The sequence below is a fragment of the Pteronotus mesoamericanus genome, unplaced genomic scaffold (genome assembly GCF_021234165.1).
Source record: "Pteronotus mesoamericanus isolate MK-2021 breed Mesoamerican mustached bat unplaced genomic scaffold, CSHL_Meso_final contig_221, whole genome shotgun sequence".
NCBI lineage: Eukaryota > Metazoa > Chordata > Mammalia > Chiroptera > Mormoopidae > Pteronotus > Pteronotus mesoamericanus.
The window spans coordinates 12,314,414-12,598,159 of NW_026555092.1; the positions used below are offsets into that span (position 1 = coordinate 12,314,414).

At 48.4% G+C, this 283,746-nt stretch overlaps 8 protein-coding genes and 1 pseudogene across 10 annotated transcripts; 3 read left to right on the forward strand and 6 right to left on the reverse strand.

Moving 5' to 3' along the window:
* Positions 1 to 3,154: 3,154 nt before the first annotated feature.
* THRAP3 (thyroid hormone receptor associated protein 3) lies at positions 3,155 to 59,727 on the forward strand. The gene is made up of 12 exons (XM_054571973.1): positions 3,155 to 3,221; positions 17,270 to 17,375; positions 39,062 to 39,233; positions 43,849 to 44,751; positions 46,218 to 46,931; positions 47,793 to 47,965; positions 49,681 to 49,792; positions 50,990 to 51,074; positions 52,949 to 53,136; positions 55,584 to 55,779; positions 56,238 to 56,381; positions 58,174 to 59,727. The coding sequence occupies exons 3-12, from the start codon at positions 39,097 to 39,099 to the stop codon at positions 58,393 to 58,395; spliced, it is 2,874 nt and encodes a 957-aa protein (XP_054427948.1). The 5' UTR covers positions 3,155 to 3,221; positions 17,270 to 17,375; positions 39,062 to 39,096; the 3' UTR covers positions 58,396 to 59,727.
* Positions 59,728 to 60,885: 1,158 nt separating this feature from the next.
* SH3D21 (SH3 domain containing 21) lies at positions 60,886 to 73,439 on the forward strand. The gene is given in 16 exon segments (XM_054572204.1): positions 60,886 to 60,889; positions 61,063 to 61,220; positions 61,317 to 61,380; positions 61,623 to 61,741; positions 61,969 to 62,059; positions 62,237 to 62,292; positions 62,398 to 62,443; positions 62,594 to 62,694; positions 62,827 to 62,913; positions 63,088 to 63,130; positions 71,751 to 71,844; positions 71,940 to 71,996; positions 72,120 to 72,192; positions 72,273 to 73,132; positions 73,232 to 73,295; positions 73,368 to 73,439. Coding segments are annotated over 16 exon segments (1,989 nt in total).
* A 923-nt stretch (positions 73,440 to 74,362) lies between these two features.
* On the reverse strand, positions 74,363 to 75,976 carry EVA1B (eva-1 homolog B). The gene is made up of 3 exons (XM_054571554.1): positions 75,813 to 75,976; positions 75,315 to 75,412; positions 74,363 to 75,025 (listed from the first exon to the last, which is right to left on the reverse strand). Exons 2-3 carry the CDS (start codon positions 75,379 to 75,381, stop codon positions 74,598 to 74,600), a joined length of 495 nt encoding a protein of 164 aa, XP_054427529.1. The 5' UTR covers positions 75,382 to 75,412; positions 75,813 to 75,976; the 3' UTR covers positions 74,363 to 74,597.
* Positions 75,977 to 83,361: 7,385 nt separating this feature from the next.
* On the reverse strand, positions 83,362 to 121,504 carry STK40 (serine/threonine kinase 40). The gene is made up of 11 exons (XM_054571974.1): positions 121,306 to 121,504; positions 101,198 to 101,317; positions 99,489 to 99,574; positions 98,985 to 99,128; positions 96,766 to 96,993; positions 95,959 to 96,011; positions 90,907 to 91,022; positions 87,775 to 87,919; positions 87,502 to 87,621; positions 86,972 to 87,056; positions 83,362 to 85,579 (listed from the first exon to the last, which is right to left on the reverse strand). The coding sequence occupies exons 2-11, from the start codon at positions 101,307 to 101,309 to the stop codon at positions 85,361 to 85,363; spliced, it is 1,308 nt and encodes a 435-aa protein (XP_054427949.1). The 5' UTR covers positions 101,310 to 101,317; positions 121,306 to 121,504; the 3' UTR covers positions 83,362 to 85,360.
* A 6,833-nt stretch (positions 121,505 to 128,337) lies between these two features.
* LSM10 (LSM10, U7 small nuclear RNA associated) lies at positions 128,338 to 130,770 on the reverse strand. 2 transcript variants are annotated; one of them, XM_054571555.1, is made up of 2 exons: positions 130,671 to 130,770; positions 128,338 to 129,139 (listed from the first exon to the last, which is right to left on the reverse strand). In XM_054571555.1, exon 2 carries the CDS (start codon positions 129,121 to 129,123, stop codon positions 128,752 to 128,754), a length of 372 nt encoding a protein of 123 aa, XP_054427530.1. In that variant the 5' UTR covers positions 129,124 to 129,139; positions 130,671 to 130,770; the 3' UTR covers positions 128,338 to 128,751. The 2 variants fall into 2 exon arrangements, with proteins under 2 accessions (XP_054427530.1, XP_054427531.1); XM_054571556.1 differs by lacking the exon at positions 130,671 to 130,770 and adding an exon at positions 130,544 to 130,616.
* Positions 130,771 to 132,314: 1,544 nt separating this feature from the next.
* On the forward strand, positions 132,315 to 133,122 carry LOC129069053 (deoxycytidine kinase-like; annotated as a pseudogene).
* Positions 133,123 to 141,960: 8,838 nt separating this feature from the next.
* OSCP1 (organic solute carrier partner 1) lies at positions 141,961 to 163,871 on the reverse strand. The gene is made up of 10 exons (XM_054571557.1): positions 163,691 to 163,871; positions 154,975 to 155,129; positions 151,030 to 151,197; positions 150,417 to 150,497; positions 146,775 to 146,878; positions 146,196 to 146,324; positions 145,680 to 145,749; positions 144,026 to 144,165; positions 143,028 to 143,091; positions 141,961 to 142,644 (listed from the first exon to the last, which is right to left on the reverse strand). The coding sequence occupies exons 1-10, from the start codon at positions 163,800 to 163,802 to the stop codon at positions 142,528 to 142,530; spliced, it is 1,140 nt and encodes a 379-aa protein (XP_054427532.1). The 5' UTR covers positions 163,803 to 163,871; the 3' UTR covers positions 141,961 to 142,527.
* Positions 163,872 to 165,351: 1,480 nt separating this feature from the next.
* MRPS15 (mitochondrial ribosomal protein S15) lies at positions 165,352 to 171,266 on the reverse strand. The gene is made up of 8 exons (XM_054571558.1): positions 171,042 to 171,266; positions 170,714 to 170,758; positions 169,631 to 169,706; positions 168,730 to 168,778; positions 168,178 to 168,262; positions 167,204 to 167,262; positions 165,757 to 165,948; positions 165,352 to 165,504 (listed from the first exon to the last, which is right to left on the reverse strand). Exons 1-8 carry the CDS (start codon positions 171,163 to 171,165, stop codon positions 165,367 to 165,369), a joined length of 768 nt encoding a protein of 255 aa, XP_054427533.1. The 5' UTR covers positions 171,166 to 171,266; the 3' UTR covers positions 165,352 to 165,366.
* Positions 171,267 to 172,906: 1,640 nt separating this feature from the next.
* Positions 172,907 to 186,297, reverse strand: CSF3R (colony stimulating factor 3 receptor). Of its 2 annotated transcripts, none has more exons than XM_054571560.1 (17): positions 186,212 to 186,297; positions 184,926 to 185,039; positions 182,924 to 183,007; positions 180,569 to 180,865; positions 179,554 to 179,677; positions 179,210 to 179,397; positions 178,278 to 178,447; positions 178,006 to 178,159; positions 177,831 to 177,910; positions 177,188 to 177,398; positions 176,096 to 176,284; positions 175,615 to 175,716; positions 174,870 to 175,016; positions 174,625 to 174,765; positions 174,291 to 174,384; positions 173,978 to 174,056; positions 172,907 to 173,567 (listed from the first exon to the last, which is right to left on the reverse strand). In XM_054571560.1, exons 3-17 carry the CDS (start codon positions 182,985 to 182,987, stop codon positions 173,088 to 173,090), a joined length of 2,520 nt encoding a protein of 839 aa, XP_054427535.1. In that variant the 5' UTR covers positions 182,988 to 183,007; positions 184,926 to 185,039; positions 186,212 to 186,297; the 3' UTR covers positions 172,907 to 173,087. The 2 variants fall into 2 exon arrangements, with proteins under 2 accessions (XP_054427535.1, XP_054427534.1); XM_054571559.1 differs by having other exon boundaries at positions 173,978 to 174,059.
* Between the last annotated feature and the right edge of the window lie 97,449 nt (positions 186,298 to 283,746).

Below are 283,746 nucleotides of genomic sequence, written 5' to 3' on the forward strand. Positions count from 1 at the left end.
GTTGTTCCTTCTGCCAGAGTGCTCTTCTCCAATTCTTGGCCTGAACTATACGTTTATGGGTCACTTCCTCAGGGAAGCATCCTCTGACCTTCTAGCATAAGTCAAAACCTCCAGATTCTAAGCTAAGAGTCAGCAAACTTTTTCTGTAAAATGCAGATAATAAATATTTTAGGTTTTGCAGGTCGCAGATATCACAACTACTTTTCATGATAGAAGCCACAGACAAGGCTTAAACAAATTATGAATGCTGAACTTTGAATTTCATATTCCTTTTTACATGTCATGAAATATTCGTCTTGTTTTGATCTACTTTACAGCCATTGAAGAATGTAAAAGCAGCCCTGGCTGGTGTGGTTCAGTGGATTGAGTGCTGGTCTCTGAACCAAAGCGTTGCTGGTTCAATTCCCAGTCAGGGCACATGCCTGGGTTGCTGGCCAGGTCCCCAGTAGGGGGTGTGTGAGAGGCAACCACACATTGGTGTTTCTCTTCTTCTCTTTCTCCCTCCTTTCCCCTCTCTCTAAAAATAAAAAAAAATTTTTTTTAAAAATGTCTTACGTTGTCATAGTATATAAACCATTTACTTCCCTGTGTTTCACCTATCACAGTAGTTTTTAATTATGCATGTGACTTGTTAACATTTTATTTATTTTTAGAGAGGGGGGAGGGAGAAAGAGAGGGAGAAAAACATTGATGTGTTAGAGAAACACCTTTCACGTCCCCAACCAACCATGGACCTGGCCCAGAACCCAGGCATGTGACCTCAAACTGGTGGTCTTTTGGTCCATGGGATGACATTCAACCCACTGAGCCACAGCAGTCGGGCAATGGCAGGTTTAGTTTGAGATACCAGTGGCAAGTCAGGGTATGGTGATTCCCAAACATCTGGAACTAAGTTGATGCTGAGGTGCAGGGGTCACAGGTGGGCACAGGTAACTAGGTTCTTGGCGATTGAGGACAAAAAAATTGAACTGAACACACAGAGTTTATAGCATAAAGCAAGAAAAAGCAGACTTATTAAGCCACACAGAACATGGGAGCAGGCCAACTCTGAGCAGAGTGGAGCAGAGAAGATAGGAGAAGAGCCTAACAGCAGCAGCAGCAGCAGCAGCAGCAGCAGCAGCAGGAGCAGGGCCGAACTCAGGGGCTAGAGGACTTTTATTCCTTAGGGTGGGTCTCCCATGATTTCCTTGACTGGCTACTGGGAAGGGGGTCCCACAATGCTAACTCATTATAATGAAGTAGGGGTCAGGTAGCATCTTCTGCGCAGACGCAGTCCTGATTAATTAGGATTCAATGCTTCTCCAGATGCAGAAACGACCAGACTTAGGACAGGGTCTCCGCCCTTTATCCTTATTCTTTATCTCCTGGGTCACCTCTGTAGTTTCCTCCTTCCTATCTCCTGCCTCACAGGCAGTAAAATGCAGGGAAGAGATGTAAAAGCTACCTGAGTTTGTCACATCACTCAAGGAGAGATGTCACTCAGAGAAAGGCTGAATGAGGAGAGGAGAGGAGAGGAGAGGAGAGGAGAGGAGAGGAGAGGGAGAGGAGAGGGAGAGGAGGAGAGGGGAGAGGAGAGGGAGAGGAGGGGAGGGAGGAGGGTGGGAACTGTGGGGTAAGTTTCTGCGTCAGGGAAGGGTGAGAGGCCGGACAAAGGTAAGAAGAGATCCAGCATGGACTATTTTAGATACCAAGCAGACTGACTTGTGTTTTGGTATCCATCTAGGTTACCTCTGTGTTCCTAGTATATTTTGTACTGGGCATGGCATTTAGCAGACACTCACAAAATCTGTGAACTGAAAATTAAATTGAATCGGAACGTTTCAAGAAGCACCACGGGCATTTAGCTCACAGGATAGCCCGCAGGAAGTGCTCAAAGAAGGGAGAAAGAATAAGCCGTGTGAACGGTATCTTGCTGAGGCCAGTAAGGGTGAGAGGGCTGCTGTGGCAGAGTCTGAGACTTGAGTTGAGCCTGGTGAGCTTTTCTCAAAAGAGCAGTAGATTCCTTCAATATTTATTCTACTTACTTTGTTCACTTTGCCCTGGGCATGCAGTAATCTCTCAAAACGGCTCTCTGTCCTCAAAGGGCTCACATCTGGTGGAGAAGACAAACACAGGCCCTGATAACAGAAAGTGTAAAGGTACTGTAGGAGTATAACGGGAAGGAGCTAGTAAACTTGGAAGGCTTCACAGAAGAGGTGACATCTGAGCTCAGTCTTCAGCGGTTCGATTTCACTACGACAGGAATTCCAGTGAAAATCAGAGTGCAAAACTCTTGATAAATGCAGTGGTTTCCCAAACTTGTTTGTGCGTAAGAATCCCTGGAGAGGTCTGTTTATAATGTAGATTCCAAAGCTACACTCCCCAGGAAACTTTTGATTCAATAGGTGAGTGATACCCATTTTAAGAAGCTTCACAGGACCCCCCTTTCGGAAGACCCCTTTAAGTGCTCCCATTGTTATTGAGCGGAATGCGGAAGGGGCGCGGTGGCAGGAGATGAGGCTGGAGAGAGCTTTGCCCATTCTGGCTCCTGGATCTCCGAAGGTCATTATTACAATAACAACTCCATCTTGAGTCCCGCTTCCAGGGTACGAGACGCCTTCACGGGCCTGCCTTTGTCGTAGCCCCAGAACGAGTCTGTGGGTAGATATTACGAGTCTCATTTCATAGGGGAGGAAACTGAGGCTCAGAAAGCGGAACCGATTTGCTCAAGGTCACAGAAGTGAAAGGCTGCCGGGTGTAGACTGAACGCGAGGAGCCCGGATTCTCGGCTCACAGACTTTTCAACAGCAAAAGCAGGCCGCGAGGGGGTGGGGCTGAGGAGCACCCTCCAAGCTGGTTCCAACCTCCAGGCTGGCTCCAAAATGGTGGGGGCAGTGGCGTCAGCAACGCCTCCGCCCCTCGCCTCCAACTCCCTCCTTCTTCCCCAGGCCACCCAGGCGGGGGGAGGGGATGGAGCGGGGCAACCCACGTGACTGCCGACAATTTGGCGCGTGACGCAAAACGACGGCCGCAACGCTTGAGCTCCTTTGTGGGAAACGTAGTTCAGTACACGGTCAAGTTGCAGGGAAAGACGGCTCTACGCCTACATTTCCCAGGAGGGAACGAGGCGACGCTGCCGCCGTGGGAGAGCGGGGACGCGGGGCGCGCTGTCGGGCGGGGGTGAGGTTTGGGCCGGTTGTGCCGTTGCGAGGCTGCAGCTGCGATCGCTGCGGTGGGCCTAGGTGAGTGAGGGCCGCTGATGGGAACTAGGGCGGCTGGACCGGCCCCAGTCATTTCGTCTTTTATCTTTTCACCGTGGCGGCTGGGTCAGGGTTCCCAGGCCCGCTTGGCGCGGAGCCGCTGCCGGGCGCCTACCCCGGGCCTCTTCAGAGCGGGCCCCACTCCCTCCGGCTCCTCCCCCTCCCCGCCCTACTGGGCTTCCCCTCGCCCCGGCCTAGTTCCCGAGGCTCGGGGCCGCCTTTTCTCCGAGCACCTCCAGCCCTTCTTTCTCCTTCTTGCGAGTTGTCGAGGAGCGGCCTCCACTTTCTCCGTCTTCCTCTATAGTCGTATGAAACCGATTGTTTGGATTTCCCCTTTTCCCGGAACTCTTGAGTGTTCTTTCCCCCCGACAAAGTCTCCATTGGCCTGCTTCTGCCGTCCCTTAGGGCTCATGTGGCTGGCACTAAGTAAATGTTAGTACCTCTTCCGTCCTTTTTGCCGCGTGGCCAGAGGAGGCATGGTCCAAATTTCTCTGCCACGAGAACATTGGTGCGCCCACTTTTATTTCAGTCTCTTGGGCTGGAGGGGAGGCCGATTTGCATTCCCGTGATAATCGGCGTGTGTTCTGCTTATACGAGACATTTTTCTTTGCCTTCCTCGGGACCTGACCAACTTTTATCAACTGTTCTATTTGCCTCTCTAAATCTTAGGGGAGGAGCGTGGCGGCAAAAGCTGGCGAGTAGCGCTGGCGCCTCGAAGGTGGAAGCCTTCAGTGGTAGTACAGTGTTTACGGGGAGATTATTAATTGGGGTAGAAGGGAAATCTGAGAGTGTGGTCGAGCCCGGTCGGGGAGAGCCAGTGAAGCTTCTGGTGGCCGCGTACCCGAAGGATCCTGCATCCAATTTGCCTGGTTTCAAAGTTTGGCCCTGCGAGCTTTTGGTTTTAGGTCGGGGGGCTTCACTTCCAGGTGCCTCAGGTTCCTTATCTCAAAGTACCGGTGAGTAAGAAACAGTGGTCAAGGGGGATTATAGGGTTTTGATAAGATTAAGTGAGGTTAAATTGAAAGCCACTTAGCTCATTACCTGACGTATATTAAACAGTTACTATTATCACCATCATTTATAGATTTCTGTATTGTAGGTCCAGAGTGGAAAGGCGTGTATCATGCCCTCCTTTTCCTTCCCCTTCAGATGGCCCTCCGTTTTTTTTTGTGAAAATACTGTCTGAGGTAGTCTGCCTTGGTATCTAGACAGCTTTGTGTGTGTATCACTGTGTAAAAGTCTGTTAAAGATCCAAAAATGGCTGCTGCCATAAAGAACTTGTGGAGCAAATTGGGCTTGCTTTGTTTTTTTCACCAGGAAATGTGTTTTGTGAACTAGTGTATACACTTTATACACTTTAGCAGTATCACAAACACATTTTTCTGTAGTTCTTTAGGCTTGATTGTATTTTGTAGAAGAGGTGAGTAGAAGTTTGTAAGAAACTGTTTAACAAAAAACTTTCATGTGCAGTACAATTTCATCTTTTTTTTTTTTTTAACTTTTTACATGAGTGAAAGCTCTTCAGTTTTGAAGACTTTGTTTTTAGTCTGCAGACTAGGTACAGTCCAGTATTAGCGGTGGTGGAGGTGGTGGCAGTAATGAGAGCAACAGCAGTAGAAGTTCTTTAGCATATTACTTTAACATCAAGTACAGATATTTTTTGAATTTGGTTTAGCCAGTGAAGTTATGGATTGTAAAATTCATGTTTTGTACCAAGAAATTGGAGGGAGAAAACCTGAAGTATTTCCAAGATTAGCACTGAGACGGGGAGAGATGAGCCTGAGTGAGAGACGGCATAAAGACATGGGATTTATTTTTAGAAGGGGTGGTCTTTTTTTTTTTTTTAAATCTTAGGAAAGGGGGGGCAGCAAGGGAGAAACGTTGATTTGTTGTCCCACTTATTTATGCATTCATTAGTTGCTTTTATGTGCCCTGACCAGAGATGGATCCCGCAACCTTGGCATATTGGGACGACACTCTAACCAACTGAGCTACTTGGTCAGGGCTATAATGAATGGTCTTAACCATTAAGAATCTTGAGATGCAAGCCCATTTATCTTGGGCATAGTGACATCTGTGGAAGTGTGGTTAATGCTCTTCTCTCAAATACTAGATTTTGATGATTGCCTCACACATTCATTCTGTGAACATCTAAGGTTAATTCAGTATTTGACTGAGTAATAGATTCAGCAAATAATGCCTGAGAACCTATCGTCTGCTGGCTCCTGTGCTATGCTCTGGGAATACTAGGGATGTGAGATGGGGGCTTTGCCTTTTGAGAATTTACAGTATAGTGAGAGAAGGCACGACAGGAAGCAAATAAATTAAAAGTTGAGAAAAGGCGTGTGGAAGTATCAAGCAGGGGTCTCCAGTAGACGCTGAAAAAAGGAGTCACCTAAGGGTATTCAGAGAAGTTCTTTTTATCAGGAGTAAAGAGACAGTTTTAGTTTTATAGCATGTTATGAAGAGAATGTCCCAGGTGGAGGAAGCAAGTTCCAAAACTTGAAGATGAGAAGAATTTAGCTATCTGAACTGAGAAGAGGCCAGGTGTGCTTGTCACATAGTAAAAAGAGTGGTTAATGATGCGAGGGAGAGGTAAGCTGTTTAGGGAAGCCGTAGAAACGAAGCCTTCTGAAGGGTGAGAGGGGTTGCCATCTGATTGGTATTTTGAAAGCACTTTTGCAGAGGTGCGGAAAATGGATGGTGAGGGTTATCAATTAGGAGGCCATTGTGCTGGTCCAGGCCGGAGATGGTAGTTGCCTGAAGTAGATTAACGAAGCAGGAATGTATCCATTGGAGGAGACAGAGGGTTTAATATTCTCTAGAGCAGGATGTTCATCTGTGGTCCATGGGCTACAGGGGGCCCGTGAACTCTAAAATTTTTGTGAGGGAGTCCATTTTTTCCAAAGAAAGTGTTGTTACCTTCCATCATATTCAGTAGTATCTCAGCGTCAGGAGCCGCTGCTCTGGACTATCTAATGTAGGGTTATAACCCATAAAAAAGTAGTTGCTCACGGCTTACAGGAGAGTAAAAATCATGGGTGCCCTTTCTAAAAGTTTGACTTTTTTGTCTTTCAAGGGAACTCTTTTTTAAAAGTCAAGATTAAGTGCCATGCTATAGAAATCATCTTCTAGTTTGCTTTTGTGTGGAAGTACAGGCTGATGCACATACTGAGGAAGGTGAACATTAGTGAGCTCAGTGTCACAAAAAAATTTATTGCCTTATGTTTTCTTTCATTGGGTTTTGTTCACAGTTCCTAGTTTAGTGGAAGAAATGGAGTGCCTTAGTGTGTGAAGAGTAAGGTAATTTCTTCATTCCTTTAACAGTTAGGGGTTTCAGATGTGTGTATTCATATATATTTTTCATGTATTTTTATTTTGTTAAAGATTTTTATTTATTTTTAGAGAGAAGGGAAGGGAGGGAGAAAGAGGGAGACAAACACCGATCAATTGCCCCTTGCATATGCCCCCAACGGGGACCTGGCCAACAACCCAGGCACGTGTCCTTATCTGGAATTGAACCGGGAACCTTTGGGTTTGCAGGACGATACCTAACCCACTGAGCTGTACCAGTCAGGGCTTTCATGTATTTTTAGGTGATAGTGTGTTATTATTGGAAGCATAGGGTGTGCTTTCTGACCCAAAGTTAGAACTCTGCCACTGAAAGAACCAGGTATAATTTTTATAGCTGAGGTTGAAAACTGAAAGCTCATGGACTGAATTCAGTCTGCAGATGTGTTTTGTTTGGCTCACACAGTGCTGAAAATTTGAATTAGTTGACAGCATTAAAAAACAGGGAGATTTCATGTAAAATTTTGTATTTAGGCTGCTTTTGAAAAATCAGATATGGCCCTGGCTCAGTTGGTTGGAGTGTCCCGTCCCCCTCCCCCCCAACCAAGGTTGTGGTTCGATCCCCAGCCAGGGTGCATACAAGGGGCAGCCAATGAATGCATGAATGAGTGGAACAATAAATTGATGTTTCTCTTTCCCTCTCTCCGATTCTATTTATTTTTAAAGAGGAGGAAGAGAGGGAGAGCAGCATCAATGTGTGGTTGCCTCTCATGTGCCCCCTGCTGGGACCTGGCCTGCAACCCAGGCATGTGGCCTGAATGGGAATCGAACTGGCAACCCTTTTGGTTTGCAGGCCGACATCGACCTGGTGGTGAGAGACACCAGCCAGGGCTGTCCCTTTCTTTCTCTCTCTAAAATCAATTAAAAAAAAAAAACAAAGATCTGGCAGCCATGAACTTTCTTTGGCTTTGCAGCAGCCATCTTTTGTTGGGGCATGTTCTCCAGTTTGTTACAGACCTCACTGCAACCTGAGGTGTGTGCCTGACCTGGAGCAAAATGATAGTTGATGCTTATCATTTTACATCTTTACTTGTCTTTGGGCATCTTAATTTGCTGTCCCTGTTTTAGATACATGATTCAGGTTGCTAATGCACCCACTTAAAGTCATTTTGCTGTCTTAATAGTACATCACCATTAAACATTTTTTGTTTGTTTGTTTTTTGGTCTTGGTGCCTTATTTCTTTCTTTTGTTTCTTCTTTTAAAAAAAGGAGATTTTAGTTAACTTCCGCAGATGAAGCAGTGAAGGGGGAGGGAACCCAAAATATTGAATTATTTTGTTTTTAAACTGAAGAAACCCAAGGACTTTTAGAAAGCACAGAGGCATTGATCTGACCCTTGCCCATGCTTTTTAGTTGGCATATGTGCAGCGTCCTCATTTTTGTTCTGCCTGATTTGCTTTTTAGCATCTGGAATGTTGTAACTGCATAGCTTGGCTTGTTTCAGAAGATGGAAGGCCAAGCAAAGAGAAGTTGCCGAATGCCTAATTAGAAGACTTTTGGTTCCTGTCGTGAGGCATAAGAACCAGGGTTGCTTTTTGTTTTATCCTCACCCAGGACACGCATGTGCCGACCTGGGTGGGACTGAACCTGCAACCTAGGCATGTGCCCTGATTGGGAATGAAAAGCCCCACCTTTGGCATTACTGCACAGTGCTCCAGCCAGCTGAGCCACACCAGCTTTGTTTGTTTAAATGATGTGCCTCTGTGAAGTGCTTTGCTTTTCTTTCGGTAGTTCTGTGTGTTTTTCTGAGGCATTAATGACTCTTATTTTTCTTTATTTTAATCAAAAGGACAGTATAAATAAAAGATTGATAGAGGAAGTCATAGAGGTGAGGCTGCTTTCTGCAGTTACCCAGGAGATCTCTGCACTCCAGGGCTCTCCATTACTTCAGGGCTTCCCCAGAAGATGGTCCCCGTGTAGCTAAAGGATGTGTCCTGGAGTCCTGACTCTAATGCCTTCGGCTACCAAACTATGGGCTGTCAGGGAAAAAAAAAAAAACCTAAAAATGAAGGAGATTGAGGAAGTTGGTCAGGTGCTAGAGTGGGATTGTCCAAAAGGAGAAAAGAATTGGGTAAAACTTTTAATAAGAGAAATCCTTGTTCTGAATATAATAAAGTTATTCTTTTGATCCTTGCTTTATGTATGCTGAAGTTCTTTCTCCTTAGTTGTCATGGAGGTGCTATATCACATTTTTGTCTTTGGCAGTTTTGATGTCCCTTTGTTCGCATGTATCACCTTGGGAAGTGTTCTGAGGGAGGCCTTCCTTGACTACCCCGTCTATAATGTAATAGTGCTCCTTTCATCAGCTGATAACCCCCCAACCCTGTGTTGTTCCTATGGGACATTATATTATTTATTTTTAATCTGTTGTGCCTTCAGTTATTTTAGAGAGTAAAGCAGGGATGTGTTTAATTCACTGCTGAATCCCCACACCTAGCATGATCTCTGTCACACACAAGAGGCTTAGTAAATATTGAAAGAAAGGGTGAATTAATATGGGAATAAATAGATGGCTGACTGGGTGGTGGTTTCAAAGTGCTCCCACTATCAAGTCCTGGTTTACCGAGTTTATGTTCTGCCAGTTGAAAATTGTGTGCTGATGGGTGAGGAGCTTGCAGGGGGGCGAGAAGGTACTTTCTGAAGTGATGGAAATAGTCTGTATTTTGTTGTGGTGGTGTTTACATTGTATATTTTGTCAAAACTCCTAATCTGTATTCTTAAAATGTGTACCCCTATTGTCAGTGAATAAAGTTGCTTTTTAAAATTTTGTATTCAAAACCCATCCTCTAAAGTCTAAGCTATAAAACTGAAGTAACTTGGTAAGTACATTGTTTTTCTTGAAAATTTTAGTCACTTTAGCCATGTATAGATTGGACAAGAGATTTTAAAATACCCTGTTTGGAGTGAAGAGGTGCCTCAGGAGCTTTTGAGGGAAAGAGGCTGAGCTGCTAGGGCTCATATTAGTCAGAGTTCTGCACTGATATTTTATATTTTGGGGTTCTGCTTAACATTTCATTTTTAAACATATCTTTGAGTTCCCTAAGACCCTCTCACTTATACACCAAAGTTTAGTTAAGCAAGCAGAACCTATTAAACGCACACAAAAAATGGGGGCAGGTAGTTGTCTTCAGTTTTGTTCTCTCCTGCTCTCAGATAGGTTGCTTGTTGAAAGAATTCGGACATTGCAGAAATATGTAGTGGAAAGTTTCCTATAATGCCATCTCTTTAGGCCAGTGTTAACAGGTATATTTTGACATGTTGTATATATGATTTTCCCCCCCTTTGTTGCTGGGTGAAGGGTATTTCTGAATTCAGTAAAGGTAGACAGGAACCATGGAGGAAATAAAGATAAACTTCTCTGGTTTATTATGAAAGCTTAATACTTAACCCTTGCTTCAGAAGGACTTAGTTGCAAAAGTATATTGTTTGTGATAGTACTCTTGTTTTCCTGAAAAAGTTAGAAGGTGCTATGTTGATTATTGGCTTAATGGTGAATGCTTTGTCTTTGTTCATAGCGTAGAACTTAGCTTGCCTATTCTCTTCCTTTATTTCTGTTTCAGGCTTATTTGTTTTTGCTGGACATTTTACCTTCAGCAAGTATGAATTGTTTCACCATTCAACCAGCCAGGTGTGATTAAAGCGGCCTTAAATGTAGTGCCTTGTTGAATGACAGTATAGAATGAGGAAGAAAATATATTTAATCAATTGTTGGCTTATTGTAGTCCTTTTTAGCTGTGGATGCTGCCCAGTGTTGGAGGAAACATAGGATGACAGTAAATTGATAGGGAATATTCTCTGTTCCATTTTCAGCAAAATATTTTCAGCAGCAGTGTTCAGTTAATGGGGCATGCTCATGGAGGTATATGATCAGTGGTACCTAGAGGCCTTGATTTTCTCAGATGAATATGATGAGAAATGGAAGTCTGCTTCCTCTCAAAAGCTTTTTTTAAAATTGGGACTGTGGTACAAGTTGCTTAATTCTTCTGGGGATCTATTCAATTTCAAATGGAGCTAGAAATCTCTGTTTACCTTCAGTAGGGTTATTGTGATGATTAGATGATTAGTTTAGTGCCAAGGCACATACTAGAGATTCAACAAATTACTTTTATTATATAGGAAGGTGGGTTGCTTGTTAACTATTTGGAGACGGGTAGTAGTCATATGACGTTGTTTGAAAGGGTAATGAAAACACCCAAGCCCTCGATTGATAGCAGGTGGAAAGCACTGAGTATGTGATAAAGGTGGTATTTCAAGATTGTGAGGGAATGATGGCTTAATTATTCCATAAATGATTCTAGAACAATGGCTAACCACTTTAAAAATGAGATTATCTTCACAAAATCAATTCTATATGACAACCAGAGAGATATAGTGAAAATCAACTGTGAGATACCATCTTCTTCCTCAGATCTCAGATCATCATAATAAAACAAAACAAAAAGACAATTACTGTTGGCGATGATGTGGAGAAATGGGCATTCTCAAATACTGCTGGTAGTAATATAAATTGCTGCAGACTCTCAGGAGAACAGTATATATTTGTACTTTCAGAATAATTACAGTGTTATTTATGTGAAGTGATAAATTGAAAGAAATCTAAATGTACAAATTCTAGTGGACTGCTTGTATTATAGGACACTTTATACAGTAGAATGCTAGGTAGAAAAAAGATGTAGATTGAAGAACCGTATTTGTTAACATAACAAAGAGAAAAAAAAAGTGCCCAGAACTGATGATTTTGTTTGGTTCCAAAATCTTTGTGACTCTCCATTCCCTTCTTCGTCGGTGTTTATTAAATATGTACTGAGCCATAGATTTTTTTGCGGGGAGGCAGGGGGAGAAAAAGTTACCTTGAGTATCTGGTCTAGATTTGCACAGGGTAATTCAGTAGTCACATGTGACTAAATTTAAGTTAGTTAAAATTCAATATAATTTTCATACCCAGCCCTATTTCAGGTGGCCAGTAGGAACATGTGACTGGTGGCTACCATTAAGAACATTTCCTGTATTTCAGTTCTGTTGGACAGCGCTGGTCTAGTTTCCCTTTTCATGTTTTTGTCAGCATCACTTCTGCCTGTCATAGGGGGAGCCTCATAGTAGTTGCTGCTTTCTCCACTTAGATTTCACAGAAGAGGTTTGTGGGGTTTTTGTTTTGTTTTGTTTTTCAGATTCTCACCTGAGGATATGTTCGATTTTAGGGAGGGAGAGGCAGGCAGAGAGAAAGACAGACAGACACACACACGCGCGTGCGCGCACACACACCACACACACTCCCACACCCCCTTCAGTTGCCTCCTGTGTGCTCCTGCGCCCCATCAGGTGATCGAACCTGCATGTAGGGGATCAGACCTGAAACCTTTCAGTGCACAGGATGATGCTCCAATCAACTGAGCACCTGGCCAGGGCAGAGTCAACGTGTTTTAAATTTGTTTTTATGGGATTTCAGAGCCTATAATCTTTCTTGCCTTAACATGCTGCCTAGCAAAGATACTATTGATAGGGTGTACTCGATGGATGTTAACTTAGTAAAACATTTGTAAAAGTGCTTAAAATTTTTTTAATGTACATTGTTCTGTATCTTTATGTTAGTATTTTTAGAAGAGGAATAGCCAGTCCTGATAGGCCCACTGAATACCACCAAGAGGACATTGTCAAAGGCAGACAACAAGTGGTTGGCAACTGTTTCAAAATAAAACATTAAACCAGGGATGGGGACTGGAAATTGGGGATAGAGAGGGCAGAAATTAGAAAGGAGGCCTCTTTTTTTTAATATACTCCTGTACAGTTTGAATTTTTTACTGTGTATGTATTACTAAAAAGAGAAAAAACTAGGTGAAAAGAAAAACTAAACATTCTCGTTTGCTAAATAAAAGTTTGTTAGCGTCACAAATTGTATGATTCTGTATGTTTTTCCCGTTTTTAAAACTGCACATGTGCAACAACATAGATGAATCATGACATTACTATGCTAGGCAGCATAAGCTAGCCAGGAAAGGACAAATGTGTGACTTCACTTACATGAGGTACCTGGAGTGCGCACATTCATAGACACAAAGTAGAATGGCGGTTGCAGGGCCATCACTGTTGCGTGGGTGCCCGGTTTCAGTTTGGAGGTAGGAAAACGTTCCGGAGGTGGACGGGGGTAGTGGCTGTGGAGGTGTGAGTGCGCTTACTGCCGCTGAACTGAACCCTGCACTTAAAAACGGTTAAACTTTGTGTGATGTATGTTTTACCATAGTGAAAAGAAGCTACATAGCTAATACTCATCATTTAACAAACGTTTACCTAGACGCTGGGAATACTAACAGTAATTTGATCTGGTACTTACTACCAATATGAGTAATATTATGGGACTGGTAGTTTTCAAGGAAATAGAGGCTTAAGGTGTAGGGAAAGTGGTAGCTCATAAAAGTTTTATAATTGATAAAATAATGGTAAATGAGGGAAAGTAGCTGTTACAGTTTCAGATAAGACAGCCTTATCCTCTGGATGAATAGGAGGACTCAGATGAGGTGTTATTTTGCTCCAAGGTACCTCTGCATTGCACAAACTGATGATTTTAAAAATCATCAGTCCAAGTAGAAACCGTCATGTACAGATGGCATGTTGATCCGTCTCATGTAAATTGAGAACCTGGGACACAGAATAATAGTATCATTAGGAGGCATACTCATTCAGCCTGGAATCAAGTACAAGAGGTTTTTGAAGATGTAAGAAGTATCTCATATTCTTAATCTGCTGTAAAGCCAAGTTCTGAATTCTCAAGAGAAAGAAGGTAATTGTTTAATGACCATATGACTCTCCATACTGGGTGGTTGAAGTCTTTTTCTTTTAAGTGTCATTTTGGCATTGGCCTGGTGAATAATACAATAATCTCTATTAAGTACTAATTACGTGTTAAGCACTGTTTCAAGAACATTATATACATACTAATTTACTCAGTTTTCATAGCAATCCTGTGTAGTAGGAACCAGCTTTCCACATGAGGAAACAAAGACAGTGAGATTTAATTAAGAAACTAGTGGGTGGATCAAACCTAGGCATTCTGACTTTAGAACATATACTCTTATTTTTTGGGCCAGTGGTTTGTAAATAGCTTTGGAATGATTACTAATTTTACTTGTCTTACTGTAAGTCACTGGGTTTATAAAAAAAATAATAGTTTCTGTCATTCGAGACTTAATTTTGAGAAATACTGCTCTTTAAGGGTTTGTCCCTATTTGGCCATGTGTATTAAATGCCTGTGTTAGGCAAACGGTGTAAAACCAGAGTTGGCAGACTTTTCCTTTTGTAATGGTCCAAGCAGAACTAGACTTTGGGGGCCAAGAGGCAAAACTTAGGGCATTATGTAGGTACATAACGAGAGAAAACATTTTTTATTGGCAGAATTAAAAATATAATAATACAATTTTTATAATACAGTTCTGTTAGAAGAATGGAATTCTTTTGGGGAATAACATTTAACTTAGGTGAAGTTAACTTTGAACCTGTCAAAAATTAATGACAAATACTCACCTGTGAATGCCGGAATCTGCAGTGACACTTATGTCATCTTTGAAAATATCTTTTCACAAAGAGATACTGCCAAAAACTAGTATTAACTCATGAGCATATAATTTTAATTGAGTATATTCATCACTTGGAAGGCATTTACAGAATTCTGTTAGAGCCTTTTCTTGATATTTGCCTTTTGGCATGCCATTGCGCTGCAGATTAGTCATTTCCAATTGAAGATTAGATGGACGGTCCTCAATAGCACAGTCAGATGGATTTTGAAATACGGAGATTTCCTTTGTACTTGCATTGAGGTTGGAAATATGCTGGAACTGTAGTTTGAACTAAAAATATGTTTGCTTCAAATTTGTGTGGGAATGGAGATCTCACTGCTTGTTTTAACATTTGATAGCACAGGAGCGAATAAAGTAACCTGATATTACTTGTGATTTAAACTATTTAAATGGCGTTGTAATTAATTTGTTGCAGTATGTGTTTCCCAAATTTCTGCCTTGTAATTTTCTTTTTTTTGATATGTATTTATTCCATTACCATTTGTCCCCATATACCCTTTCCACATTCACCCCAGCCCGCCCCCCCCACAATCTGTAATTTTCAATTGAATTCATTTACAAACATCAGATCTGCAGCGGAACTAATTTCCAAAGCCATTCAGTATTCAACAATAGTGATTAAGGGTGGTTCTTGTTCAGAAAATTTCCAGATTCAGCTCTGAGCTTTAAAAAAAAAACAAAACAAACCCATAAAATTTTACCTCTGCTAAGCCATTGAACAGAGTTGCTCTTTGGGAGGGCAGGTCAGGCTTCGAAGCTCACAGAACTGACAATGGTTAAGTCTACAATAGTGAATTGAGAGCTAACGAAGGTCACTCTTGACAGTACTGGCTCAATAATATGCAATAGCTTAAAAAATGTTTTTGGAGAGTACCTGCTGACGGAAATAGTGCAGAGACTAACCATATGCTTTAAGTAGTTTACATTTTCACAAGCTTTGTAAATTTGTCCAACTAAGCCCTTTCTTCTCCACACATTTTTACCACCATCACTTGTGACACATTTTAGCAGATTCAGGTTCAGGTGGCATGGAATTTGTGTTCTCTCAGCCTCTTGGAAAAAAATTCTTGCCTGTAGTTCCACACAGACTGTTCATAGAGGCTAAATATTCAGTCACCTCAAAATCAGCGTTGACTTCTCCAATGAACAACTGTGCGGTATCAGTTAATATCTGTCAAATCATCAAGACCCTGGGACCACCACTCAGAATCATTTGTCTTTTTTCTTTTTAAATAAATACCCAACTCTGGAAGAGTTTCAGATTTACAGAACTAAGAAAATTGGTGTATACCCTGTGTGCATTTCCCCCATTAACAGCAGATAGAGGCCAACAAGTATACCTATGACAGTCCAGCTGACATAGGCGGGGCAAGTAGGGGGGGAGGTGCGTAAGAACTGTGGAGGCAGGGATGACTCGGGGCTTCAGGCGTTGTCTTCTTTTTGCAGAGTAACTAAGGGCTAGAAACTCAGTTTTGCTTCTCCACCATTTGGGACAGTGGAAAATTGAAGACCCTTTGGGGTGGTAAGATTCTTGGCCACCATCTAAGAAGTTAATTAATAGGAAAGAAACGTGATGGGATAGTAAAATGGAAGATTTGTGTGTGTTTGCCCTCTGGTTAGAATTTTAAGGATGGGTGCATTGGAACGGTTTCTTTCTTTAGTTCAGTGAGTTGTAGAGTACGCAGTTCTCAGTCCCGTAGTGGCCATCCAGGTTTCCCTCCGCCTCACGGGAGCCCCCGCGCCTCCGCAGTTAGAGACAGGGAGAGAAGCCTGGGACGATGTACCATTGGAGGGTGAGTTCCAGGGATGACCTGCAAGGATGTATGCAGAAATACTTCGGAGTTTTTGAAAGTGCTATAGTTTTACTGTTTATCAACTAAGTAACTATAGACCAACATTTTCATTAGTTTCGTTAAGGGTCTCTCTGAATCCTAATTTTATATGGATAAAATAGTCTTATCCTGTTAGTTTTAAGGGTAGGTTTTTGTTGCCTGTTTGTAATGTTAGTTACCTAGTTTCCTTTGGTATAGGTCAAGAGTTTATTGCTTGGATAATGAGTTTACTCAGCAGACACATATCACAGCTAGGGAAAGTGACATATTAACAGATAGGGTGAGACGAGTGTAAGGAGATACAGGTCTAGGGTAGCACAGAGAGGCAGTACCTAACCCAGCCTGGGCAAGCCAGGGACAGCTCTCTGGGGGGGGGCCCTCAAATAGGAATGAGTTTGGTGGGGTGGGAGGGGGCACTCTAGGCTGAGGGTTCCATATGTACTGAGAGACCAGAGTTTAAAGAAATACATGTCTGTCTTTTCTTGCTAAATAGGCAAGGGTTCAGCTGTGTGTTAGCCACGGGTTTCAGAAAAAGCTAAGGTGGATGTCCTTGAGTGAGTGAATGCTGAGGAAGTGAAAAAAAGAAAAGATTAATGTCAAGCCTGCATCTTTAGGTTATTTGAAACATGGTGCCTTCCTACTTTATAGTAATGTGAATGAATGATAAAGCTTTAATAAGCTAAGAGTGAGGACATTAACTACATACACGTTGATCTTGGAACTTTGTTTTCTTGTTTTGGATAACGCCCTACATAGCTTTGATATATGTCCATGTTAGTTATGCCTGGGAGTATTTAAACAACTGGATCAGAAGGGGGTGTGTGTGCACGCTTTAGGGATGAGGATGGGGAGTTTATTAACTTGAAATGTATTTATTAAATTTAGTTCAGTATACCTCAGTGAAAAGTTTTTATTTCAAATATCTAATTCTTCTGAAGTAATTTTCCAGGTTAGGTTATGGAGTTTGTGAATTTGTCTTGCATAATGCAAACCGTAGCACCTGAAATGTTGCCAGTGAAAGTATCAGGTTATAAGAGGGAGGTTTTAGCTTTCCATACTGCATTCTTACTGTTGGAAGTTGGACGGGCTAAAACGTGTGTGAGAGACAAGCAGACAGAGGCTCCCAGGCTAGTATACTTAAAGAAGCCTGTGTCCACCTGGCGTGGAATGGAGGGCCACAGGAGGGTTTTCCTTATAGGTTTCAAGAGTCTGTATTTCAGGATGCAGTCTGCAAGGAATAGGTAGCTGTATTAACACTGCTTATTTCCTCTACTTCCAGAATTGTGTCCTGACTGTAAATTGGAGAACTGAGCAATACTGCCGGTGTTTCTTTGAGGTAGTGTCTGTTTGGGATCCAGTGCAAGTCGAATCATTGTTCACATAAGGTAAATGCATGATGGTAAAAGGAACTAATGAAACTTCACTGACTTCTAAAACCAGCCTTACATTTAGAGTTGTTTATTCATAAGCTTACTTAATGGAAGTTCTGGGTTTTTGAGTAAGTGCTTGTCATTTTAACAAACTGAAATAAGATGATAAGTACCTTTGCTCTCCTTTGAGTCCTTTCTAACTTGCAAAATCAGCAGTTACTTTTTTTATTGTAACTGACTTTTGAGTTCTTTAATAATACGTTTATTCATTTGGAAATACTGAAAAGTCATCTATAAACTTTACGTGTAAGTATTGTTAATATTTTGATGAAGTCTCTTTTCATGCATATGTTATTTAGATATGTGTGTGTTTAATCAAAACTGGGGTTGCACTGTCCTGTAACCTTGTTCCTGGTAACGAGCAAATTGACATTTTTAAATGACTCATGGCATTTGGTCATGGATGTGCCATATAATTTTGTTCCTTTTTAGTAGACATTTAGGCTTTTCTCTCATTTTTCCCTTGGATAGCTATGTGATAGACATGAATAACTTCATGTATACGGGGTGGGCAAAAGTACGTTTATAGTTGTGAGTACGTGAAATGCAGAGTTTATCTTACGTTATTTATTAATTATTGTACTTTTTCCTTTTGATACATGTACAAAACACCTCCGCCTGGATGTCAGACCCTTGTCAGCTCCACGGGCTTTTTATTGAAAAACAGCAGTCCCATCTCACCCCCCTCAGTCCCCCAGCAGTCATTGCCAGCTCCTTACCATTTTTTTTTTTTTGGTGTTAACCTCTAAATAATAAGATGATTTTGCTACTTGCTGATTTTCCAGTTTTTTTGTATTGTCTCTTAACTTCCCATCTTGGATAGTAGCAGTTTGCTGGAAGACTACCGTGACCACCTTACACATCCACGTTTATTGTCATTCTGATTATAATGTAATTTTGGTTAGAGAAGCATTCCGTGTTGACAATATGAGGCTCATGTATAGCTTATCATAGCCAAACAATGTTGCATGCTATTGTACATTTTCTTTTTGCACAACTTTGTGTTTTCTTTATTGTTGATCTATTTTTTTGGTCTCTCTGCTTTTAATTTTCATGTTTTTATTAGTAATTCTTCTCTGAGTTCTACCCAGAAGTGTAAGTCTTGCTCAATACTGTAAGCATTTAGGGTATATTATAAATTTTATCTTCTCGGAGAACCTTCTGATCTGCCCGATTCTGGACGCGTACTCAAGGCAGCTGTCCCGCTGTCATACATGCCATCCCTACATCGTTGTCCTGAAGGTTTTTCCTACCTCACACTGGACCCTATTATCTTTTATATATATTATCTTTTCCCATATCCTCCTTGATTTAATCTGTTGTTTTGGAGGAACACCTTTTTCCATTAGCTTACTGAGACAGGATATTGAAGATGTAAGTTTTCAGACATGCACGTCTAAGAATGCCTGTATTCTGCCCTTATATTGTTTGTTGGTTTGGCCTGGGTACAGACTTCTAGTTTGGAAATAATTTTTCCTCATAATTTTGTAGACACTGCTCTGTTGTCTTTTGGCTTTCAGTGTTAGTGAGATGTCAGTTATCTTTGCATATAACCTGTATCTAACCTCTAAAACTTTAAAACTTTTCCCTGCAATGTTCTGACATTTCATAATGATATTATTGTTGTGGTTCTTCTCATTCGATGTGCTGGTCATGCAGTGGACTGTAGCTTACGTCCCTCAGTTCTGGGAAATCTTCTAGAATTATGTTGTTGATTTTTTTCCCCCTTTATTTTCTCTACTTTTTTTATGGAATTATTGTTTGGATTTTGGATTTTTGGAACTGATCCTGCAAATTTGTCTCTTTATTTTTGTTACTCCTTTCTCTTTGTTTTTGTTCTGCTTTCTGGGAGTTGTCCTTGGCTATGTTTTCTAACCTTTGTTGTAGTTTTTCACTTGTGTATATTTATATATTCCCTATTCAGCAAGAATTTTATTTATTCAGTCCTACTTCATACAACTCTAAATAGCCTTGGTCCCTACAAGATATGCCCTTAATACATTTGCAGAAACTTGTCCTTCTACAGCTGCCTGGACAAAGTAGCAATAGTTGGTTCTTTAAATTTTCCCAAGTGAATCAGGGATTTCAATTACAATAAATTACAAACCATTTTCTCCCTATCTCTCATGAAGGCTTTTCAATTTGCTAACACATGGGTGATGAGTTATTGTGGTAAGAACACTTAAGATGAGACCTACCTTTTTAACAGATTTTTAGTGTACAAGTACATTGTTCACTGTAGGTACAGTGTTGTACAACAGATTTATAAAGCTTAACCATAGCTTGGTGCACACTGATTAGTAACTGCCCATTTCTGCCTCCCCTAGCCCCCTGACAATCAAGCTTCCACTCTTTGAATCTGTGAGCTGTGTCTAGTATTTTAGATGCCTCATATAAGTGTAATCATGCAATATTTGTCTTTCTATTACTGGCTTACTTCATTTATCGTAATGTCCTCAAGGGTCACTCATATTGTCACATGTTACAGAATTTTTTTTTTTTTAAAGATTTTCAGAATTTATTTTTAGACAGAGGGGAAGGGAGGGAGAAAGAAGGAGAGAAACATCCATGTTTGGTTGCCTCTTGTGCGCCCCCATGGGGGACATGGCCTGCAACCCCGGCATGTACTCTGAGCGGGAATTGAACTGGTGACCCTCTGGTTGGCAGGCTGGTGATCAGTCCACTGAGCCACACCAGCCAGGTGCTAAAAATAATTTTTAATGATTTATGTAATTTAATATATTCACCACATTCTCCTTTCAACATGTAATTAGTATAAAAATAGTTAAGATTTTTACATTCTGATTTTTATACTAAGTCTTCAAAATTCTATAGTATTTATTTTATACCTATAGTTCATCTCACTTTAGCCACATTTTAAGTGCTCAGTAGCCACATGTGTATTGGACAGTGCAGCTTTAAGAGCTCATTCATACTTCTGAAGGGGCAGATAAATTAATGTGATTTAGTTATTGAATTACAGCCTCCCACATTTCAAACATAATTTAAAGCAGTGATAGATGAACATGAAATAAACACACAAATGTTTTTTCCCCCTCTAAACCTGTGTGGTAGACTTGTTTGAGTAAGATGATTTGATCCTATGAAAGATCAATGTCTCTAAAACAGGTCAAACAAATTATTTCTCCTACCAGAGTTGTAAACAGTCTTTATGTAGACATCCATGTAAACAGTGGATGTCTGTGTATCAGTGGTAGGATGATTACTTGATGAAGAGAGACCATAATCCTGATTCTTGGAATCTGCAAATAATGGCCATCAACCACTGGTTCGGAATCCCTTTCCAGGTGTCATGAATAAGAAGCTTGATAGGTGGACTTCTTTAAAAAGTTCTGTAGGTGATTACAATATGGACCACTAGTTCAGGCCAAGATACTACTACTAATAATTTTATTTAAAAAAATACATACTTGCCCTGGCTGGTGTAGCTCAGTGTGGATTGAGTGCTGGCCTGCAAACCAAAGGGATGCCCGTTAGATTCCCAGTCAGGGCACATGCCTGGGTTGCGGGCCAGGTGCCCAGTAGGGGGCACGCAAGAAGCAACCACACATTGATGTTTCCCTCCCTGTCTTTCTCCCTCTCTCCCCTTCTCTCTAAAAAATAAATAAATAAAATCTTTTAAAAAAATACTTAAGCATCATGATTGGCAGTTTGATTTAGTTTTTTAAAAGGTTCGCCATAATTAGAGCTGGAAGGAAGCCATAGGCATTAGTGTCTTTATTAAGTTAGAAAAGATGAGAGTTCCTCTTAAAAAAAGTGAGAAGAAAATGTTCCCCAATGGTAATACACCTATTTAAAACAGGAACTAAAATTGCTGTTACCCTCCCCTGGGGATATAGGAGAGGAGCCTCTGGGGTGAATCGAGATTATTTAAGCCACTACCCATGCTATACTGTTCTTTCTGTTTCTCTAATGATGAGATTTTAATTGCATAGATGATCCTGAGCTTAACAGACATCCATTGAGCAAATTCTCAGAAGATAAAGATTGCCCACATTGGGGATATTGTGATGGACGACTTCCAAATGATGGCGATTTCCAAATAATGGCCCCTCTGCTTGCTGTTGTTTTTCATTGTTAACATCCAGCAGCAAAGGGATTTGTCCTCCAAAGGTCATGACCTTAGAATAGGACCTTCTATTGCTTCTATATACCTCCTTCTCCCAGATGCCAAGTTAGCCAGTAAAGGTATAAAACACTTTATTGTTATGTGTAGGAAGATCTCATTACTTACTACTAATAGCAAGAAAATGGAATCAGTGGTAAAAGTCTGTTTGCTCTCAGAGAAGTTCCAATCTCACTCTGAGGTTATGGCTAACTGAACCTTAGGGGGAGCTCACCTGCTGTATGCCAGGCAGTGCGCACGCGCACACACACACACAATTCCTATGCTGATCTTGTGAGGTGCAAGTGACTTTTGGAAGATTGAGGGAGTATATTAGTCATCTAATGAATGGAAGAGCCAAGATTTGAACCCAGTTCTTTTTTGGGGGTAAAGCCACCACTACTTTGGTCCAGTATTATAAAGTGAACTCTCAAAAAGGATTCTGTCCATTTGGGTAAGGCATTTCAGGTCGAGTGTTTCCTTCAGCATATCCCCTCACACCCACTTCTGTGCTCATCTTGAAGTAACGTATTATGGAAAATGCATTATGCTGAATGAAACCTGAATTCTAGTCCTAGCTTTGTTGCTTACTGTGTGTTGGTATTATGGGTTCCATTTTCATCAAGGAGGCATTTCCCAGTTAACTACCTTGGTCTTCATAACTGAATTATGGATACCATTATTCCTGTCTTTTTTCAGGTCAACTTTTTGTTTGAGAATAGCGTCAGGTTTACAGAAAGTCGCAAGAGTAGTATAGAATTCCTAGGTTAGTTTGCTAGGACTGCTGTAACACGGTACCACAAACTGGGTGGCTTACATAACAGCAATTTATTACCCCATTGGTCTGGAGGCCAGAAATAAAAATATTAAGGCCTTGGCATGTTTGGTTCCTTCTGAGACCTGTGAGGTCCAGGCCTCTCTCTCTGACTTACAGATAATCATCTTGTCCCTGTGTCTCATCGCAAGGTCTTCCCTCTGCCTATCTATGTCCAGACTTCCCCTTTTATTAGGGCATCAGTCCTATGTCTGTGTAAATATCCTTTTTCTTAATGACATCACACTCAGGTACTTGGGGTTAGGACTTCAACATATAAATTTTGGGAGTTGGAGGAGGGGAGCAGTTTAACCCATTATAGTTTTTATATTTCCTATGCTGGATTTCCCCTATTATTCACATCTTACATTCGTATGGTACATAATGAACCAGTATTAATACATTATTATTAACTAAAGTCTTACCCTATTTTTAGCACATAAGAAAGCTTCAAAGAGGGGATGTGACTTGGGAAAGTTCTCACTGCTAGTGACTTCCTTTCTGACTTAACTCTGGTGCAAGCGAAAGAAAACTTCCAAAGTCACATTATCAGCCTGAGAGATAATAAAAGATAATTTTCTATGTACAGTTACAACAGTACAGGAAAGTTTTCTTGTTTGCTGCATATAGCAAAATGCATGGCATGAATAAGTGTTCAATAAATTTTGACAGAACAGAAGAATGCTCTTGGTACTTGTTGGATCATGTTAGTTTTTGGAGAATATACTCACAGCAATCTTACCAAAGTAACTATAAAGTACAGAGGTTGTAAAACTTTTTAAGAAAAAAACAAAACTATTTTAGAAATTGAGAAATAATTGTGTATTTTCTTTCCCAGTAAAATACCTCTTAGTGCAATGTCCTGTTTGTGTTTGCAAAGCTCAACCTACTACCCATCCTGAAATCTTCGAAATTTAAGTTGTATGTCCAGTATTACCCACATTTCACAAAAGAGTAAACTGAAACCTACAGATTATTACTTACAGTCCCCCAGAATTCCTCTCATTCCATGATGTGAAAAGAAGTGTCACTTCTTTTGAAGTGACATTATTAGATAAAACCGTACATGTACAACACAGGGTGCCAGCAAGTAAAGTTGAGTTTACCACCTACATACTTGTTATGCCTTCAGAGTACCTCTAGGAGGCATATTTAATAATAAATTGGTGTGTAAAAAGTTTCTAATGCAGTTTATTTTACTAGCTTTTTTCAGGCTGGTAACTAAAGACTTCATTATTTGTGTGTGTGTTTAATATTTTTCAAGCAATGATTGCTTTCTGTGAATATTGTATAATGTCCCAACCATTTTGAGACTTCCGTACGTTTTCATTTCTGGCTGGGGGCGAAACAGCAGTTTGATTGAAAAAATGAATAAAGGGATTTCCCAGCAAAGGTTTGTCTTTACGATCTTTAATTAATTTAATTTTTTTCTGGTGTTAAAAATACAAACAAAAGTTCGATGAAACTGATTCTGGAAATAAGGCCTGAAATAATTAGTGCCCCTCTGTGTGCTGTATTCTGTGTCAGATTGCAAATACATATCTCATTAAATTTTTCCTACCTTTACAAGTTACTGAGAAGTAATATGGTCCTGTTCGTTTAAAAAGTGAAACATGGAAGGGGGTGGAGTTTGCCATGTCATTGGAACAAGAAACTAATTTAGTCTCTGAAGAACAGGAAGGAGACGTAACCTCTTGCTGGCTGAAGGAAGGAAGCCAGCAGCCCTGTCCTCACCCTGGTGGGAGTCTCTGCAGCAGGTTCCCTGGCTCGTGCCGGGAGCTCACCTTTCCCAAGGGAGGCTGGTGCTGCCTGAGTTTTATTAGTGTAGGTGGATTGCTCCTGATGCAAGTAATTAAAATTTAAGTATAGTCAGAAGGTAAGTGGTCAAGCCCCTGATCAGCTAGTATCCATCTGCTTTCAGGCAGACTGGCTAGTTTTTATGAAGGAGTAGACTATGGTATGAATCATAAATGATTTTTTTCTGTAGTAAATTTCACAGTTGATGGGATGGGAGTGGAGGAGTGATTCTTTTTTAAAAGCAAAAGCATAACCCTTACCATTTCATTCCTCTTTCAGGACATGGCTGAAGTAGAGATGAGGAATGTCTTGCTCAGTTTGTGTAAACTTTTTTTTTTTTTTTGATAGTGATAGAGCTGTTTCAGATCCTCATTTTATTGATGAAAAAAATAGGTATAGAGGTAAAAACTTGCCCCCAATAAGGGTTTCTGGTTTTTTAGGAGTATGAGTTTGGTTTTGGTAAATTTCTCTCATCTAAGGTGCTTGAACACTTGCTTGGCAAGGCAGTTACTTTTTTTTCTTTTTAAGCTTTCATTGCTCACCATTGGCAGTGAAAATCAGTTCTGCCCTCCCCCTGGGGTCTTGATATTTTGGGGTGACTGAAGGGTGAGAGAGAAGAAAGCAATTTGCAATATCCAGACAGGATGCTAGAACATATCTGTTGTTGTAGTTGATGGCTGGTGCTTGGGCTTGAAGGGAGGGAAGTCAAGAAGACTTTCTGAGGTACGGTGGGCTCCCTGCTAGACAGACAGGACCCCATGCTCTGCACACGCACCTACAGAATACAGGGCCTCTGGTGGCTTTTGGAGACAGCCTTTGTCAAAACAGCAGAACAGCCTGGAGCATTCAAAGTAAGTAACAATAGTGTTAGGGATTATTCCTCCTGAAGTTTGCAGTGACAGCTAAAAGTCGGCATTGGTGTTTTTTGGATTTTTTTTGCTGCACAGCTTGGTTTGAATTTTCTGAGACAGATATAACTCTGTTCTTCTTTCCCATCCAAAGAAATACTAAGGCTAGAAAAGGAAGAACAGAGGTGGACTTTTTTGGGGGACTTGAAATTGAACCTTTGTGGATGGATATGGCCCAAGGTGGCCCAGGATCTCCCACAATATTCTTGGTCTTGGCGGGGGGAACTCTTATTATTACAAATAACCCACGTGTACTCTTATGCCAGGCTTACCATTCCTTAATTGCTGTACTTTTAAGTTACTTCAGAGTTTACCCTCTGGGAAACTACTTAGTGCTCACTTACAAAAATGATCCATGTGTCCATGAATAGCTAACGTAACTTTTTTTTTTTTTTAACGTATTGAAAAAACATACATAGTTGGAACTGTTTGTTTCTGCAGTTACCCTGATCTAAGAATTAGTTGCCAGATAATGTTTCTCTGGGGGTGTGAGTTTTATGATTACCCCTTAACCTCTTGGTTCTGAACACAGAGGTGGCCGGCCCAGTGCTGAATTTGTTTGGTGAAGTTTGCAGAGCTGGTTCCTCTGAATTCTTTTTCTAGCCTGACAACAACTATTCAGAAGGGCAGTTGAGAATTTGTTTTGTAAACAGGTCTATTGTTCGCATGTGAACTAAAATATGTCTCATTAATAAAACTTATTTTTAGGGAAGTTGCTAGTAAGTCTTGCATAAAAGCACACTGGTCAAAAAAAATTACAATGTTAAATATTGCCATATATGCCAAGCAAACAGTTGAAGTGAGCTCACAATTTTTACAGAGGATTTTGGACTCTGGAAACTCAGGGATGTCCAGCCTTTTGTTATCTGTGGGCCACATTGGAAGAAGAGTTGTCTTAGGCGACATGTTAAATACATTGCAACACATAATGACAAAAAAACCCCTCAGTTTTAAGTAAGTTTACGATTTTATGTTGGGCTGTATACATAGCCATCCTGAGCCACATATGGCCCATGGGCTTGCAGGTTGAACACTCCTGCAGAGTTAGAGGCCTTAGCTTTTTGGGGTTGCTAATCAAAAAATGTAGTTTATTAATATACTTTATTTTCTCCCCTCTCATAATAATTTTCTCAGCTGTTAGGAAGTATTTATACTTCTAAAAACAAGTTGATGAAACAGCCCACAGTGGGATTGGTATTTTGGATTACTCATGTCCTGTAATTAGGAGATTAACGTTGTACTTTGGAATTTGCTTAAAATGTGTTTGAACTTAAATTGGAATGATTGTTATTTGCTGATAAATGATTCTCCTTTCAGACTTATTTGCAGAGCACAAATGGAGAAGCATGTAGAGGGTGAGCCATTTGGTCCCTTCATTGCATGTTTCAGTTTTTAATGTAAGATTCTCTAATGTTTTTAGGGAAAAGGTATGGGAAAATAGCTGCAGAGACTTGTCAGCATCCACACAAACTTCCTAGGATTTTGACCATGAATAGAGCCCACCTGCGGAGAGCTGAAGATTCTTGAAGCTGGATGATGGGCACAGTTGGGTTGCTTACAACACACTTTTCTGCTGTTGTGTATGTTTGAATCAACACTTCCATAATAAAAATCACTTTAAAAAAAAAATAGAGTCCAGCCCTGGCTGGTATGGCTCCGCGGATTGAGCTCTGGCCTGCGAACCGAAAGGTCGCAGGTTTGATTCCCAGTCAGGGCACACACTTGGGTTGCGGGCCAGATTCCCCAGTTGGGGGAGTGTGAGAAGCAACCAATTGATGTATCTCTTGCATATTGATCTTTCTCTGCCTCTCTTTCTCCTTCCCTTCCCTTCTCTCTAAGAAGTAAATAAACAAAATCTTAAAAACAAACAAACAACAAAATAGAGCCCAGTTGGCTAAAAGGCCAGCATTTATTAACCTTTTTTAAGTTGTAAAAGAACAAAACAACTCCATTGTAGTAAGGTCCCCCAAAATGGACTTTTAGTGATTAAAGTGCAGTTTTGTTTATTTAGGGTCATGTGGGAATTAGTATTTTAGATTTTTAAAATATCTTAGAAAAAAGTAGTTAGATGTTTTGATTCTCTATTACAGATGAAAGAATCAATACCATTAACTATGAATGTCACCAACTTTTTTTTTTTTAGCATAATGTAGGAATCCACCTGTGTAATCACTAGCTATACAACTATACATGAAGTGAGAAGCAAATGCTCCATCTTTTCTGCCCCCTTTTTTCCATACCTTTCTTCCTGCTCCACAGAGGTAACCACTGTTTACAGTTTGCCTTACGTGCTTACATAGGTAGGTCTTTTGTTGATTGATTGATTTTAGAGAGAGGGAAAGAGGAGAGAAACATTGATGTATGAGAGAAACAACAGTTGGTTGACTCTCTCACGCACCCCAGCTGGATAGCCGGCTGTAACCCAGACATGTGCTCTGACAGGAAAACGAAACAGCAGCCTTTTGCTTTGCAGGACAATGCCCAGCCAACAGAGCCACACTTGTCAGGGAATCGATACGTCTTATATGTACATCTATACGCACATATTATACAATTTACAGCAGGTTCTACCAAATTCCATGTAATTCACTAAAGTTTGAGAATTTTAGTAGTAATTTTTTTACCCTAGAGATGCCCACAGTTGCTCTTGATTCTGTTTCTCTCTCTCCCCTCCATCTTACACAGGAGAGCTTAATCTCCTGAGAAGAGTGTAAAATAGTAAACATGTTTAATATTTCACCTGAGCTCTGCTTTCCTACCCCTAACTACCCAGAGGCATACAGAGCGCAAATCAGTCCCACTCCTTTGCCTACAACCCTTTGCAAATTGTGGGTTTCTTTTCTTTTTCCTTCATTTTAATGTTAATTTTATTTATTGATCTTAGAAACATCAATTTGTTGTTCCATCTTTTGATAACATTCAATTGGTTGACTCTTGTATGTGCCTTGACCAGGGATGGGACCTGCTACCTTGGTGTATCAGGATGATGCTCCAACCAACTGAGCCAGGACTGTATCTGTTATGCGTGCACGTGTGTGTATGCGTTTATTGGGGACAGTGAAACAAGAAAGGGCTTAGCATAGAAGAAGCAACAGTAGAGCTTAGGCTGGGCAGCGTGAGCTCACTGCCAAGTCAGAGAAAAGAGCTTTGGGGACAGGTTCATGGGATCAGCCTGGGACAAACTGCCAGTTGCCCATTGCCTTAAGAGTTTAAGAGAAGTGTGTCTGTGAAGAAATGGAGGAAGAAGGAAAAGGGAATGGCATGAGCTGCTCCCCAAAAGGAGTGCATACATATATCTTTCTTCATCTCCATCATTTGTGTCTTTTTCACCAAGAATTTTCTCAGGGAACTAGGATAGCTAAAACTGCTTTGAAAAAGGAGGAGGTTTGAGAATGCTTGGTTGGTTGTCATCCCACAAAGCAGGTCAGCTGTTGGATTCCCAGTCAGGACACATGCCTGGGTTGTGGGTTCAGTCCCCAGTCAGGACACGTACAAGAGGCAACCAGCCGATCCATGTTTCTCTCTCACATTGATATTTCTCTTTCTCCCTTCCTTCCTCTCTCTCTAAAAATGGACCCTGTAACACAAAATTTAAATCAAAATGGGTCATAGACCTAAGTGTAAGAGATAAAAGTAAAAAACTCTTAGAAGACAACTTAGGAGTAAATCTTTGTGACCTTGTGCGAATCCTTCTTAGACATGGCAGACATCAAAAGCCCAAACAGCAAAAGAAAAAAAGATAAATTGGACTTGATGAAAAAAAGTAAAATTTAAAAACCCAGTGCTTCAAAGGTCAGCATTAAGAAAATGAAAAGACAACCTACAAAAATGGGAGACTTTGCAAAGTATGTATCTAAAGGACTTGTATCCAGAATTTATAAAGAATTATACAACTCAGTAAAAGGACAAATAATCCAATAATTTGATTTAAAAATGGACAATGGATCTGAATAGACATTTCTCAAAAAGGTGCACAAATAGCCAATACACATATGAAAAGATGCTCAACATCATTAATCATTATTTATATTGATTTATTACTATTATAATCATTTAGCTAATCGTTAGGGAAATAAAAGTCAAAACCTCAGGAAGATAGCACTTGATACCCAATAAGATGGCTATTATAGGACCTTTTTTACTAAAAAGGCATAATAAAAGTGTTGAAGATGTAGAGAAATGGGAAACCTCATACACATCTGGTGGGAATATAAAATTATAGAGCTGCTTGGGAATATAGTCTGGTAGTTACAAAGTTGTGCATAGAGGCACCATATGACTAAGCGGTACCACTCCTAGGTATGTATCTAAGAGAGAAGCATCTCTACACAAAAACATGTACATGAATGTTTATAGCAGCATTACACATAATAGCTAAAAAGTGGAAACAACCCCAGTGTTTATCAGCTGATGAATTGATAAAATGTGATGTATCCTAATATGAAAAAGGGATTTACTACTGATGACATGCTACAACACTGATGAATCTTGAAAACATGCTGAGTGAAAGAAGCCAGTCACGAAATCTCAACATGTGATTCCATGTATATGAAGTGCACAGCACAGGCAAATATGTAACTACAGAACATGGATCAGTGGTTGCCTAGGACTGGGGGGGGCGGTGAGAGTAGGGGGTGTGCATGGAAGTTTTACTGTTTTAATTTTTCACATATTTTTCTGCTGTGTTCTGATTAATCTTGAGAACAGTGCTGCACCGAAAAACCTGCTGTAACAGGCTTTTCAAGAGCAAGAATTCCCCCTGCCCCTTCTTCCCCCAAAAGAGGCTGGTTTTGCGCTGCCCCTCTGAAGGATGGATCCTTTTCCAAGCAAGGACCATTTTTTACCCTTGGTCGTTATATTGATGCTTCTTGGTATTAGTCTCGTTACACAAAGCTCTTTGTTCTGTACAACTGGCTGTAGCTTTCCTAGTCTAGGCTCTCTGAAATCATCTGTGGCAGAAACATTCCTGCTGTCTTTGGCAAGGGACTTGTTTTTGCACTGGATGTTCTGAGACAGATTTCAGGCCGAGCCTATTTCCATTTTTTGCATATGTTATGAGTTAGAGGTAGGGGTGGGGGAAGAGAGCTGTTGGCTGCTTTAGTTAAGCATCTGAGCTCTTGTGGTTCAAGGTAGTTATGCTTCTGAGATTGATTTTTATTTTTAACCAAATTCACAAGAGACTGATGAGTGAGGTATACCATGGGGATAGCCCCTGAGATAATGGTGGCTCTGACGTAGTGTCATCGTTTGAATTCTGAACTTAATGAGCTACAGAACTTGGCGGGGGCGCAGTGGGGGCAGGTTACCAACTCTGTAAGTCCTCATTTCCTCTTCTGTAAAACAGGTATAGAACATACTACTTAACAAGGTTTGTATGTATAAATGAGATAATACTGAAGGTTCCTAGCTTCTTGTCTGGCACATCTTAGTAAGTGTTAGCAATTGTTATTGATAAAGTGCCAGGGACTCAATTTCCAATGGATACAGATCTATCAGGAAAGCTAGTATTTGCCTAGGGCAGGTAGGCCCATCCAGAGATTAAATTCCAAGTTAAAAGGGTGTTTGATGAACACATTCAAGATGCGGAGAAGGAGGAGCTAGATGTTCTTAAGTCAGTCAGATCAGGGTAGCTAAATTATCCTACTTGAGGAAATGATGCATCCTAGCCTTTCAGGAGAGCCTAATTTAAAATCCTTTTCCCCATTGTCAACATAAATATTCTATAAACTTTACATTGCTAGATACAAATGACACAACCACACCTCAGCTTGTTTATCAGCCAGAAGCAGGGCAAAAATCTTGTTTGACTTCATTAACTTTTAGGTTTAAACTCTATGATAGCCCTTAGTTCTAGGTGGATATTTTTCTTTTTAAAAATTAAAAAGGATGCATGTTTATTGATTTTAGAGGGAGGGAAAGAGAGAGTGTGAGCGGCGGGGGGGGGGGGGGGTGAAACATCGATTGGTTGTGTCCCATATGTGCCCCGACTGGGGATCAGACCCACAGCATTTTGGTGTGTGGGACGACACTCCAACCAACTGAGCCACACTGCTAAGGGCTAGGTGGATATTCTTCTTCAGATAATTATTACGGGTCATTAAACCATAGCCACCTTTTTCTCTAAGCTTCAATTTCCTACTTTCAGTGCTCAGTATTTATTACTAAAACTTGTGTGTTTATTAACTCGTCATAGGTGACACACATTTCAGTGTTTTAGTATATTTTAATGGTACTTACATCTTAAATTAGACTCAAAAGGATTCTGTCTTCTGCTAAGATTTTTGCATTTCTTTTCGGAGGGTTATTTCTTGGGAAGATTTCCATAGGTGATAGTTCTTAACCTTTGTTTTGACCATTAATTTCCTTTTAAAGGGTGATATTTATTAATACTGTCCTGAAATTCTTTAGGCTTAGATCTTACTTGGGACCTGTAACACTTCTGCTTCCTTGAATTAATACTTGGCTTTTCTGTCACGATACCTGGAGTAAGAATTAGTAATGAAAAGTTTCGTGTTAGAGGTACTTCTGTGCTTTACTGCTGCAGGGAAGCAGGTGCTGCTAGCAGCAGAGGCTGGTGTTAATCAGAATACCTTGAACATGGTTTGCTCTTAAATTGGTTGTAATGCGGACCGTGAAATGAGAGTTAACACAATGGGAACGCTCTGATATGCCCTTTAAGGTATATGAGATCTCTTGAAATTGAATATATCCTGTGAGATAGTAATTTTGATATTAATGGGAATGAGAAAAGGAAATAAAAAGTGATTTGCCCAGCAAAGCCCTATACAGACACGAGAGTAACCTTAGTGAAGCCATTCAAAGGACTTAGGTGTAGGGAGGTGGAAGGGAGGGTATGGGGGGAGAAACAGTGATGGAAGGAGACCTGGGGTGGTGAATACACAATACAATATGCAGATGATGTATTATAGAATTGTATACTTGAAACCTATATAATTTTATTACCAATCTCACCCCAATACATTCGATTTAAAAAAAACAACAAAAAACACATGTAGATATCCAGAACTCAGACTGTTTGCCATAGGCATTAATTTCCTGGCCCATTTCAATTTCCATATCCTTCCATGGGTTCAGAGAGGTTTAAGCCCTGGCTGGTATGGCTCAGTGGATTGAGTGCTGGCCTGCAGACCAGAGGGTCGCGGGTTCAGCTCCCCATCAGGGCACATGCCTAGGTTGTGGGCCAGTCCCCAAGTAGAGGGCGTGGTTGGGGGCATGTGGGAGGTGATTGATGGATGTGTCTCTGGCACCTTGCTGTTTCCCTCCCTCTCTTTCTCCCTCCCTGCCCTCTCTCTAAAAGTAAATAAAATCTTTAAAAAAGAGAAAGCTTTAAAGGACTTTTCAGGTTATAATATATTTGCCTTACATTTTTATTTGCTTGACTGGTCGTGAATCTTTAGTTACGTGTGTTCCAAGAAGACCTGTTTGAATATATCCCTAGTATTTATGGATTGAAGGATACTAGTGTGGTTTCTATGTTGTCTGGCCACAGAGGTTGCCAAGGTTGGAGCCCCAGGGTGGCCCGTTGAGAGGCTTTATTTGGTCCTACTTAATTTTAGAAACCCAGTCTCCTGCCAAATATAACCTTTCAATAGGCTACCCCCAGGGTTCCAAACATGGGGCATACTGCAGTAAATACTCCCAAAATGTTTGTTCTGCTGAATTCAGCAGACATCTATCATGTGCCAGGCACAGTGCTGGCATAGCGCCTCAGCACTGGGGACACTAGGAAGAAACATAACCCGGAGTGAGAGGGGGAGAGGAGTAATTGAATTCTTTCTTATCTTTGAGGGGTTTTGATTTAGAGAGGCTTGCTTTGGCCTTCTCTGCCAGTATTATGCCTGTTTCTTGGAGTTGAAAAATAAGATCTGTGTTTTTAATGCTATAAAAGCCATGTAATTATATATCTTAAGACCTTTGTTGTGTTTTAAGTAAAATGCATCTGTTCTTCCAAGAGCTATGTTCTTTCAGGGACCATTGATCTGCTTGGTAATTAGACAAGTGGTTTGGGTGGAGAAGGCTTGGGCTTTGAAAAGGGTGATGAGCTTGGAAACTATGTCCCAAGTGGCTCTGCAGAGCAGTTTGAAAATGAATCCTTGCTCCAAGTGACAAAATAGTATCTGAAATAATTTCAAAGGACTGTTTGAAATTCTACACTTAGGTTTTAAATAAAAAGCGGGGGGTCAAAACAACAGTTGTATAAATATAAGATGGAGGAAGAGGACATTTTGCATCTGGAGATTTATGAAAAAGGACTTCAGCACTTAGTGACTCAGAGCTCGCTCTGAATCAACATGTGGTGTGGCTGCCAGAAAGAGCAATCTTAGAACACATTAATAGTGTCTGAATTGTTCTGTTAGGCCACATTTAGAGAATCGCATTAAGTCCTGAGTATAACAGTGAAGGAGAACAAACAGGAATTAATTCATTGGCAAAGAGGGTAATAATGTGGATAGGAAACTGAGTCTTCTGAAGAATGTTGCAAAGTTGAAGATACTTGGATCAGGCCCTTAACTGGGAGTTTAGGAACTACGTCTTTTTATTTCCACATTATAACATGCCAAACACGTAATACTAGGGAGGACCACCCCCCAAAAATACCCCCACAATTTATTAAAAACTATGTATTCCTACCGTCAAAGTACTCTCCATGTGATGTAATATACCTGTTGAAACTTTTTTTCACTGCTCAAAACAGTTTTGATGCCTTTTAGTGCTCCTTCTGTTTTTTGTTTCACTTCTTCCACATAGCAAAATGTTTCCCTTTAGGACTTTTTTCATCCAGAAAACAAAGTCCCCTGGGAGAGATGGGTGAATAGGGAGGGTGGGGCATGTTTTGGGTCAAAAACTGCTGAACATTCAGTGGTGGTGTGGGCAGGTGCACTTTTAAATCAGCCATTGTAGAATGGGCAAATGAGTTGAAAGTGTCCTCCAGAAAAATTCACTGAAACCAAATGCATCCTCTCAAACAACGCCAGCTAGTATACGGAAAGAGATTGGTTCCGAGAACACTTACCTAGCGGGGAAAGCCTGTACTACAAGGGGCCCACCCTCCAGAAGATAATTCTGGCTTTGATAGTTGCTATCAGATAGATAGTATTGGTTGCTAGGTGGATTCTTTTATACTGCTGGTGTGGGGACATGGCTTCCTTAACCTTAATTGTGAGAATCTTTTTGCCCAAAATAGTTATGTTGAGAGGACATATTTTTACCAGAGGCACGTGTCATAACCATGAGCTGTCATGTCACAGTTCTGTAGGGACTGCGCTTTTTCATAATGTTAATGAAATGCCATGTCCAGCGAGGAAGAGTAGAGTAGGCATTGTTGAAGAAGCCAGGCTTCCTTTTGGGGAAATTGTAGTTTGAACAGAAACCAGACACTAGGGGCTTGTAACATGTAAGAAGGTGCTAAGTTGATTGCCTAGGTGGTATTTGTCTCTCACTTCCGGTTGTATTTTTAGAGCACAGATGTGGAAGGAATGTCAGACGTGGGAAAAGCTCTGTGTGTATGAAGTTTGAAGGCCTTCAAAATAAAATTGAGAATTGTTTTGAATGAATTTTGGTAATTTGATCAGCTGGCTTTAGTTATTATTATCCCTTCCTTATGTTAATATATATAATATATTTATGTATATTGAGAGAAGAAACATCACATGTTTTGGACACTTCCTTTTCAAGTGACTTGCTCTTCTCTTTTTTTAAATTAGAAAATTATTTTAATTACTCTAAGGCTTACGGTCCAAAACAAATAGAGACTTCTGCAAATTTGTAGTTAAGACTTGGATTCTATTTGACAATTTTTCTAAAGATGTGAAGATATTGTTTGCATCTAAAGAATGACAGGTAACATCTTTCATTACATTTTCATTGTCTTTACAATTTATAATGTCATATCACCATAGTGAATAGATTTGTTCTATCAAAATGTCTTTTTTTTTAAATAGTAAACTAGTATGAAAATATGTTCAGCGTGAATAATAATTAAAGAAATACCGATTAGAATGGCTATGGAGTGCCAGCATTAAATTACTGAAGATAAATAAGATCAGTAAAACCTCTTACATTAGGTTCTGCATAGAAAACCCACACACATTGCTGGCCACTCTGTAATTTGTTCCTATTTTTCTTTCTTTTTTTTTTTAATGTTTTTTTTTAATTGTATTTTTTTCCCAACTTGCTCTTTCTTAATCTTCAGGTGATGCTTAAATGTCAACTCTTGACCATCCTATCTAAATAACTACCGCACTGCATATATTTGCCAACATAATATTTTCCATGTCTTCTTCCTAGTACCTAACCTGAATTTGTAACTACAGTTTTGCTTTCTTGCCTGTTTGTCTGTGTGTACCTAGATTATAAGCTCCATGAAGGCAAGGACCAAGTCTACTTTAATTTACAATTGTTTACCCACTGCCTAGATAGTCCTCTTGAATGAATTGTTTAATTGATTTATTTCCAGCTGTGGCTTGTATCATCCAGAGTTATTCCACTTAATTCTCAAGGTACAGTGATGTTTTTAAAATTAGTTTCAGTGTGGTTCAGTTGGTTGGGCGTCATCCCACAAAGGTCATGGGTTCGATTCCTGGTCAGAGCACATGCCAGGATTTTAGGTTCAGTCCCTGGTTGGGGCACATGTGAGAGGCAACCAACTGATTGATGTTTCTCACATCAATGTTTCCCTCTTTCTCCCTCCCTTCCCCTCTCTCTAAAAGTAAATAAATAAAATCTTTAAAAATAAGTAGATTTTAATTCACATTAAAGAAGTTCCAGGAGTATCAGTGGGGGAGGTGTTGTAGTATTGCTACTCTTGAGTATATTTGTCCATTCTAGTAAGTTTAATATATGCACATGTGTTAAGTTTGGTTCTGTATGTGTTTAGATGACAACTTTTTCTATTAATGAAAATTAACTTACTAATTTTCTAATTTCTGGGGGTTGATGTGAGTATTTACTTTTCCACTAGCTGTTGTTGCCCTTTCTTTTTTATTTTAAAGTTTGATATTGTCCACCTGTTGTGTAAGTGATCTAAAGGATTTTTATTTCTGGCCTAAGCTAAAATTGAAGACGGGACAGAGATGTTGCTAGGCAAAGATATCCCTAAACTTGTGACAGAAAAAAACCACTCAGCAAGAATGAACCCAGAGAATCCCAGAATATGCTGAAGGCCAACCAGCAAAACAAAATGTATTTTCAGTATTCAGTTTCTGTAAACTTCTCATTTATACCTCCACCTTCTATGCCTGAGTGACTTTAATTCTTCTGCCCTGGCTCTTGGGCTTGCACAGTAACACTGCTGCCAGAAATTGGCTCCAGATTGAGGTATCTTTGACCTTGGTAGAGCACACAACAATTTGATCTTTTTGACAGGATCTAGACTATAGGTCTTTGGACTCCTCGTTAAGCAGTCTCTTCCTCATCACCCTTTGTCTCTGGCTTTCTAGCGGTTTCTCAGACCTCCCTCAGTTGTGTCTCAGAGACTATGGTGGTTTCTCCTGTGAGCTGGAGTTACAGGAGCTTCCTGGACTTTGCCATTCCAGAAATTCTTGAAATTCAAATCACTGTTGAATATAATAATTGGAAACAAATGTCACCTTTCAGTTTGTCTATCTCTTGCCTCTTTTACCATACCCTAAACTTGGTCAATGTGGAGAAGGTACACATATTCATTAATTCTACAGATCTGTGAATGACTTCCATGTGGAATAATAGTGGTTAAGAATGCTTGCTTGGAGCCAGATTGGTTGGGTTTATATCTGTAAAATGGGACATAATAATGCCCTCTCTGCCCTGGCTAGAGTGGCTCAGTGGTTTGAGTGTTGGCCTACAGACCAAAAGGTAAGCTGGTTCTGTTCCCGGTCAGGGCACATGCGTGGGTTGGGGGCCAGGTCCCCAGTTAGGGGCGTGCAAGAGGCAACCAGTACATGTTCCTCCTCCCCTTTTCTCCCTTCCCACTCTTTAAAAATAAATAAAATCTTTAAAAAAAAAAAAACCCAATGCTCTCTTTGAGGGCAAAATTAAGTTCATAAAGAACATTTGTTAACGAAAGTTCATAAATAACAGAAGTAAAACCAATTAATTGGTAAAGCAGTTATTAGTAAAAGTTTAATGCGCACACACCAAAAACACAGTTTGCTAACCAGGGGCACTCAAACCAAAACATGGAATGAGGCTCGGGGTATATTATTACAAAGCACCTTATATAGTGAGAAAACAATGACTGTTCTTCATAGTAATTGGTTATAATATTAGAATTTCCAGTGGTTAGTTCATATCAGCTTTGGGGAACAGTTCAAGTTTTGTTTGATTTCTAGAGGCATAAGCAAGAAATGATTCAAGTCAAGGTAGTCTTGCAAAAATAAGCCAAATTGAGCTTTATTTGTATGACTGCACTGATTTTGTCTGCTCAGGGAAATTTCAAGGCTAGTCTCCATTTGTTTTTGTGTGTGGTTTTTTTTTGTTGTTTTTGTTTTTTGTTTTGTTTTGTTTTGTTTTTAGTACTTCTGGGCATTAAGTAAATAAGAAAGATGAGATTTCTGCTGGTAGAAAGTTTACCTATTTTTGAAAGTTGGGTAAAGGTAGAGGAACAAAAAACTAAACAAGATAGTTTTCAAGTACTGAATTGTGTTCTCTGAAAAGGAAAAAACAAGGTACTGGATTAGACCCTAGAGAATGACTGGGTAGGACCTTTTGATTAGGTGGCCACATCAAACCTCTGAGCAGATAGCTTTTGAGCTGAGGTCTGAATAACAAGAAAATCTGTGAGTTAGGATGAAATATTTGTTATTTTCCCTTCACAGGCCCTGGAGTTTGAGCCTGGTTTGGCTATTTCCTAGCTTTGTGATTTTCGACAGATCCTTATTCTTCCTGGTCTTTGGTAGACACATATGATAGCACTTTAAATTTTTGCTCCTTGGAAGATGCCCAAAGTTCTAGTAGTGTATAAAGAAGAATAAATGAGTCAGCTTGACAATGCACTGTGCTGACCAAACCCATTGGTCATTTGTCAGCGCAACTCTGAGGCTCCGTTCATTCCTGTGGTGGGGAAAGAAAAGCAAACAGAAAATTTTGTTTTTTCATTGGAGAGAAATGACCCAAAAAGAAGGTTGATGCTAACGACTAGAGGAACGTGATAGTGGTTCACTTTATAAATTACTGTAGTCCTATGTTTATGAATTAATATCCTGTATTTTACAGGCTATAGTATATACATGTTATGGTATTAAAATATTTGAGAATACTCAAACTTTTAAAACCTTTTCCTTTTTTTAAGAAATGATTTTATTTATTTACTTTTAGAGAGAGGGGAGGGAGAAAGAGAGGGAGAGAAACATCAGTGTGCGGAAGAGACATCCACTGATTGGTTGCCTCTCACATGCCCCCAGTTGGGGGCCTGGTCTGCAATCTAGGCATGTGTCCTGACTGGGAATCGAACTAGTGACTTTTCAGTTCATAAGCTGGCACGCAGTTCACTGAGCTACACCAGTCAGGGCTTAAAACCTTTTCCTTGGAGATAAATATTAAGGATATGCCTCATGACTTCAAGGTCCAGGAGTTAGAGAAATGGTTAGTGTGTGCCATTTCCAAGATACCATTGCATATGGTTTCTTCTGTTAGAACTGGGAAAAACTTGTCACAGGTCATTTCAGGCTATCTAACTTAGTCCACAGAACTTGTTTGCATATTAAGAAAAGACTGCAGTAAAAAATTAAAAAAAGAAAAGACAAGACTGTGTCCCAAATATTGCTAGCTCTCCTCATTTGTGCCAGTGTTTTATTGCGTTCCCCAGTTTGAGTTATATGTCAGATTTTCCATTTGTGGGCTTAGGAGTCAACTCTTCCTTGATGAAAGGTCAGAGTGGTTTGTTGTTTTTTTAAAATCAGTTATTTTATCTGTATTTTTCTTTTTAAATTGTTTCTAAGTTCAGGTTTGAAGAGGGATCCCACCTGCTCATTTGTTTGAATCTGTTTTCTTACATTAGGTGTCATTGAAAAGTGACTGACCCTTTCTTCAGAGATGTCAAAAACAAACAAATCAAAGTCTGGATCTCGTTCTTCTCGCTCAAGATCTGCATCAAGATCTCGTTCTCGTTCATTTTCGAAGTCTCGATCCCGAAGTCGATCTATCTCTCGTTCGAGGAAGCGCAGGCTGAGGTAAGTGGGTGAGATTGTATATTGAGTTATCATTGCATTGGGCCAGGTGGGTCTTTGGAGATCTTTTGTTAGACTCTTTTTGTGAATGTCACATGGTGGGGGGAGCAGTTGGTTTGAAGTGGAGGTTGGGCTCTAAGATACTCCAGGTTTCTTCAAATGCTACGAATCCAAACCGGCTTTCCTTGCCATACTGTTTGCCTAATTCCTTTTCTCCTCTGCCAGCACACACTGTTTCTCATCTACTTTGGAAGAAAGAGCTTTTTTTTATATTTGAGTTGTTGACTTCAAATCTCTACATCTGATTATTTTTCAATGAAGTGTATTTTGGAAGCTTAGACCAAAGTTTATTTTCATCAGGAAAGAGGATAGCTGATAGCTAAGAGGATTAATAGTATGATCAACATTGCAAAGAAAAAGAAGTCTTAACCCACTAAAATAAACCTTAAAAAACTCATCAGGAGTCATTTGTATACACCTGATGTGCCTGTTACTAACAAGCAGCATCTATTTAGTAAACTTACCTTAAAACTTATAAAATTAATCTAAAAATTACTATTGTAGACATCACATCTTCTCATTTAATAAATTCTTTTGAATTTATTGCTAATATTCTTTAATTCAGTCAGTTTTCACACCTTCAGGTGGGGTTTCCCGATTTCAGTTATATCTTGGAATAGGGTGCCAAACCTCCAGTGTGTTTTCCTCTTGTGTTGTGAATTGGGGTTTTCATTCTTTAAGACTTTTAATTTTCTTTTGTGAATAGATGAGAACCTTTCAGTAGACACATGTTTCTATATGTGCATCAGGGAAGGAAATACTGATATGTTTAAATACCAAAAGGAGAATCTTCGCACAATTAAGGTTTTTGTCAGAATTGCACTAGGCAAGAAAGTAATTTCTCAGTTTTGCCACCTGGAGCCCCTCCTGTTTATTTCTGCTGAGTTTCTAGAATTCTTTTTTTTTTTTTTTTTAAGATTATTTACTTATTTATTTTTAGAGGGAGAGAAACATCAATGTGTGGTTACCTCTCATGTGACCCTCACTGGGGACCTGGCCCACAACCCAGGGATGTGCCCTAGCTGGGAATCAAACCAGCTACCCTTTGCTTTGCAGGCTGGCGCTCAAGCCACTGAGCCACATGAGCCAGGGCTAGAATTCTTTTCCCTTTTCCCTTTTTTTTTTTTTTTTTAAATCTTCTCCTGAGGCCAGGCTTATTGACTTTAGAGAGGCGGGTGGGAAGAGGGGAGAAAGGGAGAGAAACATTGATCAGTTGATTCTTGTACATGCCCTGACTGGGGATCGAACCTGAAACCTAAGTATGTGCCCTGACCAGGAATCAAACCCATGACCTTTGAGTTTATGGGACAGTGCTCCAACCAACTGAATCACACTGGCCAGGGCCACAATTCTTTACTTAAATGAATTGATATGAAATATAAAATAAACCTCTGGAAAAGTTCTTATTACAAGCTTTATTTTTGATGGTTCCATAATATACTTCTAAAAGCATACTAAACAGATGGTGGGATTTATTTTTCTGCCTCCTAATAAGAACAAGTTAATTTCTTAAATGGAATCTGTGAGAAGCCTGCCTGAAAATTAATTTCAGACCAGACGTTGAACAAAAAGTAGTGTGCATAAGTTAAAATTTTGAATCTCTCCTTCAAAGAAAGAAATATTAGGGGTTTTTTTTATGTTTTATTTTTGTTTTTTTTTTTAAGATAACATTACAACTTGAGGGTAACCACTCTTAGGTTGTTAAAAAAAAAAACATAAGGGGGGGGGAATAACCTATGTTTTTTGGGGCAGCATGCATTTTCCCAAACTTTGTTCAAACCCTACACTAGATAGAGTCTGTCGGTTGCCCAATTTTGTCAGAGTCTATGTAAGTCAAATTTTATCCCATCTCTTCAACCTCAACAAAAAAAGAAGAGGGAAAACCCACTAAATAACTTTACATCTATGTCAGGGAGTTGCTATCAAGGCCTTGGGGCTGATCAAAGACTCTTAATAACTCTTACCTTGCACCCAGAATCTTTTGATTTTGCCCAATTAAACCTCAGTTTTAGCTCATTTCATTCTGAAAGGTAACATTTTAGAAAACTCTTTGTAGTAAATGGAAACTAATTAGTTAAAAAACAAAAGGCTATACAACCAAAATGGAGACAAAATAGAACTGACAAAAATGGAAAAATGTTAATTACCTCTAAAGTATTTGTGATAACTGGAACTCTGGGCATATCTGTCTGGACAGAGTTTTCCTTATTCTACAAATCATTTGGCATGGTGGTTGACTTGGCAAATGAGGGAAAATTATCTTAGGCAGGCAATATGTGCTGGCATAGCTCTAGAGCCACTTTATGTGCTATCTTATACCTAGAAGATTATGATTTTGGAGGAATTTTCTCCTCTAGTAAACATGATTTTATACTTGATTCTAGTTTGACTTCTCTGTTTTTTAGAAACAGATAAATTTGCCACTGGATGTTCAATTCTTATTTCTGGCTTATCTGTTTCATGATTTTTTTCCTTTTGTTTTCCTTCTCCTACAAGGGAGTGTACTATCCAGAGAGTTTGAGAAACCATGCCTTTAAATTAACTTAACTGCTGAGTTCTACAGAATTGGAGAAAATTGATTGTTTCCTTGTATTTCACAGACTGTATCCTTTTAAGTGACTTTTTGTAAATAACTTCATTTGCAATCTGCAGAAACTCATATTCCTGCATCTGTGCAGTGGCTGCGGGTTCGGATGTAGTTTGCCGCAGGGCCTGCACTAGTAATTGGTGACAGGAGCAGCAGCAGCCTCTGAGGATGGGCACATGAATCAAACCATCCTTAGTGCTGGTGGTGCGTCACTTCCCTCAAGTCTAGCCATTTAATCGGGTCATACTCAGTTTCATAGCCTGCATCTGCCTCTTCCTTCTTCTTTTCTTACACTGTACTGTTTTCGAATGAAAAGTGTGGAAGGTAAGTTTGTTTTTTTTAAAAATTGTACTTAAGTAGCAATCATTAACCAGCAGTATGATGCATCTTTGCTGGTTGCTGTTGTTCTTGGGGTAAAGAACCTGAGAATCGCAGGCAGTAATAAGCAGTAGAAAATCACCCCCACTTTATCTTCTTCAGATTAAGTTAAATGTAAGTTTCTTTTTAAAAATGCCATTTTGTTTTAGTTGTTAAAGCCTGTCACGTTTGCACTTGCCAAATGGAGTTGTTTATAAAACAAACTATATTTCCAGTCAGGCCTGCTGAGTAACTGAAGGATTTTTATTCTGTATGTAAGAGAATAGTTTTGGAAACCATTTTCTAGTAATTCTACATATTTCTAGCTTACTACCTAGGAATAGTGATTAATCTTAATGATCTGTATCATAGTTGACAAGACAGGTGGTATCCAAGAACCATGGTATCCAAGAACCCCAGTGGATTTTTACACCAACAAATGCAGTCTGTGACTTTTTGATGGAAACAAAGCTGCCTGTCATTGACAAGCCTGGCATTCATGGACATGTAATTTTAACCAAGTTAGATTACTGTTGAATACCTGTGTTTCTGGAAATGTATCTTTGCCAGAGTTAGAGTTCTGTATTTTTAAACGATAAGGAACATAACATTTAGGCTTTAGGTTGACTTAAAAGGTGTGCATGGGGAGGGGTATTGTTTTGTAGTTTCTCTCTGCTAATCTCCTGTGTACTTGGGTGTCTTACAGTCAAATGGTGCCCTCATGTGGCACCCAGGTAATATCTTGTAGTTCAGCCACAGAAACTGACCTAAATAATGAGACCATTTCTAGGTCCCCAATAGAAAACTAATATTTGTATACTTTGCTGTGCTGATTTCAGTTAAAGATTCTGTAAGTTGTGAACAGACACATTCTCTTAAGTTCCTATTTAGCTGTGCTTTAATTTAGATCTGTTACTGTGTTTTTACAACCCCAGGTCTTAGTGGAATCTAAGAAATCAGCACTGCACAGACAGAGAGAGTTGAATAAGATGGAGAGTAGAGTATTATAACAGGATAGGAGCCAAAACAGCTGAACAGTTATCTGTCTGGGTACTGTGTACTCTTAAGCTATTAGTATACTGTATTAAAATGGCTGTTTAGTTTATTGCATTGAGCATGTTTATATATATATATATATTTTTTTAAAGACTTATTTATTTTTAGAGAGAGGGAAAGGGAGGGAGAAAGAGAGGGGGAGAAACATCAATGTGTGGTTACCTCTCATGCACCCCCAACTGTGGGCCTGGCCTGCAACCCAGGCATGTGCTGTGATTGGGAATCAAACCGGCAGCCCTTTGGTTCTCAGGCTGGCACTCAGTGCACTGAGCCACACCAGCCAGAGCTATTTTTACATTCTTTCACTGTAGAAATACCTCTTCATTTATACTATGCTATAATATTAATGAAGCAATCTTGGTGTCTCATCTGTTAAAGTGGTTCTTATCTCTATTTTTGTATTTAATATGGTCTGTAAGCAGTAGGATTAAATATTTAAGTGTGCATCCTATGAGCAGTGATTTCAAAATGCTACTTGTTTGCTGGCAGGTTTTTCATGAATAAAAACGCTGTGCCAAAAATTTAAACATTTCTTCCCCCCATCCCGTCCCCTTTCAGTTCTAGGTCTCGTTCCAGATCATACTCTCCAGCTCATAACAGAGAGAGGAATCACCCTAGAGTATATCAGAATCGGGATTTCCGAGGTCACAACAGAGGCTATAGAAGGCCCTATTATTTCCGTGGGCGCAACAGAGGTTTTTATCCATGGGGCCAGTATAACCGAGGAGGCTATGGAAACTACCGTTCCAATTGGCAGAATTACCGGCAAGCATACAGTCCTCGTCGGGGCCGTTCCCGATCCCGGTCCCCAAAAAGAAGATCACCTTCGCCACGGTCCCGGAGCCATTCTAGAAACTCTGATAAGTCTTCCTCTGACAGGTCAAGGCGCTCCTCATCCTCTCGTTCTTCCTCCAACCACAGCCGAGTTGAATCTTCTAAGCGCAAGTCTGCAAAGGAGAAAAAGTCCTCTTCCAAGGATAGCCGGCCATCTCAGGCTGCCGGGGATAACCAGGGAGAAGAGGCCAAGGAACAGACGTTCTCCGGAGGCTCCTCTCAAGATACAAAAGCATCTGAGAGCTCGAAGCCATGGGCAGATGCTACCACGTACAGTGCTGGTTCTGCATCACGGGCATCCGCGGTTTCTGAGCTGAGTCCCCGGGAGCGGAGCCCTGCTCTGAAGAGCCCCCTGCAGTCCGTGGTAGTGAGACGGCGATCTCCCCGTCCCAGCCCTGTGCCAAAACCTAGCCCTCCACTTTCCAGCTCATCCCAGATGGGCTCAGCTCTGCAGAGTGGTTCTGGGTACCAGGCTGGAACACACCAAGGTCAGTTTGACCATGGCTCTGGGTCCTTGAGTCCATCCAAGAAGAGCCCTGTGGGTAAGAGTCCACCGGCCTCTGGCTCCACATATGGCTCATCTCAGAAGGAGGAGGCTGCTTCAGGAGGAGCAGCCTATACAAAGAGGCAAGTATCTTGTTCCCCTGCCTGGTATGTTTTTATCTCACCAGCTGGCAGTTTAATTGTAATGCAGTTTAAGTTAGAGTTATGATTAATGGTAAAAAGGTAATCCCCCTTTCCTAAACTTTTCGTTAGCAAACTTTAAAAGCATCACCCAAGGAAATCTTAAGCTTAACTCTAGCTTTCCTACCTTCCTGAATTTGTATTGCAGCATAAAGTTTCTTTAGACTACTCTGCAATGATGTTTTCACATTTAAAATTTGCCTTGGATTCTACCAATGTAAGCCAGAGAACAGTAGAGATTTGTGGGTCAGCTGTCAAAAAAAAAAAAAAAAAAGGTCTTTCCCAAAACGAATGGCCATTGGAGCTGTTAGACCCTCTAAGACCCACCACCTACTATGATTGATCTACATCAGCCCATCATGGTGAAGAGCTGCACCCTCACACCCTCCAGTTGAGGAGACTGGGCAGAATGGCAAAGGTCAAGGCTTAGCCTCGAGAGGCCTTGTTTTAAAATCACAAGGTGGGTGTATGTCCCAGTAGGAGCCTACTGGGCTGCATGTTAGGAGAGGAGGTAAAAGTGCTTCCGTCTTTATACCCTGGGTGACATGGTGAGTGGGGACCTTGATCTTTGTGTGGTTGGATGGTTTGGGATGGCAGAGACGTAATAGGGACGTTGCATTGAGACCAGGTTATCAAAAGGGACCTAATTGGGCAAGTGGGGATTTTCCTTTTTCTTTTCTCTATTAGCATATTCTATGATGTCCTTCTGTCCTTTGATTCTGTTTTGCCATATTACTCCACTAAAGGTACAAATAGGATGTTCAGAATCTATACTTTGAGGCCTTCAGTAAGTCTATTTGGAAGTGTAAGTTTTGTTTCTTGCCAGAACTGTGAATGTCATTAGGAGACTTGGGCACGATCTCTCCTTTTCCATAGGAAAGAGTAGGATGAATTTTGCCCCCTCCCCTCAATTAACATGTATTTTGTTTTTATTTGTGTTTGCAGTATATTTCATATTTAGATCTTCTAGGTGACTTGAAGCAAATTTGAAGTCTCTTTTGAGACTTGTATTTCCAAATGTGAGTTGTATAAAAACAAAACAGTCCAAGGTTGAACATTCTATGTTAACTTTGCTGAAAGCAGATTGTAAGTGACTGAGTGAAGGTTGGATAAGACCTTAATTTTTTTTTTCCTAGACCACTTACAGGTAAGTAGGTTTTGTTTTTTAGTATCCTAAAAATTACCTTCGTTACTTTCTTTATGGTTGTTTTTGTAAGACACAACTCTATGGAGCATATATTTTTCTCTTAAATTACTAGAAGCGACCAAGTAGAAAGTCCTTTGGTTAACACAGGAATCCACAAAACATGTTTGTTCAGAAATTCAAAAACTCGAAGACCATATGGTTCTGTTTAGATCAAGTTGCTTAAGAAACGTCTTGTGTCTTTCGCATGTGTTTTTATAACTAGGTATCTAGATGAGCAGAAGACAGAGAATGGAAAAGATAAGGAACAGAAACAAACAAATACTGATAAAGAGAAAATGAAAGAGAAAGGGAGCTTCTCTGACACAGGCATGAGTGATTCTAAAACAAAGTCTGATATGTTTGCTCCCAAAACTGATTCTGAGAAGCCTTTTCGGGGCAGCCAGTCTCCCAAAAGGTATAAGCTCCGAGATGACTTTGAGAAGAAGATGGCTGACTTCCACAAGGACGACATGGAGGATCAAGATAAGGACAAAGCTAAGGGAAGGAAGGAGTCTGAGTTTGATGATGAACCCAAATTTATGTCAAAAGTCATAGCAGGCACAAATAAAAACCAGGAGGAGGAGAAGTCAGGCAAATGGGAGGGCCTCGTGTATGCACCTCCAGGGAAGGAGAAGCAAAGGAAAACAGAGGAGCTGGAGGAGGAGTCTTTCTCAGAGAGATCCAAAAAGGAGGATCGGGGAGGGCTCAAGAGAACCGAAAGTGGGCACAGGGGGTTTGTGCCTGAGAAGAATTTCCGAGTGACTGCCTACAAAGCAGTCCAGGAGAAAAGCTCATCGCCTCCCCCGAGAAAGACCTCTGAGAGCCGGGAGAAGCTAGGAGCCAAAGGAGACTTTTCCTCGGGGAAGTCTTCCTTTTCCATTACTCGAGAGGCCCAGGTCAATGTCCGGATGGACTCTTTTGATGAGGACCTTGCAAGGTGAGGTGTAGTCCTTGATGGGGACCTCAGTGGCCTAAATGGTGTCTCCTGGTCCCTCTTCTTGAGGACATTCTGAAAGCAAGACAGGCCCCTCCGATGTTTCCCCTGCCGTCCAAGTTTCAGTGCTGGTACCCTCGGGCCCACCTATCTTCAGTGGAGTGTGTGTGTCACTGAGCGATTTTTTTAGTGTGTTGGTGTCGGTATCACAAGGTGGGCAGTGAAGGGTGTTTCTTTAGTGATTGGTGTTGGGTCCCCTCTGCTGTTTCCTCTGCCCTCTAGTCAGCACCCCCTGCCTTCCCCCATACACACACACGCGCACTTCCCCCCTCCTCTAGCTTTCATTCTGTTTCTTCCTGAATTTACTTAAGATGCCTTTTGCTTGTAGAGCTGTCCAGGATCCATTTCTCCATTTTTAGTAGGCTACTGGAGTCTATTTTCGAGGACTTCACCATGAAATAATGCAGTTTTTAGGGTCGGGGCTGTGGATGAGAGGAGGACGTCAGGAAAAAGTGGTGATGGCCAGGTTGCTTTTTCTGTGGGGTAAAAACTCTGCAGCCTGTCGGAAGTCAGAGTTACATTCCAGCCACGTCCCACTCCTGCTTCACTGTGTCACTTCACTGACTGGCCCTGGCTCGCCAAGCTAGTTGATCTTTTAAAATACACTCCCATTTGTTGTGTACATTAAACCCAGCAGTGGCCCCCAAAACAGTCACTGAGGTGTTTAACGTTAACTTTATCCAAGGAACTTTGTAAATATGTGTAAATCTCTTCAGAAAAAATGCATTGCATTTTTAGGGTTTAAATGTTCTGAATTTCTATATATCTTGTTATATTGGGCCTTCTTGTTTTTGTTTTTTCCAGACCCAGTGGCCTATTGGCTCAGGAACGTAAGCTTTGCCGAGATCTAGTTCATAGCAACAAAAAGGAGCAGGAATTTCGGTCCATTTTTCAGCACATACAGTCAGCTCAATCTCAGCGGAGCCCCTCAGAACTGTTTGCCCAGCACATAGTGACCATTGTTCACCACGTTAAAGGTAGGTCCAGGCTCCAGCCTGCTTCGGCTCTCTTGCTGCTGCTTTTAGAAGAAGCAGGATGAATGGGTGAATAAGGGAGCCTTTTAGAGCCCCTTATCTCTTTTTTTCCTCTTTAAGATTTTTAATTTATTTTTTAGAAAGAGGAGAAGGGAGGGAGAAAGGGAGAGAAACATTGATGTGAGAGAGAAACAGCGCTTGGTTGCCTGTCGTATGCCCCCAACCCAGGGACCTGGCCCGCGATCCAGGCATGTGTTCTGACCTGGAATTGAACCAGCAACCTTTCAATTTTTAGCCCGGAGTTCAACCACTCAGCCACACCAGCCAGGGCGTGGGGCCCGTTGTCTTATTGAAAGGGCCTTTGAAGCTACAGATGGGATCGAAGGAAATACCTTCCAGGGAGGAGTTTATATTTTTAAAATTATAGTGCTCAACTCTTTGTTTTAGATGGGGGGAAGGGGAGAGAAAGGAAAAGAAACATGAATGTGAGAGAGAAACATCATTTGTTTACCTCTTGTATATTCCCCAATGGGGGACTGAATCTGCATCCCAGGCATGTGCTCTGACAGGAAATCAACTGGCCATCTTTTGGTTTGCAGTACAATAGCCAACTAAACCACACTGGCCAGGACAGAGCTGAACATATATTTTGTTTTTGTTTTGTGTGTGTGTGTGTGTGTGTGTGTGTGTGTGTGTGTGTGTGTGTGAAATCAACAAATCTTTTTGGGGGGTAGGGGTTAAAAATTTTACTACTTATTTTTAGAGAAAGAGTAAGGGAGGGAGAAAGAGGTAGGCAAATATCAATGTGGTTGCCTCTGAGCACTCCCCGCTGGGGACCTGGCCTGCCCTGCCTCACTGGGAATCAAACCGGTGACCCTTTGGTTCACAGGCTGGTACTCAGGCCATTGAGCCACACCAGCCAGGACAGAGCCGAGCATTTTGAATTGCTAGTAGTAACCTGTGATTGTTAGAATAGGAAAGATCTTTCACATGAAAGTCTAAAATGCTTCAAAAAGGAGGTATTAAAAGTGACTTTCCCTGCCCTGGCTGGTGTGGTTCAGTGGATGGAGTGCCAGCCTATGAACCAAAAGATCCCTGGTTCGATTCCCAGTCAGGGCACATGCCTGGGTTGTGGATTGAGAGGCGACCAACCCACTGATGTTTCTCTCACAGGCTGATGTTTCTCTACCTCTCTTTCTTTCTCTCTCCCACTTTCTCTAAAAAATAAATAAACAGCAATATTTTTCTTTTTAAAAAGTGGCTTTTCCTCTCCACCTCTGTCTTTGATGTCCAGCAGGTAGAAGTCTCTAGAGGTCTCTGGTTGGCCTTATGGTATGAATGTCTTCTCCACCATAAGGCCAAATGGAGGTAGGAGGGCTGGGGAATGGCAGAGTGAAGGTGATACAGCAGCTTGGTTGGACCACTTTCACATTCCGACTGAAATTTAAATTTAGGCAGGAGTTGGTGGTGTGACTGAAATGACAGTAAACTCGGGTTTCTCTCTTTGTATCCCTGTCCTGAGATAAGGGAGCTGGAGGGATAATCCAGGGCCCGGGATTGGAATGTGTGAACCAGCTGTTTTTGCTTCCTCTCTTCTGTACGTTTGTTACGGATTTGACTATTTTAGTCACATCTCTGTGGCTGCGGGCTCATACAGAAGAGTTAAATATTGTGTTTGCCTATGATGGCACAATGTGTTTTTCTTTGAATCTCCACAGAGCATCACTTTGGGTCCTCAGGAATGACATTGCATGAACGCTTTACTAAATACCTAAAGAGAGGATCTGAGCAGGAGGCAGCTAAGAACAAGAAAAGCCCAGAGATACACAGGTGAGGACCCCAGGCTTACACTGGAGGTGGTCTAAGAGACTCATCATCAGACATTAAATTTGTCTTTGCCACGTTAGCAGCAGAATTTAAGGTGACATCCTTCAGATTCTAGGATAGAAGTGGGTGTTTGTCGTCATGGGTGGAAAGGACATGCTTTGATGGTGATTAGTGTCTCATTTTGGGCCTGGGGAAAACAGCCTCTGTGATATAAACGAACCCTTGTATTCTTAGGAGCCAGCAAGCAGTAACCTGAGATCACTGTGAGCATTCTGTAGGTAGAGTAGATATTAAGTTCCTCCAAGCAGCCCATGTATTTCATATATCAGTTTTTTTGGCAGTATTTGTAGTGGGTAGTGGGGGATGCTGAGGAGCTTGTAGGGTTATGTCAAAGTATTTAGAAGCCTGGGATGTTTAAAGAATGTCCCATTTGGTTGTGGGAACTTTGTCTAGAAACAAACTTGGGCTTGTCTTTATTTATTTATTTAGATTTTTAAAATTTTTTTAGAGAGGGGAGAAGGGAGGGGGAAAAGAGGGAAAGAAACAGCAGTATGAGAGGGAAACATCAGTTGCCTCTCACATGCACCCCATCCGGGGACCAGACCCTCAAGCCAGGCATGTGCCCTGGCTAGGAATCGCTCCAGCCACCTCACCGTGTGGGACTGCGCCCAACCAGCTGAGCCCTACTGGTCAGGGCGGCCTTATCCTTTTTAATTCCTTAAGGGTCAGCTCTTGAATCTCTTGCAGGAGGTATTGTAGAACCATGTTTGTATAGTAGTCTTGGATCTAGGGTCATGCTGGACGGTTGTTTCTCACCTAGACCTAATCTCATAGGTAAATAAGGAATAGGCCATTACATTCCGATTCCCAAGGTGAAAACTGACCTTTGGCATTAACAGGGCCTATAGATGGTATTGATGTGAACTTGAAATCATAAGCTTGTGTGTGAGTCTGTCTTCCTGGATGTCACACTACTGGGAGGGAATAGAAGAATTTCCCCTGTTTGAGTTTGGAGAGTTGGGATTCTGTATGCATTTTTGTGCATACCTATAGGGAGAATGTAAGTATGCAAAAAGTATAAGTAATATGTATATAAGTTATAAAACATAATAAAAAGGAATGCCTATTATTCCATTACCCAACTTAACATGTTCTAAATTCATACTGGAATATTAAAGTTTTTTGTGTTTTCAATTTTAGGAGGATAGACATTTCCCCCAGTACATTCAGAAAACATGGTTTGGCTCATGATGAAATGAAAAGTCCCCGGGAACCTGGCTACAAGGTGAACTGTTGCTTTGATCAGTAATTCCAACAAAATGAGTGCGTTGGGCATGAACTTGACAGAAATGTGTTTGTTTAAATTACTCTCTACTTAAGTTTGTGTTTTTCTTTTAAGGATGGGCATAATTCTAAAAATGAACTACAAAGGGTTAATTTTTATTAAATGTATCAACAACCTTTGTGAAGTGGTTAGAATATGGTAAATGACCCCAAAGTCTATTGAGGTGAGCTTGAGAAAAAAAAGAGAGGAGTTTTGGAACAAGTGCCCATGATGAGAGAAGAAACTTTTTGTGATATTTTTCTGCTTGTAAGTATTATCAAATCAACTATATACATGCACTATTTCCAACCATGATTTCAAAAAGACATGCATGTCAGAGGAGAGTGAAATATTCATATCTTAACTGAGTAGACTGTTTTAAACAGCTAGTCCAGTTTTTTTCTAACATTGTACCATATCTATCATCTGTTGGTTACTGTACTTTAAAGCTAAACATTAATTTGATAAACCAGCTACATTTGCAATGATGTGCACTGTTATTAAGAGGTTAAAGCTTGTATGCACTCTTTTTCTGTGAAATACTAGATTTGGGGTTTTAAGAAATCTTAAGATTTATTGACCTTCATTCACATACACAGTTGAAATTTTAAAATTAGAGATGGTTCTTCCAATGCTCCTGAATCCTTTTCTAAAAGTATTAGTTAATCTTCAGGTTTTTGGAACACGTTTGTCTTGTTGCTTTAATGTGATGAGAGGTACTCTCGCGGTCTCTTCTTTCCCATCCCTTTTCTTTTTCTCCAAGTATCCACAGATTGACACTAACATGTGAAAAGCAAGGTTTTGAAACATCAGAGGACATCTGTGCCCCACAGAGCTAACTCATGAGAAGGGTTGTCTGCACCACCTAAGGGAGCAGCGCCTGCATTTTTCTTGTTTTTTATAAAAGTCTTTGGAGGGTGCAAAGTCCCATTCCCTCTCTCTCAAAAAAAAAAATCGGTGACAAACTTCCTACCTACCAACTCCTGTTAACATTAAACTTTGTTTCAACAAAAAACCAAGTTTGTGTAAGTGAAATGTTAATAGAGAGTGAACTGTTCACCCCTTGCTGTTTTAAGGGAGGCTTTACTTCCATGAGGCAAGTCCTAGCGTCTAGGGCCCCTGAACTCACCCTGCCCTCTCTGCTCTCACTCAGTTTCCCGAGGACTGTTAGACTCTTTCTCTACTGCTGGTCCTCGCTGCCGCTGGGCTCACACTGTGTCTGCGGCTCACGTGTCCTGATGGTTATGCTTCCTAGAAAGTTAGCCAAAAGAGTTCTTCTTCTTTTTTTAAATAAACTTTGACCTGGTATTGCCACTTTATGAATTCTCCATTATGGTACTCCCTACATTATTGATACTTCCTCTCTAGAGAAATTCTCAATATAACCAACCACTTAGAAAGGCTGCTTAGTCTCCCACTGGCTGTCATTGGACTCAGCACTCAGAGATGATTCCAAGTAGAGGGTCAGCCCCCGGGGTGGCTGCTGCAGTGTAGGCAGGAAAGGGTAACACGAGCATTTCCTCTCTCGGTGGAGAGTAAGCCAGAGCTGGGCTAGCCAGGTCATTACAGGGCCACAGGGGAAGCGAAGCGAGAGCAGTACAGAGCATTTTTAGAAAGCTGTTGTCATTACTCATTAGAGAATGGTTTGGGATCTGTGAGGGGTCTTCATGAAGTGACTTCCTGGGACATCTGTATCCCCCATCCCCAGGCTTGGGTGACACATCCCCAGTGCTTCCTCTGTACCACTCTATTGGAGTAGCGACCACGGTTTATTGGGGTGGTTGAGTTGGCAGCCGTGAATCCCAAAAACCTTCATTTGATTTCTCTCTTGGCAGGCTGAGGGAAAATACAAAGATGATCCTGTTGATCTCCGCCTTGATATTGAACGTCGTAAAAAACATAAGGAGAGAGATCTTAAACGAGGTAAATCAAGAGAATCAGTGGATTCCCGAGACTCAAGCCACTCAAGGGAAAGATCAGCTGAGAAAACCGAGAAAACCCATAAAGGATCAAAGAAGCAGAAGTACGTAAGCTCCTGTCGCCTCATTCAGACTCCTGAGTGGAGCCTGGTCCGCAGCCTTTAGGTTATACACTGGACCTCCCAAGGCAGACAGCTTTGGGGTTAGGAATGATAGCAAGTTAGGCAGTTTCCTCTTTTTTACCATGTAACTATTAAGTAAGGCCACTCGTTTGAAAATAAAAGTTCTGCATCAAATTTGGCATGAACCTTGTCTACAGAAAGCCTCTTGAGAAATGGGCCGTTAAGTCGGCTATGAGGACGATGCAGAATCGTTTAGGGATTCATTTTGTAGTTTTAGACATGTTCTTTCTCATCGTAAATCTTCACCGGGAGGTTATGTGTTGGAAATGGCTCAAAGTCATTGTTAGCTAATAATACTGGTCAAAGAAATGGTGTGAAACTAGATAGGACAAAATTGTTGATCTTAATTGCCTTTTAAACTAATTTAGCAGACACTTCCAAGAGAGGCTGTTCTTTAAACAAAGATAGATTTGTTGAACTTCATAGAGCAGCAGTCATCCCAAGGTCCCGGTGTTTGTTTACCTTTTTGAAAGTTCTGTGACTTGTCAGTCATTTCTCATTACATGTAGCAGAGTTGAAGCCCACACCTAAGCCCTACACCTTCCCATAAGAAGCAACACTACTTCTGCTGTCCCGAACTCCACCTGGCAAGCATTTTTGTTTCCATTTGATCATCAGATTTTTTTGAGATAAGTTAGATAGTTGGTATGATACCCATTTTGCCCATTTGAACGATGAAGCTAAACGCAGGCTGATTTGTCTAAGGTCTCAAAAGTACCAGCTGACATCAAAACTGAGATTTTCTGTTCTATTTTGTCTCTTCCAGTGTGTTACTTATAAATTAGGAGCCCTGGCAGCCTCAGGGCTGCCCACAGGTAAAGGACCCGGTAACCCTCAGCAGGAAGTGGAAGTGGCAGTACAGTCCCCTCACTGCTGCTGCGCTGGCGGAGAGGGAGAGGACCCACCGAGAACGTCAGGGCCGGGTTTAGATTACTGATCCCAGTTCCTTCTTCTGAAGCGCATGAAGAAGCAGTGCTAGGATTCAGATCTGGAGACTTTTGGAAACCTTGAAATAGCACTGATTCTAGGAGTCATAGTGTTCCACATCTGAGTTAAAAGAATCCTATGACAGTAACTTATATTTCCTTTATTAATAAGAGTGAATGCTAGCCCTGACTACTGGGGTCAGATGGTTGGGCGTTGTCCTGCAAAGTCAAAGGTCACCTGTTTGATTCCTGGGTTGCAGGTTCAGTCCCGGTTTGGGGCATATGCAAGAGACAACTGATCGATGTTTATCTCCGTCTCTGTCCCTTCCTTCCCTTATCTCTAAAAATAAATTAAAAAAATTTTTTTTTATTTTTTTCCCTACTAGTTTCCCTAAACTAGTAGGTGAATTTCCCTAAAATTCACCTACTAGTAAATTGCTAGTAGGATACAATTCTTTAAGTTCTTGAGCATCTCAAATGTGGGAGTGGATGGGAAGTGTGGGGAGCAAAGTGCTTTTTACAATGGAGGAAGATGAGGGAGGAAGGGAGGACAGTGGTAGGTCGCTGATCCTTGGCTGGCTCCTCCCTGTGAGTCCTTTTCTACCCCTGGGAGCCTGGCCTTTCTGCCACCTTAGAGGCAGGGCTGGCACTCACCTCTAGTACATAGGCCGTGACTCATCTTAGTCTCATTTGCTGTAGTCTGTAATTTGCCCCAGATGAAGGGAAGGTAGGGGAATAACTCTGGGGAGAATTTCACTAGATCCTCTGCTTAATAACACAACCTGTTTGAGCTGAGTGGGAGGTGGTGTGTGGAGTAGTGGTGTAATTAGAGCCAGGTTCACATCCAGGCTCTGTGCAGCTCTGTCACCTGACTCACTTACCTGCAAAATGGTGGGGGGGGGGGGGGAGATACTGAATAAACTGTATTATCTAGTAGTATGCCATTTACTGTATACCTGTTATGTCATTGTAAAGTGTTAAAGCAACTTGTATTTTTAAATCTTTAGAGCAACCCCAAGAGACAGGTGGTGGTCATCCTATGAGAAACAAAGTACTATAAAAGCACAAACAGATGGTAGTATATAAAGCTGCTGTCCCGGTACCATGTACATGGACTTTTACTGCAGTGTTAGTTTCCTTCTGCCTTCCTAGTTCATGCGTATACACTGAGCTGCCAGAGACCGTGGACTGTGTTTTGTTCCCCCTCATGTGTATGTTCCATGTTCATCACAGTCTTAGATATAAACATGTCACTGAACATGACTGACAGGGTTGGGGCCTCTCCAGGTGCCTAGGTGGAAGTTGGGGGTGATGTGGGGTGTTTCAGGTTACTGATCTTCAGTGCCTGCATCACGGGCGCATTCCTGATTGCCCTGTGCTTCTTACCTAGGACGCCCTAGCCAGGGGGTTTATTGATTTTTCCTTGCTCTTTTGTTTCCGTAGGAAGCACCGTAGAGCACGAGACCGGTCCAGGTCGTCATCCTCTTCCTCCCATTCATCGCACTCCTACAAAGCGGAGGAGTACACTGAAGAGACAGAGGAAAGAGAGGAAAGCACCACCGGCTTTGACAAATCAAGACTGGGGACCAAAGACTTTGTGGGTCCAAGTGAAAGAGGAGGCAGAGCTCGAGGGACCTTTGTAAGTCCCTGCTCCCACCCCTTTTCTCTAAGCCCCTGCTCCCACCAATTCTAATTACTTATCAGAATGCCAGTTTGGTTGCCCTTGAAACAAGTAATTCAGTCTATAGACTTCAGAATCTGTGGTTCCCATTACCCAGGCTTCCCATTTGTAGCTATTTCACTGATCAGAGTCGCTGAGCTAGAAAGCCTCTTAGGGCTTCTGGTCTCAGAACTTCCCAATGTACCTTGGCTCCTGCTGTGCATAGGGAGACCCTTGTGCCGTGCTGCCCTCTGTCTAGGCCATAGACTTGAGGTGCGCAGAAAGGGGACGGCCAGAAGCCAGCTGACCAGCATATTGGCTGGAGGACAGCTGTCTGTTCGGTGCCAGAACAGTGTTTGAACAGAACGTAGGGAGTTAAAAGTTTTGGTCTGTTCCTGAGCTGACTCTTTTTCCCTTTTCCCTGTTTGTTGCCACAGCAATTTCGAGCCAGAGGGAGAGGCTGGGGCAGAGGCAGCTACTCTGGTAACAACAACAACAACAGCAACAATGATTTTCAAAAGAGAAGCCGGGAGGAGGAGTGGGACCCCGAGTACACACCCAAAAGCAAGAAGTATTACCTGGTATGTATCTGGGGATAACCAGGAAGGGCCAGGGGGCCTTCGGCACGCAGAGTTGCTAATACTAAGGCTTTAGTTGGTCTGTTCAGAACTGATTAAATGTGTGTGCGTGCATCTTGCACTGAGGGGATGTGTACCTGTGGGACAGTATAGCGCTAGCAAGATGAGTGTTCTTTAATTAGAGAGGCAGCCCTGGTGTCGGAAGGGTTTTTCATCTGAGACATTTATGGATTCTAGGATAAACAAGGGTTGCCCTCCCTGTTCTAGTTTGTGAACTTGTTTACAGCTCATTCACGCCCACCCTCAGCTTCTTGCCTCTACCCAGGGAAATCCTCCCCTTAAGCCACAGTTCCGCTCTGTCACTCAGCAGTGCAAGACTGACAGGGAAGACAGCTCAGGATCTCTCTGTCTCCAAGACGAAATGCAATGGGGGCTTCTCTCATTTAAGCTGTTGGGTCATTCCCAGGTTCCAGGCAGCTTTTGGGCCTCTCTCCCTCTCTCAGGTTGGGGCTCTTCTAGGCTGAGTTACCTGGCTAGTGAGTGGAGTCTCGGCTTTGCTAGGTAAATAGCAGGCTTAGATCCAAGCAGGTGTGACTCTTGAGTATTGTGACCAAGGTAAACTTGGAGCTGAGTCTCCATCACCTACCAGAAAGGCCGGCGTGGGTCTGAGTTATTTGCACAACTAGGAAACAGGCTGTTGTATAGATGGCTCTGCAAAGCCACCTTCGCTTTTCTGGGGCTGCTGGGAACTGCTTTGAGACTCCTTGAGTGTGTATGTAGGGAAATGTTGACTGGGTCCAGGACAGGTGCTGGAGTGGGACTGCGCTAAGCCATACACAGCCCTTTTCCTGCTCTTATTTGCCACCTGAAGGAGCATCACCGACCCAATACATTAAGCTGGCCCTGGCCCTGGCCCTAACCCCCAACAGCCCAGTTCTGCTTGTGTGAGTGGGTGGTTTGGACTCTATGAAGCCATGGAGGTGATGAGGTAGCAGTGACTTCTTTTCAGAATTATTTCTCTTTTATTCTTTCATTGAATTCCTTCTCTCTCATGTGACCATCAGAGCAGGCAGGGCTGTCTGAGATGCAGGCTGTGTGTTTTCTCCCTTGCCACACTGCCTCCTTGCACAAAGCTGAAGATGGGAGATAAAAGATGGAAGGCTGGGTTCTGGTGCTCCCTTGGCCACTCACTGGTCTGAAACCGAGCAAGTCACTTACTCTTGGTTTTGCTGACTGTTCTTGTTTTTGGCTGGGGGGCTGGAGGCGGGGATGGGAAGAGCTGGAGCGGTAGCTGTGTATTCAGAGTGTTGTTTCTTCTGTTAGCTGCCTGACCATGCAGATCAGACACAGTTTCATGTTTCGGTGTGATTGGCTTTCTAAAACCCATCCTTTGAGAGATGGTGTACTAAATAATACGAAGTTACTTTAAAGTTCCTAAGCCTGTTTCCTCATTTGCATAGTGGAGGGTGATAATGATAGGGTAGATGTGAGGATTGAATGAGATAATGCATGTATAGGTCTTCCAGTGCTCAGTGAAGATTTTATCATTATCATCATCATCCTCATCCTCCTCATCATCATCCTGTCCAAGCTACTGCCTTAGTGTTCCTAAGGCGCCCAACTGAGTATTCTCTTGGATTCAAAAACCTTTGGAGTAGGGAACAGGACAGAAAAGGAGCAAAAAGTGGGTTGGGACGTAGTTTCGTTTGAAAAAGCCATGTTTGGGTAGGTCTGGAGAAGAGGGTCCCGGCTGCTCATTCCCTCTGGCGTTGATGGCAGTTTTCTTTCCTTTCAGCATGATGACCGTGAAGGCGAAGGCAGCGAGAAGTGGGTGAGCCGGGGCCGGGGCCGAGGGGCCTTTCCCCGGGGTCGGGGCAGGTTCATGTACCGGAAATCCAGCACCAGCCCCAAATGGGCCCACGACAAGTTCAGTGGAGAAGAAGGAGAGATTGAAGATGACGAAAGTGGGACAGAGAACCGAGAAGAGAAGGACAATTTACAGCCCACCACTGAGTAGGGGCCACTCTAACGGGCGCCCCTGCCCAGGGGGGAGAGGCACTGGGAAGATGGCTGGTGAAGAGCTGAACAGAGGAGCCCCAAGAAGATTCTGAAAATCCCCACCCACCCACCAGCCACGCAGAATCCTACGATAGCCGAAAGCATCCCTGGTGCAGTGTCCCATTGGACAGAGGCTGGTGACCCTGGAGCCTGGGGTCACGCCAGCCCTTGAACAGAACACAACACTTCGGGCTTTAGCTGTGTCTCATTTGTTGTTGGTGTATGGGGTGGGGGCTGGGGTAGGGAGGGGAGAATGATACTTGGATTTTGGTTTGTTCCCTATTAGAAACCAGTTTTGTTCTTAATTTCATTTCATTCGGAGCTAAGAGGACTAATTTGATGATTTTCAATCTCTTCTCCCTCTTCCTGGTTTTTAAAGCCCTTCTTTTTTTTTTAGGTATATGTAGTAATATTAGATTTAATTTGGGCAATTTTGATTCTTAAAAGAAAAAAGCATGTGAATAAACATTGAAGTGTTCACCTCAGTTTGGGACCAAACTGCTTGGATCTTTGTAAAAATCGGTTTTGTATGTCGAGGAGGAGTTCAAGGCCTTTCTGACCACCTTGTGTTCCCCTTTTCTGCACAGCCATGTGTCACATGGTATTGCTCCTAACCACACCCCACATGCCCCCCTCTCCCCAATATTTTCTGGTTTCTTCTGGGCTGAGCTTCCCATTCTCTACCAGCAGCTCCAGTATCCCAACTTTCTAGTCCTGCTGATCCTCTCAGCAACAGTAGTGGAAACTGGATGGCGGTTTCTGGTCTGTTTTCTAAGAAACTTCTGAATTCTATTATCTTTACAAATATAAGATGAGAAAATAATTTTTTCAATATTTTTTATTAATCTTTTTATAAAATGAAAAGAAACTCCTATGATCGGTTAAGGAAGGTGGTTATGGCTGAGTGGTTTGTGGGGTTTTCTTTTTCTTTTTCTTTTTTCTTTTCTCTTTTCAAATTCTTTTTAACCTTAAGCTTTAAGTTGAAACATTCTCAGATGTTTGGGGGGAAAACATCCTCTTAAAAATGGGTCCTTGTGCTTGCCTTCTGGGGAGGCGGTCCTGAGCAGGCGAATCATATGGCACTTATGCATATGGTATATGCGGACTGCACCCACCTCTTCCCCCCCCCCCCAACCTTTGCCTCTTGGGTTGTTGTGCTTTTTCCTTACTTTGCTACATTTCTATAGTTAAGTTGGTTTTACTTGAATGACTCATGTTGAGGGGAAAAAAATGAAAATACCCTTAAAGATTTGTTTCAACTCCTCCTGCAAATAAAAATAAATAAATGAAGTGGCAGATGTAAATGGACTCTGATCATTGTCACGCTGAGTGTGTGTGGGGGGTGGGGGGGATGATAGATATTTGCCATAGCAGCTTCAGGGAGCCTGGAAGATAAAATACCGCTCGGAGCTGGACCCAGACTTTCGCCCAGCCCCATACTCACCAGCCCCCAAGCTCACTGGTTCTGGGAGGCGCCTCAGCTGTCCCTCTGGTGGTTTAAGACTGCATGCCCTTCCCAATGGCTTTACTTTATCCTGTACCTTGAACGTGTCAAGAGAATCAGATTTTTTCACTATGGAGTGTCATGAACAAGGACTTTGCCTTCCAAGGTTGTAGGGCAGGGGCCAAGGGGCGTGGTAACAGGCTCAGCCTTGTTTGCCACTGAGCAGGAAGATTACCTGGAAGTTAACCTAGCGCGCATGGGATGGGGAGCAGGTGGGCCCTAACCTTCAGCCCTTTCTAGCTCTGCTGGCTGTAGCCAGAAGCATCAAAAGCCAAAGTTCCTTTCTTCCCGACCCCCTGACCCCGCCCCCCAGGAGAATCCGGAGGTGTTTTCTGAAACCCAACTGGAAGCGTCTCTGCGCTCCTACTCGTCATCCGTAGACGGGTGCCAAGAACGGTTGTACCGCCTCCCAGGGAAGGCAGAGTATACCAATAGATTTGTGCGCACTGGAGCGAACACTCCCTTCCACCAGCTCCCGACTTGGAGCGGTTCCTGCCTGCAGGGGGGCCCCACCCTGGTATGTGCCTCTTTCCACCTCTTCCCTGCAGCTAAAAGCTTACTAGCAGGAAGAGGATAGGCCAGGGAGGCTCCTGCGGAAGGCGGGTGGGAGCCTGAGGGCCAAGGTTGGGAGGAGGGACGGCAGCTAGACTGGAAATTTAGGTGACTAGGCCGGCGAGAGCAGGTGGGGGAGCTGTGACCTCAGCTCTGCCCGGAGACCCTGGAGTTTTCACCCCTAGGTTGGGGGCAGAACCTGCTGAGCCGGACCGCCCCCTCTCCCACACCCACTCTCAGCACCTGGAGAGGGACCTATCCTATCCGCTCTGGTCTCCGCCTCCTTTGCTTCACAGTCTTGCAGCACGTCCCAACGTACCCAGGCCCAGTACTCGGCTGCCCGCGGGATTGCACTATCCTCCCTGCCCGGCTCTGGAGGGCGTCGCGGAAGCTATGGGTATGTGCAGAGGGTTTAGGGTGGCTCCTCTACACAACCGTGTGGAAATGGCAGTCAAAGCCTACACCCCTCCCCGCCCCCACTCTTCCGCTGTCCTCAACACGGAACCGGGGAACCGCGCCACGGCCAGGCGGCCCTGGCTGGGCCCTTCTGAGCCGCGCTTCCGCCCGCAGAGGTGCTGGTCCTGGCAGGATACCGCGCGCAGAAGGAGGGCGAACTGAATCTGGCGCTCGGGGACGTGGTCCGACAGGTGTGCAAGGGACCTGCAAGGGGCTGGTTGCGTGGTGAGCTGGGGGGCCATTGTGGCCTCTTCCCCGAGCGCCTAGTGCAGGTGAGGCAGGGCCGGGGGTGGGCTTGGCGGCACGGGCGGGTCTTAGCCCGCACCCTGGGGAGCTGAGAGCCCGTTTCCCCTGGTCCTCATTTCCAGGTGATCCCGGAGGCATTGCGCGGCGCGGGAGAGGCGCCGAGACCGCGCTATCCGCGCAGCCACGGTGAGAGACCGGAGGGTGGGCGGTCGTGTGGAGCCAGCTACGTCCTGCCACCCCCAGCCCTCAGGGACTGGCGCCTTTGTGGGCGGAGCCGCTCAGCCGGTCTGTGATTGTGGGTCCTCGAGCACAATACTCCGCCCTGGGGCGGAGCCTGGAGGTGCCGAGGCGGACCCTCTCAGCCGGGACCTCGCCAGCTCAGCGGACTGGCGCCTGGCTTAAGTGCCCTCGCTCACGTCCCATTCCAGGTCGCCCTGCCAAATCTAGGAGCCCCCAGAGATGGTGCAAAGTGAGCTTCAACTACAGCCCGGAGCAGGCAGATGAGCTGAAGTTGCAAGCTGGGGAGATAGTGGAAGTGGTAAAGGAGGTGAGGGGATGAGGTGGGGAGATGATGGAGCACGTCCCCAGGTGAGGGGAGATGCCTGAAGTGAGGGTGTGGGCTTTGGGAATGGTGAGGGGCGCAGAGACGGGGAACTGAGAGAACAAGGGTGGAGGTGGTCATCGGGCAGAATCGGGGCAGAGCCAAGAGGGTACGGTTTCTAGAGAGACCTTTGAGGCAGAACGGGATGCCCCTGCGTTCAACCCCCTCCCCAGATTGAGGACGGCTGGTGGCTGGGAAAGAAGAACGGGCAGCTGGGAGCCTTCCCATCCAACTTTGTGGAGTTGCTGGACAGCGGGCCCCCAAGTGAGACCTGGACCCTGTGACCCCGTGAGACCCTGTGACCAGACTCTGCAATCTCCAATGGCCCTCCTCGTGGCGTGAGCCTGTGATTCACGCATCCTGACCCTGTGTCCCCTTTGACCTCTTCTATGATCTAAGCTGTGAACTAGCAACCCCCCTAACCTCCCTTTCCCTCACCAGGCCTTGAGAACCCAGACATGCCTTCAATCAGCCCTGATCCCCAGCGGCCTCACAAGGTAAATTGGGTAGAATGGGCACAGAGGTGGTGCATTCCTCATGGGGCTTGGGGCGGGGCGGGTGTGGAGGCTCAGCTTGTTCCTCTCTCTCCCTGCCCTCGCTAGCTGAGCAGCCTCACCTATGACAGTCCTCCAGACTACCTGCGGACAGGTGAGCATCCAGCCAAGGGATCCCTCGCATAGCCCTTCCCAAAGCCACTTTGACTTCAGGGAGGGGGGCACCCAGCTAGGAGGATGGAGGAGGGAGCCGCAGACTGATTTGGGGAGGGGAGTTGGCTTCAGAGGACTGACCTCCTCTCAGTCTCCCACCCTGAGACCTACAGGGTCCTGTTCGACTACCATCCGGAGGCCCCAGATGAGTTGGCACTGCGGAAGGGAGACGAGGTGAAAGTACTCAGGAAGGTATGAAAGGCACAGGCAGGGGAGGGTACAGGGGAGGGCTTGTTGGGGAGGGCTTGTTGAGAAGGGGTGGGGCTTGTGGAGGAAGGAGCTTGGGGACCTGGCTCACCTCCCCACAGCATCTTTCTCTCCCAGACCACAGAGGATAAGGGCTGGTGGGAAGGAGAGTCTCAAGGCAGAAGAGGAGTTTTCCCAGACAACTTTGTGCTCCCACCACCCCCCGTGAGTAGGGAGCCAGACACTCAGGTGTGTCGGGGAGGGGGTGGACAGGCTACTCTGGAGGGAGTTGGGGGTCATGGTGCTCCCTGGACACAGCTGGAGGGTCACCCCCAAATGAGGATGGACCTAGAAATGTGGGGGCTTCTGTTCAGATTTTGATACTTCTTGTTTGCACAGATCAAGAAGCTGGCCCCACGAAAAGTGGCATCACGAGAATCAGGTGGGTGCCCTGGAAGCCCGGGATTGGGGTGAGGGGTTGTCCGGGAGGCCCGGCAGTCCAGCTTCCTGTGAACACCCACAGCCCCCCAGTGGTTCGGTGCACCTGCTTAGGAACTAAGTCCTGGTGGGCTAAGGGTCTGTTAGCGATGTATGTGGGTCAGTATTGTGTGTGTCAATATGTTCATGTTTCTCTGTCTCTTGAGAATGCAGCTCTGAGTGTGTTTATATTCATTTCATTTTTTTGTAAGAAAATATATGGATTGATGTGTCTATGAGACTGTATGTTCATGTGTCTTTTAAGTATGTCTATGAATAGCTCTGTATATGTGTCTGTGGGGATGTGGGTCTTTAATTTACCTTTTAATGTAATATTTTACATATGCCAAGAATATATATGCATATATATGTATGAGTAAATATATATAAAATATATTTTATATTAAAATAATTTATATTAAATAAATTATAAAATATATTATAAGTTATATAATATATAAATTATAATAAGTAGATATAAATGAATTATAATTTATAATTATAAATTAAATATACATTAATAAATTAAATATAAATTATATATAAAAATATATATATCGTGCTTTAAAACTACATGAAAAGCCATGGTCTATCACTCAAACCCAAGAAGTAGAACATTGCCATGAGTTTGTGTGCATGTTCTTCCTCATTCTCATTCTGCTACTTCCCCCACACCAAAGGTAACCACTGTCCTTAATTTTTAATGAGTTCTCGTGAATTTTTAAGTTTATGTACATAGGTGTGTGCCTAAACAATGTATCACTTAATCTATTTTTGCTTGTTTTTGAGCTTTATAAAAATGCTATCATATGTTTATAGTCTCTAGGACTTGCTGTTTCTAATCAGCATTATGTTTCTAAGATTCATCCATGTTGTGTGTATATGTAGTTCATATGTTTTTCTTTGCTGTATAATATTCCTTGCTATAACCTGAGGTGTTAGGGAATCACCTTAGTTTATGTATGTATCTGGTCTCTTCCTGATGTTGGACATCTTTATTGTTTCTAGTTTTTACTATTACAAATAGTGCTGCTATGAATATTCATGTGCCTGTCTTCTGGTATGTAGGCATAATTACTTCTCTAGGATATAATTCTAGGATTGGCACTGCTAAATTATAGGGTATATGAATGTTAAACTTTTACTAGATAAAGTCAGATTGTTTTCCAAAGTGATTTTATACTTCGACACTTCACCATCTGTGTATAAGAGATCTTTATTATCCAAACCCTCTTGGTATTATCTGATTTCATTATTTTTGTGAATCTAATAGATACAAAATACCATCTCATTGTGAACTTAATTTGCATTTCCCTAGTTAGTAATAATTTCTTGGAGATCTTTATATATTCTGAATCTCAGTCCTTTATGGGTTATACATATTAAAGTGTTGCTTTTTATTTATAAGTGCTTTATCTGTGTAGCATTGATTTTAAAGTGTGACCCAATTACAGCTTTTTTCATATAGACAGTCTCTTGTGCCAGCATTATTGATTGTTTTCTGCATGTGGGTTTTACACAACTGTTTTATGAGATTTATTCCTAGATACCTCAGAATTTTTATTGTGTCTCTGAAAAAGTTAGATATCCTTTTGTTTATTATAGGAATATAGAAATGCATTGATTTTTGTATATTGACTTTATAGCCAGCCATGGTGGTAACTGTTTATTTTAATTTATCTATCTATCTATCTACTTTTTTATCCTCACTCGAGGACATGCTTATTGATTTTAGAGAGAGGGGAAGGGAGGGATAGAGAGAGTGGAGAGAAACATCTTTGTGAGAGAGAAACATCAATTGGTTGCTTCTTGACTGAACCCAGGCATGTGCCCTTACCGGGAATCGAACCAGCAACCTTTCGATTCACAGGCCACCACTCAATCCACTGAGTCACACCAGCCAGGGCTAGATTCTTAATAAATTTTCTATGAAGACAGTCATGTCATCTGTGTAATCTGTGAGTAATGTTAATTTTGTTCTACCTTTTCCATCCCTTATGCCTTTTAATTTCTCCCTCCCTCCCTCCTTCCCTCCCTTCCTTCCTTCCTTCCTTCCTTCCTTCCCTCCCTCCCTCCCTTCCTTCTTTCTTTTACTGTAGAGGCTAGGATCTCAGTATAATATTGAATAGAAGTGGTGATGCTGAACATCATTACCATGTTTCTGATTTTAAATGAAATGCTTCTGTTGGAATATGTTCCCAGTTTTTCTTAATAACTTTGCATTTATTTTTACCACCCTCATCTGATTATCAATGTTAGACAGGACCAATGAATGAGTTAAGGAGTATGTACTTTGTTTCTTAAATATCTGGTAGATGTTATATATGATGGAAATCATCTTTCCTGGAAAGGTGGTAAAACTTGCCTGTTTTTTTTTTTTTTTTTGTAATGGGAAAAATATATTTAAATTTCTTTAATAGTTATAAACAAGTCTAGCCAAAATTCTGTTCTTTCTTTCTTTTCTTTTTCTTTTCCTTTTTTAAAAAAGATTTTATTTATTTATCTTTAGAGAAGGGAAGGGAGAGACAAAGAGAAGGGGAGAAACATCAGCGTGTGGTTGCCTCTCACACACCCCCTACTGGGAACCTGGCCGGCAACCCAGGCCTGTGCCCTGACTGGGAATCAAACTGGTGACCCTTTGGTTCGCAGGCTGTCACTCAATCCACTGAGTCCCATCAGCCAGGGCTCTTTTCTTTTTATTAAAACAACATAAATTTAATATCTCACACTTTTGGAGGCTAGAAATTTGAAATCAAGATATTGGCATGGCCATGTTTTCTGTGAAGGCTCTAGGAGAAGAATCTTTTCCTTGTCTCTGCTTAGCTGTGGTAGTTGTTGCTAGCAGTCCTTGGCGTATAGATGCATCCCTCTTTATATGGTCTTCTGCCCTGTGTGTGTGTCCAAATTTCTCTCTTCCAAATGATACCAGTCATTGGTTTTAGGGTCCACCCTAACCCAGTGTGACCTCATCTTGACTTGATTACATCTACAAAGACCCATTTACAGTGCTCTTCAATGGCTTCACCCCGGAACTCAGAGGGGAAGAAATCTGGCACTTAAGAGACTTGCACGGACCACATTCTATCTCCTGGTCCCTAGTTAACAATGGCTGGCCAAAAATCTGGATACAATTGTTGAATAGGATATTTGTGTAAAGTTGTTCATAATCTTCTCTTATAATCTTTTAAGTCTCATCTGTATCTGAAGTTATAGTTTCTTTCATTTCTAAGAATGTTTATTCCCTCTGGTTTTTTGTTCAGTCTTGTCAGAGTTGTTAATATATTCAAGTACTTAAGAAAATCTTATCGTACCTTTTTCATTGTGGTTAAAAAATATAAGATTTGCCTCCTTAATCACTTTTAAACATTTTTTAAATATTTTATTTATTTATTTTTAGAGAGATGGGAAAGGAGGGAGAAAGAGAGGTAGAGAAACATTGATCCTCTCCCATGGCCCACAACCCAGGCATGAGCCTTGACCAGGAATCGAACCGATGACCTCTTGGTTCACAGGCCAGCGCTCAATCCCCTGAGCCACACCAGCCAGGGCCTTAATCATTTTTAAGTATACAGTTGTGTTAACTATATGCCATCATTTTTCAACAAACATCTCTAGAAAGTAACTTTATTCTTTTTACTCTAGTTTGTTAGTTTTTTCTTTGGTGATAAATTGGTGAGTTTAGATTATATTAATCATAATTATATTTAACTTTACAGTCTAAATTGAAAGTTTTAAACTTTCTCCTGAATACTCTCCCAAATATTATTGCTGAATTGTTATTTCTTCTTTCAGTTCTATCAATGTTTCCTTCATGTATTTTATGGCTTTGTTGTTAGGCACATATACCTATACATTTACAATTGTTATATCTACCTATTTATTATTATGACCTCTTCCTCGTTGTCTCTAGTAATTTTTCTTAAAGTTTTTTTCCTGATATTAATATATAATTACTATTCTGGTTAATATTTGTGTGGTATATCTTTTTACAAACTTTTTTTCTTTTTTAGATTTTATTTATTCATTTATTTTTAGAGAGAGGGGAAGGGAGAGAGAAAGGGAGAGAAACATTGATGTAAGAGAGAAACACAGATCATTCAGTTGCCCCTTGTACTCACCAGACCAGTGACTGAATTTGCAACTGTGATATGTGCCTTGACTGGGAATCGAATCAGCAACCTTTCACTTTGCGGACTCTGGCCACCCAACTGAGTCACACCAGCCAGGGTTCTTTTCCCAACCTTTTACTGTCAACCTGTTTGTATTTTTGAATCTCTTATAGTTGGATATTGCTTTTTTTTTCTTTTTTTTTTAATTTAGTCTGACAATTTCTGCCTTTTAAGTGAGGTGTTTAGACCAGGAATTAGCAAATTATGGTTCATGGACTAAATCTGCCTTACTACCCTTTTCGGGGGGGAAAAAAAAACCCAATAAAAAATACCCAGCTTTGTTGAGTTAAAATTCACATTCCACACAATTCATTCACTTAAAATATACAACTTAGTGGTGGCTAGTGTATTTATAAAGTTGCCCAACACTGCCACCATTTTAGAACATTTTCATCATTTCCAAAAGAAACCTCGCACTCTTTAACCTTTACTTCTTCAGTCTCCTCTCTCCCTCTGACGAGCCTTAGACAACCACTAATCCTATCATACAATATATATGGTCTTTTAAAATGGGTTTCTTTCACCTCACATAATATTCTTAAAGCTCATTAATTTTGTAGTATGTTTTATATTTTATTCCTTTTTATTGCCCAGTAATATTGCATTGTATAAATGAGTACATCACATTTCATCCATTCATTAGTTAATGGATGTTTGAGTTTTTTCTACTTTTGGCTATGAACTTTCATGTGCAAGTTTTTATTTGGATATGTTCCATTTATCTTGGGTATATACCTAGAAAAGGAATTGCTGGGTGATATGATAACTTTATGTTTAACTTTGGAAAGCACTTCCAGCCTGTTTTCCAAAGTGATTGCACCATGTTGTATTTCCACTAGCAGTGAGTGAGGGTTCCAATTTCTCCACATTTACACCAACCATTGTCATTCTATCTTTTTTTATTATAATCATCCTAGTGGATATGAAGTGGTATCTCACTGTGAATTTGCTTTGCATTTCTCTGATGGATGATGGTGTTTGGCATTATCTTTATTAGGTATTTGTATATCTTTTGGAGAAATACCTATTTGGGTCCTTTGCCCATTTTTTTAATTGGGTTATTTGTCTTTTTATTGTTTGAACTGTAGGAGTTCTTCATATATTCTGGGTAGAAGTCCCTTATCAGATATATGATTTGCCTCTCTCTCTCTCTCTCTCTCTCTATTTAGATTTTATTTACTTATTTTTAGAGAGAGGGTATGGGAAGGAGAAAGAGAGGGAGAGAAACACTGATATGGAAGAGCTACATTAATCACTTGCCTCTTGCATGCCCCCAACTGGGGACCCAGCTACAACCCAGGCCGCAACGCAGGCGCGTGCCCTGACTGGAAATCGAGCTGGCGACCTTTCACTTTGCAGGCTTTGCACTCAATTCACTGAGCCACACTAGCCAGGGCACTTTTTTCCATTTTTTGTATTGTCTTTTTACCTTTTTTTGTTTGTTTGTTAGTTTATTTTGTTCTTTAGATTCCACAGATAAATGAAATCATGGTATTTGTCTTTCTCTGACTGACTCATTTCAACCTTTTTACTCTTTTGATGGTGTCTTTAGATGTACAAAAGTTTTAACTTTTGATGAAGTGCCATTTATCTAATTTTTCTTTGGTTGCTTGTGCTTTTGGTATTAGATCTATGAAACCAATACCCAACCTAAGGTTACGCCCCAAACTGATTGCGTTCCCTTCAACCATGACAGTGAACCTGCTGATCCTGGACCTGCCCCACACTCAGAAAGTCAATGTGGGGTGGAGAATGGAGGGGGGGATCGTTGCGGGGGTGGGTGGGTAGGCAAGAACACCATCAAGCGCAAATGCTTCAGAGTATTTTATACCTTTGGTCCATTTCCAGAGTACTGAAATGGTTGCTTTGTCACTTTTGTCCAGCTTTAAAGTTGCCGTGTGGGGTGCAAATTTGTCTACCACCTCGTTCAGCCATAGTCAAGCCCTGCTTCTATTATCCATTCCTTTAAACATTGCTTTCAAATTGTTCATGCCTTGTCTCACTATACTTACAAGTATAGATTTCTAATTCTCTCTCTAGCTTTTTGGCTATGTCTAATCTGCTGTTTAACCTATACATTGCATTTTGTTTCAAGAATGCTATTTTCATTTCTAGTAGTTTGGCTTTCTTCCTTTTTTTCCCCCCCTTCACATCTGCCTGTTTGTTACTGATGGCCACTATGTTGCAGGCTCATCCTTTATTTCTTCAAATGTTTTATACAGAGCTGCACTGTTTTCTCCACCTGACAATTTCAGTATCTGCTGTGTGTTGTGTCTGCTGACTCCTGCTCTCAGGGGCCTGTCCCTCATGTGCTTTATGACCTTTGTGTGCGAGCTCATGACTTGCTCTCAGGCTGTGGGAGTCTTGTACGCCTTAGCCGGGGAAGGCTTCTCCCGGAGACGGCCGGCTTCTGCCCCTGACTGCTGGTCCCAGGCTCGGGCGTCCTAGCGGTGCTGCCCCCTCACTGGCATCCTGGGCCCCGTTTTCCCCTTTCTGTGGCCCTCCCCTAACCTCTTTTAAGGCCAACAAGGCCCCCAAATTGTATCCTAAGCAGGATACAATTCCTGTTTGGTGTGAGAGCCCCGCAGGGCACCTAATCAGTCAGACTACCAGAAGCAGAAGTGAAAGTTAACATTTTAAAGCAAGAAGACTTGACTTGGGGTGGTGAACACTCAGTACAGTATACAGATGATGTATTATAGAACTGTACCCCTGCAACCTATATAACTGTATTAACCAATGTCACCCCAATAAGTTCAACTAAGAAACATTTTAATGAACTTTGTCTATATACCAAACACTCTTCTAAGCTCCTCATGTGGATTAAGTCCCCCAGACTTCACAGCAACCCTGCAAGATGTGTACTGTTGTTATCCGTGTTTTATGGATGAGGACCTTGGGCCACAGAGAGGTTAGTCACCTCCCCAAGTTTTCACACAGCTGCCAAGTCATTGAGCAAGAACTCAAACCTGGTATCTGGTTGGAGGATCCCTGTTCTTGCCCACCACGGTGCGGCGTCTGAGGATTTGTGTGCATACCTGTGTGATAATGTGTGTGTGCGTAAATTTCAGCCTGTGTGCATATGCCAGAGTGGCCGTTTGTATGTCCATGGATATGAATATCACTGTGTGTGACTGCTTTCAGGTGTTCCCTCTGATGTCACCTAAGTGTGACCTCTTTCTATAATTGAAAATTATATATATTCTGCTCTGGCTGGTGTGGCTCAGTTGGGGCATTGTCCCGTGCACAGAAATGTTGCAGGTTTGATTCCTGGTCAGGGCACATGTCTGGGTTGCTGGTTCGGTCTGCAGTCAGGGTGCACACGAGAGGCTACTGATTTTCTCACATCAGTGTTTCTCCCCCACTCTCTCTCCCTCCCTTCTTCTTTCTCTAAAATCAATAAACGTGTGCACAGGTGAGCATAAAAAAAATTATACTTCATTCTCCTTCAATAATAATCATAACTCTTCTGACACACTACGTGTTTTACTTCTTTTGCTTATGTCCACTTCCCCAGTAGAACACACGTTCCCTCAGGCTCTGGGGGGGGAAGACCACTCCGTTCATAGGCAGGGAGAGTGCAGGGCGAGTACAAAGCCCAGGCTGGAGGCTACTGCCTCAGTCCAGGTGAAGATGGTGGTGACTTGATCTAGAGCACACAGTGGCAGAGGTGGTGACAACAGGTGGATGTAGGACATGTTTTAAAGTTAGAGCGGACAGGATTCACTGATGGGTTGGATGTGTGCAGCACAAGGGTATAGAAGAGGTCAAGGGTCACTCCTGGTTTCATCGCATGAGCAAGCGGGTGAATGGGTGAGGTAGGGAGCGCTAAGACGGGCAGGTTCAGAGGGCAGAGAGGTTAGGAAGCAAGAGGGATGTTGGCATGTGTTGAGTGTGTGATGCCAGTTAGCTCTCCAAGTGCAAATAACGAGAGGACAGTCGGATATGAGTCCAGGGAAGAGGAAGGAGCTCGAAATGGAAATGTTGGAGTCGCTGGCTTATTAGTGATAATGAAACCTGTGATGCTGGGCAAGGTCTCTGAGAGAGTAAATGAGATGCAGAGCCAAAGAAGTTTAAGGGAGGGTGAACTGGAAGGTGCTGCCACGGTCCAGGGCGGAGATGAAGCCTGAACCAGTCGCAGCGCTCAGCAGGGGCAGGTCTCAGGAAAGCATGGAGAAAAGCCCCGGTAGGACTTGGAGCCACCTCCCCCGCAGAGGCTTCCCTGATCACTCCTCGGGGTGCTCCCACAGTGCCCCGCGCCCGCGCGGCCCGAGGGAGGTCAGCTTCCCAGAGCTCCCAAGGACCAGAGCATATGCGGTTCATCTCCTGCCCCCCATCCCTCTGCACAGCACAGGGCAAGGGGCCAGCGGCTTGGATGGGTGAGAACAAATGCCGCACTCCCCTCTTCTCTCCCAGCTCCCATTAAGGAACCAAAGAAGATGATGCCCAAGACAGCCCTCCCTACGGTCAAGAAGCTGATGACAGCCCACACTGGGCCCAGCAAAGCCAAGTAAGGAGCAAGGTGGGGTTGGGGGGAGGGGAGGGTGCAAAGGAAACGCCGTTCCCCTCCCTGTACCACCTGGGTCTGGGGGGGACATGTTGCAGGCCAGTCCGGACGCCCAGCGGAGATGGACAGAAGCGCCCCTCCCGAGACTCTGGTAGGTGCAGCTCGCCTCCCTCGGTGGGAGGAGGGCTGGGGGACGAAGCCGGTGCGAAACTTGGCATCCCACGAGGCCTGGGCCCCTGATGGTCTGCTCTTGTAGGCTCCAGTGGCAGCCTCCTCAGTGGGGGTCCGGGCCACCCCGGCAGAAAGCGATCCAGGACCCAGGCTTCCCGGCAACAGTCTGCAACTAGTCGGGTGAGAGGCCCACAGTGTGGAGGGGCAGGAGGCCAGCGGGCAGAGTCTGCTTCCCAGGGCCATGGGGTGGGAGGGCAAAGGACCCCAGGCCCAGGGGAGCCCTCAGCTGAGACCTTCCCCCACCGCCACAGGAGGAAGAACGGAGAAGCCGGGCAAAGGCCCCTCCTGTGAATAAAACCCCTCCTCTGGGCAAGACCCCCACCCCACAGAAGACCCTGTCTCCAGAGGAGCCCCCTAACCCAGATGAAACCCTGACTCCAGATAAGACCCCCACCCCAGAGGAGGCCCTGATTCTAGAGGACAAGGCCCCGAGCCCAGACGGGGTCTTTTCTGTGGATGAAGCCCCTGCTCCCGGTGTCCTACCTGAAGACCAAGCCCCTGGCCCAAAGATGGCCCCCTATGGGGATGAGGCCTCCACCCTGGAAGAGGCCTTGACCCCAGAGCGGATGCCCTCTGGAAAGGCCTCCCCTGGGGACGAAGCTCAGCTCCATCCCTTCTCTCTGGAGGCAGCCCTGCCCAAGGGCACGCCTCTCGTGGCCAGTGATGCTGAGTCCCAAGGGGAGGTCCACATGGCAGAGGAGGACCTCCTATGTGTGACAGAACACCCCCTGGATAAGAGGGACAGCTCTGCACTCCAGCCCGAGACAAAACCGGGGTCCCTGTCTGCCCTTGAGGGGGCCCACCGCCCGGAGGAGGCTGCCATCCCCCTGGGGGAGGCACCCGCCAAGGATGAGACCACATCCAAAGAGGAGGCAGCCCCTGCTCAAAAGGATCCACATCCTATCAAGCCAACTCCAGACCCTCAAGAGACTCCTACACTCCCTTCACTGGTCCCGCAAAATCCCAGGGACAGCAAAAGTGACAGAGAAGACATAATGAGGCTACAGGGCGAGGTGGAGTCTTTGAGGAGGGCTCTGGAGCTGCTGGGGGCGCAGCTGGAGTAAGTGGGGGAGGGCAAGGAGGAGGTCGGAAAGAGAAGGGAAGGGGGCAGCTCGGACCAAACCCTGCCCACCCCTTCCCCACGCTCTCTTGTCCACAGACGAAAGCTGACGGACATCTGGGAGGAGCTGAAGAGTGAGAGAGAGAAGCGCAGGTTGCTGGAGGTGGGTGCGGTGCGAATCCCCGGCTGGGAGGGGCTGGTTGGTGGCCCTCCCCCGACGCCTTCTTCTCACTAGGTTCAGCTGAAGCAGAGGACCCAGGAGTCCGGGACCCCGGGCTCCAGCCATGCGCAGACGCAGATGCACTGAGGGTGGATACCCCCGGGAAAGACCAAAGTGGGGCCTGGAGGGGAGTCTGCTCCGGCCACCCACATCCTTGCACATGACTCTGGGAAACCCAGGAAAGTAAACTTCGCTGTGTACGCACTGCCTGCCTGCCTGGTCTGTGCGGGGGCGGAGCCTCTGCGGCGAGGGCGGGGCCAGGCTGGCGCTCAGCATTCCCGGAGGTCTCTCCCTGGCACATCTGGCCAACATGTGGCTCTCATTACCGTTCCCAAGGCCTGCGCGCGTCTATTTTTACCCACCGGATGGGGCGGGGGGGTGTTGGAGGGGGCGTCTCCTTCGGACGCCAGCGGGCAGGAGGGGCCCAGGCTCAGGCAGGGTCAGGCCCGGCCTGCGGCCGGATTCCGGAATCCTGCTGTGCGCCAGTTCCTCTGGCGGCCCAGCTTTCGAATCCCCGGACCCCTCCCAGGTGGCTCCTCTGTCCCCTCCGCTCAGGACTCATGAAACTCACCTCCGCTTAGCCAGGCACACATGGTGACACTGGGGCTAATAGCACCTTAGCATCAAGGTCAGCCTGGCCAGGCCTGCTGTGTGTGTGTGTGTGTGTGTGTGTGTGTGTGTGTGTGTGTGTGTGTTTGCAGTGATGCATGAACCCCGGACATTTACAGGGACGGGTGACGTGTGTCCAGGCGTGTGCCGGTAAGGAATGCATTTGTGAGGAAGTTCGAGTGATACTTGTTCTGGGGGAGACTGGTGAAGTGCTGGAGTGTTTCCGCCATCTGTGAAGTGAACGCAAGCATGTGCGCTGAGGACGGGGTGACGGCGGTGGTTAGCCTGGTACAGGGGGCTGGTGGGGCCGTAGCCCAGGGGCCCTCTGCGTGACAGGAGCCTGCGGAACGCTGGAGGCAGGGGGTAACAGAGGGAGACTGAGTCACTAAGAATGCAGCTTTCATTGGTCACTTCACCTCTTAACTGTCCCCTGGAGCGGGGATGGGGACCCTGTGTCCTGCCCTCCCCCCAGGGCCTTCGGGCAGGACTGGGGAAGGGCGCCTCCCAGAGTGTGGGGATGCACGCCCAGTAGCACCGTGGGAGCTGTGGGGGCGGGGCCGACTTAGCACCTGGGCTGCTACGAGCTTGGGTGCACGTCCAGTACCTAGAGCGCCCTGCAGTGGGAACGAGGCCCGGTCAGTAATAGTGCATGCGGCCCAGGGTGCCCGTGGCCGTGGGGCCGGGTCCCAGCGTGCCGGTGCCCAGCAGGTCCGGCTGCCCCGTGCGCCAGATCTCTCGCAAAATCCGCTCCCGTTCCTCCAGGCGCTGCGCCCGCTCCAGCTCCTCTGCCGACGTGAAGACGTTAACGCTCAGGGGCCCATCGGGCTCCGTGGACAGCTCAGGGCCGGGCAGCGTGTCGTCTTGGCCCAGGCGCGTCACCGTGTCCTCTTCGTCCTCCTCTTCGTCCTCCGCCTCCAGGGTGCTGCGGGGGTCCCGGCGCCGCGCGGGGACCCGGGGCCGCGGGCGGGGCGCGCAGGAGATGCTGATGACTACCAGGCACAGGGTTAGCAGCAGGCCAAAGCAGACGCCCAGCACGAAGTAGAGACCAAAGCTCTCGGGGTTAGCTGGAGGTCAGAGGGCAGAAGTCATGGAGGGGCCCTGGCGGGTGGGAGTCATTCCATCTCGAAAAGACTCCAGGTTTTAAGTTTGGGGGACAAGGGCAGTACCTCCTATTTGAAGGACATTAGGTAGCCGTCATCGGGCAATGGGGGGCAGTGAGGGATGGGGGTAATTGGTTGTAGGTGACTAGCTGCGGGGGCGGGGGGTGGTGATCATAATAGCAGGGGTGAGGAGGGAAGGGGTGTAGTGGGGCCTGAGAGGGACAGGGAGGGGTCCATCCCCGGCCGCCCTCACCGCGGATGTGTGCGTAGGCCGCCAGGCTGTTGCTGAGCAACTCCATGTCTCTTCTGGGGGCATCCATGCTGCTCGGGGGGGACAGCTCCCCTGTCAGCCTGTGGGGTCAGCATGGTCAGATCCTAATCCCCAGCCTCGGGCTGACTCCGACCCCGCTTTCTCCTCGGGGCAGCCCCTCTCCCTGGAAGAGCAGCCCCAGGTCCACCCTGGAAAGAGCGCGTCCCGACTTCGTTGCAGACTTGGGCCGCATCTGGGGATCCTGCCCCTGCGCACGGATGCCCCTCCAGCCTGGGGGTCAGCGAGTGGGCGCAGGAGGCTCCGCTCCCTCTTGAGGTCCCCCAAAGAGGTCCGGTTTCGCTGTCCCGGGAGCCCCATGGTGAAGAATCGCGGGTGTCTTCCGCTCCCTCTGGGCGAGCTCCGGCCAGGGGAGGCCGCCTCCCTCTCCCATCCCGCCCGCCCCCAGGGAACCCGCCCGCCCGCAGGCCCGGGCTCACTCACCGTCAGCGCCCCGTTTCCCCACGGACCGGCCCCAGCGCCTCCAGCGGTCGCACACACCCGGGCCCGGCCGCCCCGCCCGCTCGGCTCGGCTTCCAGGCCGTGGCAGCGCGGGCCGGACACGGACACGGGCCGATGGACCAGCCGGCGGAAAGTTTCCTCGGAGGAAAGAGGAGGGACGGGGCGGGGCGGGGCAGCGAGGCGGGGAGGGAAAGGGCCGGCGGAGAACAGGGAGAGGAGGGGGGAGCGAGGCCTGCGGGGCGTCTTATCCCCCCCACAGGAAACCGCAGGGGAGGCGGGTTCCAGGGACCCGCCCCCAGGCTACGAATAACAACAATAATAATAATGAGGAGGATGGAGTTCTGCCTAGGTGCCCGTCAATGGGCTAAAGGCTTTACCATATTCTTTTATTTAATCCTTCTTTTTAATAACGCTATAATGCGGTGTCATTATCCCCACTTGGCAGATAAATAAACTGAGTCAAGGAAAGAGTGAAAAGTTTGACAGAACGATCAGGTCAGGATTTGAACCTGCTGCTCTCTGACCCTAGAGCCTGGCTGAGCTCTTAACCCTGTCCCCACGCCTTGCTCTCCCTCTCAGCGGTCTTCTTCACCCAGGGAAGACACCCCGCTTTTCCTCAGGCCAGACGTCCGCGCTCAGCCAGACCCTCAACCCAGGACCTGAGGGAAGGGACTGTCGTCCTCTCCTCCCAGGGCCCAGGCCTGAGTGAGTCCAGCTGGTGGAGCGCTGGTCAGCAGGGTTAATGAATGCTGGACTCAGGCTTCAAGCCAGACCCAGGCCAGCCTTGCAGAACCCAGCCTGGGGCCTCTGAGGGACTCTGTTCTGTACCAGAGTCCTCGGCATAAATGCCTTTCCCTTCTGTCTAAAGCTGCCTGTGCACAGACGTTTCCACACGGGCTCAGGGCTGTGCGTGCAACGTGTAGTGTGATCAGTGTGTGGGCCTGGGTCTTCCTGCACAGCTCCCAGCCCCGCCTTGTGGGCCCCCCTTCCTGTGCTGGGGCTGGGGTGAGGGGGAGGCTTTCTTGGCGGGAGCCTCAGGGAGGAGGAGGGAAGGAAGGGGGGAGAGGAAATTGCAGACATAGCTGAAGGCGCTGCCTGAGGCCTGTGGGCCAGTGACCCCCCTCTCTGCCCAGGCTAGAGACCCCCCACTCCAAGTCCTGAGACTGGGTTCAAGCAGAGGGCAGATCTTGATGGGAAACGGACTAGGACTAGCTCCCCTGGGGGGGCGGGAAGAGACTCCTGGGTGTCTTTGGGGCTATTTGGTCTGCTTTGTGAGGATGTGGCACAATGTCTGACCATAATCCGTATATTTGTGTGTCTATTTTTGTGTTGTATCTACTGGAGCATTTTTGTGGGGATGGACATATGTGTGTGTAAATCCATACAGCCCGACGGAGCACTCTGCCTAGCACTTTTTGGTAATGGGCGTTCAGCAGTGAACAGAACAGACACAAACCTTTGCCCTGATGGAGCTGACGCTAAGGGGGACAGGCAGACAATGCATGAGGAAGAGAACCTTGGCTGCTGCTGAGCGGTCAGAGGATGATGGAATCAGGGAACGTCATGGCGAACACCTGGGCGGCTCTGCAGGGGGCCCTCTGAGGTGAGCGCTAGGTCCCCAGGGGGGCAGCTATGCCAGCATCTGGGTGGGGCGGAGTGTTGGGCAGGAAGCATGGCCAGGGCCCTGAAGCAGAGTGTCCTGGGGTCCCTGTCCCTGCTTCAGGGGCGGAGAGGCATGAGCAGGTGACGGGGTGACCAGGAAGAGGCTGCGGGCCCTGTGGGGGAGCTCAGGTGCTGTTAGCACCACGGGGGAGCCCCTGGAGTTTTAATCAGGAAGAGTGTCATGGTGCGGTGAAGCGCTTTGGAGAGATCCCCGAGGGGCGCGGTGTGGGATGAGCCACGCAGGGTGAGAATGGAGGCCAAGCTGTGAGCAGGCCGACAAACGCCCAGGCCGGCAGGGGCAGAGGAGGTGAGTGAAGGGAGCGTCAGCAGGGCCTCCTGCATGGGATCTGGGCACAGAGGAAGAGGAATACAGGACAGCGACTCGGTATTGGACCCAGACACCCAAGGAACGCTTAGGTGGGGAGCAAGTTTTGGGCAATTCGAGTTTCATCTGAGATAGATGTCCAGGCAGAGGAATCAGACAGGCTGGCGGAGCCCTGAGGATTCTGGGCTGGAAATGTATTTGTGAGTCCTCAGCACCCAAGGTGGATCGAACACCCCGGGCAGTGGGCGAGATCACCCAGGGGGCAGGGAGAGAAGGGATCTGAAGCCTGAGTACTGGACGCTCCAACCCCGAGGGGTGTGGTGGAGGAGGAGTCAGCCAGAGAGATGAGTGGCAGGGGGCGGGGGTTGCGGGGAGCCCTGGCCAGAAGCAGGACGCCATCAGCCATGTTAAACTGGGCCGAGGGATGAAGGTGAGGCCAGGATCTGATCACTGGCTGGCATATTGGTGGGCTTCCATGGCTGTATCAACATGCTGAATGCCTGCCATCCATGGGAAGATTAGTGCGTGTTTCGTCTGTGCTTGTGGGACCGAGCCTGGGCGTTGGAGATGTGTGCCTGTGTATAACACATACACGTGTTTGTCTCCGTGTGTGCCAGCCTGGCTGTGGGGGTAGGGGGAGGGCTGTAAGATTTTTTTTTCTAATTGCTTTAAGGGCAGGTTTCATAGAAGAAATGGGGGTTAGAAATAGATAGATCTGGCTAGGTCAAGGGGAGTAAGAGATGCATTCTGGGTCTAAGGTTTTGGATATCTTTGCGTTGAGCTGTTTCGTGCATCCCTGTGCACATCCCTGGGTGCCACTACCTCCAGGCAAAGGTATGTCTGGGTTGGTGGTGGCCATGCTGGGGCGGAGGCAGTGTTGAGATCATTGCTGGTTCCTTCAGAGAGGGACACACGGCAGAGCAATGCATGTGGCCAAGCCAGGCCAGGTGGGAGAAGTGGCCGCCTTGCCCTGGAGGGTTGGAGGAAGCTGTGGGCTGTTCCTACAGGCCCTGGGGGAGATGCCCAGGGCTCTGGCCCATGTGGCCATCTGCACAGTCCATGTGACCTCCTGGCCACCTGCCTGTCTGCTTTTCTGCCTGCTTCTCCCCGCCTGCCGGCCCGTCTGCCCAGCCACCTGCTTTCCTGGAGGGCTGACGCGGATCTCTCTGCATATCTGTCACCTGCCTGGCCCCCATCCCCTCTATCCACCTGCTGATTTTCTTCCCTGTCTGCCGGCCTAGGACTGACCTGCCACCTGCCCACCTGTTCCCTTGTTGGCGGCCTCTCTACCCTCTTGTCTGTGTGTGAGACTAGAGATTAGTCACCTTGGGAGGAACAGAGAGTGATGTTAAGATGAAACACAGGAAAGACAGGCCTTGATGGGAGGTCAGAGGGCTGAGGGATCCAGAGCCTCTTGGTCCAGTGCGGGGGGCTGGCGTATTCAGGGTCTAATGCAAAGCCGACTACTCCCTCCCCTGGCAGCCAAGCTGGGGCTGGCCCTGGCTGCTCCGTGTGCCTGGCTGTTCTGTTCCTGACCCTGGGACCTCACCCCACTGTGGGGTAAGAGGCTGCCTCGGTCTTGGGTGGAGGGAAGAAGGGGACTCACTCGAGGACTCCTAAGGCGGGCCTGGTTCTCTGCCTCCTGAGCACCTGGGATGGCTGTTGGGAAGAGGGCAACGTGAGAGTTTGCGAAATGACTAAGAGTAATTGCTATTGAGTCCTGTTGCGGTACCTGGTGTAACAGTGAGAAATTGTAACCCACCCACCATTCTTTTGACATTGTTTCTGTAGGTACTGACTTCAACTAATATGTATCTTGTCAATGAACAGCATGTTTGTGTAAGAATCCTAGGAACTAACTTCGGAAGATACAAAACTTGGCCTTCAGGCATCCCAGCTCAGGGAGATTTGCTGACCTTCCACCGTGGAGCCCGGATGATGTGAAGCCAGGATGACGTGCATCCAGGATGACTAAACCCGGATGACGCACGTGGGACCATCACTGGCCTGATTGGAATGGACCATGTTTGTCTGCACGTAGAGAACTTTGCAACCCCCTCCCTTGATCTCTTTGCTCTGTTCCCCTCTCCCTCCTTATAAAAACTTCTGCCTCCATTGCGAGGGGGAGATGAGCTTTGAGATGTGAGTCCCCCATCTTCCCAGGGAGGTGGGCTTTGTGACCCGAGTCCCCGTCTTCCACGTGGCTGGCATGTGAATAAACCACTTTCCTTTATATCAGCACCTGCCCCTCAAGCACGGGCTTTCGCAGCGGGGGGCAGCCAGACCTGCTGCCAGACACTCGGGCACTCTGCTAGCTGTGGTGCTGCCTCAGCCCCTCAAGTCCTCCCAGTACCCCCGTAGTTTGTAGGGTGACTCCCATTGTAGAGAAGAGGAAGTGAGGCTCAGCAAAGTTAAGTAACATATCTGTGGTCACATGGATGTAAGGGGCAGGGCCTGAATTTGAAGCTCAGAGCCCATGCTCCCGGCTAGTCTTCCACAGGTCATGGTTCTCCACCCTGTCAGACCCAAAGCTGCGGCGTCACAATTCTCTGTATTGTTCCTTTTATGCTCCTGAAAGAAATTTATGGCTAATATACCCACCTCCACATCTGATATAAAATACATACACACATATACATATATGTGGGTCTTATAAACAAATAAGTACTTGTGAAGTGATCAACTGTGGGGAAGGCGACAGTTAATGAATGCAGATTGACACTTGAGATACTGTGGAGGTGTTGGTGTCTGGAACAATGAAGAACTTTTGGTAAAATTCTGACCAAAACAGAGTACACATCCCTCTGCTCTACACAGTAGTTGCATTCCCCGAAAATTCAGTCTGCATTATGTATACACAAGTCCTTCGTGTTTACGTATACAGTGGAGTTAGATTCTTGGCTCTGGCGATTATAAACAAGTTTTCACTCATGTCATGCAGGATGTGGCATCTGCCTTCCTTGTGGGGTTGTCTGGAATCCCTGGCTCCCACCCTCTAATGCCAGCAGCATTGTGATGACCAGCGCCCAAGTTCCCCACCCCCACATAGACACCGAGTAGATTCTTGACCTTCTGGAGCTGAACAGTGTATTTGGGGAGACAGGTGTAATCGATAGTCAAATAGATGATCTAATGATTAAGCACAATGAAGAAGAGTAACGCAGGGTAAAGGGGTTAGAGGATGCCAGGTGAACAGGGTCAGGGAAGGCCTTTCCGAGGAGGTGAGTTTTGAGCAGAGGGAAGTGAGGGAGGGAGCCATGCAAATATGTGGGGAAGAGATTTCTAGAGAGAGTAGCCAATGAAAAGGCCTCGTGGTGGAAGCTGTGCTTGGTTTGGTCAGAATCAGCATGGAGGCCTGTGTGGCTGTGACCCCAGGGTGAAGGGTGAGGGGCTGAGAAGTTAGAGAGGAGGCCAGTTTCGCGCGTGGGGTAGAGCTTTCTAAGCCTCAGACAGGCTTCTGGGTGTTGTCCTGTGTGAGACAGAAGCCATCAGAAGGGTGTAAGTAGGAGAGGGAAAAAAAATCCAATTTTAAAGGGCTCACTCTTGCCCTGGCTGGTGTGGCTCAGTGGATTGAGTGCTGGCCTGAGAACAAAAAGGTCGCCAGTTGATTCCCAGTCGGGGCACATGCCTGGGTTGCGGGCCAGGTCCCCAGTTGGGGGCGTGTGAGATGCAACTGATCATGTTTCCCTCACACATTGATGTCTCTCTCCCTCTCTCCCCGTCTCTCTAAAAATAAATAATTTTTTTTTAAAGGCTCATTCTGGCTGCTGTGTGGCCGGTCTGTCACAGGGGACAAGGAGGCCAGGAAGCTAAGAGAATGGGGCTCAGATCTCAGACAGGCGGTGGCAGGGAGCTGAGGGAAGCGGCCAACAGGACATGGGGCGTGGAGAGAGGGAGAGACATCAGATCACAGCTGACTTGGCTTAGGGGCCTGAATAAGTTAGCCACGGAGAGAGGCGCCATTCCCTCACTTCCTTTCCCACTGCAGGCAGCTGGGCAGCCTGGCTGGCTTCTCTCTGAAACTGCTCCCCCTGAGCACAGCGGAGACCAGGCAGCGGCTACAACTGATGGAAACTTCTCAGTTCTTGTTTGACTTCTCAGGAGCATAGGATGCTGTTGATCACACCCATGTTTCTGGTCCTTCTCCCTGCTTTTACTTCGGGGGCTCACAATAAGAACTGGTAAAAAGTGACCTAAGAAGTTCTGTTCAATAAACCAACAGTTGTGGCATGTGACCGGCATGCCAGGCTGGCTCTACATGCCAAACACAGTCCCTGCCTGCACGCAGCCTGCTCTCTTGGGTGTTGCTGAATATACGCCTGACACAGGGAGGTGCTTAGGGGGCACCATGCACAGGACAGAGGCTGATCTGGTGGGGGGACAGGGGGGTGGCTGAAAATGGAGACAGGCCCAGGGCGGCAGCCGGAAGAGCCCGAGATTGACGGTGCTGGGCGGGCTGTGAGGGCCCCTTCTGGTGGTGCCTCCAGGACAGCTCAGCCTATGTGGTATGGGCGAGATGGAACTGGCAAAATTCCTATTGATTTGGGAGTGGCCAGGAAGATGCGGAGCCACGTGGATGCTGGGGTGGGGGTGGGGCTGTCGGGTGAAGGTGGGGACAAGGGGCCTGGGAGTCTGCCCTGAAGCCTTTGCAGAGAACCAGGGCCTTCTCACATCCTGGAGAGATGCCACCCCTCTGGCCGTGTGGACACTTGACTGGGACAGGGCTCCTCCTGCATGGCCCTCTGCCCCTTTTATGACCTGGGCCTGCGCGGGGTTCCTGGACACAAAGCTTCAGCCTGGCCTGTGGTGTGTCTGGAGAGGGACCAGCCTACCTTCGGCTTCGCTGCTCCAGTGCTCGGTCTGCAGTCTAAATTTAAGTAAAGGAAGGAAGGAATGAAAGGAAGGAAGCCCCTTGGCTTCCTCGTGAGGGGAGGGAAGGAGCAGACGATTCAGGAAAGGGCCTGGCCTGGCCCTTATTACCCCAGCTGCCCCGGATGGGCATGCGGGCACAGGGACGCCCTCTCTCTGGCCAAGCTCTCCCCGCACCACCTGGGGGCTTGGCAGGGGCTAGAGGACCAATACTCAGCAGTTAGCAGCTGCTCTGGGACACCCCCTTCCTGCACAGGTCTGGGCTGAGCTGAGCCAAGCGGGGAGTTCCCTCTCCCGGCACTTAGGGGGAGGCTGGACCTGCCCACCTGGGAGACTACTGGGGCGTTCTGGCCCCTCCCCCATGCAAGACAGTGACAGCGTGTGGCTGGCTGGCTGCCCACCCAGCTGTGGGGGGGGGGGGCGGGCTATCCAGTGCACCTGGCGGGAGAGCCCAGAGTCGCAGGAACCCTGCCCTGCCAGGCTGGGACGGGAGGGGGCCGGGCTGGTGGAGACGCAGCTGAGGCGGGCAAGAAGAGCAGACGCACAGGCCACGGTGGCTCCAGAACAGGAAGTTTTATTGCTGACATGCAGGAAGAGTCCCCATGTAGTACAAAAATATGTCTTTATACAAATTTTTTTGTGACTTTTTGTTTCTTTACAATTGGACTTCTCTCAGCATGTGACACTCAGTGAGGGCAGACCCAACCTCCTCTCATTTGCTTTGCTGGAAATGTAATCAGACGCACGGGTTGACCTTGGAAGGGACCTCTGTCTGATAGGGCTTTGCAGACCTGGAGGATATTGCTTTTTTCAGGAGGAGAAAGACCACGTGTGGCGAGCAGGCCCGGAGGGTCTGGGCAGGCTGCTGGGCAGGGGGCGCAGCTGAGCCCCTCACAGGAGGACAGTCACCGGGGCTGGGAGCCCTAGGCCGGACTGCACTGCTACTCCCTTAGGAGACTTTTTTTTGAAATAAATATAGAAAAGAGGACATCCCTCAACCCCATAGCATGAGACCCTGGCTCTCGGTGGCCAGGCAGCTGACAGAGGCAGAGCTTGGTGCTCAGGGGGAGTAAGTGCTGGGCTCAGGCGGGCTCCCTCGGACCCACTGAGGCAGAGGCATGAGGCGCCCAAGTGCTGGGAAGGGGTGTGGGGAGGAAGGGATGTGGGTGGCCCTGCTACTGCTGGCAAGAGGTGGCCCCATTTTTTCCAGATGGGGAAACTGAGGCACAAGGAGGTTTGGGAACTTGCCCAAAGTCACTCACAGTGAGTCAGCTTTTGGGGAGGGGGCAGCTCACACTGGGAAACAAGGTCACACAGACCTTGCTCACCTTCCCACGGGGGAGCTCAGACAGGCAGGAAGGGCGAAAGGGCCCAGGGCTGCCTGGAGGGGAACACTTGGCCTTTCTGAGGGGAACTGGGGAGCGAGGGGGGGGGAGGGAAGGTCTTTGCTTGGCACTGGGTGGGGCCAAGTCCAGTGAGGGAGCATGGGAGGAGAGGGCGTTCTGGTGAGAACAGCATTTCTGGCAAGACGGGCATCCACTTCAAAATCTCGGCTCAAAAAGGGCAGCAGGGCTGTTCTCAAACCAGACACGGCCCCCCAGCTCCTACAAGTCTTCCCACAGGCCCCGCAGCCCCAGGAGGGGCTCCGGCCGGGGTGCCCTAGGAGAGACACCACATCTATCAGGGGGCAAAGGTCGGAGGGGCGATGTCCCCACCGCTCTCTGGCACAGAGAGGGGTGCGGGGAGTGAGAGGGTGTGCAAACAGAGCCCACCTGTCGGCGGCCAGCCCAGCACGCCCCTCCCCAGCCCGACCGGCACCTCTTTCACATCTATGTCAGCGTCACCTCGGTACCGTGGGGAGGGGTGGAGGAGACCGGGGTTAATGCGAGTACACAGCACCTCAGAGAAGCGACTGAGATGAGAAAAAGAACCAAGTCGCGAAAGGCCCCCCCGCCCGTCACCAGAAACAAGGAGGGACTGGTGGGCTGGAGGTGGAGAGGGGCTGGCAAGAAGGGGCTTTCTGAGCCTCGGTGTGGGGAGGAGGGGGCCCATCTCTGGGCTGTGGCCTCCCTGCTGTCTAGCCAGGCTTGGGGCAGGGAGTGGCCATGGGCCGAGCCACCTGGTGATGGGAGGGAAGTTGGTTTCAGTATAAAAATAAATATATTTGAATTCCGCTTAAGATGAGGTGAAGGTTTCCCAAAGCTTGGACTGAGGAACCTGGGGTTAGAAGGGGAGGGAGGAAACTGACCATGGGAGGGGCCGGGGAGTGGGCATTCGTTCTGGGAGCCGGCAGCGAGCTGCACTTCAGCTTATTTGGACTGTGGGGAGCAGCTGCCTGGCCAGGCGGCTGGGTGGGCTCCTCCTCCTCCTCCTCCCTCTCACTCAGTCCAGAGACAGCATGGTTAAAGAGACAGAGGTAGATTAAAACGTCATGATTAAAAGCAGATTAGTTATCTAGGCTTCTCAGATTAAAAAAACCAAACAATCAAGCAATCATTCCAAAAGGTAGCTTTGTGGTACCTCTGCTGACCCCATGTGTGACCTGGGCTGTCCCTGCCTGTCCCTGTGGCAGCCTGGGAGAGAGTTCCGCACTCCAGGGCCCAGCCCCAAGCCGGGGGTTGGCTGCGGGCCGGGAAGAGGTGGTGGGTGGAGCTGGCACCCCGGCCTGAGGCTGCTATTTCCGCAGGCAGCGCTGTGCCAGGATGGCTGCGTCCAAGGGGTTCATGGGCTGCGCGTCGTGGCCCAGCCGGCGCACGAGGGGCGCGCTGCCGAACTGCCGCTTGGGCACCCAGCTCCGGGCCTCGTGTATGGAGCTCTTCTCCTCGGCCAGCAGCAGCTGCTGCCGCATGTAGTTCTCAAACTCGTACTGGGAGCACTCCTCTGTCACCTTCGCCTTCGCGGCAGAGGGAGAGAGACAAGACAAATGGAGAGTGAGACAGTGTCCAAGGTGGAAAGAGAAGAGCAGGGGTGTCAGACTGACTGGCTCCAGGGTGCCATGCCCTTGGACCTCCCCACCTAGCTGGGTGGCAGAGCGTCTGGGTCCCTGAAGCCCTCCAGCCAACCTGGACCTCGCTCCGCTGGCCGTCCCCTTCCTACATCACTGACCTTGGGAGCTGTCACGTTACCTCCCTAGCTTCCTTGCCTGTGAGGTGGGGCAGTAATGTCCTCTCAGAGGTTATTGACGGCCCTGGCAGACCCAGTGCAGGGCCAGTGTTAAAAGACAGGCCCGGGGCTGGCGTGCTCGGCACCTGGGCAACCGTATTCTCTTATCTTGCTTCACGCTAAGCCCCCAGAGTGGCCCAGGCAGGCAGTAATGAACTGAAGGGTAGGTCCCTGTGTTAATCAGCAGAGTGGAAAAGCCGGGCTATGGAATCAGATTTGGGTTCAAGGCTCAACTCCACTACTTCCAAGCTGTGTGACTTTGGGAAATTTATTTTACCTCTCTGAACCTCAGTTTCCTTTTGTGAAACGAGGATAAGAACAAAGGCTACACAAGACTCAATGTGATGTGCTGGGGTGGGTATTCCTGTGCACTAGTGAGGGTTATTTTTAGCTGCTCAGCAGTCCTGGGACAGTGGGAGCTGGGGTGTAGGGCGTGGGGCTCCATTCTCAAGGGCCAGGCTGTGGTCCCAGGCCGGGGCCTCCTGGCCCTACCTGCCCAGGGCTTGCTGTGAAATTCTAGGGAGGGCCAGAAAGGGAAGTGACAGTCTCTCCCAAGGGCTTGGCCGAGCTCTGCCCTCCAGGGGGCACCCTAAGATCACCTAGTAGCTGCAGTCTAGAGCTCAGTCTCAGTCTCTGCTCCCACCCTGGGCCCAGCACTTTCTCCAGTGCAGGGAACAGGAGAGAAAACTGGGAGAGAATGAATCATCTGAAAAATGAAAAGCAGGAAGGTTGAAAGAGAACCCTGTGAGTCAGAGGGGCAGAGAAATGCGATCGTTTAAAGGGCCAACATGTGGCAGAGCACTTGGGCAGGAAGAGGAAGCTGAGAGGGGCCCAGGCTGGGCCACTGCGAGGCCTCCCGCTGTGGGGCCTCCACCTCATCCGGCCCACGGCCCTCTCCCCTCTCTCCGGCCACAGAACTGCCAACTGAGCCAGGCCCAGGCAGGCCCCAGGGAACGCAGGGCCAGCACTAAGGCTCCCTTTCCCACTTCAAGAGCTGGGGACAAAGCTGAGAAGGCCCTGCTGCCTGCTGGGCGCTGCCGCCTCTGCCCCTGCCCCACCTGCCCTCCCCGGAGGCTGGCCCCGCAGGACTCGGGTAGCGGCCGGCCTGGCCTTCCCAGCTCACCTCCTGGGAGCTGTCTGCATTGCCCATTTGGTCGTCGATGTCAGGAACCACTTGCAAAGGCCCGCTCAGGGAGGACAGGGACTGCCTGCAGGGGAGGCAGCCGTGTCAGATTGGCCCCAGGCAGCCCGCAGCCCCCGCTCCCCAGGGAGGCCAGGTCCCCACTGCTCTAAGCCTTAGCTGGAGCCACCAGACCTGGGGTGAGCCCCGGCTCGGCCCCTTCCTGACATGATCAACTCTGCTTCTCCAAGCAGAGTTCTCTCATCTGGTAAGGGGGGACAGCTTCTACAATTTCGCAGGCTGTTACAGGGACTCAATGAGATAATGCCCTTCCATCCCTGGCACTGATGGGCAGGCAGGGGGTGCTAGCCTAGATGCTGAGGGCTGCCGGTCCTTCCTGATCTTGCCCACGGGGAAAGTCTAGAAATCCGACCCTGCCTGGCAGAGCAAGAGGTCCACCCTCAGGCTTCTTTCCTGGTAGGATGGGCAGTGCCTATGGGGGAGCAGACCCCGCCCTGCGCCAGCCCACTAACCACGATGCGATGATGGCACTGAGGGCCTCCAGGACGTCGGCGGCGGCCAGGCGCTGCTGGGGGTCGAGGACCAGCAGTTTCCGGATGAGACACACGGTGCTCTCAGACACCCGCCCGTCCCTGATGCAGGAGAGGAGAGGGAGAGGGCTCAGGTGGGGTGGGCTGGTGCTGGGTCTCAGACCCAGGACTCCAAGCCTCACTGCGTGGTTCCTGCCCCTTGAGCCTGAATGGCTGGGCCTCCCGCCCCTCCCTCCCCAGGGAGGCAGGACTCACTCCGGGATGGTGTACTCGGCGGCCTTGATCTTGCGGAAGAGCTCCTGCGGGATGCTGTCGTAGAAGGGGAACTGGCCGTAGAGCATGGTGAAGAGCACCACACCCAGGGCCCACATGTCACTCGGCTTGCCCCGGTACGGCCGGCCTGCGGGACAAGGATGTATGCACTTAGCACAGGGTCGGGAGAGAGAACGGCCCTGGGACCCCCTCAGCTTGCCAGCTACCTGCCTGAGACCCTACCCTGGGGACCCCTCCACCTGCCACCCTCAATTTCGGTCTTCTGCCCCGCTTCCTCCCAGAGGAAGCCACACTGGCTCAGTCCTGGTAGCTTTTACTCATGCTGGTCCCTGCCCTGCTCTGCAGAGCACCCCCCGCCCTCCCCCACCCCCCGCTCAGGTGTGCCTCCTGCCTCTTCCTCCACCAGATCGTGAGCTCCTGGGCACCAGGCCTGCTCTCTGGCCCCGGCCCCCAGCAGAGCGCCTCACAGAGCAGGTGGACAACGTACATGTGGAGCTAACAGCCTCTGGACAAGTCAGCCACAACCCCATCACTATACCCTCCTGGCACCTGGCACCATCTGTAAGGACCTCTGTCTTTGTCGGTCTGTCTATTCCCTGTCTCCCCCACTGGAAGGCAAGTCCTCACACACAGATGCCATTCCGCTTTGCTCACTGCTGAGCCCAGTGGCTGCCTAGCATGGACTCTCACTTGCTAAGTGAATGACTGACCAGTTAAGTAAACTCTGTTCTAGCACTGGCAGAAACACTTTGTTTGTTTTGGGGAAGAAACACTTTTATCTCATGAAATCTCACCACAATTCTATGAATTAGATGTTTTCTGTTTTTCCAAAGAGGAAGATGAAGCCCAGGGATGTGATTTGTCCAGGATCACACAGCTGTCTGAAAAGCCCTGCTCCTCCTATTTCCAGGGAGATCCACTGTCCACCCGTCGGCAGCTAAGCTCCTCCCACATGCCAGCCGCTGCCTGGCCTGCTCCAAACGGAGGGCACGAGGATGCCACCAGCCCTCCGAAAGCCCCTGCTGCCCAGTCCCTGGGGCCACACCCCATCTGGCACACCAGCAGGCTCCGCAGCAGCTGGGTCTCTGAACATAACTCAACTCTCCACCGTGTGCAGGAGACTGCTGGCACCAGGCAGCGCCTGGACAACTGGTCCCAGAGCCTCCTGGGTGGCTGAAGATGCCTCTGGGGTGGGGGATGCTGGTTCGTAAGGGCTCACCGGGCCCACTGAGGCTCAAGCAGCCTCAGGGGGCAGGAGTGTGCCTGGAAGTGCTGTTTCAGGCCTTGGCTTTTGCCTTCAGAAGGCACCATGGACCCCCTTCACCGAGCCTGTGACTTCATCTCTAAATGGGGACGAGGAGATGCCGATCTCGCGAAGCTGCTGTGGGGAGCGACTTGGCCCTGGCCGGTGCACAGGTGGCTGTGCAGAGATGAGCGTCTGCCCAGCTCTCCCCAAGGCGGCACGGCACCTGACCTTTTCCAACCCCCCAATGGCAAAGAGCAGCGTGGGGGCCCGTGCAGCTGACCTCTCCCCACAGACCTCGTTCCACCGAGCAGGGTAACCAAGAGTCCCTGGGCCACTGCGCTCAGCTCTGTACGGCTCCGCAGAAGGTACCACCTCTCCTGCAGCAGTGGGAAGGTGGTCCCTCCGAGATGAGGTGGGAGGGGGGCTGCAGCCAGCCTGCACCGGCCCATGCGGAGGGTCAGGGGCTTCTGCCCCGACCTCGGGGCAGGGATGGACGGCTGCCTCCGGCAGGTAATCGCTTGCAGGGGCTCTGTCAGCCTTCCCTGCATTTTGGCTTCTGAGTAAACACTAAACTTCAAGCTTTCCTTCTAGTAAGGATGAAGCCAGCTCATGTTTACTAAGCCAGACACTAAGTTAAGGCCTCATTTAATCCCAATGAAGTAGGGCCTACTATCAGCCCAACTTTAAAGATTAGAAAACTGAGGCCCAGAGAGGGTAGTGACTTTTGCAAGGTCACAGAGCTGTTACCCAGAGCACAAACCCTGCGAGGGCGAGACCGACGCCTTCCCACAGCCCCCGTGGAGGTCCCGGCTGTGCTTGGCGCACAGGATGAATGAAGCAGCAGGTCTGGGGTCAGAACCTGTGTGCAGGGCTTGTACTTGATCACCTCACTTCACCCTGTTAACAATGTGGGGAGCAGGACTGCTTCCATGTGGGGAAAGAGGACCTGAGAAAGGGGGTGAAGGCCAAGTCACATTAGCTACGACTTTGGACAAAAGAATTGATTTCTCTGGGCCTCGGTTTTCTCATCTGTAAAAAAGGAGCTTCAAATATTTACCTCACAAGGCAGCTGTGTGCTTTTAAACAGATAATATATGTCATGCTCAGCACAGTGCCTGGTACTTAGAAACATAATCAGTAGTTAATAACTACATGATCGCCTTATTTATTTTGCGTATTACCCGTCCCAGCCCCACTGGAAACTCAGCTCCCCTTCCATGGAGGCAGCCATGTTTGTCCGCCTGTTACTGCCATATCCAAAGTGTCTTGGACAGAGCCTTGCACACGGCAGGCCCTTAGTAGGTAAATACAAGCAGAATGAATGAATGAACAAATGTCTTCGGAATGCAAATTTCATCGTGCCACACTCAGTGAAGGGTCCGTTCAGTGGCTTCTTTTTGCACTTGAAATACAAGATGACGTTTCTCAGTAAGGCCATTAGGCCTTTCGTGGCCTGGGCCCACTCACCTCTCTGGCCTTGAACCAAGTTCACTTTCTGAGCAGCAGCCACAGGGCCCTCCGGTCGGCTCTCCTCAAGTGTGCTGTGCCGCCTCCACCTAGTCACACACCCCAGTGATCCCCGCTTACCCGTACTATCCCAGCTCAAACGTCACTTCTGCAGGGAAGTCCTTCAAGTGCCCCGTATTTACACTCACAGAAATCTTTCCTGCCAAGCACTAACCCCAGAAGGTAATTAAACATGTACTAATGGGACCATTACTGTCTTCATCCTCCGTAAGACCTGGAGGGACAGTGCTGGTTTGAGCCACCGCTGAAGCCCACAGACAGGGTTTGCTGAATGAAGGAACTGCTGCGGCGCCTGACCGTGTGGTGGCCGGGGGCCCGCTGCCAGCTCACACTGCACGTACCGCTGAGCACATCTGGACTGATGTAGGCGGGGCTCCCCCTCTGGTCCTTCAGCAGGTCCCCCTCGCTCACGAGATGCTTCCCGAGGCAGAAGTTGGTGATGGTTATCCGGTGTGTCCTGGGAGCGGGAGGCAGAGAGGGAACACATCCTGGTGTCTGTCCCCACGGGCACCCCTGCTGCCCTCACCTCTTGTCTGGGGAGCACAGAAATTACGCCTACATCTTCCTGCTCCCCTGGCCCTCCCTGCTTTCCCCATGGCTATGGGGGAGGCGCTTGGGGTCTGACTCTGGCCAGTTGATCACCCTCATTGCCACCTGCTGAGCTGTCCAAGCAGGGATCAGAGTTGCTCTGAGCCTGTGTTTCGGGAACGCTGCCCTGAACCTGCCACCCTAGCTGAGTCTTTGGGGGGACAGCTTAGGGCTTAGAACAACTTGCAGAGAGTCCCCAAACGACCTCATATAATGTCTAGACTGGGAGTGGCCAGGGATTTAGTTTAATTCCCTCATTTACACAAGAGGAAAAGGTCCAGCAGAGTTTGGATTCCTGCCCTTGGGCGCCACTGTTGTCTCCCTTTGCCAACTGCTATCTGTCGTTATCAATCCATGTCACTGGTAGCCCTAAAAGCTAACGTGTACCGAGCACCTCTTAAGTGCAGGCCTCAGTGCCTGGTGTGGACTGTTTCTATCCACCCTCATAACAGGCCAGGAGGGATTTCACGGGTGATGCAACTAAGGCACAGAGAAGTGAGGGGATGTGTCTAGGGTCACACAGCTAGTATGCCCTGGGCCTGTCTGACCCCAGGGACTGCCACCTGGACGGACACCACCAGGGCGCCCACTGTGTTCCTGGATAGTACCCAGCCCCTGACTTTCCCTCCCTCTCCATCAGAGCTGACTCACTCTGTGCCTTGTCCTTTAAATTCTGCCCTGACCTAGAAAACCATGGAATCCCCCATCGGAGAGTTATGGCTGAGAGCAGCTTTGGGCTCTGATCCTTTTTAGGAGGCTCACAATGTGAGCAAAAGGAAGTGGCCCAGAGAGGACACCTTACATCACCCTGGGGGCGGGGCAGAGGTGGGGCGGGCAGGCCCCCTACCAGCGACCCAGGAAAGGTGCCTTTGCCCCGCAGGGGACGGCCAGTGAGGAAGGGTGCTTCTCCGTCCACAGACGAGCAGGGGTCACTGTCCAGCCCCTGTATGCTGGCTGGCAGAGAAGCCAGGGAGGATGGCAGGAAGGGAAGCCACACAAGGGACCTCGGGCCACCCCTCAAGGGTGTAGAGGAGGGTGGGCTCAGAGGCGCAGGTTATGTGGGGTTGAGGGTGGAATTCCCCAGAAGCTGCGTCCAAGAGGCTCCCAGGGCCCTTCAGCTATCGGGAAATTCTGCTGGCATAGGGCTTGGTGCAAAACAAAGGCCAGTCTGTCCTCTGCATTCCCAGTGGAAATGCCGACTCCCCTCTCCGCACAGGCCCGCCTGGTCATATGCCACACAAATCAGGCTGGTGGCCCCCGGGGTGGCTGGAGCCCGAAGAGGCCGGCAAAGGGTCTTGGCCAAGGATCATGGCACGTCAAGAGGTGGACTGCTCCAGCTCTGAACTGCCCACTGATGGTCCTGCCCGTGAAACAGGTCAGCCTCTCAAGTGCAAGGTCCCCAGAGTGCAGAAGCACCGCATGTCCCCACCTGCCCCCTGGCTCAGAGGTAGCCATAACAGCTGGCTGTGCATCCTGCTGGGGTTCTCTGAGGCTGGCCATACTGGGAAGAGCACCACTCAGGGAGAGTCTGGTGGGCCTGCGAGTCAGATTCTTGGGTTCCAATCCTGGCTATGCTACTTCCTGGCCGTGTGGTCCTGGGCATGTTATTTAATATCTTGCCAAACCCCAATTTCTTCATCTGCTAATAAAATGGAAAATATTAGCACCTAACTCCCAGGACTGTGTTAGGATTTAATCTCAGGGAAAACACTGAGCCCAGGGCCTGGTGAACAGTCACTGATTATTCACTGCTAACTGGGATTAGCATGCCGTCCTCACAGTGGGCAGAGGCTACCAATGGGACACCCTGGGAAAGACACCCTGTCTGAGGTGGTGGGAGAGAGGTGCCCCATGGTGAGCACAGGCCCTAGAGCACATGTGCTAGTGTGGCTGAGCGTTGCACTCAACTCTGCAGCAGGACCTGCCAGCCCTGTGCGCATGGGGCAGGGAGGTTGGGGGAGAGGGTGGTACTGGTAGAAAACGCGCCCAGACTCTGCAGGGCTGGGCACAGGGTCCACTTGGCTTGCACTGCTCTGCCCACCTAGGACCCTGGAGTCTCTCCCATAGGAAACCACATGGTCAGCTCCAAGACCTCCTGAAGCCTGGCAACACTCCCTGGTCCAGCCACCACCTCCCAAGTTGGCTGGGCGGCACACAGATCCCTGGGAGCCCAGACCCCCCAGGCTCATCCTGGCAGGAGGGGGTAAGGGAAGTGTGAGATGGAGGGAGGGAGCTCTGTGTCAGCAGGATCCGCTCGGAGTGAGTCACTCTTTAGCTATGGCCCTTTGGGCTACCACAGTGTTTTTCTCCTTTTCTAGGAACTTGATGTGCAACTTGTCTACCCAAAGAGAAAGGAGGAAGAGGAACCCACAGCAAACCTCACATAACCTCAAAAGGGGATTTCAGATTTCAGCCCTGGCCTTTCATCCAAGGCAGGGTGAACTTGTCATTGCAGCTGCCTGGCTAACACTGCTCCCGGCTCCCTCCCCGGGGAGCAGTCTGTTCTGCTCTGAGGACTAGACAAGGCCTCCAGCTGGTCCGCCTGCCCTCCAGCTGGAGTTAGGGCCTGGCCCGAGGGGCAGGAAGGGGCTGGAGCTCCTCCAGGCTGACTGGGAAAGGGAGGAGAGGGGTGGGCCCTGGGCATGCGCAAAGCAGCCCTGGATACCCAGTGTGGACCTCTCGGCACCACACCACCCTGCCCCTTTCCAGAACAGCCATGACTAAGTGAGAGGTGGCCAGCACATCCAACTGCTCCAACACATAAAGGGGATCATCAGGTTAAAGGAGTGCAGTCAAGATGCAGGGTCTGGATGAGGCGCTGGTGCTCTGTAGTCCAAGGAAAACGCACGCATGCACACACCAGCTGCTGCAGCTACACTGGTGTTACTCAAGGGAGCTGTGACCTTCTGACTACTTTCCCAGACCCGAGAGGTCCTAGAGAAGTGAGAGGTGGAAGCAAACCGACCCTGGAGACAAAGAGGCCTGGGGCACTGGGGTCATGACAGGGCAGAGCCCTGAGTGCAAGTTCCCCTAACAGCCTCAAGGGTGTCATTAGTGTCAGTGAGCGGCTCTGTGGAAGGCTGCAGAGGACGTGGGCTCTGCAGCCATGTGGACGTAAGTGCTCAAAAAATGTGCCCTCTCTCAGTGAACAGTGAGCCTGAAGTCCAGAGCAGGGTGGTGATGGACCCAGCGTCCCACACAGGGCCGGGCTGAGTCTCCCACGCTACAGCACTCTGCCCTCTGACACCTGCCCTCCTCCTGCATTTCAGGGCCGGGCGCCCACCACAGCGTCCTCGGCCACTCAACACACGGCGGGCCTCATCCCCAGAGGGAAGCAAGGGTACAGGCCCTGGCTGCTCCGGCGTGGGGGCGCACTGACGATGGGCCAAAGCCGGTGGGGCAGTTTCCTGTCCTGGCCAGTATCGGCAGAAAGGCACAACCTCGCCCCTGCGCACAGAAGAGGACAGGAGAGCTCAGGAGTGTTGGGTGTCGAGCAGCTTTGCCATGCATGAATGAGTTGATCAGGGAATAAATAATCCAACAAACTCTCAGGTCTCAAGGGTAACTAAAGGGCAGTGCTAGGCTGTGAGCCAGGTCTGAGCCCCAAGTCCAGCTCCTCTGGGCTTCCCTAACTCTCTCGGGTGTTTCTGTTTCCTTCTCTCCTCCCCACTGAGCACAACTGGGTCAAGCTGGCAAATCTTGACTCGTCCTTCATGAATCTACCTGGGCTGAATCACTTCCCCACTCTCCAGGCCTCTGCACACTAGTCCTCAATATGGTGAAGGGTGCTTGCTGGTTGGTGTCCCACCGCAGTGTGTGCCGGGAGACAGGCAGAGCCGCAGGGGTGGGAGCGGGGGAGAGGCTCATGAGCGGGGGGCTAGGCGGGTGAGCCCTGTGTTTCTCAGACCATGGTGTATAGAGTGAGCCCTCTTCCCATCAGCCCTGGGCCCCTGCATGGTTGGTGTACCTGTACTGCTGCCCCAGATCACTTGGAAGGGGCCCAGACCCTCCGCCTCTGTGGGGTGACAGCTTGAGGTTGGAACCTTCCATGATTTCCCTCTGCCGCTGGCCCCCTGGGGTGCTGGGGTGAGCCGCCCAGATCCCCTCCAAGATCGAGGCGCTTTCTCCCCACTGCTGGGAGTGTGGCCTTCTGACCACTTGTAGCTGTGTCCTTTTCTGGGAAGTCCGCTTAGCCAAAGGAGACTGCCTAGGGCTGCGTCCCACCTCGGCACAGCCCGCGTTCAGGGTCCGGCCACAGTGGGAGTGCAGGGCCATGCGCCATCCTGCCTTAACCTGGGACATCTGAAGCGCCCCCTGGCTCTCCAGCTTTGCAGGGTGAGACCCTGTTCGGAAGGCACCACAGCCCAGCTCTTCCCTCTGCCCAGCCCCGCCCCTTTCTCCCAGAGAGCTCTCCCCAGTTAACCTCCTGCTTGCACCTCTGAGTCCTGGGAACCTGACCTCTTTCGCCCATCTGTCATTTCTTCACCTATTTGTCCATTTTTATAGTCACTTACTAAGCACGCACTAGGCACGACCAATAAATGGACCAGGGAGGATCTCTGAAGTTCTTCCCAGAGCTCTCTCTGTGGCCTTCTAGACTCTCCTCCCTAGCGAGCATCCTATTCCATGAGGCAAAAGACAGAAGCAGACATCCCGTCCCCACCCTGCGAAGCCCTGGAGAAAGTGGGCTGTTCTGAGTCAGTGTCCCCGTGGGAACACTGCCGGGCACGGGGTAACTGGCAGCTGCAGCATGAGCCTGTTCTAACCCCAAGGTCACCTCTTGAAAGAAGAAAGGCAGAGCTCACCTCTTATTGAGCACCATGTTCCCAAGCTTCAGGTCTCTGTGCACAATGTTTTTCTGGAAGACAACAAAACACGTGGTTTGTACTGTGAAGGTGAATGAGGGCTGGAGTCGGGCCCAGTCGGTAAGGCAGGAAAAAGCTCTGGGACATGTCTTTGTAGGCTCCTGCCTTGATCTGTAAGCCACAGACAGAGCAGGACCACTGTAAGGCCTCATCAGCCATGTATACAAATAGGGTAATATGTGAGCCCAGGCGAGCTCTGTCCCACCCAGTGTGGCTTTCCTGTTCTTTCTCCCCTCAGGGCAGCAACCAGTGGGGAAACCCAGTCCTCTCCCCACCTCTATCAAACATCTTACTGAAAAACATCTTACAAAAACGGAAAACCAAGCATCTGCCTGGATCTGGGGTCGGATATGAACTCGCATGCCTCTGGTAACCGAATCTGAAGGCTTGGCCCACAGAAGCATGCTTGCAAGAGGCTCTCCTGACTCTGCTAACCCGGACTTTGGGGTACCCGACACCCCCAATCCTGGGAAAAGCGCAGAGATAGGCTGTGACCGCCGCCAGGGAATCCCTGCTCTGGGTTCTGCTCGGCTGCCTGTCCGGGCACCCCCACCCCAGGAAGGTGGGCTGCGGCCCGCGGCACTGTGCCTCAACAGGCGTACACGTCATCCAGCCGCTTGCCTTCTGCGCACTTCTGGCAGGGTGAGGGCGGGACAGAGCTGCTTCCACTCGGCAGCAGCAAGAAGGGCGGCCTTCGGTGGCCTCCCCTTGGGCCAGAGGAGGGCCAGCCGAGGGGCAGAGCCTCACCTGGTGCAGGGCTTCCACCACGCGCACCACGTCGTAGAAGATGACCACGGTCTCCCGCTCGCTGAGCCTCTTCTCCTTGATGACGTAGTGCTGCAGGTTGATCAGGTCAGCGGTCTTGTCACTAAAGTCGTGTGCACAGAGGCAGTCCAGGACGAGGCAGATGCGCTTCTTCATCTTCTTAACCATTCGGCTGGATTCTGTGTCTTCAGCGATTTCGCAGGTACGGTCCTGGGGGCAGGGGGGCAGAGGGAGCTGGGGCCAGCACGCCAGAACTCTCCTCTGGAGCTGGACACACAAAGCAGCGAGGGGCCTGGAAGAAGCCTGCGTGCGCGGGCGGCGGGGGCCTGCGGCTGGGGCAGCACAGGCCGCGGGCCGCACAGCTGGGCCTGGCTTCCCACATACCAGCGCCAGGCCCAGCAGGGGACGAGGCTATGGCAGCTCAGGTAAAGGCTTCACGCTTTGATCCCAATGCACAGGGTTTGGATCAGGGCTGGGCATTTAAAGCTGAAGGGCCCCCTGAGCCCAGTGTACAGGCTGTAACCCCAGGGCACTGGACATCCTCCTGCCCGTGGCTCTCCAGGATTCCAGCAATGACCACTGTGCACTTCCTTCCAATGTCCAAGATGGTGGATGGGAAGTGTACTGTGTGTCCGAGACAACCGCTTTCATGTGGACGTGGGACTCTTAGGTAGCCACGTAACGGCGGTTGAGAGTATGGCTCTGGCCCCTGACGGCGGGCTCAGGTCCCAGCTCCACATCAGCAAGTGGGAGCCGGTAACCCTGCCGCCCAGGTTATGGAGAATAGGACAGCCCAGGCCGAGTGCTCGTCCTGCCCCAGCCAGGGCTTGTTGGGTGGGCACTGCTACCAACACTGCAGTTGCAAGTTCCGGACCCATTCCTCGCTGGAAAGGTATTTTAAGTAAGACAAAAAATAGGTACAACACAGGGACTTGTCTCCCACCAGCCTGTGGCCCTTGGTGTCACCCCCAACCTCTGGGGAGCATCTGGGGACTGAACGTCCATCCCTCTTATTCTCTCCTCCCCAGAGGGCTAACGCAGAGTCTGGCACACAGATGACTCTAGAAATACTAATCACCCAGGTTCTCTCATCCAAAATGGGATAGGCCAAGATGAAGCCTTGAAAGTTAGCAGAAAGAAAATACTAAGAAATCCCAGTCATCCTCAGTCTGACTTCATGTTTAAGGGAAACACTGATTTTCAGCACTGCCTAATGATACTGAGTTGCTTGTGATTGCACCCCTCAGAATAAAGACCTTGGTGGGGTGTATGTTTTGGGGTGGGAGGCATCTTGATTCATTTTACTTTACGAAATCAAGCTTATAAGGAGTTTTTATTGCCTGAAATAACCACCATGATGAGGGTGCCAAAGGGGCAGCCTGGTGCTTTGTACACGCTCATCTTCCTATCCCCCGAGCAAGAGGAATCTGAGGCTTGGGGACCTGAGTGACTTGCCAGGGGTCACAGCCCCTGAAACCAGGACTGCTGGCTGCGACACCTGGGCGCACCCCCTGGCACCATGCTGCCTTTCGTGTCGGTCCCTCCAAGCAAGGGAGGCCCCAGCCAGTGCATCTGGCTGAGGGCGCCGCAGCGGCTCCGCTGCGTCCTGAGCAGGGGCCTGCTGGGCATCTGGATCCAGTCTTCATTTCTGGAGACACAGTTTCAGTTCCGCCCCCAGGAAGACTCTTTTCGGGTACAAGTTGCTAATTAGTACCTTTCGTAAGGGACCTGGAGCATCAGAGCATGGGGTTCCAGGGACACTTGTTGAACACCCTGGAATGCCTGGGCTGGCAGAAGGACTGTTGGTCCCAGAACAACTGAGGTGGCTCCCAGTGCCCGTTCTTCCCCATGGCCCCCCCTTCCATCCTGGCCTGGCCAATTCCTGACAACACAGTAGAAAGAGCCCGAGGTCTTTAAATGACTTTCTGCTTTCCTCTTTCCTCAGAAAGGCAGCTTTACAAAGGAAGGCTGTAAGATGCGAACTGTGAGCCTTGCTGCTGGGCTGTGATCGTCACAGCAGGAGACGCGCAGGGCTGGCCCAGGCTGACATCCAGGTGCCCCCGCCCCCTCGCCCAGGAAGTCCTGACACACCCAGCACACGGGAGTTGCAAGAGTGAGCTGCTCCAAGTACAGACGTGGCCCCAGCAAGTGCCAGCCCGGGGTGGGAGGACAGGGAGAGGAGGGGACAGGCAGCCACTCACCTGGAAGAGCCCGTGGTGGTGAACCACGCCATCCTGCGTGTGGAGAAGGGAAAGCAGAGAGTACTCGGTGTGTAACAGCATCTTGCCTTGCCTCTCCTCTTGGCTTTCTATTCCTTGGTCCCCCCTCTCCTCAAGGGTAAGGATCTTTAGGAAGGCACACACACACAAAAGACAACAACCCAAAAAAACCTTACTTTACAAAGCAGAATGACCAGAACAGGAAAAGCAGATCACGTACTACTGTGCAACACTCGCGCACACACTCACACACACCTATGGAGTGAACGGCTTCTCTCAACGTGACGGCAATGTAATTTATGCACAGAAAAAGCTCATTATATCAAGAGTTGTTCAGAGAGAGGCTGTGAACTTGATTGCTTCTCAGGAAGAAATGGTGCCACTCTTGCTCACAAGCGGTGTAGGTGCGAAGGTGAAGAAAAGGGAGCCAGGGTGGCAGGATGGCCCCCGAGTCCCCAGCACCCTGCCCCGCCACGCCTCACGTACCTTCAGCTGATAGAAGTCATCTGTACCATCTTTCCTCGCCAAACACTGCACAATGCTTGGCACCGGTGAGTTGCCCAGACGGGGACCTGCGGCAGAGGGAGCAGCTGGCTTACTGCGCAGAAGCTCTGTCATGGCCCCATGGCACCACATGGTCTTTGGCTAGTTCTTCTCTTCAGCTGGGCCCCACAGTTCCTCCCTACTGAGCTCACTCCGCAAAGTCCTTCTCCTCACCGAAAATGGAGGGTATATGTGCATATGCCTGTGGTACACCTGGCTTTTAGGCACATTTCTCAAAAAGAGGAGTTTTTCAATAGTGGGTGCAAGCTGGACTCTCTGAGGAGCCTGTGTTAATAAAAGAGCTCTAGCTGCAACCTGCTCCTCTGAATCTGCAACTCCAGGGTGAGAGTCCAGGAAACTGCAGCTCTTACAGGTTCCCCTGGAGTCCGATCCAGCCACCTGACCCCGGTCCAGGTCCCAGCTTTTGGGAACTTCTGTTTTTCTGGGGATGTACAGTGCTTGCTGTCCTGTGACAAAACCCTGCCTGAGCTTTCACAACATAAATAGGATAATATTACCATGTCACTGTCCTGCTAAAAACCCTATAACAGTGCTCAGTGGCGCTTAATATGCAATCAAAACTCCGTTTCTGACCTCCCCAGTCTTGCATGACTTGATTCTCACCCATCTTTCTAACTGGTTGCTTCCCCACCCCACTCACCATACTCCAGTTGCACTGGCTTCTTAATTCCTAAGACATGAAACCCTTTCCTGCCTCTGGGCTTTGGAGTTAGCTGTTCCTTCTGCCTAGAATGTTTTCCCCCTGCTTTTCACCAGGCTGGCTCCTTCTCATCCCTGGGTGTCAGCTCAAACGTCAGCTCCTCACACAGAACCTTCCTCATCTATACCATCCCTAGGCCCTTCTTATGCTCACCTCCCCTTGTTTGCTTACTTAAATGTACGTACTGCCCCCAGTGATGATCTTGTGTGTTCTTTACTCTGTTTCTCTTTGCAACTAGAATGCTAAGTTCTGTGAGGGCAGGAACTTGACTGTCTCCTGTGCTGCTGTACCCCTGGCAGACAGCACCTGTCTGGCACAGCGTGGGCACCGTTAACTACTTGCTGAATGACTGGAGCTGGAAGCACCCTGTGCCCCTAAGTCCACATGCTGTTCCCCGAGCAAAACTCACACCTGGTCTCTCACTGCTAGGGGAGCTGGGGTCCTCAGAGCCCACCCAACCCGCAACACTGAGCATAAAACCCGGACTTGCTTGGGCCTCTAATATCGTGCAGAAAGGCCCTGCTGCTCCTCTGGACCACTGGGAACACCCAATCCTATAGGACTTCTGTGTCAACCTTATAAGGAGTTCAGGGGCTATATCAAACGCTTCGTGAAATTAACCGTGCCCTCCAAGAGTGGTCCAAAAAGTGCCCTGGATGATGGCCCTTGGAATCTAATGCAGCTTATAAGCTTCCCGTGGGTGGCATTCTCGGGGATGAGATAGTCTAGCTTTCAGCTGAGACTGATCTAAGGCTGGTGCGGCAACAACAGAAGTGACGACTCTTGGGACAGGGTGACCTAAGGCTCCGGATCTCCCACCGGCATAATAAACAGACCATAGTTGTGGTGGTGAAGCTGGGCCAGACCGAGGATGCCACTGCACCCGGCCCCTGCCCCCCGCACTCCCAGTCACCAGCGGGGAGAGGCTTACCCAGGATGAAAGGTCCAGCTCTCTTCGCATTATTTCCGGAAATCCCACTTCCTAGAGCCTTGGCCCTGGCCGACGTTTCCCCAGCTCCTCTGTCTGATGCTCTCCGCTTCATTCTCAGCTCTAGACAAGACAGAAACAAGCCCCTCTCACTGAGCAAGTCAGCGAGTTTCCTTAAGCTAACCCAGCCTCCTAGCCTCTGACTTGGGAACGTGTCACACAGCTGCTGCTGCTGTTCCTGCTGCCGTCGCCACCTCCTCCCCCTCCTGGAGGAGCACTGAAGGTTCCTTGCGACAAAGAACCTGGGCTCCTTTACTTGGGATTAATTAGGGACTCAAAGTGACTGTACTTCAAGGTAGCAAGTACAGGCTACTGAGGTGGGCAGCCAGCTTGCCTCAAAGGGGCTGGTCAAATGCGGAGAGGAGGACCCTGGGCTTTGTGCAGACATAACCTGGGTCCCTAAAGAGACTGCCACAGAGAGGAGAGCTGGCCTGGAGTTGACTATTCCCAAAGTGAGGCTTTCAGCCCTGGCTGGTGTAGTTCAGTGGATTGAGTGCTGGCCTGTGAACCAAAGTGAGGCTTTCCCCTCAAATACCTACAGCCAAGTGGCCTGAGGTACTGATTCCTGGGTCCCACCCTGCCCCCGATGCTCTGATCTCTGAGGTGCGGTGGAGTGTGGGCCCCAGGAAGTGGCATGATGGGCATGAGGCCTGAGGGATTCTTACACCCGTGAAGTGTGTGGTTTACTGCCCTGAGGATCGCCTCCTCTCTCCAAGCCTCCTTGACTCTTAGGTCCTCTCAGGTGCAAGAACACTCCAAAGGTGTCAATGGGAGTTAGCTTTCTCCTCCTTTACTCCTATTTTCAACACTTTCTTTAATTTAAGAAAAAAAATATACCGTGCATTTAGGAGCCAATTAAAGGACACTAATGGAAACTGCAATCCCTTTGATCTCTTCCAGGGTTAAAATGAAAGGTCAAGCCCTGGCTGGTGTGGCTCAGTGGACTAAGCACCAGCCTGTGAACCAAGAGGTCACTGGTTCAACTCCCGGTCAGGGCACATGCCTGTGTTGCGGGCCAGGTCCCCAGAAAGGGGCATGTGAGGGGCAATCAATGGATAGATCTCTAGCAAATTGAGGTTTCCCTCTCCTTCTCCCTCCCTTCCCCTCTAAAAATAAAATAAATAAAATCTTAAAAAAAAAAATTAAAGGTTGACACTGGAGCCAGATTCTAGGAGACATTAACCAGTAGGCATGAATTAAGAAAAAAAAAAAAGCCCTCCTTCCAGCTCTCTACAGTTACCACCCTAGATGGGGCGAGGAAGCAGGTGTACACAGATGAGTTCCATAGAGGGGCCGAGGGTCACAGGGATGCCCAGGGAAGGCCAGCTGCCCGATCCCGAGGGGAGGCCCTGGCCTGGTGTGGGAGAGAAGGCTCAGGGGAAACTTCCCAGAGGTGGTGACACTGGAGTGGGCCAAGCAAGGCGCCAGGCAGAGGGACCTGGTGAGCAAACATACAAAGTAAGAGATGGCAAGCAAGCAGCCAACTCCAAGCAGTTTGGGTTGCTGGAGTGTAAAAATGTGAAGCAGAGAGCAGAGAGAGGTAACCCGGAGAAGGGGCAAGGGCCATATCTAGGGGACCTGATGGCCGAGTCCCGAGTGAAATCTTTAGGGGTTGAACACTGAGCCCTAAACTTCTATAATTTTTTTTCTTCATACAAAAGTAATCGGCATTCACAGAAACATGAGAAAATAGAGATATGCAGCCCTGGCCGGGTAACTCAGTTGGTTAGAGCATCGTCCCAATACACAAAACTTGTGGGTTCTATCCCCCAGCAGGGCACATGTAAGAGGCAACCAATGAATGCATAAATAAGTGGAACAACAAATCATCTCTCTTCCTCTCTTCTTCTTTCTCTCAAATCAATTTAAAAAATTAAGAATATACAGATATGCAAAAATAAGAAAATAAGGTACCCGAGATCTCACTGCCCAGATGTAATCGCTGTCAGTGTTCAAGTAGACTTTCCTGTGTGTTGTGTGTGCTTACAGTTTCCATTATTACAAAAATTTGGACCACTCTTTGACATCATTTTGTGAGATTTTTTCCCCTCCCACCTGAAATACATTATGAGGGTGAATTTTATGGTATGTTAACTATATTTCAGGAAAGCTGTAAACAAAATAAAACAGAACATCCCTACCTGACAATATTCTTCTGTAGCATCACTTGGAATAGCTACACGGTCTCCTTGGTGAGAATATATCATGATTTATCAGACCACATCTGTATTCTTGGCCATCTAGAGTCTTTCCATTTTAAAATATTTTTATTAACAGTCATGCACCTACATCTTGGCATACTTGTCTCTCTGACTCAAGATAAACTCTAGGAAGCGGAATTGCAGGGTCAAATGTGGAGCACACTTTTAGAGGTGTCTCGCCCACACTGCCGGGCTGCTCTCGGGGAGGCTGTGCCAATTTATGTCCCACCTGCGGTGTGGGCGAGTAAGTCCAGGACCTGCACCAGAACTATGTCCTTATTTTTAAAGACTGTCAACTTGATTGGCAACAAAAAGTATGTCATTGTTTAAATTAGTAATTCCTTAATTATTCACGAAGTTGAACTTATTTCACATGCTTACTAGTTGTATTATTTTTTTATGAATTTCCACTTCATAGTTTTTTCTATTTTTTACTGCTGTGTATTAGTCTTATTGGTTTCTAGAAACTGTTTACATTTTAAGGATAGAACTGACATAGGATGTAGTTTTTCCTAATCTTTTTATTGTTTAAAATTTAAAAAGTGGTTAAATGTTTATGTGAGTAAATAGTTCTCTTTTCCTCCAGTTTGTTTTGTTGTTATTCCTGGAAGGCTGTCTCTCTGCTGAGAACAGGTGTGGATTCACTAGTTAGGTTTATTTCAATCTTCACATGCTGCTATTCTGGCCCTTATTCTAATTCCCAGGAGACTGACTCCATGCAGTGAACTGGGAAGTGGGAGAGATGGCCTGATGTACTCCTACTCCGGTCTACCAGGCTTGCTTCCCATCGAGCCCCGATTTGTTTTCAGAGCTGGGACACTGAGGAACAGATCCATGATTTCAATCAAAGAGAAGCTGGGACCATGTAACTCAGTAGGCCCTGACAGTCCCCAGATGGAGTAAAAGTCATGGTTAGGTTTAGCCATGACTTCTGCCAAAGCTCATGCTGGAAGCAGATTCAAAGGCATTCAGACAAAAGCAGGGGAAAATAAAACTGCTTCTAGACTTAAACGCTGGGCACTAGTATCTCTGGGACAGTGTTCCTGCTCTTTGTCTGGCTAACTTCTTTTTTTTCTTTTTAAGATTTTATTTATTTACGTTTTAAGAGAGAGGGGGAGGGAGGGAGGAAGAGAGGTAGAGAAACATCAATTTGCGAGAAATACACCAATCAATTGCCTCTCACACGCCTCTTCCTGGGGACCTGGCCCACAACCCAGCCATGTGCCCTGACCGGAAATCAGACCAGCGACCTTTCGGTTTGCAGGCCAGCACTCAGTCCACTGAGCCACTTCTATGCATCCTTCTCAATTTAAATACCACCTTTTTCAGAGAAGCCTTCCTTGATGTTCCCACCATCAGTGGGTCCCACATAGTCTCATTTGGTATCCTGCAATTTTCACATATTCATTCATAGCACTTCCTGTGTTTTGTGATTATGTATTTAATTGTGTGCTTATATGCTTAATGTTTTTCTCTCACCACCAGACTAAAAATTCCACAAGAAAAAAAAAAAAAGACACAGCACCCCAAATGCCTGGCCCAACAGATGCTCCATAAGTGGCGGGAGGCCCTTCCCCAGTTGGTAATGGTCTTACCAAGTCAGCAGCCCTGTGCTGAAGCTGCCCCTGCCCTCGGGGATAAGCTGTTTCATGCCATTCTGGCCTAGCCTCCTTCTTCCCTGGAGCACTAAGCCTCCCCTCTTTTCCCGGTTCCCTGGAGAACACTGCAAGGACCTCATCATATCTGAAGAGATACTGCCTAGGCGCCCACGCACAGGCTTGGTCTAGACAACAGTTTGCTGGGAGCAGCTGCAACACAGACAATGAGTGGGCTCAGCCCGACCCCACCCACCCCACTCAAGATTCAACGCAAGCAAATGGCACAGGAACTGCTCCAAAATGTAGGCAGACAGAAGGATGGGAGCAGACGGGAAGAGAGAGGGAAAAGATGCTGCGGGCAGGGGGGTGGTAGCAAGGCTGCTTCCCTTCCTGAGCATCCTTTAACGCCACCAGAGCTGGCGGATGCAAAAAAAGCCACGTGAGGTGACAGGCCTGGAAACGCGGAGCTGCCACAGGCTCACTGGTGAGGTGAGCAAAGACTCCTGAGGACAGACCCTCCTGTACTCCCTCCCCCACTGACACACAGCGAGGGTGTGCCCCACTTTCAAATCCTCCTGAAGTGCCCCCTCCAGAGGTACATGGGCAAATTCTCCGACAGGGGAAGCCACTTTGAGGGACCCTGGCTTCACAGTAAGATCTGTGCTGTGGAAACTGGCTATGCTGGTCTCAGGAGGACTTCGGGCCAGGCTCCTCCAGAGACACTAGTCCTCAGGCCCAGCCAGGCTAAGGGGCAGCTGTTCGCTGGTGTTTCCTGGGCCCACTGCTCCGCTCCCCAGGAACTTATCTTTCCTGGCTTGGAAGTCTCTGGAGCTTTAAATCTGTCAACTATCTTGTGTGCTATCCTCCTACATCATGGCTGTTTCCCTTAGAACCTGGACTCAACAGGAATTTAAGCGAGGCAGCAAGGGAGGGGAGGGATGGGGGCTGGGAGGGGGGTGCTGGAAGAACCCAGCCTGGCAGCCCTGCCTCCTGCAGGCTGCGCTCCTCAATCTGGAAAGCAGGGCATTCTGTTTGCTTGGCCCAGCCGAGGGAGCAAATCATGGGCCTCAGCATGAGAGGGCCTCAGCTCCGTGACAGCCGCCATGGTGTGCCCAGAGGAGGGGTGGCCTGCCCTACCCTGTTAACTTGGGGTTAAGGCCATGTCACCCCAAAGCTGCGGGGTGATGTAAGTCCTGCTTTCTCAGAAGGCAACGAAGGCCAGGCCGCTAGCAACGCATAGGATTCTAAGGCCCACAAAGCCAAGCCCAAGGATGTAGTGTGACAGGGCACAGAAGAGCTGGGAGGGGCAGAGCCAGGCAGGACACACCGTGGCAGGGCACAGCTCAACATGGTTGACATACTGCCAACCCCAGCAAGAGGTGGGCTGCAAAAAAAGACGGTACTGAGGCCTCCCAACTTCAGTCTTTCCTCAGCGTCACCCAGCTATAGAGCAACTAAAGTCTGGCCACGGCAAGGAGGGTCCCTCTCTCACACCAGACGCATCCCCGCAGGCCTCCACACAGGTGCGCAGACGCATGGCCCCAGGCGGCGGACGCTTCTGTGTGCAGAGAGCCAGAGCAAAACCCCACTCCCCACAAGCATGGGGCCTGCTCACGTGTGCAAGTTCTGCATTCAACCTCATCCTAGGCTTTCTGCTCTGGGTTTCTGGAGAGATGGGTGACCTTGCAAACCCAATGGGTAGAGGCAGAGTGCAAAGGCAGTCCCGACAAGGGGCAAATGGTAGACCTCTGTGTAGTGCAGCATTTGCTGTGTGTACGCACGTGACAACAGCAACTCCTCTGTGTGCTCCTGCTAGGAGCCAGAGGGCTGTGTCTACATTGCAGGGTCAGACTGAGCTGAAGCCATCCACAGTCACACCGTCCCTGTCAGCAGCCCCCAGGCCTGCCCCCATGTTTCCTGGCTCTGTCAAAATAGAACAAACAAATTCAAAGTCCAGAGCTGTGCAGGCTTCTGTCTTCTGGACTTCACCTCTGGCGTGCCCACTGAAGGCACGGCCCTGCACCTCTGTCCAGCCCTCCTGGCACCTGGAAGTGTGCACGGAGCTCCCACCCCTCCCTGGCCTACTTCCCACTTGCCATGTGCTAAGGGGCTATGTGTCCAGAACTACAGCAGATCCCAGGAAGAGGGCAGAAAGAGTCTGCCCACAGGACACAAAGGCAGTAGAACAAAGTGGTTAGAACAATGTGTCTTGGTAGTTTTCCTGTCAGAACAAGAGAAAATCTGTACAGCACTTGCGGGTGGACTGGGGGGCTCCGGTTGTCCTGTGTGTGGCCCCGTCCTATGCCTTAGGCTGAGGCATTTACCATTTACCCTACATAACTCACACTGGATGGGAACCTCTGAGTCAGAGCAAGGGTTCTGAGTAAGCCAAACCTGGGTTCAAAGTCTGGCACCATCACTTATTAGTGATGAGATCTTGGATGAATTACTTATTTTCTATCTACAAAATGGCATGCAATATCTACCTTCCAAAGTGGTCTAAGGATAAAGTGAGCTAGCCCACACAGAGTACCTACTGGCATTGTAAACATTTGATGAATTGTGCTGCTGTTAGTTTAAACACAGTTGCTCCCACCCAAAAAGAAGGGGATGGTAGGTACAGAGTTGGGGATGTGGGGAGCAGAAGAGGCCCGATTAAAGGTTTAAGAGGCCTTGAACCTGCTGCCTGCTGGCCAGCCTGAGGGACATACTTGGCTCACTGTGGGGAAGAGGCCTGGGGGTTGGTTAGCTGAGCTGCGGAGGAGCAGGGGGCTGCGGGCAGTGCCAGGTGCACATTCTGTAGTAGAGGGCGGAGTACAGTTGTCCTGTGGACCAAGGGGAGCGCCTGCTCTTTGGGCAGAGGCACACAGCATCTATTCATCTTGTGTTGTTCATTCGTCTATGAGGGAAGCAGAGGCTGGAGCAGGAGCTGGCAATTATCAACGCGGGGTACAGTAAGGGACCGTCTAGGAGAATGAGGCCACTCCAAATGGGTCTTTCATTATGATCCAGTTGATGGAATTAAGACCTAGTACCTCTAGTCCAAAATGTCCTGGAGCAGGACCAGGGGAGGAGGACAGAGCACAAATACCAGGCTATAAGATTTGTACTATCTGAGGACAAAACTTCTGGTTATGTACCTTTGTCAAAACAACTGAATGGTGCCGTTATAAGCTCTGTGAAATTCACTGGGTGTAAATATACCTTAATTAATAAAAGAGCAAGTTTCAACTTAACCAAATGGTCAAAGTACCACACCACCGACAGCAGAACAAACTGACATCACGTTACTCCTGATAATGATACATTTAAGAAGGATACTACATAACTTATGTTGTTATTATTATTTTTTACCAAAAAGGCATAAGCTAAACCTGATCATGAGTCAAATCCAAATTGAGGGACATTCAACAAAACAGGCACGTAAGCTTCAAAAACATCAATGTCAGATAGTTTTTTAAAAGGCTGAAGAACTTCCTTGGCAGTGTGGCTCAGCTGGTTGGAAAGTCATCCCATAAACCAAAATGCTGCGGGTTTGAGTACTGGTCAGTGCACATGCCTGGGTCGTAGGTTTGGTCCCAGTGGGGGCACGTGCAAGGGGCAATTGATAGATGTTTCTTCCTCACATCAATGTTTCTCTCCCTCTTTCTTTCCCTCCCATTCCCTCTCTCTAAAATCAGTGAGCACGTCCTTGGATGAGGATTTAAAAAGAGAAGATAAGAGAAGGAAAGCAGAAGAACTATTCCAGATTAAAGGAGACTAAAGACATATGACAAGTAAATGTGATAGGTCATCCTTGGAGAGGGGGGTTATAAAGAATATGACTGGACGATTGGTAAAATCTGAATATGAACTGCATATTAGATAATAGTATTGTATTAATGTTAAATTTACTGAATTGAAAACTGCATCCTGGAATAACACAGGACATAGGAGAATGTACTTGTTTTTAGGTGAGAGATGCTAGCATTTGGCATTGGAGGGTCATGATGTCTCTAATTTACTCTCAGGTGCCTGGGGACAGAGGAGAAAGTGCAACCTTCTGAAAAAGTTCCCCAAACCCTGGAGGAACATGCTGTCCAGACTCACAGGTTCAGAGGGATTTCTGGTGGGTACACAGCTCGCAGTGGCAGATCTTGGAATCTCACACTTGTTGGGCAGAACCAGCCTGGTATGAACAAGAGTTGTTTTGACTGTCCCCCTCCCTTCCCGATCCCAAACACTGTGCGAAAGGACTTGGGAGGGGGCTGGGGTTAGGGGGACTTCGGAGAGGCCTTTGTGCAATCTCCAGGCCTGCCACCTGGTGGCGTCTTTCTGTACCACATCTTCAAAGGGTTTCTCCTGGTGCCAGGTTCAATATGAGGCACTGCTGCTCTCCATGAGGCTGATCAGAAAGGACACAGGAACGACTCCATTAGAAGACCCCACCTTGGCTACCTGTGTGATTGGGGCTGGACAGATTCCAGCAGGCTGCACTTGCTCCTCTGCTTGGGGCCCTGGGGTACAGTATCTGCCTGCCTCTGCTGGGGGGACCTCCAGTGTTCCTGTGGTCTTCAGGAAGAAACAAGCTCCTCAGTGAGGCTGGCTAGACCCAGGCCACCTCTCCAGCGTCACTACCCTTATATGCCTCCCAAATCCAGCCACACCGAATGACTCACAGTTCCCTGAATGTGCCATGAACACCCTTGCCCTGCCCTCCTCTCTCAGGCTGCTTTGTCCTTCTCCCTCAGTCCTCACTTGTCACCTTCTACAGCAAGTCCTCTCCTCCAGCTCCCAGAGCACCTGAGCACACTTCTGTCCCTCCTGCTGTGCTATCACCATTGGTTCATTTGTCTGACTACCTCTTGCTCTAGTCTGCAGGCACTCCTTTGGGAGCAAACCACTTCACCTCTGCCTCCCTGCACCCCGCCCAGTGCCTGGCAGACTGCTGAATGAGAAAAGACAGAGTGTAGAACTGTTTGTTGGGCACCCAGAAGGCACTAAAGCCCATACTGGGGCAGGCGCCAGAGCTTGAGGTCACCCAACTACAGGTCAGGGGTTAGAGTGGGACCCTGAAGAAAGTACAGATAGTGTAGCAGCTGATGGCAGCAGAAAGAACCCAGGATCAGAGAGACGGGGGTCACAGCAGTAGGTAACTGGGCTACCGTGCTGCAGGGAAGAGCTTGTCCAGGAAAAGGCTCCTGTCAGAAATGTCTGGATGCCTGAGGCAAGGTGTTCTCGGCTGGCTGATTGCCGGAAGCTGTGCTTAGATAGTGCTGGCTGCGGAGACAGAGACGGCCTCCACTGAGGAATGAAACCCATTCACAGCGTGCGCATCTTGGGCCCGCCCCGTCATTGGCCAAGGGACAGACCAGCCCCCTTTCTGCTGAATTCAGCTAAAAGATGTGCTTTCCTGGAGCAAGCTGTGGGAGCGTGGGAGTGACGGCCTGGCCTGCCCGCTCCACCAGTGACATGTCTTAGTGGGAAGGTTCTTCTGCTGGTCAGAAAAATTCCTACCACTCTCAGTTTCCCCAGGAAAGAGAACTTCTGGCCGAGCTATGTGTTTAGCTGACTACACCTGAAATGAAATGACACGTGAGGTGAGCAGGGTGAAGTCTGAAGACGTGATCCAACGGAGATGATCAGTGGATCCACGCCTTACAGAGGAGACCCCTCCATACTAGAGGGCTGCCAGTCCCCTCGAAAACCCCCCGGGCCCCTTTCTGGATGGTGAATTTCGGGCTCAGAACCCACTGGGAGGCCCACACTCTCACACTGACCAACTTCTGTACAAGGCTTTGAGCACCTGCAAATACACTATTGTAACGCACGCCCTTCCCCCCACCCCAACACAACATTTTCTAGAAAAAGAAAGTGAGGCTCAGAAATACTCAGAGAACTGCTTAAGGTCTCCTGGCTCGTTGTTGAAAAGGTCACCTATGTGAACAAAGGTTCCAATTCTGAATCCCACACATTGTTAATTGACCACACTGCTCCCTCAGCTGCCTTCTCCACCCGATGTTGGCTGTGGTTCTAGGAATGCCAACCACAGAACGGACAGTACCCTCTAGGCTTCCTTATGAGCAATGATTCTCCTGGAATCAGGGACTGACCGAGCCAGAAAGCTGCAGGTGAGCAGGGAGAGAGGGGCCATGCTTGTCCCTGGAGAAGGAGGCATTTCAGGGCCCCCTGAGCAGGGTAAAAGAGCTGTGTCCGGGGTTCCGGACACAGCCTCCCACCAGCCAGCAAGGCAGAGTCCCCCACCCTCCCTGACTCAAGCACCCTGGGAGCCGCCCCCACTGCACCTCACTACTCACACGCAGGTGCTTCTACCAGTGCCACCAACTTCCCTGCAGGCCTATTCTCCATCTACAAAGTCAACCCACAAAACCAGGTGTTTCAGACCGTGGACCAGTTACTCAAATGTCAGCTGGGAGAGCAAGATGAACTGTGGGGTCAGGTAGGCCAGATTTCAAATTCCAGCTCCCCTCACTCACTTGCTTTGTGACCCTGAAGTAGTCACCAACCCTCTGTGACGGTCCCCTCCACTCTGTGGGCCTCAGTTTCCTCGTCTTTAAAAGCGGGATGATCGAAGGATCACAGAGGACGCAGTGGCTGCTGGTTGCGGGGCTGTGTTGGGTGAGAGGTGAGCGTTCCGTGCTGTGCGCACCCCCCCCCCCCCCCCCCCCCCAATCCGGCAGCCTTCCTGGAGACAAGTCTCTCCAGGCGAATACCTTATTAACTCTCATTGCCAGGAGCTGTTCGTACTGTTTCCTCGAATTTCTTTAATTCTCACAGCTTTATGAAGGAAAGATGTCTCCCTTTTGTTGCTGACAAGCCGAGGCCTGGAGACCCTGGCCCAGCTTGCCTGCCTGGGGGACGCTGCCTACGGCCAGGGCTCTCCTGCTCCCGCTAGCTGCCTGGAAGGGGGCTCTGTTTGAGGGCCTTTCCTTTGAGTTGGAGTGACAGCCATCTCTGAAGCAGCTGAAGGCTGCAAGCAATCTCCCCAGGAAGCCCCTGGAAGCCATTTGCTTCTGGGCTCAGATGGATGCTGAGGAAATGGGGAGGAGGATTAGTAATCCCCAGCTACAGCCAGGACTCCCTGATGACAAAGATTCATGCCTGTGCTGTCATCTTCAGTGTCCCAAAACAGCATGATGATTTTGTTCCTTTTTAAAATGCAGGATATGTATAGCTCCAATGTGTCAAGAATACATAACATCACATCATCCTCTAAACGCGGCGCTTCACTGCCTCGGGGGTACTGAGGGAACTGCTGAGGGAACTGCTGCTTCTCACCAGGGCTCCCTCCTGTTGCACAGGGTGAACCCCACCCCCTGAAGCCCTGGTCTTGGGCATGTGGGAGAGTACCTGCAGCAGCCAGAGAGGAAGTGACTCAGCCCAGTGGGAAGTGGGAGGGGCGGCAGAAAGAGGGCCCTGTGCCCAGCTGCTCCCCCTCGGTCCTCTGTCACTGCCTTTCCTCGGGGGACTACAGTGGGCTGAATTCAGCAGTCTTGGGGGCCTGCAGGGGCCTGAAGACCCTGCTGCTCACAGGAAGCCCAGTGTCTGCAGCTCACGGTCCAGCTCTAGTCTCTTCCAGGAGGCAAGGTCGCCTCCTGGGTACGTAATCAGTGATGTCCCCCCTCGCCCCACTGCCCCGAGGAAGTCCCCACTCTGTGGGCTCCTCTGTGGCCTCTGTGAAGGCTGGGGGGCCAGACTGGAGGCTAAAGGCCCCTGACGGGGGGATGTGTCTCAGAGGGATTCTGGGAGACAGGCTTCAGGGCTGTGCGCACAGAGGTGGAGCAGCAGACCCCCCTGGGGAAAAGATAAATGGCCTAAGAAACCAGTTCCTGCAGACAGGTCACAGGACTTCACCAGCAGCCACTCTAAAAGCCACCAGGGCAGAATCCAGGGCAGCACTGCCAGCCCTGCCACCAGCTCACTCCTCCCAAGGGCCTCCGGAAGCAGCTGATGTGACAACAAATAATCCGTCACTGTGTGTGGGTGTTGGAGGAGGAAGGAACAGACCTAATAGCTCTGTCTCAAGCAGTGCGGCCCTGGTGTCTCCCACCCAGAGGAGCAGCCTGGGGAAGCAGGGAAGCACACTGGCTCAGGAGACATTCCTTTCCTGGGGGACTCTTGGCTCAGCTGGGGTGGGGACGCTTCTGCCATGCATGGTGATGGCAGACTGAGTCACTGACAGCCAGCCTCCCTACAACTAGGGGGGCCGTGGAGTGAACACATGATAGGGGGTCCCTCAGCTCAAATCATCAGTTACTGCTTTGTGCAGTGACTTAGCCCACAGACAAGGCCTGCCACAGTGTCCCATGTGGACTTCAGGTTCTCACCACTCACAATGGGCCAAATCAGCCAAGGAGAACGGAAAGCGAGTAAAGAAGGGCTGGCCGACTCTCCGGGCCATCCTTGTGTCCAATGTGCAACCTGGACATGGGTTTTTCTGCTCCTTGGACTCCCACCTAGACGGGAGGGACTGCGATGCTCCACACAGGGTTCCCCGAGGCCTGCGGGGAGCCAGAGTGCGGGAGGCACTTGACAAATGCTGTTTCCTTCTACCCCAGGCTTCCAGAGCAACCGATGGGAAAGCCCAGGCCAGGCCCAGGTGCATGGGATTCTCTCCTCTTACACTGTTTCTAACAGCAAAAATCACTACAATCATCCTGTGAGAAAGGCAATTCAGACTCGGGCCAGCAATTCAGACTCGGGCCAGCAAACTGCCTTTCCTTAACTGCTTCTGTCAAAAAGTCAATGAAATTTCACAATTTTGACAATGAACAATATCACTCACTCTCTGCAGTTCTGATGAATGCTGCTAGCTGTGGCTGCTTGGAGGGACAAGATTACAGGGGCAGGCTTGGCCATCAAAGCGCCCTCCATGGGCCAGTCAGAGGGGTGGGCCAATCAAGGGCCTCACCTGCCCTGAGCCTGAGAGGCCAGCCATGAACAATCCTGAGGGCCACCAGCCACCATGGACAGATACCTCCATGCAGTGGCAAGCACACGCTCACTGCACGTGTGCTTGCCTGTGTTTCTCAAGGGGGTGAGCTCCCCGGACAAACTGAGAACCCCTGCCCAGGCCCAATGGGTGTGCAGGTGACAAGCACAAAATGACAGCCAACAAAGTAAAGGAAAGTGCACGCATCTGGGGCACAGCAATTCCAGTTCTAGAGACTTATCCTACAAATATACTCACAGAAGTTCACAAAGATTAACTGCAGCAAACACACACTCACAAAAGACAAAACCACAAAAATCAAAACATACACCCCTCAAGACAGGAAACAATTTAAAGGTCCACCAAGACGGGGTGGTTCATTGTATCGTGTTCCATCCAGACAAGAGAATACAATGCATCATTTAAGGTTAAAGCCACATTTGCCAACTGATAAAGACGTCTATGATACATCACATTAAAAACACGCAAAATGCAGTATTATTTGTATAATATGATCCCTTTTGGGTAAAAATAAAAACTATACACACCTTTGAATATGCACAGGACATTTCTAGAAGAAACTTAAGACTAGATACCTCCAGGCAGTAGAACCAGGGGCCCAAGGAGAGGAGCGTGAGTTTTGTCTTATATTCTTCCTCATTGTTTAACTATTTTACCATAGACTACTATAATAATTTTTGAAAATCTAAAAACTTTTTGAACCCACTCAAACTGTTAAGACCAGCAATGGAGTCAGGGGAAGGCGGGCCTCAGGGAAGGCTCAATGAGGGAGCGTGACACCGGAACACGGACACGGGTGTGAGTTAAGTGCCGAGTACAGGGGCCTGTGTGCTGACCCCAGGCTACATCGGGAGAGTAGGGGGCGGAAGGGACAAAACACCACGCCTGGTACACTTTCATTCTCCCAGGTAACTTGTAAACATAAGGAACTCCTTGCTTGCCATCTGGTATCCATAAGGGCTAGGAGGGCCACCAAACAGTTCAAATGGGAGACCTGGAAGCTGGCCCATGATGTCGTTAGCAGGACACAAACAGACCTGCTAACAAAGAGCTCACCCACCTGGGCCTCTCGCTAGAGCTAGCTCCTGGGTGCTGATGGCAGGCCCGGCGCCAGGCTGAACCTGCTATAGACAATAACACCTCATGTCCAATCCCCATTCCTGCCTCAGCGGCAAGAAGCGTATGTCCATTTGATAGAGGAGGAAACTGGAGTTGGGGATAGGAAGTGATTGGTTCAATGTCACTCAGCTAGCAAGTGGCAGGACTGTGATCTGAGCTGAAGCCCTTAACTGTGGGCTGCCATGTCTCAAAGTCTCCTGACCCACTGCTCACAGGGCTGGAGGGAAGGGACTTGTCTTTAGGCAGTGGCAGTTTCCATTTTTCTGGCAAAGAACGGATTGCTTCAGCTTTGCCAAGGTCTCTTCCAGCTCTGCGGCTCTCTCTAGGAGTCCAAGACTCCATGCGGCTGGGCTCCCTGGGGCAAGCGTCTGGCCAGGGTGGAGGAATGGGGTGGCTCGGGCTCCGGAGTCACAGCACGTGTGGGGTGGAAGTCCAGATCTGCCCTTGCCGGCTGCATAATAGTGGGCGGGTCACTTCACCCCCTGAGCCCGGGGGCTTTCCTCTGTGAGAGAAATAACCCTTTCTTCTGTAAATGTGAGAAGGGTTCAATACTGGAGTGCTTAGCCAAGGATGGGGAAGATAGTGGGTGGGGATCCTTGTTTTTTAGCTGTTTTCCTTCTGTTCCCTCGGGAGAGGCCACCTTGGGAGAGGAGTCAGGATACAACAGACCCTGTAGAACTTGCCCCAAACACAGTAATGCCAGGAGCTCCTTATCCACTGCAAAAAGGAGAAGGACTCTTGCTCTCCAGAGTTGGCAGTTGCCGGCACTGAGTTTCCAAAAGCCCCAGAGAATTCTGGGATATGCTAGTCCCATGGTCTCCCAAGGGGATGAACTGAGTCTCTCCCTAGAAGCACCTGCTGTTCCCTTACCACACCTCCAACAACCTCTGCCCTAAACCCAAAGACAAATGGCAGGTGCAACCCAAAGACAAATGACAGGCGCATCAGTCCTGCTCCTGACAATGCCCACGGCAATGTCCAGGCCACTTTCTCTTCCGTCTGGTCTCTTGGGCCACAGATTCCTTAAAGGCTAAAGATCTTCTATCTCTTTTGCCAAGTAGATGGCAGCGATAAATACATTTAGAGAGGACAGCTTCATTCTGAATGACAAGAGTCCTTCTCAGTTTTGGTACCTCCATGCTTTCTAACAACTGGCGTTTCTTTGAATCATCAGGCCCGCATACTGCTATACTAGGGAGACTAAACTCACACCCAAGACAGGCTGCATCCGCCAGAAGAGGATGACGACCACTGGATTGTAGCCCCCTCAGGAAAGGGGGACCTCAACTCAAAAAGAATACTCTTGCTTGCTGGGCGAAAAACAGGCATCTTCAGTTTACTATAAGGGGGCCTAGAAATTCTTTAATTAATAATAATAAAAGGTACTTTTTGAAGCAGCAACCCCTTTTCTAGAATTTATTCTGCAGATACCAAAGCTCACACGTATACAGATAGTCACTTGAGCTTTGTTTGAAGAACAAAAGACATAAAATAACCTAAGTACATCAGAACAAAACTTGCTGAATAAATTACATACAAGATGGTAACACAATGTAGCCCCAAACGATCCAGACGTGCATGTACTCAAGTGGAACCATCCCTAAGATAGTAAGTAAATCAGAGCAGGCAATAGCACACTTTCCCCTTTTGGGGATTTTGACTGCAGATCCAAGAGGATATGCAGGGCTGCTGTGGGGCTGGAGACCTTTGAAGCCACAGTCTCACCTGAGCAGGTAGAGGAGAAAGAAGCGCTCTCAATTCAGGCCCCTTTCTTTTCCATACCACAAATGCAAGGACAAATCCTGCAGAGAGCTCTGCAGTTCCAAAGGGCCTGTCTGAAGCCTTGCCTACCAGCACATTCCTCTCCACAGCCCGATCCCACGCAGGTCTAGCTCCACATTCCCCTTGAGCTCAGGGGGACAAAGGCACTTCCCTTACGGCCTGAGTGGGTCCTAGGTGGCCTCTGGCTGACACCTCTCTTTCCTGAGAAGAGAGGCTCAGTGTGCTGAACCAGCCTCTGGAGTAAATGCAATCTCAGGGTTTCTTTCTAGATAAGATCTCCAGGGAGCTGGGAAAGCCATCTCTCCTGAGGGTAGCTGCTGTGCACGATCCCATCAGTCTGTCGCTTGCTGCATGACTATGGACAGTGTCAGACTGAAGGGCTGTTCTTTAGGGCCATTTGAAGGCTGCAGAAATTATGGGAGTTTTTCAGGCTCAGCCCTTGAGTTTCTGAAACATTGAAGCAGCTCACCTCCCTGGGCAAATCTGGACAGAGCAAAGGTGAATGAAGGGAAGCTGCCCTTCTCTCAGGCACCGACTCAGGCAAAACCAGAGGGAAGCCTGGGCCAAAGCCAGGCAGGTGCCACAGACTTCGCAACTGATCCCGTCCCATGAGTGCGTGCAGGGCTTACTGAATGGAGCTGGCTGACTTCACTGGTCATTGTCTTCTCCCAAGCCATCCTATCTCTGCATTATCATTCACTCTTTGTCACCCAAACCAAGAACCTCAGGGTCACCTGCCACCGCCGTTCCTCCCTTAGCCATCACTTCCAAACACTACCAGAATTCAGTTGATTTCCCTCAAAAGAGTCCTGTTCTCTGCCCTGATCCGGGCCCCCACTAGCCCTCGCTTTGATTACCGCAACAGCCTCTTGCATGGACTCCAGAATCTTGTTCTCTCCCCAATCCACGCTCCACCCACAGCCAGGGGGCTCTTGGAAAGATGCAGGTCTAATGTTCCCGCCACTTAAAGCATCCCATCACCAAGAGAATAGTTAGTTTGAGCATTTTAGCACTGGTGCCTACTTCTCCAGCACGTCCTACAGCCAGGTGCCTTCACACTCCATGCTAGAACCTCTGCGGTTCCAAAAGCGCTCACTCACCAGCACACAGCCAGGCCTGAGCCATGTGCTCCCCTGCCTGGGGTGCTTCATGAGCCCGCAGCAAACTCTCTTCACCCTTCAAGATTCAGTGTAAGCTCTAAGGACTCTCCAGTTCTCCCCAATCTTCTTGTCATCTTCCAGAAGAATCAGTCATTCCTCTAGGCTCCACTGCATACGGCACAGACTTCTGTGAGAGACTTGCAAACTCTACGCTAATGTTAATTGGTTGGGAGCTGGCCCTGTCCCTGCTACCTACCTCTCTGTTTTCCTTCTGCTCCCCTCAACCCCCTCCCAACCCCAACCCTAACCCTAACCCGCCTCCCCGCACCCAGCACATCCACAGCAATATACAAGAGCTTGAGTGTGTGGAACTTGGGTTCTGGATTTTGAGCCACCACACACACCAATGTGTGAGATGTTCGTTGCTGATACTAATTCAGACACTGGACTAGGGTCACTAATAGGGACACACATGGAAGAAACACTAAATACTTTTTCTTATACTTTAAAACACAATTTTTCCCTGAGCACTTCTGTTTCTATTTTAAAAATGGTTCTTTTAAAGAGCCAAGCTGAATCATCTGAATGGCTCCTATACAGATTGGGTGAACTCCCCACAGATTTACTTTTCAGAAAGAATACAATAAATTCTATGATTTTATGATTCCTTAAAGAAATTTCCGGCAGCTCAATGAGACACAGTTCTAGTTGCCACTAATTGCATCACCTAATTCTTGGAAGTTCTTTCCTGCAGTCTATAACAACAGGTATCACTCAGTGTGTGTTAAATGCTCAACTTGCCCCAACTTACTTAAGCCTCACAACTGCCATCCTAGGGAGGGGCTCTGCTGTCGCCATTTAACAGATGAGATAGCTGGGCATGGAGAGAATAAGTAACCTGTAGAGCTTTAGAGACTGGCACGCCTGGGACTAGAACCCAGATCTGATTGTAGAGCGCAGTAGGCTCTTAACCACTACAAGCTGTTGCCTTCTGAAAGGTCAAATTAAAGGCACAGGGAGCAAATGTAGGACCCCCTGCAACTGGCCTTCTGAGAGGGCAGCCTCATCTCTCCAGCCACTCAACCAACCTGCAATCCCCAGAGGATAGGGGCACATGCGCCAGGCACTTCTGTGCTATGCAGAGACACCCAGTGAAACGCAGGGAGCTTGTTACCTGACACTGATTGGATACAGTGCTTTCTCAGCAAGGACCCACCACCCCAGCACAAATTCTCTCTTAGAAGCCTGCAATGGCCTCTAAAAGGTCTCCAATACTGCCTTTAGTCTCTCTTCTTCCTTTCTTCTTCTGCAGGGACTCAAGGGAAGCAGTTCTATAACGAGGTTCAATCATGACACTCCTCTGCTTAAAACCTTTTCATTGGCTCCCACTGCCCTCAGCACAAAGTCCAAATTGTTAATGTGGTATTCCCTTGTCAACCTACACTGCCTTACCTGGCACCATGTTGACTTTCATACCACCGTATGGAACAATCTGAGGCTTCTGGAATAAACTATGAGTTTACTTGTCTCTCTCTAAGTAGAACACCTTGCTCATTCATTCTCACCTGGCTAAGCCTTCCCATCCTTCTAGACGCAGCTCCCACGTTATCACTTTGGCCAAACCTTCCCAGGACCCTCCCCCTACAGACTGAGCCAGTGGCGCCCTCCACTGGGCTCCCATAGCCCTCTGTTCCAGCCACTACTAGTTTTTTTAGACCACATTTCAACTTTTTGTTTACAGGTCAGTTTCCCTTTACCAGACCATAAACTTCTTGAAATAAGAATAGTAGTTAGCATTTACTGGACTCTTATTATATGGTAGACATGGTCCTATGTTTTTTACATGTGTTAACTTTTAAAATCTTCAATTACAACTCAATGTTATCACCTCTGTTTTAGAGATGAGAACAGTGAAGCACAGAGAGGTTAAACGAAGTGCCCAACGTCACACAACTAGAAGACTGTGGAGCCAGAATTAGAACTTAGGAAATCTGGCTCCAAAGCCCATTCTTTTTTTTTTTTAGTATGTTTATTGATTTTAGAGAGATAGGAAGGGAGAGATAAACATGGATGTGTGAGAGAAACATCAATTGGTTGCCTCCCATACGAGCCCCTAGCAGGGATCAAATCAACAACCTGGGTATGTGCCCTGACTGGAAATCGAACACCCAACTTTTTGATATATGGGATGATGCTCCAGCAGACTAAGCCACCAAGCTAGGGTCAAAGCCCTCTCTTAACCACTATAATATAGGTACTTACCTTTCCAGTCAGGGATACTGTTGTTGACATGTGGGGAATGAATGAATGAATGAGGGCTATGCTATCTCCAGACTGTCTAGGACTCCCCATAAACATCTGTCACAGCTGGGCCAGTAGAGCACTGGAGCAGCTCACACACACTGTTTTAGTTTGGCCTTACAGTTACATATTCTACTTTTCCTTATCTCATGAGCGCTAAGCCGAGAGGAAAAGGCACCCAGCCCAGAGTGACTACCCTCTTCCTCACTGCTCTCAAAACCAAGCAAAGCCAACCAGTTTCCTCCCGTGACTTAAGACAGAGCAAAGTCTATCCTGCCACATAAGGTGGCTGTCATCTCTTCCGCCAACAAATGGCATCAAACCTAGGGAGTGGGGATGGGCATAGAACTCCGCGTCGGGAATCCCAACACCCCTACCTATTGACTGGATGGTAAGGCCAAGTGGGAATGGGCGGATCTCACCCAGCAAGACAGGTGAAACAGTGACCACAGCAGCAGGCTCTTTCCTTGGAAAAGGCCGACCGAAACGTAGCCCTGGCAAGCAGGTAGCTCTGATCCGCACCTGAACGCCGCCCGGAAGGAGAACATTCCCGAGCAGCGATGATGCCCGTGCCAACGGTGAGGGCTCCTGTTGGAAGCCCTGGCCGGCCCTCCCTAGGGACTCTTTCTAACTTTCAAGTCTCTCTCCGATCAGGAGGGAAGCATGGAGAGGCAGACGGTGTCTCTTGGGAAAAACCTGGCTGGGTCAAACGCCAGTGCCTTCACTTGCTGGTGGAGTGACTCCAGGCAAGGCTGGCAGTCAGTGCCCACCTCCCAGGGCTCCCGCGGGACTGAGGCTCCCCGCGGTCCCCCATCTCCGGCGCATAGCCGCCCCCGCCGCAGACCCCAGTAGAAGAGGGGGCATTTACTGTTGCCATTTCTAACACAGACGGACGGCCTTGGGCTGTCACCACGGTCCCAATCCCTCGGCCGCTGAGGCCCGCCCAGAAAACCCGCACCCCCTCCCGGTTCCCTGCTCCCGGACCCCCCGCCCTCACCTTCGCCCGGTGTTCAGCGCTGCTCTTCCATAGTCTGTAGCCCGGAGCCGGGACCGGGACTGCTCGGAGCTCCGTCCCGGGGGGCCGGGGCCGGGCCGGGGGCGTGGGAATCGCTCACCGCCGCCTCCCAGCGCAGCCACCGGAGCCGCAGCCACCGCCGCTGCCTCCCTCCATGGCTGCGGCGCCGCCACCTGACAACGGAAGTGACGCACCACTCCCTCCTCCTGTACTGAGCCTCAGCCCCACCCCTCCCCGGGCCCCGCCCCTCGCCCGTGTCTACGGCCTCCCGGCGTTGGGATTGGACACCATCTTGACGATGGGCGGAAGCCTTCAGGCAAGAAGCCAGATTTCGACTGCGGATTGGTTCAGGGTGGGGTCCTGTGAAACGATTGGAGGCTGAGACTCTAAAGGGGCGGCACTTACCTTTTTTTTTTTTCCTAAATCTGCGGAGAGCCTGGGCCGGAGGCACCACCCCCGCCCCAACTCCTCAGCACCTCTGGTGCCCTACAGTTTCTCCCTGCCGGGTTTGGTGAAGTCTCCAGCAAGTGTAAGGTCGGCCAGTTGTAGTGTATTTATCAGAAAAATGGCTCTTCTCTGATCCCCATTGATCGGTTTCTGGAGTTCTGTGCGGAGAGCGCTGCCGTTAGACTCAATAAATTACAGGAATTCCTGTCGTAGCCCTCACAATGCATTTCCCTCTGGGCCCCTCGCTTTTGTTGAAAACCCGCTTCAACCCGAAGATCCCTGAAGTCTTGACGAGGGAGAGTCACAGTGCAGAGTTCTATTAACGATTCCAGCCACCTAACCCCAGTCCCTCCTGTGGCAGTTTCGGTCCCTTTCTCCTCCTCCTCCAGCAACCACGCCCTCCATGAATCAGCTTCTTGCACCATCAGATGAGCCCTTTAAAGGGATTGATTGCATCAGGCTGTTGACTCACTGGGGCCCTGTGAGAGCCTGGCTTCCCTCCCCTGGCATGCAGAAGCAGCTAAAAGGGCTCAGTGGCAGCAGCACCAGCGACCATGGCCGTCACTTCTTTGTCTCAGAGGTGTGAGCTGCGGTGCTTGCTGCACACGACTGTCTGAATCCCGGTGTTTTGCCAGCTGTCCCCTGAGTCACTCTGTATCAATGTGTAGGCACACGTGTCCAAGCCCGTGTGCACTGCTGGGTTTTACTAGGGCGTGTGGCCAGGCATTTACGTGTATGTGCATTTGTCATCTCCACACAGGCAGTGCCAGGACATGAGGGTTGGTGTGTGTGTCTGGCTGCCGCCTCCAGTGTCATCTCTTTGTCTGTCTAAATGACTGGTGGCCTCTGAGCTGACAGGGCTGAATAACAATAGTAATCAAAACAGCTCTCACTGTTGTGTCACACCCTGTGTTAAGCACTTTAGAGACATCAGGTTAGAAGTCTGTTTACAGATGAAAAATCTAGATTTCTGAGGTGGGAAGTAACCTTTCTAAAGACATATGGCTTATAACGGCAGGACTGTAATCTGAACCAACTTTGGCAGATTCTGAAAAGATTGGATTTAAATCCTTACTGCTTTCCTTACAAGCTGAGTGACAAGTGTAAGTTCCTTAGCCTTCCCTATGTGTCAAAATAGGGGTAACACCCTGTGGGATCACGGTGAGGATTCAGTGAGTGTGCAAACAGCTTCTCACAGGACCTGGCGAGTAAGTGCTCCTGTCAGCCTCAGTTACAGAGCTCTGATGAAGTGGATGACAGAAAGTCAGGCACAAAGGAGCCAGGCCCCTGCCCCCAAAGCCCTCCTCTCTGACAAAGGGAAAAGCCTAGGGATTCCGGAAGCCCTGACTCTGACAGGAATGAGTTTTGGGTTTTCCAGAGCTCTAATTATCAGCTAGATGAATCACTAGGAGCTGACACCACCATCCCCACCCTCAGGAGACTCTCAGCTGATTTAAAATATAGGATTTTAACATAGGAGAGGAGGAGGAAGAGGAAGAGGGAAGGAGAAGAGGTAATGAATAGGAACTAAAGGTGCCAGCCAGAAGAAACGAAAAACTGTCATCAGGACACCAATATGAGACACACACACACACACACACACACACACACACACAGTGACATACTTTCCTGCTGGCTCTCCAACTCTGGGCATATTGGCAGATGTTGCTGCCACAGCTAAGGGCCACCTGTCACAACAGCATGAGATGGTAGTTTGATGAGGTATAGGTAGGTCTGCCTATTACTGGAGAGGAGGAGACCTTCAACCCTGATAAGCTTACTCAGGCTTCTGAAACCCAGCAAATCCTTCTTACTGGCTGGCTTCTGGCTTCTCCTTATGGCCAAGCCCCAAGGCCTGGGTAGGTATAGCAAGTTTTGAGTGCCCATTCTTGGTAGCTGGGTACCATCACTAAGGTGAGCAAGGCACTGCTTATCTTACTCTGCCTTCGGTGTGATGTTGGAAGTGCTGGAAAGCAGAGTAGTGTAGTGTAGTATCCTGGAGTTTGAGTCGCACAAACCTGAGTTCAAATCCCCACTCTGCTTGCTGTTCACTGGCTCTTTGACTTTGAGCAAGTCACTTAACCTCTCTGGATCTGCTCCCTCATCTGTAAAATGGGGCTATTAATATATATCTCCAGGGTTGTTGTAATGATGAAATGAGATGATTCTTTCATTCCACAAAGATTTGTGGAGGGCCTGCTAGGTGTAGAGCACTGAGCTAAATACTGGAGATCCAGTGGGACCAAAGAGCCTACAGCCCTGCCCTCCTGAGCACATGGGGCCCTGGCACACAGTGAGGCTCAGCAAGTGGTAGCTACTTAGGACCATCTTGGCATTCTGCCATTCACTTAATCACGGGACCTGAAGAGAGTCCCTTCCCCTTCCCCCTCAGGAAACTGGGCCTGTTTCCTCAACTTTAAAGTGACAGTTTGACAGGATCAGTGGTTCTCAACCTTCTCACTTTCAAAGCTTCTCTTAGTACTTTTCCCTCCACAGGAGCCTCACATTTGGTAAGATTTTGTCTTCCTGTACAACTTGCATCAAGTCATTCCCCTCTTTTCATTGGTTAAAGCCTCATGTCATAGGCATTAGACCGTGTGATCAGGAGGAGCAAGCCAGGATGACCACCAACCACGCTGTTAGCATAATTCCAGCCCACAGCAGAGACCAAGCTAGCTTGGTTACCTTTCACATACTCTGTGCCGTTTCTCTGGGCCTTTCTGGAACACTGATAAGAACTCAAGGGACCCCTACCGCCCTCAGGGATCCTTTAGCCAGGGATGCCAGACTGGAACTCACTGAACTGGATGTTCTCCTTCAAGTCCCTTCAAGTCCCACCCAGCTGAGAGCTGGAGATGTTGGATCAGGGAGATGTAAAGTTCAAGCTGCCTGCCCACCCAGCTCCTCAGAGCCCTGGTAATAGTTCCCTCCCGCAAATGAAAGACCCCTGTGTTCTCTCCAGGAACAGGAGGGGAGGGAGGGGACATGCCATACCACCTGAGCACTCAGTCTTCAACCAGGACCCCCATATTGATGTACATGTGGACTTGAACACATGCCACAACATGAGTAGCACAGAACCCAAACTCTGATGGGGTCATGACCTTTGAAATACGTTTTTTTAAATCTTTTCCTTGGTGTTTCCTGGGCCTTTCCTTCATGCAGATAGGCTAATCTGCATTCCTTACGCCAGGAAACAAATGATAAAACAGAATGCAGAGTTCATTTTTAGCTTCTGAATTCTAAAGGCCTAAGCCTTCAGGGAGGAATGGAAAGAATTCCAGAGGAGATACAAATTTAGAAAGCTGTGTAACAGGGGGATCTGGGAGACTGGCGGGGAAGTGGTCCCTGAGAACAGAGAAGATTCTCCTCAGCCTTGTAGCTGGAGGGGATCAGCTGGGTTGCAGGGACTGGCAAGCAGGAAAGGTTGTGCTCTTTTTTCCTGGTGGAGCGCCAACAAGTAACAAAACCCTCTGAAGGAACAGCTGTTTGCTGCATTTGATCCAACAGGGCCTAACCAACCCGAGACCCTAAGAATTTCGGCCTGACTGGTCTGGGAAAAGCAGGCTAAAAATCTAAACATTGAGAGGGGTATGTCTTACCCTGAAGGGAGGTCAGGAGGTCTTTTGGTCAAGTATGAGCATTTCAACAGCAACCTGAGTGGGCTGATCACAAAACACCAGAACGAAGCCCTCGTGGATCTGCGCAGCCTGAGTGGATCAAAAACGAAAAACCGGAACAAAACGGGGACATCTCAGTGTATGCCAGTGTGACTGGGTGACCACCAGATCAGCCTACACTTCCCATGCTTTGGCATCTTGAAAGGGAGGGCTCTAGAATGTAGCCAATGCCAAGGAAAGTTGCGGGGGGAGGGGACTTTTAAATGTCTGCAATTATGTTTCTGCCAATCTGGCTGAGTTAGGTGAAATATGTATTCAGGTCAGTTAGAGAAAGCTCAGGTTATGTTTCTTACACACCAGAAATTGGAACCCGCTACATTCCTTACCCATAGGTCTTTGTATCCTTTGCTCCACCCCTCTCCCATTTCTCCTGGCTCAATAGTCACAATGGTATTCTTGAGCTTTCCCACCTCAGGACCTTTGCACCTGCAGTTTCCTCCACCGTCTTTTGGTCCCCCCCACCCCTTTGGCTCTTTAATTTTTTTAAAATTGATTTTTAGAGGCAGGGGAGAGAGAGAGTGACATTGATTGTTGTTCCATTTATTTATGCGTTCATTGGTTGATTCTTTTATGTGCCCTGGACTGGGGATCGAACCCACAACCTTGATGTATCAGGACGACACTCTTAACTAATCAACTGAGCTACCTGGCCAGGGCTCCTTTGGCTCTTTAAATGGCAGGTTTCTTCTCAGTTTAGATTTCACTTCTTTGGGCCTCACTTTCCAAAATAAAACTACCTCTCTACTCTCTAAGTGCTCTGCTTATTTCCTTCATAACATCCATTAATATCTTTAGGTTTTTTGGTTTATTGTTAATCTCCCACTCTGGGATGTCGGTTCCCTGAGAGCAGTACCCTTGTCCATCTTGATGTTCCTTGATGATGACGTATGTAGCTAGCACTGTGACTAGAACTACTTGTAGAATGACTGGTCAGTGGCAGTGAGGGAATTCCTGACTTGCAATAGTCTGGTGGACCCCTGACAGGCCTTTCCCAGAATCTAGGACCAGATGCCAAAAGACCCATAGCCTTGGGGTTGAAGACTTAGCTGTGTTCTATCCAGGGAGTCAGCATGTGTGTCTCAGCAGGGCCTGGTTCCTCTCCTTCCCATCTATCTATCCTCCCTGTGCCTTGCCTAGAACAGCAGCTCTACTGGGGGCTGGCTCACAGTGCTTATGGGATATGTCCTGAGCCTTTCTTCTCGGCAATCTGCACTGGCCCTTCTTTCTTCCTCGGCCTGGGGGCTCCCCCTTGCTCTGCTGAGGATGTAGAAGCCCCTGGCATACTGTTTAAAAGCCTCAGAGCTAGACCTTTCTTCCATCCCTAGGCCAAACTCATAGCATAAGCCCTCTTGAAGTTGGAAACACCTGAAGACATGCGGGAAACCTGTGCAACGGAGGCGGCTGTGTTCGTCATTCCAGACCAGTGGCTCTCTCTCCACTGGCTGTGAGTATGTGAACATTTTCAGTGAGGACCTCCCTTTTGTGCCTGCCCTCTGCTTTCTTACCAGAAGTCACCTTGTGGTGTTGCTTCCCTTAACTCTGGCTTGTCAGAGGTGCCTGGAAACCTCTGAGAAGTGGTTTTCTCCCTGCTGGAATCCACTGTTCTCTTCTGAAGGCAAAGGGCAGAGTCTAAGCAGCTTCTAGGACCTCTGGGCTGCAATGAAATACGGTATCGGAAGCCTCCTGGAGAGTGAGTACCTGGTTCTCATTTTTTAAAAAGGTTTTTATTTATTTTGAGAGAGAGCGGAAGGGAGAGAGGGGAAGGGATGTACAAGAGAAACATCAATGGGTTGCCTCTTGCACACACCCCAACCGGGGACCAGACCCACTACCCAGGCTCGTGCCCTGACTGGGAATGGAATCCCCGACCTTTCACTTTGCGGGACAACACCCAATCCACTGAGCCATGCCTGCCACAGGGTACCTGATTCTTTAAATGGCAGGCTGTCTCAGTTTAAATTTAAATTAATAATGCAGAGTCCCAGATTCAATTCTGGTTCATGTCTAGGGAAAGTAGGAGCCAGGAAAGTGGCTCCCCGAGACACATCCCACTTGGTTCTGATGAGCTAGGACAACACTGACAAAGACTGCTGGCATGTGAATGCAGTGACCTTGAGCTGCGAGTGCCCAAATGAACACTCCTCTCAAATCTCCCTCAAAACAGGACAGCATCTTAACGTGAAGGGCCCTGCCTTATTCAAAACTTGGGGAAGTAGTTCTTGGGCTGGATTTTGTTTCTGTGGATCTTGATCACCTCTTCTGATGGATTTTAAGCCCCTCTCCTGAAAGGACCAATTCTCACTGTCAATGCGTGCACAGCAGAAGGCCTGGTACAGCTGCTCTGTGGATGTTTGTCTGATGAAGACAAACCCTCTAGTTCCACAGCACCGAGCTGCTTTTACAGAGATGGCTGTCTGCCTGTGGGAGGGCTGGTATGGCTGCAAGGCAGCGATAACAAAGACTTGCGTTTTAATTTCCAGAACCCCCTCTTCCCCGAGGACTCAGAATTAAAAGACTGATTTCTTGCTGTTGGATGAGTTCCCACACTTGAGGGGAGGGCCCATGGTTACTCCAACTTTTCTACCTCAGGAAATAGCAATAAGACCAATAGCCCCTTCAACAGAGAATCTGAACAGAAAAGCCGCTTTCTACCTAACCAGACTGACTGAATGACTCTATTACAATTCCCAAACTTTGCTGCATATTAGTACCACGTGAGAAACTTACAAAAATCCAATGCCCAGACCATACCCCATACCAATAAAACTCAAAATAGGTGAGGGTGGGACAGGTGATTCCAATGTGCAATCAAGTTTAAGACCCAGCGTCCTAGGACAACAGACCAACAGGGAGCCTGCACGCATCAGGGAAAGCATGAAGCACGCGCTTGTTTGTGTCCAAGTTTAGTTTTATGAGAAAACACACACAATTGCAAGAGAAATGGAGACACTTAGGGCTGGCTGAGGCCGAGCACACTGAATAATCCTCACTGGGATAGTTGAAAAACTATTTGATGGATTTCCTGAATCAGTAAATCAGAGATTCAAATACAGATGATCAAAAGAGAGGGATTGTCACCTACCCCAAGGCCACAGATAAATAGGATTCTGGGCCCCAGGGTGAGTCTGGGAGGTAGAACCTTGTGAAAGGCAGCTGTGATACGGGTTGTCTGTCAGATACCAGTTTCTGGGCTGGCCCTGCTCCCTTGCCAGGTTCTTGGCAGGGACAGACAGCAGGCAGTTGGCTCAGTAGAGCTCTGGAGGAACCTGAGTGGTGACTAGGGCTTGCTGACGGGACAGGCTCATTTATACTTTTTGGTGGGAAATTCCCGTCGGCCTTGCCCCAGGCTGCGAAAGTTGCGCACACGATGGATCATCTGCAGCTGCTGTTCAATGGTCTCGGTGATGTTCACGTCATCTGGGATGTGGACATAACGGACGTTACGGCCTGTTACAAAGAGGTCATCCAGCTCAGCCTGGTGCCCCCAACGGTCCGTGTAGGTGACGTTGGCCAGGCGGATGTTCATGAAAGCATCCACATTGTCTATGCGTCCGTGGGCCACACTCTCATCCCGCAGGTCCACAGTGGTTACCTGGCCCTGCAGGCCCTGTAGCAGGATGATGAGGCTGTTCTCAGAGATGGTCCGTTCCTTCCTCGAGTGGCTCACCGCCATCTTCCCACGCTGCTGGCTGCTTGCAGGAGGAGCACACAGATAGGAGACATAGCAGGTTAGGGGTGCAGGTGACAACTCACCTCCACCAGGTTATAGTGCAAAATCCCCAGCCTGGACTTCCCCAAGTTTGCCCAACTCCCCAATTTTTGAGTCTGGAGCACCCTTATGAGCCAGGTGCTTCATGTACACACCTCATAGCATCCACTCACCATCTTGCAAGCCAAGTATTACTTATATTCATTTCATAAACAAGAATAATATGGCCAGGAAAGGTTAAGTCACTTGACCACGGTCAAATAGTTGACAAATGGAGGTGCGGGGATTCAAATCCATGGCTGCCCTACTCCAAACCCTACACCAGGGTTTCTGAACCCTCACTGTATGTTAGAATCCCCAGTGGGTTTTAGCTGGCTGCCACACCCCTGAGGTTCTGATTCATTAATTAGGGGTGGGGCCAAGGTATCCTATTTTTTAAAAAGCTCCTCATGTAACTCTAACGTGCGTCCGAGTTTAAGAACCACTACTCAAAGTATGGTCCATGGACCAGCAGTTTCAGCATTACCCATGCATTTGTTGTAAATGCAGAATCTCCAGTCTCTCCCAAGACCTTCTGAAAGATTCTGTATTTTAACCTGATCCCTAGGTGAACCAGTAGTTCTCAAACATGAGTGCTCATCAGACTAACCTGGAGGACTTGTTAAAACGCATTGCTAGGCCCCACTTCTAATTTCTAACTCAGTGGGTCTGAGGTGGGGCCCAAGAATGTGCATTTCTAACAGGTTCTCAGTTGCTGAAATTGCTGATCTGGGGCCCACTGAGAATAACTGGTCTACACAATGCAGCCGCCATATAAGAAATTTAGGTCATTAATTGAAGAAAAAAAAAAGGTAGCATATAAAGCATGTAAGTTTTGAAGGCAGAGAAACCTAGGCTGGAATCTCTGCTCCACCCACAAACTCTGTAAACCTAGGGCAGTTACTTAATGTCTCTGAACCTGTTTCTACATCTATTAAACCATAGGCCATATGAAGAAAACAGAATCTAACCGCATTGAATGTACTTTCGTTTGCTTTCAACATGCCCTGATATTTTATTCATGTAACTTTGTCTTATCTATCCCTAGTTTCAGATTCTGAGTGGGAGGAGTGGAACTTCACGACCTCACTCAGAATCCCGACGGGGCTGAACAGGCTGGCATCATGTCCGGCAAGCCAGTCCCCGCCACTGATGAGGGAGGCTTCGCCAGGAGTATGAGCCCAAGCATACACTCCTGGGGCTCCACAGTGACTGAAAGAGGCAGGTCTGGGCTCTAAGGTAGGCTCTGCCACTTTCTGGGAGGGAGACATCGAGCAAGCCACTTAGCTTATTCAAGCCAGTTAGCCCGTGGATAAAACGGGGATGGCGAAGAGCCTTTACTCACAGAGCCGTGGGAGTGGGCTATACTCAGCAAATCGGCAAGAGAAAACTTCCGCTGTTCCCCGCCGGTTTCTGGGATTCCGGGACCCCAGCCCCCGCCTCCGCCGTGCCCCCCGGTTCCCCAGACGCACCGCGCCGATTCTTTCCGCTGCCCAGTCGGTGCTGCTGCGGAAGCTAGCGGGCGCCTAACTGGACGGCCTTCCTCTGGCGGCGGGACTCAGAAGCCATAGCAACAACAGGGCCGCTCAGTGCGCACGCCCGTGCCACCGCGGGTCGAGCCCGAACTACAATCCCCAGAATGCCTCGCGAGCGCGACTCGCGCTCTCGCAAAGGCCGGCGTACAGCTTTGGATAGTCTCCGTCATTGGAGAGTCATTCATTCATTCATTCATTCAACAAATATTCACTGAGTCTTCGCCGTGTGTCAGGCTCCTTCCAAGGCTCTGGGCATAGCGGAGACCGAAGAGACAAGCTCCCTGATCTGAAAACCCTTAAATCTACTGGGGCGGGGGGACCAGTAGAGGGGTCTACAGTGAGGGGTAGGGATGTCTGTAAGAGAAGAAACAAGAAAATTGTGATACAAGTTCTTCAGAACATTAATAAGGGTTAATGTGATAGATCAGGTGGACTTTTATTGGTCAGGGATGGCCTAATAAGGTGACATCTGAGTTGAAGTGAATGACGTAAAGTTAACTTTGTGAAAACTAGGAGAGGAGCATTGCAATTTGTGTGAAGGACCTGGTGGAAATGAGTTTGCCAATTTGGACAATCGGAGACGCCAGTAAGACTGGAGAGCGTGGTGTGAGGAGAGATCACAGAGGAAGGCAAGAGCCAGAGCATTTAGGACTCTATAAGCCAAGGTAAGGAGCTTGGATTTCTTGATTAGGCATGTAGGTTCTGGAGGCAGTGCCTGGGTTCAAAGCTGCTCTTTGCAAACTGTATGACTTCAGACAAGTTAATTATCCTCTCTGGGGCTCAGTTTTCTCACCTACTACTAGAAGTGCAATGATAGGCTATCGAAGGGGAGTGGCATGATCTGATTTATATTTTAAAAGGTCACTCTGTATGGCTTTGGAAAAGCTGCTTATCTTCTCTCAGCTCCAATTTCCTCATTAGAAAAAAAAAAAGATAATGTCAATCTCAGAGACTTGTAAGGTTTGAGTGACCTTCATTAACGTGTGACAGCACCTGACACATAGGAGAACAAACACAGGCTTGTTTGATTCCTTCACTCTCTCATTCATTCATTTCCATCACCCCCAGCAGCCTTCCCTTTTTACCAGTGATCACAATTGAGCTCTTCTCATCCTTAGAATAAAAACTTTCTTCTCCATGCTAGTTACTCTTGTTCTCCTACCTTCCACAGTCAAACTTCTCAGCAGAGTCCTTTATATCAGTGGTTCTCCAAGTGTAATCTCTTTTCCACCCTCATTTCTGTGTGAGACTGCATTTTCTTCATTATTTCAACCAGAACAACAGATTCAATGGGGAAGTAGCTGTGACTTCACTTGCCGGGAGGGCACGCAGTGGCTGGAGGACCTGTCGCTGGGGGTGTGTGTGGCTCCGCCACAGGTGCATCCCAACCACAGGTGCACCTTCTTCGCTAGCTGCTTCCATCAGCGAAAATCAAATCCGGAACCGGTGGGCAGGGGATCCTACAATGGGCCTGGAGTCAAGCCTGCAAGTCAGGCCACTTTCTGTGGGTGCTGCGGCTACAAGCACCTGTGGCTACTTTCAGCTCTGCCTGCCAGGTGCGCTCCAAGCACAAGATGAGGAATGGCCATCCCATTCAAGAGGGGCTGCCCGTCTCCTGTGATCAGCTCTGAGGGAACCCGCCTCAAGAAAATCTCCCTCGAAGGGAACATCACTGCAGGGAAGTCAACATTTTTGAATATCCTTAAACAAGTCTGCTAGGGAGGAAGTGGTTCCAGAACCTTTTGCCAGATGTTGCAATGTTCAAAGTATTCAAGGTGAATTTCAGTAACTGACAACATCACAGAAAAGGATAGGAATGTTCTTCAGATGATGAGCATTGAGAAACCTGACGGATGGTCTTTTACCTTCCAGGCATATGCCTGCCTCAGTTGAATAGGAGCTCAGCTTACTTCTCTCAATGGCAAGCTCAAAGATGCACAGAAATGTTTATTTTTTGAACACTTTGTGTATAGTGAGTGACAGGTATATCTTTGCATCGAATTTGTATGAATCTGACTGCATGAATGAAACATAGTGGACAAGTTATCAAGATTGGCGTGACTGGATGAATAACCAGTTTGGCCGAAGCCTTGAACTAGATGGAATCATTTATCTTTGAGTCACTCCAGAGAAATGCAGAGAAATGCTTGACTCCAGAGAAAAGTACTCCATGAATGCTTTATGGAGAAGAAGTGAAGAATAAGGTATTCCTCTGGAAAATTTAGAGAAACTCCACTATAAGCATGGAAGCTGGCTGCTACAGAGAACACTGAAAACCAACTTGGATCTATAAGAAGTGCCTATCTTAACACTAGACGTTAATGAAGACGTTAGAGACAAACACGACAGTCTAGTTGAAAAAGTCAAAGAAATTTTGAGCACTTTGTGATCTTGCTGAAGATGACATGCAGCAAAATGATTCCAGATACTTCAGCTTTGTGTCTTTGCAGTTTCGTACTCATACAAGTCTCTTTAGAAAATCTATGTTTTTAACCACTTTTGTTCCAAAAAATAAAGTTTTTTGATGGATCGTATATAAAAGTTTATGACCAGTTTCTTTCCTTTTCATCTTTCTTTTTTCTTTTTGGTTAAAAACAAACAAACAAACAAAAAAACACAAACAAGCCCTGGCTGGCTTGTGGCTCAGTAGGTTGACACCGGCCTGCAAAATGAAAGGTCCCTGGTTCAATTCCCAGTCAGGACACGTGCCTGGCTTGTGGGCTGGGTCCCCAGATGGGGCCGTGAAAGGTAACCAATTGATGTTTCTCTCACACATCGATGTTTCTCTCCCTCTCTTTTTCCCTGCTTTCCCCTTTCTCTAAAAATAAATAAACCTTAAAACAAAAACAGATGTTTAATTATCTCTCATGGCAAGAAGTCTGAAGGTAGATGGTTCCAGAATCAGTATAGTGGCTAAACTGTATCATAAAGGACCCACCCTCCTTCTCTCTTTCCCCTCAGTTATCCTCCTCAGTAGGTTGGCTTTTCTTCCTGGTGCTTCTCATCTCATTGGTGACCTGTTTCTTAACTGGAAACCCTAATGTCATATGGTAAGTGGTAATGTGTCCTGTGTAAATTAGTGCAAAAAGTTGAAAGTGGAATTTAAGAAATCTCTAGAAAAAGAATTAAGAAGTTTTACTTTAAGTACTTTAGTGCCTCCCTTTCCACCCTGATTTAGTGGAAGATAAGACCAAGTTTAGTATTTTATCACTTCACTGATATTTATTAGAGTGTCTATAACTATAACATTTAATGAGGTTAGACTTTGTTCCCAGTTTGCAATGGCATAACCTATCTGTCATTTGATCTTTTTCCTGCTTTTGTTTCTACATTTATGGGTTAGATTTCATCTTTTTGGTTGGGGGTTTGGATGAATAAAGAGGAAATATTTGTGTACTTAAAATATAAATGAGGCTTATTACAGTTATAAAAGATTTAGTTTATATGGAGCTTAAAATAGCTGCCTGCTCTCTCCCATTTAGGCCATTCTTTCAGAATGGAATATCATTATTATAGTTAAAAGATTGGTTTAAACTATGATTGTCTTTAAATCATTTGAGACGGAAGTATAGTTTTCCCTACATCTCTTCTCATTTTTGTAGGTAAACTGTTACTGAAACATAGTGAGGGATAAGTTTTTCCATTTTATGCTTTACTGATTCTTCACTGGGAATGAGTAGTCTTTCATTATCTTTGTACTTCGTAAGAGGTCAAAGGGAAACTGAAGACAAGGTAGATTATCTTCTTAGCAGGCTTTGTATAAAACAATGTCACTCAATTTTTTTCTTTTGGAAAAGACAGTTACTTTTAATACAAAATGTATCAATGAGTTTCTTATTGTTATTTTAACCTGGCTTAAGGTTTTTGTGGTTTCCAATAATTTTTAAGGGTATAAAAGGGTTCTGAGACCAAAAAGTTTGAGAACTGCTGCTCTAGTCTGAGGATTTCCATGTGCCTACCCAACTCACCGCAGTCTGGCTTCTCCTCCCAAGATTCCACTAACTTCTCTGGCAAAGATTACTAATGATCTCCTTGTATGTAAAACTTTTACCTCCTTTCTTAGACCTTATTTCCATGATCCTCCCCGTTGCTTGACCATCTCGCCCATCCTCCTCATTATATTTCTTTTCATTTTTTTCTGGGGCAATGTATTATTTGGTTTCACTCATTTCTCTGATGATTTCCTCTCCTTTTCTCTCCCTCTTTCTCTCTCTCTCAAACCACTTCATTCTCCTGCTCCCTAAATGTATGTGCTTTCTCTGGGGCTGTGTTCTCAGCTCAAGGGTCTACTTGGTCACATCTGTCTCCATGCCACTTCCTCCTACCCGCTGAGTCCCTTGTCTAGGTCTCCAGCCCAGACTGCTCCACGGAGCTCCATTTTCCACCTCTGTCTGTTACTTATTCCCATAAGTCTTACTGGTACTTGAAACTCAGCCTGTCTACAGGGCAAATTCGCCAAGTCTTTCCCAAATCAGTTGCTGTTCTGAATTTTTTTGTTTTCGTTTTTGTGGTTACTACCACCATTTTTTCACTAAGTTGGGCATCTTGGATAAACTTGGCAACTTTTATCCTCCCCACACCCGTTACAGTCAACTGAGCCCTGCGGATTCTTTGAAGTGTGTCTCCCGCCCTTCACTTGCCTTTTTATTCTGACTGCCACCGTCCTACCTGAGACCCTTTTCTCCTCATTTGACCATTACAAAAACTATCTTACTGGCCTTTGTGTCTCATGATCCTTTGCCAACAGATTCTAAGTACATAAGTACGATCTTATCATTTACCTGCTTAAACTTTCAATTAGCCACCAGAATAAGGGTTCCAGTATTGACATTTATGGCTCTCCATGACTGATTCCAACCTATCTTACAGCTGGATCTCCTTCAGGTTCTCTACCCAAACTCTCCAACCAGTGTTTCTTGAAGTGTGATATGGGAACCACTTGCCTCATCATTATCTGGAAAGCTTGTTGAACCCAACCTCAGACCTATAGAATCAGAAATGGAGCCCAGGGAATTTGCACATCTAACAATGCAACACTAAAATTCGAGACTAACTGCCCTACTCTCTAGTGAGACCCAGCCACTCAGCAACCCCCCAGAGAAACCCTACACTCTCGTCTCTGCCTTTGCAATCCTGTCTCCTCCATATGCCTTGAGTCCTCTCTCATTTATCTTTGGATGTTAAGTCAAAGCCCACCCTACTCAATTGCTATACCTTTCTGAAGTCTTCAGCGATTATTACAATTGGAAGTGCTGTCTCTTTCCTCTGAGCCCTGGAGTATATTGCTTGCTACACATTTGCTTGTTGCATGCAGATTCTTGGTAGGTTATTTACATAGATCTTACCTTACCTATTAGTGTCCTGGGTGTTGGGACAGAGGGAAGCTTTAGGAGGCCCACACCCTTGACACTGCAAACCACAGTTGCATGAGGAACACTGGTTTCATGAACATGGGGAGAAGATAGGGGTCTGAATGAAGATGGCAGTGGGAATGAGAAACAAAAGGATGAGTGTTAAAGATCCTGAAAATAGCTAATCAGAATGCTTGGAGGCTGATTACATTTGCAATGTGGGTGGTGGGAGGAAGAATTATCAGTGATTTAAATTTTACCCCTGGGTAGCCAAGGAGATGGTGGCCCACTGATGGGAGTAAGAGGGTTGTTGGGGGTGGGGAGGGGTGGGATGAAGGTCATGCCTGTGGAGCTAACCTCATTTTTTGGCTACTCAGTCACTGAACTCCTTTCTCCGTCGTGGGGGAAATCTGACATTCCATGAATTTTGGTGGCAGGTGAGAATCTGCTTCCCACAACAGATGATTTAAAGGTCAGATATTGCCTCTGATTCTTTTGAATTACGCAATGTGACCTAACCTCAGGCATTATCAGACTTTAAATCTGGAGCATGCGACACAAACCAGCAGGGACTGTTTGGGCTCTGTCCTCGCGTCTGCATCATCCAGTGCTTCATCCCGGGGCTGCTGCTAGTGCTGGAGTCCTTCCCTGGGCTGCCTACCCTTCCCTGGTTCCTGGCCATTTTCTTGAGGTCTCCAGTCTTCCCAACAACTCTGGGTTGCCTGACTCCCTTTCAGTAAATTCCTTCTCTACTTAAGTAACCAGAATTGGCTTCCGATTTTTTTAACTGACAACCTGGACCAGTACAAGGCCCACCTGAATCAAGTTCACTTCAGGAGATTGCATTTCTCCATTCCCTTTAGATGAGCTCCGCTCTGCTCCCATTTCCAATTGTCAGATTCCTGAGAGGTAGGGAGATTCCCAGGTCACTGGCTCCAACTTGCCAGTCAGGGCCCAGATCCCCATAGCACCTGCCAATACCACTGCCTGATCAGCTCCAGGGACCAGCAACTCATTTCTTTACTGGGTGATTGACTCCATTGTTAGGAATTTTTTAGTATCCATCACTTCCAGGTCTTTTCAATGAAAAACTGTCCTATATTGTATCATATTTTTTCTTGCCTATTGAAAGTGAAGTGAAGGTACTAAATAAAAACGACACGGAAGTGTGAGATGATGTGGGACATCGCAGGGAAAGTGAGCCTGTGGCCCAGGTGAGGAAGGATGTGGAGATTCCTGAGTCAATAATAATGGTTGAAAGCAATGGCCTCGGCCAGGGGAGCCAGAGGTGATGCAAAACAATTTGCAGACAAATGCAAACTAAGCCCCCATGGGCACATAAAACATTTGGTCAGCACTGGGGGCAGAGTAAGGGCTAGGGCGAGGGTGAGAAATGGAGTGAGAGAGAGATGAGATCAAGGTGAGGGACAGGGAAAAAGCCAGGGATGACATAAAGGCCTTCTGGCAAATGACCTGGCCTCTGGGACAGGCTTTTTAAAACGGCTGCATTAACGCCTGTATTACAAAAGGGCAATCCTCAGTCAAGTCACTGAGGCAGGAAGAGGAAGTGAAGTCAGAAAATGATATGGTTAGAGCTACCAGGACCAAGGGTGAGAGGGTTTTAGGAAGGCAAGGGTGTTTGGCAGGGCCAAGGGTCTTCAAAAAGCCAAGGAGAATAGGAGGAGAAAAGCCTGTAGGACCTAGTAAGGTCGGGGCCTGGGGACTCGAGATTTGGGACCTGCGTAGTCCTGGGAGCTATAGGGGCTTAGGAAGGAGGGAGGGTGAGGCAGCAAGGAAGCCTGGGGTGCTGGTGAGCGATGGAGAGGACATTGAACAACCAGGTGGATTAGGATGGAGGGAAAGGAGCCGTTGGAGCCGCAGAGGTTGACGGTATGGGTGAGAGCGGTTTGGAGAGGAGAGGACAGCCTCAGTAGCCATTCAGATAAATATCTGAGGTACAGAAAGGAGGCAGGGTGCAACTGAGGGGCGGGGGAGTATGGATAAAAGATATGCGGAGGCAGAGGGGTGAGGGAGAGCATACAAAGCAAGTGATTATTTTCTCAATATACAAGGAACCAACAGTGAAGGGAGGGACACCAGGACTCAGATCAACGAGTTGGAGCAGAAAGAAGAATAAACATTCCCCAGAACAGAATGAAAACACAAGAACTCAAAAAAATGAGAAGAGGCTTAGGAACCCCCAGGACAACTTTAGATGTCCCAACAGCCAAATCATAGGGGTGCCAGAAGGAGAAGAGGAAGAGCAAGAAATTGAAAACTTATTTGAAAAAATAATGAAGGAGAACCTCCCCAGTCTGGTGAAGGAAATAGACTTCCATGAAGTCCAGAAAGCTCAGAGAGTCCCAAAGAAGTTGGACCCAAGGAAGCGCGCACCACGGCACATCATAATTACATTACCCAAGATTAAGGATTAGGAGAGAATCTTATAAGTAGCAAGAGAAAAGGAGATAGTTACCTACAAAGGAATTTGCATAAGACTATCAACTGATTTCTTAAAAGAAATGTTACAGGCAAGACGGGGCTGGAAATAAGTATTCAAAGTCATGAAAGGCAAGGACCTACATCCAAGATTACTCTATCCAGTGAAGCTATCATTGAGAATGGAAGGGCAAACAAAGTGCTTCCCAGATAAGGTCAAGTTAAAGGAGTTCATCATCACCAAGCCCTTTTATATGAAATATTAAAGGGACTTATCTAAGAAAAAGAAGAAGATCAAAAACTATGAAGAGTAAAATGACAACCGACTCAAAACTATCAACAACTGAACCTAAAAACAAGAACAAAAACAAACTAAGCAAACAATTAGAACAGGAACAAAATCACAGAAATGGAGATCACATGGAGGGTTATGGGGGGGGGCGCAGAGAATGAGGGAAAAGGTAAAGGGAATAAGAAGCATAAATGGTAGATACAAAATAGACAGGGGAAGGTTAAGAATAGTATAGGAACTGGAGAGGCCAGAGAACGTCTATGTGCAACCCATGGGCATGAACTAAGGGAAGGGGGCGGGAATGCTAGTGGGAACAGGGAAGGAGGAAGGGAATAAAGGGGAGAAAAAAAATGGGACAGCTGTAATAGCATGATCAATAAAATAAACTTTTTTTTAAAAAAGTTATTTTCTTGATTGTAAATGAACCTGAGAGGTCTTTAGAATATCCCGAACACCCGAGTCAAATGTTCTTAGCTGACACTGTGACTTCCCCTGGAAAACCTGAAAAAAAATGCTGGTGCCCATGTTTCAAAAGAAAGTTAGGAAGTTTTATAAAGAGAAGGGAGGGCAGAGTGGTCTGACACAAATATGCGCATCTAGGATTTAGGAGTCCTGGGTGTGGCCTCACAAAGCTAATGCAGTTGGGGTTTCATGTAGTTTTGGGAACTAACAGAGAAGGTGATGTTATTTTTGTCATCAGAGGCACCACTGGCCAGAAACAAAGAGAGTGTAGAGTGTGTGGCGAGGGGGCGGCGGGGGCGGGGGGAGGGGGGGCGGGCAGTTAAGGTAGTCAAATAATCCACAATCATTACCATTGGACCTTGGACGGCATCTTGACATTCTCTTTTGAAAAGGGGTGAGTTATGTATGATTCTAGAACTTGCTTCTCACCAAATCGTGGAACTGTGCAGGGAAGATTCAGCTGTGAAGGGGCTTCCTGGCCTGCTCCCTGTGAACTCTGTCTGTGATCAGCTGTCCGGGAATGAAGCGGCTGAGGAGGAGCTAACCAGGGCATTATTTAAAGGGAGTTAGGGGGTGGATGAAGGTGAGGGTTAGTTTTTGAATTTTAATTTGGGTCTTTATGATTAGCTATTGTGATAAATATATATATTTTCTAAAATTTGCCTTTCTCTTTCTATGGAGTTGGTCTCTATACTGGACGTAAACCAGTGATAAAATAGGTGAAGTGGATGAGGGAGCCTGATCCTGTTTGCACTCCTGGGGCTCCAGGAGCTGGTTGCCACGCTGAAGTTTCTTTCTTGCCTACCAGGACCTAGGTCAAAGGCAAAAAGTGAGTTTACTTTAAAAATTGTTAGATACCTATATGGATTATATGGGGGCACCTTGCCTCCTAGACCTGAGGGCTGAACACATACCCTCCCCGACTTTTTCTTCCCTCCTCACTCTCAATTTTTATCACATCTTTTCTTCTGGGAGTCATTAAAGAACTTTCATTCAGAAGGCTTTTCTGGAGTTTTGCCTTATATAATCTGGAGGGCATTCTAACACTGATAAGAGCAAGAGTGGGCTAGTTTGAAAGTTAGTTGAGAAGAAATTAGTCACAGAAGAGCTGAAAGAGCAGATAAACCCCCAAAGCACAAAGCTGGGGCCAGCATGGGTAAAAATTCCAGGTCTCAGGTCCCACCTGGGGCAGGTCTCGGAAACTGTAAATTCAGCATCGTGTGTGGGTGAGCCAGCTGGAGCCTGTGAACTAGCTCTTTCTCATTCTCACAGATGAGGGAACTGAGGCTCGGTTGGGTACCTGCCTAGGACACACGGTGAATTTGTGGCAGGAATGGGACCAGAACCCAGTGTCCTGACTCCGACCATAGCTTGCCTCCCCTTGAAGCACACTGGGCACTGTGTGTAACACCCTTGCACCCTGTGGCCTGCTTTTAAATGAACACTGATGTGTGATTAGTACTCAGTCCACATACTTGCCAGAGTAATTGCTATCTTCCTTTTTCTTTGCCTCCTCCCAACTCCCCTGTTTTCTCTGAATGCCTTGAACCACTATGCAAATAAACTTGTTTTTCTCAATATTTGTGCAAGTCTAGAGACATGAAACTCAAAGATTGCCTCATCACAAGGCTGCCTTAGCAGAGATCTGTATCTTGTTTATTTATGGAGAGGACAGATACATTGGAAATCCTCAACATTGCTGCTCCGGAGTAGGTGGAGGGAGGAGGCTGCTACTTCTTAGCAGCTCATTGCCAACATCCAAGGTCCCAGGACATGCTCAGAGTAGACAGTGAAGTTCAGGTTTGTGGCAGTGCAGTGGGAGCCAGACTTAGAACAGGACAGAACTTTCACCTTCATTTGTCACCTGGTTGTCGGGCCACCCCAAGTGGTGGCCAGATTGCTTAAAAGAGGCTAAAACAGAAGGCACTTTGCAGGCCTGTAACAGGCGTTTTACAGCAAGATATGATCCTCCTCCCCACCACAACTTTTGGAGGGTCTTTATAGGCAAGGGAGCTTAACTTTCATGGGCAGGAAGCAAATTAAATTTATTCGGTGATTTGCCTCTCTGTAACCAAACACTGTGCCTTGGCAAGCTAAAGGAGAGCGTCCCTGGCCTTCACATTTCAGAACTGTGCCTCCACTCTTGCCTGGGTGCGAGGGACCCAAGTGTTCCCTGTGGTTGGACCAACTCAGCTCAGTTTCTTTCCTATCCTCTGCCATTCTGGATATTCCTTCTAGAGGGCTGAGTGGGCCTTGACCTCGGGACATGGGTTGGCCCTGAGCCCACCAGTTTTCTCAGTCCCAGGTCTTCCTGAAACAATTAAGGCAGTCCCAGTCTAATATTTTACAGGGATCCCAACTAGACTTGGCATCATGCCCAGAGAAGTAGCTCATCTGGTACACGGGAGGGAAAATGACTCACTTCACGCGCCTCCCATGTATCCAACTTAAGCCTCTGCTTGGCCAGTGCTGGCGAAGCACAGGAGACAGACGTCCCAGCGCACCATGCTGCGTGTCTTTAGTACAATGCAAGAACACTAAATGACAGAGGAAGACTGTGGGGATGAGGAGTACATGTCATATTGAAAAGCAAAGTATTCCTCGGTACACACCTCCATATGGGAGCAGCCCACACCACATATGGATGGAGGGATGTGCAGAGAACCCGCCCTGATCTGCCTGGGACCCAGCTGAGTGTTCCTGTCACACAGCTTTGCTCCCTCTGCCTCTGAGGTTACAGTTCCCGGGGTGCCAGGGAGAGGAGGGCTGTCTAAACTGGGGCCCCACTGTTTGAGGCAACTGCCTTTTCCATGTATCCCAGACTCCCAAGGCAGAACACGTCCCAGAAAGCCCTGAAGTTCTGTGACGACTGGCAGGCATCTGTGAGCTGTAGGCCCCCACAGCAAAGCTGCCACTCCAGGCGGCAATGGGAACGCCCCTTCCCAACTCTGAGTCTTGAACCTAATGGCCCAGGATGCTTCGGCTGGTTGTCATAAAATCGGAAGGAAGTGGGAAAGGTCCAATTTGAAAGCCTGAATATATTTTGCTGAAATTATGTGTATGTGTGTGCCTTCCAGAGAGTGTGCTCCCTGAGAGAGACTTGCGCAATTCATTCCAACATAAACAGGAACACGAGGTAACAGCTTCACTCAGTGGAAAACTAGCAGCATCCTTTTGCTTCCTGGGCATCCCCCGGGGTCCTCATCAGGCAGCCTCTCCAGCGTGGGAGGGGAGTGCCTGGTCAGCACCGCTATAACTCATCCATCATGGCCAGCAAATCGTCTCCCTTGCTGGCACTCCATCTTGGCTGGTCCGTGACCTCGAACTCCCCCATGATCCGAGCCAGCTCTTGGTTCCTTTGCTGGTCCTGTTAGAGAAATGAGAGATGTTGTTGATATTTGATTTTTTAAAAAAAATATCCTCACCTGAGGATATTATATTTTATTGATTTTTTTTTGAGAGAGCTCACAAGCGAGCTCCATGTGAGAGAGAAACATCGATTGGCCTCCTCCTGGGGATCACACCCACAACCTTTTGGTGTACGGGACGATATTCCACACAAGTCACCCGGTCAGGGCTGGTATTTGATTTCATCCCAGCAGTGTGATACATTTCAGTGCCTCACATGTTTGTCAGAATAGGCACTATATACATACTGATTAGAGAGGAGAAGGTAGGGCTTTTGAAGTTGAAAGTTATTACAAGATGAGCAGGGGAAAAAGATTGGACTGTGGAATCCCCTGCACACACCTGAGTAGCTTGTATGTTGACAACTTCGTGGGCTAACTCTTCTGGCCTGGTGAGCGCTGCTTGTCTGCATGGGATGGTAGAGAAACAGGTCAAAGGTGAGCGTTTTTTCCCTGCCAGGGTGGCAAATTGGCACTTGATAATACGGCAACTTATTTTTTTCTGCCTCATCTTCTGCCTTTTCCCTTCAGCTTGGGACTCCATATTCCCAACCAATGTCCCCCACACTCCAGAAAGTCACAGCCTTTTATGTCTCTGTGCCTTTGCATACAACTAAACACTGCCAAGAATGTTTTTCCCCTTCCCCTGCTTGGCACACTCCGAGACCCAGCTCAGATGCCAGATCTTTCAATCTGCCAGTGCAAGTCATCACCATGTCCTCCATTAGCATTTATGACACGGCATTTGTGTGCATGTTCATTGTCCTGCTAGGCGGGGAGCTCCTGAGAACAGGCCCTAGGTCATACGCTCCATCTTTGTGTCCCCAGCACTTACCGCAGAAGTGCACAAAAGAAGTTAGTCAACGGATCGGGAAATAGATGGCAATGCCCCACCCCCCAAATATTTGGTTGTGAGGAGGATCACATGAGATAATGAGTACAAAAGTGCTCTGTAAGCTGTAAAGCATGGTGCGGTATAAATCTCAGTGAATTACCGCTATTGGTTTCGGGAGAGGCTGTCTAATCTCAAAGAGTATCTTTGACTTCTCTCTGGTTTCTTAACAGACTTTTGTTAATTTGATTATCTTGACTTCTAACACTTTTTGTTCAGCTGCATTAAGTACAACATTAGAACTATTTTTTTTTTAATGAATCCAGAAAGTTCAGGCTATTTAATACTGGTGGATTCTTCTTTAACTAAGTTATTGAATTTGCTGGTATGCCATTTGTGATCTTTACATCTATATTTATAAGTGTCACCGGTTTATAATGGTCACTTTTTTGATTTAGCACACTTAGGATTTTTATACATGTTTTTAAAGAAACAGGTTTAAAACATACTCCTCCTCTTCATCGGTGGTAAAGAGATTCAGCCGGAATCCTGGCTCAGAGCCACTGGGTTTCTTAATCTCCATTCCTCCCATCAGCTTGGCCAAGAAATTCAGCTCTTCTTTAGCAAGAGGGTTTGGAGCAATGTTTTGCTGTGGAAAAAAAACTTCATGATTTTTAGCCACATGAAGGTGATCATATTTCCCGCTGAGACCCAGAGGCCCAGGGCGGTATTATAAAACAAGGCAAAATAATAACTGTTTAAATTACTTCTGGGAAGAACGAGGTCCAAATAAAGCATAGAAAACAGGCTTAACCAAAGCAGAAACAATTTGCGTCAGAAGCACAAGGACTCTAGCAAGGGAGCACACCAGAGATTTTCACACTTTCAAGATGAATGGAAAGCCCCAAGCGTCCCCACTGTCCTCAGACTACCTTCCTCCTTGAAGGAGAAGAACATTGTTTCCTCTTCCTTCAGCGGCTTCCCCCAAAGTGGAGGCTCGGGTCCAAGGGCAGTCATTCCATAGGAGCTACCACACTGCCCTCAGGTGGTGGCCATCGTGAACACACCCTGAATCTACTCCCTGCTCTCACTGTTTTGCCCACTTCAACCTTCTCCCCTTCAAACCGGCTCTCTCTCGCCCAGCTTCCCCTGCTCTACCTCTTCCATCAATCACTCTGCCGCCAGAGTTACCTAAAATGCATCCCACTTGTCCTTTGCTTGAAATAAACCCCTCTGCCTTCTGCTTCAAGGACAAAGTTCAAATTGTTTAAGCCCCTTCCTAATCAGGCCCCAGCGTCCCTGTACAGTGGAATCTCTGGCCACCTCCTCAATTAGGCCATGATCGAGTCATGTGGGAGAAACACTGCGGCCCTGCTTCCCCCAAACACCGTGCTGTCCTGCCTCTCTGTGCCTTTGCTCAAGCTGTCATTTCGGCCTACACGCCCATTTCTCCTTCTCGGCTGCATCTTATCCACTCCAGAACGCCACCTGAATGTCACCTCCTCTGAAAAGCCTTCCTGATCTCTCTCCCCTGTCCCCGCCCCACTGGACAGAACATGTGCTCTTCTGGCGCAGCACCTCATTCAGAATACCCAGCGAGCTCTGCTTCCACCGTGTTAAAGTTATTTGTCTCTATCACTGTCTTTCCCAGAGTCCTGTAAGTCCCTTCAGGATGAGACCACGCCCAAGTCAGTTTTGTGTCTCTGGGTACCCAGCCCATAGAAGCAGTTCAACAAATGTTTGCTGAATAACTGAATATTCCATGATTTGTCCTGGAGCTGCTGGTAGCTAGTTCAGTGAACACTGGCAAAGACGGAATCCAGAGAACTTAACACCCCATTTTGAACTTAGGTATGGAGTCAGCAACCAGGGACCTAATGGCACTGGTAGAATGCTAATTTCACATATCCTGGTGTGTGGTTCCCATTTAATTATGGTGATTGAGCCAAGCCTAAAATTACCTAATTAGTCAGATCACTGAAGGTCTTCATGGGAAACTACAATTAGAAACCTGTGTACTTTATAAGGCGAAATTGAGAAGATTGCAAACAACGAGGGAAATGTTGGCTGGCTTTGAAATCTAGCGTTCCCGCACTTGTCCTCATCCAGACTTTTGTATCTAGAAATAAGCTCCGGAGATACATAAGGAAGGCAGGAGCTCACCTGCGTCTGTGAAGCTAAGTTCTTCGATGCCCCAGATGTGTGGGTTTCCACAGGCCGGTTCACACTGTACCTGGTTGTCAACAGAAAACTGAAAACATTGTCTAGCCCTTTACACTGACTTCCTTCTAACCCCCAAATATAGGTCACAGCTTTTATTTGGAGAGCTTAAGAGCATCTAGAAAGGTGCTAGGAATACTGAATACAACTAAGTGCTTGTTGGCCGCTCAAATTTCCCTTCTTCCCATGGGGAAACACCTGGGAAGCTGTGTAGACGTGCCTTGCCTTTTTGAATCTCCACGGGCACTTAAAGTGATTTATCTTTTAAACCTGTTGAGTTGCTTACGCTGGGAAATCTTAGGTGCCTTTTGAAAATGGCAGGGTGCTGCATGCGTTGTACCTAAGGGAATATCACTCCATTTGTCAGCAGGATTCTCACAGCAGAAGTCAAGCTGGTTTGTGAAAATGCAGTGACCTCCCTCGGACTTGAATTCATTCAGGGAGGGAGGACTGGCTTACATGTTAGTTCCCAGTTTCAGCACGCGGTCGCCATACAATTCAAAAGAACCTTCCTTTGGTGCAGTGACGTAGTCTCCCCCGTGCTGGAATTCTACCCTCTTCACTTCTTCGCCTTTGTTGTTGAACATTCTACAACACAAAATATGACATGATGGAATGTTCTCCAAGCTCGGGTAGTCCTGTAGACATCTTTATTATTTATAGTATGGGACAAAAAGGAATTCATGTACTCTTTGAAGATAAAGATGTCAATTGTGGTAATAACAATGATACGATAGTATTTATTGAGTACATGTTATGTGCCAGGTGCTATGTAAGCACTTGAGAGCATTATTATTCATCCCCAGGTTTGGGAAGGCATATGATGAGCCCTTTTAATAGATGAGGAAATGAATCCTGGGGAATTGGGTGGTCTGCCGTGTCTACGAAACAGCAGAGCTGGGATTAGAGCCTGACGTTCTAACTGCTGAGCTTACTGAAGAAAGGAGGGGCCCACTGCACTGCATTCTGTGTGGTGGCCCACATATTGGTTTCCCAGAGCCTCAAACGCTGGTCTGACAATTATCATTGAGAACTCACCTGATGAGTCCGGGAACCTCAGTTCCCCAGGGAACAGGCCCAGACACTGGCAACACAAAGCGACCATTAGAATTCTGAACTTTGTCCTTTAGAAATATGGACACCTGAAAAAAAATATACTTATTGTGATTTTTCTTGGTATATCTTCATAGACATGAGCATTGCGAGGACGGAAAGTGTATAATGGGGTGGGAATGTTACCTAGTGAGTTTCTAACATTAAGAAAAACTCACCAGAGCTAACACCTGCAGAGTTTTAGTGTTTTTACAAATAGAATTTCTTTTGAGCCTTAGAGCAGATCTTCTAGGTGAGGTGTAGTACATGCGTTTTAAAGATGAGAAAGCTGAGGGTCACAGAGAAACGTGACTTGCCCGAAGACATCAATAAGAGACAGGGCTGGGGTTTGACACCAAGGCCGATTACAAATTTCACACCCACTCCTGGGTTCCCTGCTAACTGTCTGTGCAGTTGCGAGGCTTGAGCTATAAGAACCTCGTTATGTCCATTTGTACAGATGAGGAATGAGCAGCTCAGAGGTTAGGACACTCCCTCAAGGTCAGCCAGCTCATAAAGGGCAGAGCTGAGGATTCAAAGCGACCCTCGTGTTTCTGACTTTGAAGTGCAAACCCTTCGCCACGTGCTGGACTGGTGAGAAGGGGCGGGGGTGGGCGAACCCAGCTGGCAATTGTTTGAAGGTCTTCTATGGACTGGGAACACCATATAGGCTTGTTTCTATTCCTGGGTTTGTGCACTCTGTATTGAGGTCTTGGCCAGATTCAACTCCGTAATTGTTGTAGTGGTTAACTAGTTATGTTGGATCTTAGAGTCTTCAGCTGTCAAATGAGATTAACTTGAAAGTCTCTTTAAACTCTAATATTCTACAAGATTATATCTGTAATATCATCAAGGATATTGTGTGCCAGGCAGTGAAAATGCAAAGTGATAGGAATTTGCAAGCTGCCAGTTTAGCATCCTCATGGTGGGCTGTCCAGGGCACATCCCAGCGGGCCACTCCTCAGCCCTGGGCTTTTGGTAAGTCATACAACCTTTCTGCGCATCAGTTTTCTTCTTGGGAAACTGGGAATACTAACAGTACCTGTTCAATGTGTTGATGTGCCAACTAAATCAGATAATGAACAGAAAGCATTTATCACAGAGTCTGACACACAGTAAGTGTTCAATAAATTATAGCTAATTCTCTTCGTATTATAATCCAGTTGGACACAGGATATAGGCATAAGCTAGGAAAGAAATGACACTAGAAAGCTTTTAGGAGGCGACTCTCAGGAGTTCTGGAGGGCTGAAAGGGGTTGGAAATGGAGAAGGCTGTAAGTGGCTGGCTGCTCCGGATTCCAAGCGGAACTGGTCTTTGGGCGCCTCTGGCCAGGCCCAGAGAGCAGGTCCGGGCCCTGGCCACGTTAGAGCGCTTCAGGTGTTTCGTGATTTCGCCGTAAGTTTTGGACACCAGATGAGGGGTTTTGGTTAAACAAAAAGCAAGGCAATGTTAGAGCAGAGCTGTGTTTTCTTCATTTAGTTAGTTGGTTTTGCTAACAAATCTAAAAACTACCAAGCCTGTGTTGAAAATCGAGAAAATCTGTATAGGCAATCACAGATTGCAGCCAGGCAGAAATATCATTAAAGACCAGACTCAGAAATACCATTAAAGACCAGAAAACCAGCCAAATGTTACAAATCAGCAGCTGAGCACTGCCAGCATGTGGAAATCCTTTTTCCCTCGATGAACATTCTGATGTTTCACTGCTTGCCCACTTAGCAATTAAAGCTTAATATATTTTGTAGTTGAATATATTTTAATGATTTTGTTATAGACATTATTAGGAGTATTTTTTCATTATAATCAATTTTATCTTGTCAGACTTGAGAAATCAATATGGCTGCTTACATTACTACAACTCATAAAATAATGTTCAAATGTGCACAATCTTGATAATGTGATGTCGACTTTTCCATATTTTAAAGCAATGAAAAACTTAATCTTGTTTGTAACTTTCATATTTTTAATTTTAATCAATACTATTAGAGATCTTAATATATATTGATGTTATTATTGCTCCATCCATAGCAAATAAAATTATTCATGAGGAGTAAAAATAAAATTGGCCTCAGAGTTGAAATCTATTTATCTTCCCCAGTCCATGGAAAGGAAATAATAACCAGGGGCTAGATGTAGTCTACTTCTTTTTTTTTTGAATTTTATTTTGTGAATGTTACACATACATATGTACAACATTCAAAAGGTTCGGGGGGTATGCCATGGAACCTAAGTCTCTCTTGTAACCCTGTCGTCCATGTATTTTCTTACTTCTAGGGGTGAGCACTGCGACCTGTTTCTTGTCTATGCTCCCAGAATCTCTCTTCTATACATATATTGGCATATATATATATATATTACATATGCTGCATCAATGAATCCTCCCAACAAACTCTAAATGCTTATTATCTTCAGTTCGAAGACACTGAAGCTCAAGAGACATAATTTGCTCAAGGTCATGGAGCTGTGCTGACGCAAACACAAGAGTGTCTGACTCCAGAGCCTGGGCTCATTTTGCCATATCATCCATCTTTCCCATAACAGTGTGTTAAATTATGGGAAGGAACAAAGTTCTGTCTGAGAGAGATAGGCCCCAAAGTCAGAAGCTGAGAAATATGTTTTTTAAAAGTTAGGGTGTAGAATTGTTTGGAGCAGGCATGACCGGAGGAGGCAAGGTCAGTTGGGAGGCAACAGCCAACAAGAGGAACAAAGACCTGAGCTAGGCTGGTGGCGAGCTAGGCTGGTGGCGGGAGGAATGGGAAGAGGGCGTGGACACCGAAAGGCAGACTCTTGGGGCCTTAGAAGCAATTAGGTGAAGATCAGAGAAGGGGAATCACAGGCGACGCTCTGGGTCTGCGCCATGTGAGTGAAGGAGTGACGGTGCCCCCCAAAGAAACCAGGAAGTTGAGGCAGAGCTTGAATTCTGGAGATTAGCTTAGGCACAGATGTTAAATTGCCGGCACTGAGTTTCAGGTGGAGATGTTGGCCTGGATGGCAGGGCTGAGGCTGGGGAAGGGCAGAGGTTAGACTCCGGAGCACCGGGTGGAAGAGCTGGAAAGTGGGGAGGGAAGCGATTCCCTCAGGGAGGTGGGCAGGTGGAGGCGCACGGGGGTTTGGGGGCAGGCAGGGGGCGAGGAAGGAGAGAGGCATGGAGACGGACGGACGGGGGGAGGGCAGGCCAGGACACACAGTGTCGCGGAAGTCCAGGAAAGGTGAGCGCTCCGTGGGGAAGGAGGGCAGCCTCCTAACCGTGTCAGAGGCTGGAGGGGTCAACAAAACTAAGGGTCTGGGAAGAGGCTTTGCAACTGACATCAGGCTGGTGGCCACGAAACACATCTCCTCTGGAGAAGGGAAGAAACTGCATTTTAAAGAAACACGTAAGGTAACTGAGAAGGAGTGACAGTGTCATTGTCTACCTTGGTCCATTTAAAAACTGCTGAGATTTGTTATCAGAAAGTTTATCATCGTGGAGCCAAACACTGAGGACATCGGTAAATGGGCAATCGCAGCCCTGTCTCCCTGACGGCTTGGCACCCGGTGATTCCCTGGGGCAGCTGCGGCAGCGCTCCCGGGGCTGCCCAGTCACTCACCCGGATATGCAGGTCCTGGAAGAAGGTGAGGAGCGTCTGCCGGATCAGCTGGAACTCCCCCGCAGAGAGACCCCCATATACCTGCCAGAGGCAAAGCAGCAAGAAGCATTTCATTTTCAGATGTGAGGCGAGAAGTGCGGACAGGAAGGGGCAGGTGTGTGTTCAGGGATGGGAGGCACAGGAAGGCGGAGACTCTGCTGCTGGGGCAAGAGGGGCCGCAGCAGCGCCAGCGCCGCTCTCTCACAAAACCCACTATGCCACACTGAGCGGGGTACACTACCCCTCCTGTCCCCCACAGGCCCACAGAGGCTCTTCCCCAAGATTCAGCAGAACATCACATCCACAGCAACCCCCTTTCTAAAAAGTTAGGAGAAAATCGCTAGGCTCTGTATCATCGCTTTCCCAGTTTTGAAGGCGACAGTAAGAGGTCATAAGATGATAATGCCTCTTGTAATATCAACTTGGATACTTGGAGATTTTTAGGATTCTCTGGGAGAATGGCAGGCTTTGCAATTCCTCATCCTGTTCCCTCTGTCACAGAATCTTCCTGTTCTTAACAGAGGAATGAGAACAAGTATTAGGGCTAAGAGGTGATAAACTGATGGTATCTTACTTCAAACAGCTGCCGGAAAGTCTCATCCACTAGATGCACGAGGGCTGGGTTGTCTTGGATGAATCCCTTGATGGCATCTAAATGATTGAAAGTGACCAGCAACACATCCTTGGGACGGGGACACAGCAATACTTGATATTTCAAAGCCATAGTCATCAGGTCATAGAGCTGCCAGCCAGACATGAACAAAATAAATGGGATCATAGAAGCAGATGTCAGGACCTCCAGACAATGAAGCAGTCAAGGATTTACTGAAGACCAGTACTGCGTATATCATACACCTTGGGTGACCACATCAGTTATCCCTCAAACCAAGACACCTTTGAGAGTAAAAGGGGAGCAGTGATATTAATAATTAAGCCAGGACAACATAGTTAGACTAGGACATTCCTGGGCAAACTAGGATTTCTGGTCAGCTGATTGCTCATGGAACATGTTTGAAACAACATTGGTAGCTGTGGGGCCCTGGGTCGGGTGCTGGCATAGGGAGGGAAAACGCAAAATCAGGCCCTCCGTTGCTACCGACTAGCTGAATGGCCCAGCTGAGTCTTCTCTCGCCCCTCTGGGCCTGAGTTTTCTCATCTGTAAAAAATAGTCTCCGATGCAGCTAAAGAAGTGCCCAGAGGGAACTTTACAGTAGTAGATGCCTACATTTCCCTAATCAATAACCTAACCTTTCCCCTTAAGAGACTAGGAAAAGAAGGTCAAACTAAAGTCAAACCAAGGAGAAGAAAGAAAGTAAAGTTTGGAGCAGAAATCAATGAACTAGAGAGTTGAAAAACAAGATAAAAATCAATGCAACCAAAAGTCGGTTCTTTGAAAAGATCAACAAAACTTTAGCTAGGTAACTAACAATTATTTACGTAGACTGACCAAGTAAATGAGAAAAATAAAATTACTAAGATCAGAAATAAAACAGAGGACATTACTCTTGCCTGATGGAGGTGTTCTGAGTGTACTAAAAGCCACTAAATTGTACGCTATAAAACAGTGAAATTTATGTTATGTGAATTGTATATTAATTTAAAAATTGCAAAAAGATATTATAAAACTGGCTGTGGAAAAGACATTAAAGAATAAAAGGTTTTTTTGGGTTGTTTTTTTTTTTAAAGGACAAAAACAAAAAATTAGTTCTGAATTTCCTCTCATTGCAGAGCTGCTGAGAGAGGGGTAAATGAGATAGGTGTGAAAGTGGCAAGTAGAAAGTTCTACAAACTGTAGAGGAACAATTTTAAATAATAAAAATACCTCCTGACTGGTGTGGCTCAGTGGGTTGGGCGTCGTCCTACAAACTGAAAGTTGGCCTGGTTCGATTCCCAGTCAGGGCACATGCCTGGGATGTGGACCAGGTCCCCAGCCGGGGGCATGTGAGAGTCAATCAATCAATGTTTCTCTCGCTCTCTTTCTCCCTCCTCTTACCCTCTCTCTAAAAATAAATAAATAAAATCTTTTAAAAATGATAAAAATACGTAGTAAGATATCAACAAGCCCCATGTATGGTATGACCATCCAAGAATGACCAGGAACTGGAAATTGGTGAGGTCCGAAGCAGTCAAGATAGGCTTTATGAAAGAAGGCGGCAGTCATAGGCTTCACACTGGCTGAGGGAGAGGAAAGGCATGCTCGCCGAGGGGAGCGGCATGCGTGAGGGCCTGCAGGCAGCCACAGATGTGCTCTTCTCCTGGGAGAATGAGGAGAACAACCTGGCTGGAGAGGACTGTTCTCCTCATTGGGGATGGCGGGAAACAAAGTTGAAGAAGTATGGCAAGTTCAGAATAGTAAAGGTAGGGACAGGCAAAATAATTTAGACTAGCAGTGGTAGGGGTGGGAGGCTCCTGAAGTTTTCTCAGCTGACATGGTAAAGTGGTGATTAAGCCAGATTACTATGGCAACGATGAGCTGTGAGAGAAGGGGGACAGCGGAGGTAGGGAGATGAGCTAGGACCTGGCTCCTAATAGGTTTCCAGTAATACCTACTGACTGTACGGAAGACATTGTGTTGGCGTGGTCCAGTCCGAAGGCCTGGAATGAAGATGGCGGGAATGGAGAGGCAGAGAAAAGGGGAGCATGTGATGCCTAGAAGGAAAAGCTGTCCGCGTATGGCGAGTACCTGACTGCATTTGGGGGATGGAGATGAGGGAAATGACTCCAGCGCTTTTGACTTAGTGCCTGGAAGAAGGATGATGCTACTGAGGGAGGCAGGGGGGATGGGGGACAGAAGGCCAGACTGGGAGAGAAGTTATGGACTCACCGGCGGCAGCACAGGAGCTATAAACTCCCCCCACCTGAGTGTTGTGCCGAGCACATTTAAACCTCATTGCTCCCATTTAATCTTCACAAGAACCCTACAAGGTAGTTATTATCCCAAGTTTAAAAACAAAATGCCTAATTTCATATGGCTGGTAGTAAGTGGCAGGTTGAGATTTGAACTCAGGATGGTCAGATCCTAAGGCATTTGCTAGACCTTTCTGTAGAATCCCACTTTCCCAACACGCAGCTGACCATTTCACTTAGTAAGTGGCAGACAACAGGAGCCGGGTGGGTGGGTGGGCGCGCGCGTGCGTGTGACACTAGAGGTATTAGTTTGAGACTCTTCGCCATCATTATCATACATGAAGTTGCTGTTGTATATAGGACACCATGCTAGGAATAAAGGATAAAAACAGGTATAAGATGAAGGAAAAAAAGTTCAGAATTGTTCAGTAAATGGAGTCTCACAGCTAGCTAAGACTTGAGTCCACGTTCTTTAAAATTCTAAATTCTATGTCCCTTCTCGATGGAAACCTAAACCTTTTTAAAGGCAGAGGGAGCAGAGCAAAAAAGGTAATTACTGCACTTTGCCGTGTAAAATGCACATATACCATGGACGTAATAATGGGCATAATGATCCCATGTCTAATGTGTGCCGCAACCTGGGTGCGCATTATACACAGCGAAATATGTTCGCATTTTATTGACTATTTACTATATGTCAGGCCTAGGTTTGTCTATATATATATATGTTTCTCACTTAATCCTCCCAGCACCGATGAATTAGCTCATGTTATCTCCACTTTATAGATGAGAAAATGGAGGCTCAGGGAGATAAAATAACTTTCCAAAGGTAAGTGGCAGGGGTAAGAGGGCATAGGTAAAGGCAGTCTGTCTCTGTGAGGTTTCCAGGTACCAGTAATACGTGAACATTGATTCTGCATGCCTAGCACCTACTGTCGGTCCTTATTTTGCCCGAGGACATTTTCTTCATTGCTTTTAGAGAAAGGGGGAGGGGATGGGGCGGGGAGAGAGAGAGAGAGAGAGAGACATTGATGTGAGAGAGAAACATTGATCTGCCTCCCGTAGGTTCCCCGGCTGGGGAATCGAACCCCGCAATCTCCTGGTGTACAAGATGACAACCCAACCAACTGGGACACACTGGCCTGGTCAGGGCATGCTCTTCTTTCTTGAGAGCACAGTATGTATATAAATTGTTTGGAATTTTTCTGAATGTAAGAGATCTGTTATTCTTTGCAATTTATTTATTTGGAATTATTATTTAAAAAATCACAGTACCCTAGTCATTTGTTTCCCAAAGAGATAGATATGTTCATGTTATAAGTAAAGACTGAGAAGTTTTGAATTTGTTTTAAAAAATGCCTAGGTGTCAGATCTGAGATTTGCCAAGAATGAAGCAGAATTAACGTTTTTAGGGTTGGGATAAGGCGTTCACAAATATGGGCCTGAAGACCAGCACTGTCTTTGGACAGGGGGAATGACATAAACAATAGAGGGACGGGTGCAGGTGACTACTCGGGTCCTTTCCAACTCTGAAACGTGACAACTAATATTTACAAGGCCATTTTCTTTGCAAGGCAGCTTTGCATATGTTATCTCCTTTGATTCCAGTCTACCATCATCCACAAAAGATACAAGAAATACAATCAGGGGGGTGGGGCAACTGTCTGCTTACCTTATCCATGCTGGCCTGGTTCAGTCTCATAATGGAGGCATGGGCCAGGCGGTCATAGATAGTCCTCAGGGCCTTCTTGGAGTAGAGCTCTTGCGGTTTGAACAATTCCTCTATAAAGTTTTTATTGAACATGGTTAAGATGATGTCATGAAGAACTGTAGAGATAAGAGAGAATACAGCTAAGCAAGGTACTTGGCGGGGGTGGGGGCTTTACTCAGGACACACGCTCTGTGTACAAATGGGATGGAGGAGCTAGGCCTATGCGGGAGGGAGATGCTGATGTGCTTGGTGAGACCTGCTCCCCGGGGAGAAACCACACGATGTTCCAATGGGAGGCGGGGTCCGCAGTGTTTTATGAGACCGTTTCAGAGCAAGCATCAATGTGACAACGTACAAATGTGTTGTGCTTCAGAGGTTACAAACCACTTTCACATATATTATCTCACTTGATGATAGGGCAGATGTTTCTTCTTCCTTTAAAAAAATATTCCTAGAAACATTTTAGATTAGATCTCCTCTTTAATACGAGAAACAGCATCACTCTTGTTTGTTTAGCAAATGTATAACATTTTTACTTAAAATTAAATTTTATAAAAATGGGACCAGTAATGGTAATTGACTTTTTTTGGCAAAACATTTTATAAAAATAGACAAGTCTACCCAATGGTTAGAGATTAAAACATTTCTAATGTTTCTACAAGGTGTGTACTTCACATTAGTAGCATTTTAGAATGACTCAATTTTTATATTTGATTTATAATACTGATATTTCACTGTCATGCTATGTCTTATATTGTTGTTCAAATGGAAAACTTTCATGTAGTGAGAATAAAAGGTCCTAAGGTGTGTGCAAACAGACGTGTCTATAATTCTAGTTCTTCATTCACTCATTCATGTAGATATTTTTTGCTATTCAAATATCATTAGTTGAGGGCTAGATAAACCCTCTGGTATGAGAAATAGAAACAAGTGTGGTTGAATACAGATTGTTCTTAATTAAACCATATCTATTCTTGCCTAAAGGTGAGAGTGTATGGATACTGAAAATATACATTCATAGTAATTAAAATTTGAAAGGAAGCTGGTTACTTAAGTTACACACAATCAATTATTAAACAACAGTGATTACTACTGAAAAATACAAATGCCTCTTTCTTTTGCCACATAAAGGTATGGCTGTGGCCCTGTGTCTTCGAGAGGGGAGGCAAGGTGCGACGCTGATGTCACGGCTTCAGGCACTGTCTCCGCCTTTAAGCAATTGATAGCAGTGCCCTGAAGGCCCAGGCCAGCATTTTAAAGCAGCTCAAAGGGCATTTTAGGGGGGAGGTGGCAGGGGGAGCTCAGGGCTGGTTAAATTTCAATCTTTATTTTTTATTTTTGAATTTGTTGGGGTGGTATTGGTTAACATAATTTTATAGGTTTCACGTGTACAATTCTATATATATTTAAATTTTAGATGGAAGGCCTACAGAGAGAGGGGAGAGGGGGAAGAAAACCCTCCCCCGACACCTGACACAAAAGAACTAACGGACGCTTCTTACAGGAAGTGTAGAACTCACACTTGACATTCGGATTTCATTCTAGACGCCTTCCTATTAGTGAGGAAGAACCAACTCCATTACCAGCGCAGGACATCCCTCACATCTGACCATTTCAACCCATCGCACCTTGCCCTTAGTGCACGCTCACATGTTCCCAGTGTGGACAGCTTGGAGACCTAACTCGGGCTCACTTCACGCATGGCCTTTTGCCTTTAATCTAAAGTCAATCAAGGACCTGCAGTAAACAGGGTTCTTTCAGGTTTTTCTTACTGCAGTCAATATGAAATGCAGAGGTTGCAAGGAAATAGGTACAACTGAAAAGCCACATGTAAGGCTTCAAAAGAGAGAATTTGAATTTTTCACAGGTTTATGTAGGCCAGGGGGGAGTGCCAGGGAGGAGGAGTCCAGGTGAAAGAATCACATCAGCTCTGCTTACTTGAATGCTTACAAATAGCTGCCATTCACCTAGGTGCTGAGGCTTTTCTCTCGGGTCTTTCAGCCTTTAGCAGAATGAAGGAAAGTAGCTTAGACCCCAATACAACAGTTCTAAAAGAAAGTCACAAGGAGACTGTTAGCCACTTTGGCAAAGTAAAAAGCAAAATGAAGCCTTTCCCTCCGGGGAGTGAACAAGCTGTGTATCACTGTGGCTCCTTGCACAAAAGCGCCCAGAAAGTTCACTGGCTGGACAGAGAGCAGGGCAGGACTTCTCCCTGTGGGCTGAGCAGTGCCCACAGATGTCCCCAAGGAGAAAGTGGTAGTTCTATGGTTGGACCCCAGTACCCAGGTTCCCACCTCTCATATAATTCTTTAGAAGGAATATGGGGCACAAATTAACCGCTGATACCTCATAACATGGTTCACCTGGCACTCGGATGAGGTGGGCTTACAATGTACCAGACGCTGACATAAACCCCAGGGCACAAAGAGGAAGGAAATGCCCTTACTAATAAGGAGGTCATATTTAAGTTAAACCTGAGAAATAGGTTTAACTACACCTGTCAGTCTATCTCAGTTGTTAGCACTCACATGCGCTTTGTATAACTGCAAGAGGCGGGAACGTACTGGGATCCAGGTTTCACTAGGAAGGCCAGGGAGTGATTTTTCACAGGTGCATCCTGAGTTCAGATTATGAAGTTAGTTTCTGGTCATTATTTTTGAATACTTAAGTTAAAATAAACTCAAATGATTCGATTATGTATACAAAAAGCTTTCAAAATCCACACTTCTCACCTGAAATACTGCCACACATCAAGAGGGGGGCCAAAAATTGCTCAAGAGAATTGGCCAAAGGTGGTTGTGATATATAATAAAAGTGTACCAGGCTCTTCAATTGGGGTTTTCTTTGAGCCTGGCCTGATGAAATAGGGCTCTTGATGAAAGCAATGGCGTGTTTACTAAACCACTGTTGAAAATTTGGTTATGGGAACATGCAATTTGGAAGGAAGGGTAAAAGAGAGAAGCTACTACTTCTGGATGGTTTCCATGTTTCAAATCCTTACTCTGTTGCAGGCACCCAGCGTAGAGCCCTCCATGCATTATCTCATTTAGCCCTTCCCCAAGACAATTCTGAATTATTATCCTTAGTCTATCAAGGAGGAAAACTGAGTCTTCGAGAGGTGCAAGTTGCAGGTCACACGGCTAGGGGTAGAGCTGAAATTAGAATGGTGCTGTTGATTCTACTGCCTTTGCTCTTCAATATCATGTATGTTACCCCCTGAGCATGCTGGGTGCGCTAAGACCATTTCAAATGCTGAGGACGATGGTTGATGACATGCACAAACTGCACGCAGATGTCAGATGATGAAAGGTACTCGTGACACTTAAAGATAAGAAAGGCTGAGGTTTTACTCTGAGGGACTGGCAACTTTTCCAGGTTTGCTGCTCGTTGTAGGTGAAGGGGAAGCTGAAGGTCGGGCGTGACAGGGCCATACTATATACATGCGAGACATCATGCCTTCTGCCCTCAGTCCTGGCAGCCATGCAGCCCCATGCTTCCACTATTCTCAGTGGCTCAACAGATACCGGTGTGTGCTACGGAAAATGGTTCAAGGAAGGTCACTCACATTGAACCACAATTCTTTGGGTACATGGTACTATCACAGAACTGCCTTAGGGACTACCAAATAGCACAACCTACCCAGAAGTGTAGCTTCTGCCCCAGTTGTCCCCACAAAGCTTAGAACTGATGAGGAGAGGAAAAAAAGTACCTCAGGTGAAATATGGTCCTTGTGCCTAAGTTTGCTTGGTTTTGACTTTACATGCTGTATTTACATAAAAGATTCAAATATACAACCAATGTCTTGGCTAGAGAGAAACTCATGCCTACTTTTTGTTTTTTAACTTTAAAATATTTAGAGTGGTCCCACTTTAAGCCCCCTTGATAAAGGACTAAGTGAACCTGTGGATGCAGACTGAATACATGCAGCCCAGAGATAGCATACCTCGTTTTCTGTCCACCTCTGTCCATTCATCTACATGAAGCATATAAAAAGAAAACACCAGTTCATGAAGCAAAAACAGCATTTTGAAGGAGGCTTTAAAAACACCAATTCCAATCATTTGGTCTATGAAACTTTATTTTTCAGGTTTGCATTAATGTCTAATGTGAATACTCTGCTTTCCGTGTGAAATTTTTAAAAGGATGATGGATAAACAAGTTCCAAAAAAAGCCCTACAGAGGCCCTATCTTATAGAACGAGTGGCCTAGAAGGAGAGGAAACTCAGACCTACTAGCTCCCCTGGGGTTCGTCTTGAAAGGCTCAAAAAGTCATCCCCTCCAATGCTGTGAGAATAAATATATTCAAAATAGGCTTTTAAAAAAACACTAACTTCCATGAGGAACAACAGTTCCAAGAACAGGTAGACAAGGGAGCTTCTTTTTGTATAACCTGATTTTTAAAAAAAAATTATTAATGTAAGATTTCCCTTTCTAGAGTACAGATTAGAAAACTTGAAATGTAAATTAAAAAGAAAAAAATGCTTATTCATTTCAGATTTACTTTTTATACACAGATGTGTGACTTCCAGGTAAAAAGAGGGGAGTCAGGACGGGGCCGCTGTCAAGAACACTCGCGAGACAAAGGCGGTCGGGGGGATGTCAGCAGGAAACCAAATAAGGAGCAATGTACTTGGCTTGCGAAATCTGTAGGAATTAAGATCCTCACTGCGTTGAGGCCTGGCTCTACCATTTACTGGCTATAGAACTTCAAGCAACTTGTTTAACCTCAATCTCTTAGCCTGTGAAATGGGGTTCGTAACTGAACCTAACTCACAGGGTTGCTGTGGGGATGGAATGTGAAACATCAAGCACTTAGCTGGCTTCTCTTCTAGTTCTGCTTTCTCTACCGAAGGACATAGGACACCACCCATAAAGGATGAAAGGTGACTTTTTTTTCCTTTCCTTATTTTTTGGGGAGACTTCAATCTACAGAAACTATTCCCAGATAAACAGGGTTCTACACACATCCAAATTTAAAAAACATTTTGTCATTAATGGTCTCCCTTGGAAAATTTGCCACGAGATTGCTTTAAAGGTGATTTCTGCAGTTATAATCAAACATATACATGTCTTCAATGCACAACACCAACAGCTCCTAAAAGACAAGCCTGGGAGCACAGCCAGTGCTGAGCCCTAACTGGCTGCAAAAGGTTCCCATGGCCAGGTCAGACTCCTCTGGGAAAATTCACTGTCTTTCTCCCATAAGAGCCACAGGCATTTGGAGAGAAAACAGTGAGGAAGCAGCAGCAAGAGTCAGTCCACCTTTAAGCAGATACCGGTTTCTGTAACATAATGTCCACATCTTCTATCTTGTTGTGGCATTTATTTACAGGCGGTCTTGCCTCACAGGCTTGTGGGAATTCAGAAAGGTGTAGTTGCCACCCTCTTGAAGGCATGCTTGGGAACAGGGGTGCTGCCAGTGTCCAACCTTCTCTAAGGGGCAGTGACTACCGGCTGCGGAAACAACAGAACTGGCAAATGCATGCCCAGGGGCAGGTGAATGATGTGCCGTTTTTCTATTATTTCTCCAGGTGACTTGTTTGTGACAATTCCACTTTAGTTTTAACAATGGGGATATTTAGTTGTAAAACGGGGATATTTTGCCTGAGAGGCATGCCCAAGGCTACCCAGGCTGCCTGTTCTATTGAAATTAGAAAAATAAAAACAGAACCTCACCACCATTTGGTTGCTCAGAACTACATTGTGATCTTCACATATTGGGAAAATCACTGAATGGCTCTATGCCTCATTTTCCCCTCCTGTAAAATGAGGTGTGCAAACAAAATGTAATAGAGTCCTATTTATGGTATTTTTAAGAGGACAGGAGTGAGGTAAAGGCAGGTTTTATTATTCTCACTATTGCTTAAAATGCGGGACAACATTTAATATGCAACACTCAAAAGTTGCCCCATGGAGAGAGCACTTCCTTTCTGTTGAACGCTAGACCAGAGGCTGCGTTGTGGGGGAAAACCGCACTGTCTGTACTGGCCTTGTGGGGGCAGGATGGCTTCCTGGAGAGCAATTAGTCGCGTAAGATAATGAAAACATCTGGAAGAATTATGGTTTTCATTCAAAGCTTCAACGAAGGCTAGTATACTCTGTCTGGTGTCTTATAGGTGTCTGTGCATGGGCATTTGTCACTGTGGCTCCTGCTTCCTGCGTCTATACTAACTCCAAATGCTGGCACAGTGTTTCTCAACTTTGAACTCCACACTCTCAACTCTGCTTTTACACTCTATCTTCTGTAAGTCCCCATCAGCCAACTATGGTCCTTTCTGTCATTTCTTGAAAAGAGAAATCATTGAGTATATTGGATATTTTTTTTCAGATCTCTCCTTCTCTTCCCAACCTTCCAACCCCCACAGAGATTCTGGTGCAGTAACCCCCAGGTATGATAGTACAGCGGTTAAGGACATACTGCTGAAGAACAGAAGCTCTAGAGCCCAATGACCTCGGTTCAAATATGTAACCCTGGGAAGATTAGCCTTAGTTTCCCCATCTGTAAAACAGGGATAGTAGTATTTCCTACATGATAGGATAGTTGTGGGGATTAAGGTATTCAGGGAAGTCCTTGAGTCATGGTAAGCGCTTAATAGATGTTTGCTGTTGTTGTCATTAAGAAGACATGTCCTCCAGTTTTAGAATCAGTTACTGGACCAGACTGATCGAACGCCCTACCTCCAGTGAAATGCAGAAGGGCTGAATGATGTTACATCCAGCGTCTCATATTTCGTCTCACACTCACCTCAACTGTGGAAGGAATGAGTGTGAATGTGAATTACCAAAGGCGGCTGTACCCAGCAAACCCTGAAGGACTGCAGCTCCTAAAGACAAAGGAAGCCAGCCCCTTAGTATTTATAGGGTCTTGCACAGATCTCTTCTTGACAGACACCTGCTACTTACTGTGCTAAATATGTTAAATACACACATTATCTCATTCAATCCTTACAACTTTGCTATAGGGTATGTAAGGCTTATAGAGCTTATACTCCATTAAATGGCAAAGCTGAAATTGGGACCCACATTTGTATGACTCCACAGAGCATGCTCTTAATTGCTAACTTACACTGCCTGCCAAGATCCAGGCTACCCATCCAAGAACTACCTGTCAGTCATTAGCCCAAATGAAATCACACAACACAGGCACCAAGAAAACAGAACCCTCTAGAGGAAGAAATGGCAACGCCATATAAAACAGCGAATTTAGATCTTCAGTTCAACATTTCCTGAGCCCCAGTTTGTTCTGGTGTAGGTATTACGCTAGATGCTGGACTACAACGATGAATAAGACCATCATGTGGAAGAGACAAACACAGACAATTACAGGATAATGTGGTTAGTGATAAGGTAGAGAGGCATGTATGGGTGCTATGGGAGTATGTGCAGGCCCTTTCCCTTCGTGGGGAGACTTCCTGAAGGAAAGGAATCATAAGCTGAATTATGCAGGATAAAAAGGGAGTTACTAGCATGGAAACGGGAGGTTTGAGGTAGAATGGGCATGGAAACAGGAATGAACATGCTTTAAATGGAGACCTACAAACAGCTTGGTATTAGGATACAGAGTAGGAGACAGGCAGCGGTGGAAGGCGGGTCTGCAGAGGTGTACACAAATCAGATCAGGAAGGGCCCTGAAATGTCCTGCCGAGGACCTGGCCTCCATCCAGACAGTAGTGGAAAGTTCACAAAGGGTTTTAAGTAGCAGGGGGTATGGGCAGATTTGCATTTTAGAAAGCTCACTGGCAGCGGTGTACAGAATGAATGGAGGGTGTATGCTATAGGGAGTTTTAAAAATCTTTTCATGAATGGACTTGGACTCAGTTACACAGACACAAAAGTGAATATCTGAATATAGATGCTTAACATCAATTGAGCATACAAAGACTGTTGGAAAGAATAAATGTAATCCGTGGCTACATCAGTTACCTTTATATCATTTTTCTTCCTCTACCTTGAAATATAATATTTAATGCCAGGAAGGTTGGAGAAAGCAGTTGTTGATTGAGGAGGAAATAAAAGAGGGAGAAAAAAAGGGTGACAGAGAGTTCTGGGTGGTCATTTCTCTGGGGATTAGATGGGGTATATAGGAGGACAGATTTTACATTTTAGAAACTCTCATATAATTACTTCCACAATTGTATTCTCTTCCAACAATTGTGAAGGGGAAGAATTATAATTTTCTTATCTTTTCTTATTTGTCTGTTATCTCAGGACCTCACCTTTCTAGAAATAGCTTCTGAAATTAGTAAGACTGGCTTCCAGTTTATGAAGGAGGATACTGCACAGAGGGCTGGAGAATCAGAACCTGGCCCATGGTGGGGTGGGGAGAGGAAGAGGATGCTTGGACTAGCAAAGAGTAGGTGGCCAGGTGACGGGCAGCTGAGCTCTCTACATTTGGGAGGAACCAGTTGTTCAAAGAGATTGGGAAATCACCTTGCCAATTTGAGGGGGATGAGGAAATTGGAGGAGGGGACATGAGGTACTGTAATAATATTCAATGAGGGCATTGAATCCCTCTGTTGTGAAAAGATCTTTTGGGAAATCTGACTCCTGAGGGGCTCTGCCTGGATGGGGCTGTGGACATTGTGAAAAAGATCTCTGGCTATAAGAGCGCAGTGCGCAGGGGTGCTGTAAGGTCAGTCTGTAAATGGGCTGGCTGTGCAGGCCGGGCATCTCTCACCTCTGCGGGCCTTGTCTCCCGGGATGTTCTGGGCCCGCAGCCGCTGGTCCAGGATGTAAAGCATCTCCCCACCCAAGTTCAAGAAGAGCAGCGGTAGCGTCCGCATAGACATGATGCCAAAAGAGAGCAGAGCTGGTGAAGTGACCGAAGGCTGGGGAGCCAGAGAACTGGAGGCCCAACCACCGCGTCCCCGTAGCCTGGTTGCTAGGGCAACGCGGCGGACAGCAAAAGGAGCCAATCAGCATGCCCTTTGTTGGGAGGCGCCTGAGGGAGGACGCTTATTGGGTGGGTGCCAGAGACCTACGAAGTGGACGGGTCCCAGGCGGAAGCAGGGTTGCCGTGGGGACTAGAGCGGAAGCGCAGGTTTTGACTTTCTGAGGCTGTGTGGAAGGGCGAAGGTCGGGCAAGGGCGGTGGGCATCCGTGGCCGGCGCCGACGGAGCGGTGGGCACCGCGCAGTCCAGCTCCGTTCACGGGACCACCCCTCACCCAGCCCTTCCGAGTACGCAGGTGCCCGAAAAGAGAAGCACCGAGGCGAAACTTGAGAGCAGTCTCTGAGCGGGTGGACCTGGGTTTGGCTCAGCTGTATTTCCGAGCAGTGACTTTACGCAGCTGTTTGGAGTCTGAACTTCCTCATCCGTAAATTGGAGGGCACACCCATCTCACAGGGTTGCTGAGGAATCAGTGAGATGATGCAAAGTGCCATGAAATCACTAATAAAATGGTAACTGACTTTCCTTTTAGATAGCGGAGGGACCAGAAGTCCTTGAATTATTTGCATTCCCTTTCTAAAAGTCACTTGGCGTGAAGCCCCACCAGATTTCCTATTCCCTGAAGCACACCAGGCCCATTCTTGTCTGTCCCGCTCCTGGAGAACCTGTGAGGGAGCCTCGGGAAGCTCCCTCCTTCTGGCTATTAAGCAGGCCTCCCATCCGTTTCTCTGTTCTGAGGGCAGGGAACCCGTCCTTCACCGCCACCTTGAGTCCCAGGATCACCTTCCCACAACCTGCTGTACATTTTTACATCGATGAGCAACCATTTCTGTAAATTTCAAATTGTAAAACCTAGGAATCATCTTTCTTTCCAGCCACTGAGCCTTGATTTCCAGCTCTATTGCCCCACGTCCTATTATCAGTCACCAAACTCTGCTTTTTCTGTCATGATCTCTCTCGTATTTTTCTCTTCATCTTTGTCTGCATCACTATGTTCCTCCATATTACTGGCTCTTTTCTCTCCTCCACCCGCATGGGCTGCAAGGCTCAGTATCAAAAGACACCACTTTCAACATGACATAGTCCTTCAGTGGCTTCCTGTTCATTGGCAGATGGCCCTGGCATGGCACTCGGGGCACTCCACTTTCTCCAACTACCTTTCTAGAGACATCTCCTCTACTCCCTGGCCTTCTCACCCAGCAGCCAGCCAGCTATGCTGCCTCTGTGCTGCTGTGCTCAGTTTCACCTCCACTGACACACCACCTGGGTGGGGCGGGTGTGTGTGTGTGTGTGTGTGTGTGGTGTGCTGAGAGTGTGTCCTCTGATGTGTGAGGTAGGGACTCTGCCTCAGACAACCCTTCGATCCCCAAGCTGAATGAAAGAATGAATGAACTCCTCCTGAGGCAACAAAGAGCCCCACCTTCTCTCTTATTATTCAAGGCAAAAGATATAACTTGAACAAAATTTATTGGTTTTCCTCGACTGTCTCTGGTCCGGCTTTGGAGGAGCTTTCTGGGTTTATCTGGTCTTGTTTCCGGGCTGCTGCTGCTGCAGCTTTTAAAGCCCTTTTTTGCTTCTTTAGCTTTTGAGTCTCCTGGAAAACCTGGAGATGGAAGAGAGCAGGAAAAAGACTTTGTAGTCCTACGTAAAACCTGACTGGGAGCAGATGGGCTGGAAACGGACACCCCCAGCTGGTCACCCTGGGCCTTTCTCCATGGGGTTGGTGGCCTGTGAGCCACCACAAGGCCTGGGGTCCAGATCCATGCCTTGATCAGAAAGAGATGCCCCTTCCCTTCTGTGGTCTCTACCACAGTCCCAGAATGGGGCCAACCAACACAGCAGTTTGGATTCCTACCCGAATGCACAGAGCCTTCTTGGTCACCCAGCGGCGGTGGGCTTTTCGGTAGTACAGAGGGGGTAAGGTGTACTCAATCCCCAGCTCCTTGCATGTCTTCTCAAAGACTTTATAGTTGGTCTTACGGAGGTTTTTGAGCATCTTTTTCCTCTGGTCAATGCTCATCAGCAGATGGCGCTTGTGGGCTTTGTCCTGTAAGAGAGGTATCCCTTTGGGATCCCTTTCAGTATTATATACATAAGTCGTGTACCACTTCATAGTAGTAACAAAGGACAGTCATTTTGTCATCTCACTGAAACCTCCCAACAATCTCATGCAAACATTACTGCAACTCTGAGGGAAGTAGTGTTACTGTTATTCTCATTTTACAGATGGGAAAATAAAGGCTCAACAATGTTACCAGGTCTTTAATATGGGTCTACTGGTCCCACTCCAAATCTCATGCTCCCTCCCTACACTACCCACTCAGCCTCTCATAGCTCAGCAAACTGAAAAAGTGGAGAAAGAGGGGAGAACATTTGCCCTTCCAGGAGACCCCCACCCACAGCCAGGTGCTGCTCCATGAGAAAATTCTGCATTGAGGCTGGTGATCCACACTCCAGTACAAAATTCTTACCTCCATGGAACAGGCTCAACCAGCTCCAGGGAACACTGCGGTGCTAGCCTGGAGCAGGACTGGTCTGTATTCACAACTGTGTGTTTATTAAAAATACCAGCAGCTGCTTAATTTCAACGGCCCTGTGCCCAACACTGTGTTGATATATGGCGTAAAGGGGAAGAATATGTGCCCTGGAGTGAGATTACCTAGTTTCCTGTCCTAGCACATCATTTCCTAGGGCTGTGCTTTGAGGAATAATTTAACCACTGCATGCCTAGACGACTGCTCTGGAAAATGGGATGGAAAGATGGGTATCAAGGTTAAATGAACTAGTGCATCTAAAGTATTTAGCAAGAGGCCTAACTACTTTATTTGCATCATGTTGGCTGCTTTTATTATTTCATAAAGTCCTTGCAATCTTGTCAGTAGGTACTATTATGATCCCTATTTTATAGACAGAACTGAGGCTCAGACATGTAAAGTAACTTTCCCGGAATCACATAACTAGTTAAGTGGAGCTGGCAGAGCTGGGCTTTGAATCCAGAATAACATGACCCCATTCATGCATTCAACAAATATTTACCAAGCATCTCTTATGTGCCAGACACTGTGACCATGTTCTAAAGTTTGTGTCCTTGACCATTGATGACAGCACAGCCCTGGAAGGCTTCCATCTCTCTACTGAAGGCAGGAGGGAAATGATTTTCCCACTGCAGTTGAGGGCTGGGCACTCTGGTATTGCAGCTTCCTGGCATCTCAAGCTGCCTCTTTGGACTCAGAGCCCTTCACCGCGCAGACTCCTCTGCCCTAGCTGCTGGGGTTCAGCTGTGAGCAATGCTCAAGGCTTACCTTTCGATGTTTCTGCATGTGTTCTTCATAATTGCGAATCTTGACTGTCAAGGCAACAACTGAAACCACAAACCACAGAGGATAAGAGCCGGGTACAGAGGAAGAAAGGGCCCGGGTCTGGGTTATGTATTAAGACCTCAATGAATAACAATCACCAAGGCTCTTGTGCAGCTCTCTGTAATTCCCAAAGCACTCCGAATTGCAAGATCCCAAAAGACTTTGGATTATCTTTCCGTTAGAAAGCAAAGCCTAAGGAAGGGACGCTCCTTAATATTAATAAAGGTATCACCCCCAAACCATAGCAAATAGGATTCTTAACAGTACAATAAATTACAGGATTCCTATTAACGATTCAGCTTTGCGCTAGCCTATGAGATAAGATCAAATTCCCAGACTGCCAAGGGTCTGCTCCTCGCCTTTCCCCTTCCAGCTGCTACCCTTATCTCTGTGATTTTACTAATGAGTTTTCAGAATTATCAACTCCCACTCATCTCCTAAAGTCCCAGAATATCCTTCCTTCAGGTATTCTCATTTGATTCCTACCTATATTGGAAAAATGGGGGCAAAGGCAAAAGCAGAAGGTGGCCCCAAGGAGAGGTTGTGACTATGGCAGGCCCTTCCTGTACACACACTGAGTTCTGGGAAAACTCAGGAAGGGCAGTGGGAACCTTGGCTCTGACCACATGGCCCCTTCACACCACCTTAGCTGTAGACTGGAGAGGCAGAGAGGCGAATTGGGGTTCCTGAGGAACCCTGCTGAGCTCACACAGAGGTACAAGGCAGAACCTGGGTGCTGACTCCGGCGTCACACAGCTCAGGACACACAGTCTGTTTTCCTTGCCCGTGGTCCTCCCTGTCTTTCCCTTTAAAAAGCCACATCTAATTCCTAGTGTACTTGTAGAGGAGAGCTCTGGCTCAAGTACCAGCTAGCAGACTCCCCTGTACCCCAACTCCCCAAGGGCCCCCTGACCAACTTCGAGCCTCCAGGGAGCGGGTGTCTTCAAGGTTTTCCACAACCTTGTTCATCAATTGCTCTTGCTTGATTTTTAGCTTCTCCTTCTGTTGAAGACAGAGACAGAGAATCGGTGAAGTCTGCCACCCCGTAAGAACTAGCCCTCACACTTCCAATGCCATGGCTGCAGGCGTAGCAACTAGGCCATACGGCTCAGGGCCTGACTTCACCCTGTTACCAGGGCCTGGCCTCTGGCCAACCCCATGGCTATTCACATCTCGGTGAGCCCAAGGCCAATGCTACTGACAGGAGAAATGGCTTGTTGGATGAATGTCCCGAAAGCTTGCTCATTCTTTCAGGCATCAGATCTTTATTGAGCACCTACTGTTTGTCAGGTGCTAGGGGCACAATGGGGGAACAAGGCTATCCCTGCCCTTGAGCTGCTCAGTCTGGAGGTATTAACAACTAGACACAGAACGACATTGGTGTGAGTGCTGTGACTCGTGATGCATGGGATGGGGTGTTACCAGAGGAAAGGACTGAGGGAGGCCAAGTTTCGGCACAGTCCACTTACCTGGTTCGCCATTTCCAAAGATAAGAGCCTTTTTACAACATCATCAACCCTGTGGAAAAATCACAGATATGAGAGAAAGATGTAGGGGTAGAGTAGAAAGGGGAAGCAACGCTGTTTTCATTTTAGTTTGAAAAGCAGGGATGATTAAAAATTTCTTTTACAACAAATGAGTCTCTCTGGTCATTGGGAGCCATTTCCCACGGATTAAAAGTCAATATGAATATGATTTGCTTGTGCTGAGAACACGGAACAATATGATTAACTACAGGAAATCGCAGCTGTCAGCTTGGGTGTTCCAGGCTCACCCCAGGGAAGGCAAAGGGAGGATTTCCATTTTAGCTAGAATAGGGTTCAATCTGTCTTGAGATACTTCAATTCTATAATCATTGTTTCTATCTCAAGTCACAATGCACGGTGGGAGGGATAGGAAAGGCTGCCCAGCTACCACTGCTCAGGACAGGGGCTGAGCAGAAGGATCCTGGCTTTGGTGTCGTTTGGCTCAGGATTCAAACCACAGCTCTGCCCCTTAGAAGCTGTATGATATCAGGCAGCTTGATAATCTATAAAATGGGGATAATATTTCTTCCTTCAAAGAGCTTTTGAGGGGATCAAGACATGAGAAATTTCTATAAAGACCTGTGAGGCATGTTGCCTCCTTGGTATGTAATGGTATACGGTCTTCACTCAGTGCACAAAATAAGTAGGCAGTTGAGCCCCATAAGCTCCGTCTGTCCCTGCTGCCCACTTACCCTCACCATGCTGGGCTTCCACCATTCTCTGCCCAGTCTAAATCAAGCTTCAGATAGAGCAGGCAAGGCCTCGAAGCCACTATCTTCCTCCACCCTCCTTGCCAATCCTCCCAGGGCCCCCTGACTTGTGAAAGAGATTTCTTCCTGCTTACTTCTCAATTCCAGGGATGTTCTGGTAATCTTTGAGCAGCGTGGAAGGGGGTGGGTCATCTTCTTGGCTGGGACGGACTGTCAAATGGAGGAATGGAAAACACCCAGAGTCAACTCTCACTGCCCACCCTTCCAGACTTGGCTGACTCTTCTTACTAACTCAACTGGAGACAAACAAGGTCTCAAGCAAGGCACTGGGTATCCCTTGGCTCACTTTTTCCTCTGCAAACTCCCCGGGCACCTGTCTTGATATTTCTCGATTGGACTAGATGGCCTTTCCTAAGACCGTGTACTGTGCCTTCACCTCTCACACCTGTCTGACTCTACTATTATCAGATTCCCAAAAGGATGGGTCCTCCCATGCATGGACTGAATTTGACTTCCTTTGAATCCTCCCTCTCAGTGTGACCCATAGCCCAGCACAGAACAGGCACTCAACAAACACTTGCCGGCTGACTGCATGAGTGAAAAAATGAGAGTGAGGAGGAACCGCTAGCTTTAGTACACCTGAAATGTAAGCATGAAAAACAGACCACAGGAAATTCTCAGCCCTGGAATGTGCATCCCAATCTTCCCTTAGAGGTGAGGGAGAGATATGGGGAAGAGCAACTTGTCTTCTCCAGGCTGATCCTACCCTACCACTGTACAAATGATAGCAATAACACTAATGTATACTAGTTTATTGCACACAGTACTAAGGATGCTTATCATGTGTTATCATTGAATACTAAGGATGATAGTCTCAAAAAGATACTCTTACACTCATTTTAGAAGCAGAATGAACTTGGCCAGCATCTTTACCAATATACAGACTGCCTTGAAAGAGGAAACCATACTCTCCACCGAAGAAGAGCAGGTACAAAGTATTCTAGGTAGGCATGGGTAGGCTCCCTCTGGCCAGCCCATTCCCTCTCATACCCAGTCGGAATGTTCTCCTGCCCCGCAGGGAGGCTCTTCTGCTTTGGACCTCTGGCCGACCCCCATCTAGTGGCTAAACTAGCCGCCTCGGTCCTCTTGGCCACCCCGTCTTCTAGGCAGTCTTTTCCGCCCCAAGTTCCGCCCTAGTCCCATCCAGGAGCTCCTACCTGGTTTCTGGATGGCATATCCGCGGGCGGCCTGGAGGATGAGACCTATGCAGAAAAGAAAGGGCTAAGGCCATGTCCTCAAATAGTCCAGTCTCACTCCCTTTCTATGGCCCTCCTTCCAAGGTGTTTGCACCTCTGCTAAGCGCCGTCCCATTTCTTCTGCACAACGCTGCTCCATGTCTCTCCCACCTCGCCTCATTTCTTCCCCGCTCATCACCCTTTCTCTCTTATCCTGCCACGGCACCTCTCCCCTATTCTCGTCCCCCGTGTCCTCCGTCTCCGCTGGACGCTTTCCCTACTTCTGCTGTCCCGTTTCTCAGCTCCTCACCGCGAGGAGGTGAGGGAAGGCCCCAGCGGTCGGATGGAAGCCAGGCGCACCGTCCACCCGGCAGGCCAAGGACTGGGGCTTGAGTCCGAATGGAACTCAGCACCCTCCACGCCGCTCTCAGCATGGTGACTTCTGACCCCAGCGGGCGGCGTCGCCGGCGCCTCCGCGGTACAGACCGGGTTACACGGGCGCCGCCATGCTGGCTCAAGGCTCGACCAATCAAGTGCAGTTGCGAGACCGGAGCAGCGGAGAACCGAGAGGGTGGATTTGGAAGCGGAAGTGGGTTGAATGGAGAGGTTTGGTCTAATTAGCCGTGGCTCGAGGTGGGGGGTCATGGTGGTTGTCTGGCCGCATTAGTGGGGTGCGGTGCTGTATAAATTCTAAAATACCACTTTTTCTTGGACATACATCCCGTCCTTAATCCCACTCTACATTCCTGACCACGGCCCCGATTATTTTGGGGGCTTCCGTGGGGTCTGTCGTAGCCTTCTCCCCCGAACCTCGTATTTCAACACTCCTTCCACCTCCAAAGCCAGGAGGAGGCCCAGTAAGAACGACTGGATTTCAGCCTCCTCTTTGGCAGCTTTGTAGCCTGATGGTTAAGGTCACTGACTTTGGAATCCGGCAGTTCTGGGCTGGAATCCTAGCTCCGCCATTTATTCACTATGTGATTCTGCGGGCAAGTCACTCAGCCTTTCTGGGTCACAGTGTGCTCATCCATCAAATGAAGATGGTAATAACAGTATGTACTTTTTTAGGTTGTTAGAGGATAAATGGAGGCATTTGTGTGCGAAGCACCCGTTGTATAGTGAGCATTCAATAAGAATTAGCGGTGATAGTATTTGTGAAATGTAGAGTGTAAGAACAAATACAAATTAAAAATAGGAAAAATAAATTTTAATTCTTCATGCAAAAAGGGGAAAAAGAATACCTGTAATTGTGAATGCTGTTTGCCCTTTTGAAATGTATGTAAATCTTTTTAAAAGCTAAGTTAGCCTCTTGCCAGTTTTACAATCCAGGAATGCCTTACTCAAGGGCCTCGGAGCCATTTCTTTGAAATGCAATCACTAAGGAAGATAGAGCCCCTGTCGCCCAGTTTCTGCGGGAGGGTAGGAGCCTAACTTCACCTGGTGCCTAGCTGCAAGTTGCAAACCTACCTCCTTTCATATAGGTAAGAGAAATTTATTTTTCTTTTGTATAAATGTAATTAGCAAACCCATCTACCACATCTGGATGACTCCTGTGTGACAAATGGAGTTCTGTCAACCCCTCTTGCTTAAGAACTAGTTATTGTTTATTTTGAGAAAATGTATGCAGTACATCATATTCACCTGGCTATGTAAAAGTACACATTCGTTCGGTCTTTGCACACCCTTTAGCTAATTGCCTTTGATGCACATCACATTCTGGTTTAATGCTCATTCAATAATAAAACTGTTTTCTCACTTTTCTGTCCTTCTAGAGAGGTTTGGTAGGTTGGTTTGGTAGGAGATTTTGTTTTTAATTATATTTCCCCAACAAAGGTTACTATTTTCTGAGGTCTGTATCCCACTCTGTGACTCCTTCCAGTTAACCCTGGCCATTGTGTTCCAGTCGTCAGTTTTCAGGCCTCCACCACTAGAACGGGAGCTCTTTGAGGATGGACTCAGCTACGTCAATTTTAAGTCCCTGCTGCCAGATAGGGTTCTGGTTGAATGAATGAATGAAGGAAGGAAAAATAAACCAGCCACCAATTCTGAGAGGTACAGCCCCCTGCCCCTCTGAAAAGAAAAAGAACAGAGACACAGGCACATGCAAGAGCTTCTCAAAATAAAACCAAACCAAACTGAACCATAAACCAGTTTAAGAGACTGAAGTTACAGAAAACAGGCACAAAAGGCTAGTGGGCAGGCTGGATGAGGCAGTCTCTGACCTTTAAAGTGGGAGGCCCAGCCCATGGGCATTGGGAACATGGTGGGGGGGGGGTGCCAGGAGCCTCAGAGAGGGGAAACTGGGAGTGTTTCTGCCTTTCCTGAGGCAGACCCAGCTGGGACATCCCAGGAAGCCCTAGAAGCCCCCCAGCCCTTCAACCCCATGGACCTGGAGCCCCTGCAGAAGGGGGAAGTCAAGCAGTGGCCCAAAGACACAGTCATCTTCCTGATTTGGGACTAGAGGCTCTGCGGCCTTTAGTGGGCTGGTCTGGAACCAGAGATTCTCATAGGACTTGGGGCTTGGGGTAAGGTCCCCCAAGAGGGGCTGAGTGGAGTCACAACGGATGTAGTGCCCTTGCCCTGGGCTGGTGGGGCTGCCTAGCACCTGTCCATAAAGGACTTGGTCACTGATGCCAGACTGTGACTGGGGCTGAATAGAAGATACTCTTGGGTCCCCCTGGAGCACATAGGCCTGGACCAGGGTGGGAAGACCACAGGTTCCTGAGCTGTCATTGGACTCCCAGGGCCCTGGCTTCTTCTCTTCCTCTTCGAGAACTGTGATCTTGGTGATGGGTGGCATGCTGGGGTCCCAAAGGCTGGGAAGCTGGAAGACCTCCTGGACATAAGGACATATGGTGAGGACATGATTCATTTCAGATGCCTGCCCCAGCCACTGTCCCTCCCTGAGTTGGAGCTGTGTGGGGACCTTCCTGCTGGAACTCAAAGAATTGCACCTGCAAAGCACCTCATATATTCATGATACATGTTAAGTGTTGTTCAGACCTAGCTTGGTTAATTTCCCCAATGAGTCTGTGTGGGGTTAGTCCCATTTCACAGTGAGATGTCTGAGCCTTTGAAATGGGTAGAACAGGGATGCAAACTCAGGTCTGCTTTACTTCAAAGGGAGGGCATCTTGCTAGGAAGTGAAGGGAAGACCTGAGTATTCATCCTCAGAGGGGCATCCCTTCACTTTGAGCCTGGGCCAACACCACCAGCCCCATTTCCCTTTCCCTCCAGAGTTCTCACCTCTGCCGTGATGGTAGGCACCCAGGAGCCCAGGCTGCTGTGGGCTGGGTCTGGGACACTTGGCCAGAGGGGATTCTTCCTGCTGGAGAAGGAGGCAGGTGAAGGCAGGGCCAGGAATGCCCTTGCATCTTTCCATCCTTTCTCCCACCCATTCCCAGTAGCGGAAGGGATGGCTGCTTAGTGCAGAGAGGAGAAGGTGGAGGGCTTGATTCCCAGACATGGACCCTGAGGCTGGGATGGATTTGGACTTGCCCACTTGGGCCTGTAGTTGCTCATGGGGAGGGATATCTGGGTGTCAGATCTCTCCATTCACCTGGGTCTGCAGCAGAGCCGGGCAGCCCCACAGAGGCAGATGAGCAAGAGCAGGAGGCCAAACATGCTCAGGATAATGTGCAGCTTGGATTCCCCTGGGGTGAGAGGAAAGCGAGAAGAGGTTAGTGTGCATACTAGTAAGGCTGGACCTCCTCCCTCAGACTAGGATCCAAGGACAGGGCTATGTTTCCTCCCTCAGACTGGGATCTGAGGGAAGGGCTGGGTCTCCTCCTGGGACCAGGAGATCCAGGCAAGCCCTGTCTACTCTAAAAATGGAGATCCTTTTGGCGAGGCACCCTCCCTGTTGGCTTTGGCCAGCCCCCTTCTCCCTTTACCTGGAGCTAAGGTCATCAGGGTGAGGCTTGTACTGTTGGTGGCCCCCGCCTGGCTGGAAGCCATGAGGTGGACGTGGTACAAGCTGGCGGGCTCCAGGTCAGGGAGGACAAAGTCATGGGAGGAAGTGTTAAGGATGGCGGCTGGGAGTAGAGGAAAATGGTTAGCCCGGGCCCGGATGCTGAGGCTCCCTCCAAGGCTGCTGAGCACCCCCTCCTTGGCATTATGTGTCCGAGGATAGACTCACAGAAGGACTGGTGCTGAGCATTGGTCCAGAAGATGGTGTAGTGGGTAAGAGGGCTCTTCCCCAGCTCAGGGGCCTGGGGCACCCACTCCAACTGGGCCCACGTCCTGTCAATGTGCTTTAGATGTAGCTCTGGGGCGTGGGAGGGGGCTGCCAGAGGAGAGAGAGGTGCAAGGTTGACAGGGGGCAGGGTGGACTGCCCAGCTGGACCTCTTGTGGCTCCCCAGACCCAAGAAGCGGGACAGACTGCTGGGTGTGTGATATAAGGAAGTCCGAGGGGACTCGTGTCCCAGCCCCATTTTCTCAGGAACTTTGACTGAATCCCATCTCCTAAAAAGTGGCTGAGCTAGGATTTGAACCTGGTTTTCATTGACTCCAAAGCCCCACTCCCTGATAACTACTAGGCGTTTTTGTCCGACTTACTATTCAATTTCTGCTACTTACTCTCTCTATGTCTATCCCATGTGACACCTTATTTCTGTCAGGACAATTGATTGATTTTTGCCAGACTTGCTCCCTGAATTCTGCCAAACTTGCTACCTGATTGCTATCACCCCACCACCTGACTCCCTTCTAGTTGCTGACACGGGTCCAGTGGAAGCCGGGGGCAATCCTAGGATTGGGAGGAGCCCTCTTTGGGTCAGAGGTAGGGAAAAAAGGAAGTGTTCCCTCATCCTGATTGTTGGGGCCTCCGCAGGGCTAGAGAGAGAGGAGATGATTCTGAGGACGGGCCTGGTGGCTGACGAACCCGTCTCTTGGGAATAGGCATAAATGTGCTGGGGGGGTCCCATGGTGTCTTGGTACATGGGGGTCACAGTGATCTCATAGAGCTGAAAGGGTCTGATGTTCTCTGTAGAGAGAAAACAGGGTAGGCACTCTGATTAGGAGGTAACTTCTGCTGACCATCAGGGGCTAACCTCAGACCTCTCGTGAGGGACAACCTGGGCCTCACACTGCAGGGCTAGCGCCTGCAGTTTTTTCTTCAGATAGATTGGTGGGGGTAAGGGGAAAAAAGTGGGAGAGAGAGCTAGAAGGCTGGCAGAATCAGGGCTGTAGCAAGAGATGATCCAGTTAGACTGTAAGAAGAACTTCCTGATTCTGAGTATATGAGGTGATACCAGTGAAGGATCAAGAAAGACTTGGGAATCTGCTTGTCTAGGGTGCCCCTGGCCCTCTGCCTCCCCATCTCCCATCCCTGTGCATCTGCCCGCCCCCCAGGCCTGCCTCACCGTGCAGCAGGGTCCCTGCAATGCTTCCGTTATGCTCCGTTTTCCAGGTCTTATGGCTGCCGCGGGGGCTGGGGGGACCCGGGCTCCACTCAATCAAATAGCCCTGAGGCTGAAGGCTGGGGGGATCCCAGCCCACCCAGAGGTTGTGAGGGTCTTGGGCCATGGTATGGAGTCCACCCAGAGGCGGGCCTATACGCAGAGTGGAAGAAGATGGAATGAAGGTGACAAGAATGTCGGCCCTAGAGCCAGAAACCTGGGTTCAAATCCTGGCTTTGCTACTTACAAACTGGGTGACCTTGAGCAAGTCAACATCAGAGCCTCAGTTTCCTCATCTGTGAAATGGAAATGATAAAAGTTCCTCCCTCATAGGGTCTTGGCACAGATGAGATGAGATGACGCATGGCACAAACCTACTATAGCGCCTGGTGCAGGGCCCAGCTTGACAATGACAAAAGCTAACATTGTGTAGTTCTTCGTATGTACCAGGAATAGACCTTGGTGCGTGCCAACAGTGCCACGAGAGGGCCGCGACTTCTCTCCCCATTTTATCGGTGAGAAAACAGACACAGAGAGGTTAAGTGACATATAAGGCTATACAGCTAGTCAGTGGGAATATTAGCTATTGTTATTGTTAGTTTCTCCTTGTGAGGACCCATGTTCGGGGGAGCCTGGGGGTGGTGGTGGCTGATCTCTGGAGAATGAGCAAGTAGCTAAGGGACCGTGTTGCAGCTGGAAAAATGAACGGCTTCCTTTCCCATCTTCCTTGGCAGAATGGAGTGTGTGTGTGTCTGTGTGTGTGTGTAGGTATTACCACCAGCTTAACCTGGCTTATGATAGTAATAGCTAACACATATGGAACAGTTCTTTGTGCCAGGCACATGTCTTAACTCATGTAATCTTCACAACAACCCTTTGAGGTAGATGCTGTATCATCCCCATTTGCTAGATGAGTAAACAGAGGCCAGGGAGGTTAAGTAACTTGCCCAGGCCACACTATTAACAAGTGACAGCACTAGATTTGAACCCAGGCAGCTGAGCCTTCAAATGTCCATGCTTAACCACCACGCCCTCCCAGCTGGCCGTCCTTTTTACCGCTCCTCGAGAAGACCACTGGGGCGGGCTGAGAGGTCCCAGCGGCGTTGTAGGCCACAAGGGCCACCTCCTGGACTTCTGAAGGCAAGTGGAAAGTGCAGTTTAGCTCCGTGGTGTTGCAGAGGGGTAGGACTGCTCCAGCCTGGCCTGAGGGTCTCCAGGAGACCAGGTACCCTTGGATATGCATGTTGTCTTCCTCCAGGGGCATTGGCTGTGGGGGGCATAGGAAGGAAAAGATAAGGGGATGCCCACTTCATCTTGAGTGGGGGAGAGCGTCTAGGTGGGGTGGGGGGACAACGGGAGCTGAGCCCTCCAGGCTGGGAGCCAGGCTTCCTCCCTCCCTCCCTTCTTCCCCACATTGTCCTGTGCCAGGTCCTAGGAGGGAGGGAGGAAAGGAGGAAATGAGTCAGTGTGTGCAGCAGGCACTTAGCTATTCACTGAGCCAACACTTTGCCATACGGGAGTCCTGCATTGTAGCTTCTCCAGAAGGGCACTACCCCGCTCCCTAGGTACATGCCAAGTGCATGCAAATCATATAGAATTGCATCCAAACCTCCCAGACCTGGTGGAACCCTGAGCCCCAGCCCACAGGGGTCTGCGTGGGTTGAACGAGGTCTCAGGGGTGGCTTTCAGAGGAGGTCACCTTCCAGAACAGCTGCACATCCACTGTCCTGGGGTCCAGCTTCTTCTGCCACCACCACGTGTCCAGTCTGACATTGGGGGCTGTGGATGGAGTGAGGAAGGGGTGCCGGTCAGGGAGGGCTCTGGAGGTGGGGGCCCTCCTGATGGCCGCTCCCAGCCCCTCCCCACCCACTTACCCCGTTGCGCACTGGTCAGCTGCAGGCTGGGGCTCCAGTCACTCCAGTGGCCAGGCAGGGGCCAGCGGATGCAGCGCATCTGCAGGGTGTACACTGTGGATGGGAGGAGCCCGCAGAGCTCATGCCGGGGGGTCTTGGAGGGCAGGGGGCCCACCTGGTGGAGCAAAACGTGGCTCTGAGCCTGGATCCCTGTGCCCTTCAGGACCAGCTCAGGTTACCCTCTCCTCTCAGCCATCCCCACCCCAGGCGCTCGAGGCTGCCCTCCACCTCACCAGGGTCCAGCCGGCTCCTCCAAGCTGCGGCTGGTGGCGCAGCTCACACTTCTGATCTATGTACAGGCTTGACTTCCACGACTCCCAGCGCAACTGTAGGCAGCCTGGCTGGGGTGGGATCACCTCAGGGCTGGGGTCCAGGGCCCACAGTGTCGGGGGCTCTAGTTTTACTATAAGGAGAGGGGTTGTCAGACTCTTTCTCTGCCCCATTGTATAGAGACCTACCTTAGCTCCCACTTCTCCCTGCCTGTGGTTCCATTTTTGTCCCTGGTGCTCTATCCCTGTGGTCTCTGTGTCTTTCTTTCTTGTGCTGTCTCTTCATCTCTGTGCCATCGTGTTTTTCTGGTCTGTCTCTGAATATGTCTTTCTCTCTAGGTCTGTTTTGTGGTTTTGCCCCAGGGACTTTGCACTGGTTCTTCCCTGGAACACTCCCCTCCGCCTTTCCAGTGCCTCGCTCCCTCACTTCCTTCAAGGGTCTTTTCAAATGTCACCTTCTCAGTGAGGCCTTTCTTGACCAGCTACTGATATAGCCACTGCTCCCCACCCCCAGCTCTCCCCACCCCTTCCCTGCTTTCATGTCCCCATCACACTTATCATCAGCTGATATCATATTTATTTTGCCCCCTAGAATGTAACATTCCAAGGACAGGATTTTTGCTCTTTCGTTCACCGCTGTATCCCTAGCACCTAGTGCCTAGCACATAGTAGGCACTTCCAGAAATTTGCCAGCAGAATTACTGTGTGTCCTTGCATCTGTGTTTCTTCCATGTCTCTGTCTCCAACTGCATCCCACTATGTCTCTCTTCTCTCTCTGTCTTTAGGTCTTCCGAGGTCTGTGTGTCCATTGCTGGGCCTTTCCCCCTCTCTCTGCCTCTCTGCATCTGTCCTTTGTGGGGGCCTCTTCCCTCCCCCATACCCAGTGCATCACCCACCAACATCCATGGGATCAAGGCACAGCCGCGGGGACACACTGGTCCCCAGCGCGTTCTTTGCCTGCACCCAGATGCCCATACTCTGGTAGAGCTGCAGGTGTTTGCGGGGGATGGTGCAGTAGCTCTGCCCATCCTTAGGCACGCAGTCGGGGATGGCTTCCTCTTGGACCTGGCAGTTGCCCCGGCTCCTGCCAACAGGCCAGGCCAGGGTGTCAGGCAGAGGGAAAAAGCAAGGCTCCCTTTCCCCTCCCGCCTTAGCCTCTGTCTCCTCCCTCCCCACAGACCTCCCCATGCCCCACCCCGGGACCCAAAGGGACAGAGCTGGATTGGAGACCCCTACTCACTTGAAGCTTTTTAGGGTGAAGTTGGTAGACAGGTGGGTGTCAGGTCCTGGCTCCCATTGGCAGGTGAGGGTGTCGGTTGTGAGGTTCATGATGCAGGACAGGTTGTGTGGTGTGGCGGGAGGGTCTGTGCATAGGGTGGGGAGAGTGAGAGTGAGGGTTGGGGCAGGGCCACTCAGGAAGCTGCCACTGGGGCCACCTGACTTTGTTTCCCTGGGGTCATTTTATTCGCCTGTCTCTGTGCAGCCCTGGGGGAAACTGAGTTACAGGCATGTACAGGGACAAGCTTCAGAGAACCTCAAACCCCCTCAGCTCCAACCCCTTCAGCAGTGACGGTGTAGTGTCTGGGTTTTCATTCTGGTTCTGCCATTCATCAGCTGTGTGACCTTGAAGTCAGTCACTTAACTGCTCAGTTTCCTCCTCTGTAAAATGCGGATAAATAGTAATATATCTATGCCCCAGGATTATTGTAAGGGATGAATGACTTGCTATATATAAAGTGCTCAGAGCAGTGCCCGGCTCATAGTAAGTGCTATATAAGCATTAGCTCTATTATTGATTCGTACATAAGAACCTCGGTCTGTCTTTGTTTTTTCTTATGCGTTGGCTTGGTGCAAACTCCATTCTTTGCAGTTTGGGCAGAAGGCTGCGGCTGGGGTGGGGGAGAAGCTGGGAGCAAGCCCAGCCGGTATGGAATGTCCTCCCTGGACACACCCTCCTGTGGCTGGGGAGTTGGGCTTACTCAGCAGCCACATAGAGTAGCAGCTACTGCATTGGCTCTCAAGCCACACTGCCTTTATAAACCTTTACTCCATCCTTACTAGTTTGTGACCTCTCTGAACCTCAGTTTTCTTATTTGCAAAATGGGGCCAAACAGCACTATCCATTAGTAAGGAAGACGGCCTAATATCAAGCCCATAAAGTGCTTATTGAGCAAGCGCTCAAGGAAGGATAGCTCTTATTAGTACTGGCAGGTGGGCATTGGAGGCAGAGCAGGAGGACGGCAGCAGGGACCTACAGCCTGCCTGCAGCTTGGCCTGGTCCAGGATCTGCAGGCTGTTGCCCCAGCGCAGATAGCAGGAGAGAAGGACCCAAGGGTCGTTGAGGTGGGGCAAGGTGATGGTGGATTCCTGGGTCCCATCTGGCAAGCTCTGCTGCCTCCCGCCGGGTTGAAGCTCTGTTCCCAATTTCCACACAATCTGTGACCCTGGGCTCAGGCGGCTGCAGTTCTGGCTGATGGTGCAGGAGGCAGTGATGGCATCTCCCAGGTGGACGATGGGGGTCGAGAGGCTGATGTGTCCGCACTCCTCCAGGCCTGGGATGGAAGACAACGGGCCACAGGTGACTCCTCTGCCTGGCCGAGCGGGGCTGTAGGCTAGGCCTTTGTCCTCCTGGACTCAGGGCCCTCACCTTCTTGCCTCACCCCCCAAGATGCGGGAGCTGGAATGGTGTGCAGCGTTTGGGACTGTGAGAGGCTCTTGGGCTGGAGATAGAGATAGCGATATGTAGGTAAAAGTTTATCTACTGGCTGTGCAGAGGAAAAACAATCCTGATTTGTAATATGGGCTGCTTTCCCATATTCCTACCACGGCAGATTACGGGCCGCTAGCGTGACATCACTGAAGGTGAGCTTGGGAAGAGCTGTGCTCTTGCACGCCTGCTCAGCACACCACCAGACAGAGTCGAGGCCCCTCCCCGCAGGCCTCCCCAAGGATGGCGAAAGCAATGATTAGAATGATAAGAACCCTGAAGCCACAGCAATCTTTTCAGAATTCAGATCTGATTGCGTTTCCGCACCTCGACCACAGCGCTTCCATGGCACTTTACTGCTCTAAAAGGCAGTATTGTGTGATGGATAAGAGCAAGGGTGTTGGAACTGGACTGCCTACGTTTAGAGCCAGATCCTATTGCTTATTAACTATATGACCCTGGTATGTTACTGGGACTTTCTGCGCTTCAGGTTTCTCAGCTGTAAAGTGGGGATAAAAATAGTTTCTACTTTAATGCTGCTGGAAGCGTTAGATGTGATAATGTGGGTAAGGCACTGAGGACAGTATCTGACAGGTCAGCATGTGCTACCATGATTAGGATAAAGACCCAGAGCCTTCTCACAGGCCTTGTGGCCTGGCTTCGGCCTGACCTTCCCACTTCCAGCTCAGACCGTCCGCTCTCAGCTCCTGTCCCCCTGGCTTCTTGTTACTCCTTGAAAACACCATGCTCTCTTCAATCTCCGGATCTTTGTATCTGCTGTAGCTTTTTGAGGTGCTCTTCTCCTCCTACCCCTCTTCCGCCTGGTCAACATTTAGGCATCTCAGGGGAACCAGACCAGGCACTGACCAACCAGAACAGGCCAAGCTCCCTGAACTCTTACTGTTCTTCATACTTATGAAGCCATGTGATTGCTTGCTTGTCTGTCTCCCCAGCTAGACCATAGGTTCTGGGAGGCCAGAGGCTTTGCCTGTTTTGCTTACTTCTGTATTCCCAGTGCCTAGCACAGAGTAGCCCGAGGTGAATATGTACTGAATAAAGCACTGCGCTTTGCCCACCGTGCCTTCTCTCCTCTTTCATGTGTCCTCTGGCCCATTTTCCTGATGGGGATACTGAAGCCCTAAAAGGACCAGGGTCACAGAGCAAGTTCATGGGGTTCCTACCACCTCACAGACTCAGAATTTCAGACTGGAGGGAGACTTGCAAAACTGTTTACTTCAGACTCCACCGGATGCTCTGCCCTCTGCAGCAGGGCCAGAGCTGCTTGTTCGTGTGTGGCCTGCCAGCTAAGAAGGTTTTTTTTTTTTTTAACATTTTTAAAGGGATAAAACCAAACCAAACAAAAGCCAAATAAGAACATGCAACAGAGACTCCCTGTGGCCTGCAAGGCCTGAATATTACTGTCGGACAAAGTTTGCCGACCTCTGTTGTGCAACATCCCCGTCGGTTCTTGCCCTGACTTGCACACCCCCAGAGATGGGAGGGTCTCTGCCTCTCGAGACAGTTTCCATAGTAGGAGAACTCTGCCTGGGCTTCCTTATTTCAGGATGAAACCTATCTCCCTATGGCTCCTGCCCGGATCCCTCTGCTGCCCGTGAAGACTGCACAGGAGTCAGAGGTTCCTTCTGACAGCCTGGCAGAGATTTGCAGACAAGACCTGGGGCCCCGGGCCTTTTCCAGGCTGACCAGCTCAGCCTCTCGCCTTCCTTGAAGTCTGTGGATGGGAGCCCAGCTACCCCGTATCTATGGCCCAGTCTTGATTCTCCTGGGATTTTCTAGGAACCCCAGGAGCAGCGTGGCAGTGATTCCGCCCTCCCCTCCCCCCCAGGTGTCTCTCCCTGGAACTCCCCTCTCACCACAGCACCCCACCCCTGGCCACACTCACTTCTGGGGAGCAGGAGGAGGGTCAGAGCCGCTGTGGTCAGGCTCCAGGTTCCCAGCCCCACCATGGTGCCGACTTGGTGTTCACCTGCAGGCGGGGGTGGGGGGGAGGGGGGGAGGATGGTTAAGGTCTTGGACTTTGGACTCAGCGCTGAGCTTAATCCTTGTTCTGCCATAGTGCTCTTTTGCTAGGTTTCTTGACCTCTGTGAGCCTCAGTTTCTTTGTCTGCAAAATGGAGATAATAGCCTTTACTACATAGGACTTTGGGAAGAATTCCTGGCACCCAGGAAATGACTCTAAGTGACAGCGACTGTTATTATTATACTTGCCTTCCAGGAGAGAGCAGGGAAAGGAACAGCAAGGAACAGCATTCTGCCCCCTTCTCTTCTCTCTGAGCTGGGTCCCCCTACTCCTCCGAAAGAGGAGTGTGAGATGAGGGCTTGCATGCAGGTAGTTTATTTGAGGAGGATCCCAGGAACAGAGTGAAGTAGTAGGGAGAATGAAACAGGTAAGAAGGGAAAGCCAGTTCAGGGGCTATCATTGAGCTGGTCGCCTCTATGGACAATTGGGACTTAGTCCTGCTGGAACTCTCCAAGGAGCCGTGCGCATATCTAAGAAGTATCCACCCAAAGAACAGTTTATCCCTTGAACAGGAGGGAGGATGGAAACATTTATCCATCGACATCTGTCCCCATTGGTCTAGGAATGTCCCTTGGAGTATTAACCACCTGGCATGTCCAGGTGGCACATGCATGAGCGTGAGGCAGGTTCTCTGGGGTGAGCCATACTAGAAGTGTCAGACACGCTCCCTGGCAAAAGAGGACAACTCCACGGAGCAGCTGAAGCAAGGGGCTGCCAGCTTACACCTGTGGGAAGCCTTGGCGTTGGCTGAAGGGAAAGGTCTGGGAGGAGTAGATCAGGTGGGACACGCAAGCGGTAATATACAGCCCCATTCTGGGCACAGACCTCTGCACGCCTTCTGGGGAGAGGCGCCCTATAGACACAGCAACAGTGCCCGGCGGGAGGGAGCATTAGTTCCAAGCTCGGGAAGTATGCTGAGGGTGGGCTTCCAACCTAACTCTCCAGTCTGATCCCGCTGGGGTCTTGGGGCCAGACACCTAATCCTCCAGCAATTGACACTCTCAGGGGCAGGCCAGTGGGAATCGCCGACCAGCCAGCATGTACATGCACAAAAACATAGGTGGTGCCCCAGCAGATCCCCTGTGCTCATGAGGGAGAAGGCTTCTCTCCCTCCCGAAGAGAGGTGTGACCAAGAACTGTCCAGATGCCCAAGGCTGTTTCCACTTGTAGGGGCTTTAATCAAACCCCTAATCTATCCACATATACTGCAGGATCAGGAGAGCAGGTGGCTACCCCATCAGTTACTTTTTTTTTGTCCCTTTCTCTGGACAGATGCAGCCCCGCACCAGGACCTGGCAACTGGAAAACAAGCTGGATTTCAGCCTCCACTTGCCCCTCAGGCCGGCAGCTTTGTGTAGTGAGAAACCCACATAATTGTACACAGTACCCCAGCCTACCTGCTTGGTTGGCAACCTGCTTACTATAGCATGGCCATTTGATTGTCCACCCTCCAAACACACTTGTTGGGGGAAGATTTAGTCTCTTTGGCCCAGGTTTTGGGAGGCGGGTTTCCACCTCCTGGTGCTTTTGAGCCTCCCCAGCCCTGCCGCACTAGCAGGGTCAGCGGCAGGCCCAGCTCCCGTGCCCAGCAAGGGACCTCTTCCCCAGTTGGTCCTGTCCAGAGCGGGCAACCAAACCCCAAACCCCAAGAGGCCAGGCCTTTTTATCCCCTGGGTTGCTGAGTGTTGGCACCCTTGGCATCAGTCCTGGTCCCCCGTGGCCGCCCTGGGTGCCCGCAGCCCCGCTGAGTGAGATCGGGGCCCTGTTGCAGCGTGGTCTCCTCTCTTGGGGCCAGTGTGCAGAGGGCTTGGGAGCCCAGCAATGAGTCCGACCAGCTGATCTGAATCGCAGCTCTGCCACTCACCGGCTTGGTGACCTTGGGCAAGTTACTTTTTGAGCTTCAGTTTCCCCATCTGTGAAAGAGGGATAATAATAGCACCTCCTCCTCAGGGTTGCGGAGAGGACGAAACCAGATGACCTGGGGGAAAAGCACACAGCACGGAGTCTGCGAGGAGCAAGCACTCAATAACTGTGTTATTATCACGTGCCATGAAGTAGGGCACCACCTCATGGAACCCAGCATGGCTTAGTGTCCCCTCCCCTGCCTCAGGGCTGCGAGGTCACAGCCCCCTAGGACTGCCGCCTTGCTTTTGTCTGTCATGCTGCATGGCTGCAAGGCCCCGTATGTGGGTCCCCTCCTTGGCCCCCCAGTCTTCCTTTGGCTCCAGCCGCCTCCTCTGGGCACGTTGGAATCTTTCTAGGCCCCAGCGCACCGCACAGCCCCTGCTGTCCTGCCTCACACCCCCGTTCCCTGCTTCCCTCTTCCTCCCCTCCACTCAGCCTTCTCCCAGCCCTCCCTTCTCCAATTCACACCCCTCTCTCCCGGTTTTTACTTTAGTTCCCCTGGAGATTGTTTGCAAGGGAGGAGGGAGCTGGGAGTGAACAGAGGGAGAGGCCTTCCCAGATGCGGTTCAGAGAGAGACAAGGCAGAAAGTAAAAAAGTGAAGTCACACCGACCACAGTGACGGAGAGAGACCCATGGAGATAAACAGGCAGGAGAGGCACTGAGAGCCAGACAGGGAGAGGAAAGAGCCCAAGAGAAAAGGATGCTGACACTCAGAGAGACTGAGGCACTTGGAGGCTGATAGTCTGATACCCAAGAGAGTGTAAGATTCAAAAGACAGAGGGAAGCATGATAGACAGAGAGGGGCACACGGAGACTCTGAGACAGACAGAAACTGAGAGCCCAGGCAAGCCAGGGAGGGGCTGGAAAGGAACGAGAAATAGAGCATAAATTAGACGGAGTTGGAGGCAGGGGTGGGGTGGAGACCCAAAGGGTCGGAGAGCCAAAGGCTTGGAGAGGGATAAGAATTAGGCCCTTCCCCGGGCCCACCTCAGTGTCCTCAGATATCGGCTGTTTGTGACTTATCTGATGCAACCCACCCACCCCCCAAGTGGGGACGTCCCTGGGAAAAGAGACTCAGTGTCCAGGGCTCCTGGTTCCAAGGGACAAGCTCTAAAGGCAGGAGCTCTGGTCCTAGGCCTGGGCCCCTTGCATCCTGGCACTTGGCAGAGCTGGGGGGTGGGGAGTGGCCTCAGGCCTCCAAGCCCCCATCAAGGCTCAGCTCTCCCAGGGGCTCCCCTACTCACGCTGCAGTCCGTAGGCCGCAGCCGCCTGGCTGCCCCGGTCTCTGGTCCCTTCTTCAGGCAAGTTCCTGAAAACAGCTGCAGTCTGGCTTCTCTCCCCAGCCCTGTCGTTAATGGCTTAGCCTCTGACAGGCCCGGGGACTGTGGATTGCAACACCTGCCAGCCTCCTTCCCTCCCTTGCCCTGTTGCTGCGGCACGGGCAGCCCCTTCCTCCCAGGAAGGAGCCTGGGAGGGAAGCTGGTGAGGCCTGGGCAGCCTTCCTGCCTCGGGGGTCTTAAAGGGGCTGGGGGATGTGGCAACGATGTCCGCCTCCTCTGTCTCCGGATTTCCTGACCTCAAAGCTTTGAGGCCCAAGAGGGCCCAGACTCCAAACCAGCCAGGGGCCATTCCCATGCCCCTTGCCTTGGGGGAGCATCGCTCAGAGAGGCCCTGGCTGCAAGGTTTGCTCAGCTCTAAGCCTCTTTTTGGCACCAGCCTTGGGGCCCTGATCGCAGTACTCAGGGGAGCAGCCTCCAGGTTACAGGGAATTTTGTAAGACAAAGTACCTTCCTCACTGCTCCCCTCCTCACTGCTATTCTCCATCATTGCCTGAAGGCCAAGCAGATGGGGGAATGGGGACTCTGGGACCACAGAGGGAAGGCCTACGAGGCTCTGGTCTTCACTAGAAATTAGCCATGTTTACTCACAAGGATTCTGCTAGCTAAGCTGAATATTTAAAAAATTATTTTATTTTATTTTTGATTTTAGAAAGAAGAGAAGGGAAGGAGAAAGAGAGGGAGAGAAACACTGATGCGAGAGAGAAACATCTATTGGTTGCCTTCCATATGCGCCCTGACCTGGGCCTGAACCCATAACCCTGGCATGTGTCCTAACGGGGAATCAAACCAGTGACCTTTCCATTTGGGGGTTTGTGGGATGATGCCCAACTGAGCCACACCAGCTAGGACACGACAATTTTTTGATTGAGTGAGCTAGACTACATTTCATATCTTTCATGTCTACATCCATGATTCCCCTGCAATTGTTCATAATTTTATGTGCATTTTTCTGAAGAAGTCTCAGACTATTCATAGTTTAATGGATTTATGACATTTTAATAAAGGTTAGATCCCAACGGACTAGTGGAGTGTCCATTAACATATGATCCTTTTAGAAACAATGGGCTTTCTGAGTCTGGTGTGGTGGAGTAGACTTGGGCTGCAGTTTTGGTTCCAGATAGAAATATCCAACTGTCTGTGGTAACTTCCCTGCAACATCCCATAGGCTCCGCAGGCTCAGCAGATCCCATGGACTCATCTTTCAAAATATAACTAGAATCCTAGGTAAACTGATATTCACCATAAAGTTCAATTTAGCTCTATGTTTGAATATTTTTATGATAAAAAGTTGGAAAATATAAATATCACTTACACGTAGATCATTGCAATGGCCTCCTCCCTGGCCTCCTACTTCCTTTCATCCTCTGTCTGTGGTGTCACTGGCAGCCAGTGCGATGCTTATCAAGCAGAAGTCAGTTCGTGTCATCCTCTGCTCAAACCCACAGTGGCTCCCATCTCACTCAACATCAAAGTCAGACCCCTTTCAATGGTCTGCAAGGCCCTAATCAACCTGGGGCGTTTCCATTGGCTCCCTGGTCCCTCTCCTATAACTCTCTCCCTTCTTGCTCTGCTCCAGTCTCTGTTTTCCTTGTTGTTGCTGGTACTTGTTAGGTTTCCTTCCGCCTCAGGGTCTTTGCACTTGCTGTTTCTCTGCCTGGACTCTTTCCCCGCAAAGAATGATATGGGTCACTCCTTCTTCCGGTCTTTGCTGAAATATCACCTTCTCATCAAGGCTTTCTCTGACCATCCTTTAAAAAAAAACACTTGCAACCTCCTACTCCTTACCTCCCTGCCCCCCACGCCCATATCCCTTTTTACCAATTGACATTGGCTGCCCCTGCCCCTCCACCCTCACTAGAATGGAAGCTCCATGAAGGCAAGGATTTTAGTCTGTTTTGTTTAAAACATTATCTGAAATGTGTACAGCACTACCTGTCACATAGTCAGCCTTCAATACATATTTGTTGTATGAATGGGTTGACTGGATCAATCTTCCTCCACTTCCCCAAACCTGTTCCCAACCCACGCAAGCCTCATCTTGGTTAATCAGTCCACCATCCCTACTCCCCCAGTCACCTGACCAGGGACCCAGGCGTCATTCCTCACACCCCCTCTCCACATTCCCACACCAATCAGTTCAGAATGAAGGAGAATGGGTCTTTTGTTCATTATTTAGAAAACATGGTCCTAGGGCAGGCAGGTGCTGGGGTACAATGGTGTGCAAAAATAGCTTTAGTTCCCGCTTCTGTGGAGCTCTGTGCTGCCCACAGTGCTGACTCCACCTCCTCGCCTTGCCTTTGTCAGGCCTCCACATCCTTCACTGGGATGCACCAGCCTGCCCGCCGGGCTCCTCCGTTCTCTGTCAGCACCCTGCAGAGTGGGTTTCCTACACACACGTCTTTCTCAGGAAACCTTCATCCCATCCCAACTCCTTAACTGGACAATCAAGAGACCCTGCAATCTGGCCCCACCTCCCTCACCTGCCCTATCTGCCTCCATTTCCCCAGGTGACCACTTTGCACTCTCGTTCATCCACTTCATGCAGAATTTGCTTATGTTTTCCTGCCTGCCTCAGGCTCTGGAACACCCATTTGTTCTTGCCCATCCGCTCACCTCCAGAGAGGCTAGCCAGTCCTGCCTATGGCACAGCTCAGACAAGCAGCCTGCTCTGAGCATCTTTCCTGGTGATCCTGAAATACTGCGGTGGGCAGTGAGCGGTGGGCTATTTGCCCCTCCACTAGGCTGTGAACTCCTTGAGGGCGGAAACCATCTCTGCCTCCAGGTTGAGCACAGTGCCCGCCACACAGAGGACTCTCAGAGCATATTACTGGGCTGCGGAATCTTGGAGAAGTTGTTTACCCACTTCAGGCCTCCATTTTCTTATCTGCCTCCGGGATAATAACTCCTCCCAAGGGTTTTGTGAGGATTAAATGAGCTACAGGTGCCTTGCACATTAACTAGCATGTAGTAGGTGTTCAATAAAATTCCTTTCTTTTTTACCCCCTATATAGTTCAACATTTCAGAACAAGATATGACTGATCTCATCGGTGCTTCATTCTCCATGTTGGGCCTGCACCAGGAAATGGAGGTGCAGCAGCCAAAAGGAAAGTTAGATTTAAGGGAGAGTGATGAGAGTGTAGACAGGTTAATGGCAGGGGCTGAAGGGGCAGACGTGTTGGATTTACCCCATATTAACTGTATAACCCTGGGCAAGTTGTTTAACCTCTCTGAGCCTCAGTTTCGTCATCTTTAAAGTGAGGATAATAATAGATTCTGCTTCATGGGATTCTTGAGAGAAGTCAGTGAAGTATTGCGGAACAGAGCCAGGCACGCAGTAAATGCTCAATAAATGTTTACTCTGGTGAGATGAAAAGTGCAAGACAGATGTGGAGTCATCCCCTCCACGCACCCCCAGTGCCTGCTTTGTGGATACTTCCTCTTCCAGCCCTTCCGGCCCCGCCCCCTCCTCCATTGGACAGGGTGTCCTCTGTGGGCTGGAAAACCCCCTCCGGGGAGCCCTGAGGTCGGTTAGAGGGTTTCAGTTTCTGATATTGCCCGTGACGTGTGGGGCTGCTGGGTGGGTCAAGGGTCTACCTGTTCCAGAGGGGGCCAGGCGGGCGGCGGGTGGGCCAGCCAGGGTGAGTACCCGGAAGTGGTGGCTGTGCTTGTCCACCAGGGGTAGGCTTGGCTGGAATACAGCAGCCGGCTGAGATTGTGCAAACAGGTCATTGTGCAAACACGCTTCTGTGTGTGACCTCGATTGTGTAAACAGGTGTTTACTGGAGGCTGTCTGTCTTGGGCTGCCAGCTTACAAAAAGCCTGAGCTGTTGACTCAGAAAGAAACCAGAATCTAGAGACTCATTCTTCCTTGAACATACCCAGAATTTTCTGCCTGCCAGCACAGGTTCTCTCTGCCTGGAGTGCTCTCCTCTGCCTATATCTCTACGTATTGAAATCTCATCCATTCTTCAAAGCTCAGAGAAAACACCACTAAGTCTCCACAAACTTCTTCTCATGTGCACATTCCAGGCATTTGATATACCTCTAAAGTCACTGGTCATGTTTCGCCTTACAGCCCTTTCTAGACTGTGAGCTCCCTGGGGCCAAGAGTCTTTCCTAACTGTCCTTTGAAGGGGTAGGAAACTGAGGCCCAGAGAGGGAAAGTGGCCTACCCCATGTCACACAGCCAGCTCGCAGCAGAGCTGGGCTCTAAATCAGGTCTTTGCACTTGCTATCACAGTCGCCACCTCTCTTTTATATCCCACCTGCTTCTGAGCCTAGAGCTTTACTCCAGCCCCTGGGTGAGGTGGGACTCCAGCTGGAACTTGAAGGATGGGTGGGATTTGTACAGAGGAAGGAAGAGTATTTTGGGCAGAGGAACAGCCAGAGCAAAAGCATGGAGGCCATAGAAGAGGTAGAAGGAGGAAGCCCAGGCCTGGAAATGGCAGGGTTGGGGTAGGTAGGGGCAGGCCTGCATTCTAGACCCAGAGATGATAATGACCCTGCACGACCTTGGGCAGCACCTCTCAGCCCTGCCTCTCAGATTCTTACCTCCCCCTTGGTACTCCATGAATATCCCAAACTAAACAGGCCCCCAGCTGAACTCCTCCATGCATTCTCATGAAAACCTGCTTCTCTGTCTTGGTGAGTGGCATTGGGAAACCTGGACCTGACCTGGACTTCTCTATGCCCCCTTTGCCCCACATCCTGCCTGTCACCCCTCCTTGTGGACTTTGCCCCACTTCTCCCACCTCACTGCCATCTTAGCAGTCAAGCCACCATTGGTGCTCCTTGGGATGTCCCCAGGGCCCTTTTCCTGGTCCCCTGACTTTGTCCCTGAGATACCACCCTTGCTAAACTCAGCTGAAGAGCTTCTTCTGAAACACCAGCCCCAGGGTGTCACTGTCCAACTGAAAACCTTCTACTGTTTCCTTGCTGCCCATGGGCTGAAGTTCCCAGTCTTCCTCATGGCCGTGAGGCCTTCAGAACCAGCCGCTAATCCTCCTCGACGCTGGGGTCCCATCCCTCCCTGCTCTGTTTCCTGACCTTGTCTTCCCCTTCGTTTCGGCCACTCTGTTTACCATCACTGTCCAATCATGTATGTGCTCTTTCTTCATGGCTCCAGGCCATTCCCACGCTGTTCCCTCTGCTTGGAGTGTGCTTCTCCTTATTTCTGTCGAGGAAATCCCTTTCACTCTTTAAAACCCAGCTGCACGTCACTTCCTCTGTGAAGCTTCCCTGGATTTCCCAGGGTGGGTGCTGCTCGCTTAGGCTCCCAGGCTCTCAGTGAAGGCAGGGACTGGGTCTGTGGCCCCAGCACCCAGGATGGGCCCTGGCACAGACTAGGTATCTGTGGAAGGGTGCTGAACACCTGGGGTGTTGGACTTGGGCCTTCAGGCCTGAGGGGTATCCAGCGGCCATCAGGTTAACTGTCAAGAGGTCCGCAGGAGTTTCTTCCAACCACTGGCAGCCAGCACCACACTCTTCTGCTTCTCTGGCGCACAGACTGGCAGGGTTTTCTTACTTTGATTGGTGCCCCCAGATGAGAGATGAATCAATTAGGATGTAATCAGTGCTGAGTGCCGGAGGGTGAAAAGCAGGCACCAAGCTGCCAAGAGGCTGGGATGGTTGCCCAGATACTCTCTTGGGGCCTTTACCTCTAGGGAAGGAAGCAGAGTTGTAGCTTCGCTGGGTGAAAGGGAAGACCTCCCACCCCCGACTTGCGGTCCGCTAGCCAGGGGGCCTTATCTCTGCTCTCCTGGCCTGGCCTGCCAGGGCGTGGCTGGGGAGGGGTATGGTCCTGGTGGCGGGAGTGGGGGTGGGATCAAGGCTGAGGTGAGATAAAGCTCAGATGCTTATCTTGGCTTGGAGGAAGCCTCTCTCCTCCGCAACCCTGTGGCAGATGGGGCGGGGGGGCAGCCTACAGGGCTTGAGTCTGCAGGCCAGGCCAGCCTCTGCCCTGCTCCTGGGCTTCCTTTGGTGAGGGAGCTGGATCCAGGCAGCTGGTTCAGGTCCCCACAGCACTGCGGTAGGCAGGTGGGAGGGAGAAGATGGGGCATTTCCCCTAAGAATCTTGCCAGGAAGAGTGGCCAGAAGTCAAAGGACCTGTTTAAGGCGAGATAGAGGTGAAGGCAGGTCCCTCACTTCTGTGATGACTGGGGTTTGCATTCTCCCCTGCTTCCTGGGGTGCCTGGCCTGGATCCTGAGAGGGAAGGTGGTCCCCAGAGGTGGCTAGTGCTCCTTAGTCCCATGTCCTCTACCCTCCAGTCTAGACCCAAGTATCACACGTCAGGTACCAGGGGGCAGGGAGATGATGGCTTTTGCAGCCTCCTTGTAGATATAGCTGTTTTTATGAGTAATCTAGACTTCTGGGGCTGGGCTTGATATACTATCTCTATCACCTCTCTGACTTCCCAGGCTGTTCTCCTATATTTCCTGGAATGTCCAGTTTATCGAATTTATTCATTCATTTATTCACCCACTCTCATGGCCCACTTTCTTACTCTTCTTTCCATTCATCATCTCACTCACCCATCCATCCACCCATCCATCTCTCTCCCCACTCACTCATCTACCCACCCGCTCATCCATAACCCATCCACCCATCTCTCTATTCATCACACCATGCCTTCATCCATCTGCCACCCGTGCACTCATCCATCCACCGACCAACTCAGTAACCCAGCAAATAATTTTGAGCACCTACTATCAACCAGACCCTGCACTTGGGTATGTGGATTGCATGTGAGTAAAAAGCCAGGTTGTTATGGTCTTTGACAAGCAAACTTTTCATACCCTCAAGCTCTTCTTAGCACCTCTGACTGCTTCATCCTTAAGGATACCACGTCACTTTCCAGCAGCCCTTATGACTGGAGACAGCTCCTTCTCCCAATTTCCAGGTAAAACAAGAGACAGGGATATGGCTGGATTGCCTCTTAATCCTAGGGTTGTGTCCAGATATGGTTCCTGTGTCCTCATATGAATCGCCTGCAAAGCTGTGGTCATCCTCTACTTCCCTATCACTCTCTTCAACTAGCTTCTAGTCTCTTCGTCTCATTCTCTTGACTTGGATCTGCCCCATAGTCTTCCTCTCCACTACCGTCCTGACACGGTTTGGGGGCCTTGACAACAATATGGATAAGGCACCCACACTCTGGTTGTCCAGTTCTTTGCCCAGTCATCTCCAGGAGCTTCTCCAATTTAGCTACCGATACCATGGCAACAACATGGACCTCACCATCACCTCCTGTTTCCCTAGTGATCTTTATCATCATTTCTTCCTCTGCTGTTGCCCTGGCAGCCCTAGCAAACTAATATGCACATGTGTGTATGCATATACATACATTTATATATACATTTTTTTTGTGAAACATTTGAGAGTAAGTTTTATGTATGATTCTCCATTACCCTTAAGTACTTCCAGTGTGTATTCCCTAAAAACAAGGCTTTTTTTTGTATCATCATGACATAATGATAAAAATCAGGAAATTAACATTATTAAATTGTTAATTATCTAATTTCACAGATAATATTTAGATTTCAATTCAAAAATATAATTTATCCCTGGCTGGTATGGTTCAGTGGATTGAGTGCCAGCCTGTGAACCAGAGGGTTGCTGGTTTGATTCCCAGTCAGGGCACATGCCTGGGTTGTGGGCCAGGTCTCCAGTTTGGGGCACATGAGAGGCAACTACACATTGATGTTTCTCTTCCTCCCTCCCTCCCTTCCTCCCTCCCTCCCTCCCTCCCCCCTCACTAGAAATAAATAAATAAAATCTTTAAGACAAAAGAAAAATATATTTTAAAATGTATTATGTACTATTTGATAGGTAAGAATGCTTGAAAATTATGAAGCATAATAATGAAATGGTCATCTGTTAACCAATCACCCAACTTGAGATTCAGAACAGTGGTCAACAAACTATGGCTTATAGGCCAAACCTTGGCACCCATGGGCAGCAGCTGAAGTGCTGGAGGGATATTTAAGTGGCTGGTTGCATCCCCCATGAGAACTTGGGGTCTAAACCCTAAGCTGGGATCCCAAGCCTAGAGCACCAGAGCCCAAAAGGTATACAGACACCATCTAGCTGCGAAAAGTAGCAAGGTTTCTTTTTGCCAGAGACAGGCGGCTGGAGCCGCAGAGCTGTTTAAAGGGCCAAAGCATAAATTTTCATATGCAGCCACTTACCCTGGGCTCTGGCAAAGGTGGGGGGCAGAGTGGACTAGAGATGCTTGAGGAGAAGCTGGAGATGGAGGATTTGGGGAGAGAATTGAGAGAGTAGCCACTGTGATCCCGGCGCTGAGTCCTTCCCATACTGCAGCAGCCATCTTACTCAGGCAGACCACGGCCCTCTGAGTGGCAGCAGCCTGAGGGGAAGCAATAGCCCCCACCCCAGAAGGGACTTTGCTCCATCCTGTGATGCTTAAGCCTGGCTGCTGAATGCAGAGTGACTAGATTAACAACTGAAGGGATCAGCCACAGACAGTAGATTCCTGGTAGTCTCCAACAGGCTGCCTAAGGTCAGACGGGGTCACCACCTGATATCATCAGAGGTAGATCCAGAAAGAAAAAACAGTGGTAAAGACTAGATGCTACTGAGAAGAAATCCACTGTGGTCTTCTCCATGATTTGCAATATTTTCTTTCCTGCCTAGTTTTTTTAACATTCATTTCTTGTGCCTCAAATTTGTGCATATTAAGTCACTAGATTTTATATTATAGTTTATTTCAATTCTCATATTTTGCTCCTCTCTTCTCTTACCCCATTTTACCTTCTTCTTTCCTTTTATTTTCATTTAAAATATTGTTTTCTCTCTTGCTACAACTTGTTTCCATTCTGCACTCTTACTATTTCTCCTCCGTCCAGCCTCTCAAAACCAATTTTCTTGTCAATGGTCATTTCACATTCTTTTTCCTGCTTTTAAAATACTCATGCTCTCTCTCCACTTTTAGCAATCTTTGCTCATTGGTTGTGGATAAGGTAGTTGTTGTTGCATTTTTTCAATGTTATCTCTAGATGTTCACTATTTTGGTATTTCACATCTCAAATTTTACTCTTCCACTCTCCTACTCTATTTTTCATCTAAAATTTTAATTTTTCCCTGTCTTAACCTGTCTCTTCTTTTTCATCCTCTCCTTTCACCCCCCTTTTTCTATTTACCTCAAATTTTAACTTTTCCCTGTCTTAGCTTGGTTTTTGTTCCTTACTCTTAGTATTCCCTCTTCCTCTATTATCTCAAAATCACTTCCCTTTCCTCTAGACATATTTTAAGCTTTTCTTTCTTTCCCCCCTCTTATTCCCATCTCATCTGTATTCATTTTACCTCATTTGTTGCTGATAGTGCTGTGGTGGATCTTTTTCTCCAATTAGGTTCCTATATTTTTTATTATATATTTACTTTTTTCTTTTTCTTTCTCTCTCTGTTTATTTTTTCAACTTCTGTTTAAACCTAATACTATATGCTTCCCTTCTCTTACTCCATTTCACCTTCTTCATTCCCTTTTTTATATATGATGTAAATTTTACTTTCTCTCTTCACATTGCTCTGATTCCCTACTCTTATTAGTGTTCCTCCCTCTACCCTCTCAAAATCACTTTTCTTTAAGTAGGTCACCTCATATTCACTCCCTTTTCTTATAATAGTATTAATCTCTTTACACCCTTATCAACACTTGTTCATTTACTGTTGATAGTGAGGTTGTGGGTGGGAGTTATTTTTGCAGGTGTGGGTTTGCCTCCTGGGCTTTGTGATTTTGTTCTGGCAGCACCTGCACAACAGTGTACAATATGCAGTGGGTGGAGTGACCCTCAGCCAACTGGCTGGAGGGAAGGATCCATCAAAGAATGACCCAACAACAATCAAAACCCAATTACATCCAAGGAGCCAACGTAGATGGTATAAAGGGCATCCTGAGAGCATCAAGTTCAGGAGATTAATGAGACTGCACACTGAATCACACAGTTTTCCTACCGTAGAATTTCACACCACAAAGACAGGGAGTCAAAGCAGATCAATGTAAGAAGCAGAAGCATGCAAGAAGAGTTTCCTCTAAAATGGGGAGACAAAGAAATAACCCCCAATCAAAAGGAAAGGAGGAATCCCCAGAAAGAGTACTAAATGAAATAGGGGCAAGTAAACTATCAGATATTGAATTCAAAACAATGGTTATAAGGAAGCTCAATGAGCTCAATGAGAATTACAAAAAACTACAGGGAAGCTACAAGGAACTTACTGCAAATTACATGAGCATGAAAAAGGACATAAAAACTATCAACAAGAGCGAGGAGGAAATGAAGAATACAATATCTGAATTGAAGAACACAGTAGTAGGAATCAAAATCATGCTAGATGAAGCAGAAGATCGACTCAGCAAGCTGGAGGACAGGTATAAAAGATTCTCAGAAAGAGCAAGAAAAGGAATAAAGACTCCAAAAGAATGAAGATGGGTTATGGGAACTGCAAGACAACATGAAACGTAATAGTATCCATACAATAGGGATACCAGAAGGAGAGGAAGAGGAGCAAGGGTTAGAAAACCTGTTTGAAAAAGTAATGACAAAAAGCTCTCCTAATTTGATGAGAGAAAAAGTCACACAAGTCCAGGAAGAACAGAGGGTCCCAATCAAGATGAACCCAAAGAGGCCCACTCCAAGACACATCATAATTAAAATGGCAAAATTCAAAGACAAAGAGAGAATCTTGAAGGCAGCAAGGGAGAAACAGGAAGTAACATACAAGGCAGATCTGATAAGGCTAGTAGCTGACTTCTCAACAGAAACATTACAAGCCAGAATGGAATGGCAAGAAATATTCCAAGTAATGAAAAGCAAAGGCCTGCTACCAAGACTACTCTACTGAGCAAAGCTCTTATTTAAAGTGGAAGGCAAAATAAGGAGCTTCCCAGACAAAAGAAGGTTAAAAGTATACACCTCCACCAAACCAGCATTGCAAGACATGCTAAACAAACTGCTTTAAGAAGATGAAAAAAAAAGAGTGAGAGAGAGAGGAAAACAGGTACAAAGGGGAAAAATGGCAATGACTAAGTACCTGTCAATAAGAGCCTTAAATGTAGCCCTGGCTTGTATGGCTCAGTGGCTTGAGTGCCGAACTGCAAAGCAAAGGGCCACCAGTTTGATTCCCAGTTAGGGAACATGCCTGGGTTGTGGGCCAGGTTCCCTGTGGGGGGCACACTAGAGGCAACCACACACTAACATTTCTCTCCCTCTGTTTCTCCCTCCCTCCCCGCTCTCTAAAAATAAATAAAATCTTCAAAAAAGTATTTAAAAAATGACCTTAAATGTAAATGGATTTAACCTTAAATGGATTGAATGCTCCAATCAAAAGACCTAGGGTAACTGAATGGATAAGAAAACATGACCCACACATATGTTGCCTACAAGAGACCTACCTCAGAACAAAAGACCTACACAGACAGGAAGTGAAGGGTTGGAAAAAAAATTCCAAGCAAATGTACAGGAAAAACCAAAGCCAGGGTAATAATACCTATATTAGACAAAATAGATTTGAGAACAAAGACCTTAAAAAGAGACACAGAAGGACAATTTATAATACTCAAGGGAAGAATGCATCAAGAAAACACAAACATTGTAAACATATATGCACCCAACATAAGAACACCCAAATATATAAGGAAAATCATGGAGGACTTCAAGAAAGATATAGACAGCAACACATTCATAGTAGAGGATTTTAACACCCCACTGTCAACAATGGATAGATCTTCCAAACAAAATATCAACAAGGATATTTTGGCCCTGAACAATGCACTATATCAAATGGAGAATAGACTTAACTGATATATACAGAATCTTTCATCCCAAAGAAGCAAAATGTACACTCTTCTCAAATGCACATGGAACAGTGTCAAAGATAGACCACATGATAGGACACGAAGCAAGCCTCAACAAATTCAAGAAAACTGAAGTAATATCAAGTATTTTCTCAGACCACAAGGGCTTGAAACTAGAAACCAACATCAAGGATAAAATTAAAAAAACATTCAAATTCATGGAGACTGAATAGCATGCTATTAAACAGTGAATGATTTAATAATGATATCAAGAAAGAAATACAAAAGTTTCTGGAAATAAAAATGAACACACAACAGCCCAAAACCTATGGGACACAGTGAAGTCAGTCTTGAGAGGGAAGTTCATAGCAATACAGGCCTACTTAAAAAAGATGGAAACATTTCAATTAAGCAACCTAACCCTACATCTACAAGAACTAGGCGAACAACAACAAACAAAGCCCAGGTCAAGTAAAAGAAAGGAAACAATCAAGATTAGAGCAGAATTAAATGACATAGAGGCCAAAAGAATAATTCAAAGGATCAATAAATCCAGGAGCTGATTCTTTGAAAAGATAAACAAAATTGACAAGCCTTTACCCAGACTCACCAAGAAAAGAAGAGAGTGGACCCAAACAAATAAAATCAAAATGAAAGAGGAGAAATCACAATTGATACTGCAGAAATACAAAAGATTGTAAGAAATTACTACAAACAACTATATGCAAAGACATTTGAAAACCTGGATGAAATGGAAAAATTTATAGAAACATAAAATCTTCCAAAACTGAATCAAGAAGAAGGAGAAAGCCTGAACAGACCATTAATAGCTAGTGGAAATTGAAGCAGTAATCAAAAAACTCCCGTACACATAAGCCCTGGACTGGATGATTTCACAGGAGAGTTTTACAAAAGATTTAAGGAAAAGCTAACCCCTATCCTTTTCAACCTATTACAAAAAATCCAAGAAGAGGGAGGACTCCAAAATTCTTTTTATGAGGTCAGCATCATCCTAATCCCAAAAACAGATAAAGACACAACAAAGAAAGAAAACTACAGGCCAATATTGCTGATGAATATAGATGCTAAAATCCTCAGCAAAATACTGGCAAACCTCATCCAGCAATACATTAAAAAGATCATACACCATGATCAAGAAGGATTCATCCCAGGGATGCAAGGATGGTACAATATTCACAAATCAATAAATGCAATACTTCACAAAAACAAGAGGAAAGACAAAAATCACATGATCATATCAATAGATGCTGAAAAAACACCTTATATAAAGTACAGCACCCATTTGTGATAAAAACACTCAGCAAAGTGGGAGTAGAAGGAGCATACCTCAACATAATAAAGGCCATATATGAGAAACCTGCAACCAGCATCATACTCAACGGGCAAAACCTAAAAGCTTTCCCATTAAGATCAGGGACAAGACAAAGGTGTCTGCTTTCACCACTTCTATTCAACACAGTATTGGAAGTTCTAGCCACAAGAATCAGACAAGAAAAAGAAATAAAAGGCATCCAAATTGGAAAGGAGGAAGTAAAACTGTCATTGTTTGCAGATGACATGATAGTGTACATAGAAAACCGTACAGACTCCACCAAAACAACTACTTGATGTAATAAGTGAATTTGGCAAAACAGTGTGATACAAAGTCAATATTTAGAAATTGAAGGCATTTTGGTACACCAACAATGATATATCAGAAGCAGAAATTAGGAAAAAAAAATCCCATTTGCTATAGCAAAAAGAAAAATAAAGTACCAAGGAATAAAACTAACCAAGGAGAAAATCAAGATGGCGGAAGAGTGAGTGGCATTCACACTGCCCTCCTCCCAGGACCAACCTGGAATTACAACTAAATGGTGGAGAAATCACCGGGAACAAACAACTGAATAATAGCGAGAGAGGAGCCTTGTAACTTCAGAGACAGAAGAATTGGCTTTAGCGCAATCTAACTGGTAAGGAGTGCAGTACAGACCTGAGAAGGCGGGTGGGGCGCCCACAGGCGGCAGCACCAGAAAGATACTGAAACAGCTAGTTGGATCCCCCTGAGAAGAGCAGGGTCTAGACCAACAGCGGGGATCTCTAGCCCACAGCACCAGAGCCCAAAAAGTACACAGAAAACAGCCAGCTGCGAAAAGTGGCAGGGTTGTTCTCTGCCAGAGACAGGCGGCTGGAGACGCAAAGAACCGTTTAAAGGGCCAATGCATAAATTTTTATTTGCAGCCACTTACCCTGGTCTCCTGCAAAGGTGGGGGCAGAGTGGGATAGAGACGCCTGAAGAGAGACTGGGGAAGGAGGCTTTGGGGAGAGAACGGAGAGAATAGCCAGCAGGATCCCAGTGCAGACTCCTCTCCCACACAGCAGCAGTGTTAGAAGACGCAATAACCCCACCCCAGTAGGGACTCCACCTGCCCTGAGCTGTCTAAGGCACCCTACTGAGTGCAGAGTGAATAGATTAACAGCTGAAGGAGACAGCCACAAACAGTAGATTACTGGAAGTCTCGAACAGACTGCCTAAGGTCAGACAAGGATGACATCTGACATCATCCGAGACAGATCCAGAAAGTAAAAACAGCGGTCTCCAACCATAGAAGTTCACACCACAGAGTCAGGAAATCAAGACAGATCAACTTAAGAATCAGAAGCAAAAGAGAAGAGTCTCACAAATAATGGGAAGACAAAGAAATATGCCCCACTTGAAGGGAAAGGAGGAATCCCTAGAAAGAGAACTAAATGAAATAGAGGCAAGTAAACTATCAGGTATTGAGTTCCAAACAGCAGTTCTAAGGAAGCTCAATTAGCTCGGTGAGCTCAGAGAGGATTACAAAAAACTACAGGGAAACTACGAGGAACTTACTGCAAATTATATCAGCATGAAAAAGGACATAGAAACCATCAATAAGAGACAAGAGGAAATGAAGAATACAATTTCTAAATTGAAGAACACAGTAGAAGGAGTCAAAAGCAGGCTAGATGAAACTGAGCACCGAATCAACGAGCTGGAGGACAAGGTAGAAAAAAGCTCCCGAAAAGAGCAAGAAAATGAAAAAAGACTCAAAAAGAATGAAGAGGCATTGAGGGAAATGCAGGACAACCTGAAAAGTAATAATACCTGTATAATAGGGATAATAATACCAGAAGGAGAAGAGGATGAGGGAGGGATAGAGAACCTGTTTGAAAAAGTAATGATGGAAAACTTTCCTAATTGGAGGAGAGAAAAAGTCACACAAGTCCAGGAAGCACAGAGGGACCCATTCAAGAAGAACCTAATGAGTCCCACTCCAAGACACATCATCATTAAAATGGCAAATATCAAAGACAGAGAATCCTAAAGCAAGCAAGGGAGAAAGAGGTAGTAACATATAAGGGAGCCCCAATACAGCTAGCAGCTGACTTCTCAACAGAAATACTGCAAGCCAGAAGGGAATGGCAAGAAATATTCCAAGTCATGAAAACCAAAGGCCTGCAACCAAGACTGCTCTACCCAGCAAGGCTCTCAATTAAAATGGAAGGCGAAAAAAGGAGTTTCCCAGACAAAAGAAGGCTAAAGGAATACACCTCCACCAAACCAGCACTGCAAAATATGCTAAAGGGACTGCTTTAAGATGAAGAAGTTTCTATAAATACCCAGTTTCTTTCAGAGTTACCAATACTTGATGTTACCAATATTTTTAATACTCATTAATCTGATTGTGACAATGATGGTATTTAATTGTTCCTTTACTATTTGTTGAAACTAAGCCTGTTTTAGTGTATTTCTTGCCTATTTCTATTATTTTTAAAAAAAAATATCTTGAAATGACTTTTTGGTATTCTTTATCCATTTATTGATTAAAGGTTTGTAGAACTTTTTTCCCTAAAAAAACAAACAAACAAAAAAGAAAAAACCTATTAACCATGTTTTAGATGTGTTGAAAACACTTTTCTATTCTATTCCTTGTATTTTAACTTTTTAAAATATGTATATTACTATGTAGTTAAATGTTTAATATAGTCATATTGTTAATATTTACTTTATAGCTTCTGGGTTTGAATATTTTACTTTAGGTCATGAAAAATATTAGTTCTATTTTCTTCTAAAACTCCTTAGATTCTACATATTGATTTTTAACTCACCTGAATATTTCTTGTATAATGTGTGAAATAAGGTTCTATATTTTTTTTATTTCAAATAATAATGGTCCATGTGCCTTATTTGTTAAATGAGCCTTATTTTACCCATTGATTTGAAATATCAACTTAATCATATATTACATTGTCAGACAGATTATATACATTTGTCTCTAGAATGTTCATTGTATTTCATTGTTCTACTTGATTGTTTCTGTGCAGGTGTCATGTTGGTTTAACTGCTGAGACTTTATAATGGTTTTAAATTTTTAAAATATTTTATAATTAACTTTGACATTAAAAAAAATAAAATCAATCTGCATTTAAGAAAGAGAGCTGGAACTCCTACCTTTTGTGATAACATGGCTGGAACTGGAGAATATTAAGCTAAGTGAAATAAGCCAGTTGATTATAGACAAATACCATATGATCTCATCTATAAAGTGGACTCTATTCAACAAAATAAACTAACGAGCAAAATAAACCACAGGCACAGAGATATGGAGCAAACAGAAAGTGACCAGAGGAGATGGGGAAAGGACAATGGTGGAAAGGAGAAGGGACTAGACAAAGAACATGTATGAATGACCCATGGACATGGACAACAGAGTGGGAATTGACTGTGGAGTGGGGGGAGGGGTGGGATGGGTGGAGGGGGGTAAAGGGGTAAAAACTGAGACAACTGTAATAGAATAAACATGATTTATTTAAAAAAATAAAAATAAAATTGAAACCAAAAAAATTAAAGAAAAATTTTCCAAGTGCACGCGCGCGCACACACCTAACCAAGGAGTTAAAAGACCTGTACGCAGAAAACTACAGAACACTGAAGAAAGAGATTAAGGAAGACACAAATAAATGGAAGCATATACTGTTTCCATGGGTTGAAAGAATTAACATCATCAAAATGTCTACACTACCTCAAGCAATTTATAGATTCAATGCAATCCCTATTAAAATACCAATGACATTTCACAGGTATAGAACAAATATTTCAAAAGTTTTTATGGAACCATTAACAATCCTCAATAGTTGCAACAATTTTGAGAAAGAAGAATGAAGTAGGAGAGATCGCAATACTTGATATCAAACTATATTTCAAGACCACTATAATCAAAACAGTCTAGAACTGGCATAAGAACAGACACATAGATCAATGGAACAGAATAGAGAGCCCAGAAATAAACCCATGTCTCTATGGTCAATTAATATTTGGCAAAGAGGGCAAGAGCATAAAACAGAGTAAACATAGCCTCTTTAACAAATGGTGTTGGGAGATCTGGACAGGTACATGCAAAAAAATGAAACTTGACCACCAACTTGCACCATACATAAAAATAAACTTGAGATGGATAAAAGACTTAAATATAAGTCATGACACCATAAAAGTCCTAGAGGAGAACATAGGCAGGAAAACTTCAGATATTCCAGACTGCAATATTTTTACTGATATGTCCCCTAGAGCAAGTGACATAAAGGAAAGAATAAACAAATGTGACTACATCAAATTAAAAAGCTTCTGCACAGCTAAAAAATAAAAATCAGCAAAATGAAAAGGGAACCAACACTATGGGAAAATATATTTGCCAATGATACCTTGGACAAGGGCTTAATCTCCAAAATATATGAAGAATTCACACAACTCCACACCAGGAAGACAAACAATCCAATTAAAAATGGGCAAAGGACCTGAACAGACATTTTTCTAAGGAGGACATACAGATGTCCCATAGACATATGAAAGGGTGCTCAGCGTCACTAGCCATCAGGGAGATGCAAACTAAAACCACAATGAGATACCACCTCACACTGGTCAGAATGGCCATCATAAACTGATCAACAAACAAGTGCTGGAGAGGTTGTGGAGAAAAAGTAACCCTAGAACACTGTTGGTGAGAATGCAGACTGGTGCAGCCACTGTGGAAAACAGTACGGAATGTCCTCAAAAAACTAAAAATGGAGCTGCCTTTTGACCCAGCAATTGCACTGCTGGGATCATACCTTAAGAATCCTATGCACCCCAATGTTCATAGCAGTGTTCTTTACAATAGCCGAGGGCTGGATACAGCCTAAGTGCCCATCAGTAAATGAGTGGGTCAAAAAACTGTAGTACATTTACACAACAGAATACTACACAGCAGAAAGAAAGAAGAAACTCCTATCCTTTGCAAAAGCATGGATGGAACTGGAGAGTATTATGCTAAGTGAAATAAGCCAGGCAGTGAAAAACAAATACCATTATGATCTCACCTATAAGTGGAACCTAATCAATAAAATGAACAAGTGAGCAAAATAGACCTAGAGAGATGGAAATAAAGAATAAGCTGATTGCAGCCAGATTGGAGGATGGAAGGAGATAATGGGGGAAAGAAGGGGGGCATGTATAAAGGACCCAAGGACAAAGACAACGGGTAGGGGTGAGGATTGAATGTGGAATGTGGGGGTGGGTAGGGAAGGGGGGAGTAATGGGGGTAAAATGGGGGCAACTGTAATTGAACAACAATGAAAAAAAAGAAAATGTTTTGCAAATCTGTGCTAACAGAGTTGTCGCTGGCCACATGTGGCTATTTAGCACATGAAATTTGGCTAGATGAATGAGAAACTGAATTTTAAATTACATTTAATTTTAATTAATTTAAATATAAATCCAAATAGCCACATGTGGCTAATGGTTACCATATTGGAAAGCACAGATCTAGAATATCACTCATATTTTTCATCCACTGTAAACTCTACCTCACTCTCTGTTCAGTCCTCAATTTGAGTTTTATATTTATTATCCTTTCTATTTAAAAATATAGTGATCACATATGTATGTTTATTTAAACAATATAATTGTGTGCTTCACTTGTTTTCTAACTTTATTAAAATGCTATCATACTGAATGCAGTATTGCAACTTTTTTTTTTTCCGTTCAACATTATATTTCTGCCAGGTTGCTATGGGTGATTGAAACGTATTTATTTTTTTCTTTGTGTCTTTCATTGTGTAGCTATACCAAAAATTAGTTTTATCCATTTCTTATTAATGGATGCTGAGAGAGTTTCAATTTTTTTTTATTACTAGGAACATTCTTGTACATTTTTCTTTCTTTTTTGAATCCAAGGATATGTTTATTGATTTTAGAGAGAGAGGAAGGGAGAGAGGAGAGGGAGGGAGGGAAGGAAGGAACAAGGAAAACTTACCTTTTAGTTTTCTAAATGTATATCCCAAACCACCCTTTGTTCACGTAGTGCACACTGGCTTCCCCACACATTTAATACTGCTCAGTCACACAGGGGGATTGAACCTGCCACCTAGGTATGTGACCTGACAGGAAATCGAATCATCAACGTGTTTGTTGCATGGAATGATGCTCCAACCAACTAAGCCATGCAGCCAGGGATCTTGTACATCTCTCTTGATGCATAGATTCATGAGTTTCTTTAGAAAAAATGCTGGGCAAGTATGATATGCAAATGCTCAATCTTACAAGCAGCGCTATCTTGTTTTCCAAAATGCTTGCGCTAATTTACATCCCACCAACTAAGTATAAAAATTCTTGTTGATCCAGACCCTTACCAGCTCTTGGTGTGTCAGACTTCATTTTTGCCAACATAGTATAAAATTGTAGTTCATGTTGTCTTAATTTGCATTTTACTGATTATTAATGAGTTTGATCTTCTTTTCGTACATTGATTAGTCTTTCATGTTCTACTTCTGAGAAATGCCTGTTCATGTCTTTAGCTCATGTTTTGAACTGGCTGTCAGTGGTGTATGTTGCAAATAACTTCCCCCAGTTGGTGGCCTGTCTTTTCATTTTCTTTGTGAAATCTTTATGAAGAAAAGTTTAGTTTTAATGTAATTGAATTTATGAATATTTTCTTTTATGGTTGATGCCTTTTATCTTGTTGAAGAAAGACTTTCCTGTTCTGAGGCCATAAAGATATTCTCTCGTATTTTCATCTATGGGTTTAAAAGTTTTGCCTTTCATATTTAAGGCTTTTATCCATCTGGGACTGATATCATTTATGATTTGGGGAAAGGATCCTTTTTCTTTTTTTTCTAAGTGGATATGCAATTTCTCACTTATTGAATAACTCTTCCTTTCCCCAGGGATTTGCAATGCTGCTTCTGTGTCATATGCAAAATTTCCATATGTATTTGTGGTTTGTTTTGAGGCTTTCCATTCTTTTTCATCGGTCCATTTGGCCATCCCTGTGTCAATGCTACTCTATCTCAATTATTTGACTTTTGTACGTCTTGCTATTTAGTAGAGCAAGTCCTCTCACTTTATTATTATTATTATTATTATTATTATTATTTGCCAGCAGTTTCTATTCTTGGGCTTTTGCTCATCTAATACATTTTAGAATTAGCTTGTCTAGATCCACAAACATCCTGTTGTGATTTTGATTGGAGTTGTATTGATTTTTTAGAGGAATTGACATCTTTAATTACTAAGTTTTCCTATTCATGAAGGTGTTTTAGTCCTGGTTACCTTATATTTTTTGTTGCAATTTTAAAGGATATATATTTTAAAATTAATCTCCTAAATATAATTGATTTTCCCCCTACAGGGAAATATATCTTTCTCCTTCCCTCTCATATATTGTTTTAAAAATCTAGCAACTTTGTTAAATCTCTTATTCTACCACTTTATTTGTAGGTTTCTGGGTTTTCTATGTAAATAAACATATAATCTGTGAATGATGCACATTTTTTCCCTTCTAATCTTAACGTGTTTTATTTCATTTTCTTGTCTTTTCATTTTCTTGTCTTAGCCGTTAGCCAGGACTACCACTTTGGCTTTGAAGAGAAGCAGTGGTAGGGAATATCTTTGTCTTATTTATTATTTTAAAGGAAATACTACAGTTTCCCATTAAGAATAAAGATTTCTAAAGGTTTTGGATAGATATGCTTTATTATTTAAGAAATTTCCCCTCTGCCCTGGCTAGTGTGGTTCAGTGGATTGATTGCTGTCCTGGGAACCAAGGGGTTGCCAGTTCGATTCCCTGCCAGGGCACGTGCCTGGGTTGCAGGCTGGGTCCCAGGTTGTGGGCATGCATTGATGTTTCTCTCTCTCTTTCTCCTTCTCTTCCCCTCTCTCTAAAAATAAATAAATAGAATCTTTAAAAAAAAAATTTCCCTTCTATTCCTAGCTCGTCAACAGTTAAAAAAAAAATCATGTGTTACATCATATTAGATGCTTCTGCATCTATTGAAAAGATAGTGTGTTTTCTCTAAATAAAATTTTTAGTGTGATGAATAACACTTACAGATTTATAATATTAAAACACCCTTGCAATTCTAGAATAAAACCAACTTGGTCATAATATATTATCATGTTTATGCCCTACGGGATTTAGGTTGTTACTACTTTGTTTAGGATTTTTTTGCATCTATGTTCTTAAGTAAAATTAGCCTATAATTTTCCTTTCTCATACTCCCTTTGAAAGTTATTGGAATCGAAGTTATACTCTCCTCATGGAATGGGTTGTGGAGTATGCTGTCTTTTCCTGTTCTCTGTAAGAGTTTGTACATGTTGGAATGATCTGTTGTGCCAACATAGAGTTGTCCATAGTGTTTACTTTCTGTCTTTCTAATCTTTTCTGGACCCATAAATTTGTTCCTTTAAAACTTTTTTAGTACAAAATTTTGGTGACTTGTCTTCTTATTCTCTTGATCAATCTTACTAGGGATTTGTCTTTTTATTAGTCTTTTCAAGAAATCAATTTTTGACTTCGTTGACTATTTTTTTACAGTCTCTGCTTCTATTTAATGAATTTCTCTTCTTAGCTTTATTATTACTTTTTTGGGTTTTCATTGGTTTTTTCCTATGGCTCTTTTTATAACTCTTGGTTCATTAGTTTTGTTTTTTTTAAAAAATATTTTCTAACAGACACTTTCAAGGCTCTCCATTTTACTGAAAGTACTATTTTGGCGCTCTGCCATAGTTTTGATAGGCACTATCTTCATTATTCTGTTCCAAGTGTTTTTAAATTTTTATTATGCTTGCTTCTTTGACTTATGAATTACTCAGAAGAAAACTTTGAAATTTCCCAAAGTATGGGAATTTAAAATTTATCTTTTTTCTTGCTGAGTTCTAATTTAAATGCACTGTAGTCAGAGAACACAATTTGTGTGACGATGATTCTTGGTAATTAAGGCTTGCTTTATAACCTAGTACATGACCAGTTAAAATAATTTAATAAAATGTGTGCTTGAGAAGTTTTGGTCTCTTCTGTTGGATGCAGAGTTCCATACACTTCCATTAAACCTGGCTTATATATTGTTCAAATCCTTTTTTGGCTAATTTCTGTCTATTTGACCTAATGGAGAGGTGAGTATTCAAATCTGCTCCCACGAATGTGGTTTTTTCTATTTTCACATGCAGTTCTATCAGTTTCTGCTTTCTAATTTTTTGAAGCTATTTTACTAGGTACATGCAGATTTAGAATTGTTGTGTCTTCTAGCAAACGTGAACTTTTGATCTTTCTGTACTGATCTTTCCTACACCGAATAATGCTTTTTGTCTTTTTTCCTTTTAATTTTAGTGTAGCTGTCAGCTTTCTATGAGTGTGTATGCTTTCCACGTATCTCCTTATGTTTTATATGTGCCACTGTAACCAGTAAAGAGTTGATTTAAAAAATCTAATTCAACCCTTTTAAAGGACACATTTAGTGTTTTTAAGTTTATTGTGATTATTGATATTTTTGACTTTTGTTTTCTTATGTATCTTATTTTTCCCTCTATGCCTTCTCCCCTTCCTTTCTTGCTTCTCCCCACTTTGGATTTACTAAGTCTGTTTTTCATATTCATTCTTTTCTTATTCTTTTATCGTTTGGAGTTTATCTACTTCTATATTTCCAGTGGTTGCTTTTCAAATTCTATCCTGCATACCTAATGACGTTTAAGGTTATAGGTATGTTAAAATCCTTTCCCAAATTATTCACCAAATTTTGAAGCATTTAAATTTGATCTTCCACAGATTTGCACACTATTTTTGTGCAGTATTTTAGTTTTTTCTGTTCCCACATGTTGTAATTATGTCATGCAATGTTTGTGTAGATTTATCTACTTGTTTACCAGTTTCTTTGCTCTCCATTCTTTCTTGCATACCAGACCTTCCTTCTGGGATATCACATTTCATTTTTTCTTATAGCACATTCTTAAGAGGTTTCTTTAGTAAAGACTTGTCGATGGCTGTAGGAAAAACCACCCAGTTTCCCCTCCTACATGAGGAGAAAACCCAATTCTTTCCTTCTCCTGTGTCTTTCTTTCCTACTCACACAAAACGCCTCACTGACACTTCTGGTGACCAAATGTGTAGAGGTCTCCCCCTCCCCTGCCCCAACCAAGCAATTCTCCATAACACCAGCTATAATTTAACTCAATTCTGACACTGTCTACTTGGACATAGTATCAGATCCCACAATTCACGGGCTCAGTTCTACAAGGCAACCCCCATCCCCTCAGAGGCCAATCACATGCCATAGGTCCCCAGGTTACCCACAACTTCTGTCCAACTTGGCTACGAATTGGAGGTTCCTATGACCCCTCTCCTTGGTTTCTATTAATTTGCTAGAGCAGCTTGTAGAACTCAGGAAAACACATGTTTAACATGTACCAGTATATGAAAAGACGTGATAACTGATACAGATGAACAGTCTGATAAAGAAGTACACAGGATGAGGTCTGGGACAACCTTAAGTGCAGGAGCTCCTGTCCCCATGAAACTGGGGCATGTCACCCTCTGGTACATGGACATGTCCCCAGACCTGTAAGCTTTCTGAACACTGGACTTTTGGGATTTCATGGAGGCTTCCTCTTGTAGACATGATCGATCATTAACTCAGTTTTTAGCCCATTTCTCTTCTCAGGAAAATGGGGACTGGCTGAAAATTCCAAGCTTCTCGTCATGGTCTTTCTGGTGACTAGTCTGCATCTGGGAGCCCACACAGAGCCACCTCACTAGAACACACGGCACTCCTAGTGCTTTCATTACTTAGGAGTTTATGGTGCATGCACACACACACAGACACGCACATATTCTCTTTTTTAAAATTTATCTTTTTTTGGTATTTTTTTCTGTTACCATGTAGTCCACTTATACCACCCTTCCCCCAGAAATCTCCACAGTATTGTCCATGTCCCTGAGTCCTTTTTCCTTTTTGCTCAACACTTCCACCCCCAACCTTCCCCCAGCTGTCATACATGTATATTTTATTATCTCACAATGGCAAACCCTTTTGTTCTTCTGAAAAAAAAATCTTCATTGTACCCTCAACCTTGAAAGATAGTTTTGCTAGTTCACAACTCTAGGATGAGAGTATTTTCTCTCAGGTCTTTGAAGGTGTTCTCTGTATTCTGGCTTTCATAGATACTTTTGAGAGATATGTCAATATCTAGTTATATTTTCTTTGTCTTTCCTATGCAGCTGCTTTTAAGATCTTTGTCTTTGGTGTTAGTTCAGTTTAATCACACTGTACCTAGATGTGGATTTCTTTTTATTAATCTCGTTAGATATATATTATGTTCTCCGTATCTGCAGAGGCATGCCTTTCATCAGTTTGGAAAATTCTCAGCTATTATCTCTTCAAATATTGCCTCTTTCCTCTTCCCTCTCTGTTCTCTTTCTGAGACTTTCATTCTGTCCTCAATAGCTTTTCACTTCTCTCTCACATTTTCCATTTGCTCATTTCTGTGCTGCAATCTGTGTAATTTCTTCAGCTTTATCTTCTGACTCACTCTTTGCCTCTTCGATTGTGTCCAATATGCTATTTAACCCATTCATTGAGTTTCAGTTCAACAGTTATCATTTTCATTTCTAAAAGTTCTATTTTGTCCTATTCCAAACCTAACTCTTCCTTTTTAATTGTTTCATGTTACTTGACCACTCTTATAATTTTATCTTCTTTTAAAAATTTCAATTAGTTATTTTATATACTATAACAATCCCAATTTCTGACATTCTTAGGGATCTAAATCTACTGTTTGTTGTTTCTGCTCGCTCTTACCTTTTTGTATATTTGATTTAAAAAATGTGGGTTTATATGTGTACTCTTGGGGAATCCTGAGTACCTAATTTGGGGGTTCTGTCCTCCAGAGAGGATTTATTTGCTTTTGTCGAGGGTCAAGGGACACCAATAACCTGGGATCACTTTAGCCTCGCTTGAGGGGCCAGGGCTAATGTTAAGGTGACAGCTCTTACCTTGCTTCTAGCTCATTCTTGGTCTCCTGACAGTACAATTTGCTCTCAGGCAATACTCCCTTGGTTTCTCACAGCTCCCTTCTTGTTCACTTGTCAACTCTCAGTTTTTTCTATCTCTGCTCGTGGTGCTGGTGGGCTTGGAGCAGTCCATTAATTTCTTTGTGCCAATCAATGCTTTAAAAGTTAGTTCCTTTCAAGGATATGGTTGATTTGTAGTGTAAAGGTCCAAAATCCACAATGTTGCTAGAAGAGAATTTCCCCTTTCCTCGCAACTCCCGGTGCTCTCTCTTGTGACGTGTGTTCTTCCTGTTTCCAGAGACTAAACTGTCCTCCATACTGATGCTAGAGAGATGTTTCCAAAGCATAGATATGATCAAGTCACTGCCCTGGTTAAAACCTTCCAGCAATTCCCATTGCTCTCATGGTAAAGTTCATGCTCCTTAAGGTTTGGCTCTTGGTAGTTTTTCTAGTTTCCTCCCCATGGCTCCTAGCCTCAAACTGTATCCTCCAGTAATTTCCAACTTCCACGTGACTCCTGCTCTCTGCTGAGTCTCATGCTATGTTATTTGTTTATTTCCTTGCCTTTGCCCTTTTTACTGCCTGAAATTCCTTTTCAGCTGTCTCCTCCAACTCCATTTTAATCACATGGATACATCTTTTTAAAAAAGATTTCATTTATTTATAGAGAGAGGGGGAGGAAGGGATAAAGGGAAAGAGAGAAACCTTGATGTGAGAGAGAAACAGCCATCGGTTGCCTCTTGTATGCACTTTGAATGGGGAATGAACCTACAACCCAAGCATGTGCCTGACTGAGAATTGAACCAGTGACATTTTGCTTTACGGGACGATGCCCAACCAACTGGGCCACACTGGTCAGGGCTCACCTGGATAAACTTATTCTTATTGGACTCATCTTTTGTGCTACCTCCTCCAGGAAGTCTTCTCCAAGTTGGAGAACGCCTCTGTCCTCCAGGGAAGATTCCTCTGTCTTCTCAAAGCCCCTTGGGCTTACCTCATTCTTAGCAGTCATCAAGTCATGTGGAAAGTTACCGTTTGTGAATTTTCTTTTCCATAGAGTGGGGGCTTTCTTGAGGTTGGAGTGGTATCTCACTGTTTGGGGGCCCACATTCCCGGGCACAAATCCTGGCATGGAGAAATAGCTCCACAAACATTTGTTGAATTGAACAGAGGTCCCTTTTCCCACCTTGAAATTTCTTGTCTGAAATTATTTGTTGATTAGGAGCTTTTTTTTTTTTCTATATACGAGGACATGATTTGATGTTGTTGATGTGGGGTTCCCACCAGGACTCTAGATATGAAAGTGTCTCCAGCCAGATGAGTTGATTGGGCACACAGAGGCTGATGGGTCTTTGGCCTTCTTGTTGGGTATGTGCCATTGTGGGGTTCAATTTCTCTCTAGTCCTGTGCTGTGGTTAGCAATAATAACACTTATTGTACAGGTTTATTTGAAACATTAAGGGATGCTACATACAAAGCCCCAGCTAGTGCTTGATACATAGTAGGTGCTCAGAAAAAGTAAGCTGCTTCCTTTTCTGTTAATGATTGAATTCCTTGAGGTTAGGAGCCCTGTGTTTTATTTGTTTCATTTTTTCCCCACTCTACCTAGGGCAAAACCTGACACAAAAAAGACAATAAATATCTGATTAATGAATGTGCGCATGATCTCAACTTTTAGAACTGAATGACACCTCTTGGGTCATCTCTAGTTTCCATAGCCTGGGGCTGTGTCCCCACCCCAACTTTACACGGCTGTGGGACCTGTCAGAAAACCCACCAAAAGCTGAGACACGTGGGGAAAATTCTAACTTTTCTGAGCTCTGACCTATAGGGAACCCACATGCTGGGCCCCCTGAGGCTGTTGGGTCCAAGGCTGCATAGCACTCCTTTTGTTTATACTGAAAGTCCTTTATATGAGCTTGCCATCACATCATATAGAAGATTGCTTTTTTATCATGTCGTATCATGCTTGTGACCTGAGGCCCCGTATGAGAAGCCTATTTCAAAATTAGTTCCTGGAAACATTTGTCCCTGTGAAGGAAATGATCTGCTTCCTCCTCTCTGAGAGTAAGGGTGTCGGAACTCAGTGTTTCATCTTTTGCCCTGGCTGCCAGGAAGCTCAATGCCGAATTTCAGGACCAGTCACAGCAACTAGGGCACCCCTTAAGATGGCTATTTTTTTCTTGAGCAGTATGAGTCTGTTGAATGAATTAGTCTTTCCTGTTATAAAGCCTTCTTATGCCCTTTTGGGAAAAGGATGAAGCACACATGGGTTGTAAAATTATGATATTAGCAGCAGCAGCAGCAACAACAACAATAAGGGGACATAGAGGGAGCAAGGGGAAAACTAATACTCAGCAGAGCCCCGCAGGATGCTTGTGAAGAGCCGGGGCTTTTGCGTCAGCCTGCCTCTATGCAAGTCCTAGCTCTGCCTATCACTTGCCCAGGGCTCTTGTGCAAATTACATAACTTTTCTGAGTTTCCTCAGCTGTAAATAGGGGTCTTCATTGTATCTACTTTAAAAGGTCACCATGAGGATTAAGGAATGTGCTTCCTGTAAATGACTTCATGTAGGGTCTGCCACAGAGTAAGTGTTCAGTACCCGTGTACTGCTCGGAAGAAGCACTGAGCCTCTGAGCCTGGTGGCTGGACAATGGGACGGAGCCTCTGGAAGGCAGGATTAGATTTTAAGGGAATTGTGATGTTGGCAGTGGCGGGGCACCAAGGCCTCGGTAGCCTGGGAAAGTGCCAATGAGTTCACATGGACAGTCACAACCTGTCCTTGGCTGGCTTCTATCCCCATCTGTTCACCAGGATTTCCAGAAGCCTGCAGGTCTTGTCCAGTTATTTCTAGAAGCCTCTAGGGGATTTTGCGTGGCATTTATGAGAAAGCTGAGCAGCTTGGGTTACCTCGTGGCATCCACTGTGTTCTCTGGCTCCAGCTCCCCTGGTGTCCATCCACTGCTTGTGTGGTTGCCTGAGCCTGCCTCCCCACATCACAGCTGCCGGGCCCTCTGCCTGGCCCCTGGGTCCATCGTGCCATTGTGGCTTCCTTTGGACACTCCCAAGAGCCAGGGTGGCACCGGGGTTCCTGCAGACTTCAGGGTATCGAAGTTGTACTGAGCTCCCTGGAGAAGCGGGGAGCCTGGTTCTTCCTTCCAGTCTGGGGCACCCTTTGTCGCTCCAACACTGAAGCTAAACTGTTTCTGTCCCAGTGTATCTTGTATTATAGAAATCCTGGTGCAGGTTGCTCTGTTAGCAACCCTTGTGGCAGCTCTCAGCTTGGATGGGAATCCCGAGGGTGGACGGGGGACTGGCAGCCTCAGCGCGACCCTCCTGAGAACCCCTCTCTCTGGCAGCACAGATTCCTTCTGCTCCAGCAAGTCTCCCACGGCAGCTGCCTCCGTGCCCTCCCCGCTCAGGTACCTCGGATGTGTCTGAGTCCCCGGGGAGGACTGAGCTTAAGCTGGAGTTGGTTACTACTAACAATTCCAAGGTCTAGAAGAGCTGACCTTGAGAAAGACCCAAGGTCAGGGAAAGAAAAGGGCTGGATGTGGGCTTTGGGGATGCTTTGCCCAGAGGTTGGGGCTGGTGGGGAGAAAGTGAATGAAATCTTTGAGAGAGAGAAGAGTGGAGGTGAATCCATGATCCTTAGTGAGACCCTTAATTAGAGAAGGGAGGAGAGGGAGAGGCTGTGAAAAAGACAGAGAGGGAGTCGCCGGGGAGGTGGGGGAACCTGACGGTGTGCAGAGCAAGGCAGGAGAGGATTTAGAGGAGAAGGGTGGTCGTCACGTTGTCCCATCCAACGGACAAAGCCCGTGGCTGTGACTGTGCAAATGTCCCGTGGAGCCCCAGCTCTTCAGCTAATGAACCAGGGATTAGTTGGGCTCAGTTATTACAGCTGCAAAGTAAGTGCATAGCATTCTGAAGAGCAGCGAGGAGGATAATGACTGAGAAATAGCTCTTGACGACACGCGGGTGACCTGGGCAAGGGCTGTTCTCGAAACGTAAGAGGAGGGAATCTGAGGCTGGGGTGCTGATCTCTGCGGTGGACAACGGAGGGGAGAGGAGAGGAAAGGGAGAGGAGCAGAGCTCCTGGTAGAGGGGGTGGAGGCGAGGGTGGGCGCTCGGAGTGAGCTGCCCTGACCCCCTTGGCCCGCCCAGGACTCAGCCCCGTTGGGCCTCTCTGTCTGGGGGGCTCCTACTGACAGAGGCCCCACATCTTGACCTGGGTTTGGTCTTGGCGCTCCTGCGGCTGCACCAGCTGCTCGTTCAGTGGTGAGGGTGAGATATGAGGAGGTAAGGGTGCAGCGGGGCTGGGCTCGGGGAAGCAGGTACAGGGGAAGACAGAAGACGGTCGTTGCCCTTGGGGGCAACTGTTGGGTGAAGTCATTGCGTGGCCCAGACATGCAGTCACGGGAGGAACAAGCATCATGTGCCACAGGCGAATCCTTAAGTGTCCAGGGCATTTGGGGGAGAGGAGGCTGCTGAGCAGAGCCGCCTTTGTCGAGGGAGACTTCTGGTGGAGGTGACTGGAGGTGAGTAAGGACCGGGGGTGTAGAGCTGAGGGGAGTGGTCCATGTCAGGCTGTGGCAGGGGCGGGGTGTGGAATGGCAAAGCCGTGAGAAACGGAGACAGCTGACTTGTTTGAAGGGCCGTCTGGGGTGTGGTCCGGTGCAGCCTGCCCCCTCCGCTACGTGTGCGGACCACAGTAGTCCCCGGCAAACCTGGCTGGGCGCTGCGATGAAGGATGGGGAGCCGCGGGAGCTGGCTTATTTGGAAGGATTCCTGGCACTTGGGAGGGGGAGTTGAGGGCAGATAGAGGGTCGGGCCCACGTCTTTCTGTCTCTGCTTTGACAGCCCCCGCCCTGTGATACCGGCCCTGCCCAGCAGCGCAGGGACAGCAGGTGTTTACGAGCGCGCCCCAAACCATCAGCGGCCCTCCATTACTGCACAGCTTTTCCGGGTCTGATGGCTACATGACAGCGTCCAGGAAAACCTGCACCGGCACAGCACAGCGGCACTGGCGCTTTGAGGGATCCAGCATGGGGTCGGGGGTCCCATGGAGCCCAACCCAGGTGCTTCCGAGGCAGGCTTTTCCAAGAGGTGACATATGGGGAACAGAGCAATCAGAGAAGTCCTTGCTGGGGCAGAGACCGGGCACTCCAGGGCCAGACACAAGGGGAGACGAGAAGGAGCTGGGTGTGAGGGCGGATCTGAGCAGGAAGGCCAGTAGGAACCCCTCCGCCACAGGAAGGGCATGAGGGTGGCCGTGGGGAAAGTGTGGGGAAGGGTGTGGTTGTAACAAGAGGGTGTCTTCAGTTCCAGCAACGGCTCAGGGAACCTTGGGAGCAGGGATAAGAGCTCAGCTCCCTCCTGCCCTTCTGTGTGGAATTTTCCATAAGAATAAGCTTTTTGAAAAAACGTGCACATTCATTTTGCTACAGTCACTACAGCATCATTGCGGTGGGCCCCTGGGGCCTCCCAGCAGGTCCCTGGGGCAGGCCTCCTGCAGTGCGCGCCTACGTGTACTAGTCACCTGTCTGCCTCAAACAGGGTTCACGTGCCTCCTATGGACGTGGCGTGACAAGTCTTGAAAAAATATCTCCTTGGGACAGCAGAAGCCTTTCTAAGTAAGGCACACAACTCAGAAGCTCTAAAGGAAAATACTGTCAGGTTTCATCTGGTAAAAATAAGGGTCTCTTGTAAGACAAATGATACCATAAACAAAGTTCAAAGATAAGCAGCAGACTGAGATTTAAAGGGGAAGAAAGCAATGTGCTGCTGGGACATTGGCAGCACCGTGGGTCGGGCTGGGGGCTGTCAACTTCCCCCCAAGTGTCCCAGAATTAGAAGGGAAAGTAGGAGGCATGTGTGTGAGGTGGCAGGGGTCTACCCCCAGGGCTGACTCTGAATTAATCTGAGAAAACTGTCTCTATCAACCAGAAATGAGATCCCCCTTTTAGGGCACTGCCTTTGCCAGGGAGAGCTTGTGTCGTTCACTTTTCATGGCTCCCCAGGAAGCGGGGCCCACGGCCTGACCCACCTCACACAGAGCCCCGTGCCACGAACTGCGCCGCTCCCCCTGCTCTAGCTGAGGTTTTGAACCATCTCTACCTTTTCCGGTGCCAATTCCAGAATTCCAGCCAGTGGATTCCCCGCCACCAACAGGGCGTGCGGAGTGCCGGCCCTGCTCTCTGCCCTGCCTTCCAGCGCCTTCCATGGTGCAGGAGCTGCGGGGCAGGGGGGGCACCTGTGGCGGGGTCTCTGCTGGGGACGCTAACCGGCAGGAAAAGCGGTCGCAGCAAGATCCGCACGTTCACGGCAGTTTGCGTGGGGCCAGGTGACAGAGGCATCCGGTCTCTCACCTGGCTCCGTGCGCTAATAGCCCAAGTCTGGGATCTAGTGGAATCTCCCCCGTAACCACCCCGTCAAGTGGCTACTGATACCCTTAGGATTCTGGGAGCCCAGCGGGGACCACAGGGGCTGTCCTCTAGGGAGGCCAAATAGCTAAGAAGCAGGGATGTGACAAATGAGGGGAGTGTGGATTCTACTCAGGTGAGGACTAGAAAGGCAGGTGGGAGAGGTCTCAAAATGGAACAGTGATGGGCCCACTCACATGATGGGCAGCCTGAGAGCGGGGTCAGTTCTGAGTCCAGTAACTTCTGCGCTTTCAAACATGTCAAAACAGGTTTAGGGATGCGCCTTCCGCCACCCTTCATTCTCCGGCCAATGCCTCTTACTTACGCAGCCCGCGGGGGCCCGCCCCTGGGCGCAGGGAACAAGGACGGACTCTGAGGGCAAATGGGTGTGGGACTGACACTGGGAGAAACTGGAGAAGAAGTCGGTGGGGAGAGTGGGCCGGGGCTGGGTCCTGGGGCTGGGGCCCTGCCCGACCCCTGGCAGTGGTTTGGTAGCGGCGCGTGGCTCCGGGGCCACTGGGGCGCCCTGCCAACGCCTGGGACCTTAGTGCTGACCCCAGCACCGTGTCTGTGGTTCCTTTTTGGGTGCTCTGCTCCCAGGGAAGGGGATGACCACCCTGCTACTCCTGCGTCCTCCAGGCTGGCCTGCTTCCAGCAGGTACCGGAGCCCCTGGAGCTGTCCTTTGTGGCTGGAGAGGGGCACGTGGGTTGGAAGGTGCCGCTCGCTGTAGGCATGTGGACAAGGCAGGGGCCACCAGGCAGAGGCTATTAGAGGTGGCCCGGGCTTGGTGGTGGGGTGGGGGGGTGTAAAAAGAAAAGCATGGACTTGAGATATTTCAAAGAGGGTGAATTAAGAGGACTTGGGCACTGATTAGATATAACCAGGGGCACAAGACACATTCTTCTCGTCAATGGGAGGTGGAAATTATGATGACCCCAAGTGTGGAGTGGGTGGCCCGCATAGTATGGGGGCTTTCTGAGGACGAGTCCCTGCATCATGATCCATGCCCTGGTTCAGAGAAGGCTTCCAGGAGAGGCAGGGCATGGGCTGGCTCTGCGGGGGCTGGGGAGGCTGCCTCCTGTCCTTGTCCAGGCTGCCAGGACCCTGTAGTTGGGCGGCTGGTGGGGTGCCCAGAGGGGCCCCGCTGCGGGGTGTTCCTGGTGCGCTGATGAGGGCATGGCCTGCCACTCGAGTCTGAGCCCGAGGACAAAGGCCTCAACTGGCCACAAGCTTGTCTTTCAGGTTGGTCCCGAAAACCCTCCAGGGTCCTGGACACCCTAACCTGTGCTCGTTGGTCACAGAGGCCAGAGCCCGCTGGTCTGCAGGCCGTGAGTTTTGCTTCCTGGCCTGAGGGCATGCCGGTCAGTTCCTCCTGCCCCTGCTCTAACTCTGACCTATCAGCACCCCCTCTTCCTGCTCAGGTTCTGAGCTCACCTCTGAGCTCTCTGCCATTCCTGGGAAAGAGGAATTACTAGCAGGTCTCAGAGCAGTAGGGCTTCCTCCTGGACATGAGAAAGCAGAAATCAGAGGTGGCATTGTTGGCTGCAGGTCTGGGCCCAGGACGCAGACCTAGGTCCTTCTTCCAAGGCTCATTTCGCAGCTGGGGAAACACAAGGGCCCCAGAGAGGGGACCATATCTTTATCATCACTGGACAGATCTGAGAATGACCTCATCCGTGAGCCTGACCCTTGGAAGAACTGAGTCTCGCTCAGTTAATGACAGTCATGATGGAGGTTACTTTGAGAACTCCAAGCTGCAGCCGTGCTCCCCGGAAGCTCAGGCTCTTTGTCACCTGCAGGCCCTTGCATGTGCCTCTCTGGCCGGCACACCTCTCAGCCCTCCACTGCACTGCCCTGCAGGGTTTGCTCTCAGCCCCCTCGCCCCAACCGGGCTGTGGCTCCCCCGGGTCAGGAAGTGGATTTCCTCTTCTCCCAGACCCTCAGTCCACGGCAAAATCTTGCGGGCTTGAGTTGAAGATTTTCTTTTTGGGGGGAGGAGCAGACCCTGGGGCTTGGCAGGAAACATGCCATCAGAAGACGGAGCTGCCATTGCTGTAACCCTCATGTTGGACAGCTGTGACTTGCCCATCGGCTTGGTCACCACCTCCCCCTGGGTCTTCCTGGGTGGGTTCTGAGGCAGGGAGAAGGAGCCAGGGACCCAGTCTGATGCTTTCCTGGGCCAGGCCCCCAAAGCTGGTCCTCCTGGGGGCTGAGAAGCACTCCCCACCCATCCTCCCCCGACCCGTCCTGCAGCTCTCCTGTATGTTTTCCCCAGTGGCCAGCAGGTGGCGCCATGTCCCCAGCTTTGCCCCTGGCAGGTACGGCTGTGCAATCTGGCTCTGCCCTTTCTGGGCGCTGCCATCGTCGAGGGTCCCATGAACTCTGTCAAGGCCCCTTTGTGGCTTTTTATCTTGCACTGCTGGTGGTTTCTGGTGGGGTGGGATGTCTCCTAGGGCTGGCAGAGCCAGGTCTTGGGAAGTCTGAACACAAGTTCACGGCACGCCCCATGCCCCAGATCCTTGCCATCCTAGGAGGCCTGTCGACTGCCCCGGCTATTTTCTGAGGCCTGGGTGTTTCATTTCCAACCTCTCTGCATTTGCCATGCACTGCATGGCATGCGGCACACTTATCAGCTCATGTATTCATCACACAACGGTGTGAAGTAAGTACCCACTGTACAGATGAGAATACCAAGGTCGGGAAGGCCAGGGGGCCACTCAGCTAGCGTGCGTCAGCGTCGGGCCTGCAGCCTGGCATCTGACTGACTGACTGCCGCCTGTGTTCTTACCCTCTGCATTGGACTGTAGCCTGTCCTGGAGGAGCGACTGCTCTAAGGCGAAGGGCCCCACGTCCCAGACCCTCCTTTCATCCTCCTCCACTGCAACCCTGGGGCACTTTGACACCAGGCTCCAAGCTGATCCAGGAGGGACAGCTCAGAGGATAGCATCAGCCTGTCTGGTGGTGGGGGGTTCTTATCTTGACCAGTGCAAGGGTTGGGGGTCAGGATGGAGGAGCAACAGTAGGAACCACAGGGCAGAAAGGGCTCTGTTCCACTCTGCTCCTCCCTTTCCCTCTCCCCGCATTTCCCATCCTCAGTTGCCAGATGCCTCTCCTTCCTGATGCCCTGTCCCTCGTTCTCCCTTTCACTCTGTCTCTGCCATTCTGTCAGCTTGTCTTTCTCTCTTTTTGTGTCTCTGCCTCTCTCCAACAGACTCGGAGTTAAGTGACAAAAGAAAAATGATCCCCTCCTGCCAGGGTTATTAAAATCATGTTCTACAATTGAGCCGAGAGATGAGCCTGGTTAATGACGGATGATGAGGCCACAGCGTCGCCACAGCTGGGAGTGAGGCGATAGGCTTGGCTGTGGGATTACCACCAATTACTGCAGGCAGAGAGTGAGCTGCTCCTATCCTCTCCTTCGAGTCGCTTGCCTTCTGCTCGGGGGAGATAAAGTCTCACCCTTGGCAGGGAGGCTGGAGCTGGGGCGGGGGGTACGAGAGGCAGGCCAGCTCCCTGAGCCAGGGAGCCAGCACCCTTCAGATCTGCAGGGATCTTCTCACCTTACCCAGGCCTTCCAGCGGCCTTGGAGGCAGGCAAGGCACGATTGTGAGCTCTATGGCGACTGGGGCTCAGAGAAGTAAGGTAACTTTTCCAAGGTCGCACAGCCCTAAGTGGCAGAGGTGGTGGTACTTGAACTTTAAACTTTGATGTCTTCTTTTATTCATTAGTCAGCCTGTCTCCATGAAAGGAGCATTGGAAAAGAAAGCTTGTTTTGGCCAGAAAATGATAGACCTTGGTCAACCAGGCTTTAATCCTATTGGGACCACAATAAGAGTAAGCAAGTTCATTGCTTAGTAGATTCAAGTTAGATGCTGGGAAGGATTTCCCAAAGGCACGGGCACTAACACAGATGAATTGCCTTCTGTGATGATCTTTCAGAACAAAGGGATTGTCTTGGCAGTCCTTCCAGGCTAGACAGACAGGGTGCTGAAGCTATGAAAAGCCATCCAATACAGTTTGAGTGTCCGGGGCTAGGGTGTGTCAGAGTCAGAGTCAGGGAGGGTCAATTGCAGAAGGCATAAGGGCCCACTTGTTAGACCCACCCCCGAGGCCCAGAGCCGGGGAGCATGGGTACGGGAAGCCACGGCCTTTTAGGATACGGATGCTGTCTCTGTGGGTGAGGGTCGGATCTCACAAAGCCTTGCCATGAGCAGCTTATTTAAATCTCACATTCTCTCTTTGGGCCAACACCTGAGGAATTATTATCCCCATTTTGCACATGAGGAAAGTGAGTCTGCAACAGAGGAGAGTTAGTTAAGGTCACAGAGCGAGACAAGACCTTAGAGTCCCAGCTCGAAACTCCAGCAGTCTCCCTGCCACCAGGCTGTGAGGAGGCCAGCAGGGGCTGCAAGTCCCCCATCCGGCTCAGGCCTGGCCACTCGCTCCCAGCAACATACCCATCCCCTGGCTCATGAGTTGGCGGGCGGGGGGGCGGTGGTGCGGGGGTTTGTGGCAACACCGCTATCTATGCAGAACGAATGACTATCTCTTTCCCATCTGGATTCTATTATTTTTCAGTTTATCCTGGTCAAAAAGCACAAGGTAAATGTCTGGAGAAAAAAATATATAATTTTTGAGAAAATTGAAAATATATATCATTGTTTGGGACTAGAGCTTGGGGGGCCCCGGAGGCTGGTTCTTCCTGGCTGACTGCTTGGGGCCTGGCTTAGCCCATCTTTGCACACGTGGCTTCCCTGCCCCCAGTGATCCCCAGGGGGTCTCCCTCATGCCCTTGGGCCTGGTCTCTCCTGGGTGTGTCTGTGAAGGGGATGGAGCAGAGGAGGAGCCAGAAGCCCTCAACATCCTTCCATTGGGACACGGGTCTGTCCCGAATATTTCTGAGACTCCAGATTGTTCTCTGCAGGAGAAATGCCCACCTCAGCAATAACAGTTAGGGGCATCAGGCCTCTACTACGTACCAGGCACCCTTCCAAGCACTTGTCATGTATTCTAAGGACACATCTTCTTCATTTCTCAGACCAACCCTGTTTATTAGGTGTCGTTAGATGAGGAAACGTAAGCACAGAGAGCTTACTGAACTTGCCCAGGTTCATACAGCTGGAAACTGGCAGAAGTGTTCAAATCTATGTAGCTGAACTCCAGAGCTCACTTCTCAACCACTAAGCTCTAAATCCTCCATTCCTGGAAGGAGAAAGGGGAGAAGGAGAGAATATGCTTATGTGCATATTCTGTCTCCTAAGGGGGAGAGAGTATGTGCTCTCTCCTAAAGGGGAGAAGGGGAGAATTCCCTCTTAAGAGAGAGTATATGCACATAAGCGAGTATGTAAGTGATGGTAATGTATGTCCACATGTAGGCTGTGTATAGTACATAGTTGTGTGTGTTCCTTTTGTATGTGACTCTATGTAACTATATTTGCTAATCTACCCATCTGTCTACCATTCACCTACCTACTCACATCTCTCTCTCTCCACCATCCATTTTCTGTTTATCTATTTATTATCTACATATCCACCCATCCACTTATTATCTATTCAGCTGTCTATTCATCCATCCATCCATCATTCATTATTTATCTATCCATTAGCTATCTTTCCATCCATCCATTATCAGTCTGTCTGTCTGTCTGTCTGTCTGTCTATCTATCTATCTATCTATCTTTCTATTCTTCTAAAGCTTGGGGTCACATGTTTGTGAGGATGCTTCCATGTATGTCTGTGCACACACATGCATACACCTGAATGTGTCAAATAGGCGCCAGTATTTATCTGGGGGTCCCAACATGGGAACTCCTCACTGGAGGCTCTCCTCCAACACCTAAAAAGCCTCGTGACTTAGGAGAAAAAAGCCCAGCCTCAGTGAGCTTGGCCTGGGCCCTGGCTCCCCTCGAGCCCCAGCAGAGAGCTAATTAAACCCTTTCCCAAAAAGCACGCTAATTGCTGCTAATGGTTGGGTTTCAACTCTTCTGGCTGAAGAGGTTCCCGCTGCATGTTTGTGTGTGTTTGTGTGTCTTTGTGTGGGTGGGTGGTGTAGCAGGGTCTTCCCAGCTTGAGAAATTCATAGAATAAGGAGAGGGGGGCTTCAGAGAGCTCCCTACTCTTCTTTCCCCCCATATGTGTGTGACTGAGGGTGTGCTTCTGTGTGTGCTCGCACCTGTGTGCACAACCGACACTCCGTGCCTTGCCGTGTGCACATAATGACCATATACAGGAATAACAATAATATGAGTGGTGTCCCTGGGGTTATGCAACATGATGGCCCTGATTCACAGGCCCGAGTTTGTGTGTCCATGGCATGTGAATGGCTGTGTGTTTCTGAGTGTCTGCTGTGTCTCCAGGTGCACCTGACTGTGGGTTTCAGCAAAGGTGCGCCTCTGTGTGTGCGTGTGTGTAAAAAAGAGCAAGGAGCTGCGGGGCAGCCGACTTCTGAGGCCTGACTGACACCCCTTGCAAATAAATGTGACAATGAAATATAGTCCTGCAATTGCTTTGGATGCTCCATCAAGCAGACGATGCAGAATAGGTGAAGTTGTAAAATGTTCCCTGGGGAGCTGCGGCGGCTGAGTGACAGCCTGTTCCCCACTCCGGTCTCCCTGCCTGGCTCTCCCTCTGCAAGGCCTGGGGCTGACGCCACTCACCCTGACCCACAAGGGGGGAGAATGGGGAACTCCTTTTCCCCCACCTCTTGGAGGGGTGAGGGCAGAGCTGCCCTGTCAGGGCGAATGTTCCTGCACATCTCTCTCTGGGCACAAGGGATTCCAGGCTGAGTGTTGAGGCCGCGCACACGGGCGAAAGCTCGTGCCACCTGCCCTGCCCCTCCCACAGCAAGTCCTGGGAAGCCTGTGCCTCGCACGGAGCCCATCTCTGCCCCTAAGCAGGTCACAGTCTGGCCCCGGGCAGCTGGGCACCCCCTGCTCAGAGCTGGCAGGACCAGGAATGCTGTGAGGCCTAGGCCATGTTTTCTCCACAGTGACATTCTTACCTCCTGGCACATAATAGCTGCCCAGTAAATATTTGTTTCACAAGTGTGTTTTGATGCTAGGATTCATCCTCCTATAGCTGTGGCTTTCAGGTTTGAGAATGGCATGAAAAAGACTAAGACGGAGTTGGCTTGGCTGTCAGAACATTCTGGGGGTTTTACCAACAGGTGGCCCATTCCACAGGATAAACCAAAGTCTTGGGTGTGGCTTGACTCAGAGAGAAAGGTGTTCACACAGGCTTTATAAGCCTTAAAGGGACAGTAACTTCCACATCCCCTACCAATTTCATTTCCATCCCGTTCGACATCGTGACCTACACAGGAGAGACCGTTTGTAGGTGTGACTCTTGCTCTTTGTCCTGGAGGCACTTCGCCCAACCTTAAATCTTCCAATGAGCTCATGAGACACCCTCCTTGGTGCTCTCAGCCAAACTTCAATATTCCCAAATTCAAGACCGCGCATCAGACAAGAGGGAAACGGCCCTTCCAACCTTTCCCAGACACCTATGCATAGGTGGCCACAGCTAGGCCTCGGTCTGGAAGCCTCTGGGAATAGCAGAGCTGTGCATTCTGGCCAGTTTAGTGGAGGGGGGGAGGACAAAAGGAAGCCATATGTCGATGTGTGACTCTTTAAAACCGCTCCTTTCCTGGAAGAGAAAAAGGGAGCGAGCTGAGCCGGAAGGCGTCTGTCCACGCCTAGGCCGCTGCTAACTTCATTTGCTCTCATGCCGCTGTAGGATGAGTAATTAGAACGTCTACAGAGTGAATGGAAGGTGGAAAGTGTGTGCAGGGAGACGTAATGCAGAGGGGTCAAAGCGTGGAGCGCGGTTCTTCTGCTTAACAGTGGGGTGACCTCAGGTAAGTTAGTCAGTCCTCTGTGCCTTGGCTTCCTTGTCTATGAGATAAGAATGGCACTTTACAGGGTTTTTTGTGAGTATGAAAGAAGGTTTTGCATACAGGGTGCTGGTTGAGCAAATATATTGTTGAGCAAAATATTAGTTATTATATTATATTCAGGTATCTGCATATGTGTGTGATGGACACCCACACACATGTGTGTGTGTGTGTGTGTGTGTGTGTTGTGATGGACACCCATGTATGTGTGCATATGCGACAGACACCTGTGTGTATGTGATGGACACTGTGCATATGTGTTGTGATAGCTACCTGTGTGTGGGTGTGCCTGTGTGATGGACACCTGTGCATGGGAGTGTGCATGTGACGGACACCTGGGCGTGGGTGTGGGTATGCGACACCTGTGCATGCTGAGATCTGTGTATGCAAGAGCAGAATGTAAGAGGAAAACACGTGGCTTGGAATTGGGTTCTGTGAGGTTGGTTTCTATTTCCACTACATACTTAGTACGATGACATTGAGCAGGCTGTTTGACCTGTTTCCTCATCTGTTAATTTGTGATACAAACGACAATAAAGACCATAGCAATGTTTCATGAGTGCTTGCCATGTGCCGGGAGAGTAAATGCGGCCTTGACTACCCCACAGGGTTGGCGTTAAGGGTGGTGCAGAAATGTTTTCCCAACTAAAATGTCCTGGGCCCTCGGGAGCGAAGGGCACTGCGGGTGTGTGCACGTGACTGTGTGTGCACAGCAGAGTGTTTTTCTTGGACTCTGTTTGCAGGCTGGGCTGAATGCAGACATACCTGTGTTCAGTTTCAGCCGGCGGGGTGTACACGTATACCCATCCAGGTGGCCACAGCTGCAGTTTCACACACAGACTCACACCCGCACCCCCGAGTCAGCGCATGCTCACCTATGTACGCCACGAAAGTGAGCGCACGCACTCACACACACTTTTTGGCACTGGCTCTTTTCCATCCACACACTCACTCACAACGGCTCCCTAGCAGCCCCTACAACTGACTGAGGCACCATGTATCCCCCACGCCCCTTTATAACTAACCAGTGCACTCATTTGCTAGGGCTGTGGGGCTTCAACACAAACTTATTTTCTCACAGTCCTAAAGGCTAAGATCAAGGTGTCAGCAGGCTTGGTTCCTCCCAAGGCCTCTCTCCTTGGCTTGTCGGTGGCCATCTTCTCCCTGGGTCCTCACATGGTCTTCCCTCTGTGCGTGTCTGTGTCCTAATCTCCTCTCCTTATAAGGACACCAGTCATATTGGATTGGGGCCCATCCATGTGACCTCATTTTACTCTATGTACCTTTTTAAAGACCCTATCTCCAAATATAGTCACATTCTTAAGTGCCGGGGATAGGACTTCAACATATAAATTTTGGGGGGCACAGGTTAGCCCATAACACCGGGTTCTCTGCAGACAACACCTTGACCCAGTCCTGCTTCGCTTTCCTTACCTGTGAAATGGGGGAAATGACTGCACCTACCTCGTAGAGTTTTTCTGAAAATTAATCAGTTAACCTATGGAAGTGCTTAGGGGGGTGCCTGGCACACAGTAAATGCCCAATAAATATCACATGTCTTTATGATCATTTATTATTGTATATTATCGGGTTTTACATTTGCTACATTAGAAGTGATGTTATACCTATAATGAATGGCAGGCCCAGGCAGCCAGGACCATGAGCAAGGCCCCAACCTCTGACATGGGCTTCCTGCTTTGAACTGATCAACTCAGGAGACTGTACCTCCATCTGTCCCCAAGGAGATGACCTTGAACTTGTAGCTCCTAGATTATCCAGTCCCTTTGCTGAGCAGGAATTTTCTCTGTAACCCTCCGACAAACGTTTCAGGTTTCGTTCGCATACTTCCAGTGATGGGGAGCTCTTTGCCTCTTGGAGCAACCTTGATAGAAAGTTCTTTCTGGCTGCTGCCTTGAGCATCACTGTGTCTTTCTGCATGCGCTCCCTCCTTCTGCCCTCTGAGGCCACACAGCAGGCCTGCTCTCATTTCTAAATAGTTTCCCTTGAACTGTAAGCCTCCAATATTTCTTTTGTCACATGAATTGTGGCCCAGCTAGGTCCTCAGCCTATTCAAGTGAGGCAGACTTTTAAAGAAAATGTTAATGGCTCTATTATTTTTCTTGATTTAAAAATGTAGTACATGGCCATTAAAAAACTCAGACAGTACAGGAAAATGTGAAGAAGAAAGTAAAACCACCCATCACCCCAGCAACCAGAGATAACCAGTGTTAACATACTTTAATTTAATTTTTGAATAGGCAATACATTCACAGAGTTCAAAATTAAAAATTATGAAAGGGTATTATTCAGGGAAAAATTTGCCTCCTACACCCCTGTAATTTTCCTCTCCACAAACTACGAAAAAAAAATTATTAATTTCTTATATCTAGTTCAAGCGATGGTTTAAGATTTTAAGATCTTTTGAGATATTTTAAGGCTGTTTTAAAGGATTTTAAAGGATATTTTAAGATGTGTAAGGATCCCTGGCTGGTGTGGCTCAGTGGATTGAGTGTCGGTTTGTGAACCAAAGGGTCGCTGGTTCAATTCCCAGTCAGGGCACATGCCTGGGTTGTGGGCCAGGTCCCCAGTAGAGGGTGCATGAAAGACAACCACACATTGATGTTTCTCTTCCTCTCTTTCTCCCTTTCTTCCTCTCTCTTTAAAAGTAAATAAATAAAATCTTAAAAGAAAAAAGATGTATCAGGACACACATACAACACATACTTTTTTCTTCTCACACATCATTTTATTTACTGCTAAATAACACACAGTGGAATTCTTTTCCTATTAGCTTTTTAAAAAAATCTTTTACCTTTTCTTGTTACAGTTTGTCTTCTTGGCCCGAAATCACTGTTTTGGAGTTTAGGGGTCATTTGACGTTCTTCTGTTGGCCCTTCCAACTTTATGACACCCTGTCAGCTGCAGATGTGTTTGCAATGACCCTCTCCAATGACATGGCCTCTAATGTGCTTAGTGAACCCTCAGCATGACCTCCGTCAACACGCGACAGCATGTTCCCCGGCCCATATTTTACAGGAACCCACGTGGCCCTCCCAGGAGAGGATCAACTAGGTATCTGAAATATCTCTAGTGCTCTTCAGCTCATCATCTCAGAAATGCTACTCGATGTGGAGGTTAGAAGGACATAACTTTTTCCAGTGAACCATTGTTGGCTCCTGGTGGCTTTATTTTTCCCGAAATGTTAACCAATGACTATGACCACAAAGCGGCTATCATAGTGAGAACATTGTTCACTTGCTAGCCATGGTTATGAACTCTTTACCTAGGTTATATCACTTACTCTAAATCCCAGATAACGGAGGTACCATTCCCACCTTCAATTTACAAATAAGGGAACAGCCTCGGGGAGGTGCAGTGACTTGCTTGAGGCGGCACAGCTTGCAGAAAGGGAGCGGTACCTGGGGCCTGGGTCCGGTGGCCTGCAGAGCCGGCCCTCTTGGCTTCCCTGCTCTGCTCCCGGAGTTACCGCGTCAGCTCAATCATGTTCCGTGGAGCTTTGCCAGGGACTGGCACTGAGTTCCTGCCTCTGTGTTGCCACCATTGTGTTGGGCCTGCTTGGCATAATGGCCCCGCTTCTTCATGGAGTCTCCTCTGTACCAGGCTTCAGAGGGGGCTTTCTTATCAGGCAGCCCGTGGTCTGCCCTTCTGAATTTCCTTAATGCAGTTTTGTGGAAAGAGTCTGAATTCACAGCATTGACAGCAGCAGGTGCAAGCCGACCACCCCATGGGCCACAGGATGAACCAGGCTTGGGCGCCGTGTAGTAAAAAGTAACGATTAAGACCACCTGAATTTCAGCGAGGTTTTACCCTTATTGCTGGGTAACCTTGGACAAGTTACTTGACCTCTCTGGACCTCAGTTTCCACATCTGTAACGTGGGGAGCATAACTAAGAACACATGTGGAAAACAGTTGATGTTAAGGAGGTGCCCGGTAAATCCACTGTCATCATTATTGCGGCCACCCCTACATCTGTCAGCTTTCAGTTCCCTGGGCCCTCCTCTCGCTCCTCAGTGTCCTCAGTGAGTCCTTTTCCCATAGGCTCAGGCCCTAGGCTGGGCAGGGCGGGGCTGGGGCTGTAGAGAGCAGCAGCCCTGGTCCCTTCCCTTACAGCTCCCAGGTGCGGTGCGGTGGGGTGGCCAGGCCTGGAGAGAGGGAGCCTGGGACTGGCTGTCTCTGTCCTCTCTTCCCCTCTGCCTGTCCCTTCCCCATCAACCTCAGAGGAAATACAGTTCCCCGGTCGGTCCCTCCTGTAGCTGCTCTTCCTGGGTTCCTGAGTCTCTCCTGTGGAGACATTGGCCTTGGTCTTGTTTCACTTCTTGGATTGGAAGCTCTTCTGGGAAGGGACCATGTAACTTCCTTTAGACTAGACTCCCCCTGACCTTGGCCACATCTCCCCATTCTGACTGGGGCCTCCAATGCTGGGTCTGTCCCACTCTGACTGCTGTCCAGTCCCCCTCAGAATGGGGACATCCAAAGACAGAGGCTACACCTCCCCAGACAAGTGCTCTTCAGGGCCACAAGTTGGGTCTTCCCCTTCAGGCTCCCCTTTGGCGGTCAGAAGTGTATCTTTCTCTCATGTTTAGAGATGCTTAGAGATAGAGGCTGGATCTTCCCCTTTGGTCTGGGGCTCTTGGGGACAAGGGGTGTGACTTTCTGCTCAGACTGGGCTCTCCTGGAGTCAAATTGCATCCTTTCCTCAGGCTGGGGCTCTCTGGCTGGCTGTTTGTCACCCTTGCTGCTGCCACACCTCCCCTTTCCTGGCCAGAAGTTCAGTGCCAGGCGAGTAACTGAATTCTGTACAAGTCAGTCGTGGAATCTTAATGAGCCCTGAGTAATCTCAGACATGCGTGGTAATTAAAGAGCAGTCCTGGTTCTAATCCACCGGAAGTTAATCATTGAGGAATTAGCAGGCATCAGCCAGAAACTTCATTAAGGCAGTGAGGGTGGGGACCAGCCAGGAGAGGGAGGGAGCCAGGGATGGAGTTGGGGAGGAGTACCCTGTCCTGAGTCCTAGGATCGGGTGGTTTATCCGAGGGGTGAGGGGCACGTGGCTGCAGGGGTCCCAACCCCCTCTGGGCATCAGAGTCAGGAGCCACCCCACCCTCAGTCCTTGCCAATCCCTTCTTAACCCTCGCGCTTCTCACCCCTCTGCCCACATCCTGGCCCAGCCCTGCTCCTGCCCTGCCTCAGGTTCCAGTCCAGGAAAGCTCAGAAAGTGGCAACAAGGTACAGGAAGTGCTGGGCACACAGGGAGGAGTGCTCGGCAAGCATAGACTCTCTCAGTCCTTCTGGTGTCCATCCACGCCCCCAGCCTGTCTCCAGCCCCTTCCACCGTCCTCTCTGCCTTGGGAGACAGACCTGCATGGCGGCATCCCTTGCTCGCCCCCTGGCTTCCCGCTGGGGCCGGCCAGCGAGGGTTCTGTCAGGCGAGGCCTACACTGGCGGTCCCACTGGGACCTGGTCATTGCAGCCAGCAGTGATTCTCGGGCCACTGCTGACCTGCGGCATGGTCCTTGGCATCTTTTTCCTCTCCCCTGGAGGTAGAATCAGGGTACCTTCTCTGGCTATATCCAAGCCACGGCCACAGGAGCTGACCCTCACAGCCTGACCCAAGTGCAGGGCACTTCGCTAGACAGTCATCGGAGGCCACTCTTTGTAACCAGTTCCCATAGGAGAGCATGAGGTTCTGAGTAAAAAGTTCTCTGCATCCATACACCCAGAGACTGTAGCCTTCCCCAATGGCTGGGTCGTTCCAAAATAGCCACTGGGGGTCACTGAATAAGATGTGATCACAACCCTGCTGAGTCCTCACAGTCTATCTCTTTGATAGTCTGCCCTGGAGTCTGCTAGAGCTTTGCAGGATTAACTCCTCTCTCTTCCGGGCTCCGCTGGGGCTCTGTGGGAACATTTCTTACTGCCTCTTTTATTCTCTGCTCTTCTGCCATCAACTCTGAAGTCCCGTGCCTGGCCCTGAGCTGGGAGAATGAGGTGACAGCTGGCTTACTTTGTCAGGGATTCTTAGCTGAGCTCTGGTACCTAGGTGTCGGGAGGGACCGCCCCTACTCCCAGACAGATGGCAGAAGTGGGTATGTTGCCAGGCCAGCTCACTCTCTCCAAAGCTTCTAAAGCTGAGCCCTTATTCTGTGGGTTTTCCTACCGGTCCTAGTCTACAACCTTGACTGTATCTTGTTTGGAATTTTGTCTTGGTTGACAGCTACCAAGGCCATTAGCACTGCCTGTAGATCCCTGTCACACCCCATGGTCCCTCCTTTCCCAAAGTCCCCTGCAATCTCAGACTGTGCAAGGTCTGAGCCTATGCCAGGCGGCGAATACGCAGAGGGCTTGGTGGTGCTGAGGGAGCTGAGGACTGTGAGCCGCTGGCCTACGCTCCTGGAATCCATGTCTACTTGGGAGACCTGGAGCTGTACTTGCTGCCCCACGTGTGGACGTCACTGCCCATTCTGGCCTCGAGTCCTCCCGTTGCTGACAGCATGCTTGAGCCACACATAGCCTGGGACCGCATTCATCTGGCTGGGGGACAGCAGCTCATTTCCAGCCAAACCTTCTACCTGTGGTCGCACCTCCTCCTCCTGACCAGGCAGTTCTGCCCAGCCTGCCCACTTGTAGACCCACCGACAGGGCAGCTGTGAGCCAGACAGAGGCACATTGACTTTCCTGTGTCGTGGCAAAGGGATGCACCAGCCCAGAGCATAGCTGGCTTCTGGGGCCTGGGGGGTGACAGCCCCTCTGTCATCCCTACCCCCGGGCCCCTCCCTCCCCAATTCCCAGTGCTGCATCCCTCTGGGAGACCAGCTCAGTACAGAGTGGCTTCCCCGGGAAACTGACCTCTGCCCTGGGGGAGGAGGTGAGCTCAGTTTTCTAACTTAAGAATCTTAAAAAAAATATGCTTATTGATTTGAGAGAGATCAATGTGAGAGAGAAACATCAACCAGTTGCCTCCCATATGTGCCCTAACGGGGAATCTAACCCTCAACCTTTTGGTGTACAGGACGATGCTCCAACCAGCTGAGCCACACCAGCCAGGACAACATTCTAACTTTTCAAAAGAAACCCGCCTTTCAAGAGGCAGTCAAGAATGACGATGAAGGCACACAGCCTCTCATCAAATTTCCAGAGTCTGAATCCTGTCTCTGTCTTTAGCTGGGTGATCTCTGACAAGTCAACCCCTTGGTGCCTCAGTTTCTTCTTCTACACTTTGAAGGGCTGGCAGTTTGAACAAGGCCTGGCAGGGGAGTTCTCAATAAACGTCAGTTATTCTTGAAGGCCAAGGCACAAGTCTGACTATGTCCAGAACTGTCCTCTTTCTCCCTGTTTCTCTTCTTCTTCCCTTCTTCTCTTTCTCACTGTTTAATAATGATGATTCCATACATTGTCCCTGCTGCCAGCAGGGCATCCTGGGGGAAGAGAACCAGGTCCCTGTCCTCTCAGACACACAGACCCACGACAGGCAGCGGACTGTGGAGGCCTAAGTGATGTGCCGGGGCAGGCGGAACACGCGGGACCGGACCCGAAGGTGACTTCTGATCTGCGTTTACAGAAAGCTCCACGGAATGAGTGGAGGTCGGACCTGACCTTAAGAGACTGATTAGGTCAAGGTGGGAGGGAACGTGGCAGGTGACTCCATGCAGAGAGGACAGGAGGCGGGGAATTGTGGCGGGTGTTGGGCCACGCGGGCCCAGGATGACGCATGCCCGCCAGATCCCAGTGCTGGGGAGGCAGGTCAGGGTCAGAGCTGAAGGGCCTTGAATACCAGGTTGAAGACCCTGGCTGTGTCCCCGACTCTTTGGGGAGCAGTTGGAGGCTTTTGAGCAGGCAGGTGACAGGGTTACCGTGCGGATCCAAGAAATCAAATCTGGGAAGGACAGAGATGGGCTGGAGGCGAGTTTCGTCAAGCAGCCCCATTAGCTGCGGGAAGAGGGCACCAGGCATCAACCTCTGTTCGGCAACCTCCGTTCTTGATTCTGGCTAAGAGAAGAATTCAGAGCCAAGACTCAAGTTATAAAAGAATGTTTATTTAGAAAGTCACAGAGGCATCTAGAACAAGTAAGGTGTAGAAGGACTGGGCTCAGGAGACAAATTACAGCAAAAGAAGGGCCCTTGGAACTTGGGTGGGGGGAGGGTGGGAGAGAGAGAGAGAACACCCCACAGAAAAAAAGGGATAGGGAAAGTAGAAAGTGTGTTCCCGCCCTGGGTCCTCTGTCCCGAGGGCTTTTATCCGAGGCCTCAGGGGACGATCTCAATAGAGCAGTCATCAGCTTTTCCAGCTGTGTCTTCTCAGGGTTGTGGTGTCCACTGACTGGTCGGCACCAGGGGTCATCGGTCAGTGCAGCGGGTCCTGATGTCAGCCATGGTGACACCCCATCTGATTTTGCTGCTCCTCTGGGTATGGAGCTGAGAGACAGCCGAGGCCTCGATGTCATCTCCTGGGGCTGATGCTTAAGGGTCTCGCAAGGGTTCGTAGTGTTGCCCATTGCTGGGCATGCGGGGCTCTCCGCCTGGTGACCCTCGCACCTGACCCATTGTTCCTGTTCTGCTCTTGCCTGTCTAATGGCTCACGACCGTCCCTGTGCTGCAGTAGAGGTCCAAGGGCTTGGCTGAGAGGACTCACCTCTTGCCACTTTGCCTGTGGGCTGCACTGGAGCCATTCTGCCCGAGGAGGGGAAGTGATGGGCAAGCCCTAGGGAGGGCTGGGGGGATTTGGGCGATGGTGCTGGCAGGGTGGCCAGTGGGAGAGTTTGCCCTGTGGGCTGGGTCTCCCCCGCCCGCTGACAGGGACGCCTCTTGCTGGGCCCGGGAGAACTGTCTCCCCTGCCTTCGTACTCTGGGGGTGAGCAGCTGCACTGGATTTTGACGGCTCCTGTGTCTCTGTGTATTTATCTGTTCCTGGCTGCACACCTGCAAGACATGGGCAGTGAAGGGCTTACATCCTTGCTCCTCTGCGAGAGCCTGTGCGACTGCACCAGCTGCTTGAGCTTCTTATCCTGTGCTCAGTGCTGCTCTGGGTGCTGCTATGCAGATGAGCTCATCTAATCCTCGCAGCAAACTGCGGCTCAGAGAGGACAAGTCACTAGCCCAAGATGTCCCAGCAGTGAGTGGCAGAGCTGGGATTTAAACCTTGGCAGTCCTGCGGCATTTAAACTCTTGTCTCTAAGGGGTGAGTTTGTGTGAACTTCTGCTGTGTGTGCAGATCAAAGAGGAGCAAGGGGAGGGGAGGAGAAACAGAGGAAACAGAGGAAACATAGGCCCCTTCCCCCTCAATAGACCCCAAAGGAACACTCCCAGGTCCCTCCCCATCTAGGTGTTGGGGAGGAGGAGACATTAGGAAATGCCCCTCCCACTCCCTTGCCCAAAACATACTATAGCCGGGGCAGGGGGTGGGGAGGAGACTGTTCAAATCACCTGGGTGACCTTGAGCAAGGTCACACAGCCTTGGCCCCCATCAGGCCTGGGACTCTCTAAGTGATCAGAGAACGCCAGTCTCCTGGGCCCTGGGGCTCTCTCCCTGAGACCGTTGCTCTCCTGCCCTCCAGCTTCCTCCTCCTCGTCCTTCCCCTCCCCTAATCTGCTAACTAAGGCAAAGGGAAATTGGCATCTGGAGCTGCTGGCAACTCCATCCTGCCCGGTGTGTGGATTGGCTGAGCCTGCCTCCAGTGTCTCACTGCTGCTTGATCCCTGTTGCAAACAGCTTTCAATGCCTGAAAGAGAACTCTTTATTTTGCTTCTCTCCTGGGATTTACTTTAGGGCAGTGAGATTAGGAGGGACAGTATGGGGATGGAAATCCCACCCCCCGCTTCTGAGCCACGACTTTTGAGAGTCTGGGTGCTTGCTTTTCCAGTTCTGGGCAACAGTGGAGGTCCTGCGTGCCACGTGGTGCAGCTGCATCAGGCTGGGTCCCTGACTTTCACTGTGCAAGGCAGAGACCCTCCTGCTGACCCAGGGTGATTAAGCCTGTGATGTGGGCCCCAAATAAGTCTTTGCTATGTTATGCCACTGAGATTTTGGGGTTAATTTGTTACTGCAGCTTGGCCTAGCCTTTGCTGACTAATGTACCATTTCTGATCTGCTTTGCATATCTTCAGTAGTAGGGGCCCATATCTTATTCGCCACCAGTGGGAGCATAAATTGGCACAACCTTTGTGGGAGACAATTTGGCAGTATGTAGATATGAGAAGCCCTAAATAAATGTATTGTCTTTGACTCAGAAATTTCACTTCTAGGAATTTATCCTGAGGAAATAATTGGACAAGTTCAGAAAGTTGTGTGGATAAGGATGATATTCATCACATAAAATGTGAGAAATTGGATTAGCCTAAATATCCCACACAGCAAATTGGCTAAATAAATTGTGACTTGGCTCTACAAGAGAATACTAGCTGCTGCCGGTGGCACGGATTTATTGACACATAAAGAGAGCCACGCCTCTGGTGTAGTGCAGTGTATGCATAATGTGAGCCCATTTTGGTTAAAAAAATAATATATATATATATATATTTGCATGAAAAAAATCTACATGATAGTCTGCAAACACTTAGCAATGGAAATTTCTGGGCGTGGAATCTCAGGTGGTTTTATTTTTAATGTGGTTATTTTGCCTCTCTCTAAAATGTTTTCTTCAGTGATTTTGTATCATGTATAATTAAAAATTAAAGGGGGTGAAAAAATGGCTCTGTGATCTTGGGCACATTAACCTCTAAGAGTCAGGATTTCCTTATCTGTGAAACAGGCATACAATTCACTTCCTTGGATGGTTGCGAGGATTCAGTTGGAGCACATGTTTTGAAGCACCTGGCACCTGCTAGGCGCTCAAACTGATAGCCATTGTTATCAGTTTTCAGTGAACTAAGGAACCTTCGAGGTTGGTTGGTTCGTTAATTAATCCACCCTTCTATCCATTCATTCAATAAGCCTGCCCTGAAATCGACTGTGCCCTTGGCTATGTGCTGGATAAAGATAACAACAATAATAGCAAATACTTAAGTGGCACTTAGAGGTACCATTGTAAGCACTTTACATGCAACTAATTTAATCTACAGAGTCACCTATGAAAGGATACCATTCTTAGCCCCATTTTAGAAATTATGAAATTGAAGCACAGAGAGGTCAAGAGACCTGTCTAAAGTCACAGAGCCGGGAGGAGTCAGAACCAGGCAGTCAGGCTCCTGATTCTACGCTCAGTTGCTAGACTGCACCTCAGCCAGGAGACAGAGTCCGGGAGCCACAGGGCTGCAGTGGGAGGGGCCCGGCTGGGGGAGGAGCAGCAGCTGGGTCGAGGTGTCAGAGCTAATTCAGACACTAAAGAGGTGATTAGCAGGATTGGGGGACTTCTGTTATTACAAGGCCCTTAGCGGAGCTGAGGGACAGGCCTGTGACTGTGTTTGGGGAGGGAGAACCAAGGGACCTTGCCCGTCCCTGGCTTCCTGAACTCAGGCTCACAGGAAACTTGACTAATGGTGGGCGAGGGGCACCAGCCTCCTGGTGAGCTAGGTGGGAGAAAATAACCTCAAAACGGCCCGTAGGTGCTGTGCTCACTAAGGGCCAGGCACTGGGAGTAGCACATTTGTGCATTATCTCATTTAATCCTCAGAACTCTGAAATAGGTGCTATTTTGCAGAATAGGAAACTGAGAGCCTCAGGAGGGGAAGTGATTTGCCCCAGGGTCCCCTGGACAGGAAGTGGGGCTCTTAGACCCAAACTAGGTCCTGAGCCAGAGCGTTAACCACTCTGCTGAACGGTCCCTGGGGTGGGGCTCCTCCACGTCCCGCCCACCCTCACAGGGGTCCTGGAGACATGGGGTGGGGGGGGGCTGGGAGATGTTCTCTTGCCAGCTTGCCAGCTGTTGTTGCCCCTGCAGCTGCCGTGGGTTTGCGGGGCCCTGCCATGGGACACAGTCCCATCAGGGCAGAGGCAGGGGAGGAAGTAGAGCCACCTGGGGCCACACAGGGACCCAAGATGACAGTGAGCTAGAAGAGAAGGAGAGTTCCCTGTCCTCAGGAACCACAGGGAGCAGGTCAGGAGGGAAAGGATTAAAGGCCATCCCTCGGGCCACCCTCTGTGCCTGGAGCAGCATGTGTTACCCCCTGCCCTCCTCACCACCACGCTGGGAGGATAGGATTACTCCCCTATTTTATGGAGGAGAAAACAGAGGCCGGGGGCAGCCGATGGGACTTGCCTGGGCTCCTACAGTGAGAATAGACGGGATACTTGAGCTCAGGCTGGAGACCTCATCCTCCGGAAGCTGGAGTTTCTTCTGTCTTTTTATTTTAAATTTATTTTTCAATTATGGTTGACATATAGCGTTATATTAGTTTCAGGTGTACAATGTAGTGGTTAGACATTTATATGTCTTAGGACGTGATTGGCACCAGCTGCCTCCACTGGGATTTCATTGCTTCTGGAGGGCAAGTTCCTAAGGGAGGGTCCTCTGTTCCACCAGCGGGCGGAGCATGAGCTGAGGCTGGGGGGTGGGAGTGGAGGACAGGGCCCTGAAGCAGTTGCTGAGTGTGGCCCAAGCCCCAGGCGAGCCCTCTGGCCCCGGAAGTGCGGGCCTGGCGGCTGCTTCTGAAGCCTGCTGGTCTGACCTCCGCCACGGTTTTTCTGGGGGCAGGGGGCTCACCTCAGAGCAGCTTTACCACTGGCTCATCCCCCTAGTTAAGCAAACAAGTGGTAATTGATACCGTTGTAAAGAAAAATCCCTGGACTTCAATTTGGCAACTTTTTCTTTCACAGATTGAGCTTTGGTGTTGTGACTAAGAAATCTTTGCCTAATCCAAGCTTACAAAGACTTCTTTCTACCTTATTCTCTAGCAGTTTTATTATTTTTGGCTTTACACTTAGGCTTAGGATACATTTTGAGTCAATTTTTGTATATAGTGTGAGGTATAGATAGATCAAAGTACATTTTATTTTGCATTTAGATATGCAAAAGACTCGACTTTTTTTGTTGTTGTTGAAACGGCTAGACTTTTTCCACTGAATTGACTTTGAACATTTGCTGCAGAATGAAAGAATGAATGAGTGCTCTTCAGGGCCACTAAGTACACCACAATCTGCTTGCTGTGTGACTGCGGGCATGTCCTGTGTCATCTCAGGGCATGTTCTTCTCTAGTGAGTGTGGGCTGAAGGTCAGAGCATCCCTCTGCTCTGCAGGATGCACTGTGCCAGATGAGCCCTGGGCTTCACTCTTCACTTCCTTGCCGTGCGGGAGAGGGCTGGGCCAGATGTTCTCCATCCAGAGCCTAGTGGTCCAGGCCCTGGATTGTCATGATGACCACCAGGGGGCGCTTGGTGCTTAGATTCTGGACCGCACCCTCTGAGCCCTAGATTCTCTGGGTGGGTAGAAGTCACTGTGTGTGACTGCTATTTGTGCATTTGTATGCAGGTGGCTTAAATACATATGGAGAATGAGAAGGCATTTCTAAGAACCTGGGGCTCAAGGGGTGGGTCTCAGCTCTTGGTATCCTCTCATGGCTCCCCACCCAGGGATGGACCCCAGGAAATGATTCACGTGTGCCTATCTGGGGAAGGGAAGAAGTGAGTCCACTAAGACGGAAAGTGTGCTCAGTGGCTTCTCACATATCCTAGATCCCCAAGTCACCCTTGTGCCTTTGGACACGTAAACCTGTTGGTATCACTGAGCAGGGTGACCCTATTATTCCTGGGATCCTATTATCCCCTAAGGAGCCAGGAATCTGGCCAGTGAGTCCCGGTCCTTCATCTTCCTTCAGGGCGGGGCACTTCACTGCCCCCACCACCCAGGGAAGGCCCCCACCCTGGACTGCAGATAGCCCCTCAGCCTCCCGAGGCCCTAGGAGGGCCGTCTCAGCAGTGGGGTGACTCCCACACATGCTTGCTCATTTCATTCTCTCAATAAGTTTGAACACTTTTGTTATTGACCCATATACAGATGGGGAAACTGAGGCCCAGAGAGGACACGTGAGCATTTGGTGCTCTTGGCTCTACTGCACCCCTTGTGCTGTGTGTGCCCGGTGCCCCCTTAAGGGCCTTAATTGGCCCTTTCTAAAGAGCTACGTCCTTCAGCTTGAACAGCCTATGAGCCTTTGCATTTGCTGTCTCCTCTGCCTCGAACATCCTTCCTTCAGATCTTCACGTGGCTGCCTTCATCCTGTCATTTGGACGACAGGCCAGATGTCACCTCCTCAGAGAGGCCTTCCCCGACCGCATGTGGTCCCTCTCTCTCTCACTAGCTCATATAATTTCTTCTCGAGCACTTATCGCCATCTGAAATTAGCCAATTTCCTGGTTTATAGTTTACGCTCTATCTCCCTTGTCAGAATGAAAGTGTCACTAAAGCAGGGACCTTGCCTGGATTGTTCCCCAGTGGGCCACATTTCCCACATGGCGCACAGTAGGAGGCCCCCCATGGGTATTATTGGGAGAGCGAGCGATGGGGATGGAGAGTTGCCTGTCTACCATGCAGGTCTCCTGACAATAGCGAGGAGTCGCACCGACCCTCCTTGCGGGTCCCAGGCTCCGGAACACTCTGGGGCAGACGTGCCTGTTCCTCTCTGGGCTCCTGACTCCCTCTGCTCCCCTTGAGTGGGCATGCACCTCAGACAGGAAGCCGCAGAGGGTTTGAGTTAAGAACCAAAGCCAAGATATGGCAGGAGGAAGGAGGGGAGCAATGGGTCCTGAGGGTGGGGTCAGCCCCTGGCCGTCTGGGGAGGGGGCCCAGGGATTGCACAGGTGCCGATGCCTTTGCTTTTCCAGACGCAGGCTGTGTGTGTGGACGGGGTCTGACCTCGCAGACCACCCCGTGGGAGAGCTTGACCCCCTGTCAGCAGCCAACCTGGTCAGGAGGCTGCAGAGTACACTGGCCCCTCGCTGTGTGGCATGCCAAGTGCTCCTGAGATCCTCCCAGTGCCACAACAGCCGACTCGCAGGGTGGCCTGGTGACTGAGTGGAGAGCAGACAATGCAGCAGAACAGCCAGCCTTGCTTTGGGCCAAGAAGGCCTGAATTAGAATCCTGGCTCAATCACTTCCCTGCTGTGTGACCTCGGGCAATTGACTGCCTCACTCTGAGCTAAGAAGAAATGAACTCTGCTTTCTGGGACTGGCTCTGGAACTCTACCCTCCAGGCCCAGTCTTTTCTGCCTGGGGTTTCTGAACATCTTTCAATGCCCAGCCTAAAGGGCATCTTCTCTGGGTTACCACCCCCAGCCCCGCCTGGGGAGTCGGGATCGTCTCCTGGAGTCACCCTGCTCTGCCTATATCTACAGCCTGATGGCACTGTCTGTTTAGATGTCTGCCCCCTCCATCCACACTAGCCTAGAGGTCCTTGCAGGCAGGCCTGAGCTTTGTTCATTTCTACATTCCTCCTTCCTTTCACGGGGACAGGCACACCACAGATATGGTAGTGAAAGTGATGAGTTAGGTCCCCATTGGGTTGACTTCTATTCTCAGAGATCCCTCAGGGCAAAGTTGCCATCCATGTCCTTCTGATCTGATATACACCCAGCATCCCCTGCCCTCCTCTGCCTCCCCCTAGGGCTGCCCAGAGTGAGGTCACGTCATCACTGACAGCATCATCTAAACTGACCGTGTGGCAGGCATGGTGCTGAAGGCTCATGTGTGTCATATCTCATTTACTCCGCACAGCCACACTGCTGTCCTTTATCATACACCCATTTTTTACATTTACTTATATTCATATTTATACCCATTTTAGACATGAACAAACTGAGGCTCAGGGAGATCAAGTGACTTGCCTGATGTCACACAGCTTACGAGTAGCAAAGCTAGTGGTGTGCTGCTCAGTGTTTGACAACTAGCTCTCCAAACAAACAAAAAAAGGCCTTAATGTGTGGTGCTTGCCAATTTCTGTGGTGTAAATACTTTCACAGAACTTCAAGCTCCCAACATGACGACACTGAACTTGAAGCTGGGAAGAGATACTCTTAATTGGCTCTTGTGATCAAGTCTCAGCCGGCATCTGTACTTCATGGGACAAAGCTGAGATTCAAACCCAGGCCTGTTTGATGCTGACCAGCTGGCATTCTAATCTACATTCCTAAGATCTGGTATTAAGTGAAAAAACCAACGTACAGAAGGGTGTGTATCAAAGGGGAGAAAGACTATTCATATATATGAAAGAATATACATGTAGGTATATTTGCTGTGTGTATGAATCTTGAAGGATTTGCCAGAAACTGGTAATATCACTGTTTTTTCCTTCCTTCCTTCCTTCCTTCCTTCCTTCCTTCCTTCCTTCCTTCCTTCCTTCCCTCCTTCTTTCCTCCCTCCTTCCCTCCCTCCTTTCTTTCTTTCTTCCTTCCTTCCTTCCTTCCTTCCTCCTTCCCTCCTTCCTTTCTTTTTTTCTTCCTTCCTTCCTTCCTTCCTTCCTTCCTTTCTTTCTTTCTTTCTTTCTTTCTTTCTTTCTTTCTCTCTCTCTCTCTTTCTTCCTTCCTTCCTTTCTTTCTCTTTCTTTTTTTTCTTTCTTTCTTTCTTTTTCCAGAAAGAGGAACCAGGTGGTTGAGACCCAGGATGGGAGAGAGATTTACTCTAGATGTCCTTTATGCTCTTTAAATTTTGAAACATATGGGTGTATTAGCTCCCCCCCGCAAAAAAGAACAAACAAACAACAAATCCAGGCAACCAACCAAATGCAAATGGACGCTGAGCCCGCAGCTCTTTGCTAGGCTGGTCTGTGGGCCTGGAGCTGGGCAGGATGTGCTGCATGGCGTGGCTGGGCTGCCCTCCGGACCATGCTGCCTTTTGGCAGCCCTGGGCTTGTGCAGCCAGGCTGGCGGGGGCAGTGGGGAGAGGTGGGCAGGCCGCTGTGAGGGATGGGTGCACTTGTTTTAATTCTCATCTGTGTGGCTTGGTCACTGAGACCGTGGCACTGCACTCTAAACTCAATTAGAAATTTAACAAACCTTATAAATCCTCCCCAGCCTGAGCCTTGTAAATCTCCAGAGCGGGACCGGTTTAGCACTTATCCATCTCTGGCTTAATGACCTCCCCAGCCCGGCCTGGGAATGATTCAGGGCCAGTGACAGGTCTAATTAGTGAGCACAAGTGCAGCTTGGGCAAGGTGAGGAGAAAGATCGAGACTCGTCCCCGCCCCAGGGGCGATAGGGAGGTGAGTCCTGGCCCTCGTCCAGTCTGGGGCTCTGGCACATGGGAGGACGGGCCAGGAGGGTGCAGCAGGAGCCTGACTGACCGCCATTGCTGATGCAGCCCTGGTGTGCTTGTGCCTCACCCAGGTCGTTGTTTGGGCATGGCTGTTGTATGGGTGCCGCTTGTAACATCATTGCACTGAGGAGTCTCCTGATAGCGGTTTCCTAGCAAGGCAGCAAGTTTATGGGCAGATCTGAGGCTGTGTTGATAGCCCGTGTGCTGGGGGTTGGGGGTTTTGAGGGTGGGCTCTGATCCCCCAGTACCTGAGGTGATTGCATTTCAGAGCAACACACGTGAAATCAAAGGGAATCCAGAAAGACCTTTTTTTAAGGGTGCAGGGTTCAGGTTTAATGAAAATATGGATTTTCAACCAAGCTGACTATCCCTGTTAGGTAGTGAGCTCCCCGTCAGGATCCTCTGTCATCAATGGAGCCCCAACTGTGTGCCAGGCCCTTTACACGTCATCTGATATGATCCTCAGCCCCCTATTTTACAAATGAAGAAACTGACGTTCAGAGAGTTTCCGGTACACGGCCTAGGTCATTCAGAACCAAGATTTGGATGCAGGCCTGCCTGGCCTCAAAACCTGTGGCTCCCCCGCCACGCCTCCCCGCTCTCTGCTGAAGACGTGCCCTTCAGCCTGCTTCTCACCTAAGAGGACGCTCAGGGCGATTCCGGGCACAAGCGATTAAGGGCTCCAGAGCCAACAGCCACAATCTCCTTGGCAACACCCACTGCCTTTGACAGGCTGTTCCACTGTGCTCCATGCTGGGGTGGGAGGCTGTGGGTCCTCTCTGCTCTCTCTCCCTTCTCTCTTTGGCTCGTTCTCTGGCTTCATTTTCCCGTCCTCTCCCAGCCTCCTCTGGCCTCCCTCTCTGGTCCTGATTCCCAACTCCCACCGAGTTATTTGCCAGGCAGTTGGGGGTGAGGGGCTTCTGAGCCCTCCCTTTTTCCTATCACCCCCTCACTGCTCAGATATAGGGAGCAGAGCGGGCACAACCGCCTGGGGTGACAGGGGCTGGCTGGGCCCCCGCCAGCCGCTCGGGCCTCCCTCCTGCCCCTGACCTGGGAAGAGGCACCAGGGGGAGGCCTGGGAAATTGGTTCCGTCCGAGGCTCATCCTCAGTGGCACAAAAGGGGAAGTTATAAATATTTTTATCTATAACTCACGACGAATAAAAATTTAATTACACTGAAAAATTTAAATTTCATAAGAAATAAATATTAATCCTGGAGAATGACTTTTGCGGGAAGTTAACTTTCAAATGTCGTCAATCTTGGAGGTGCCTGGGGCCGGGGGCGGGGGTGAGGAGGGAGCCTCCAGTTCTGGCTGCCAGTCTGGGGCGGGGGTCTCCACTCCTGAGGCTGAGGGTTTGAGGCCTCAGATCTCCACCCAGGGAAGAGCCTGCCCTCAGCCCCCTCCCTCTCTTTAGTGATAGCTGATTACCTACAACGTCCAGGGACTGCTGGGGGTATTGCAGGAAAGGGGACAGACATTGTCTCTGTGCAAGGTCACGGAGGCAGACATTAAATTAATAACCATCCATAGCACTGCCCAGTTAGTACCCTGCTGTGGGGTACAAGCCCCCTTCCTGGCTTGGCTTTATTTTGTTATTGTTATTTTTCAACAACAAAGTAAAGCCAGGCTTGGAGGGGGGGCTTGTACCCCGTAGTGGGGTACCAACTGGGCAGTGCTATGGATGGTTGCCACTTTTTGAAAAACCCAAAAATAGCACACATACAGAACAAGGCACAAAGCACAAGCGTGCACCTCAGGGGATAACGACTCCGTGTAGGAAGGCACACTGCCCAGGTCAGGGGATCTGCGCCGATCCGTGTGCTGGGCAGCTGGGGGAGGGAGGGCCCTGCCTCGAGGACCTTGGAAGGCTGCTTGATGGATGATCTTGCTGCCTGACCAGGGAGAGAATGATTTGGGGGTCGGGCGGACTAATATTAGCAACAACATTTCAATATGTGCTGATCATTTATCATGTGCCAGGCCAGATTCTACGTGCTTTATGAGTATTAGCTCATTTAACCCCAACAAAACCCCGCTAGTAAGTGCTGTTATTACTTCATTTTATTGACGCAGAAACAGAAACACAGAAAGGTTGAGTAATGAGTTCAAAGTCACAGAGTGGGTGGGAGGCATAGCCAGGTTATACCTGAGTTCCCTGGCTTGAAGCCCCCAGGCGCCTCTGAGCTGGGAGGGCCCAGCGCTTGGCCCCGGGAGGCCTGGGTTCGGGTGCCCTCTGGAACCTCTGCAGAACTTTTGATGTTTTGCACCTGCAGTATGGCCTCAGGCAAGTCTCTTAACCTTTCTGAGCTTCAGGTTCCTCTTTTGAGAAACAGGGATGAAAATCACCACCCTGTGCCTCCCAGGATGTGCATGGTGCTGGGAAGAGGCAGCAGAGGTGGCTGTCGTACTGCCAATTGCAGCGATGAAGCTTGTGTAATGGCGAGCGGCTCTGGCCTGTGTGCTGAGGGGGTGTACCGAGTGCACCACGTGCAGGTCACATCCATCCCTCACTGCAAGCTGCCTGCCTGAGAGGAGGCCCTGCAGTGATTCCCAGCGGATGGGGGAGGACACTGATCTCTTGGGTGGAGCCCGAGGAGGGAGGGAGGTCAGGTAAGCTGCATGTGGGGGTGGGGGGAGTCATTGGGGAGCTGCCGTGGGCATGGAAGTGAGCGCAGCATTGGGACCTGCATTCCAGGAGGGGTCCCGCATAAGCGGAGGTGGGAAGGTTGATGTGTGCATGTCGTGTTGGGGCGCTGGGAGGGCAGGCTGGGTTCTGAGTGGCCCCCTGCAACTGGCCCCTGTTCCACAGATGCTAAGGCTGAGGCCATCCTGGGCTGGGGCTGCAGAGCCTGGGCTTGGGACTGAGCTGCACCTGGGTGCGGGAGGAGAGAAGTGGGGGCGGGAACTTGGCTTGAGCTTGGCAAGCACAGCTCTGAAGGGGGTGGCTGGGCCTTAGTGCCAGCGGGGGGCAGTGGGGTGGTGCCCGGAGGGCCTTGTCCTGCACCTGTCAGTGACGTGGCTGGCTGGGACAACCATGGCCCACGTGTAGCAAGAAGAGCCCAGGAGAGGCTGGGTCCCGGTGGTCTACTTTCTCTCTTTATGACCCTCCATGGAGGTGGGTGACAGAGACCTACAATTCTCTAGGGACTAAATGGACCAGGTTCCCCTTAGTTGGTTGACCCAGAATGCTGAATAGGGGTATTTTAGGCAGCAGATGGGAAATCCAGATTCTGCAGCAAAAACATAGGAATGTCACCCTCCCCCCAGGCGCAGACATACGCATGCACATTCTCACATATTCAGACATAGACATGTATACTGACATGCAATACACATGGATGTGTGCGCTCACATACAGATGCTTGTACACAGAGGCACCCGCACAACCATACATAGATTCCTGGGTGTTCGTGCATCCCTGACATCCACCCTCCCTTTGGCATTCTGTGGATGGAATGCTGTAATTTTTTTCTATTAAATGTTGCATTTGTTGTGCCTTTTATTAGCTCCCCTCATTAAAAATGATATTATCCCCATAAATAAGCTGGTGCCTGAGAAGAGTGCCTGACTCCATTTCTCTTCCTAATTGAGACACTTAGCTTTGATTTGCACATCAGCACACACTGAGCGGATTAATTTTCAATTAATGCTCCTGGGCGGGCGGCTATAGGCAGTGTGGACTCACAGCCCAGTGGCCTGGGAGCAGGGACAGGTGGGGACCAGGGGGATCCAGCCAGGATGTCTCTGTGTTTCCTGGCTGCATGGAACGGAGCAATGGGGACTGTTTGGAGCTTTGCGTTTTGTTCTTTGTCGAAAAGTGTACCCTGGGGGCCTCTGCTGCGGGAAGTACCCTCCTCCTGTACCACGTGCTATGGGTTGAATATTGGCACTGGCAGCCCCCCAGATGCCTATGTTGAAACCCTAATCCCCCAGGTGATAGTATTTGGAGATGGGGCTTTGGGAGGTAATTAGGTCATGAGGATGAAGCTCTCATGATGAGATCCATGCCCTTGAACGAAGAGACAGGAGAGGTGCGCCTCCTTCTGCTCTCTACCATGCGAGGGCACTGGCTGCCGTCAGCAAACCAGGAAGCGAGCCCTCACCAGACACTGAATCTGCCAGCACTTTGACCTTAAACTTCTCAGCTTCCAGGACAGTGAGAAATAAATGCTTGTTGATGCCATCTAGTCTATAGTAATTTGTTACAGCAGCCTGAGTTGACTAAGACAGTAGGAAAGGGCCCCGACCTCTGGTACGAGCCTGGGTTCTACAACCAGACAGGCCTAGAATCACAGCCCTGCTGGAGCACTTCCTAGCGGGGTACCCTTGGGCCATTCCTGCTTAGCTTTTCAAGACTCAGTGTCCCATCTGCAAAGTGGGAGTAATAAGATGAAGGGCCGGAAAGGGTTGGGGGTTAAATGAGATGATACAAGCAGTGCCTGTGCTCAGTGTTGGCCGCTTCCTCCTCTCATCCTCTCCTTCCTCCGTGTCTGTCCATACGGCCGGTTTCCCCCTGCCCCCTGCTCCTCTGTCTGCTCAGCCCCTACACCTTAGATCGGCACCTGGGGACAGGAGCCTGCCTGCCCACTGGGGGTGGTTGGCCTGTGGTATTTCCAGTGGCCCCTCCTATTTGGTGGCCCATAGTACAGGAGGTACTTGCTGTTACCCCGGGGGAACCCTCCACTCCGAGCGGAATGGGCAGGACACAGTCTCCCCTGCCCGGCCCAGGGTGTCTGCTCAACGCACTGGGCAGCCACTCCCGGGCCCTGGCCCTTGGCTGGCGGCTCCCCGGGCGTCAGCCTCCTGTGGGTCCAGCCCTCCTCGTGAGACCTGTGCACAACCAAGCAGCTGCATGGCCCATTTCTGCCGGTGTCACGGTCACAGGCAAATCATTCTGGGAGTCAAACACTGGAAAAACCACTTTTGTTTTTTGAGGAATACTAAGGAAAATTCTGTTCACAACAAACAGCAGTGCATCTGAAAACCCTCATTTCCTCTCTCTCTCTATCATCATCATCATTACTTGTTTATCTAACAGGCATGGCTGCTGTCCTTTGAACTCTCTCAGGGCTCCCCCAAACTCTCCCCTAAACCCAGCCTGTGCTGGCTCTGGTGCAGAGGTTGCAAAATAGTGACCCAGGGGCATATCCTACTCATAGACTTATCTGATTAGGTCTGTGCAATATTTTTACACACACACACACACACACACACACACACACGATAGTGGGTAATATTAAAAAAGTGGGAATTTCACATAAAAATGTGCATTTCCAGCTTCACCTGAAAAATCGTCTCTGGTCATACTGTGCCCTGATGGAGCCATGTGCTTTCCAGCTACCTGCACGGCCCACCTCCCTTCCTCTTGGCACCCCCTGCCCCCTGTGTTGAGTGCAGGACCCTTGCCCTCATCTTCTCCTCCCCCTCCCTCTTCTGGGCCCTACACTCTCTGACAGCGACTCTGCCTTGCCCCGTTGGCCCGCCTGTTCCTGGGGCCTCTCAGCTCCCCGCTCACCCTCACCACAAACGCTGAGGAACCGGGCAGAACCAGGCAAAGGTCCCTTCCAGGCTGAGCGGAGGAAAGGGTGTGTGCATTCTCACGTTTGTATTTTTCCTCTCGTGGCACTTGCAAGTCACCCCCTAAGCCCAAGGTCAGGGCAAGCCCTCCCAGCTCCTGGTCCCTGAGGGTTGGGACCCCTCCTTCTTATCCTGGCTCCAGGGCTTCTTTCCAGATCAGTGAAAAATTTCCTCTGCAGCAAACCGACCCCAGCTTGGAGCTCTCCCATTGACTCAGGAGAATTTTCTGGAACCTGCATCTCTGTCTTTTGGATATAGCAACAGCTGCTCTCTGAGTGAACTGGAGCTTCCTCCTCTGCTGAGGCTGGTTTCTCTGGAAGATCCTCATTCCTCCTCAGCTCTGCCTGCGGCTGCATTGCAGCCTCCCTGCTCAAATTCGGTGCCACCCCCTGGGATGCCTCATATGACTCCAGGCCATTGACTTTTCAGGCAAGTGCTGGGGAGTCGGTAGAGCTCTGGGGCTAAGCGGGCAGACTCAGGATAGTGGGTGACTGGGCTTCAAATCCTGCTTTTTCTGCTTAGCTTTGTGACCTGATTCTGTCTCTCTAGGCCTCAGTTTTCTCTGTACAACAAGGATGGTAAATAACAGTACCTATTTCACAGGGGTGTTGTGCCAATGAAATGCGGTAAAGCATTTAGCACCTTGATACCGAAAGTATGGCAGCATCACTACCTCCTGGGTCCTTATGAGAAATGCAGAATCTCAGGCCCCAGACCTGCTGAACACAAATCTTCATTTCAACAAGATGCCCAGGGGTTCCTTGTGCACAGTCCAATCTGAGAAGCTCTGATTTCGCATACCTCTTGGCACGAGGTCAGCACTCAAAGATGGGAGCTGTCATGATGATTAGTTTAAAAGAATCCCTTTAAGTCAGGCAGGATCTGATGCCATAGAGAAGGCTTGGGGCTCCAAGCCTCACTCTGCAAATGAGCATTGTGTGTCCACTTTATTCTGGCTCCCTGCCACGAGGTCCCCATTGGGAAACACGGAGGTCTCCTGGAACTGATTGGGGGGTTAAATAAGATGAAGCCGGAGGTGCATCAGAATTGTAGAACGTGCTTCCTGCTGTTGTTCCCATTTGAAACACGTGAAATTGAGGCATTTCAAAACCATGCGATTAGTCCAAGCTCATTTAGTGAAGTCAGCAACCGAACTGGGTCTAATCTGGGGACCCGAGGCCGTGGGTAGTGCAGGTCCCTAGAGTGCCTAGGTCAGCCGGACCAGGCCACAGTGACCCCCTCGGCCCTCTCGTCTGCCCCTCTTACAACTGAAACCCTCTGGGGTGTGGCCCACCCCCCAGCTGCCGTACTGTGCTGTTGGCTGATTTCTTCTGTTTTGTGTGTAGGGGTGGAGGTGGCTGCAGATCAGAGAGGGGGTGGGGACAGGAAGGATGGGGCAGCTCCAAGATCTGATGGTTAATTAAAATGTCCTCACAGGTGATCAATCCCCAGTCAGTGGCTTGAATCCTCAATGACCCGGCTCCTCCCCGGCTGAGCAGGAGGGAGGGCTGTCTTCCTCCTGGCCCTTGAATGCCCAGCCCAGGGTCTTGCTGTTGATGCTGCTTCCAAAATATTCCCATCTTGTTTCCATAAAAGCTTCTGTCACTGTTCTTTACAGGTCAGCCATTAAGTCTTTGGCAAAATTGTAAGAATTATTAAAATATGAAGTTTTATAGTAATTGACAGCTATCGGCTCCTTTGGAATCCATATCACCCAGTCTCCCCCCTCCCCGCCCTCCCTTCTTCCCTCTCCCCACCCCAGGAGGGTGACCTGTCACTGGGGAACCAGGAGGAGACAAGCCCACGTCAAACTTCACTCCCTATCCCTCCTGCACAGCTGTGAGCTATTCCCTGAGGCCCAACACGCCCCATCTCTGGTCCTCACCTGGATCATTTGTCAGCTTGGACCTACCTCATCCACATTCTGGCATCAGTGGCTTTGGTGACAACTCCCAACTCTCCATTTACCACCTGCTCTTCCCTGGGCCCACACACCATCTGCCTCCAGGACAGCTCCTCTCTGTTGCTCCAAAAACCCCACTTTGGCTCTTCTTCTAGAGTTGCCCATGAAGTCGCCTGGCCCTGTCATCCCTCCTGTCTCCCAGGCCAGAAATCCAAGGGTGGCCCTAGTCTCCTCCCCTTCCACACCCCCAGAGTCTTTGGCTCCCAAGCACCACTCATTTTGCTTCCTAAAAGCCCCTTGAGTCCCTCCTTTACCCCCATCCCTGTTAACTTTGCCTGCATCTGGGGCTTGTCCTCTCTTTGGGCCACCACATCGATGTTGTCACTAGTCGGTGCACTGCCCAGATCCTCTTGGGCCCTACTTCCAAGCACCTGTAGAACTTCTCCGGGGCTGCAGCCTGCACCCTGGGGTTGTGTGTAAATGCCCCAGCCCCTTCCCCTGTGGGTAGGATAACTGAGGTCCATGGCCCCCCTAAGTCCCCGGGGTGCCTCATGGAATGAAGCTCTATTTTCCCATTGCTGCTTGATACAGCTGCATTTCCCTCCTTGTTCCCTTCCCTGCCTCACTCCCCGCTCCCCCGCTGGGGTGTCCAGCCAGCACCTCCCTAAGAAAGGGCTTGCACTCAAATCCTTGTCTCAGAGTCGGCTTCTAGGGGAACCCGATCCGGGACAGGACTGCGGTCTGTCCATCCTGCACATCCAAGGGTGAGCTGGGGGACATGCACATCCGATTCCTTCACTCCCCTCTCCGGATGCGGGGGGGTGGGTGGGGGTTTCCATTCCGGTTCCATCAGCCTGTGGAGCGAGAGGAGCACTTCCGGACGCCTGTGGATCTGGATCCAGAAGACCTGAAGTATGAGGAGACTGCTGCTTACATTTTAAAAACAGTCGCCACAGTCTTTAAATAGCACGCTTTTCTGGTGCCTTCATTAAATAAAGTTTTGCATTTACACAGCTTTAAATAACACAGATATTAGGCCATCAATGTTAAAGAGAAACATTCCCAGATATCAAAATATATCACAAAGCTTCCCTAAATAAAGCTTGTGTTGGTTAGCACAAGAATTAACAAATTAGCAGAAATGTCCAAAGTAGGACCTAATAAATGATCAAAGTGGCTTTTCAAATTAATGTAGAAAGGATAGGTTAGGCATGAACCGGCCATGGATGCTTAGTTAACCATTTGGAAGAAATAAAGACTTTTACTTCATGCAAATTCCGGATGGGTAAAAATGTGACTATAAAGAACGAAATCACAAAGACCTAGAAGAAATGAGGCGATTATCTCAGGATGAGGTGGGCCTTCCCAAGGAAACAAAGAAAGAAACTACAGACAAGACTGTGAGAACTGACAAAATAAAAATAAAGAATCTCAAAGTTAAAAGGCAGACCAACCGGGAAAACACATTGGTGGTATGTACTACAGAAAGATAAAAAGAAAAAAAAAAAAGAAATCAAGTAAGGTTTAATTGAATCAATCTCTATTTCAGTTTGCGCCAGACATCTAGTATTAAAAAATCATCAAAAGCTCGCACAAATCCTGAAAACGTGTTCTGCTTGTGAAAGTGCTCACCCCCATGAATGGGAAGTTCTTCATGGTGTCCAATCTGCATCCTTCTTGCTGCAGTGGGAGCCTTTTCCATCCTTCAGTCCTTATGGAAAGGGGTGAGGGGTCTTTTTTTGAGGTGACTTCACACACTGTATGTGACTCCTGGGTGTTTACTTCGGCCACATCCAAAGTCTGGGGGAGTTCAGACTTCTTAGGGGGTTCACGGAATCTTCAGCCAGGACACATGACCCACCGCTGGCCCTCATCTCGTGCTGTCCTCCTGCCCCCATCTCCACCCCAAGCCCACCCCGACCCTGCGTGGACCTCCTCCTGAGCCCCATCCTGACCCCAACTGGATGCAGTCTTGCGCCATCTCTGACCACCACTCCACCCATCCCAGGCCTTGGCCGGAGCCCGCCCAGCCAGGTCCTGTTCTCGCGCTGCCACTCTAAGCCTGGCCAGCTGTGCAGGGAACAGATGGGCTTCCCGCGGACGTGGCAGCGGCACAGAAGCTAATCCACTTTTATCTCGTTATGGTGACAGCCACCCTGTTAAATGGAATGGACTATTGATTCGGGGCTCACTTCCAGCCCGAGGATTTTCCATCACAGGCCTGAGTAGAATAGGAGAAAAGCAGCACATTAACTCAGGTGCCAGTCAGGAGAGGCTGGGTGGGGGCAGGGGCTGGGTAGACGCTGGTGCCAGGACTGGCCAGCCAGGCCCCAGGGGTGCCAGGGATCCGGGCTGAGACCCAGGGTCCGAGAAAGCCTCTCCTGACCTCCTGCCTCAAGGTGGATGGGGTCGGGGGGAAGGAGCAGGGACGCGTGCACGCATGTGAGCTCAGTGCTGGCTCACACATGCTACCAGCACCAACAAAGGCACATCCAATGCTGACACACATGCACCCAACATCGGCACATGTACACATAGCACCGGCACACACACAACACCGACACACATCTACACATACACCCAACACTGGAACAACATACATACTCTCATGGGCACAGTGACATATAAACAATGCCTACAATTCTGACACATGTATAATGCCATTACAACATACACACACAACACTGACACACACACAGCCTGCTGCTGATGTGGATACAAGTGACATACTGAAACACACCCCTCATGATACACAAATGAACTTACTGTTGACATATCTACACAAACACTCAACACTGAAATACACACATTACAGACAAATAAAAATTACATATCATCCAACACTAATGTACACTCACACACACCCCTGACACACATTCATGCAATACCGACACGCACGCACACACACACTGACATCACATATGCACATGCTGACACATTCCTGTTCATGGTGCTGACATGCTCACAACGCTGATACACATACAGACACAACAGACACACACTGACCCACATTCTGTAGACACACCTAATACCTATCAGCATCCACATCCAAGCGACACCTACATGCTGTGGTGAGAGCCTAATTCTGCCAGATACGCACATGCTAGTGATGCTGGTGTGTGTATTTGTCATCTAGCACTCACACAAAAGTTAATGATGCATGTGCATATAACCTGCACACACCTACACACAATACACACCCCTGCCCCCCGCCCCACAAACCCACCAGTGGTTCCCTTTGCTCAGTGCCCCGGTCATCACAGAGCATCTTTTCTGCTTTCAACGCAGGCGCTGAGCTGGACAGAAAGGATGTCTCGGCGCCACCCTCGAGGAGCTTTGCCTCCAGTGGGGAGATGGACACACAAACAGACCACACCACCCTCGTGGAAATTACAGGCAACTCATATGCAGCACTTACCCCACACCCCTCACTGTTTTCAGCACTTTAAATGTATAAATGTTTAAAATATTCACAACAATCTTTGGAAATAGGTGTTATTATTAGTCTTAGTTTGTAGAGGAGGGACCTGGGCACAGAGAGGCTAAACAGTTTGCCCAAGGTCACACAGTTCTGAAAGGTAGAGCTGGGATTTGAACCCAGGCTATCTGGCTTCCAAGTGTGTGTAACCTCTACATACGCAGTTTCCTCACATCACCCACGTGCCCCTCCATCACAGATCCAGCCAGGCCTACACACACAGACAAACGCCCGTGGCCCTGGCACAGACCATTGGGGACGACCTGCCTAGGTGAATCCGCCTGCTTTCTGGGAGGCTGTGAGCAAGGAGGGCCCAGTTGGAGGAGCTCACAGCGGCCTGCCTCTGAGGAGAGGGTCAGTTCGCCTGGAAAAGGCCCCGCAGAGGAGTCCCGAGGGCCGGTGGGCGCGGGAGGGTGCTTCCCAAGGGGTCTTGTCTGAACGGCAGCTTTCCTGCCTCTTGCCTTTCCAGTCCCTGGGGCCTCCCCTCCACCTGTGTCCCTGATCTCCTCTGCATGTCACCAGCTCAGGCCGCTTTATGCACCTGGGACCCCCAGAGCCAGGGCCTGGGGGAGGGATGCTGCCAGGGAGTGAGGAGCAGCCAGGGAACCTGTTTTCTCAAACAGGAATGGGGAAGGTGAGTCAGGAAGTGAGGTAGCGATGAGCGGGGTCCAGAGGTTCGGCTCTTTGGGACAAGTTCTGGAAAGCTGTTTTGGGTTGCCGCCTAGTGACCAAGACTCTGGAACTGGACTGACCACATTCAGTCCCTGTTGAGACCTTGAATGCTTTTTCCGAAAAAAAGCGTTCCACCCCCGTGGGCAGGCCACTTAACCCAATCCTCATGTTCCCTGTCTGAAAAACAGAGGTCACAGATCACCTGCCATGCAGGATTACTGGGAAGGTTAAATGATATGACACATGTGAAGTGCCTGGCTCCGTGGGGTGGGATCTCCTGGCTCCCCTGTCCCTTCAGCTGCTGAGTTCTTAGGACTTTTGCCAAGGACAGCTCCTGTGCACCCATAATTCTACACCTGTGGTTACATGCCCGTGGACACACACCCATGGTTACATAGCCACGGTTATACACCTGTGGTTGGGCCGGGAATCTGGAGAGGGGCTTGGCTCTCCTTCTGGGAGGGAATCTCAGACCCAGGCAGTGCCCAGCATCTGGTCTGGGGGCCAGTGGGCTGGGGAATTACTATGGATTGAATCGTGTCTCCAAAATCCATACACTGAAGCCCTACCTCCCAATGTGATGGTATTTGGAGGTGGGACCTTTCGAGCGGTTAGGTTTAGATTAAGGTCGTGAGGGTGGGGCCCCATGACGAGGTTAGTGCCCTTACGGGAACAGACACGGGGGAGCTTGCTCTGACCACCGCTCCCCGCACCAGCACGTAGAAGAGGCCATATGAGACACAGTGAGACGATGGCTGACTACCAGCCCGGGAGAGGGTCCTCGCCCGGACCCAGCCATGCTGGGGAGAGCTGGGCTGAGGCTGGCACCGAGACCTGGCCCTGTCCCTGACCAGGCTGTAGCCCAGTACTTGTCTTACATCTCTTTTCTCACCTGTAAAATGGGGGCTGTGTGAGACTCTCTCTGCACACCTGCTCCATTCTGACCCCGTGGTACCCTGGATTCAGGGCTTTTCCCAGCTCCTGGGTGAGTCTCTGACCGGGAGAGGTGGAAGGCACACCGAATACCCCCAGCTGCCGGCCTCCCACCCTGTTTGCCGAGCTGTGGCTTTGTGGTGGGAGAGGGAGGAGGAGGATGCTTCCACTGGCGACCCTCCTCTCTGTGGTCTGGAGCATCAGGGTGACACTCTGGCTGGGCCTTCCCAAGGCATTTCTGGAAAGAGGGATGTGGGCCAGAACACTGAACACAAGTGTTTATATCCAGGGTCTCCAAGCCCTGGGGACTCACTGACACTGCCCTGTGGCTCTCTCCTTTCTCCATCAGCCCAGCTGCCCCCCACCTCAGCCCAGCTGCCCCCACGTCAGCCCAGCTGCCCCCCACCTCAGCCCAGCTGCCGCCCACCTCAGCCCAGCTGCCCCCACCTCAGCCCAGCTGCCCCCCACCTCAGCCCAGCTGCCCCCACGTCAGCCCAGCTGCCCCCACCTCAGCCCAGCTGCCCCCCACCTCAGCCCAGCTGCCTCCCACCTCAGCCCAGCTGCCCCCACCTCAGCCCTGCTGCCCCCACCTCAGCCCAGCTGTCCCCACCTCAGCCCAGCTGTCCCCACCTCAGCCCAGCTGCCCCCCACCTCAGCCCAGCTGCCCCCCACCTCAGCCCTGCTGCCCCCACCTCAGCCCAGCTGCCCCCCATCTCAGCCCAGCTGTCCCCACCTCAGCCCAGCTGCCCCCCACCTCAGCCCTGCTGCCCCCACCTCAGCCCAGCTGCCCCCACCTCAGCCCGGCTGCCCCCCATCTCAGCCCAGCTGTCCCCACCTCAGCCCAGCTGTCCCCACCTCAGCCCAGCTGCCCCCCACCTCAGCCCTGCTGCCCCCACCTCAGCCCAGCTGCCCCCACCTCAGCCCAGCTGCCCCCCATCTCAGCCCAGCTGCCCCCCACCTCAGCCCAGCTGCCTCCCACCTCAGCCCAGCTGTCCCCATCTCATCCCAGCTGCATCCCACTTCAGCCCAGCTGCCCCCATCTCAGCCCAGCTGCCCCCCACCTCAGCCCAGCTGTCCCCCACCTCAGCCCAGCTGCCCCCACCTCAGCCCAGCTGCCGCCCACCTCAGCCCAGCTGCCGCCCACCTCAGCCCAGCTGCCCCCCACCTCAGCCCAGCTGCCCCCCACCTCAGCCCAGCTGCCCCCACCTCAGCCCAGCTGCCCCCCACCTCAGCCCAGCTGTCCCCACCTCAGCCCAGCTGCCCCCCCACCTCCCCTCACATCAGCCCAGATGTTCCCCCACTTCAGCCAACCGCTTTTGCAGTATAAGCCGCTCTGTTCCCATCATTAGTCAAGATGGCCTTCCCATATCCGCCCAGCTGCTTCCCAACACCAGCTTAGTAGCTCTCTCACATCTCCCTATTCCCCGGTTTCATTCCAGATGTGCCCCCCTGCCACCCAGCTTTGCTACCTTATTAAACCAGCGGTGGTGCCCTCTCACGAGGCCAGGTGTCCTGCCCCGCCTGCTCGGATGTTCTGCCCCCACATCAGCCCCGCTATTCCTCCTCAAGTCAGCCCAGCTGCTCCTCCACATCTGCTCGGCATCTTTCCCCATACCAGCCCAGCTGCCTGCCCGCCCCCGGCATCAGCCGGCTCTTCCCTCCTTGTATTCGTTCCTTGGTTCTGTTTTCTGGGACCCTTCTCAGGGACCGGAAGGGGTATACTGGCTTTCCCAGGAGGCTTCTCTGGCATTGCTAGAGGAGCCATCCCCTTGCTCTGCTCCAACTTTCCTCATTCACGTGGGAAGTAGGGGCACGTCTTCTGGTCTCATCCTGGGGTCATACCCTGCTTTCCCTGAGAGGGACAGGGTCGGGGAAGGAAGCACCCAAGGCTGGAAGAAGATGGAGAGAGTTCAGGCACCGCCGGTCCCCTATTGACAGGAGGGACCTGGGCATCATTGCTGATCCCTTCCAGAGCCGGGGTGAGTACCTGGCGTTACCCCGTCCCCAAGGAGGCAGGAGGAGCCTCAGGCATTCCAGTCACCTCAGCCCAGACAGGAGAGATGGCCCCTCAACACCCCCTTCCCCAGCCCAACGGGAGCAGCCCCTGAAATCATCTTCCCCACCCTAGTCTGAACCCCAGAGGAGAAAAGACAGATTCTGATTAAATATGCAAATTCAAGCAGATGGCAGAGCATGGTGATGGACGGGCTGTCAGGAGAGCATGTCACCACGTGATGAGTGTGTGTGTGTGTGTGTGTGTGTGTGTGTGATTAGCGTCGGGGACACTGCGTGGGTGGGGTGGAGCATGGGGGGGCACCGCCCCTGGCGGATGGGGCTGGACTGTGTGGGCTGGAGGGAGGGGGAGGAGGGAAGGGAATGACGGTCCACGTGGGTCAGCCTGGGACGCCCCTGTGGCCAGCTCTCCAAGCCAGGATGCTAATTCCACCAGATCAGGGCTGGGATGGGAGGGGATTCATTAGTATAATCTGTACCTGTATCTCTGCTGTTGCCATCGGCCAAACAATAAAAGACACAATATTTACACAACTTACCAGGGGAAGCAATATTGGGCCATTGATTTTGTGTCCCTCGGATTTTCACGGTCTAAACCTTAATGGTTTTTAATCATAAAATATTAGCGCCGCAGGGCACTTAGCATGGGCACCTTGCTGGTGAGGAATGGCCCTCCCCCCCAGCCCCCCACGGCTCCCGGGGAAGTGCCCGTGGAGGAGGGGCCAATGTCCTCCACACACACGCCCAGGGCAGTAGAGCCTCCGGAAGCCTGCTGTGGAATTGGCCTGGGCACAGCTGGGGGAGTCCCTGGAGAACAGAGCATCATATGACCAGTTCTCCCCCTACCCCAGTTCTGGAGGCAGAGCTAGAGTGAGGAAATTAACTCATTCTCAAAGAATGGAGATTGGTTTTCATTAAGCGCTTTTAAAATAACAGCTTTTGCCTTTGTCTTTTCCTCCCCCAGATGCACCCTTTACCCTAGCTCAGTTTGGGGGCTGCTACACACCTCTCAAATCTCCTAGGTGGAGAGGTCCTTAAGGGTCGGATGAGGTGGCATCACTTCTGTATCTTCAGCACCTGGCCCAGTGCCTGAAGCCTCACTGGCGCTCAGGGTTGGCTGAATGAATGAATGAGTGAATGTGCTGGGTTCTGAAGGCAGGTTTCAAAGAGAGGCTTCTTATTCATTCAGCAAGTATTTACTGATCACCTACTATGTGCCTGGTGTCACGGGTGAATCTGACCCAGGTCCTGTGCAGTGGCCAGGGAGGCAACCCCGCCCCGCAGGTCCGGTGTTCTGGGGGTGGGCTCAGAGAAGGGAGCCTGGAGGATGAGGTGGAAAGAGCTTTGCATCACGGGGTTTGAGACTCCTGGATGAAGGGGACTACTCTGAAGCGCCAAACTTGTGAGATGTTGAAATCTGAGCACATCACAACTCAGCTCCTTGTCCCAGTTAGGGTAGGCTTCCCGATGGGGAGAATGAGGTTTGGCTTTGTGTGTGCTTGACTGTGTATGTGTGTGTATATGTGTGTGTGAGGAGGCCTTGCCCAACTGCCTAGGAGAGGCTGGTTTCTCGGGTGCAGAGGCAGAGGTGGGCGGCGGGCGGTTGCAGCTGTTGTTTATTTTTTCTAAAACTGAACTCACTGCCCACCCCACCCTGCAACTCCCCTCCCCAGCGCCTGTGGGGAAGTCAATAGTAATGGATTAAACAGCAAGGAGAAGGCTGAAAGCACAATTGGAAGAAAGATAAAGATAATTAAAACTAATTCCAACTGTTCCCAGAGAAATCAATTTAATAACTTTAGTGTGTCTCCAAACTTGTTCCTGAGGCTCTGCGGCGCTGAGCAGAGGGCATGCATTGGAGTGTGCGGTGTGGTGTACAGACACGGGTGTCTGTGTATGCAGGCTCTTGTACATGCATGTGTGTGTGCATGCTTATATGTACACATGTACGTGTTTTGTGCATGCAGGGAACACACAAGTGCATTGGCAGCAATTCCTCTGAGTCTCTGTGGGACACAAACTCATAGCCTCCCCTTTGACCCCAGGTGAAAGGGGCAAGAGAGTCAGGGTGGCTAGGTGGCTCAGACCTCTACTATACCAAGGCCCTTTCTCTTGCCTGCTTTAGAGGCTTCCAGGCTCGTCCAACTCCCCTTTATACATACAGGGAAATTGGGGCCCAGAGAACGAAGTCTGCCATGGCTCAGGCAGCAAGTGAGAAGTGGAACTGGCACTAGAATGCTGAGTTTTCTCTGCTGAAGGGCTTCCCTGGCCATTTGGGCAGGGCAGCCAGGGATGGAGGGGGAGGTAGGTCTGACCTCGTATGGCTGGGAGCTCCCATGTGAACAGCCCCAAATTCACACACTCACTCATTCTTCAAACAGGCTGAGCGCCTACTGTGCGTTAGGCTCTGTGGGTTCTCAGAGGAGGTGATGTACAAGAAGTGCTCAGCACGTAGTTTTCTCTTCTTGTGAGCCTTGGGTTTCCTGGAGGGGGTCACCCAGTGAGCAAGGAGCCAGGAAATAGTGCATGGCCACATGGTTGCCTGGAATCACGGGGATGGATGGGATGACCTTTCCCAGCACCCCCAGGAGAAGGCATCTGGGTATCCGTATCCTTGGTCCACCCTTCCGCAGTGGGCCTGGAGCTGCGGGGCCAGGCATCAGTTCCTAGTATCTCCTCTAGATGGCAGCATTGGCGAGCAGGAGCCTTGAAGGAGGTGACCGGAGGGGGCTGGGCGGGCCATGGCTCTCTTGCTCCCAAGCCCCTAGCCCTCCCCTCTGTCTGAGAGTGTCAGTGGTGAGGGGAAGCAGGGAGGAGACAACTCTAGAATTCCTTGGCTGGGGAGGAAGTCCTGTCCCTTCTTTTCTGGAGACAGTCCCTCTAGAAGTTAAAGATTTCCTCCTTTAACTTCAGCAAGTCTAGGGGTCCAGGGAGGACAGGAAGTGACTGCAAACTCTTCTCTCAAAAACCCTCTCACCCTTGGGAGTGGAGTCTGCAAGGGCGTGGGTGAGAGGAGGTCTGGCAGCAGGCTGGGGGCACCCACGGAAGCCAGAGATGCCCAGCAGGCAGCCCCCCAGCCCAAGGCGCCAGGGATGAGCATCGGAAGCCCACTGTCCTCTGTCTGCTCCACTTTTCTTGGTGTTCTCTCCTTTCTCTCTCTTCCTCTGGGAAGCCAGGGAGGAGCTGATGGGACCTGTCAGCAGCTCCATAGGGCTGCAGATGAGGAGCTGGAGGTGGGAGGGAGGTGGGAGCTAAGGGGGCAGAGTTCTTGGCCAGGCCCCCAGTAGAGCCCCTGGGGGCTCCACATTCCCTAGTCTCAGTTCTTTTCAACCACAGGAGAAGCTCAGGAGAAGTCCTAGGCTCTCTGGGCAGCTGCATCTGCGGTGACCTGGATGTGGGGCTAAGGGCCCCAGGCCTCCTGGTGTCCTGGAGGTATCTGGATGGGTGGCTCCTTCTCACACCCGCCATCCCAGCACCTCTCTGAACTTCCTGGGGGTGGTGGGGGCTGGGAGGCACCCCTAGATCACAGAGGAGAGACACTGATGGCCATTCTCAGTCTGCGGGTGCGCTGGGGAGGGACAGAGGGTGAATCGAGGCTATGGGGCTCTTGAGTTGCCGGCTGGGCCCCAGGGTGTGGGGGAAGCAGCTGCTTAGAAAGGGAGAGTGTTCAAGGACAGGTCACGGAGCCCTGACAGCCCAGCCGGCTGCCAGCATTCTGGCCACAAAGCAGTAAAGCAGCTGGGCGGTGGGCGGTGCCTGGGGCCAGGACACAGGAGGCCTGAGTGCGGGCATCTGTCTGGTCTGCTAAGGATTCCTGGTGACATTGAGCAAGTCACTTACTCTCAGTCTTAATTTCAAAACCTGATACATAATAATAATAAACTAACAACAGCAACAGCAGTAGGGATAATAAAAACAATGGCTCCCTTCCATTGAATCTTTACGTAGAACGCAGCATTTTACCTCAGTTATTTTATTTAATGTTTACAACCGGCCTGTGGGCACTTGAAAGGGTGAGTGACTTGGCTAAAATAAAACACCACAGAGCAAGAACTCAGACCCAGGGCTGCCTGACGCCCTCCCATGTCCTTGCCATTGGGCCATCAGCTCTTTCTTTGGTGGAGTGGCAGGGGGCGGACCCTTCTTTTCTGATGTTTCCAAGGAGACTTAGAAGGGGGAGAGTGAAAGGGGGGTCATTGTAGGGTTCCAGATTTAGCCAATAAATGTACAGGATGCCTCGTTACATTTGAATATGAAGCTATACATTTTTAATATATTCCATGTGCTATCTGGGATACACTTATAACAGAAGAGTATTTGTTGTCTATCTGGCAACCCTGGTCTGCAGAATGCACTTTACGGTGCACTTATGCATGGCCAGGCATCGAGAGTCTGGAGGTGTGTGGACCATGCCTAAGTTTCATTCACTGCTGGGGGTGCCTCTTTGGATTATTTCTTTGTCTGCAAAACGGGGACGAAGGACTCCTTCCTCCTTCCTCCTGAGGAGGCTGAAAACATCCAGTGCCCAAGGGGATGTGAGTGGTTTTGAAGAATCCAGAGAACTTGGCCAAGGTGAGCCCTGGTCTGGTTAGTGGTGGGTTCCAGGCTGTCCCCAGCCCCTGCCCCACCTCTTGGCACTCACGGGGAGCCCCCCAGCCCACCCCCACCCCCGCTCTATGGGATCCCATGAAGAGAAGGCTGTGTCCACGGTAGGGCTCAGCCACACTTCACAGGAAACCAGTGGCCTTTTGAACCTCTTGGGGAGGTGCCTTGGCCAGTGATGGGCCCCAGAGGAATGGCGTGCAGCACAATGCTCCCACCGTCCAGCCTGGGGAAGCCCCTCACGCCTCGGAGTCTCCGTTTCCTCGTCTGTGGCGGTGGTGGGGAGGGGCAAAAAGGATCCTTATCTCACAGGGTGGTGGGAGGTTGCAAAGAAACGGCCGAGGTGGCTGCTCAGGACATGCTGGCCGTGCCCCACCCCAGCTCTGTCTTGTTGCCAGGGACGCAGATCATGTCACTGCCCCGGCCAGCTCACTGAAAAAGAGGACCCTGCCATCACCAGCATCACTGTCATCTGCTGTAGGTGGATAATTGGATGGAGAATGGTGGTTCCCAATGGTTTGGTTGAGACTTGCCCACTGGGTGGGGGTAAGTGACAGGGACACTCAGATGTGCCCATACCAACACCTGGGCACCGATTCTCTCTCTCTCTCTCTCTCACACACACACACACACACACACACACACACACTTTCCCTCCACTGTTTGCCTGGGGTCCGCATTTTCCTCTGTGAAACATGCGGTCAGACGTGCACCCTGCACACACCTCATCTATCAGCAAGGCTTCTCCTTCATGTGCTGGTCCGTCATGGGCTTCTGCCCCCAAGGGCTGAGCTATGGGCTTACAAAGGGTCCATGGCCCTTGTTTCCAAATCTGTTTATGCCAATGGCACTTGTTACTAAAAGCGCGTAGTTTATCTAAATAATACATAAACCCAAATATAATGAGCACACAAAAAATTCTTGTTTCTATAAAGCAAAATCGAAGTCTTTAGAAAGACTCTATCAAGGTGAATTGCTAAAAAAAATTGCTGTCAAATTAGATGGGGATAAGCAACTGTAAAGTAAGATTGGAAACAAAATTGTAAAACTCTAGAAGATTCGGCATTCACATCACTTTACAAGTGTCTTTTAAGTTCATGCTCCACTTTAGAGAAATTGAAATAGGAAGTCAGGAATGCTGTGTTCTGGACTTAGCTTACTCAGGAAGACAACACAGCTCCCATCAGCAGACCCAGAGACAAAGGGAAGACAAAGAAAACTAAAAAGGCAAGCCACTTGTATGCTGAGAGTTGAAATAAAATGTTGGAACTGTAAAAGTGTGTAATTTTTTAAATGATTTCTTCCGGAACCAAATTTTCGATTCACCCATCACCGTCATCTGCCCCAAACTAATGGTATTAGATTAATCAGAAGGCTTTTCCTGTATCGAGGGACATGTCGGAACTCAATTATTGTTACACGCCCTCTTAAGTATATCCATGTACACATACAACTGTGCCTGCACACACACACCCTACACACACATAGATATGCCCAGATACATACACGCAACCAAACCTTGTACTTACATGGAGACATATGGCTACGCACACTCTCATACCTCAGGCTCCCACGGACACTTAGATGCACACAGATATCTGTTCACAGGTACAACCCCATCAGTAACGCCCACACGCAAGCCTGCGCACACATGCGTATGTGCACACACAAGCTGCATCTTCTTTTTCTTCTGCAAGAACAGCCAAGGCAATAAGCAGAGGTTAGTTTTTAATAGACAGTTTGAACCTTGGTGTTTTTCTCCCCTTGGCCCAGCGGGGGGCTGGGGAAGACATGGAGGGAGGAAGAGCGAGAATAACGAGGGACCCCGTGGGAGGAGTCAGGCCTCCGGGCTGGAGTTATCTAGCTGGCACCTGGCTTGGGGAGACATGTGGAGGTGCAGGTGAGCTGGGATCCAGCTGCATTATTGAGCGCCTTGTTCTGCTTTCATTTAAAATGTAGCCCGGACTGCCCGAGGAGGTGGCTGTTCCAGAGTTCCGGGACAGAGGTGGGGGTTGCAACTCCTGGAAAACGGGGTTGGGGACAGTGGGTTCTGTGGGGATCCTGGGCTCAGCTTGGCCTGTTCATTCCAATCTCTCCCTTGCCAGGCTTGGGGAGATCCATCAGGTTCTCTGGTCTGGGGCTTCCCAAACATGCACCGCTTCAGACCTCCTGCACCTGAATCTCATGAAGTCAGCCTAAGAGATCTGCATATTTAAAGTTCCCCAGGTGATCCTGAGGAGCAGCAAGGTTGGGAACCCCTAGTGGAGAACACCGCCCTGCTACAGAAAGACCTCCCTCTGGGGATTCCCAGAAATGTGCCATCTCCTGGGTGGCTCTTCTCTTCAGGATCCTGTGTGATCTCGGCTGGGCTTGAGGAGATTTCTAAAACAAGGAATACAGAGAGTCTTGGGATTCTGGGAGCTGGAAGAAACCTAATACATGGATCCTCTATTTTTATAAAAGGGAAGGCAGAAAACTAGAGGAAAAAGGACTTGCCCAAGGCCATTCAGGAATCAGTGGTGTGGGCAGGATTTGAACATGAGCCATCTGGTTCCAAACTTCCTAGTTTGTATATCAGTCAGCATAGGCCAGGTGTGGCCATAATAAACAATCCCCAAGTCTCAGTGGCTAACGGGGGTCAGCAGAGCCTCTGTTCATCGTAGTCGCTCTATCCATCTGAGTCAGCTGGTGGGCAGAGCAGCCGCCATCTTGGATTTTGCCAGTTGCCAGACAGAGGGACAAAGGGCTCTGAAGGTGCGTTGGCACTTAAATGCTCGGGCCTGGGAGTGAGCACATCACAACAGAAGTGTGCAGATGGGCAGAACTAGTCTCATGCCTCACTTCCAACCACAGGAAGTGCAACTTTACCATTTGCCAGGAAGGGGGACCAATTGGAAACATTTAGTGAATCTTGTCTACTCTCTGCTAATTGCATGTGACAGGGGACCCAAGAGCCCTGCTGTGTCTCCAAAAAGGGCCCTGTCAACTGCCAGCCTGGTTAGCCTAGCCTCCCCTCTTCAATCCAGTCCCAGACTCCCCAGCTCTGTCTCTGCAACTCCAGGTCTCCCTACCCACCGCTTCCCTATTCTTATCCTCTCTTAGGCCCACTGTCTCCTTTTCCTCGTGCTCCAATCCAGGGGCTCTGGGTTTCAGTCCTGGCTTTGCCTTTTGCCCACTGTGCTGGATGATCCGGATTTCATCCTCCCTCATCCAGGAGGCCTCAGTCTGCCCATCCGTACACTGGGACTCTGCCTCTGCATCTTGGCCCCAGTGCCTCTTGTGGGAAGTGTTTCTGGCGGCCTCTATGTGTTGAGACAACAGACCTGGGGGAACAGACTTTATTTTTCCTCCTCTCCTATCCCTGTTTTAGAAGATCCCACATATGTTGGGCCTGAAAGCATCCCACGCGTCCTGGGAGCGGAAGGGGCTGCTGCCTCTGCCAGGAAAATCCCTTCTGGGAGGTGAAGAGCTCTTCCCAGAGCGGGGCCAGGCCAAGCCACTCCCCTTCCTCCCCCTTCCTCCTCTTCGCTTGCGTGGGAATGGGGGCCACGCCGGTCAGGGCATCAGGCTGCGGCTGGGCCCAGGGCTCTGCCAGCTCACCTCCCTCTTACCTGGAGACAGCCACGAAGTGAGTTCTCCATCTGCAGGGATTTCGGTGTGACATTGGGAAGGACTTCCCGGCAAGGGTAATTCCAGGATGGGGGAATGGAGGACAAGAAACTCTTCTCTGAGACAGATTTAATTTTAATTAGTTACAAAGCTTAAACCTTTCTCACATTTTACAAGTCACTAATATCACAAAAGTAATGCATCTGGACTGTAAACAACAAAATGCAGGCGTTTGTGGAGTAGAGAGAGTACACCCCTCCGCCCCCCAGGCCCACTCTCCAGGGCGTCACAGTCAGCAGCTCAGTGCGTGTTCTTCCAGATCTTTCCCCATATACATACAAATAAGACCTGAAGGTTTTATGATTTTTCTTCATGAAAATGGGATTGAATATTGGTTATAGATACAGATCTGCCACCCACTTACCCATTCGTTTTTCAGACCCCGCTATGTGCCTGGCTCCTCGTCAGGCCTCAGGCTCTTGCGTGCCCCTCCCTGCTTGAATGCCCTAATGTGGCTGGGGGGAGGGTGTGGGAGGGAGGCGACCCAGGCTCTGGGAGAGGCTGGTGTCTGGAGAAAGCCGTTTGTTCATGGGACGGTTGGACAGTGGCCTGACTAGGCAGACTCTGAAGCAGAGATGGGGGGTAAAGAGGTGGTGCTGGCCTCGTCACAGGGGATTGGAGGGAACAGGGTTTAGGCCAGCCGGGTCTGGGGCAGCCAAGATGGTCTCTTCTCCAGTCAGGTAGGATTGAGGCCACTCAATGGACTTGTGAAGCCAGCTGTCTTAGGTTTCTAGGTTGGGGAAGTGGTGGGGTCTCATCATTTATTGAGTGCCCATGGCATGCCAGACTTTTTCACATATTGGTGAATCCTCGAGGCACTTTTGCCCCTTCTAGAGCTATCTGAATTAAATGCCACCTCCTCCAGGAAGCCTTCCTTTGGAGCAGATGTGTGGGTGTCTTTCTCTTGCTGCTAGGATCCCTTGTGCTTTTTTTCCCACTTTCTTTGTACCCCCTTCAAGGCAATGGCCTGTTTGTAGGTTCTTTCCCACCCCACGGGACTGTAAACAGCTCCCTGAGGACAAAGACTATAGTCCGGTTTAAGGCCGCATTTACCATTTCTAGCACATGGAGCCAGTCTTGGCCCCAGAAATGACTGCAGCTTCCTGATGACGCCACACAGATGCAAGATTTTTGGTGGGACCTGTGGTAGGAGCTGTCCTTCTCCAAGCCTTTCCTTTCTCTTCTCTAGAATGGGAACTACTCTCCCTGCCCTCTCCTGCTCTCCATCTTGCCCCAGCCAGCAGATTCCGCGTAAGTGTCTGGGGTGGACTCAGAACCTTTCCAAGGAGAATGATGAGTCTCTGCACATCCTTGTTACAGCTCAGATACCTTCTTTGATGGGGAGCTCGCCGGCACTCACAGAGTCCCTTCCTGTCTCCTGAGAACTGTTCCTTGAGAGGAAGAGAGGGACTTGCTAGTCTCTCAGGTTGGGACCCATAGCCAGTCAGCCCAAGATTGGCCCCGGACACCAGCCAACAAGCTCCACCTGCCTTTTATAAATGAAGAAACTGCCTCCGGAGAGGGGAAGTGACTTGCTCAAGGTTACACAGCAAGTGAACAGAGGATTGGAACCCCTGCTCCTGACTCCTAGTCTGGTGCCCCTGCCCCCAGGTGAGGTCCTGGTTGCGACCTCCGGCCTCGCTGGCCTAGGGAGCTTCCTCTGCCTCAGGGATCTGTTGGCAGCTTCCCCAGCCTGGGCGTCCCTCTCGGGACTGCCCGCGCGCCAGGTCCCTGGGACGGAGCCGACGGGGCCGGAAAGGCTGGAGTTCACCGCCCACCCGTTACCTTGCCTCCTCCTTCTCTGGCTCCTCTCATTTTTCCTCTGAAAGGAAAAAATTAATAGAAAATGTAAGTGAGCAATCTCGGGGACGAGGCGGGTTTTCATTATTTGCGCTGGGGAAGGCGGGCTGGGGCGAGGATCCCAGTGAAGCATGGATTCTGCCAGGAGCCTCGGGAGATAATTGAGCGGCAGCGGCAGAAGCGGTGGCGGCACCGGGAGGCGCGGGTGCGGGAGCTGTATTATCATTAGAATTTACATGACACATTAGCCAGAAGTGGCAGCGTTCATCTTTCTAACCAAATCCCATTTACCAAATGAGCAGCCGACACTTGTTTTATCAGCTGGCTCTGTTCACCACGTGCCTGCGGGCTCCAAGAGCTCCGAAGTGGCTCCTTTGGCCAGGGAAGGGGAGGCCACTGACGTTTATTCAGGGCCCACTGTGTGCCAGACGCTTTCTGACAAGTCACTGAGTTCTCACAGTACCCCTGTGGGCAGTCAGTGGCTTTACACCCATTTTCTGGACAGGGAAACTGAGGCACGGAGAGGCAAGGCTAGGCTTCAGTTTTGCATTGTTCTGGCAATAATAATAGTAAACTTAAAAGGGTGAACTGAAAGCAGAAAGAGGTTGAAACTGAAGGCAGACTTCCTGGGTATGAATCTTAGTTCTTCCACTTGCCAGCTCCGTGGCCTCGGGCAAGTTACTTAACTTCCCTGAACCCCGCTGTCTGCACCTGCAGAATGGTATTGATAATAGTACCTACATCAGGGCTGTTGTGAAGACTAAATGCCATGCTGGAAACAATTCACAACGATCAAGCTCTTGCTATCCATTGCTTATTACTATTATTATTTTTATCGCTTGCATTCCTTGTAGCCCTAAGTGTGTGCTAGGCTCTCTGCACTCCTGCTAACATGTGATCTTCCCAGCAGAGCTGGATTTTTTTTTGTTTCGTTTTGGTTTTTTCCTGATGAGACACCTGAAGCTCAGAGGTGAATTGGTTTGCCCAAGGCCACCCAGCTCCTGAGTGGTAAAGCTGTTTGCTGGAATCGGGTCTTTCTGAGACCCGGGCCTGTGTCTCTCTGGCTGCACCAACTGCTTTCCTGCCCAAACGGGGTTCCCTCTCAGGGCAGGAGGGTTAGTCCCTTCACAACAATGGTGCACTTTGAGCCACCTCCCCCAACCGCCCCCTCTCCGACTGGCCCCTCTTTGTTTCTCCTTTCTGCCCAAAGAGACCTGCAGCACTGAGGGCGGGGCTGTCTGCTCAGCCCCACTGCTTCTGCCCCCAGGAGTGTCTGCAGCGGAGCCCATCATTCACATGGGGAGGTGGTAAGGGCTAATGGCGGGGAACCCCTGATTGAGCACCTACTATGCGCCAGGCCCTGGAGTGAGACAGAGATGAATGGGGTGCAGCTTCCAATGACAACACAAAGGGTATCACCATCAGAACATGATTAATTGCAGCGGGAACTACACGGACAACAGCCCGCTCCAGTTTGCAGATGGGAGAGGCCTGCCCTGAACCAGCAGCCAGAATCTCAGGTGCTGTGATGACGGGCTTGTTTATTCATAGGGCAGATATTTATCGATCACCTACTATGCAGCAGGCACTGCTCTAGGTGCTTGGGGCTACCCCTGGGAACAGCCAGACACGGTCTCTGCTCCCGTGGAGTATAAAATCCTAAGCAGATGAGAAAAAATAATGACATAAAGCCATAATAAGCCAATTTCAGATGGTAAGTGCTCTGAAGACAATGAAAAAGGCTGCTGGAGCAGCGGGAGGGAGGCAATGTTAGATACCGAGGTCAGAGGATGCATCCCCGAGGAGGTGGCATTTGAACGGTGACCTGCACTAGGAGAAGGAGCCACCCATTCAAGGATCTGCAGGACGGGTGTTCCAGGTGGGGGAAACATACGGTGGGGGGAAGGTTCTGGAGAGGAAACGAGCTTGGCTGGTTGTACAAACGAGAGTGGCCGGGGGTGGTGTGCAAGGAGAGGGTGGAAGGAGATGAGGTGAGACATCAGGCCCCAGTCCCTGGTTAAGGAGGAGGGGACATTCACAATCTCCAGGCCTTCACGGTGACTACCTCTTCTCTGAGTGGCCTCTCCATTCTCCTGGTTGGCCTCTTTGCCTCTCTTTCTACTGCCATCAATGGCCCTTTCTGCTCCAAGGCCCTCTGGACACACCTCAAGGGTCACAGCTATCTCCTGGAGCCAGGGGCCTGCCATCCCCCTTCCCTACCGCACCCCTTGCCCCCTCCGCCTGCAGCCTCAGCTCCTGCTACTCCCGGGCTTTGTACCCTGCACTCCGGGTTCTCTCACACCTCCGGGTCTTGCCTGTGCTGTGCCTTCCTCTTGGAGTTCCTTTCTCTTTCTCCGCTTGGTAAGGGAAGGCTGACAACCCATCCTCCGAGTGCCTCGGTCCCCATGCTCCCTGTCTTAGAGCACAGGACACACTGTGTTAGAATCACCTGTTTCGCATAGCAGGGGTCTTATTCATAGATGTTTGAAGAATCAAAGAACATGACCATTCTTGGCTTTGACTCTGTAACGCTTGGGGATTCCTGGCTGGGATTGTAGCTGTCGGCCTCTGGGACCTCCCCGAGGTGGGAAGGGGCTCAAAGGGGATTTCCCCACCTGGTTCCCACCGCTCTCCCATGGGGGTACCCTGCCTAGTGACCTAGCGGGGCTGAGCAGCCCCCTGGACTCAGGAGTCTGTACTTTTATGAGCCAGGAAATAACTTGGAGATGCTCTGTCAAGCACAAGATATAAATTGCAGGCAGTTTTTAAACGTTTGGAGAGATTGCTTTTTGAGTGGCAACCTGCATCTGTGAGAATCAGGAGGGGGCGGGGCAGAGAATCATTTACTTTTCTCTATTCTCTCTCCTGCCTGGGGCTCTGTCACTTCTTGGCTGAGCGGGACCCCAGCTCAGGCCTGGAGTTAAGAGGTCAGAGGCTCCACGCAGTGGGTCTCCAGGTTCAGCCTGTGACTTTCCCGCTGCTGGGGGAGGGGCGGGGTGGACAGGCTGGCAGACAGTGTCACAGGCCTGCCCGCTGGATGGCAGGGCTCCTTCTCCCTCTCCCGTCCCAGATGAGAGGGGCTGGGGGCCTGGCAGCAAAGCTTCTCTGCTAGACTGACTTTCAGGCTGTGTTTGCTTTTGGCTTAGCCACACTCATCAAATCCATGGAGGCCCCAGCTCAGCATTTCCTAGACCTTCCAGGGCCATAGGCTGGGACTTTGTGTCCCAGCTGTGGGGGCCACTGGGGGTTCGGAGATCCTTCTGATGAGAGATCATCTGTCAACCAGGGTGATTGCAGTGGGGTCAACTGCTGACCTCAGAAGCAATTATTCATTTGTTTCTTCGATCCTTTATTCATTCAAGAAATAAAAGTTGAAGTGTTTCCTTGATAGGAGTGGTTTTGGAGCCTGGGGATAGAGGAGTGAATTAAACTGGGACATATCTGCCTTCATAGAGTTTACACAGGAATTTGTTCCCTAACCCTGGCTTCCGCGTTCTCATGGTTTTATGATATAATTGTGTTCACCACATGGGGAGGTGTGAGGAATCGATGATGCTAAGGCTGTAAAAGCCCTGTGAGGCTTAGTCAGGACGTCATAGATGGGGACTGTGCCCCAGCATTTGCTGCTCCTTTACCCCATGACTGCCGGTCTTAGCAAGGGAGGAGCTCATGAGGGGGGTGCCCCGCGTGCTGATGCCCGGGTCCTGTGACGGGCCCATGGAGGTGGACACGGGGCAGCAGCCAGGGATGCAAGGGCCCCAGTGGGCTAGTTACTCAGGGACTCCTCATTTCCACCCCAGCAGGAGGAGAGGCAGAGCAGGGGCTCTTGGGCAGGGTCAAGAATTTGTGGTCAAACCCATAGGAGATCTATTTAATGGGAGCTTGAGGGCTGCTTTTAACCACAGGAAGGGAGAAGACTTCCGGCTACACTGCACTACCCGCCCAAGTAGCCCTGCAGCCATTTCTCCTTGTGGTGACCTTGCAAGGTAGACTCAGCTGGCAGATGGGCGGGGTCTCTGAGGGGGAGCAGGCTCTTGGACATGCAAAGGGCTGGGCTGGGGACTATGGCAGGGCGATTCCCACTCCCAGGCTGGCAAACGGGCCGCCGGCTCTTCCGCGGCAGCCGCCAGGGCTCCCAGAGGACTTGGCCTCCTGCAGGCGCGGATTGCTGGTTACAGTTTGAGTTAATGCTCCTTAGAAGGAGCCAATGGGTCCCTTCGGGGCCTTTCAGGAGATTACAGATCGCATTCAAACCAATCCACCCTGGAGTGGAAAGGAAGATAAGTGCACTAAATCAGCCCTCTGAGCCCAGGAAGCAAGGAAAGTGGGCGGAGGCTGGAGTCAGCACTGGGGCTGAGGGCCAACAGTTTCAGAGCAAACACTTGCCAGCAAGCCAGTGTTCTGTCACCTCAGTTCTTCACCATGCATGACCTTGAGGTAGGTTCCATGTCACACCTGTATGACGGAGGAAGAAAGTGGCAGAAGAGAGAGTTAAGTCACTTGCATAAGGTCACAGGGCCAGTGGAAGGTCAGAGATTTGAACCCAGGCAGCCTGGCTCCTGAGCATGGTTCTAGAACAGGAGCTGGACCTACAATGGCTGGTGGATCCAACCTGGAGCTGGTGCTGAGGTTGAGACCTGGGTTGAAGCTGGGTGTCTGGGAGCTGGCTGGGAGCTGGCTGGGAGCTGCCTGGAGCTCATGTCTGCAGAGAACAGTGTCTGTTCTTCTTTGTGTCCAACAGACCTATGCAGGAGATGCCAGGCTCCTTCTTGGAGTCCCAAGGGATACGGGCTCTGGAAGATTTTCCACCTTTCTTCATTCCTGATTCAGCACTGCCTGGATGGGGGGGTCACCCTTCCTGCTTCAAGGCCAGGAGGCTGTTGTATCAGGGCTGTGGTTTCCCCTGCTCTGGGCCAGGAGGTCTCAGGGGCTGGAAGCAGCAAGGGAAGCCGCATTAGAATATCACGCTTGAGGTCCTGGGCATCCCTGTGTCCTGTTCCTGGGTCCCAGGAATTCCAGATCCATCTAAGTTTGGCTGTGGGAAGTTAAAAGTCTCCTAACCTGGAGCCAGGGGGTGGCTGGGTGGGTGGGTGTGGCCTGGAAGCAGCTAGAGGCCACTCCCCTGAGAGGCCAAGGCCCCTTCTCCAGCCCATGGTCTCAAGTAAGTCCCAGGCCACCTTCTTGCTTAAACATTTTCAATGATTTTACAGTTACCTGCAGAATAAGGCTCAGTTTAGGCTTTATGGAATTCCCAAATTTGTTTGTCTCAGCCTTTCAGGGCTTGGGAGAGGTACAAAGCTCTCCAGGAAAGAACCAGGCTGGGGCTGGGAATGCGCAGGCTCCTTGGGCCCCCGACAGTGCTGCGGGGGACATGGCTGGCCTTGGCGTTGTTGCTTGTCCCAGCACCCCAGCTCAGGGCCTGGGCCAGAGGGTCTGGCGCACCTGCATGGTTCTGTTCGTGGCTAAAGCCTGTCGTTATGTTTGCTTTGGGCACGACTCGAGACTGTGTTCCTCTGGACTTTTGGCTGCCTCATCCCACAGATTGCTGGATTTGGCAGCTATAACCAATGCATTGAAAAATTTTAAATTGCAATTTATGGGATGGAAACAAAATGAGACCTTATTTGTGTCTCTCGTTGTCCTTTTAAATATTCTACCCATGGCTTATTGGTTCATTTTCAGAAAACAAGTCCATTTAAAAGGGTGGATTTCAGGTATGAAACAGGTTTCAATTCCAAAACTGGAATGTATAGTCCCAGATAATAATTCCCATTCTGAAGTTGACTCAGTGTCTAATCTTTCCCCTCCTCAAGGCAGAGCAGCTTGCAGGTTGCAGGGGACAGGACAGGTGGCTGCGGCAGCTGACCCCTCCAGGCTTGGGGAGCGGATGCAGGACTGGAGGGGAGGTGGTAAAATGCCTTCCTTGCTCTGGTTTGAGTAAGGCCTGGCTCTCTCGGGAGCTGGCTGTGTGCATCTCGTTCTGATCCTTCCCGGTCTCTGGGGGCCCTCTCCACGCAGGTTTGCTGTTGAGTCCCTGCTCTTCCTGGCAGGACTTGGCATGGCCCCAAGCTCTTCTCTATCCCTTGTCTCTGCAGTAAACACTCGCGCAGCCTTTGGCCCCACACGCTCTGGACGTGCAGGCCACCTCTGGGGCGGCTGCTTCCCCTGAGCCACAGTCTGTGGCCTGTCTGAGTTCCCAGGCAGGAGTTAGACCGCAGGATCGAGTCTTGGTCAAGCCCCTCACTTGGGCAGGCAGCGTGTGTTGTATATCAATGCTTCTGTGAAACTTCATCTTCTTTTTTTTTTTTTTTTTTTTTTAAGCTCTCTGTTATATGAGTAAGAGAACTGTTCTGCTTCCTGCCTATCACCAAGAGGGTCAGCAACAGGGTGTGTGGTGCCAGTCATATCCAGCTGCCCACGGGCCCGGGCTCAGCCCTTCCCCACCCAGGGGCCAACTGACTGACAGGAAATAGTCATTTTGGGTAAACTCTAGAACACTGAATTCCAGCTCCATTCCTAATGCGGTGTGTGACTTTATGTACCTGAGTTAACTTCTTTGTGCCTCAGTTTTTTCATCTGTAAAATGGGATAGTAATACTTACCCCCATAGATTTTTTAATAAATGAGATAAAATACATAGACCAGTGTGCCTGGTACACAGTAATCACTCAGTAAATAATAATAATAAAAATCATTATTATTATTATCATCTATGAACTGGAACTTGGGAGGCAACAGGGGAAAATGATAGTCTCTTGCCCTGGCTGGTATAACTCAGTGGATTGTTGGCCTGCGAACTGAAAGGCCTCAGGTTCGATTCCCAGTCAGGGCACATGCCTGGGTGGCGGGCCAGGTTCCCAGCTGGGGGCATGCGAGAGGCAATGAGTCGATGTTTCTCTCACACATCGATGTTTCTCTCCCTCTCTTTCTCCCTCCCTTCTCTCTCTCTAAAAATAAATAAATTTCCTCCAAAATAAAAGAGCATAGGCTGTATAATTTGGAGTGAGACCAGATCTGGTTAGAATCTGGCTCAAGTATTGTGACTTTGAGCAAATTACTAACCTTCTCTGAGCCTCAGTTTCCGCAGGTATAAAATGAAGCTATCACTTTCCCCGTTGTGCCTCAGGGCTGTTGGGGGGGTGGTTATTAGATAGTCTCTAGTGCACTGAGCTCAGGGTTTAGCTTATAATAGGCAACTGATGAAGGGTGGCCACTGTGTTCTATTAGTGATGGAGATAGATTTCTCTGGAGGCCTAAGAAGTGCCAGTCCTCACCAATGTTCCTTTAAATCAGCAACCCTGCCCTCACTTATTTGTGCTGCTTTAATCACTAAGGAAACAGTGTCGGGACCCAGATATTACCAAGAAACCCTTGATTTATAATTACTGTACCTCACAGGCAGTAATCACTCCTCCATCACCCTCACCCTGGGCCCTATGTTGGAATGCGGCTCTCCATTGTCAAGAGGTGGGAACTCCAGCCTCAAATTAAATGCAAACAAGTGAATATCTCTTGTCTGTGTTTTACAGTGAGTCTCCAAACCATTCTGGAGAACAGGGAAGTAAAGGGGAAACATCTCCGGTGGCCTTGCTAACAAGCAGGCTCATTTTCCTTGTCCTCCTCCTGCCATAGAAGAATTGTTTTTCTGTTTGGCAAGCCAGTATCAATATTTCCAGAGTGATATGAGGACAACAACTCTGGGCTTTATTAGTTCTCCGGGGGCCTCCGCGGGATAGGCACGTAGCATTGCTGGGGGCGTGGCTCCCCTCCCTCTAGATCTCATCCCCTCTGGCAGAGCAGCACAGGGAGTCAAGGTGGACTTGACCCACAGGAGGAAACTTGGGCAGAAACTCCCTCACCCAGACCTCTGCATGCAGAGCGGAAGGGATGTGCCCAGGTTTACGGGACAGAGCTTGGGCTGAAACCAGGCTTTCTGGTTCCCTACTCCATGCTTATTCCACTAAATGGGGATCTTCAAACTTTCAAAAAGCTAAAGTCTTTCCGAGAGTGAAACCTCATAGGGAAACGCCAACATAAACTAGGTAAAGTGAAGATTTTCTGGTTGCAGTGTGGTTCGCAGGGGGAAGGAGGGGCAGGAGCCCAATTTACTGACATTCTGTATCCTGCTGGACACTTACAACCGCATTAAGGAGCCCCAGGATTCTCTGTCACCCGATTGAGAACCTCCGTGGTCTTGATTCTAAGCATCTTCATTGGGGAAGGAAATGTGGAGCTTTGGACTCTAGTTCTTTGAAACCGACCAAGGATTTGGAATGTTGCTGGCTGCCTCCCGTCCCAGAGTGTGGGCACTGGCCAAGAATGGACGGGGCGAGGAGCCTGAGCTGCTTTGTGGGTCCACGTCCACTTGTGGGAGATGCCTCCTCTCTAGCTGGGTATCATCATTGTCCCCTTTGGTGAGACACTGGTGGAACCCCCCTATGAGGGACGGCCATACGTGCCTTCTGGACCCTGGAAGGGAAGGGGCCAGTGGGGGCTGGGGGGTCTCAGCCCAGGGCAGCTGAGGGCAGGTGGGCATCTGTAGACAAGACAATGAACTGCTCTAAGTCAAGTCTCCTCACCTGTACCGCAGGGACAATAAGCTAACCTAGCCTGTTTTGTTGAGATTGAATCAAATCTGGTGGTTTTTTTTTTGCTTTTTTTAAACAAGAAACTTTAAAAGAGAAGTAATAATGATGGTGTTCTTACTCTGCTGGCAACTGTATTAGTGCCTGACAATGCTCTGATTGTATTCTTATGCTCATTTTGCAACTGAAGCACTTAGACAGGAGGCTAAATGATGTACTTACAGGAAATTCCAATACACAAAGAAGATGCAAATGAGCCCTGAAGAAGCTGGGGTTCTGGCTCTGGCTCCTCTCTGCCACACAGCCTTAGCCTGCAATTCAAACACAGGGATGCAGGTCAGCCCTCTCATTTGATGAAAAAGGAAACTGAGGCTCAGAGAGGCGTAGACTTGATCAAGGTCATACAGTCAGCGGCGGCAGAGTTGGTACCTAAACTTGGGGATCTGCACTCCCAGCTCAGGGCCTTGTCCTTGGCTGTCCCAAGCAATACACAGTATCTTTCTGGCTACTTGAGATGATCTCCTTTGAGAACATTTCTGATACCTGAGCTGGAATGAGTTGGGCCTAATCTGAGCTGGGCTCTCTCTTTTATTTTCATCCTCACCCGAGGACAAGCTTATTGATTTTAGAGAGAGGGGAAGAGAAACATCATTGTGAGAAGGAAACATCGGTCTGTTGTCTTGCACATACCATGACCAGGAACTAAACCCACAACCTAGGCATGTGCTCTGACCAAGAATTGAACTTGCGACCTTTTGGCTTACTGGATGATGCTCCTATCAACGGACCCACACTGGCCAGGGCTGGGCTGTGCTTTCTTGTCAGGGATATTGAGCAGAACCCTTCTTGAGGGGAGAAATGGACCCCCAGGCAGGCCCCAGTTCAGACTTCTTTCTTTTCTCTTTGAACTTCCCCAAGTTACAAACCACACAATTAAGGGCTCACTAATAAGCCATCCGTCTTGTCCCACAAAGAGAGCACCGCAGGTCTCCCGCCAGCCTCCTCCTCCTCTGGGAGGCGATCAATGCCTTATCACAGCCGGGCCTGTGTGGAGCGGAAGGAGGAAAATGAAAGCACTTAATTAAGGCGCACAGGAGCGGAAAGGGAACACTGCATCCTCCCTGGCTCTTTGCTCCTCCCTTGCCTCCCCCTCTCTTTTCTCGGGGCAGCAGCGGCAGAGCCTACCAGACCCACGCTGCTCAGGCAGCAGAGGAGGAGGTGTTAAAGATGAGAAAGACTCGAGGGGACCCGGGCTTGAGCTAGAATTTGCCCCAAACAGAAATGCCGGTTCTTGACTGTCCACCAACGCCCATCCCAAGTGGGCCTGGCCCTGCCCGCGGGGTAGTGGGGAGGGTGGTAAGCAGCAAGAACTCTGCTTGAAAAATACCCTTTCTGGGCCTGAATTTAAAGTTATTCTTTCAGGCAAGGAAAACCTTCTTGGCTTGAAATCCCCTATGATTGGAAATGCTTTCAGGAGGGAGACCCTCTCACGTACTTCCGGAGGAAGAGCTGGACTCTGTAGCCCTCACTTCTCCTCTTGGGGCCCTGGGCGGAGCCTGAAAACCAGTCCTCAGTGCGGCTGGAAAGGTGGGCGTCCACATGTAAAAGCGTCCACATACTCGGAAGACCCTGCCGCCAGAATTTTCTGGGCGGCTCAGAATCTTACCCTTGAGCTGCTTCTCTGCTCTCTTGTGCGCCTGGGTGCCCCTTTCTCCCTTGGCTCCTGGCACCTTGTGTCCTGACTGAGGTCAAACTGTTGACCTTTGTAATCCCTGTGGCCTCCTGGCCTGGATGTAACCTTTGCCTCTGACTTTTCTGAACGTGACTCCTGTCAGATCTCCTGTCTTTCATACCCGGCTCCTAGACCGTAGGTGGCACGGTTGAGGTTCTGTGGCCTTCCTATGGGCCCCGCTCGCCCATGGTGGGAGGACAGATGAGGCAAGAGCCATTCTCAGAGGATCCTGGGCCAGGATGGCAGAGGACTGCTCTCCACCCTGGAAGATCCTGCCACAAAACAGGTAAGCATTTGCTATGGACTGAGTGGTTGCGCCCCTCCCCCTCCCACCCAGTCATATGCTGAAAGCTAATTCCTAGTGTGAGGGTCTTTGGAGGCGAACAGAACCTTTAGGGGCTGATTAGGTCACAAGGGAGGAACCCTCCGAATGGGACTAGTGCCCTTAGAAAAGACACCCCGGGGAGCCCCCTCGCCTGTCTTCTCATGTGAGGACACAGGGAGAGATGGTGTCTGTGAACCAGGAAGCTGGCCCTCATCAGGGGATGAGCCTGTGGGGGATTTCATCTTGGACTTCAGGCTCCAGAACTGTGAGCAATGACTGACTGTTGTTTATAAGCCTCCGGTCTAGGATCTTCAGTTAAGCAGCCTGAACAGACTAGAACCACAGTCCCGCTCTGCCTGCCCTGGGAGCCCGAGGAGGTCCGGGGGTGGCCCTCCTTCCCTCCCCGCCCACAATGGGGAATTCAGAGGTGGAAACTCAGGGGCCTGTGACAATGGCCAGGGGAAAGTTGGCTGCTTCGGGGCGGCCCTGTGTCCTCGCCACCCCATGAGAGGCTCGTGCTCTATTCAGTGGACCAGTGCTGGTGTATCATTAAGAGCAAAGTTTTTTGAGATAATCATTCAATGGCTATTTCTTAAGGGAGTAAAAAGGGATGAGCCACGTCGAGTTTCTAAGTGAATGTGAGTATGTACAGAGCTGTTGTCCCCTACTGGTCCTCGAGAGGTGTAACTATGGTTGTTCTGGCCAAAACCACCAGCCCCTCCTCACAAGGGTAGTCTCCAAGGGTGGCTGTCTTAGCGTTCCCTCTTCTTGGCCCCTGGGGCTGGGTTTCTCCCTCCCCTTGTTCACTCCTGAGTTCCACGTGGCACAGCCTGGCCATACCTCTGACTGTTTTTTGCTCAGGGTATACTTTTGTTTGGGCATTTCTTGTGTCTTCCTCACAGTCTCCCGGCCCACCTTTTACTTCAGCCGTTGCCACCATAACCTGCTTCAAGCAGGTGTATCCGACAAGCGCCTGTGCCGCTGTGCCACATGTCTTCCACTGTCTGCCCCAGAGCCTCCCCGTGCCAGGGCTTGCGGTTCCCGTGGGGACACTCTTGGAGCCCATGTATGTGCAAACTGGGAGTCAGGGATGTGCTGGAGCCGGCTCGAACTGGCTTGCAAGAGCCGATTGCTATCCACTCAGAAAATCTGCTCAGCAGATGGGAAACCTTCGGCAATTTGAAACCAGCCTTGGCTGGGAGTATTTATACCATGGGAATTGGCAAATGCTATAAATCGGGGCTTCCCCTCCCACCTTCCCCCCAGAGTTGATTTATCAGCACACTACCAGAGGGAGTTAACACCCACCCTGTGGGGCAACCTTTGGCCTGTGTGGGATCAGGAGCTGGTGGATAAATACTCTCTCCTTTCACCTTTGGAGGAATAATTCTTTGATGTGTTCTGTGCAGCTCCTCTCCTACAAGGTTGGAGCAGGGTGGACCCTCAGTTGCCCACATCAGCGGTTAGTCTGATAATGTATCTTTGTATTGGATTTTCATTCTGCTCTTCAGTGCCCCACTTCTATTCCCTGGGGAACTTCCCAAAGTAAATGACTTCCATGCAAACCCTTGTCTCAGACTTCACTTTTGTGGGGCCAGGAGGGGCTCCAGAGGGTGGGAGGTGAAGAAGTTACCACTATTCCTTTTACAGACTATACTCTGATATCTGTTTCCTCTGCCCAGAGCTTACCATTTCTGTGCTTTTATTCCTGTTGTTTTCGTTCCTGTGTTTAGCTGTGATTGTATAGTCTTCCCAAAGTAACGACTCCTGATTTGTCTTGGAGCAGCTTCCATAGCAGTGGAAAGGATTTTAAAATATTTAGTTGATTTAGGTAGCAAAGAGAATATCTTCGGGCCTGAGCGCTGTCTGCCAGTCTCTTGCTTGTTACTCTAAATATCCTCTATGACTGATTGCACTTTTCATTTGCAAGTATAACTGCCACCTGTGTCTTCTCCTTGTGATTGGATTTTGCCATCATACTCCCCCATCACAGCTGCCCAGGAACCTTAAAGCTGGGGGTTCTATCCTCAAATCATTTAGACACTCTTCCCCCAAGCAGATAGTATATGTCTCAATTTTGTTGCCACTTTCTAACCCAAATCATTTGCCCTGATGTGCATGAAACCCTGCCCACTAATAGGAGGCCGATAGTTGAATGTTCTGACCCACCACTCAGTTTCCTTTATTTTTTTTAAGCAGAGTTCTATGGGTTGCACATAGCTGAGCAGGTTGGCTATGGTTGCAGAGCTTACTAGTTAACCAGGTCATGCACAGGGGCCACGGTGACCCTGTGTTTGTCTCCTTGAGATGGTCATGTGCCAAGAAAACCATGTCAGGTGAGAGTGGAAGATAAATTGGGCATTCTTTCCCTCCCTGTCCGTCTACTACAGAATGTCAACCCTGGAATTGGAAAGAAACATTTCCACGGCTCGGTTCCATTTGGGCCACACAGCTCCATGATCAGTCCTTGATTGGGGGGTGGTAGGAAGGACGAAGAGAGAAGAGGCCATGGTCATCAACTCCCCAGGGGAGGCGCAGGGCAGAGGGGTGGTCATGGTCAGTGGAACAATCCTCCGCAGCAGTGCCAGGCTGACTCTCTGAGAGGGTCCCACGGACTCCCCAGGGGCTGGTACTGTTGGGCACCTCCCAGGTACTCCACATTAGGTGCTCCCAAGGAGGACTCTCACAGGACACATGCATGTCTTGTGCCCTTGATGTGGCTTTGAGTTTGCAAGTCTCTCATATTCCATCTCTTGAACTCAGGAGAGCACGACACACATGCGGTGGCCTCCCCGCCCTCCCTCCAAGGGCTCTTAAGCCCATGGGCAGAGTGGCACACTTTTGCAGAGCCTTCTGGGAAGCCTTGGAAAGGGGAACCCCAAACTGAGGTTCTGAGGCAGTTTCCTGCTGCTTCTCTTTGTACAGGGCTGTGTGAACGCCAGGTGCACGTGCTTGGGCTCCACGTGCACCTGCCATGCAGGATTCCTCTCCTCCAGCTCCTGGATCTTCAGGGTTAATGCTCCGCTCGGGAGGCTGAGAAGTGTAGCCTCTCCACTTTGGTAATTGAAATCAATTTCTCAGCCTTATCTTTAGGAAACCTATATGGTCTAGACTGTAATCTGAAAGCTGGGGCTTCTAAATGAAATCCCTTCCTTGAGGGGGGAGAGGGAGAAAAGAACAAGTGGCTCACCTCTTTTCACAATTTCTCAAAGAGCTTATGAGTGTGTAGGTGATGTCTCTCTTTTTCTCTGGTATTTGGCTTCTGAGTAGGTGCGAATGTGTTTGAAGATGCATGAGCATATGTATGTATGAAGATATGAGTGTGTGGTGGTATGGAATGTGTTAGTGTGTATGTGCTAGGATGGGGGAAGGTGTGTGTGTGTGTGTGTGTGTGAGAGAGAGAGAGAGAGAGAGACAGAGAGAGAGAGAGAGAGATGGAACACCCATGATGGCCTTTTTGTGTTTATTTTTTGTCTCTGAGTTTGTGGGTTCATGGATGGAGGAGACAGGTGAGAGTGTGTTCACAAGTATAAATGTGTGGGTGCAGGTGCCTGGAGTGAGTTCATGGGCTTGTAAATATGTGTGGGATCAGAGGGTGTATATTTACGTGTCTCATTTCAGAAGGCATTTCCTGGTGGGCCTCTGAATTTTTGGTCCCAGGAACCTTTTCTTTTAATGCCTTGAGTGGCCTTACTGAACTGCCTCTCATCCCTCCAAACTTTCACCCTAACACTCCCGGGAGGAGAGCCCTTGCTTTGTCTGCCCTGGAGGCGTGCCTTCAGCATCCCTCTTTCCCACAAGCCTGCCCAGGTTCCCCCGGGATGGTTCCTCTCTGAGGGCTGATGACTGTGGCAGGGGGCTTGCCTTGCTTAGATTCCACAGCCTCCAGTAGAGGCCTCAGCTGTTGGCCCAACTGGTAGATGCTCCCTAAACACAGAGATCCATGCAGGTGAGGGTGGCTTCATCCACACCCCTCCCCCCAGCCAAGGGTCCCTCACCCTCTCCAGATCCCCATGGATTTCCCATTTGAATTCAATCAGCCTTGAAATCCCTGCCAGTGCCTGCAGGGTAATTATGGGGTTGTTAATCAATGTCATACTCTCAGCTGCCCAGGGTGGGGGTGGCGAAGACCAGCTTTTCCTGGGCTCCAGGAATGACTGGAAATGCTAGTAACAGCCCGGGTTAGGAGGGTCTGGCTTCCAGCTCAGAGAGGGGAGAAGCTGGGAGGGAGAGAACTTGGGGGTGCATGTTTCCAACTCACAGAAGGGGAGTTGGGAGAAAGAGAGTTTTGGGGTTCAGGCCTCCAACCTAGGGGAGGAGTTGGGACGGAAGGAGGTAGGTGTTTGAGCCACTGCCTCCCAGAAGGGCTCAGGGGGCAGAGGGTGGCAGTGGCATCATAAAGGACCGGCATTTTACTAGCTTGAGGACAGAGAGGAAGCCCAGGGAACTGGGGGAAAGCGTTGAGAATGGATGTGAGGGAAGTGCAAGAGTGGGCGAACTATTCTTGGGCCAGTGACAAATTAGTATCAGTTTATGAAGTGTCTGAGATGGAACCTCTGCCTTTCTAGCTTAGCCCAGTTCCCAGTTCCCAGGTAAGATGTACGAATGCTGACTATGGGCTTAATGAAGGCTTTGGTAAGTGACAGGGATGGTGGAGGTGCTGGTGGCGGTGGTGAAGACAGCAGAAGTGGCGATGATGAGGAGGTGAATTGTGGTGCTGGGATTATGCTGTTGATAGAGGTCACATGGAGAAGGCAGGGGGTGATGGCTATAGTGGAATCAGCGGCGATGGTGTTGATGGTTTTGGGGAATTGTGATGAAAATGACGATCTTGTCTGTGGTGATGGCTAATTTGACAGCGGCAGGGGTGATGATGTGAGAGGTGTGATAGTAATTACGGTGTCATGGTGGTGATTAGCATAATGAAGGATGGTGATAACTTCTGAAAAGGTAATCAGAAGTAGGGGTGTAGACACAGGGTTGAACGAGACCCACAGGAATGGGGTTGAAGAGATAAGGGAGGGGAACGGAAGCAGGAGATGAGACCTGCAGGCGATGGCCAAGGCGGAGCCCATTTGAACCAGGTCAACTGCTCTAGTGGGAGCAGATGTGGAAGGGTGACAATGGCTGAAGTTAGACATAGGGTCATGGGTTCAGCAGTGAGTAGGCCCCCTTGGGGCATGAAGTCTGAAGGCAAAGCTTGGATCCCAGAGAAACAGACAGATCAGCTGAGCATAAAGTCAGGAATGCAAGCAGGGAGATGGTCAGGTGATAGGTAAGGCAGGCATCCCAAAGGCCAGTGTGTAAGGAGGCTAGAAGCCAGACTTCTACGCCATGTTCAAGGGCCAAGAAGATGTTCTAGTTGGGCTTTGGGAATTAGAGAAATACAGATTAGCACCATGGACCGAGACTCTAAGGCTAGGGACCCGTGGCTTGGGTACAAACTATGTGTGGGTTGGCTTAGAGAGTATAAGGAACTCTACCCC

Coding starts and splice junctions, on each gene's coding strand:
- THRAP3 (XM_054571973.1), top strand. CDS start 39,097: ATGTCAAAAACAAACAAATCAAAGTCTGGATCTCGTTCTTCTCGCTCA. Junction 44,752..46,217: donor GGAGCAGCCTATACAAAGAG/GCAAGTATCTTG, acceptor TTTTATAACTAG/GTATCTAGATGAGCAGAAGA. Junction 53,137..55,583: donor AAAGGATCAAAGAAGCAGAA/GTACGTAAGCTC, acceptor TTGTTTCCGTAG/GAAGCACCGTAGAGCACGAG.
- EVA1B (XM_054571554.1), bottom strand. CDS start 75,381: ATGGATGCCCCCAGAAGAGACATGGAGTTGCTCAGCAACAGCCTGGCG. Junction 75,026..75,314: donor GGCCTACGCACACATCCGCG/GTGAGGGCGGCC, acceptor TCTGACCTCCAG/CTAACCCCGAGAGCTTTGGT.
- STK40 (XM_054571974.1), bottom strand. CDS start 101,309: ATGAAGCGGAGAGCATCAGACAGAGGAGCTGGGGAAACGTCGGCCAGG. Junction 96,994..98,984: donor ACCACCACGGGCTCTTCCAG/GTGAGTGGCTGC, acceptor CCCTGCCCCCAG/GACCGTACCTGCGAAATCGC. Junction 87,057..87,501: donor AGTGCCATCATCGCATCGTG/GTTAGTGGGCTG, acceptor CCTCCCCTGCAG/GCAGTCCCTGTCCTCCCTGA.
- LSM10 (XM_054571555.1), bottom strand. CDS start 129,123: ATGGCGGTGAGCCACTCGAGGAAGGAACGGACCATCTCTGAGAACAGC.
- OSCP1 (XM_054571557.1), bottom strand. CDS start 163,802: ATGTCTATGCGGACGCTACCGCTGCTCTTCTTGAACTTGGGTGGGGAG. Junction 146,325..146,774: donor GAGGTTCCCGGACTCATCAG/GTGAGTTCTCAA, acceptor TTTGTGTTGTAG/AATGTTCAACAACAAAGGCG. Junction 145,750..146,195: donor CTGAAACTGGGAACTAACAT/GTAAGCCAGTCC, acceptor GTTGACAACCAG/GTACAGTGTGAACCGGCCTG.
- MRPS15 (XM_054571558.1), bottom strand. CDS start 171,165: ATGCTGAGAGCGGCGTGGAGGGTGCTGAGTTCCATTCGGACTCAAGCC. Junction 170,759..171,041: donor CCTTCCCTCACCTCCTCGCG/GTGAGGAGCTGA, acceptor TTTTCTGCATAG/GTCTCATCCTCCAGGCCGCC. Junction 165,505..165,756: donor AGAAGGCTCTGTGCATTCGG/GTAGGAATCCAA, acceptor TTCCATCTCCAG/GTTTTCCAGGAGACTCAAAA.
- CSF3R (XM_054571559.1), bottom strand. CDS start 182,987: ATGGTGGGGCTGGGAACCTGGAGCCTGACCACAGCGGCTCTGACCCTC. Junction 175,017..175,614: donor TGCCTATTCCCAAGAGACGG/GTTCGTCAGCCA, acceptor CTCCTCTGGCAG/CCCCCTCCCACGCCCCAGAG. Junction 174,766..174,869: donor TGCTCAGCACCAGTCCTTCT/GTGAGTCTATCC, acceptor CTCTACTCCCAG/CCGCCATCCTTAACACTTCC.